Raw genomic sequence first — 280,295 nt, 5'->3', positions numbered from 1 at the left:
TGCAGCTTGCATCAGCTGCCCCCCTTGCTCACCTTTTCCTGGGGGTGGGTCCCTGATCTCCCCACACGCTGCTGTCTCTGCTCATGGTGTCTCGCCCACAGGCTGCTCTGAACATGCTCACCAAGTGCCAGTCCTTGGGGTATGGCGGAGACGGGATCCTGAGCATTGCTGTCCATCCTGGCTGGGTGCAGACTGACATGGGGAGCTCCGCCTCCCACCAGGTAGGTGCCTCGCTGGGAGAGGCCAGGTGTAGCCTCATGTCATGGGCAGATGTTCATTGTAGGGGGAATGGTTACGCTGGAGGCTGTTCCCTTATCACACCCCCCATATTGATGACACCTCTCAGGGGCTCCCATCCCAGTGAGGCGGTTGTCAGGACCCATGTCAGGGTTCCTTCCCCACTCTGAACTCTAGGGTACAGATGTGGAGACCCACATGAAAGACCCCCTAAGCTTATTCTTACCAGCTTGGGTTAAAAACTTCCCCAAGGTACAAACTTTGCCTTGTCCTTGAACCGTATGCTGCCACCACCAAGCGTGTTAAACAAGCGTGTAAAGAACAGGGAAAGAGCCCACTTGGAGACATCTTCCCCCAAAATATCCCCCCTAGCCCTACACACCCCCTTTCCTGGGGAGGCTTGAGAATAATCCTAACCAATTGGTTTCAAAATCATCAAAGACCCAAACCCCTGGATCTTGGAACAATGGAAAAATCAGTCAGGTTCTTAAAAGAAGGATTTTATTTAAAAAAAAAAGAAAGGTAAAAATCGTCTCTGTAAAATCAGGATGGAAAATACTTTTCAGGGTATTCAGATTCAAAACACAGAGGATCCCCCTCTGGGCAAACCTTAAAGTTACAGAAAACAGGAATAAACCTCCCTCTTAACACAGGGAAAATTCACATAAACCAAAAGATAAACTAATCCGCCTTGCCTGGCTCACCTCTACGGGTTGCAATATTGGAGACTTGGCTTAGGATGGGTTGGAGAAGATGGATTCTGTCTGGCCTCTCTCCGTCCCAAGAGAGAACAACCATGTAAACAAAGAGCACAAACAAAAGCCTTCCCCCCACCCCAAGATTTGAAAGTATCTTGTCCCCTTATTGGTCCTTTGGGTCAGGTGCCAGCCAGGTTAGCTATGCTTCTTAACCCTTTACAGGTAACAGGAGGTTGCCTCTGGCCAGGTGGGATTTTCTAGCACTGTATAGAGAAAGGTGGTTACCCTTCCCTTTATAGTTATGACAACCCAGCTCCCTGGAGAGCCAGTCCGGGGCTGGAGCACCCACGGGGAAAAATTGGTGGGTGCAGAGCACCCACCGGCAGCTCACCTCCACCTCCACCTCCTTCCCTGAGCGCGCCGCGTGTTCGGCTTCTCCCCACTCCCTCCCAGCGCTTGCAGGGGGAGGAGGAGGAGGAACACCGCGCGCTTGGGGAAGAGGCGGGGCCAGGGCGGGGATTTGGGGAGGGATCCAATAGGGGCAGGGGCGGATGGATTCAGGGCGGGGCCGGGGGTGGGGCGCTAGCACCCACTGGTGCCAACGAAAGTTGGTGTCTCTGATGCTGTGTCCTGGGCGTTGCTTCCCGGGGCTGCTGGTGCCATGGTCGTCTGGAGCTGGTCGTCTGTCTCCACGACCTGGCTCCCCGGTCACTGCCAGCGAGGGCAGAATGGGATTACTGAGATCCTGTCCCAGATCCTGGCCCCCTGCCCCTGGGCCCTTGGTGTCCTGGGCCAGCTCCAGGGCAGGCTTCTCCCCCTCACTCTTCTTTGCCCCCTGCAGGTCCCACTGACGGTGGACATGAGTGTCCGAGGGATCCTGAATGTGCTCCCAACACTCTCCGAGAAGGACAACGGGGCCTTTGTGGACTGGGAAGGGAAAGTTCTTCCCTGGTGAGACGCTCCCCGGCTAGCAACAGGAGCCCTGGGCCAGGTCATTCCAGTGCCCGCACCGTCAGCCGTGCATGTGTCCTTAATAAACCCACTGTTCTAACGCAACAGCCCTGCCTGGGCCCTGCCTGGCCTGACCTGGCAGCCACAGATTGGTTTTGTAGCAATTAGTCAGCCTGAAAGCTGGGCAAGTGCTAACCCACCTATGCCCAGCAGAGCAGAAAGGCTGGACTCCCAGCGCTGGGGCTGTGCCAGTGCCAGGACCGTGGCAAGTGAGATCAGGGCAGCTCAGCACCCAGAGGGCAGCAGGAGCCAGGTAGTCAGGAGGCTGGTTTCAAAGAGTCCAAGAGGCTGCAAAAAGAAAAGGAGTACTTGTGGCACCTTAGAGACTAACCAGTTTATTTGAGCATGAGCTTTCGTGAGCTACAGCTCACTTCATCGGATGCATAGCATATCGTGGAAACTGCAGAAGACATTATATACACACAGAGACCATGAAACAAAACTTCCTCCCACCTCACTCCCCCGCTGGCAACAGCTTATCTAAAGTGATCCTCAAGTAGAGCCATTTCCAGCACAAATCCAGGTTTTCTCACCCTTCCCCCCCCACACACACACATACAAATTCACTCTCCTGCTGGCAACAGCCCATCCCCCTTTGAAACCCCTCTTTATAATGCGCATGATAATCAAGGTGGGTCACCTCCAGCACTAATCCAGGTTTTCTCACCCCCCCCCCACACCCCCCCCTTTTTCCAAAAACCACACACACAAACTCATTCTCCTGCTGGCAACAGCTCATCTTACAATGTGCACAGCAATAATCCAAGTTTAACCAGAGCGTCTTGGGGGGGGGTTTTCAGGAAAAAAAAAAAAACAAGGGGAGACAGGCTACCTTGCATAATGACTTAGCCACTCCCAGTCTCTATTCAAGCCCAAATTAATAGTATCCAATTTGCAAATGAATTCCAATTCAGCAGTTTCTCGCTGGAGTCTGGATTTGAAGTTTTTTTGCTTTAAGATAGCGACCCTCATGTCTGTGATTGCGTGACCAGAGAGATTGAAGTGTTCTCCGACTGGTTTATGAATGTTATAATTCTTGACATCTGATTTGTGTCCATTTATTCTTTTACGTAGAGACTGTCCAGTTTGACCAATGTACATGGCAGAGGGGCATTGCTGGCACATGATGGCATATATCACATTGGTGGATGTGCAGGTGAACGAGCCTCTGATAGTGTGGCTGATGTTGTTAGGCCCTGTGATGGTGTCCCCTGAATAGATATGTGGGCACAGTTGGCAACGGGCTTTGTTGCAAGGATAGGTTCCTGGGCTAGTGGTTCTGTTGTGTGGTATGTGGTTGTTGGTGAGTATTCGCTTCAGGTTGGGGGGCTGTCTGTAGGCAAGGACTGGCCTTTCTCCCAAGATTTGTGAGAGTGTTGGGTCATCCTTCAGGATAGGTTGTAGATCCTTAATAATGCGTTGGAGGGGTTTTAGTTGGGGGCTGAAGGTGACGGCTAGTGGCGTTCTGTTATTTTCTTTGTTAGGCCTGTCCTGTAGTAGGTGACTTCTGGGAACTCTTCTGGCTCTATCAATCTGTTTCTTCACTTCCGCAGGTGGGTATTGTAGTTGTAAGAATGCTTGATAGAGATCTTGTAGGTGTTTGTCTCTGTCTGAGGGGTTGGAGCAAATGCGGTTGTATCGCAGAGCTTGGCTGTAGACGATGGATCGTGTGGTGTGGTCAGGGTGAAAGCTGGAGGCATGTAGGTAGGAATAGCGGTCAGTAGGTTTCCGGTATAGGGTGGTGTTGATATATGCCATCATGTGCCAGCAATGCCCCTCTGCCATGTACATTGGTCAAACTGGACAGTCTCTACGTAAAAGAATAAATGGACACAAATCAGATGTCAAGAATTATAACATTCATAAACCAGTCGGAGAACACTTCAATCTCTCTGGTCACGCAATCACAGACATGAGGGTCGCTATCTTAAAGCAAAAAAGCTTCAAATCCAGACTCCAGCGAGAAACTGCTGAATTGGAATTCATTTGCAAATTGGATACTATTAATTTGGGCTTGAATAGAGACTGGGAGTGGCTAAGTCATTATGCAAGGTAGCCTGTCTCCCCTTGTTTTGTTTTTTTCCTGCAAAACCCCCCCCAAGACGCTCTGGTTAAACTTGGATTATTGCTGTGCACATTGTAAGATGAGCTGTTGCCAGCAGGAGAATGAGTTTGTGTGTGTGGTTTTTGGAAAAAAAGGGGGGGGTGTGGGGGGGGGGGTGAGAAAACCTGGATTAGTGCTGGAGGTGACCCACCTTGATTATCATGCGCATTATAAAGAGGGGTTTCAAAGGGGGATGGGCTGTTGCCAGCAGGAGAGTGAATTTGTATGTGTGTGGGGGGGGGGGGGGGAAGGGTGAGAAAACCTGGATTTGTGCTGGAAATGGCTCTACTTGAGGATCACTTTAGATAAGCTGTTGCCAGCGGGGGAGTGAGGTGGGAGGAAGTTTTGTTTCATGGTCTCTGTGTGTATATAATGTCTTCTGCAGTTTCCACGATATGCTATGCATCCGATGAAGTGAGCTGTAGCTCACGAAAGCTCATGCTCAAATAAACTGGTTAGTCTCTAAGGTGCCACAAGTCCTCCTTTTCTTTTTACGAATACAGACTAACACGGCTGTTACTCTGAAACAAGAGGCTGCAGGGAGCCAGCGAATGACGGGGGCAGGGCCAGGGATGCCTCTAGAGCAGAGGTGGGCAAACTACGGCCCGGGCCCGTGCGACCCTCTTGCCCGGCTCCTGGCCCAGGAGGCTAGCCCCCGGCCCCTCCCCTGCTGATCCCCCTCCCCCGCAGCCTCGTCTCACTGCACCGTCGGCGCAATGCTCTGGGCGGCCGGGCAGCACAGCTGCAGAGCTGCAGCCTGACACGGTGCTCTCGGCGGTGCGGCTGTAGCGCCGCCAGCCACCAGTGCTCCAGGCAGCGCGGTAAGGGGGCAGGGGGCGGGGGGGTTGGATAGAGGGCAGGGGAGTTCGGGGTGGTGGTCAGGGGGCAAGGGTGTTGTCAGGGTTCCTTCCCCACTCTGAACTCTAGGGTACAGATGTGGGGACCCGCATGAAAGACCCCCTAAGCTTATTTCTTAGGGTAAAAATTCCCCAAGGTACAAACTTTTTGCCCTTGGAGGGTACGCTGCCACCACCAAGTGATTTAACAAAGAATCAGGGAAAGGACCACTTGGAGTTCCTATTCCCCCAAAATATTCCCCTAAGCCTTACACCCCCTTTCCTGGGGAGGCTTGAGAATAATATCCTAACCAATTGTTTACAAAGTTATCACAGACCCAAACCCCTGGGTCTTAGGATCATAGAGAAATCAGTCAGGCTCTTAAAAGAAACAGAACTTTATTAGAAAGAAAAAAGGTAAAAGAAGCACCTCTGTGAAATTAGAATGGAAGATGATCTCACAGGCAGTCAGATTCAAAACACAGAGAATTCCTTTAAGCAAAACCTTAAATTACAAAAAGACACAAAAACAGGAATACACATTCCCTCCAGCACAGCGAATTTCACAAGCCAAAAACAAAAGAAAATCTAATGCATTTTTTAGCTCTGCTTACTAACTTTATAGGAGTTGGATTGCTTGCTTTCTTGATCTGTCCCTGGGCAGAGGTATCACACAGACAGACAAAACCTTTCTCCCCAGATTTGAAAGTATCTTGTCCCCATTTTGGTCAGGTGCCAGCCAGGTTACTTGAGCTTCTTAACCCTTTACAGGAAAGAGGATTTTATAGTACTGTATCAGAGCTTCTTAACCCCTTCCCTTTATATTTATGACAGGTGTGGATAGGGGGCGGGGCAGTCAGAGGGCGGGGAACAGGGGGTTTGAATGGGGGCAGGGGTCCCGGGGGGGCAGTCAGGAAGGAGAGGGGGGGTTGGATGGGCCGGTGGCGGGGGGCAGTCAGGGGCAGGAGTTCCGGGGGCAGTCAGGGGACAGGGAAAAGGGGTGGTTGGATGGGGCAGGGATCCTGGGGGGGGTAGTCAGGAATGAGAGGAGGGATTGGATGGGGTGGCAGGGGGCAGTCAAGGGTGGGGTTCCGGGGGTAGTCAGGGGACAGGGAGCAGGGAGGGTGGATGGGGCAGGGGTCCCGGGGGGCCATCAGGGGACAGGGAACAGGGGAGATTGGATGGGATAGGAGTCTCGGGTGGGCTATCGGGGGCGAGAAGCGGGGGGCTCAGATCCTGGCTGTTTGGGGAGGCACAGCCTCCCCTAACTGGCCCTCCATACAATTTTGGAAACCCGATGTGGCCCTCAGGCCAGAAAGTTTGCCTGCCCCTGCTCTAGAGAGCAAGCTGAGATATCAGCTGCTGCAGGGGACCCGGGGCAGCTCATAGCGTATGGAGACCAGAGCCCCGGCTCCATACTACGGCAGAGCCACGGGGCTGGAGTGAGTGCGGGAGCTACAGGCAAGGCTGCTCTGGCTCTCTGAAGACCTTCCCATGAAGGAGGGGTTGGCGACGCTGGGAAGAACCATTCTCTGTCCTGTAACTTCTCTGCCCAGCGCCTCGCCCCTGACACCAGGCAGTGTCCATGCCAGGCAGCTCCTCGACCCCCCCACCACGGTGTAGCCTCTCTGGCTTCTGGGCTGGGAACTAGACACTGGCACTGGCTCTCCAAAGAACACCTCAAACTCTCCCCCGCCCTCTCTCAGCCACACATACAAAGGACACGGGGCCGGGCTGGGCCAGGCCAGCTTCCTGCACCAGATGCAGCTTCATCCCCAGGATCAGTGAGATGGGGGTGAAGCTCCAATAGCCGTTAGCCAATCTCCCAAAGACAAGGTGCGGCATGTGTCAGGGGTCTGACTTGGAACAATCGAAAGCTGCCAGCACAGCCCTTGACAGCAGCCATGCTGGAGCCATGCATGCAGCTATGCATTTCCCCATGTATGCTCGCGGGAGGACGCTCCATGCTGGGCCGGGCCAGGGCTGACAGGAGAGAGTAGCGGGTGAGAGGGCTCATGCTGGCTGGGCTCTCTGCACAGGAGGTTCAAAGGAGCGGCTCTGCGGGGCCTCTTTTACCCTGACTCCTGGGCCAGCTGAGGGAGTGGGGATGTCAGTGAACGGGTCACTGGCTCCCAGCAGCTGATCGGGAGGGACCATGTTCTGCTGCTCAGTTTGGGCTGGTAGGAAGCTGGGACCCTCCCCTCCTGCTGGGCGCTCTGGCAGGTGGTGTCAGAGCGAGGGGCTCAGTGTCTCCAGCCAGGAGCGGGGGTTGGCTCCACTTTGCCCGTGCAGCTGAGTTTAGCTCTCAGGTGCGGTGAGGACCTGTATCTGTCAGTGGGTTTTGTTAGCTTCCCAGGCCAGCAGCCTGGAGCCTTCTCCTGTGAGGCAGAGGGAGTTGGAGCTGCCTGGCTGAATACAGAGGATCTCTCCAGCACCTTGGGCCAAGCAATTACTGAACCCCACACCAGGAACTGAATTTTATAATCCTAGAATCATAGAATATCAGGGTTGGAAGGGACCTCAGGAAGTCATCTAGTCCAACCCCCTGCTCAAAGCAGGACCAATCCCCAATTAAATCATCCCAGCCAGGGCTTTGTCAAGCCTGACCTTAAAAACTTCTAAGGAAGGAGATTCTACCACCTCCCTAGGTAACGCATTCCACTGTTTCACCACCCTCCTAGTGAAAAAGGTTTTCCTAATATCCTACCTAAGCCTCCCCCACTGCAACTTGAGACCATTACTCCTTGTCCTGTCCTCTTCTACCACTGAGAATAGTCTAGAACCATCTTCTCTGGAACCACCTCTCAGGTAGTTGAAAGCAGCTATCAAATCCCCCCTCATTCTTCTCTTCTGCAGACTAAACAATCCCAGTTCCCTCAGCCTCTCCTCATAAGTCATGTGTTCCAGACCCCTAATCATTTTTGTTGCCCTCCGCTGGACTCTCTCCAATTTTTCCACATCCTTCTTGTAGTGTGGGGCCCAAAACTGGACACAGTACTCCAGATGAGGCCTCACCAATGTCGAATAGAGGGGAACGATCACGTCCCTCGATCTGCTGGCAATGCCCCTCCTTATACACCCAAAATGCCATTGGCCTTCTTGGCAACAAGGGCACACTGTTGACTCATATCCAGCTTCTCGTCCATTGTCACCCCTAGGTCCTTTTCCGCAGAACTGGTGCCTAGCCATTCGGTCCCTAGTCTGTAGCGGTGCATTGGATTCTTCCATCCTAAGTGCAGGACCCTGCAGTTATCCTTGTTGAACCTCATCAGATTTCTTTTGGCCAAATCCTCCAATTTGTCTAGGTCCCTCTGTATCCTATCCCTACCTGCCACCGTATCCACCACTCCTAGTTTAATATCATCCGCAAATTTGCTGAGGGTACAATCCACACCATCCTCCAGATCATTTATGAAGATATTGAACAAAACCGGCCCCAGGACCGACCCTTGGGGCACTCCACTTGACACCGGCTGCCATCTAGACATGGATCCATTGATCACTACCCATTGAGCCCGACAATCTAGCCAACTTTCTACCCACCTTATAGTGCATTCATCCAGCCCATACTTCTTTAACTTGCTGACAAGAATACTGTGGGAGACCGTGTCAAAAGCTTTGCTAAAGTCAAGAAACAATACATCCACTGCTTTCCCTTCATCCACAGAACCAGTAATCTCATCATAGAAGGCGATTAGATTAGTCAGGCATGACCTTCCCTTGGTGAATCCATGCTGACTGTTCCTGATCACTTTCCTCTCGTATAAGTGCTTCAGGATTGATTCCCTGAGGACCTGCTACATGATTTTTCCGGGGACTGAGGTGATGCTGACTGGCCTGTAGTTCCCAGGATCCTCCTTCTTCCCTTTTTTAAAGATGGGCACTACATTAGCCTTTTTCCAGTCGTCCGGGACTTCCCCCGATCGCCATGAGTTTTCAAAGATAATGGCCAATGGCTCTGCAATCACATTCGCCAACTCCTTTAGCACTGTCAGATGCAACGCATCCGGCCCCATGGACTTGTGCTCGTCCAGCTTTTCTAAATAGTCCCGAACCACTTCTTTCTCCACAGAGGGCTGGCCACCTCCTCCCCATGCTGTGCTGCCCAGTGCAGTAGTCTGGGAGCTGACCTTGTTCGTGAAGGCCTCCAGCACCTTTATCACTGGCGGCCTGCCACACACTGGGGACTTTCAGGTTTTTAATTGCGTTTGTTGCGTTCTTCCAAGGATAAAAATGTAGATTTGTAGACTCTCCCCTTTGCTTCCTGTTTGCAGGGAGCAACGCAGCCCTCTGCGGCTGCCCTCCCCTCTTGGGGGAACAGCTCCAGCCCCAAGGATGGTTAGCCAAACCGCTTGTGATCAGGGCTTCCCCCCAGCCAGACACCTGGTGCCGTCACTGCCACCTGTGCAGAGCGCAGGCCGAGCGGGGGTCCATCGCTCCCACCTCTGGGAGGCGGCAAAGCCGTCACACGCACACACACACACACACACACGCTTTGCACGGCTGTGGATGAGGACTCGGGGACAGGGAGTTAGCAGGAGTCAAAGAGGGAGCGGACCTTTATATGGCCAACAAGGAAAGCCCAAGTTACAATAGTTAGTGTCCCGCCAATCCACTACAAGCTCTCTGGGTGCCCCCTCCCATCCCCTCTATTTCAGGGACTCCCTGCAACTCCCCCAATCTCCCCCCTGCAAGGGCTCTGTGTACTTCCTCCTATTCTCCCCCATACCAGAGCCCCCTGTTCTCCCCCACCCCCATGCCAAGGGCTCTGCGTGCACCCCTATAACCACTCCCCCATGCCCTCCATCCCCCTCTTGGCAGGGCCTCTGTGTGACCCTCCCTGTCTCTAAACCAGGACCCTCCAGTCTCCGCCCCCCACCTCAGATTCTGTGTACGTCTGTCTCTGCTGCCCCCACTCTCCCCACCATGCCAGGGGCTCGATTCTGCCAATACACCAAGACACCCCAGTCATGCCAGGAGGGCTTAGGGTTGCCAACTTCCTAATTGCACAAAACCAAACACTCTAGCCCTGCCCCTTCCCCCGGTACAACAATTTTCCCATTCTCCTTTTCAAAGCCAGTGCCTCCCGGTCTCCCCCAGCAGTGTTCACAGCCGTGCTGCGTTCCCAGTTCCTCGGATCCCATCCAGGTCCACCTCTTTAGGCCTCCCTGCCGGACAGTGGCCAGTCTCCTGACTTCACCCTGGCCCCCACGGCAAGTCTCCCACAAGAGAGCTCCCCCCGATTTTACTCCCCCACCCTGCCCAGGACACACCTGTCCCCTTGCCCCCAGCCTTGGCTTTCCTTGACCAACCTGGATCCTCCCTTTTGCCCAGGGGCCACTGCCTGGGACCTCCACTCAGCAGGGCCCCAGCCTGGGTCAGTTTCCTCCAGCGGTTTTGTGTCAACTTGTCTGAACCCAGCTCTCTCCGCCAAGCCTCCCAAGCAGCTCTCTGCAGCTGTCTCTTGCCTCTTCTGCTCTCAGGCAGGTTTCAACTGCCCACCTCCTCCCTCCAGGGCCCCTGTCCTCTCTTTGGAGCCCAGATGGAGGGTGGGGAGGAAGAGATCAGATAACCAATCACAGATGCACTGGCCTCCTCCATGAATCTTACACTCACCTCCTCTGGGCACTGCATGGCTGTCCTCCCCTCCACATTGCTCCCTTCAACACCCCACTCGAAGGCCTTGTGCCGCCCCTGCGTTCTGCTGCCCACGTGAGGCAGGGGAGGGCAGGGGGCTGGGGGAAGAGGTCAGATTGGGCTTCGACATAGGGGGGTGAAATCCAGACCATCAAGGGGCTGTATCACCCCTGCTCTGCAACCTCATTGCCTCAAAATGCTTTGCTGTGGTAGCCTCCAACCTGGGCCGCTCACAGCCAGCCAGCCACCAGCATACAGGTCACTCCCAGATGTATCTGTGTAACTGCAGCCTGCCAGTCACACCCTGGCTCTCACCAGCCTCGGTTAGCCTGCAGCAGAGGTGGTGCTAGTCCAGTGGGGGCCCTAAGCAGGAATATCCCCCCTCCCCAAACACATACTAAAAATGTGAATGGGGGCCCCTTGAGCTGCTTGGTGACCAAAGCAATTGCTTAGTTGGCCTAGCGCTAGGTCTGCCTGCAAGGTGACCCCAACACACCCCCAGTCTTGAACTCTCCTCAGAAATGTATGTCCTGTACTGCCCAGCCCTCTCGTGGGCAGTTCTAATGCATTAGTCCTTTAAGGCATTGGCTTTCAAACTTTTTAGGCTGTGTACCTCTTTCCAAATAATGTAGACTACTGCCTACCCCCATCTGAGCTGAGGGGTTGGAGCAAATGCGGTTGTATCATAGAGCGTGGCTGTAGACAATGGATCATATGATGTGATCTGGATGAAAGCTGGAGGCATGTAGGTAGGAATAGCGGTCAGTAGGTTTCCGGTATAGGGTGGTGTTTATGTGACCATCGCTTATTAGCACCGTAGTGTCCAGGAAGTGGATCTCTTGTGTGGACTGGTCCAAGCTGAGGTTGATGATGGGATGGAAATGGTTGAAATCATGGTGGAATTCCTCAAGGGCTTCTTTTCCATGGGTCCAGATGATGAAGATGTCATCAATATAGCGCAAGTAGAGTAGGGACATTAGGGGATGAGAGCTGAGGAAGCGTTGTTCTAAGTCAGCCATAAAAATGTTGGCATACTGTGGGACCAAGTGGGTACCCATGGCAGTGCCACTGATTTGAAGGTATACATTGTCCCCAAATGTGAAATAGTTATGGGTGAGGACAAAGTCACAAAGTTCAGCCACCAGGTTTGCTGTGACATTATCGGGGATACTGTTCCTGACGGCTTGTAGTCCATCTTTGTGTAGAATGTAGAATGCCAAGCTCTACGATACAACCGCATTTGCTCCAACCCCTCAGACAGAGACAAACACCTACAAGATCTCTATCAAGCATTCTTACAACTACAATACCCACCTGCTGAAGTGAAGAAACAGATTGACAGAGCCAGAAGAGTACCCAGAAGTCACCTACTACAAGACAGGCCCAACAAAGAAAATAACAGAACGCCACTAGCCATCACCTTCAGCCCCCAACTAAAACCTCTCCAACGCATCATCAAGGATCTACAACCTATCCTGAAGGACGACCCATCACTCTCACAGATCTTGGGAGACAGGCCAGTCCTTGCTTACAGACAGCCCGCCAACCTGAAGCAAATACTCACCAGCAACCACATACCACACCACAGAACCACTAACCCAGGAACCTATCCTTGCAACAAAGCCCATTGCCAACTGTGCCCACATATCTATTCAGGGGACACCATCATAGGGCCTAATCACATCAGCCACACTATCAGAGCCTTGTTCACCTGCACATCTACCAGTGTGATATATGCCATCATCTGCCAGCAATGCCCCTCTGCTATGTACATTGGCCAAACTGGACAGTCTCTACGTAAAAGAATAAATGGACACAAATCAGATGTCAAGAATTATAACATTCATAAACCAGTCGGAGAACACTTCGATCTCTCTGGTCACTCGATTACAGACCTAAAAGTCGCAATATTACAACAAAAAGACTTCAAAAACAGACTCCAACGAGAGACTGCTGAATTGGAATTAATTTGCAAACTGGACACAATTGACTTAGGCTTGAATAAAGACTGGGAGTGGATGGTTTATTACACAAAGTAAAGCTATTTCCCCATGTTTATTGGCCCACCTTGATTATCACTACAAAAGGTTTTCTTCCCCTCTCCCCCCCGCACTCCTGCTGGTATTAGCTCATCTTAAGTGATCACTCTCCTTACAGTGTGTATGATAACACCCATTGTTTCATGTTCTCTGTGTATATAAATCTCCCCACTGTATTTTCCACTGAATGCATCGGATGAAGTGAGCTGTAGCTCACGAAAGCTTATGCTCAAATAAATTTGTTAGTCTCTAAGGCGCCACACGTCCTCCTTTTCTTTTTGCGAATACAGACTAACACGGCTGCTACTCTGAAACCTAACATTTAGATGAATCTTGGATGAAGTCATTGTCTATATGTCTCTTTGAAGTTTATGATAGACTGCCTAATGGATAAATTGCCCTACGTTAATTTGTGTAACTAATTATTGTGGTGTTTTGAAAGCAAAAGGTTACATCAAAAGCCTATTGTTTACCCAGAACTGTACGGTCAAGTGGATGCTAGAAAACTGTATAAAAGACCGTTGGGTCCTGATTCTGTCATCTCAGATCTGCTCGATGCTTCAATGCAGGGGAAGCTTAAGCCACAAGATTGGGATCCCAGTGCTGACTGGTCCGCCCTGAATATGATATTGGACATTGGACTATAACCTATTGTGACTGGGGTCCTAGTAGGGAGCCAGCTGTGGTCACGCAAGTAGGGTGAACTGCAAAGAATGGGGCAGACAGTCCCCAAAAAGCTGGTGGATATTCCAACATTTAGATTTACCAAGACAGCATAAAACAGCTTCTTTATTACCTTACTGGTTACTCAGAAGTACAAACAACACAGTTCCCTTAAAGTGATCCACCCTCAGGCCTCCATCCAGGTACCTAAGTCAAATATGATGATTTCTGAAAATCTTATTTCACCATATAAAAGAACAGGTTCTACCAATCCTAAGGGATCGGACACATTGCCTCCCAGGTTATTGAATATTCCAGATCTTACCCAAATACATGCTACAGCCAATTCTTATTAACTAAACTAAAATGTATTTAAAAACAAAAGAGAGAAAGTATGGTTAAAAGATCAATATACATACAGACATGAGTTCAATTCATTTAGGCACAGATTCATAGCAGAGATGGTGAGCTTTGTAGTTGCAAAGAGTTCCTTTAGAATTTAGTTCATAGGCGTGACACATGGCTAGAAAGGGTTAAACATCCTGCAAAATAAATAACCCGCAAAAGACATGTGAGGAGTGTGCTGCACAGCCTGGGTGTTGTCCACAGTCTTCATGGGGCAATCAAATGTAGGGTTCTTGCACCGCAGGTACGTTAGAACAGATCATTACTGTGTCAAACTATAGTCCACAACCCCTGAAAGCCACTTCTAGGTGCCACTGGGCTCAACCAAGTCAGGGGGGTGGAGGATGAGTTTCACCATGTTGAATATTAACTTGCTCAAATTCTTATCACTTCAGTGAGAGATTGCAAACCCTGCCCAGTTGAAAAGTCACCCTCCAAAATTGCATGAATCCATCCCATCCCCATAGCTTCCTATCAGCCTGCCCCCCTTGTCATCTGCTTTTCTGCACTTCACAGCTCCGCCCTTCTGGGGAGCTCCTCCAATCCATGGTGACTCCCATTCCCCTGCAGGGAGCCTCCGCTGGGCTGCTGTTGATTCACTCTGCACAGGCCAGGCCTGGACTGTAGCCAAGAGTCCCTGGCGTAGAATCGAGCATTTGGTAACCCCAGATGCAGGGGAAGTGGGTGCAGCTAACCCAGCTCTCACTGAGCCGAGGCAGTGCCGGCTGGGGCAGAGGCAGGCAAGGGACCATGGCTGGCTTTAATGTCCGCAGCGTTCTGGTGACTGGGGCCAGTCGGGGAATCGGCCTGGGGCTTGCCAAGCAGTTTCTGGGGAAATCAAACCCACCCAAGTGGGTCTTTGCGACCTGCCGGGATCCGGAGGGAGCACAAGCACAGGTGAGAATGGGGCGAGGCGAGATGGAATTAGCTGTACCCGGGGTGGGGGAATCTAAGTGAGGGGCTTCTAGCCTCTCAGCACTTGGACCCAAAAGCAACAGGCCCAAGCAGGAGGGGATTCCAGACACTGCTCCAGGCTGACACTCCCTGGCACATAAGGCAGCTACGTTGGCTGGGGACGAGCTCTGCACGGGACACATGCAAAGCTAGCAGAGTGCATTGAGGGAGAGAGCAGGGAGCACAGGTGGGTGACGCCTGCACTGCTTTGTGCCTGTGTCCTAAAGGGGACAAGGAAACGTGTCCCTGACTTGACTGCACTGGGCTAGATGATGGCGTTTTAAAGACCCAGGCTGCAGACCCCTGTTGCAGACCCCGAAAGCCAGGGCTGGACCCTGCGCATGGGAGCTTTGCAGCGTCAAAGCAATGAGATATTTACTTGGTCCTGGGTAGCAGCAGGGACCTGGACTGTGCCCGGCTTGACCGTCGCTGGGGGCTCTGTCAATAATCATTGACTTTATTCTTTTTCAGGAATTAAAGACCTTGGCATCCAGGCATCCAAACCTGATGATTGTTGCACTAGGTGGGTGCCCTGCCCTGGACCCAGAGAGACGAGGTTCCCTTGCTCTGGGTCCCATTCCCTGTCTCCCTGTCTCCGTGTTCCTGTTCCTTGCCTTGTTGGGAGGCACTCTTAGTGGTAGTCTTGCCTAGGTGTTAGTGAAGGGGAGGGTGCCTAGCGCTCACCCGTCTCAGCAGAGCGATTCCCAGGTCTCCCACGTCCCACTCAGGCTCTGCGGGCTTGGTCAGGAGGAGGCCCAGGAAGTTCCTGGTATCTGCAGATTGCCCCGTGTGCCAGATTGGCAGGGAAGGGATGATTTTGATTCAGAGTCAGGGGCTGCCTGTGCCATGTATGAGCCTGGCTGGTTTGGGTCTGAACGGGCCTTTCTCTATTGGGGACAGATTTGCTTTCATAGACTCATAGAATCATAGAAGATCAGGGTTGGAAAAAACTTCAGGAGGTCATCTAGTCGCACCCCCTGCTCAAAGCAGGACCGACCCCAACTAAATCATCCTAGCTAGGGCTTTGTCAAGCCGGGTCTTAAAAATCTCTAACGATGGAGAGTCCACCATCTCCCTAGGTAACCCATTCCAGTGCTTCCTAATATCCAACCTAGACCTCCCCCACTGCAACTTGAGACCATTGCTCCTTGTTCTGTCATCTGCCCCCAATGAGACCAGCCGAGCTCCATCCTCTGTGGAACCCCCCTTCAGGTGGTTGAAGCTTTGGAGTCAGGGAATCAATTTCATGAACAGGGGCTGCCCTTTGGGCAGCTCTGCTAGCCTCAGGGATGCCTCTCACAGGATGGGATAGTGGGAACTAATCCCAGCCTAGGGATCCTGCCAGGGCTAGACAAACTATGGCAATGGCCAGGGCCCAAATTCCTGGTGGGCACCCCAGGCCCAGTCAATAGCCATACAGTGCACTCACCGTGGCTGGGCTGGCCATGCCTTGGATCTTCTGGGACCAGCTGCTCATCCCGCTGGTGCTTGGAGTGCTGCTCACATGACCAAGGATGTGGGGAGCGGGGCCAAATCTGAGCGAGTGGCATAGTGACTTCGCACACAGGGTCACAGCCGCCCTCGGGGGATCCGATTGGCTTGTCTGATGTGTTCGGGGACGTATCGAAACGGCTATCGAGCGCTTCTGTTGAACCAGCTTTTCCAGTAACCCAAAAATGCTGCTAACGGTTCTGGTAAAAAAAATGCGGCAGTCACTTTTTAAAAGGGAAAATCGGCGTGTTTCACCCGCTGCCAAACAACCGCACCTCAGGCTGGCTCCTGGGATGGCGAGGGCGAGCCTGCCAGAGCTCCAACGGCAGCTTTCAAATCCTGCTCACCAGTGGGAAGATCCTGTTGTTCCAACATGCCCTTCCCCCCGCCCCATTAACACTCATACGGCCGCACTGCTTTCCACTCGCCCGGCTGATCCCTGGCCCCCCGATTTCACGCTCTGCCTTCCACGCAATCCGCCCTGCCCTTGCCATGGCTCGACCCAGGTCCGGCTAGCTGTGGTTACCATCTCCCGAGATCTTAGCATGGCTCTGTGGAGCAGCCTGGGCTTCGTGTCCGGCTAGAGGGGTTAGCTACAGGGCAGAGGAACCAGGCCCCTGAACCCCCTACTCTGTCTCTGTAGAAGTTACGGACCCAGCCAGCATCAAGGCGGCAGCAGCCAGAGTTGAGGAGCATCTGAAAGGCTCGGGGCTGAATCTGCTGATAAACAACGCTGGGATACTGAGGCTGAACACACTAGAGTCTGAGACACCGGAGGACATGTCCCTGGTGTATGCAACCAACGTGACAGGGCCTCTCCTGGTGAGCCAGGTAAGGGCCCCAACAGAGGGCACGTCACCAGCTACACTGGGGTTTGACTTTGCTTAGGCCAGAACGCTTCCCTTCCCCCCAGGGCTCTGGTTTCTGGACCAATGAGCCAACCTGGCGGGCGTGTGTTCATCACAGTGTACGTGTCAGGTGCATTATGGGACTGTAACCATCCGAGAAACGGACCTAGAGCCCCTAGCCCTGCTCCGGTGGGGTCTGAGCCAAGAGTCCAGCCCCCACAGTAGAGGCCATCTCCCTAGAGAAAAGGATGCTGATGCTTCTCCACTGTATCCTTCCACTATGACAAATACTCCCAGTAGAATGGCTGGCAAGCATAGTAAGACCAGGGTTCCTCCCAGTGCCGCATGCGTCTCTTGCTTGTTAGTTTCTGTCTAAGCTTTTCTGGACCCTTCATCCCCCAGCTGCTGCCCTTTCAGCTCCACCACAGGGCTTACAGCCCCTTTCAAGGCACTTTGTGTCAGGAACTGGATGTGGCAAATTGAACCATTTAGAAACTGGGTCTAAAGTGGCTTTAAGGCTCTAGGCACCAGCTCGCAGGGCAGGGGAGGGGGGCACTTCAAATCTCTTTTCCTTTCTCCCCCAGTCCCACCCTCTCCTTCCCCGCATCCCACAGCAGCCTCTTGTCACCTGCCTTCACCGTGCAGCTGCTGTTGACCCTCCCATTTGAGCCCAGGACACCCCGCTGGACGGCATGGGAGCAGTGATGGGTGTAAACAATTTTTGGGGAGGAGGTCACAAGTGGTCACCCTTTGGAGCTAGTGCATGGATGTGACCCAGCCAATCAGAATGGGACAATCAGCATCCCCAGCCAGAGTGGGAAAGACATTCCAAACAAGAGCAATTCATCAGAGGTTAAGGCTGCCCATACAACCTTAGCTGTGCCCCGCTGGACACGTGCCTTACAGGATGCTCTTCAGTGATATGGTCACTTATTATTGCTCCAGCAGATAAATATAACTACAACTTTTCCTGCACCCTTAGTTCCCCATGGCATCGTTCCCATGTCTTTTATCTGTACACTCATGTGATTGTTGGACTAGCCTTCTCTATCTCTATACACTAGGTCTGGGTTTTTCAAAGGTGGTTAAGGGAGTTGGGCACACAAATCCCATTGACAGTGAATGAGAGTTGGGCACTTAAATCTCAACCTTACACTGTGCTAAGTTGTCCCTGAAGTGTGTATTTGCATCTCTTTGTTAACATCTAGATACGAGGTACTTTCTTTTCCACCAGCAGTCCAGCCTTCTGTAGGGACAGGTATTGGACAAGGCCGCTAATGATGAGGCTGTCTTAGCTCTGATCATAGGTGGACTATTTTATACCGGATATGCCCACAAGTTTCGCTATTACTCTTATACTAAGTAGGATTTGAAGAAGTAAATTATTTTGGCCTAACTAGGTTCTTAATACCTCAGTGCTAAAACTCCGATTGACTTGGATGGAAGCAGAGTTAGGCCAAAGCTGCTGGTATTTGACCATCCTGCCTGATTTCTGCAGTATGCTGAGTGAGTATAGCTCAGTGTATTATAGGGGGAAATACTTCCATGTCAGCGAGTTGAGGCCTCTGCCTAGCATCTAGAGCAGGGGTTCTCAGACGTTTGTCCTGGTGACCCCTTTCACACAGCAAGTCTCCGAGTGCGACCCCCCCTTATAAATTAAAAACACTTCTTAATATATTTAACACCATTATAAATGCTAGAAGCAAAGCGAGGTTTGGGGTGGAGGCTGACAACTCGTGACCCCTCCATGTAATAACCTTGTAACCCCCTTAGGGGTCCTGACCCCCCGTTTGAGAACCCCGGGTCTAGAGGGTGTGTACAATCCCACAAGATACTCTGTGCAGGGCTCTAAGGTAGGGAAACAGTGTATGATTGGCTGTGTCTACACTAGAAACACGACAGTGGTGCCGAAAGGGTTCTTCTGTTGCTGTAATAAATCCACGGCTTCCCAGGCGGTAGCTGGGGCAATGGAAGAATTCTTCTGTTGACCTCATGCTGTCTCCACTGGGGCTTAGGTTGTCTCTCAGGGGTGCAGCCCTTTTCACCCACTTTCTGTTGTAAATCCTGGCCTGGGACCTGGCTCCCCGTTCGCTGCCAGCAAGGGCAGAATGGGATGACCCAGCTCAGAGAAACCAGCCTTTAAAAGAGGGCTGAGGAGACTATGAACGAGGTGGAGGGGCAGGGAGAGAGCATGGCCCAGGAGCAGCAGGCTGAGGGGGCCAGCCCACCAGAGGTGTCACGGGCGGTGCTGCGCTGTAGCTGGGCAACAGCTGGACCCACTTCAATTCAAATCAGAGTCTGCTGGTGAAGAGGGGAGCGTGGGTCCTTTCTCCTAAGCTGACCCTGTGGGTGCTCTTTTCTCCCCTCCCGCCAGGCGTTCCTGCCCTTGCTGAAGAAGGCTGCCCAGGGAAGCCCCCAGCCAGGGCTGAGCTGTAGCAAGGCGGCCATTGTCAACATGTCCAGTGAGGGCGGCTCCATCACGAATCCCTTTGCCTGGCAGTTGGGGCAAGTTATCTCTTATCGGTGCAGCAAGGTAGGGGGTGCTCTCAGCAGAGCACGAATTCACGCTGGTTCCCTGTGTTCTGCTACAGCAAAGGGGAAAGAAACGTCTTTCTTGCCCCCCTGGTTTGACCCCCAGGTTTTACCTGTCAGGCCAGCGTTCAGGCCAGTCTCACTCCGCTCCCTCTTATGGGAAGCACTGCCTCCGGGTCACATGATGCTTGGTCACCTGACCCCACAGCCCAAACCTTGGAACAGGACTCTGGGTCCTGCACGTGGGCCCGGTGCAGTGAGAGGTGGCGACTCAGCAACATGCTGATCATCCCCAAGGAGAGACTCACACACTGCAGCTTGCATCAGCTGCCCCCCTTGCTCACCTTTTCCTGGGGGTGGGTCCCTGATCTCCCCACACGCTGCTGTCTCTGCTCATTGTGTCTCGCCCACAGGCTGCTCTGAACATGCTCACCAAGTGCCAGTCCTTGGGGTATGGCGGAGACGGGATCCTGAGCATTGCTGTCCATCCTGGCTGGGTGCAGACTGACATGGGGAGCTCCGCCTCCCACCAGGTAGGTGCCTCGCTGGGAGAGGCCAGGTGTAGCCTCATGTCATGGGCAGATGTTCATTGTAGGGGGAATGGTTACGCTGGAGGCTGTTCCCTTATCACACCCCCCATATTGATGACACCTCTCAGGGGCTCCCATCCCAGTGAGGCGGTTGTCAGGACCCATGTCAGGGTTCCTTCCCCACTCTGAACTCTAGGGTACAGATGTGGAGACCCACATGAAAGACCCCCTAAGCTTATTCTTACCAGCTTGGGTTAAAAACTTCCCCAAGGTACAAACTTTGCCTTGTCCTTGAACCGTATGCTGCCACCACCAAGCGTGTTAAACAAGCATGTAAAGAACAGGGAAAGAGCCCACTTGGAGACGTCTTCCCCCAAAATATCCCCCCTAGCCCTACACACCCCCTTTCCTGGGGAGGCTTGAGAATAATCCTAACCAATTGGTTTCAAAATCATCAAAGACCCAAACCCCTGGATCTTGGAACAATGGAAAAATCAGTCAGGTTCTTAAAGAAGGATTTTATTTAAAAAAAAAGAAAGGTAAAAATCATCTCTGTAAAATCAGGATGGAAATACTTTTCAGGGTATTCAGATTCAAAACACAGAGGATCCCCCTCTGGGCAAACCTTACAGTTACAGAAAACAGGAATAAACCTCTCTCTTAACACAGGGAAAATTCACATAAACCAAAAGATAAACTAATCCGCCTTGCCTGGCTCACCTCTACTGGTTGCAATATTGGAGACTTGGCTTAGGATGGGTTGGAGAAGATGGATTTCTGTCTGGCCTCTCTCAGTCCCAAGAGAGAACAACCATGTAAACAAAGAGCACAAACAAAAGCCTTCCCCCCACCCCAAGATTTGAAAGTATCTTGTCCCCTTATTGGTCCTTTGGGTCAGGTGCCAGCCAGGTTAGCTGAGCTTCTTAACCCTTTACAGGTAACAGGATGTTGCCTCTGGCCAGGTGGGATTTTCTAGCACTGTATAGAGAAAGGTGGTTACCCTTCCCTTTATAGTTACGACAACCCAGCTCCCTGGAGAGCCAGTCCGGGGCTGGAGCACCCACGGGGAAAAATTGGTGGGTGCAGAGCACCCACCGGCAGCTCACCTCCACCTCCACCTCCTTCCCTGAGCGCGCCGCGTGTTCGGCTTCTCCCCACTCCCTCCCAGCGCTTGCAGGGGGAGGAGGAGGAACGCCGCACGCTTGGGGAAGAGGCGGGGCCAGGGCGGGGATTTGGAGAGGGATCCAATAGGGGCAGGGGCGGATGGATTCAGGGCGGGGCCGGGGGTGGGGCGCTAGCACCCACTGGTGCCAACGAAAGTTGGTGTCTCTGATGCTGTGTCCTGGGCGTTGCTTCCCGGGGCTGCTGGTGCCATGGTCGTCTGGAGCTGGTCGTCTGTCTCCACGACCTGGCTCCCCGTTCACTGCCAGCGAGGGCAGAATGGGATTACTGAGATCCTGTCCCAGATCCTGGCCCTGCCCCTGGGCCCTTGGTGTCCTGGGCCAGCTCCAGGGCAGGCTTCTCCCCCTCACTCTTCTTTGCCCCCTGCAGGTCCCACTGACGGTGGACATGAGTGTCCGAGGGATCCTGAATGTGCTCCCGACACTCTCCGAGAAGGACAACGGGGCCTTTGTGGACTGGGAAGGGAAAGTTCTTCCCTGGTGAGACGCTCCCCGGCTAGCAACAGGAGCCCTGGGCCAGGTCATTCCAGTGACCGCACCGTCAGCCGTGCATGTGTCCTTAATAAACCCACTGTTCTAACGCAACAGCCCTGCCTGGGCCCTGCCTGGCCTGGCCTGGCAGCCACAGACTGGTTTTGTAGCAATTAGTCAGCCTGAAAGCTGGGCAAGTGCTAACCCACCTATGCCCAGCAGAGCAGAAAGGCTGGACTCCCAGCGCTGGGGCTGTGCCAGTGCCAGGACCGTGGCAAGTGAGATCAGGGCAGCTCAGCACCCAGAGGGCAGCAGGAGCCAGGTAGTCAGGAGGCTGGTTTCAAAGAGTCCAGGAGACATAGCGGGCTGCAGGGAGCCAGCGAATGGCGGGGGCAGGGCCAGGGATGCCTCTAGAGCAGAGGTGGGCAAACTACGGCCCGGGCCCGTGCGACCCTCTTGCCCGGCTCCTGGCCCAGGAGGCTAGCCCCCGGCCCCTCCCCTGCTGATCCCCCTCCCCCGCAGCCTCGTCTCACTGCACCGTCGGCGCAATGCTCTGGGCGGCCGGGCAGCACAGCTGCAGAGCTGCAGCCTGACCCAGTGCTCTTGGCGGTGCGGCTGTAGCGCCGCCAGCCACCAGTGCTCCAGGCAGCGCGGTAAGGGGGCAGGGGGCGGGGGGGTTGGATAGAGGGCGGGGGAGTTCGGGGTGGTGGTCAGGGGGCAAGGGTGTTGTCAGGGTTCCTTCCCCACTCTGAACTCTAGGGTACAGATGTGGGGACCCGCATGAAAGACCCCCTAAGCTTATTTCTACCAGCTTAGGGTAAAAATTCCCCAAGGTACAAACTTTTTGCCCTTGGAGGGTACGCTGCCACCACCAAGTGATTTAACAAAGAATCAGGGAAAGGACCACTTGGAGTTCCTATTCCCCCAAAATATTCCCCTAAGCCTTACACCCCCTTTCCTGGGGAGGCTTGAGAATAATATCCTAACCAATTGTTTACAAAGTTATCACAGACCCAAACCCCTGGGTCTTAGGATCATAGAGAAATCAGTCAGGCTCTTAAAAGAAACAGAACTTTATTAGAAAGAAAAAAGGTAAAAGAAGCACCTCTGTGAAATTAGAATGGAAGATAATCTCACAGGCAGTCAGATTCAAAACACAGAGAATTCCTTTAGGCAAAACCTTAAATTACAAAAAGACACAAAAACAGGAATACACATTCCCTCCAGCACAGCGAATTTCACAAGCCAAAAACAAAAGAAAATCTAATGCATTTTTTAGCTCTGCTTACTAACTTTATAGGAGTTGGATTGCTTGCTTTCTTGATCTGTCCCTGGGCAGAGGTATCACACAGACAGACAAAACCTTTCCCCCAGATTTGAAAGTATCTTGTCCCCATTTTGGTCAGGTGCCAGCCAGGTTACTTGAGCTTCTTAACCCTTTACAGGAAAGAGGATTTTATAGTACTGTATCAGAGCTTCTTAACCCCTTCCCCTTTATATTTATGACAGGTGTGGATAGGGGGCGGGGCAGTCAGAGAGGGCGGGGAACAGGGGGTTTGAATGGGGGCAGGGGTCCCGGGGGGGGCAGTCAGGAAGGAGAGGGGGGGTTGGATGGGCCGGTGGCGGGGGGCAGTCAGGGGCAGGAGTTCCGGGGGCAGTCAGGGGACAGGGAAAAGGGGTGGTTGGATGGGGCAGGGATCCTGGGGGGGGTAGTCAGGAATGAGAGGAGGGATTGGATGGGGTGGCAGGGGGCAGTCAAGGGTGGGGTTCCGGGGGTAGTCAGGGGACAGGGAGCAGGGAGGGTGGATGGGGCAGGGGTCCCGGGGGGGCCATCAGGGGACAGGGAACAGGGGAGATTGGATGGGATAGGAGTCTCGGGTGGGCTATCGGGGGCGAGAAGCGGGGGGCTCAGATCCTGGCTGTTTGGGGAGGCACAGCCTCCCCTAACTGGCCCTCCATACAATTTTGGAAACCCGATGTGGCCCTCAGGCCAGAAAGTTTGCCTGCCCCTGCTCTAGAGAGCAAGCTGAGATATCAGCTGCTGCAGGGGACCGGGGCAGCTCATAGCGTATGGAGACCAGAGCCCCGGTTCCATACTACGGCAGAGCCACGGGGCTGGAGTGAGTGCGGGAGCTACAGGCAAGGCTGCTCTGGCTCTCTGAAGACCTTCCCATGAAGGAGGGGTTGGCGACGCTGGGAAGAACCATTCTCTGTCCTGTAACTTCTCTGCCCAGCGCCTCGCCCCTGACACCAGGCAGTGTCCATGCCAGGCAGCTCCTCGACCCCCCCACCACGGTGTAGCCTCTCTGGCTTCTGGGCTGGGAACTAGACACTGGCACTGGCTCTCCAAAGAACACCTCAAACTCTCCCCCGCCCTCTCTCAGCCACACATACAAAGGACACGGGGCCGGGCTGGGCCAGGCCAGCTTCCTGCACCAGATGCAGCTTCATCCCCAGGATCAGTGAGATGGGGGCGAAGCTCCAATAGCCGTTAGCCAATCTCCCAAAGACAAGGTGTGGCATGTGTCAGGGGTCTGACTTGGAACAATCGAAAGCTGCCAGCACAGCCCTTGACAGCAGCCACGCTGGAGCCATGCATGCAGCTATGCATTTCCCCATGTATGCTCGCGGGAGGACGCTCCATGCTGGGCCGGGCCAGGGCTGACAGGAGAGAGTTGCGGGTGAGAGGGCTCATGCTGGCTGGGCTCTCTGCACAGGAGGTTCAAAGGAGCGGCTCTGCGGGGCCTCTTTTACCCTGACTCCTGGGCCAGCTGAGGGAGTGGGGATGTCAGTGAATGGGTCACTGGCTCCCAGCAGCTGATCGGGAGGGACCACGTTCTGCTGCTCAGTTTGGGCTGGTAGGCAGCTGGGACCCTCCCCTCCTGCTGGCGCTCTGGCAGGTGGTGTCAGAGTGAGGGGCTCAGTGTCTCCAGCCAGGGGCAGGGGTTGGCTCCACTTTGCCCGTGCAGTTGAGTTTAGCTCTCAGGTGCGGTGCGGACCTGTATCTGTCAGTGGGTTTTGTTAGCTTCCCAGGCCAGCAGCCTGGAGCCTTCTCCTGTGAGGCAAAGGGAGTTGGAGCTGCCTGGCTGAATACAGAGGATCTCTCCAGCACCTTGGGCCAAGCAATTACTGAACCCCACACCAGGAACTGAATTTTCTAATCCTAGAATCATAGAATATCAGGGTTGGAAGGGACCTCAGGAGGTCATCTAGTCCAACCCCCTGCTCAAAGCAGGACCAATCCCCAATTAAATCATCCCAGCCAGGGCTTTTGTCAAGCCTGACCTTAAAAACTTCTAAGGAAGGAGATTCTACCACCTCCCTAGGTAACGCATTCCACTGTTTTCACCACCCTCCCTCGTGAAAAGGTTTTCCTAATATCCTACCTAAGCCTCCCCCACTGCAACTTGAGACCATTACTCCTTGTCCTGTCCTCTTCTACCACTGAGAATAGTCTAGAACCATCTTCTCTGGAACCACCTCTCAGGTAGTTGAAAGCAGCTATCAAATCCCCCCTCATTCTTCTCTTCTGCAGACTAAACAATCCCAGTTCCCTCAGCCTCTCCTCATAAGTCATGTGTTCCAGACCCCTAATCATTTTTGTTGCCCTCCGCTGGACTCTCTCCAATTTATCCACATCCTTCTTGTAGTGTGGGGCCCAAAACTGGACACAGTACTCCAGATGAGGCCCTCACCAATGTCGAATAGAGGGGAACGATCACCGTCCCTCGATCTGCTGGCAATGCCCCTCCTTATACAGCCCAAAATGCCATTGGCCTTCTTGGCAACAAGGGCACACTGTTGACTCATATCCAGCTTCTCGTCCATTGTCACCCCTAGGTCCTTTTCCGCAGAACTGCTGCCTAGCCATTCGGTCCCTAGTCTGTAGCGGTGCATTGGATTCTTCCATCCTAAGTGCAGGACCCTGCACTTATCCTTGTTGAACCTCATCAGATTTCTTTTGGCCAAATCCTCCAATTTGTCTAGGTCCCTCTGTATCCTATCCCTACCTGCCACCGTATCCACCACTCCTCCTAGTTTAGTATCATCCGCAAATTTGCTGAGGGTACAATCCACACCATCCTCCAGATCATTTATGAAGATATTGAACAAAACCGGCCCCAGGACCGACCCTTGGGGCACTCCACTTGACACCGGCTGCCATCTAGACATGGAGCCATTGAGCCCGACAATCTAGCCAACTTTCTACCCACCTTATAGTGCATTCATCCAGCCCATACTTCTTTAACTTGCTGACAAGAATACTGTGGGAGACCGTGTCAAAAGCTTTGCTAAAGTCAAGAAACAATACATCCACTGCTTTCCCTTCATCCACAGAACCAGTAATCTCATCATAGAAGGCGATTAGATTAGTCAGGCATGACCTTCCCTTGGTGAATCCATGCTGACTGTTCCTGATCACTTTCCTCTCGTATAAGTGCTTCAGGATTGATTCCCTGAGGACCTGCTACATGATTTTTTCCGGGGACTGAGGTGATGCTGACTGGCCTGTAGTTCCCAGGATCCTCCTTCTTCCCTTTTTTAAAGATTGGGCACTACATTAGCCTTTTTCCAGTCAGTCCGGGACTTCCCCCGATCGCCATGAGTTTTCAAAGATAATGGCCAATGGCTCTGCAATCACATTCGCCAACTCCTTTAGCACTCTCAGATGCAACGCATCTCGGCCCCATGGACTTGTGCTCGTCCAGGCTTTTCTAAATAGTCCCGAACCACTTCTTTCTCCACAGAGGGCTGGCCACCTCCTCCCCATGCTGTGCTGCCCAGTGCAGTAGTCTGGGAGCTGACCTTGTTCGTGAAGGCCTCCAGCACCTTTATCACTGGCGGCCTGCCACACACTGGGACTTTCAGGTTTTAATTGCGTTTGTTGTGTTCTTCCAAGGATAAAAATGTAGATTTGTAGACTCTCCCCTTTGCTTCCTGTTTGCAGGGAGCAACCCAGCCCTCTGCGGCTTGCCCTCCCCTCTTGGGGGAACAGCTCCAGCCCCAAGGATGGTTAGCCAAACCGCTTGTGATCAGGGCTTCCCCCCAGCCAGACACCTGGTGCCGTCACTGCCACCTGTGCAGAGCGCAGGCCGAGCGGGGGTCCCATCGCTCCCACCTCTGGGAGGCGGCAAAGCAGTCACACGCGCACACACACACACACACACGCTTTGCCGGCTGTGGATGAGGACTCGGGGACAGGGAGTTAGCAGGAGTCAAAGAGGGAGCGGACCTTTATATGGCCAACAAGGAAAGCCCAAGTTACCAATAGTTAGTGTCCCGCCAATCCACTACAAGCTCTCTGGGGCCCCCTCCCCTCCCTCCTCTATTTCAGGGACTCCCTGCAACTCCCCAATCTCCCCCCTGCCAAGGGCTCTGTTGTACTTCCTCCTATTCTCCCCCATACCAGAGCCCCTGTTCTCCCCCACCCCCATGCCAAGGGCTCTGCGTGCACCCCTATAACCACTCCCCCATGCCCTCCATCCCCCTCTTGGCAGGGCCTCTGGTGACCTCCCTGTCTCTAAACAGGACCCTCCAGTCTCCGCCCCCACCTCAGATTCTGTGTACGTCTGTCTCTGCTGCCCCCACTCTCCCCCCATGCCAGGGGCTCGATTCTGCCAATACACCAAGACGCCCCGTCATGCCAGGAGGCTTAGGGTTGCCAACTTCCTAACTGCACAAAACCAAACACTCTAGCCCTGCCCCTTCCCCGGTACAGACATTTCAATCCCATTCTCCTTTTCAAAGCCAGTGCTCCCGGTCTCCCCCAGCAGTGTTCACAGCCGTGCTGCGTTCCCAGTTCCTCGGATCCCATCCAGGTCCACCTCTTTAGGCCTCCCTGCTGGACAGTGGCCAGTCTCCTGACTCACCCTGGCCCCACGGCAAGTCTCCCACAAGAGAGCTCCCCCCGATTTTACTCCCCCACCCTGCCCAGGACCACCTGTCCCTTGCCGCCCAGCCTTGGCTTTCCTTGACCAACCTGGATCCTCCTTTTGCCAGGGCCACTGCCTGGGACCTCCACTCAGCAGGGCCCCAGCCTGGGTCGTTTCCTCCAGCGTTTTGTGTCAACTTGTCTGAACCCAGCTCTCTCCGCCAAGCCTCCCAAGCAGCTCTCTGCAGCTGTCTCTTGCCTCTTCTGCTCTCAGGCAGGTTTCAACTGCCACACTCCTCCTCCAGGGCCCCTGTCCTCTCTGGAGCCCAGATGGAGGGTGGGGAGGAAGAGAGATCAGATAACCAATCACAGATGCACTGGCCTCCTCCATGAATCTTACACTCACCTCCGCTGGGCACTGCATGGCTGTCCTCCCCCTCCCATTGCTCCCTTCAACACCCCCTCGAAGGCCTTGTGCCGCCCCTGCGTTCTGCTGCCCACGTGAGGCAGGGGAGGGCAGGGGGCTGGGGGAAGAGGTCAGATTGGCTTCGACATAGGGGGGTGAAATCCAGACCATCAAGGGGCTGTATCACCCCTGCTCTGCAACCTCATTGCCTCAAAATGCTTTGCTGTGGTAGCTCTCCAACCTGGGCCGCTCACAGCCAGCCAGCCACCCAACAGGTCAACTCCCGATGTATCTGTGTAACTGCAGCCTGCCAGTCCACACCCTGGCTCTCACCAGCCTGGTTAGCCTGCAGCAGAGTGTGCTAGTACCAGTGGGGCCCTAAGCAGGAATATCCCCCCTCCCCACAACACATACTAAAAATGTGAATGGGGGCCCCTTGAGCTGCTTGGTGACCAAGCAATTGCTTAGTTGGCCTAGAGCTAGGTCTGCCTGCAAGGTGACCCCAACACACCCCCAGTCTTGAACTCTCCTCAGAAATGTATGTCCTGTACTGCCCAGCCCTCTCGTGGGCAGTTCTAATGCATTAGTCCTTTAAGGCATTGGCTTTCAAACTTTTTAGGCTGTGTACCTCTTTCCAATAATGTAGACTACTGCTACCCCCATCTGAGCTGAGGGGTTGGAGCAAATGCGGTTGTATCATAGAGCGTGCTGTAGACATGGATCATATGATGTGATCTGGATGAAAGCTGGAGGCATGTAGGTAGGAATAGCGGTCAGTAGGTTTCCGGTATAGGGTGGTGTTTATGTGACCATCGCTTATTAGCACCGTAGTGTCCAGGAAGTGGATCTTGTGTGGACTGTCCAAGCTGAGGTTGATGATGGGATGGAAATGGTTGAAATCATGGTGGAATTCCTCAAGGGCTTCTTTTCATGGGTCCAGAATGAAAGATGTCATCAATATAGCGCAAGTAGAGTAGGGAACATTAGGGGATGAGAGCTGAGGAAGCGTTGTGTTCTAAGTCAGCCATAAAATGTTGGCATACTGTGGGACCAAGTGGGTACCCATGGCAGTGCCACTGATTTGAAGGTATACATTGTCCCCAAATGTGAAATAGTTATGGGTGAGCGACAAAGTCACAAAGTTCAGCCACCAGGTTTGCTGTGACATTATCGGGGATACTGTTCCTGACGGCTTGTAGTCCACTTTGTGTAGAATGTAGAATGCCAAGCTCTACGATACAACCGCATTTGCTCCAACCCTCAGACAGAGACAAACACCTACAAGATCTCTATCAAGCATTCTTACAACTACAATACCCACCTGCTGAAGTGAAGAAACAGATTGACAGAGCCAGAAGAGTACCCAGAAGTCACCTACTACAAGACAGGCCCAACAAAGAAAATAACAGAACGCCACTAGCCATCACCTTCAGCCCCCAACTAAAACCTCTCCAACGCATCTCAAGGATCTACAACCTATCCTGAAGGACGACCCATCACTCTCACAGATCTTGGGAGACAGGCCAGTCCTTGCTTACAGACAGCCGCCAACCTGAAGCAAATACTCACCAGCAACCACATACCACACCACAGAACCACTAACCCAGGAACCTATCCTTGCAACAAAGCCCATTGCAACTGTGCCCACATATCTATTCAGGGGACACCATCATAGGGCCTAATACATCAGCCACACTATCAGAGCCTTGTTCACCTGCACATCTACCATGTGATATATGCCATCATCTGCCAGCAATGCCCCTCTGCTATGTACATTGGCCAAACTGGACAGTCTCTACGTAAAAGAATAAATGGACACAAATCAGATGTCAAGATTATAACATTCATAAACCAGTCGGAGAACACTTCGATCTCTCTGGTCACTCGATTACAGACCTAAAAGTCGCAATATTACAACAAAAAGACTTCAAAACAGACTCCAACGAGAGACTGCTGAATTGGAATTAATTTGCAAACTGGACACAATTGACTTAGGCTTGAATAAAGACTGGGAGTGGATGGGTTTATTACACAAGTAAAGCTATTTCCCCATGTTTATTGGCCACCTTGATTATCACTACAAAAGGTTTTCTTCCCCTCTCCCCCCACACTCCTGCTGGTATTAGCTCATCTTAAGTGATCACTCTCCTTACAGTGTGTATGATAACACCCATTGTTTCATGTTCTCTGTGTATATAAATCTCCCCACTGTATTTTCCACTGAATGCATCGGATGAAGTGAGCTGTAGCTCACGAAAGCTTATGCTCAAATAAATTTGTTAGTCTCTAAGGCGCCACACGTCCTCCTTTCTTTTTGCGAATACAGACTAACACGGCTGCTACTCTGAAACCTAACATTTAGATGAATCTTGGATGAAGTCATTGTCTATATGTTCTTTGAAGTTTATGATAGACTGCCTAATGGATAAATTGCCCTACGTTAATTTGTGTAACTAATTATTGTGGTGTTTTGAAAGCAAAAGGTTACATCAAAAGCCTATTGTTTACCCAGAACTGTACGGTCAAGTGGATGCTAGAAAACTGTATAAAAGACCGTTGGGTCCTGATTCTGTCATCTCAGATCTGCTCGATGCTCCAATGCAGGGGAAGCTTAAGCCACAAGATTGGGATCCCAGTGCTGACTGGTCCGCCTGAATATGATATTGGACATTGGACTATAACTATTGTGACTGGGGTCCTAGTAGGGAGCCAGCTGTGGTCACGCAAGTAGGTGAACTGCAAAGAATGGGGCAGACAGTCCCCAAAAAGCTGGTGGATATTCCACATTTAGATTTACCAAGACAGCATAAAACAGCTTCTTTATTACCTTACTGGTTACTCAGAAGTACAAACAACACAGTTCCCTTAAAGTGATCCACCCTCAGGCCTCCATCCAGGTACCTAAGTCAAATATGATTTCTGAAAATCTTATTTCACCATATAAAAGAACAGGTTCTACCAATCCTAAGGGATCGGACACATTGCCTCCCAGGTTATTGAATATTCCAGATCTTACCCAAATACATGCTACAGCCATTCTTATTAACTAAACTAAAATGTATTTAAAAACAAAAGAGAGAAAGTATGGTTAAAAGATCAATATACATACAGACATGAGTTCAATTCATTTAGGCACAGATTCATAGCAGAGATGGTGAGCTTTGTAGTTGCAAAGAGTTCCTTTAGAATTTAGTTCATAGGCGTGACACATGGCTAGAAAGGGTTAAACATCCTGCAAAATAAATAACCCGCAAAGACATGTGAGGAGTGTGCTGCACAGCCTGGGTGTTGTCCACAGTCTTCATGGGGCAATCAAATGTAGGGTTCTTGCACCGCAGGTACGTTAGAACAGATCATTACTGTGTCAACTATAGTCCACAACCCCTGAAAGCCACTTCTAGGTGCCACTGGGCTCAACCAAGTCAGGGGGTGGAGGATGAGTTTCACCATGTTGAATATTAACTTGCTCAAATTCTTATCACTTCAGTGAGAGATTGCAACCCTGCCCCGTTGAAAACACCCTCCAAAATTGCATGAATCCATCCCATCCCATAGCTTCCTATCAGCCTGCCCCCCTTGTCATCTCTTTCTGCACTTCACAGCTCCGCCCTTCTGGGAGCTTCTCCAATCCATGGTGACTCCCATTCCCCTGCAGGGAGCCTCCGCTGGGCTGCTGTTGATTCACTCTGCACAGGCCAGGCCTGGACTGTAGCCAAGAGTCCCTGGCGTAGAATCGAGCATTTGGTAACCCCAGATGCAGGGGAAGTGGGTGCAGCTAACCCAGCTCTCACTGAGCCGAGGCAGTGCCGGCTGGGGCAGAGGCAGGCAAGGGACCATGGCTGGCTTTAATGTCCGCAGCGTTCTGGTGACTGGGGCCAGTCGGGAATCGGCCTGGGGCTTGCCAAGCAGTTTCTGGGGAAATCAAACCCACCCAAGTGGGTCTTTGCGACCTGCCGGGATCCGGAGGGAGCACAAGCACAGGTAGAATGGGGCGAGGCGAGATGGAATTAGCTGTACCCGGGGTGGGGGGATCTAAGTGAGGGGCTTCTAGCCTCTCAGCACTTGGACCCAAAAGCAACAGGCCCAAGCAGGAGGGGATTCCAGACACTGCTCCAGGCTGACACTCCCTGGCACATAAGGCAGCTACGTTGGCTGGGGACGAGCTCTGCACGGGACACATGCAAAGCTAGCAGAGTGCATTGAGGGAGAGAGCAGGGAGCACAGGTGGGTGACGCCTGCACTGCTTTGTGCCTGTGTCCTAAAGGGGACAAGGAAACGTGTCCCTGACTTGACTGCACTGGGCTAGATGATGGTGTTTTAAAGACCCAGGCTGCAGACCCCTGTTGCAGACCCCGAAAGCCAGGGCTGGACCCTGCGCATGGGAGCTTTGCAGCGTCAAAGCAATGAGATATTTACTTGGTCCTGGGTAGCAGCAGGGACCTGGACTGTGCCCGGCTTGACCGTCGCTGGGGGCTCTGTCAATAATCATTGACTTTATTCTTTTTCAGGAATTAAAGACCTTGGCATCCAGGCATCCAACCTGATGATTGTTGCACTAGGTGGGTGCCCTGCCCTGGACCCAGAGAGACGAGGTTCCCTTGCTCTGGGTCCCATTCCCTGTCTCCCTGTCTCCGTGTTCCTGTTCCTTGCCTTGTTGGGAGGCACTGTTAGTGGTAGTCTTGCCTAGGTGTTAGTGAAGGGGAGGGTGCCTAGCGCTCACCCGTCTCAGCAGAGCGATTCCCAGGTCTCCCACGTCCCACTCAGGCTCTGCGGGCTTGGTCAGGAGGAGGCCCAGGAAGTTCCTGGTATCTGCAGATTGCCCCGTGTGCCAGATTGGCAGGGAAGGGATGATTTTGATTCAGAGTCAGGGCTGCCTGTGCCATGTATGAGCCTGGCTGGTTTGGGTCTGAACGGGCCTTCTCTCTATTGGGGACAGATTTGCTTTCATAGACTCATAGAATCATAGAAGATCAGGGTTGGAAAAAACTTCAGGAGGTCATCTAGTTGCACCCCCTGCTCAAAGCAGGACCGACCCCAACTAAATCATCCTAGCTAGGGCTTTGTCAAGCCGGGTCTTAAAATCTCTAAACGATGGAGAGTCCACCATCTCCCTAGGTAACCCATTCCAAGTGCTTCCTAATATCCAACCTAGACCTCCCCCACTGCAACTTGAGACCATTGCTCCTTGTTCTGTCATCTGCCCCCAATGAGACCAGCCGAGCTCCATCCTCTTTGGAACCCCCCTTCAGGTGGTTGAAGCTTTGGAGTCAGGGAATCAATTTCATGAACAGGGGCTGCCCTTTGGGCAGCTCTGCTAGCCTCAGGGATGCCTCTCACAGGATGGGATAGTGGGAACTAATCCAGCCTAGGGATCCTGCCAGGGCTAGACAAACTATGGCAATGGCCAGGGCCCAAATTCCTGGGGGCACCCCAGGCCCAGTCAATAGCCATACAGTGCACTCACCGTGGCTGGGCTGGCCATGCCTTGGATCTTCTGGGACCAGCTGCTCATCCCGCTGGTGCTTGGAGTGCTGCTCACATGACCAAGGATGTGGGGAGCGGGGCCAAATCTGAGCGAGTGGCATAGTGACTTCGCACACAGGGTCACAGCCGCCCTCGGGGGATCCGATTGGCTTGTCTGATGTGTTCGGGGACGTATCGAAACGGCTATCGAGCGCTTCTGTTGACCCAGCTTTTCCAGTAACCCAAAAATGCTGCTAACGGTTCTGGTAAAAAAATGCGGGCAGTCACTTTTTAAAAGGGAAAATCGGTGTGTTTCACCCACTGCCAAACAACCGCACCTCAGGCTGGCTCCTGGGATGGCGAGGGCGAGCCTGCCAGAGCTCCGACGGCAGCTTTCAAATCCTGCTCACCTGTGGGAAGATCCTGTGTTCCAACATGCCCTTCCCCCGCCCCATTAACACTCATACGGCCGCACTGCTTTCCAACTCGCCCGGCTGATCCCTGGCCCCCCGATTTCACGCTCTGCCTTCCACGCATATCCGCCCTTGCCCTGCCATGGCTCGACCCAGGTCCGGCTAGCTGTGGTACCATCTCCCTAGATCTTAGCATGGCTCTGTGGAGCAGCCTGGGCTTCGTGTCCGGCTAGAGGGGTTAGCTACAGGGCAGAGGAACCAGGCCCCCTGAACCCCCTACTCTGTCTCTGGAGCAAGTTACGGGACCCCAGCCAGCATCAAGGCGGCAGCAGCCAGAGTTGAGGAGCATCTGAAAGGCTCGGGGCTGAATCTGCTGATAAACAACGCTGGGATACTGAGGCTGAACACACTAGAGTCTGAGACACCGGAGGACATGTCCCTGGTGTATGCAAACCAACGTGACAGGGCCTCTCCTGGTGAGCCAGGTAAGGGCCCCAACAGAGGGCACGTCACCAGCTACACTGGGGTTTGACTTTGCTTAGGCCAGAACGCTTCCCTTCCCCCCAGGGCTCTGGTTTCTGGACCAATGAGCCAACCTGGCGGGTGTGTGTTCATCACAGTGTACGTGTCAGGTGCATTATGGGACTGTAACCATCCGAGAAACGGACCTAGAGCCCCCTAGCCCTGCTCCGGTGGGGTCTGAGCCAAGAGTCCAGCCCCCACAGTAGAGGCCATCTCCCTAGAGAAAAGGATGCTGATGCTTCTCCACTGTATCCTTCCACTATGACAAATACTCCCAGTAGAATGGCTGGCAAGCATAGTAAGACCAGGGTTCCTCCCAGTGCCGCATGCTGCTCTTGCTTGTTAGTTTCTGTCTAAGCTTTTCTGGACCCTTCATCCCCAGCTGCTGCCCTTTCAGCTCCACCACAGGGCTTACAGCCCCTTTCAAGGCACTTTGTGTCAGGAACTGGATGTGGCAAATTGAACCATTTAGAAACTGGGTCTAAAGTGGCTTTAAGGCTCTAGGCACCAGCTCGCAGGGCAGGGGAGGGGGGCACTTCAAATCTCTTTTCCTTTCTCCCCCAGTCCCACCCTCTCCTTCCCCGCATCCCACAGCAGCCTCTTGTCACCTGCCTTCACCGTGCAGCTGCTGTTGACCCTCCCATTTGAGCCCAGGACACCCCGCTGGACAGCATGGGAGCAGTGATGGGTGTAAACAATATTTGGGGAGGAGGTCACAAGTGGTCACCCTTTGGAGCTAGTGCATGGATGTGACCCAGCCAATCAGAATGGGACAATCAGCATCCCCAGCCAGAGTGGGAAAGACATTCCAAACAAGAGCAATTCATCAGAGGTTAAGGCTGCCCATAAAACCTTAGCTGTGCCCCGCTGGACACGTGCCTTACAGGATGCTCTTCAGTGATATGGTCACTTATTATTGCTCCAGCAGATAAATATAACTACAACTTTTCCTGCACCCTTAGTTCCCCATGGCATCGTTCCCATGTCTTTTATCTGTACACTCATGTGATTGTTGGACTAGCCTTCTCTATCTCTATACACTAGGTCTGGGTTTTTCAAAGGTGGTTAAGGGAGTTGGGCACACAAATCCCATTGACAGTGAATGAGAGTTGGGCACTTAAATCCCAACCTTACACTGTGCTAAGTTGTCCCTGAAGTGTGTATTTGCATCTCTTTGTTAACATCTAGATACGAGGTACTTTCTTTTCCACCAGCAGTCCAGCCTTCTGTAGGGACAGGTATTGGACAAGGCCGCTAATGTTGAGGCTGTCTTAGCTCTGATCATAGGTGGACTATTTTATACCGGATATGCCCACAAGTTTCGCTACTACTCTTATACTAAGTAGGATTTGAAGAAGTAAATTATTTTGGCCTACCTAGGTTCTTAATACCTCAGTGCTAAAACTCCGATTGACTTGGATGGAAGCAGAGTTAGGCCAAAGCTGCTGGTATTTGACCATCCTACCTGATTTCTGCGGTATGCTGAGTGAGTATAGCTCAGTGTACTATAGGGGGAAATACTTCCGTGTCAGCGAGTTGAGGCCTCTGTCTAGCATCCAGAGCAGGGGTTCTCAAACGTTTCCCCTGGTGACCCCTTTCACACAGCAAGTCTCCGAGTGCGACCCCCCCTTATACATTAAAAACACTTCTTAATATATTTAACACCATTATAAATGCTAGAAGCAAAGCGAGGTTTGGGGTGGAGGCTGACAGCTCGTGACCCCTCCATGTAATAACCTTGTAACCCCCTTAGGGGTCCTGACCCCCCGTTTGAGAACCCCGGGTCTAGAGGGCGTGTACAATCCCACAAGATACTCTGTGCAGGGCTCTAAGGTAGGGAAACAGTGTATGATTGGCTGTGTCTACACTAGAAACACGACAGTGGTGCCGAAAGGGTTCTTCTGTTGCTGTAATAAATCCACTGCTTCCCAGGCGGTAGCTGGGGCAATGGAAGAATTCTTCTGTTGACCTCATGCTGTCTCCACTGGGGCTTAGGTTGTCTCTCGGGGTGCAGCCCTTTTCACCCACTTTCTATTGTAAACCCTGGCCTGGGACCTGGCTCCCCGTTCGCTGCCAGCAAGGGCAGAATGGGATGACCCAGCTCAGAGAAACCAGCCTTTAAAAGAGGGCTGAGGAGACTATGAACGAGGTGGAGGGGCAGGGAGAGAGCATGGCCCAGGAGCAGCAGGCTGAGGGGGCCAGCCCACCAGAGGTGTCACGGGCGGTGCTGCGCTGCAGCTGGGCAACAGCTGGACCCACTTCAATTCAAATCAGAGTCTGCTGGTGAAGAGAGGAGCGTGGGTCCTTTCTCCTAAGCTGACCCTGTGGGTGCTCTTTTCTCCCCTCCCGCCAGGCGTTCCTGCCCTTGCTGAAGAAGGCTGCCCAGGGAAGCCCCCAGCCAGGGCTGAGCTGTAGCAAGGCGGCCATTGTCAACATGTCCAGTGAGGGCGGCTCCATCACGAATCCCTTTGCCTGGCAGTTGGGGCAAGTTATCTCTTATCGGTGCAGCAAGGTAGGGGGTGCGCTCAGCAGGGCACGAATTCACGCTGGTTCCCTGTGTTCTGCTACAGCAAAGGGGAAAGAAACGTCTTTCTTGCCCCCCTGGTTTGACCCCCAGGTTTTACCTGTCAGGCCAGCGTTCAGGCCAGTCTCACTCCGCTCCCTCTTATGGGAAGCACTGCCTCCGGGTCACATGATGCTTGGTCACCTGACCCCACAGCCCAAACCTTGGAACAGGACTCTGGGTCCTGCACGTGGGCCCGGTGCAGTGAGAGGTGGCGATTCAGCAACATGCTGATCATCCCCAAGGAGAGACTCACACACTGCAGCTTGCATCAGCTGCCCCCCTTGCTCACCTTTTCCTGGGGGTGGGTCCCTGATCTCCCCACACGCTGCTGTCTCTGCTCATGGTGTCTCGCCCACAGGCTGCTCTGAACATGCTCACCAAGTGCCAGTCCTTGGGGTATGGCGGAGACGGGATCCTGAGCATTGCTGTCCATCCTGGCTGGGTGCAGACTGACATGGGGAGCTCCGCCTCCCACCAGGTAGGTGCCTCGCTGGGAGAGGCCAGGTGTAGCCTCATGTCATGGGCAGATGTTCATTGTAGGGGGAATGGTTACGCTGGAGGCTGTTCCCTTATCACTCCCCCCATATTGATGACACCTCTCAGGGGCTCCCATCCCAGTGAGGCGGTTGTCAGGACCCATGTCAGGGTTCCTTCCCCACTCTGAACTCTAGGTACAGATGTGGAGACCCACATGAAAGACCCCTAAGCTTATTCTTACCACCTTGGGTTAAAAACTTCCCCAAGGTACAAACTTTGCCTTGTCCTTGAACCGTATGCTGCCACCACCAAGCGTGTTAAACAAGCGTGTAAAGAACAGGGAAAGAGCCCACTTGGAGACGTCTTCCCCCAAAATATCCCCCCTAGCCCTACACACCCCCTTTCCTGGGGAGGCTTGAGAATAATCCTAACCAATTGGTTTCAAAATCATCAAAGACCCAAACCCCTGGATCTTGGAACAATGGAAAAATCAGTCAGGTTCTTAAAAGAAGGATTTTATTTTAAAAAAAAAGAAAGGTAAAAATCATCTCTGTAAAATCAGGATGGAAAATACTTTTCAGGGTATTCAGATTCAAAACACAGAGGATCCCCCTCTGGGCAAACCTTAAAGTTACAGAAAACAGGAATAAACCTCCCTCTTAACACAGGGAAAATTCACATAAACCAAAAGATAAACTAATCCGCCTTGCCTGGCTCACCTCTACTGGTTGCAATATTGGAGACTTGGCTTAGGATGGGTTGGAGAAGATGGATTCTGTCTGGCCTCTCTCAGTCCCAAGAGAGAACAACCACGTAAACAAAGAGCACAAACAAAAGCCTTCCCCCCACCCCAAGATTTGAAAGTATCTTGTCCCCTTATTGGTCCTTTGGGTCAGGTGCCAGCCAGGTTAGCTATGCTTCTTAACGCTTTCCAGGTAACAGGAGGTTGCCTCTGGCCAGGCGGGATTTTCTAGCACTGTATAGAGAAAGGTGGTTACCCTTCCCTTTATAGTTATGACAACCCAGCTCCCTGGAGAGCCAGTCCGGGGCTGGAGCACCCACGGGGAAAAATTGGTGGGTGCAGAGCACCCACCGGCAGCTCACCTCCACCTCCACCTCCTTCCCTGAGCGCGCCGCATGTTCAGCTTCTCCCCACTCCCTCCCAGCGCTTGCAGGGGGAGGAGGAGGAGGAACACCGCACGCTTGGGGAAGAAGCGGGGCCAGGGCGGGGATTTGGGGAGGGATCCAATAGAGGCGGGGGGGATGGATTCAGGGCGGGGCCGGGGGTGGGGCGCTAGCACCCACTGGTGCCAACGAAAGTTGGTGTCTCTGATGCTGTGTCCTGGGCGTTGCTTCCCGGGGCTGCTGGTGCCATGGTCGTCTGGAGCTGGTCGTCTGTCTCCACGACCTGGCTCCCCGTTCACTGCCAGCGAGGGCAGAATGGGATTACTGAGATCCTGTCCCAGATCCTGGCCCCCTGCCCCTGGGCCCTTGGTGTCCTGGGCCAGCTCCAGGGCAGGCTTCTCCCCCTCACTCTTCTTTGCCCCCTGCAGGTCCCACTGACGGTGGACATGAGTGTCCGAGGGATCCTGAATGTGCTCCCGACACTCTCCGAGAAGGACAACGGGGCCTTTGTGGACTGGGAAGGGAAAGTTCTTCCCTGGTGAGACGCTCCCCGGCTAGCAACAGGAGCCCTGGGCCAGGTCATTCCAGTGCCACACCGTCAGCCGTGCATGTGTCCTTAATAAACCCACTGTTCTAACGCAACAGCCCTGCCTGGGCCCTGCCTGGCCTGGCCTGGCAGCCACAGACTGGTTTTGTAGCAATTAGTCAGCCTGAAAGCTGGGCAAGTGCTAACCCACCTATGCCCAGCAGAGCAGAAAGGCTGGACTCCCAGCGCTGGGGCTGTGCCAGTGCCAGGACCGTGGCAAGTGAGATCAGGGCAGCTCAGCACCCAGAGGGCAGCAGGAGCCAGGTAGTCAGGAGGCTGGTTTCAAAGAGTCCAGGAGACATAGCGGGCTGCAGGGAGCCAGCGAATGGCGGGGGCAGGGCCAGGGATGCCTCTAGAGCAGAGGTGGGCAAACTACGGCCCGGGCCCGTGCGACCCTCTTGCCCGGCTCCTGGCCCAGGAGGCTAGCCCCCTGCCCCTCCCCTGCTGATCCCCCTCCCCCGCAGCCTCGTCTCACTGCACCGTCGGCGCAATGCTCTGGGCGGCCGGGCAGCACAGCTGCAGAGCTGCAGCCTGACCCGGTGCTCTCGGCGGTGCGGCTGTAGCGCCGCCAGCCACCAGTGCTCCAGGCAGCGCGGTAAGGGGGCAGGGGGCGGGGGGGTTGGATAGAGGGCGGGGAAGTTCGGGGTGGTGGTCAGGGGGCAAGGGTGTTGTCAGGGTTCCTTCCCCACTCTGAACTCTAGGGTACAGATGTGGGGACCCGCATGAAAGACCCCCTAAGCTTATTTCTTAGGGTAAAAATTCCCCAAGGTACAAACTTTTTGCCCTTGGAGGGTACGCTGCCACCACCAAGTGATTTAACAAAGAATCAGGGAAAGGACCACTTGGAGTTCCTATTCCCCCAAAATATTCCCCTAAGCCTTACACCCCCTTTCCTGGGGAGGCTTGAGAATAATATCCTAACCAATTGTTTACAAAGTTATCACAGACCCAAACCCCTGGGTCTTAGGATCATAGAGAAATCAGTCAGGCTCTTAAAAGAAACAGAACTTTATTAGAAAGAAAAAGGTAAAAGAAGCACCTCTGTGAAATTAGAATGGAAGATAATCTCACAGGCAGTCAGATTCAAAACACAGAGAATTCCTTTAGGCAAAACCTTAAATTACAAAAAGACACAAAAACAGGAATACACATTCCCTCCAGCACAGCGAATTTCACAAGCCAAAAACAAAAGAAAATCTAATGCATTTTTTAGCTCTGCTTACTAACTTTGTAGGAGTTGGATTGCTTGCTTTCTTGATCTGTCCCTGGGCAGAGGTATCACACAGACAGACAAAACCTTTCCCCCCAGATTTGAAAGTATCTTGTCCCCATTTTGGTCAGGTGCCAGCCAGGTTACTTGAGCTTCTTAACCCTTTACAGGAAAGAGGATTTTATAGTACTGTATCAGAGCTTCTTAACCCCTTCCCTTTATATTTATGACAGGTGTGGATAGGGGGCGGGGCAGTCAGAGGGCGGGGAACAGGGGGTTTGAATGGGGGCAGGGGTCCCGGGGGGGCAGTCAGGAAGGAGAGGGGGGGTTGGATGGGCCGGTGGCGGGGGGCAGTCAGGGGCAGGAGTTCCGGGGGCAGTCAGGGGACAGGGAAAAGGGGTGGTTGGATGGGGCAGGGATCCTGGGGGGGGTAGTCAGGAATGAGAGGAGGGATTGGATGGGGTGGCAGGGGGCAGTCAAGGGTGGGGTTCCGGGGTAGTCAGGGGACAGGGAGCAGGGAGGGTGGATGGGGCAGGGGTCCCGGGGGGCCATCAGGGGACAGGGAACAGGGGAGATTGGATGGGATAGGAGTCTCGGGTGGGCTATCGGGGGCGAGAAGTGGGGGGCTCAGATCCTAGCTGTTTGGGGAGGCACAGCCTCCCCTAACTGGCCCTCCATACAATTTTGGAAACCCGATGTGGCCCTCAGGCCAGAAAGTTTGCCTGCCCCTGCTCTAGAGAGCAAGCTGAGATATCAGCTGCTGCAGGGGACCGGGGCAGCTCATAGCGTATGGAGACCAGAGCCCCGGCTCCATACTACGGCAGAGCCACGGGGCTGGAGTGAGTGCGGGAGCTACAGGCAAGGCTGCTCTGGCTCTCTGAAGACCTTCCCATGAAGGAGGGGTTGGCGACGCTGGGAAGAACCATTCTCTGTCCTGTAACTTCTCTGCCCAGCGCCTCGCCCCTGACACCAGGCAGTGTCCATGCCAGGCAGCTCCTCGACCCCCCCACCACGGTGTAGCCTCTCTGGCTTCTGGGCTGGGAACTAGACACTGGCACTGGCTCTCCAAAGAACACCTCAAACTCTCCCCCGCCCTCTCTCAGCCACACATACAAAGGACACGGGGCCGGGCTGGGCCAGGCCAGCTTCCTGCACCAGATGCAGCTTCATCCCCAGGATCAGTGAGATGGGGGTGAAGCTCCAATAGCCGTTAGCCAATCTCCCAAAGACAAGGTGCGGCATGTGTCAGGGGTCTGACTTGGAACAATCGAAAGCTGCCAGCACAGCCCTTGACAGCAGCCACGCTGGAGCCATGCATGCAGCTATGCATTTCCCCATGTATGCTCACGGGAGGACGCTCCATGCTGGGCCGGGCCAGGGCTGACAGGAGAGAGTTGCGGGTGAGAGAGCTCATGCTGGCTGGGCTCTCTGCACAGGAGGTTCAAAGGAGCGGCTCTGCGGGGCCTCTTTTACCCTGACTCCTGGGCCAGCTGAGGGAGTGGGGATGTCAGTGAATGGGTCACTGGCTCCCAGCAGCTGATCGGGAGGGACCACGTTCTGCTGCTCAGTTTGGGCTGGTAGGCAGCTGGGACCCTCCCCTCCTGCTGGGCGCTCTGGCAGGTGGTGTCAGAGTGAGGGGCTCAGTGTCTCCAGCCAGGGGCGGGGGTTGGCTCCACTTTGCCCGTGCAGTTGAGTTTAGCTCTCAGGTGCGGTGAGGACCTGTATCTGTCAGTGGGTTTTGTTAGCTTCCCAGGCCAGCAGCCTGGAGCCTTCTCCTGTGAGGCAAAGGGAGTTGGAGCTGCCTGGCTGAATACAGAGGATCTCTCCAGCACCTTGGGCCAAGCAATTACTGAACCCCACACCAGGAACTGAATTTTCTAATCCTAGAATCATAGAATATCAGGGTTCGAAGGGACCTCAGGAGGTCATCTAGTCCAACCCCCTGCTCAAAGCAGGACCAATCCCCAATTAAATCATCCCAGCCAGGGCTTTGTCAAGCCTGACCTTAAAAACTTCTAAGGAAGGAGATTCTACCACCTCCCTAGGTAACGCATTCCACTGTTTCACCACCCTCCTAGTGAAAAAGGTTTTCCTAATATCCAACCTAAGCCTCCCCCACTGCAACTTGAGACCATTACTGCTTGTCCTGTCCTCTTCTACCACTGAGAATAGTCTAGAACCATCTTCTCTGGAACCACCTCTCAGGTAGTTGAAAGCAGCTATCAAATCCCCCCTCATTCTTCTCTTCTGCAGACTAAACAATCCCAGTTCCCTCAGCCTCTCCTCATAAGTCATGTGTTCCAGACCCCTAATCATTTTTGTTGCCCTCCGCTGGACTCTCTCCAATTTTTCCACATCCTTCTTGTAGTGTGGGGCCCAAAACTGGACACAGTACTCCAGATGAGGCCTCACCAATGTCGAATAGAGGGGAACGATCACGTCCCTCGATCTGCTGGCAATGCCCCTCCTTATACAGCCCAAAATGCCATTGGCCTTCTTGGCAACAAGGGCACACTGTTGACTCATATCCAGCTTCTCGTCCATTGTCACCCCTAGGTCCTTTTCCGCAGAACTGGTGCCTAGCCATTCGGTCCCTAGTCTGTAGCGGTGCATTGGATTCTTCCATCCTAAGTGCAGGACCCTGCACTTATCCTTATTGAACCTCATCAGATTTCTTTTGGCCAAATCCTCCAATTTGTCTAGGTCCCTCTGTATCCTATCCCTACCTGCCACCGTATCCACCACTCCTCCTAGTTTAGTATCATCCGCAAATTTGCTGAGGGTACAATCCACACCATCCTCCAGATCATTTATGAAGATATTGAACAAAACCGGCCCCAGGACCGACCCTTGGGGCACTCCATTTGACACCGGCTGCCATCTAGACATGGAGCCATTGATCACTACCCATTGAGCCCGACAATCTAGCCAACTTTCTACCCACCTTATAGTGCATTCATCCAGCCCATACTTCTTTAACTTGCTGACAAGAATACTGTGGGAGACCGTGTCAAAAGCTTTGCTAAAGTCAAGAAACAATACATCCACTGCTTTCCCTTCATCCACAGAACCAGTAATCTCATCATAGAAGGCGATTAGATTAGTCAGGCATGACCTTCCCTTGGTGAATCCATGCTGACTGTTCCTGATCACTTTCCTCTCGTATAAGTGCTTCAGGATTGATTCCCTGAGGACCTGCTACATGATTTTTCCGGGGACTGAGGTGATGCTGACTGGCCTGTAGTTCCCAGGATCCTCCTTCTTCCCTTTTTTAAAGATGGGCACTACATTAGCCTTTTTCCAGTCGTCCGGGACTTCCCCCGATCGCCATGAGTTTTCAAAGATAATGGCCAATGGCTCTGCAATCACATTCGCCAACTCCTTTAGCACTCTCAGATGCAACGCATCCGGCCCCATGGACTTGTGCTCGTCCAGCTTTTCTAAATAGTCCCGAACCACTTCTTTCTCCACAGAGGGCTGGCCACCTCCTCCCCATGCTGTGCTGCCCAGTGCAGTAGTCTGGGAGCTGACCTTGTTCGTGAAGGCCTCCAGCACCTTTATCACTGGCGGCCTGCCACACACTGGGGACTTTCAGGTTTTTAATTGCGTTTGTTGTGTTCTTCCAAGGATAAAAATGTAGATTTGTAGACTCTCCCCTTTGCTTCCTGTTTGCAGGGAGCAACCCAGCCCTCTGCGGCTGCCCTCCCCTCTTGGGGGAACAGCTCCAGCCCCAAAGATGGTTAGCCAAACCGCTTGTGATCAGGGCTTCCCCCCAGCCAGACACCTGGTGCCGTCACTGCCACCTGTGCAGAGCGCAGGCCGAGCGGGGGTCCATCGCTCCCACCTCTGGGAGGCGGCAAAGCAGTCACACGCACACACACACACACACACACGCTTTGCACGGCTGTGGATGAGGACTCGGGGACAGGGAGTTAGCAGGAGTCAAAGAGGGAGCGGACCTTTATATGGCCAACAAGGAAAGCCCAAGTTACAATAGTTAGTGTCCCGCCAATCCACTACAAGCTCTCTGGGTGCCCCCTCCCATCCCCTCTATTTCAGGGACTCCCTGCAACTCCCCCAATCTCCCCCCTGCCAAGGGCTCTGTGTACTTCCTCCTATTCTCCCCCATACCAGAGCCCCCTGTTCTCCCCCACCCCCATGCCAAGGGCTCTGCATGCACCCCTATAACCACTCCCCCATGCCCTCCATCCCCCTCTTGGCAGGGCCTCTGTGTGACCCTCCAGTCTCCGCCCCCCACCTCAGATTCTGTGTACGTCTGTCTCTGCTGCCCCCACTCTCCCCACCATGCCAGGGGCTCGATTCTGCCAATACACCAAGACACCCCAGTCATGCCAGGAGGGCTTAGGGTTGCCAACTTCCTAATTGCACAAAACCAAACACTCTAGCCCTGCCCCTTCCCCGGACCCTGCCCCCTGCTCACTACATTCCCCCTCCCTTGGTGGCTCACTCTCCCCCCACCCTCATTCACTTTCACTGGGCTGGGGCAGGGGTTGGGGTGCGGGAGAAGGTGAGGGCTCTAACTGGGGGTGCAGGCTTTGGGGTGGGGCCAGAAATGAGGGGTTCAGTGTGCTGGAGGGGGCTCTGGTCTGGGATAGGGAGTTGGGGTACAGGGGGGGATGAGGGCTCTGGCTGGGGTTGTGGGCTCAGGGGTGGGGCTTGGGATGAGGGGTTTGGGATGCAGGAGGGGGCTTCAGGCTGGGGGTGGGGCCAAGGGTTTCAGAGTATGTGTGTGGGGGTGCAGGTTGAGGAAGGGGGTGGGGGTGCAGGTGTGAGGGCTTGGGGGGGCAGGGATGAGGGGTTCAGGGTGTGAGAGGGGGCTCTGGGCTGGTTCAGGGGGTTGGAGTGCAGGGGGAGTGAGGGCTGTGGGCTGGGGGTGCGGGCTCTGGGGTGAGGCTGGGGATGAGGGGTTTGGAATGCAGGAGGGGGCTCTGGGTTTGGGGGGGCTTGGGACTGAGGCAGGGAATTGGGGCTTGGGGTTGAGGTGCAAGCTTACCTTGGGCGGCTCCCAGTCGGCCGTGCTGCAGGACTGAGGCCGGCTGTCTGCCTGTCCTGGCACCGCGCTGCGCTCTGGAAGCGGCCAGCAGCACGTCCAGGTCCTAGCTGAGGGGGCCAGGAGACTCTGCGAGCTGGTCTCGCTTGCAGGCGCCGCCCCCAGTTCCCATTGGTCAGGAACCGGCCAATGGGAGTGCAGAGCTGGTGCTCAGGGCAGGGGCAGTGCACAGAGCCCCATGGCCCCCCTGCCTAGGAGCCAAACCTGCTGGCCGCTTCCAGGGTGCAGCACAGTGCCAGGACAGGTAGAGATTAGCCTGCCTTAGCCCCGCAGCACTGTCAGCCGGACTTTTAACGGCCTGGTCGGTGAGCTGACTGGAGCCACCATGGTCCCTTTTCGACTTCGTGTTCCAGTCGAAAACCAGACACCTGGCAACCCTAGGAGGGCTGTGTGTCTCTTCCCACCCCAGGTACCTCCTCCTATTGAAGGGTGGGGTGGATGGCTGGTGCCCTCTATCCTCCACCTGGAGCAGGCTTTGCAGGTGCACGATGTGAGGCAGGAGGCAGGGATGAATGAACCTTTCATCTCTCTTTTCTCCCAGAAGGAAGAGCACTGACTTCTCTTCCCTCATGCAGGGTGCCAGGGTTACCCTCCGCTGGGCAGGGGAGCAGGGGCTGTCCTTATGCTGCAGGGTATAATGGTGCCATCAAGGGAGGCCAGCAGCTCCCTGTGTCCCCCACTCGATGTGCCATCTGGCCCCAGGACGACAGGCTCTGCCCATGGATGTCTAGAACATTCCCTGATGTTTGCAGCAGATCGATACGGCGTTCAAACGTGCTCCCGTGACAGGCAGACAGCGGGATGGGGAAATGCCGCTGGGCCAAGTGCACAGCCGGCATGAGCTCGGAGCGGAGACAGCAGCAGGAGTCCCGGCAGCTTTCTGCAGCCCCAGCAAGGGCTCCTGAGGGCCACAGGCTAAGCACTGGGATGGGTAGGGCCCAGTGTTCAAGCCCATCAGTTTTCTCTTGTGGGGTGAGAAGAAGGAGCTGCTGCTGCTGCTGGTGGTCTCTCCTGGAGGGTGTCTTCCCCATAGGTCTGCAGCTCTCCTTGCCCAGAAGAGTCTGTGTGTGTGAGATGCACCAGCCCACACCTCTTAGTCCGTCCAGCCAGACAAATAACGTCTCATAGAACCATAGAATATCAGGGTTGGAAGAGACCTCAGGAGGTATCTAGTCCAACCCCCTGGTCTCGGGGTAGGGGGTTAGGTTCTGCCTACACTTGTGACCTCTTTAGCACCTCCCCCTCCCCCAACGTGAGGGCATGGCCACTTCAGGGACCAGGAACATGACCCTGCCTAGTGCGGAAACAACTTCCATCCCTTTGTGAACTCAGGCTCTTTCTGTCCTGCCTGCGTGTCGTGGGCTCTCAGCTCCACACCTCAGTTCACTTCCCACACAAAGAGCCTTGTGGTGCCCCGGTGGGTCCCGGAGATGGGGAGCGAAGCCCACCCTTCTCTGCTCAGCTGTTATGCATGTTGGTGTGACAGATATGCCAATCCTTACTGAATTAAGCTCAAGTATCTTAGGAGGCCATTGTGTTAAAAATGCAAATGCTTCTGTATTATCATGGGCTGGGATGTATCTTTTGAGGAGACAGGACGAATGCAAACACTGGGAAATGGACGTACTACAAGGCCTCTTTTAAAACAATGGGCCAGACAAACAGAACTTTGGGGGGAGTTCCTAGGGAACACGTTGGGAGAGAAGAGATCTTCAACCACAGCCCTTGTGGGAGTTGGGATGATCTCTGGTGAGCACACATGTGGGCTCTTGTGTTGTTTTCCTTGTAATGCTTCACCTGAAGGATAAATGTGCTCGCTTAAGAAGCGCTGTGGGTAGCTTAACTGGGGCATTTACCTAGCTGGGAGATAGCAGAATGTAGGCAGGGAGCTGTGCAGCCGGGAAACACCCCGCTCAGAGGGGAGAAAGACGTGTCCCCACCCAAGTGTGGTGACGGCAAGGTGCCTGGAGTCTAGTGCGGGTGCCCCCTCTGGGGGAATACAGGTGCCCTGCACTGTGATAACATGGTGCCTTTTCAAACCATGGTGCGTTGAGCCTGCCCCATAGGCATCCCCATGGTCTGTCCAGAGTGATTTATTGTAGGTGGCCTGTGGGATAACTTACTTAGTGACAGGACTCTCTTCCCGTGGCAGACTGATCTGGTGCCCTGGAGAAATACTGCCTGCTGAGTCGGCTCCAGTGCTCCCCACTGCCAGCCCCTGGCTGCCCCCTGCCCCATCGCTGTTGCTCTCTGAACCCTTCAGAGACATCTGGCCTTGGGGAGCTCGGGCTCCCTCGTGCTCAGCTCTTCAGGCATTTAGAAACCTGGGGCCAAATCCCAAACCAGCGGAAGTGTTTCTAAAGCCGCAGAGTGCCCCCCAGGGACGCCACACCTCCGGCGCCCAGTAACTATCTCTCCACAGCAGAGGGGCTGTACAGGGGAATGGTAGGAATGTCTAGTTGGAAGCGGGTATCTAGCGGAGTGCCTCAAGGGTTGGTCCTGGGGCCTGTTTTCTTCAATATCTTCATTAATGATCTGGAGGATGGCGTGGAGTGCAGCCTCAGCAAGTTTGCAGATGACACTAAACTGGGAGGAGAGGTAGATACACTGGAGGGTAGTGATAGGATACAGAAGGCCCTAGACAAATTAGAGGATTGGGCCAAAAGAAATCTGATGAGGTTCAACAAGGACAAGTGCAGAGTCCTGCACTTAGGATGGAAGAATCCCCTGCACCGCTACAGACTAGGGACCGAATGGCTCGGCAGCAGTTCTGCAGAAAAGGACCTAGGGGTTACAGTGGACGAGAAGTTGGATATGAGTCAGCAGTGTGCCCTTGTTGCCAAGAAGGCCAATGGCATTTTGGGATGTATAAGTAGGGGCATTGCCAGCAGATCGAGGGACGTGATTGTTCCCCTCTATTCGACATTGGTGAGGCCTCATCTGGAGTACTGTGTCCAGTTTTAGGCCCCACACTACAAGAAGGATGTGGAAAAATTGGAAAGAGTCCAGCGGAGGGCAACAAAATGATTAGGGGACTGGAACACATGACTTACGAGGAGAGGCTGAGGGAACTGGGATTGTTTAGTCTGCAGAAGAGAAGAATGAGGGGGGATTTAATAGCTGCTTTCAACTACCTGAAAGGTGGATCCAAAGAGGATGGATCTAGACTATTCTCAGTGGTAGCGGATGACAGGACAAGGAGTAATGGTCTCAAGTTGCAGTGGGGGAGATTTAGGTTGGATATTAGGAAAACCTTTTTCACTAGGAGGGTGGTGAAACGCTGGAATGCGTTACCTAGGGAGGTGGTGGAATCTCCTTCCTTAGAAGTTTTTAAAGTCAGGCTTGACAAAGCCTTGGCTGGGATGATTTAGTTGGTGTTGGTCCTGCTTTGAGCAGGGGGTTGGACTAGATGGCCTCCTGAGGTCCCTTCCAACCCTGATATTCTATGATTCTATGAAGGTGGAACTAAGCACATGGCCCAAACCCATGGGACGCAGCCAGGGGCTCCCCACACAGCACCGGGCAGCAGGAAGGCCTGTTGGGAGAGGGGCACTCAAACCAAGATTCCTCCCCACCTCCAGCTCTGAAAAGAGCCGCATCCACCTGTAACCATAGCAACACCCCACGCAGCCATGGGGGCACCGAGGCAACCACAGGGACATGACTAGATGGGCTAGAGAGGCCACTGCTGTGGGCAGAATGTATGGGCTTCGTCCCTCCGAAAACAGCACGAGGCACAAGACCGAGACGCTGAACAGGGGGACGGGTGGGAAAGGGGAAGACGGACGTGCCGAGTGTGCTCTTCAGCAGTTACATCCGACTGACTGGGGGCGGCTCTGGGCCCCGAAGAGGGACACACCAATAACCACCCACCAAAGCCAGCCTGCTGCCCACGGAGAGCCAGGTGGGAGGATGGGAGCTGTGCTAGGGCCTGAGAAAACCATGAGCCCCCAAAGGGCTCCAGCATTTGGAAAAGGGAAGGAGAGAGAGACTCGGAGGGGTACCAGGCTGATAGAGCTGCAGAAAGAGCAGAAGAGAGCGCCAGGGAGTGGCACCTGAGAGGACCAGGGTGTGACTTGGAGCCGCTGAGTCCCAGAGTGGGGGAGGGAGGAGGACTGGGAAGGCAGGAGGGAGCTGGGAGGGGATTTTGTTTTAGCTGGCACCGGGTCACCTTCCTCAGCGAGTCACTGGGCACAGTTGTGCCTAGAGGCTGCGATTGGCCGGCTTTACAAACGAGCAGAAATAAAAGGGAGAAGGCAGGTGGGCAGGGCCACTGGGAAATGGTGGGTGTGGGGAGATGATTAGACAGGGGAGAGTGCCCATGCAGAGAGAGCTGGGACATGAAGAGAGGCGAGGCAGGGACAGCAAAGCTCATAGGCTCGGCCCAGGCTGGCCGGCTGGAGAAAGGCTGCTGGGAGATGTGACCAGAGCACTGCCGAACCTGAGGGGCAGGGTGACAAGCACCTGGGCTGGTGACTTGCAGCTGCATCGGGTATTTAGGGGAGCTGCAAGGTCCAGCCACATGGGACACAGGCTGGAGAGAGAAAGCTGCAGGTCAAAGCTGCCCTGCTCCTAGCGGGCACAGCAACGGATGGGAGCATCATTAACTGACAAGGAGCAGAAAGTGAGGAGAAGTGGGGGAGAAAAGGGTTTCTGCCTTGGCCTGGCTCAACGGATGGAAATGGGACCAGTGTAATCTCGCCCTGCTCAGATCCAGAAAGAATCTGCTGCAAAGATCCTTTTCCTAGCCCGGCGCTCTGAGACCGTCATCCCTCTCTTTGCACCCCTCCACGGCTCCCCCTCGGTCATGGCCTGTCCCCACCCGCCGTATCGTCTCTCCTTTGCCATCAAGCTGTCGTCGCTCCCCTCTGCTCAGCCCGTGCTGCCAGCCTCCCGGCCACTTCGTGAATTTTCACCTTCATGCTGCCTCTCGTGCTTGGGAAGAGCTCCCTGCAAACATCCGCACCGGTCCCTCCTTCCAATCCCTCCTTGAAACTCTCCTGTGCTGCGATGCCGCCAGGCACTGGACAAGGGCTAGGCTGCTGGTGAGCTGAGAGCCTGGCCTGTCATGCTGGCCAATAGCGAGTCATTGTTTCTAGTACGCCCCCCATCGGTCTGTCTGTACCCCCCCACCCACTGTCTCTTTTCTCACAGAGAGACTGGAAGCTCTTTGGGGTGTCTCTCTGTTTGGTGACTGTACAGCGCCCAGCAGAGCGGGGTCCTGGGCCAGGACTGGGGCTCGGAGGCGCTACACTGATACAAACAGTTCATGAGGGTCATTAATCCAAGAGAAAATGGGTAGCAAGCCGGTGGGGGGAGAATTGTGGCTACAGCGGGGGCAGGGAAGAAGGAGAAATGTCATAAGGACGCGTAGCGTGTCATGGGGTGGGAGCCGAGAGCTTTGCCAAGAGGCTGAGCGTGACCGAGCAGAGCAGGGGATGCGGGGGGTTACCCACGGCCAGGGAAGACAGACCATTAGCTCAGAAGGTGGCACAGGGATGCTGTTCAGGGGACCGGGTCTGCTGGAGCTTGCTGGCCAAGAGTCCCCTCACCAGGGCAGGCTCTTCCCTTCCCGGTCCAGGAACACCGCAGTGGTTGCCTGCGAAAGGCCGGCCAGCACGCTCAGGATGCCCTGCAAGCTGCACTCAACGGTCAGAGGGGCCTGTGGGTGACAACGGTCAATACCTGAGACATGAGGTTGGTGGGGCCTGAAGAGACATGTGTGGGGCCCGACCCTCAGTGCACCTCTGGGGGCCTCCCCCGTCCTGGGGCTGCTCTGCACCGGGGGCTGTTACAGCCACACTCCCCTTCCCTCAGCCACGTGTCCTGGGCCAGTTGTAGGGTGGAGGGGGTAGGAGCAGCTATGGTGGCTTTATCCCAAGGAGACCGCCCTGGGGCTGGGGATATTGGCACATGGCCACCCCATCAGAGGAAAGGATCTGGCCCTGTGTATCCCTCTTGTGCATGCCCCATGCTGTGCGTCTCAGCTTGCCCGGCCGTAACAGACTGCCACCCCCACCCAGATTCGCAGGTGCCCCGGCTGCTCCTCCCCAACAGGGCTTTTAGGTTGCTGCCACACCCCTGTGCTGCGCCATCATTCTAGAGCAGGCCCAGAAGCCAGGAGGGCCCAGGCTCAGCTGGGCCCAGCACCGGGTCAGACAGACAGGGCCAGACTCGTGTCTGGGGTAAGGGCATTGGACGTGGAGAGGCACAAGGGAGGAGTTTGATTTGATATACAAGAGCTGAACCATCATGGCCTCTGGAGCCTGGAGGCTGCCCCTCTTCACATGGGTAGGAGCTCGCTGGATTTCACTGGGGCGGCTCCCGGAGTAGAGCACTGCGCCCTGTGAGTATGGGGCACAGGACCTGCCATTGGCAAGGACTCTGGGGGAAAATGTGAGCAGGAGCCCCGTGTGCTCCTGGAATGGCCTGTGGGATGAAGGCAGGGGCGAGATTCCGGGGCTGGCCTGGAGGCAGGGCCGGATTTAGGGGCAGGCGATGCAGGCGACCGCCTGGAGTGCTGGGCTTGGGGGGGACACCAGGCTCGGGGTGCTGCTTTTGTTGTTAGCAAATGTATTGTCTTATCTGACAGGGATAACGCATGCCTGTACTCCTTTTCTTCATGCCTGCAAATCATGCATCAAAGTCATGAAATGGGCTCCCAATGCAACACAAAACTAGGTATTCAAATGTTTTACAAATGTGGGGAGGGGGAGAGCCGAGGATGCTCCTCGCCTGGGATGCCATTGGGTCACGGGTGTGAATGCGGCCCTACCACTGTCCAACATGGGACAGGGGGTTGGACTAGATGACCTTCTGGGGTCCCTTCCAACCCTGATATTCTATGATATTCTATGAACATAAACCACAGGGCCGTCCCTAGCCATTTTGGCACCCTACGCAGCCCCCATGTGGGGGGGCTGTGTGGGGCCCTAGTCCTCCATGAGGACGGGCTGGGGGGAAACCATCCTCCGACCCCAGCCTGCTCCGCACTGCTCCCCGGGCTCCCAGCCTTGGAGGGCAGGGGTGAACTGCCCCCCAGCACTCGCCGGTGGCGTGGCTGGGAGCTGGCTGCGCGGAGCAGGCTGGGGCCGGGTTGCGGCACTTACCGCTGCCGGTGAGTGCAGGGCAGGCCCTATCTCTGCCGCAGTCCTCAGGGGAGTGGGGGCGGGGGCTTTGGGGAAGGGGCGGAGTGGGCGGAGGGCTGGGGCGGAGCAGGGGCGGGAAGAGGTGGGGTGGAGGAGGAGCAGGGGCGGGGGCCATGGGGAAGAGCCGGAGCAGGGGCTGGAGCAGCACGCAGCTGTGCAGGGCACCAGGAAACGTGGTGCCCCAAATTTCCTGGTGCCCAATTGCATATGGGTGGGGACGGCCCTGCTAAGCCGAGTTCAGGGCGGGGACGAGGCACACAGAGAGACCGGCCCGCTTAGTTTTATGACAAACATGCTAGAAGCTTTGTGCCAAAGTCTGGAAATGGATTGACTGGCGTACACAAGAGAAAAAGAATTCAGCACAACACAAAGCATTCTGAAAGGAAAATGCAGCGGTTACGGAAACCCGGCCAAATTGAGACTGGCTGTGGCTCTCCCTGCTGGCAGCAGGGAGCTGCAGGGGAGGGGGTCCCCTCTTCCCCCCAGCAGCACACCCACCTGGCACCCTCACTGCACCTGCTCCTAGGGGCCCGGCCCCTCTCAGGTCCAGGAAGCCCCCTTGCCTCCCCTGTGGTGAGTGCCCGGGGGATGCCATCACACACGGCCTCCGCCCCTGCTGCCGCTCACTGTATCCTCACGGGGGCAGGAGTCGTGGCTGCGGGGGCCACGGATCCCATGGCCGGACACTCACCAAGCCCCAGCAGCTGCTTAGGTGAGGTCCAGACTCCGTCTCCCAGAAGCCCCTCGGCGTCGCCTCCTGGGGGGTGCCCGGGGAGGGGCGGGCTGCCAACCCTGCGTGCGCTTCCCCAGATGCAGCAGCCACCTCAGCCTGCCGCTGGCGCCGCTCGTGCCCTGTAGGCAGCAGCGGCTGCTGGCTGCGGCGAGGGAGCGCAGCGCCGAGTGGCAGGGCAGCCGCCCGCCTGAGGCAGGGATGCTCCGGGGCCAGGGGGAGGCCACGGGGGGTGCAGGCAGGGCCAGGGGAGACACCTGAGTCTGAACATTGGTGGAGCTGGGCCCCTGAACATTCCTGGAGCCTGGGCACCACGGGCCCAGACGACTCGCCGCCCCGGCAACAGAACACATCAGAATGCATTCAGTTACAGAGCACTGTCCAGCCACACAGCTCGGTCCCCAGCCAAGCCGCTTCCCCTCTGCGTACCATCCACTTCCTCCTTACTGTAGGGTAGTCCCTGGGGAAAACCGAACACACGAAAGACACACAGAATTGAAAGGAAGTAGCAGTTTGAAGGTCTTGTGCCTAATGACCTTCAGCTAAGTAACCAGTACCACCTGGAAGTTTCCTCTCCGCAAAGCGCGAGTGGCACAGCTGGTTTCTGACTTTTCAAAAAAAGATATAAAGAGAAGAAAGTGTTGCAAAAAGGACCCTGAATTTCCCTAGGTTGTTGCAAAAGCAAAGTACAACAGACCCTTTTTTTTTGGCAATATGCAAACATTTCATTATTTTAAAGCATTGTCTTCAGCGCCCCTAGTTCCAAACACCACCTGCTTTCTTTGCTTTCGAATTCCTCCATTCAGATGGGCTGTGCGGGCAGCTCAGCTTTCCCAAGAGGTTGGCAGCCTCACCAGTTGCAGCCTCCTATTAAAGCTGCACCATTGGTATAGCCATGTAGGTCCCAGGATATTAGAGAGACAAGGTGGGGGAGGGTTTGCATGATTGCTGACCCACATGCATCACGAGCACTGCACCGTCTGGAAACTTCCTGCTTCTGGTGACTTTCCTACCGCTCAGCTTGCATCAGGAGCATCTTTCCTTGTGACGTTTACCCCTTCATCCCGGTGCTAAAGCACATGCAGAAAGCTGCCAGCAGAGCTCATAACAAAACTTTGCATTTACATAGAATTTTCATTCCCTAGATCTCCAAGTGCTTTACCAAGAGGGGGAATCACTGCAAAAAATGGTTAAAAGACTTTAAAGTTGCAAACTCCAGCACTTAAAAGCAAGGAAATGCCAGAATTAAGGTTATCTGTGCAACCTTAATTTGGTCCCCTTGTGACTATGCATTATGATATCTTTATTATGACTGCTGGACTTGCCCAATCGTTCTGTGGGGTTGGGATGGAGCATGCTCAGTTGAGGGGGCGTGTGTCTGTCTTAAGATTCCTTCCTCTCACTGCTTAACACAGTTAAAATCTCCATGGTGACCTTTAAACCGCATTGTCTTCAAAATCACTTCTAATAAAGAGAAAAACACAATTGGGGGCGTATTTTTTAGACCTAAGCTCTCTTTAATATTAATCTACTTGTAATATAATATAAGGCCTAAGAGAGATGAAGGCAGTTATGGACTGATCCTGCAAACACTTACGCACTGGGGTAACTTTACTCCTAGGAGAAATTGCTTTGACTCAGTGGGTCTCCTCGTGGGTATATTCCCAGGATCAGGCCCTTACGTTCTAAAAAATCTTCTCTTAACATGATATATCTCATGTGTACAAATATTTGCAGGATCAGGGCCATAGTAAATACAGAAGAAATTTGATTGTTTGCTTTTCTCTCTGTCCAAAACCAGGAATGTCTAATTCCTTATTTAGGTTTTACAAAATGTGTAAAGCTAATCAACTTCCCCTTGTTTCAAACTATGAGCACTATTCCCTGCGCTTTCAGTATAGGGATAAAATTCTATTCCCATCAATCAAGAACTGGCAACAGAGCGATTTTTCCCCCCCAGGAAAATGTTTTCCCAAATGAAACCCCCCTTCCTACTGTAGGTTTATGTTTTGTAATCAGTCCACAAAGTACCCATTACATGTGTCAATGAAGCCAGGTCTGCACCAATAGGACATGAATGTTTTCACTCACTGTGCCTAAAAATACAATTTCCCTGTTCAGAAAATCCCACCAGCTTTTGTATTTACATTCTTGATAGTAATACTGAATCTACAGTAGTTACAGCTATTAAGTTACTTCCTACCCATGTGGAGAGCAGATTAACTGGATCTTTAGCCATTTAGGAAAGAGAACCCCAATTAATCCTTTAACTTGCATGGCAATTCGCTATTTATTGTTGAGGCTTGAAGGAGAAGCAGATAAAGACACACCTGGCAGGGTTGTTAGTACAGTATTGTTCTGGCCAACAGTGACTGGCAGATACATGTGCCTGTGGGTAGAAATGACACTAAAGTTTGGGGGAAGGGAGCAGGGAGCCCAGGGGTCTGTGAAATGGATGTGTGTAAAACAAGGGAACCTGGATACCTCAAATGCAATTCATTTCGTCAGCCAGAAGAAATGTAACGAGCCCTCATTACCTACCTTTTAGAAAGCAAGACACTTGGACTGCTTCACTCTAGGATAAATAGGAGTTGATTTGCCTGTGAGAGAAAACGTTCCTCCCTCTAACAACGTGTTCACTCCTGTGCTGCTCTGGCCTGACTGGAAGATACCGGAAAGTCCAGACGAAATCAACCCGGACAGTGCAGTTTAGCTGCAGCCACTAGGGGAAATACACAAAGGGCGAGTAGGGGGGAGCTTGGGGGCCTAATTCCTGAGCTCACGCCGACAGAGCAGGGCCTGTGACAGCTGAGGGAGCATGGCAGGGCTCAGCCTCCGCCGTGTTCTGCTGACCGGATCCAATCGGGGAATTGGGCTGGAGCTGGTGAAGCAGCTGCTGGGGAAATCAAACCCACCACAGTGGGTCTTTGCCACCTGCCAGGACCCAGAGGGAGCACGAGGACAGGTCAGGAATTACCATAACACAGGGGTCGGCAACCTTTCAGAAGTGGGGTGCCGAGTCTTCGTTTATTCACTCTAATTTAAGGTTTCGCGTGCCAGTCATGCATGTTAACGTTTTTAGAAGGTCTCTTTCTATAAGTCTATAATATATAACTAAACTATTGTTGAATGTCAAGTAAATAAAGTTTTTAAAATGTTTAAGAAGCTTCATTTAGCATTAAATTAAAATGCAGAGCCCCCCGGTCCTGTGGCCAGGACCCGGGCAGGGTGAGTGCCACTGGAAATCGGCACACGGGCCATAGGTTGCCTACCCCTGCCAGAACATCTGGCTTTGTTATTGGCACTGCTCCAACACTGTGCACGTGCGGCTACCTAACCAGAGCCAGTCTCCTCGGAGCGCTGCCGCTGGGCTTGCATTCGTGTTCATACGGAAAGCTGGAGAGGCTGCTTAGCTGGCCTGCGTCCCTAGAATGAACTGCTGCTTTCTGATAGTAAAGGTCCTTGCAGCCATGTCTGGGTCAGCACAGAGCAATGCACCGATCTCTCTGCCAGCCTCTGCTGAGCTACAGACCAGCTGGGGCCACTGAGAGAGGCCTGAGCAAAAACCCTGCATCTAACCACTCTCCCGAAACTCACCCTGCAGGCAAGAGACTTGCCATTGGCCTCTAGCTACACAATGCACTGAGCCAGGCTGGCCTTTGCAGCTGTGCAACGTGAGGGTCAAAGGCAACCAGCCTGCTTACGGAGAGCACACCCACCCGTGCAAGGCCGTGGAGAAGCTGGCCCAGTGAGCTTTGGGTAGCAGCTGTGGCTAATTGTGTTGAAAGTCAAGTGCTCCCAAGTTAGGAAGTGCCGGAATGATGGGTGCCCGTGCAGCCTTAACTTGGCCCCCTTGCACAGGCATTACAGTACTGTGTTTAATTACATTAGTGCAGACTCCCTCTTTGCACAGGACCCCTCCATGTTCGGGAGGCACCTGCTCTAGGGCTGGAGCAGGGCGATGTAGTACTGGCAGGCAGGGCTCGGCCTCCCCCCTCGAGTAAGGGGGAAGAACCACCCATCACAAGCTACAATTGATTTCTAGGGACAGCAACGGAAAAAAGAGGAACGTGGTGAGGTCAGAGGTAAAGCATCAGGGATCAGAGTTGGACACTGAGCCCAGAACCCCGGACGGCACCCACCGCTCCTCAAAGGTGTCCAGGGAGTTAGTGGACACGGCCCAGCAGAACTCTGCCCGGAGACGGGAGCACAAGGGACTAGAAATGGTCCCCACAGTCAAAAAGCCCCCCCCCCCCCCATCCAGCTTCCTCCCTGGAGCGCTGGATGGCCGTCTTGCCCAGTGCCTCAAGGAAGCTGACAAGGCGGTCCTGAGACTTCGCGGGCCACGGATGGGGGGTGCATAGATCAGGAGCTGGGGGGAGCCACAGCCTGAGTGAGAGGCCTTGGAGGAGCCGGAAGGGGGCTGCAACCTGACGCACCTTCGTACATGTGCACCAGGGCATTGGCAGCGGGTGTAATAGGCAAGGCTGAGCCTTCCCTGGTGTACCCGCCACCGGACAGCTGGGCCGTGGTGGCCCCGCCCCTTCCGCTCCCTGCTCCGCCCCTTCCCCAAGGACCCCAACCAATGCCTGCTGCTGTTGGCTGGTGAGTTTCTCCTCTCCTCCACTGCACCCCCCATCTCCAGAGGTGCTCACCGCATCCCGCCTCATCCCACCTCCTGTGGGGGCAGGCAAGCAAGGAGGGATGTGGCAGGGAGAGGTCTGGGAGGAGGCGGCTGGCTCCTGAAAATGAGAACAGGCATTTATGGCACTGTTGTAGCTGGCATCACAAGATATTTAAGTTCCAGATGAGCTAAAGATTCATATGTCCCTTCATGCTTGAACCACCATCCCAGAGGACATGTTTCCATGTTGATGACGCTCGTTTAAAATAAATAATGCTTTAATTAAATTTGTGACTGAACTCCTTGGGGAGAATCCTATGTCTCCTGCTCTGTTTTACCCACATTCTGCTATATATTTTATGTTATGGGAGTCTCGGATGATGACCCAGCATGTTGTTCATTTTAAGAACAAGTTCACTACATATTTGACAAAATGCAAAGAAGATACCAATGTGAGATTTTAAAAGATAGCTACAGCACTTAACCCAAGGTTTAAGAATCTGAAGTGCCTTCAAAATCTGGAAGGGATGAGATTTGGAGCATGCTTTCAGAAGTCTTAAAAGAGCAACACTCCAATGTGGAAACTACAGAACCGAAACCACCAAAAAAGAAAATCAACCTTCTGCTGGTGGCATCCGACTCAGATGATGAACAGGAATGTGCGTCGGTCCGCTCTGCTTTGGATTGTTATCGAGCAGAACCCATCAGCATGGACACAGGTACTCTGGAACGATGGTTAAAGCATGAAGGGACATATGAATCTTAAATCTCTTGTGATGCTGGCTACAACAGTGCAATGTGAATGCCTGTTCTCACTTTCAGGTGACAATGTAAACAAGAAACAGGCAGCAGTATCTCCCATAAATGTAAACAAACTTGTTTGCCTTAGTGATTGGCTGAACAAGAAGTAGGACTGAGAGGACTTGTAGGCTCTAAAGTTTTGCACTGTTTTATTTTTGAATGAGTTATTTTTGTACATAATTCGACATCTATAAGTTCAACTTTCATGATAAAGAGATTGCACTACAGTACTTGTATTAGGTGAACTGAAAAATACTATTTCTTTTGTTTTTTACAGTGCAAATATTTGTAATCATAAATAAATATAAAGTGAGCACTGTGCACTTTATAGTCTGTGTTGTAATTGAAATCAGTATTTGAAAATGTAGAAAACATCCAAAATGTTTAAATAAATGGTATTCTATTAATGTTTAACAGTGCTATTAATTGCACAAATATTTGCGATTCATTTTTTTAATCACGATTAATTGCGATCAATTTTTTTAATCGCTTGACAGCCTGAATTTAAATTAAATACAGGTTCAATTTTTAAAAATAAACCTATTGTAAATTTAAGGCCTAAATTTATTATAATCAGTTAAAATCATTGAAATTAAATAGAAAAAATAATATTCACCAGTCCTGCTTTCCTTCCAAGATTTAAAGCAAGTCAAACTGCTGAACTGGGGAAGTCACTGTCTAGGCACCTGGAACCAGAGTTTGCTTTAGTGGATCACCTGACGATGACCTGTTCTGTTCATTCCTTCTGGGGCACCTGGCATTGGCCACTGTCAGAAGACAGGATACTGAGCTAGATGGACCTTCGGCCATTCTGGGTCAGACCATTCTTATGTTCTTATGAAATGGTAACCCGGCTTTTGACAGCAGTAGCCTCTTCAGCCGGTGCAAAGAATATCTTCTTCATATCAGTTATTTAATTCCTGTGATAAACTCAGGACAGACAGCTGCAAGAGGATGGGGGGGGGGGGGGGGAAACAGTCCCAGAAGTTAAAAGGTCCTCCTCCCTATCAACTGAGGAGGGGTGACTATAGGTCAATCAGGTTCAGCTGTGAAGAGGGTTATCAGAGATCAATTAGGATCAGCTGAGAAGGAGTTACCTGAGGTCAATTAGGATCAAATGATGCCAACTAAGGCCTGCCTGAGACCTTTTTAAACCCTCCCCTGTTGGGAGAAGGAGAGAGAGAGAAGGAGCCAAGCTGCCAGCAGGCGAGGAGCAGCAAGACAGCGAGCCTCAGAGGCTGCATTCCCTCCCTTAAGGGAGAAAACAAGCCCAAGAGACTGGCTGAGAGAAGGACGGACTGTCCCTGTGCAGCCAAGAGGAACTGTTTTCCCCAAGCCTGTCTCACCAAGGGTAAAAACAGCTGAGACTGGCTTACCACACGTCGTGTCAAGAGTGGGCTGTGTGAGTGAGACTTTGTGGCGAACCATCTCAGGGCAGGGTAAATCACCCCCAACAACAACAAAAAAGAAATAGAGGATTTAGTGAAGGCGTTGGTGCAGGCCACCGCAGCCCAAGAAGAGGCTACCAGGGTTCAGATGGCTACCCAGCAGGAGTCAGTGTGAATACAGCAGGAGATGAATCAATTACTGATGAGCCAGGTGGCCCAGGATCGAGCCACCCTGCGTGAGGTTATGAACCAGCTAAAGGCCCTGACCACCCTGACACACGGCCCCCATAGGACCCGGCCCCTGCAGGCAAGCAGCTACTTACAGAAGATGACGATGGACAACGACGTAGAGGCATATCTCCTCACGTTTGAGAGAACAGCCCCGCGAGAGGCCTGGCCCCAAGACCAGCGGGCCAGTATCCTTGCTCCTTTTCTGTGTGGGGAGGCACAGAAGGCATATTTTGACATAACAGAAGCAGCTACCACCCCAGCTGAAGGTGGAGATCTTGGCGAGGTCTGGCGTGACGACAGCTCGTTATCCCTAGCCTGATTCTTGCTTGCATATTTATACCTGCCTCTGGAAATTTCCACTGCATGCATCCGATGAAGTGGGTATTCACCCACGAAAGCTTATGCTCTAATACGTCTGTTAGTCTATAAGGTGCCACAGGACTCTTTGCCTGTTTTACCCAAGCCCATCTCACCAAGACTAAAAAGAACTGAGGTTGCTGGGACCGAGAAGGTGCCTTTGCCACATTCCTTAAAGTTCAATGAAAAGTTCTTTCTAAGTTCAGAAGCAACTTGGGAGCTGGAAAAACTAAAGCTTGTTTTCCTCTTCCGGGTTTGAGAGGATGAGATCTGCTAGTCCTAAAATCTTGTGGAACATGGTACGAGAAACCATCAGTTCAGATCACTAACTACAGATACTTCCTTTGTTTTAATAAATCAGTTTTAAATGTAAAACTTTTGATAAATGATTTTTCTTATGTATCCAGCACATTTAAAGTGGTTTTATTTTAACGAATACCAAAAAATGCTGGTTTTGCACATTTTACATTCACTTGAACTGCCATCCAAATAGAGTGTGACACAAATCACAAGTAAAAACTTACCCATCTAGTAAGTAAGAAATGTATCACTTACCATTTTCTAACTGGGACGGTCCTCAACATGCCAGCATAGCCTAACTTTGGAGTGCATGACTTTGCAGTCATAATGTTCTTTCAGCATAGAGCTTTTTGTGTGTGACTGAAGATGGGGTGGCTGTGGGAATCTCCCTGTTCTCTGGATCTGTCCCAGTGTCTAGCGGCCTGAGCCAACTCCCATTAAAGTCAACAGAGAGACTCCCATGGACTTCAGTGGGAGTTTGCTCAAGCTTCATTTTGCACGTGATTGTAAATATTGCTCTTGTGACCGAACCCCTAACTCCGGGACTGACTCCCTGCCTGTCTCACCCAGCCTGTCCAAGCTGGTGTGACAATGAAGCAAATATGGAAAGTAAGTGTATTTGTTTGTTCGTGCACATGTGCGAGAACAGTCTCTCATGGACACAGATATGCTACAGAGCAGTGGGGGAGGGTCTAGGTTGGATATTAGGAAACACTATTTCACTAGGAGTGTGGGGAAGCACTAGAATGGGTTCCCTAGGGAGGTGGTGGAATCTCCTTCCTTTGAGGTTTTTAAGTCCTGGCTTGACAAAGCCCTGGCTGGAATGATTTAGTTGGGGTTGGTCCTGCTTTGAGCAGCGGGTTGGACTAGATGACCTCCTGAGTCCCTTCCAACCCTGATCTTCTATGATTCGCTTCTCCTCGCCCTGAAATCAGTTGGAGCAGTTGGGCAGCACTGCACTACTCTATGGAGACAGACTCTGGCCCTCAGTTTGTATGTGGCGTTGGGGCTGTAGCCCGGCCCTTACCTCTGCCTTCTGCTGCAGCTTTCCATTGTTCTCCGTGTTTCTCTTTTTTAGGAGCTGCAGAATCTGGTTTCCAAATATCCGAACCTGGTGATGGTGAAGCTAGGTACATGCTCTGCCTCTGAACGATTCCCTGCAAGTCTGGGCGCTCCAGCTGTGGGACTGGCTGTTCCCCTCCTTTCTATCCCTCTTCTGGGCCTGTGCACTAGACTCCCTGAAAGCAGTGCCCATGTTCAGCTGCCAACCCCCAAAGCCACCTCTGTGCTTCTCAGCTCTCTGTGCACTGCTGCAAAGTCAGCTTTGCCCAGCTTCCTGAAACCCATCTGCCACTCAGGTCCAGGATCTCGTCAGCCACCCTGGAATCTGCATGGGTCATATAAAAAGCTCAGGTTCTTTGGGAAGCGACACGAGCTTTTCCCGCGGGGTGGCTTGGGGTTTCAGGAGGGGAGGCATGGCGTAGCTGGGGGGCTGTGGCCGGCACGGGCCTCTTCCGGCCATGGGAGGGCAGAGCAGGGCTCAGGGCTCCAGCCTGCAGCAGAGGGACTCAGGGTTTCTCCAGGAATGGTGGGGCTCCATCCACAGAGGGAGGGGGGCTCAGGACTTCTCCAGGAGGGGGGGGCGAGCAGAAGGAGTGAGGCCAGGGGGACTACTCTTCCCAAAGGGGGGCTCCACCCGCCGCCCATGGCTGTGCCGCTGTGGCATTCAGTGAGGACGTTGCTGCCCCGCTGGGAGAGCGTCTCCCGTCAGCGTGGTTACTCCACCTCCGCGAGCGGCCGTGCTGTGTCCGTGGGAGACACCCTGCCCACGGAGCGCTGTCCACAGCAGAGGCTAGGCCGGTAGGACTGAGGCGCACAGGGCGGTGGCTGAGCAGCGTGGTCACCCCGATTGTGAGGTCATAGTGCAGACCTGGCCTGAGGCGCCGTGCATTTACACCAGGAGGCACCCAGGGGATCCCAGATCCGGGTGTAGTGACGCCTGCACAGTGCTGGTTTTATGGCCCTCAGAGCGCTCATTGGTACCAGACAGGCTGTGGCATGCCAGCCTATGCCCTGCATTTATTTCTCCTGGCAGCAGAGCACCATCTGGTGCCTGCAAGGAGGTGGCAAGGATAGTGTGTCTGTGAGGTAGAGCCCAAGGTCACTGCCAGGTGCTGGGTTTATCTAGGACCCAGACTTGTTTCTTGGCATCCTTCCCCTCATCTTCTCCTTCTGCTCTCCTTCTCTGGCGTCCTGCCAGCCTTCCCAGCCCCGTTCACGGCTGGGAGAGATCTTGCTTCCAGAAAGGCTAAGTGCAGAAATGGTGAAACGAAGAGCCGGTGCTGCTCTGGTGCTTTACTAGCTGGGTACGTCTAACCCTCCCGCTCCGTCGTGGCACCTCTGGGGATCTGCACAGATTGGAACTGCCCCCTGGCTATTTCTCCAGCACGGGACGCATGAGGGTAACTGCAGAGAGAAGGGACAGGGTCTCTCCCACACCAACGTGATGTGGAATCCTTGCTGCCTGTGTCGAAGCTCCCAGCCCCGCTCCTCAGGTTCAGAGCCCCAGCTCCCATCTGAGCCACGAATTCAGAGCACTGTCTGCACAGCTGGTTTGGGAACGCTGGCACGAGACCAGCCAGCCCCAGTCTGTCGATCCAGGCTCACTGCTGCAGACTGCGTGGACAGACACTCAGGGTCTCTCCGGAGATGCTTGTCTGAGCAGCCGTTGCTTGAGGACCAAAGTGCCTCTCGCAAGATAGTGAGGTGAACACTCTGGAGTGCAATTGCACCCCCGAGGATCTCAGAGCCTGTAACATAAGGAAGGGGCTGTTTGTAGCCCTAACCTCACAGCCCCTCCACCCTCTTCACAGATGCCATGAATCCAGTGAGCATCAAGGAAGCAGCCTGGAGGGTTGAGGAGAGCTGGACGGCTTGGGCCTGAACCTGGTAATAACGCTGGCATTTTCTGCAACCTGTCTCTGGCAATGGTGGATTCCGAAGAGATGCTGGGTGCCTACAAGACCAACGTGGTTGGCCCAATGTTGGTGGGCCAGGTAAGGCTGCAGTGGCCGGGATGCTGCTGCACTTCCAGGGAGCGGGCGTAAGGAGGGAGTCATCTGGGGTGGACAGGAGGGTCTGGAAGAAGGGGAGGGCTGAGCTGAGCTTCTGGCTGGAGATATCAGCCGTGTCCGTGGGATCTGGAGACGGGTGGTCCCCGCCCCGAATGCACCTGGGGGCATTAACAGAGCAGGGGGTCAGGGGGCATTAACAGAGCAGAGGGCAGGCCCCTGGGACAGGGGGAAAGCTGGGTGCTCATGCTCTCCACAAAGGCAGAGATGCAGGGAGGCGGCTCCTGAGGGGAGCCTGGAGTTGGAGGGAGACTCAGGAGCTGCTGAGGGATGGCACCTGCCTGAGCCCTGGGAAGGCAGAGACGGTGCCAGCCCTAGACTGTGTGGGGAGGGAGGCTAGGGTGACCCGATATTTGGGGCTTTTTCTTATATTGGTGCCAATTACCTGCCACCCCATCCCAATTTCACCCTTACTGTCTGGTCAAGTGACGCCCAGGTGCCTGAGGAAGGAGGGGAGGTCGCTGGCTTCTAGCTAAGGCTTCGCTGCGGTGGGGGGGTGGCCAGCTGAGCTCCCTTTGGGCAGAAGATTTAGTGGTCTCTGGATTTCTGTTGCACTTGATAAAAGACTCGGCGGCCCGGAAGGAGTCAGACATTTGAATGTGGCTGGGCCCAAGGATCAGGTCACGTGTCTGGCTGGACCGGGCCGAAGAACACACGAGGGAAACTGAGGCAAGGGGCCGCAGCAGCCCCCTGGCGAGTGCCGGAGCGGCCGCTGGCGGCAGCAGGGCTCTCGGCCTGGCTCGGCCGCTCCGGGGTGCGGCGCCGGGCAGGGCGGAGCCGCCGGGAGCCCCGGGCCCACGGCCGCTGCTCGGGGCCCCGCGGAGCCAGCGGCAAGGCCCGGCCCCAGGCCCCGGCGAGACGAGCCCGGCCGCCCGCTGAGAACGGCCCGGCCCGGCCCGCCGGCGGCGGACAGGTCTGAGCGGCCGCCCGCAGGGACCGGGGCCCAGGCCGGGGAGCGGGAGCGGGGCGAGCCGGGAGCCCCCGGGCCCATAGCGGAGTCCCCCGGCTCTCGGCCCGGCCTGGGGGCGGGGTGCTGGGAGTTGTAGTTCGCCGGCCAGGGCGCTCCGCCTGGGCCCTTGGGCCTGCTCCGCCACCGGCACTACAAGTCCCAGCATGCCCCGCGCCCGCCGGCCAGGAGCCTGGAGTGGGAGCGGACCCCAGGAAAGGAGGCGGGGCGGGGTCCGTGGCCCCCCGGCCCGCAGGGGGCGATGGCAGCGGGGCCGGTCAGTGCTGGCGGCTGTGCCCGGCCAGGGGGAATGGTCCCGCCCCGCCCCGCCCCGCCCCTCGCACCGCGCGGAGTGGAGGGGGCACTTGTGGGGCGAGTCAGGGAGCGACGGGGGAGCTGGCGGTGACTCGGGGGGTAGGAGAAGTGGGGTGGGGCGGGGCACAGGGAGGGGAGAGTCTGGGCTGAAGGGGGCGGAGGGAGTCTGGGCAGAGGGAGGGGGAGAGAGGGGGGGAGGGGGGGAGAGAGTCGGGGAGAGAGGGGGGGAGGGGGGAGAGAGTCTGGGCGGAGGGAGGGCGAGGGGGGAGAGAGTCTGGGTGGAGAGAGGGCGAGGGGGGAGAGAGTCTGGGCTGAAGGGGGCAGGGAGGGAGGGCGAGAGGGGGAGAGTCTGGGCTGAAGGGGGCAGAGTGGGAGGGAGGGACGGGGGAAGAGTCTGGGCTGAAGGGGGCAGGGAGAGAGGGAAGGAAGGGGGAGAGTCTGGGCTGAAGGGGGCAGGGAGGGCGAGAAGGGGAGAGAGTCTGGGCGGAGGGAGGGAGGGCGAGAAGGGGAGAGAGTCTGGGCTGAAGGGGGCAGGGAGGGAGAGAGGGGCAGAGAGTCTGGGCTGAAGGGGGCAGGGAGGGCGAGAGGGCGAGAGAGTCTGGGCGGAGGGAGGGCGAGAGAGTCTGGGCGGAGGGAGGGAGGGCGAGAAGGGGAGAGAGTCTGGGCTGAAGGGGGCAGGGAGGGAGAGAGGGGGAGAGAGTCTGGGCTGAAGGGGGCAGGGAGGGGGGGGGTGTGGTTGAAGGTGGGGGTGGGCAGTAGCAGGGCAGGGCTACAGAGGAGAGCCCTTTGTGAAGGTGGGGGTTAATTAGGGGGGGTCGGGGAGCCCAGGTGTGAAGGTTGGGGTCGGGGCTTGGTTTGAGGCTGGATTGTGGTAGCCTTGGTGGTAAAGTCTGTGTGTCCCTCCGTGGCCCTTTCTCCCAGCAAAAGACGGGCACCAGCAGTTTTCCTCCCCACACTCCACCCCAGTCACTGTACTGGCTCGCCTGCCTCACCACCCTTTGTCTTCAGACACCACCGGTGTGGTGCTCTGCTCTGTTCAGTGTTGATACCAGTCGGCTGCGTGCGTGTTCCCTCCGTGTGCTGCCCTGGCTCTGCAGATCGCTGACCCAGCAGACCCCGAGAGAGCCCCCAATGACCACCGACTCTGATAAGGTACGAAGGCACCGGCCAGGTTTATTGTTAAACAAAGCACAGTAATAGTTTCCAGCAGACTCTACAGGACATACTACGAATATGTGCCACCTGACAATGGACACAGCTCAGATAGTAGCAGGATACTCCACTGTCCCCTAGGCTGGACAAAGACTCCCACTCAGGGATGCATCCTTATACATAGGTCCAAACAAATTACACATCGCTCCTGACGCATCGAGGTACAACCCCTCTGCGTGTTGGGGTGCTGCCTCTCTCCTGGTACATGTTGGTTCGAACCAACAAGTCTGCCTCTGGCTCACAGCTTAGCTTTGCTTTATGTTAGCGAAGTCTTGACCATTCCTTTGGTTCAGGCCTCTGATACCAAGGGTTTATGTTTCAGGGCCTCATCTTACTACATCCCTCATGGCTACAAAGGGAGAAATAGGCTAAAAACTAATATTTTAAAAAGTTTTGTAAACATTATTATGTCAAAGTAGAAAATCCAGCTTTCAAAAGATGTATTTATGAAACATAACTTTGGGTGGAGGAAGTGGTGGTGGGGAGATGCAGGTGCAACTCCAGTGACTGCTGCATCTGGGCTTAATGTGGCTTATAAATGTGCTAGTTAAGCACTTGTGTTCAGGGCCCCAAGCAGGCCCTGAGTGTTTAAACATAAAAGACAAAACTAACAAACCACAAACCCCCCCACCACAAACAAATCACATTCAAGAGTATTCTGGGTATATTCATGCTAACCCAGTTTGTTCTCTGTGGGCTGAGTGCAGATCTCAATCAACCGTGGCTTTAAATATCTTATTTTGTTTAAATAAAGGTCTTCATCCCCATCCCAGCAGTACCGGGTATACTATGGTGTCGTCGCACAAGGCCCACACTCAGAGGGGGCCCATAACAACCACATGGGGGTCCACAAATATGTTTGGCGCCAGGCCCACAAAAGGTTAATCCAGCCCTGGTTGTCAAAAGTACTTTATGCAGGTGCCTGTGTTCCCAATGGGAAACTGAGGCACAGGAAGGCACATATTGGATGTGCCCAGGGTCACGTACGTCAGTGACAAAGCCAAAGACTGAGCCCAGAACTCTGCGTTTGGTCCTCTGCTCCTGCTTCATGCGTTCACCTAACACAGGGCTTGGGAGCGCTCTCGAGGGACAGTTGCTCGGGTGGGAGGAAGAACCCAGAAATTTGGGGCTAATTGAAATCCCTCCTTTTCTGGTCTGTGCTTCCCCCTGGGCGGCCTGGGACTGGGTTGGATGGAGCTCACTCCCGGAGTGAAGGGGCACTAGCTCCACACAGACCCCATGGGACTGTCTTCCCGCCAGGCGTTCCTGCCCTTGCTGAAGAAGGCTGCCCAGGGAAGTAGCCAGAATGGGCTGAGCTGCAGCAAGGCGGCCATTGTGAACATTTCCTCTTTTATGGGATCCATTGACAGAGTCCCTGAGACATTCTCTGTGCCAGCCATCTCCTACCGCTGCAGCAAGGTACAGCCCCCTCCTTCCCCAGGCCTGGCTCCCAGGGGCAATGGTATCCCCTGCTAACGTACCCTGCTATTCCAGCTGGGCAGCGTCCAAAGGCAGTACCAGTGGGTAGGACCTTGCAGGATGTAGCCGTGGGGCTCTTGGTTTTTATGTGCTGTGCCTTTAACACGCTCAGAACGCCGGTGACGGGCTCACCGTAGCACGAAGCAGGCGTTTTGGCCTCAGTGTCGCGGCTGCCTGTCACAGAGGAGCCGCGCACACACTCCTGTGTATGGAGGAAGACAGCCAATGCAAGCACATGGTAATACCCTCAGTTCACGGACTCTTCCCATGCAGGCCGCTCTCAACATGCTGACCCGGTGCCAGGCACCGAGCTACGCAGAGGACGGCATTCTGTGCACTGCAGTTCATCCCGGTTGGGTGAAGACCGACATGGGCACCCAAGAGGTGAGTGCTGGGTCCCTGGGAGCAGCGATTGTGGTGTGGGAGAGGGGCTGGGGTTCGGAAACCTCCCAGCGCAGAGCAGCCGTCTGCAGCAGTACGTGAACTGATCTCTGCCTCCAGTGCCCCTGGGCCTTTGAAGTCAGCCTGTGCTGGTCACGACCTCCAACCTTGTGGCCGGCCTTCCAGCTTATCCAATACATGCTACCCACTATGGCCCAGAGCTGCAAGCCAGAACCAGGTGTATCTGATCTGCCCCCACATCTCCTGTGTGCCTGGTACCTGCACGTGTAACTGACCAGTCACCTGTGTGCACACCTGCCAACTCTGCACGTGCTCAGGGCTCTGCAGCTGGGCTGTAGGAGCATGTACAGATAAACTCCCACATCTGCAAGTTTGGGCGTACACATGTGCAGGAAGCATGCCCAGGCCTGACTGTATGGGGTGGCTTGGCCCCTGAGAACCGAGTCCAGCTTCCTTCCATAGGAACTTGGGGGGCTGCTGTATCCCCTGGCTTGAACTGGTTTCCATCATATCCAGGGGTTACAGGTTGGTTCAATGGCTCTCACCCCCCAGCACTATACACATTGTTCCAGCCCCACAACCAGCTTGTTGACTTCTGAATTTCCTGGACTGTTGCAGGCCCACCTGCCCGTGGACGAAAGCGTGCGGGGGATTCTCGCCGTGCTTCCTACCCTCTCCGAGAAGCACAGCGGGAGCCTCTGGAGCTGGACAGGGAAGACTATTCCCTGGTGAGAGAGCAGCACCGTACCTGGGCTGAGAGCAGAGGTGCTGTGTGCCAGAAACCCTGCGGCCCGAGAGGGGAGGCCATGACCTCAGGTGGTGCTCGCAGGCTCCATGGAATCTGTTTAGGTGTTTGCAGAGCTGAGGTCACTGAGTACAATCCCTTGTTTGTAAAGACACTGGTGTGTTCCACGTAGTCAGTGTGATCTGCAGACGGGGCCATGGGCTCCCTGTAGCTGCTTCACAAATACCCTGAGACACAGACAGTGGCAGTCCTCTCTCTTCTCCCAGCAAGTCCAAGGACTCCCCTGCAGATGGGGTGTCTGCCCTGGCCTGCCGGTACCACGCAGCGCCCTGGCCCCTATCTGCCTGCTCTCCCCAGGACTCCAGAGCCCGATTCACATCACCCGTGCCTGTCTGTGTGTGCACTGACCACATGGCCAAACGGGGGAGCTGTACACGTGCGTGACTAGACAGGTATGCAGCTGCTTAGGAGCCTGGTGGGTGGAGAGTGCCGGCTGGGGGCTGGCAGAGGTGGAGGTGCATTTCTCTGCCACAACCATCTAGGGTTAAAACTCGCTTTTTCTCTCCCCGTCTGACGTGGACCCAGAGAGCCTGTCCTCTGACGAGGCTGGGCTGCCCTGAGCTAGAGCCGACACCCGGCTAGGATTGGCCTGGCTCAGAGCCCGAGGGGCAGCCTAGAACTCACAGTCCAGCGGCAGCGGTGCTGGGGCAGCTAAGGGGTCTGTAAGCTGCCTGTGTGACCCTTGATCCTGGCTGTTCTGGGGCTGGAGAGGCCGCTGGTGGGAGTTAGACACCCTCTGGGTGCTGAGTTTCAGCAGCCTCCGTGGGCTGCCCCATAGGTTACATTGCTGCATCCCCGCCCTGGCACACCGGTCTCCCCGCCAGCCCTGCCTGCTGCCTGGTCTCTTTGCAAGGGATTCCATGGAGGAAGAGCTATGGATAGAGGGTCCTCAGAGAGGCTAATACGAGACTCCTAAAATAACCACGCCCTTGCCATCGGACCCAGAGCTGTAGCTTTTTCCATACAGTCAACTGCTGCCATGTGGGACTAGAGTTTGGGCCCATGACCCCTCTGGGACAAAGAAGGGGGCAGGCTCCTGCATGCTGGCTTCGAGAGGGGCAGCATGCCGCTAAGTGTGAAAAATGCATTTGAAGCCCCAGCGTCGTTTTCCAAGCTTGGATTTGTTGCAGGCGACAGATTGTGTGCATTGGAGTTATGACAAATGCCGGATGAGTGGGAACATGGGCAGGCCTGACTTGCTGGCCCAGCTGGCCAGGGATTTTGTTACAGAGGCAAGTGAGAGCCAGGTTATGGCAGGGATGGAGCTCAGACTGGAAACTTTCTGCCCTAGCAGGCCCCAATCCTGCAGAAATCTAGTGGGGGTGGTGCCCGCAATTCCCGGAAGCGCCTTTGAAAATCCCCAGCTAATGCCTCTTCTCCACCCCTGCTCTCCTGAAGGAGGTGCCTGGGGTGAGGGCAGGACCGAATCCTGCCCCAGCCACCTCCCAGACCAGTGTTTTCCCCAGGAATTGAAATTAGGGGGGTGTTCGAATTTACTGGTCGGGGGGGGGGGGGTCAGGGCGATGATGGGTGAGGCCGTGAGGGTGAAAGTGGGCTGTCTGGCACCATAGTAAAAATTGAAAAATGTTTCATAACCATGTTATTAGATTTAACTCATGTTTTAAAATCATCACACCCTACTTCTTCAACAGCAGCTGCGCTGGCCCTGGCCTTGCCCCATGTGGACAAGGGGTTTCCCTACACCCCCCATTATTACTGACTTTTTAAAGTATCTACCAAGATAACGTACACAATGACTTAATACTTGATGCCCATTTGCATCCGTGCATTTGTCAGCCATGTATGCAAATTTTCTGAATGTGGTGAGAGTCCTTTACTTTTTCAACTGCTGAGTCTTTCACTGTTGCACCGCATGCGTCTAGCCAGTCAGTGGAGTTTCTTGCAGAAAGACAGTGAGCATTTGCTGGTCTTGTTCGGAACCAGCGTTCAGCTTCAGGATGAACACGTGACAAGGCACTTAACATTGGCCTCCAGTTTGTAGCGTGTGGTGTCTCTTGCCTAAATGGAAAGTAGGATGCCACAGCCATGTGTGTTTGCATGAACTGTGTTGTGTCTCCAGCATTCTTAACAGCCTCATTAACACTCACCGGTGTTGTCCTTGGTCAGTGGAGACTCAGAGTTCAGAGCTGCTTTCACAGGAGTTCACCTCCCAGGTGGGGGGCAAGAAGGCACCTTGCTCGTTCCTCCAGCTGCTCACTGTTCGCTCTGGCCACTGTTGTTCGTTGTGCCGCTGTTCACTCCATCACTGTGTTGCCAATGGCCCTACGCTGCCACCTGCCACTGTGACCTCTGCGAGTCGGTCTCTTGCGGTTCCACCGGCTCTCAGTGATTTCAGCCGAGCTCTCAGTGGGGGAACCTCACTGCTAGTGCAGACTGGGCCGTCTCTGCCACAGAAACACTGTCCCACAGCCGGTCTAAGCACTTAGACCTGATTCTCAGTGATTTCAGCTGTAGTGGTCACTTAACAGAACAAAAAGAAAAGGAGGACTTGTGGCACCTTAGAGACTAACCAATTTATTTGAGCATAAGCTTTTGTGAGCTACAGCTCACTTCATCGGATGCATCCAATGAAGTGAACTGTAGCTCACGAATCCAATAAAGTGAGCTGTAGCTCACGAAAGCTTATGCTCAAATAAATTGGTTAGTCTCTAAGGTGCCACAAGTACTCCTTTTCGTTTTGCGAATACAGACTAACACAGCTGCTACTCTGAAACTTAACAGAACAAAAGACTCTCTATGGAGCCTAATCAGCTCTGTCTTTAAACAGTGGAGAGGGACAGGTCAAATCGTACTTGTGACTCAGGCAGACCATCAAGCAAAACACCTGTCCCCACCCTCTCTCTTGATGCCCTCAATTAGCATAGGCTAAGGACAATTCTACTGCCCTTTACTAAGACAATAAGAACAACAACATTTCATTACCCTCACCCTCCGCCGCATTCAAGTGATTTGTAACCCAACCCCAGCCAAAATCTATCACTTGGGCAACACAGCTCTATTTGCTGGATACCTAGGTAGATTAGGTGTGAATGTAAATACAACCTGGTCCTGAAGCCTTCCCCCCCAGCCCCCAGCTCATCACTAGCTGTCAGGGAGAGCTCATTTAGACTTTGCTTACAAATCATAATTTGAAATGATTAGGTTGGCCAACATCACCAAAATGAATGCACTGACGTGGTCATAAAAACAGCAGCTGTATAAGGAAGCTAGTCTATGTTCATACTTTTCAGATCTACGTATTTTATCATACACTTTATATGCTTTTAACATGTACATTTATGTTTCAATTTCAATTCAAATTTCCAAACAATCACCAAATTAGCAACACTGCATGTAACTAGTTTACCAAACTGGGGGGTGGGAGGGTGTTGTGGAAATTCAAGGGGGGTGTACACCTCCCTAGTGGGTTTGTAGGGAAATCCCTGTTCCAGCCCCTGCACATGGGGCAGGGGCAGGGCCAGAGCAGCTGCTGTTGAAGAAGTGGGGTGTGTGGGGAACAACTTGTGCCAGGGAGGTGCGAGGCCTGCATGCAGCAATGTCCTGAGGACTGAGCCGGCAGGGGGCGGGGTTCATCCTTCATGGCTCTGAAGTACATGGCGTGGCCAGCTTGCTGCCTGCTAACATCCCTGGAAAGGAAAGGCCTCTTTGGGTTTTGGCCAGCCACAAGGAACTGATGCTGAGTTTCCACAGCTGGGGAGGCTGGAGCTGAGCTCCCCTGCTTGCTTCCTGCCCCCGACTGTGAGAGGATTTAACCCTGCGATGGCTGAATTAAAAGGGACAAGGCGCTAGTGGCAAACCAGGAATAACTTTCCTCAGTTAGACCAAGCAGCCAGGCCTTGGTCAAGTCCCGAGCACTTGGCTCGCTCTGTTGCTAGTGTCTGGATTAGAGAAGGCTGCGTGTCTTCTTTATAGCCCACAAGGGAGCGCTGCAAGGTCAATGCTGCAGGGCGACCCAGTGGACAGAGCACTGCACTGGGATTCAGGGGAGCTTGGCTCTGACCTGGGTAAGTTGCTTTTCCCACTCTGTGCCCAGTTTCCCCTTCTGTAAAATGGGGAGGTGGCCAGGTGCCCGGTTTACAAGTCCGCTCGCGAAGGGGAACTTTTTCCAAAGTCCAGTAAATGCGGGTTGATGGGAGGTGCTGGGTCATTGCCCAGGCCAGCCCCTACTCAGCCAGGGCTGCCTCCTACTTGCATTGGGCAACTGGAGCTCCCAGCCCCGGCTCTGCAGGCAACTCCCTCCCAGGCAGAAGGGAGGGGGGAGACTAAGGTTGCCAGGTGTCTGGTTTTGGACCGGAATGCCAGGTCGAAAAGAGCCCTGGCAGCTCCGGTCAGCATCACTGACCAGGCAGTTAACAGTCCGGTCGGCGGCACAGGTGGGGCTAAGGCAGGGTGTAGCATAGCAACACTGCCCATGTGTGTGAGCTGTCACCGGCTGACGGGTGTCCCAACTGCAGACTCCCAGCGTTACCCTGGGCGGTTGTGTTCCTGTCATGCCCCCTGCCTGGGGGATTTAGTGCCAGCCGGCCTGGGTTTTATAAGAGCGTCGCTCCAGAGCCCAGGGGGCAGTTCTCCCCATTGGCTCCTAAGGCTGACTACAGTCAGGCCCGACCCTGTCATGGTGGCCATATCACGGAGTCAGGCAGCACCTGTAACAAGGGGCAGTTCAGTGCTAGGGTGCCCATAGCAGCATGGTTTAGTGGATAGAACACAGGGCTGGGAGCCAGGACACCTGGATTCTGTCCCCAGTTCTCTCACTGACAAATCATGTCCCCATTATGTGCCTCAGTTTCCCCATTTCTGACCTGGAGATGATACACTTCCCTATGCTGTGAGCCCCACAGGTGGGCCTGGGACTGGGCTGAGTGGGACTCGACGGTTCTCTCGTATTCACTGCAGTTGCTCTGAGGTTCACCCTGTCTCAGCGAGAGGTGCCTCATTCCCAGCTAGACCAGGCTCTAGGAGCTGCTCATGAGGCATGCGATGCTGCCAGTAGAGGTCACTGGGAAGCGGGGGGTCAACAAGGCGGAGAGGGACCCTCAGCTGCACAGATGCATCCAGGCAGTGCAGCAAAGGGCTCAGCTTTTTCCTCTTGCCCTTAGCACCTGTCAAAACAAACGGAGCTGAGCCAGGGACTCGGGGACATGCTGGTTTCCTTTCCTCAGCACCATTCCAAGGTCACAAAACCGGTGAGCCTCCCAGCCCAGCCCCTTTGGCTTTTGCACACATTTGCTTTTTCTCTTTATTGGAGGCTGTTTTTCTGCCCGAGGCCGGGGAGCTGGCTGCAATAGACCCAGGGGACATGGCATCGTGCAGCTCACATGTGCGTCCCCAAGGCCAGATGGACCCACTTGGCTAGCTAATTACCATAGATAATACTAGCTCCACCCCGAAACACTATGTATCCCCTACACGCATGCACCGAGATTGCATTAGCTGTCTATAGGGGTACATGGTAATTAGGGATGGAGCAAGTGCTATCTCTATGGCGGATATCCGGTGATTGGGGCAGGGCTAGAGCTCTCTCTGTAGGGCGGGTAGATGGTGATGGGGCGGGGCTAGAGCTCTCTCTGTAGGGCGGGTAGATGGCGATGGGCGGGGCTAGAGCTCTCTGTAGGGCGGGTAGATGGTGATGGGGCGGGGCTAGAGCTCTCTCTGTAGGGCGGGTAGATGGTGATGGGGCGGGGCTAGAGCTCTCTGTAGGGCGGGTAGATGGTGATGGAGCGGGGCTAGAGCTCTCTGTAGGGCGGGTAGATGGCGATGGGGCAGGCTAGAGCTCTCTCTGTAGGGCGGGTAGATGGCGATGGGGCGGGGCTAGAGCTCTCTCTGTAGGGCGGGTAGATGATGATGGGGCGGGGCTAGAGCTCTCTCTGTAGGGCGGGTAGATGGTGATGAAGCGGGGCTAGAGCTCTCTCTGTAGGGCGGGTAGATGGTGATGGGGCGGGGCTAGAGCTCTCTCTGTAGGGCGGGTAGATGGTGATGGGGCGGGGCTAGAGCTCTCTCTGTAGGGCGGGTAGATGGTGATGGGGCGGGGCTAGAGCTCTCTCTGTAGGGCGGGTAGATGGTGATGGGGCGGGGCTAGAGCTCTCTCTGTAGGGCGGGTAGATGGTGATGGGGCAGGGCTAGAGCTCTCTGTAGGGCGGGTAGATGGTGATGGGCAGGGCTAGAGCTCTCTCTATAGGGCGGGTAGATGGTGATGGGGTGGGGCTAGAGCTCTCTCTGTAGGGCGGGTAGATGGTGATGGGGCGGGGCTAGAGCTCTCTCTATAGGGCGGGTAGATGGCAATGGGGCGGGGCTAGAGCTCTCTCTGTAGGGCGGGTAGATGGTGATGGGGTGGGGCTAGAGCTCTCTCTGTAGGGCGGGTAGATGGTGATGGGGTGGGGCTAGAGCTCTCTCTGTAGCGCGGGTAGATGGTGATGGGGCGGGGCTAGAGCTCTCTATAGGGCGGGTAGATGGCGATGGGGCGGGGCTAGAGCTCTCTCTGTAGGGCGGGTAGATGGTGATGGGGTGGGGCTAGAGCTCTCTCTGTAGGGCGGGTAGATGGTGATGGGGCGGGGCTAGAGCTCTCTCTGTAGGGCGGGTAGATGGTGATGGGGTGGGGCTAGAGCTCTCTCTGTAGCGCGGGTAGATGGTGATGGGGCGGGGCTAGAGCTCTCTATAGGGCGGGTAGATGGCGATGGGGCGGGGCTAGAGCTCTCTCTGTAGGGCGGGTAGATGGTGATGGGGTGGGGCTAGAGCTCTCTCTGTAGGGCGGGTAGATGGCGATGGGGCGGGGCTAGAGCTCTCTCTGTAGGGTGGGTAGATGGCGATGGGGCGGGCTAGAGCTCTCTCTGTAGGGCGGGTAGATGGTGATGGGGTGGGGCTAGAGCTCTCTGTAGGGCGGGTAGATGGTGATGAAGCGGGGCTAGAGCTCTCTCTGTAGGGCGGGTAGATGGTGATGGGGCAGGGCTAGAGCTCTCTGTAGGGCGGGTAGATGGCGATGGGGCGGGGCTAGAGCTCTCTGTAGGGCGGGTAGATGGTGATGGGGCGGGGCTAGAGCTCTCTCTGTAGGGCGGGTAGATGGTGATGGGGCAGGGCTAGAGCTCTCTGTAGGGCGGGTAGATGGTGATGGGCAGGGCTAGAGCTCTCTCTATAGGGCGGGTAGATGGTGATGGGGTGGGGCTAGAGCTCTCTCTGTAGGGCGGGTAGATGGTGATGGGGCAGGGCTAGAGCTCTCTCTGTAGGGCAGGTAGATGGTGATGGGGCGGGGCTAGAGCTCTCTCTGTAGGGCGGGTAGATGGTGATGGGGCAGGGCTAGAGCTCTCTGTAGGGCGGGTAGATGGTGATGGGCAGGGCTAGAGCTCTCTCTATAGGGCGGGTAGATGGTGATGGGGTGGGGCTAGAGCTCTCTCTGTAGGGCGGGTAGATGGTGATGGGGCGGGGCTAGAGCTCTCTCTATAGGGCGGGTAGATGGCGATGGGGCGGGGCTAGAGCTCTCTGTAGGGCGGGTAGATGGTGATGGGGCGGGGCTAGATCTCTCTGTAGGGTGGGTAGATGGTGATGGGGCAGGGCTAGAGCTCTCTGTAGGGCGGGTAGATGGTGATGGGGCGGGGCTAGAGCTCTCTGTAGGGTGGGTAGATGGTGATGGGGCAGGGCTAGAGCTCTCTCTGTAGGGCGGGTAGATGGTGATGGGGCGGGGCTAGAGCTCTCTGTAGGGCGGGTAGATGGTGATGGGGCGGGGCTAGAGCTCTCTGTAGGGCGGGTAGATGGTGATGGGCAGGGCTAGAGCTCTCTCTGTAGGGCGGGTAGATGGTGATGGGGCGGGGCTAGAGCTCTCTGTAGGGCGGGTAGATGGCGATGGGCGGGGCTAGAGCTCTCTGTAGGGCGGGTAGATGGTGATGGGGCGGGGCTAGAGCTCTCTCTACAGGGCGGGTAGATGGCGATGGGGCGGGGCTAGAGCTCTCTCTGTAGGGCGGGTAGATGGTGATGGGGTGGGGCTAGAGCTCTCTCTGTAGGGCGGGTAGATTGTGATGGGGCGGGGCTAGAGCTCTCTCTGTAGGGCGGGTAGATGGTGATGGGACAGGGCTAGAGCTCTCTCTGTAGGGCGGGTAGATGGTGATGGGGTGGGGCTAGAGCTCTCTCTGTAGGGCGGGTAGATGGTGATGGGGTGGGGCTAGAGCTCTCTCTGTAGGGCGGGTAGATGGTGATGGGGTGGGGCTAGAGCTCTCTCTGTAGGGCGGGTAGATGGTGATGGGGCGGGGCTAGAGCTCTCTGTAGGGTGGGTAGATGGTGATGGGGCAGGGCTAGAGCTCTCTCTATAGGGCGGGTAGATGGCGATGGGGCGGGGCTAGAGCTCTCTCTGTAGGGCGGGTAGATGGTGATGGGGTGGGGCTAGAGCTCTCTCTGTAGGGCGGGTAGATGGCGATGGGGCGGGGCTAGGGCTCTCTCTGTAGGGCGGGTAGATGGTGATGGGGCGGGGCTAGAGCTCTCTGTAGGGTGGGTAGATGGTGATGGGGCAGGGCTAGAGCTCTCTGTAGGGCGGGTAGATGGTGATGGGGCGGGGCTAGAGCTCTCTGTAGGGTGGGTAGATGGTGATGGGGCAGGGCTAGAGCTCTCTCTGTAGGGCGGGTAGATGGTGATGGGGCGGGGCTAGAGCTCTCTGTAGGGCGGGTAGATGGTGATGGGGCGGGGCTAGAGCTCTCTGTAGGGCGGGTAGATGGTGATGGGCAGGGCTAGAGCTCTCTCTATAGGGCGGGTAGATGGCGATGGGGCGGGGCTAGAGCTCTCTCTGTAGGGCAGGTAGATGGTGATGGGGTGGGGCTAGAGCTCTCTCTGTAGGGCGGGTAGATGGTGATGGGGCGGGGCTAGAGCTCTCTGTAGGGCGGGTAGATGGTGATGGGGCGGGGCTAGAGCTCTCTCTGTAGGGTGGGTAGATGGTGATGGGGCGGGGCTAGAGCTCTCTGTAGGGCGGGTAGATGGTGATGGGGCGGGGCTAGAGCTCTCTCTGTAGGGCGGGTAGATGGTGATGGGACAGGGCTAGAGCTCTCTCTGTAGGGCGGGTAGATGGTGATGGGGTGGGGCTGGAGCTCTCTCTGTAGGGCGGGTAGATGGTGATGGGGTGGGGCTAGAGCTCTCTCTGTAGGGCGGGTAGATGGTGATGGGGCGGGGCTAGAGCTCTCTGTAGGGTGGGTAGATGGTGATGGGGCAGGGCTAGAGCTCTCTCTATAGGGCGGGTAGATGGCGATGGGGCGGGGCTAGAGCTCTCTCTGTAGGGCGGGTAGATGGTGATGGGGTGGGGCTAGAGCTCTCTCTGTAGGGCGGGTAGATGGCGATGGGGCGGGGCTAGGGCTCTCTCTGTAGGGCGGGTAGATGGTGATGGGACAGGGCTAGAGCTCTCTGTAGGGCGGGTAGATGGTGATGGGGCGGGGCTAGAGCTCTCTGTAGGGTGGGTAGATGGTGATGGGGCAGGGCTAGAGCTCTCTGTAGGGCGGGTAGATGGTGATGGGGCGGGGCTAGAGCTCTCTGTAGGGTGGGTAGATGGTGATGGGGCAGGGCTAGAGCTCTCTCTGTAGGGCGGGTAGATGGTGATGGGGCGGGGCTAGAGCTCTCTGTAGGGCGGGTAGATGGTGATGGGGCGGGGCTGGAGCTCTCTGTAGGGCGGGTAGATGGTGATGGGCAGGGCTAGAGCTCTCTCTATAGGGCGGGTAGATGGCGATGGGGCGGGGCTAGAGCTCTCTCTGTAGGGCGGGTAGATGGTGATGGGGTGGGGCTAGAGCTCTCTCTGTAGGGCGGGTAGATGGTGATGGGGCGGGGCTAGAGCTCTCTCTGTAGGGCGGGTAGATGGTGATGGGGCGGGGCTAGAGCTCTCTGTAGGGCGGGTAGATGGTGATGGGGCGGGGCTAGAGCTCTCTCTGTAGGGTGGGTAGATGGTGATGGGGCGGGGCTAGAGCTCTCTGTAGGGCGGGTAGATGGTGATGGGGCGGGGCTAGAGCTCTCTCTGTAGGGCGGGTAGATGGCGATGGGGCGGGGCTAGAGCTCTCTCTGTAGGGCGGGTAGATGGTGATGGGACAGGGCTAGAGCTCTCTCTGTAGGGCGGGTAGATGGTGATGGGGTGGGGCTAGAGCTCTCTCTGTAGGGCGGGTAGATGGTGATGGGGTGGGGCTAGAGCTCTCTCTGTAGGGCGGGTAGATGGTGATGGGGCGGGGCTAGAGCTCTCTGTAGGGTGGGTAGATGGTGATGGGGCAGGGCTAGAGCTCTCTCTATAGGGCGGGTAGATGGCGATGGGGAGGGGCTAGAGCTCTCTCTGTAGGGCGGGTAGATGGTGATGGGGTGGGGCTAGAGCTCTCTCTGTAGGGCGGGTAGATGGCGATGGGGCGGGGCTAGGGCTCTCTCTGTAGGGCGGGTAGATGGTGATGGGACAGGGCTAGAGCTCTCTGTAGGGCGGGTAGATGGTGATGGGGCGGGGCTAGAGCTCTCTGTAGGGTGGGTAGATGGTGATGGGGCAGGGCTAGAGCTCTCTGTAGGGCGGGTAGATGGTGATGGGGCGGGGCTAGAGCTCTCTGTAGGGTGGGTAGATGGTGATGGGGCAGGGCTAGAGCTCTCTCTGTAGGGCGGGTAGATGGTGATTGGGCGGGGCTAGAGCTCTCTGTAGGGCGGGTAGATGGTGATGGGGTGGGGCTAGAGCTCTCTGTAGGGCAGGTAGATGGTGATGGGGCGGGGCTAGAGCTCTCTCTGTAGGGCGGGTAGATGGTGATGGGGCAGGGCTAGAGCTCTCTGTAGGGCGGGTAGATGGTGATGGGGCGGGGCTAGAGCTCTCTGTAGGGTGGGTAGATGGTGACGGGGCGGGGCTAGAGCTCTCTGTAGGGCGGGTAGATGGTGATGGGGTGGGGCTAGAGCTCTCTGTAGGGCGGGTAGATGGTGATGGGGCGGGGCTAGAGCTCTCTGTAGGGCGGGTAGATGGTGATGGGGCGGGGCTAGAGCTCTCTGTAGGGCGGGTAGATGGTGATGGGGTGGGGCTAGAGCTCTCTCTGTAGGGCGGGTAGATGGCGATGGGGCGGGGCTAGAGCTCTCTGTAGGGCGGGTAGATGGTGATGGGGCGGGGCTAGAGCTCTCTCTGTAGGGCGGGTAGATGGCGATGGGGCGGGGCTAGAGCTCTCTCTGTAGGGCGGGTAGATGGCGATGGGGCGGGGCTAGAGCTCTCTGTAGGGCGGGTAGATGGTGATGGGGGGGGCTAGAGCTCTCTCTGTAGGGCGGGTAGATGGCGATGGGGCGGGGCTAGAGCTCTCTCTGTAGGGCGGGTAGATGGTGATGGGCAGGGCTAGAGCTCTCTGTAGGGCGGGTAGATGGTGATGGGGCGGGGCTAGAGCTCTCTCTGTAGGGCGGGTAGATGGTGATGGGGCGGGGCTAGAGCTCTCTGTAGGGCGGGTTGATGGTGATGGGGCAGGGCTAGAGCTCTCTCTGTAGGGTGGGTAGATGGTGATGGGGCAGGGCTAGAGCTCTCTGTAGGGTGGGTAGATGGTGATGGGGCAGGGCTAGAGCTCTCTCTGTCGGGCGGGTAGATGGTGATGGGGTGGGGCTAGAGCTCTCTGTAGGGCGGGTAGATGATGATGGGGCGGGGCTAGAGCTCTCTCTGTAGGGCGGGTAGATGGTGATGGGGCGGGGCTAGAGCGCTCTCTGTAGGGTGGGTAGATGGTGATGGGGTGGGGCTAGAGCTCTCTCTGTAGGGCGGGTAGATGGTGATGGGGGGGGCTAGAGCTCTCTCTGTAGGACGGGTAGATGGTGATGGGGCGGGGCTAGAGCTCTCTCTGTAGGGCGGGTAGATGGTGATGGGGCGGGGCTAGAGCTCTCTCTGTAGGGCGGGTAGATGGCGATGGGGGGGGCTAGAGCTCTCTCTGTAGGGCGGGTAGATGGCGATGGGGCGGGGCTAGAGCTCTCTCTGTAGGGCGGGTAGATGGTGATGGGGCGGGGCTAGATCTCTCTCTGTAGGGCGGGTAGATGGTGATGGGCGGGGCTAGAGCTCTCTGTAGGGTGGGTAGATGGTGATGGGGCAGGGCTAGAGCTCTCTGTAGGGTGGGTAGATGGTGATGGGGCAGGGCTAGAGCTCTCTGTAGGGCGGGTAGATGGTGATGGGGTGGGGCTAGAGCTCTCTCTGTAGGGCGGGTAGATGGTGATGGGGCAGGGCTAGAGCTCTCTGTAGGGCGGGTAGATGGTGATGGGGCAGGGCTAGAGCTCTCTGTAGGGCGGGTAGATGGTGATGGGGCGGGGCTAGAGCTCTCTCTGTAGGGCGGGTAGATGGTGATGGGGCGGGGCTAGAGCTCTCTCTGTAGGGCGGGTAGATGGTGATGGGGCGGGGCTAGAGCTCTCTCTGTCGGGCGGGTAGATGGCGATGGGCGGGGCTAGAGCTCTCTGTAGGGCGGGTAGATGGTGATGGGGGGGGCTAGAGCTCTCTGTAGGGCGGGTAGATGGTGATGGGGCGGGGCTAGAGCTCTCTCTGTAGGGCGGGTAGATGGTGATGGGCAGGGCTAGAGCTCTCTGTAGGGCGGGTAGATGGTGATGGGCAGGGCTAGAGCTCTCTCTATAGGGCGGGTAGATGGCGATGGGGCGGGGCTAGAGCTCTCTCTGTAGGGCGGGTAGATGGTGATGGGGTGGGGCTAGAGCTCTCTGTAGGGCGGGTAGATGGTGATGGGGTGGGGCTAGAGCTCTCTGTAGGGCGGGTAGATGGTGATGGGGCGGGGCTAGAGCTCTCTCTGTAGGGCGGGTAGATGGTGATGGGGCGGGCTAGAGCTCTCTGTAGGGCGGGTAGATGGTGATGGGGCAGGGCTAGAGCTCTCTGTAGGGCGGGTAGATGGTGATGGGGCGGGGCTAGAGCTCTCTGTAGGGCGGGTAGATGGTGATGGGGCGGGGCTAGAGCTCTCTCTGTAGGGCGGGTAGATGGTGATGGGGTGGGGCTAGAGCTCTCTCTGTAGGGCGGGTAGATGGCGATGGGGCGGGGCTAGAGCTCTCTCTGTAGGGCGGGTAGATGGTGATGGGGCGGGGCTAGAGCTCTCTCTGTAGGGCGGGTAGATGGTGATGGGGCGGGGCTAGAGCTCTCTGTAGGGTGGGTAGATGGTGATGGGCAGGGCTAGAGCTCTCTCTGTAGGGCGGGTAGATGGTGATGGGGCGGGGCTAGAGCTCTCTGTAGGGCGGGTAGATGGTGATGGGCGGGGCTAGAGCTCTCTGTAGGGCGGGTAGATGGTGATGGGGCGGGGCTAGAGCTCTCTGTAGGGTGGGTAGATGGTGATGGGGCAGGGCTAGAGCTCTCTGTAGGGCGGGTAGATGGTGATGGGACGGGGCTAGAGCTCTCTGTAGGGTGGGTAGATGGTGATGGGGCAGGGCTAGAGCTCTCTGTAGGGCGGGTAGATGGTGATGGGGCGGGGCTAGAGCTCTCTCTGTAGGGCGGGTAGATGGTGATGGGGCGGGGCTAGAGCTCTCTGTAGGGCGGGTAGATGGTGATGGGGCGGGGCTAGAGCTCTCTGTAGGGCGGGTAGATGGCGATGGGCAGGGCTAGAGCTCTCTCTGTAGGGCGGGTAGATGGTGATGGGGCGGGGCTAGAGCTCTCTGTAGGGTGGGTAGATGGTGATGGGGCGGGGCTAGAGCTCTCTGTAGGGTGGGTAGATGGTGATGGGGCGGGGCTAGAGCTCTCTGTAGGGTGGGTAGATGGTGATGGGGCGGGGCTAGAGCTCTCTGTAGGGCGGGTAGATGGTGATGGGGCGGGGCTAGAGCTCTCTCTGTAGGGCGGGTAGATGGTGATGGGCAGGGCTAGAGCTCTCTGTAGGGCGGGTAGATGGCGATGGGGCGGGGCTAGAGCTCTCTCTGTAGGGCGGGTAGATGGTGATGGGGCGGGGCTAGAGCTCTCTCTGTAGGGCGGGTAGATGGTGATGGGCAGGGCTAGAGCTCTCTGTAGGGCGGGTAGATGGTGATGGCGGGGGCTAGAGCTCTCTCTGTAGGGCGGGTAGATGGTGATGGGGCGGGGCTAGAGCTCTCTGTAGGGTGGGTAGATGGTGATGGGGGGGGCTAGAGCTCTCTCTGTAGGGCGGGTAGATGGTGATGGGGCGGGGCTAGAGCTCTCTGTAGGGTGGGTAGATGGTGATGGGGTGGGGCTAGAGCTCTCTGTAGGGCGGGTAGATGGCGATGGGGCGGGGCTAGAGCTCTCTCTGTAGGGCGGGTAGATGGTGATGGGGTGGGGCTAGAGCTCTCTCTGTAGGGCGGGTAGATGGTGATGGGGGGGGCTAGAGCTCTCTCTGTAGGGCGGGTAGATGGTGATGGGGCGGGGCTAGAGCTCTCTGTAGGGTGGGTAGATGGTGATGGGGCGGGGCTAGAGCTCTCTATAGGGCGGGTAGATGGTGATGGGGCGGGGCTAGAGCTCTCTGTAGGGCGGGTAGATGGTGATGGGGCGGGGCTAGAGCTCTCTCTGTAGGGCGGGTAGATGGTGATGGGGCGGGGCTAGAGCTCTCTCTGTAGGGCGGGTAGATGGTGATGGGGCGGGGCTAGAGCTCTCTCTGTAGGGCGGGTAGATGGTGATGGGGCAGGGCTAGAGCTCTCTCTGTAGGGCGGGTAGATGGTGATGGGGCGGGGCTAGAGCTCTCTGTAGGGCGGGTAGATGGTGATGGGGTGGGGCTAGAGCTCTCTGTAGGGTGGGTAGATGGTGATGGGCAGGGCTAGAGCTCTCTGTAGGGCGGGTAGATGGTGATGGGGCGGGGCTAGATCTCTCTCTGTCGGGCGGGTAGATGGTGATGGGGTGGGGCTAGAGCTCTCTCTGTAGGGCGGGTAGATGGTGATGGGGCGGGGCTAGAGCTCTCTCTGTAGGGCGGGTAGATGGTGATGGGGCGGGGCTAGAGCTCTCTGTAGGGCGGGTAGATGGTGATGGGGCGGGGCTAGAGCTCTCTCTGTAGGGCGGGTAGATGGTGATGGGGCAGGGCTAGAGCTCTCTCTGTAGGGCGGGTAGATGGTGATGGGGCGGGGCTAGAGCTCTCTCTGTAGGGCGGGTAGATGGTGATGGGGCGGGGCTAGATCTCTCTCTGTAGGGCGGGTAGATGGTGATGGGGCAGGGCTAGAGCTCTCTCTGTAGGGCGGGTAGATGGTGATGGGGCGGGGCTAGAGCTCTCTCTGTAGGGCGGGTAGATGGCGATGGGCGGGGCTAGAGCTCTCTGTAGGGCGGGTAGATGGTGATGGGGCGGGGCTAGAGCTCTCTCTGTAGGGCGGGTAGATGGTGATGGGGCGGGGCTAGAGCTCTCTGTAGGGCGGGTAGATGGTGATGGGCAGGGCTAGAGCTCTCTGTAGGGCGGGTAGATGGTGATGGAGCGGGGCTAGAGCTCTCTGTAGGGCGGGTAGATGGCGATGGGGCGGGCTAGAGCTCTCTCTGTAGGGCGGGTAGATGGTGATGGGGCGGGGCTAGAGCTCTCTGTAGGGCGGGTAGATGGCGATGGGGCGGGGCTAGAGCTCTCTCTGTATACATGTTATGGGGATACATCACAACATGGGGTGACATAAAGGCTTTCACCTGTATGAGTGCGGGCTGGCTGCATTAATCATGCGTGGCAAAACTGTCAGTGAGTTACTCAAGTCATCCCATGGGAACTGAGAATCTCTTCCAGCCACACTGCATGGGATCTGGGATTCCCTGCATGCTACAGACATATTCCCTGAGGCATATTTTGGGGTCTCTTGGGAGTAGTTCTTGTACATATCTGCCTACAAAGTCCAGGGCCTGAGTTTCCAAGAGTCCAACTGCACAAGGCTCACAAGGAACCGGGCAAACGTAAGTCCACACTGCAAAACCCTGTGGGAGCGAGTCACCGAGCCCAAGTCTACAGCCTGGGGCTTGTGCAATGCTACAGGTGGCTCTGCTCTGTATCCATTCCCAGTCGGGCGCTGGAAGCTAGGGAGGCGGGTAGGTTTCAGACCCCAAGCTCCAGCCCGAGCAGCAACAGCTGCACGGGTATTTTTAGCTCTGTAGACCCAGGTTCTGGCACTTGCTGCTACAGGACTTTGTTGGCTGTGTAGACGTGCCCTTAGAGGTTTTCAGTGCACAGAAATGCCAGCAGTGTAAGGTCTGACGTCTCAGCCATCTTCAGGGTTAGGCCCCTCTCCTGAGTATCCCTCGGGGGTCTGAGCACAGTACACCACCCCGTTGCAAACGCACCATTAACCCCACTGTATAGCCAGGCCCAGCTGCATAGGATGAACTGCCCTGGCGGGATCTGGAAAGACAGGGCACCCTGTGCTTGGGAGGGGGCTTTGGTAGGAACAAGACACGGGGCTGTAGCTTTTGTTGCGTGGAGGGAGCCTTTTGAAAGGGTTTGTTCTGCCTCCCTGTACTGATGATGGCATGCCTTCCACAGCAGGGGAGGCTGAATGTCTCTGGCTCTCCAAGGAGTTCCCCAGACAGTCCCTTTCCAGTCAGGGGCCAGTCAAAAGAGCCGCTTCCTCCAACAGGCTAGCACTTGGCCGCGGTATCTGCTTTTCCCCTTACTCATCTTCCGGGTGTTTGCTCTGATTATCTCTTTCTTTCCTCTTCGGCCTGCTGTTTCCTGTGCTGGTTACTTACTTGCATCCTTCCAATATGTGTGTTTGTCTTATCTCCTCCGCCGTGGCTGGGCTATGGGCTGGTTCACAGCATAGCACTCTCTGTCTCCTCTGTACAGTGGCCTGATGGGGATGGGTCCCATGGGAACTGTCTCCCACGAGCTCCAGATCACTTGTGCTCCGGTTACCAGCGCAGAGACTGATGTCTTGCCTGACGGCAGTGCGGACAGGAACAGGAGCAGAGCAGCGGGCACATTCCACCTGCCAAAGAGCAATGAGCTGCTGGGCTTTTCTCCTGTCTCTACTCTAACTCTAACATTTGCAGAAGTGGCTGTCTAACTGTGCACCCGCATTCAGGCATCTAAAGAGGCAACCTGTTTATCCGAGAAGCTGGGTGCCTGGCCGTGCTCGTTGCCTTGTGGGTGCTCAGCCCCCTCTGGCAGTCAGGCCCAGAATGTGTCACACAGAATCATGGCCACTTTGAAAATGTTGGTTTCAAAGCAGCACCCTGCGCGAGAGCCAGATTAAAGGCACAGCACCAGGCTCCATTCATTCAGTGCCCATGGAAAGCGCAAGCAGGATGTTTGCTATGGGATGCTCTGTCACGAATGGGAATAGATTACTAGAGACCTTTTCCTGCTTGGCTCTCCCCACATCACGGGCGAAGCTGGGGTCTCGCAGGCTGAGCCACTGGGCGGGCGGCTTGGAGAGCCATGTTCTAATCCTGCCTCTGGCACTGCCGTGGTGTGTGATGTCCCGTCCCACGCTGTGTAACACGGGGCCTGTGAACGGAAAGCTCTCCATGGGTTGCTGCGCCATCCTGCGGCCCCAGCCTGGTTCAGAGCAGGTAGTTTTGCCTGGTTGAAGGCATTTGCTCACCGTGGATAGGCAGTAGCCAGACTACTTGAGATATCCCTGCTCCTCTGGCCCAGATTTGTTCTGAGAGGAGCATGGGCAAGTGCTCCAGTGAGGAGCAAAGCCACCAGGGTCAGGTCAGCCTGGAAAGCCCCCGGGAAGTTTAGCTCCTTCTGAGAATGCCTCAAAACATGTGAAAGGTTTCCTTTCCGTCCCCACGTCCGCCCATGAGCTCCCCACCCGAACAGCTCCTTGAGACACAGGACAAGAGCCAGCACAGTGCACGGAAGACGTGCTTTGAAATCTTAGGAACATGGTAGCTGCTGGTCCCAACTTTATCAGCTACAGGCAGGGCTTTCCTGGGGCATTTCTAATCCGAAGTGTAAAGGTGGGTGCGGTTCAGATCAGGGGGTTGTCCAGCCCATAATGTGCACATCTGGACTGAGGACGACTCCCCAGAAAATAAAAATGTTTGCCGTTGTGGATGGCAATTCCATGCCCCGTGGAGCAGAGATGAAAGAGAGGCCGGTATGTTTATGGCAGTCCTGCTGTCCTAGCTGAGATCTTGAAGAGGCTCGGAATAAAACAAGAGAAAACACATGGAAATACTCTGACCTTTTCCCACACACTGCTGGGCTCTGAAATGACAGGGAGCTCAGAAGAAGGCCTGGGAGTCATTGTGAATAGGGCATGCTGAAGATGTCTGCCTGATGCACAGCCCTAGCTAAACACTCAGAGGATACACAATGGGTGGGGGGCAAAATAGTGAACCGTGGGACATGTCCCGAGAAAGAGAGAGTCAAGGCTGAAAAGCTCCAGCGTAGCAAGGAAGATGGAGGGGGTTGGTCGTCGGGGGAAGACTTGGAGTCAGGAGACCTAGATTCTACTCCAGGCTCTGCCATGGGTCCACTATGGGAACGTGGCAGGTCTTTTCCCTGGTTGTTGCCTCGGGTTCCCCATCTGTGCATTGGGGAGGTTCTACAATTCATTATTGTCAGTAAAGCATATTAGGGGGCAGTGACAAGGAACAGGGTGTGAAAGGTATTAAACCATGTCTACGTTCACCCTCATCACGGCAGCTCCCAAAGGGACAGGGCCTCCTTGCTGATGGATCAGCAGCCGGACTGATCTGTAGCTGGATCCCTGAGATGGGCTACCTGGATGAGCAGTCTGTGTCTGCCATTGCCAGTCTTACTGCACCACCAGAACCTTTGGTGCCCATGTGATCACTGGCTGCCTAGTCCTTGGGAAATGGACTTTGCAATTCATTCTTCCAACCTAGCCATATGTCCATACCCGGACAGCCACCCCCACCAAACCAGTGCTGCTGGAGTGGATTCAGGGTCAGCTATGACTGTCCTCATGGCCAATATGAACCATGTTTGTTAAAATGGGTGAGCTAACACTGTTTAACCATGACCCCTTGTCCTAGCCCAGACGTGCTGGATACTATGAGTGGCCAGGGCACAAGGAACCATAGACTGACATACTGTTGTGATGTACAGGTCACACAGGCACTGTGTGAAATACAGACACTTTGGGGAGTTCCAGGAACAGTGATACTGAATCAATGCGGGATTGGGTCACCATCCACAGGACCAGTCATCTCCGATCAGACCACTGGGCCATGGAAGTTGGTGGATTTGCTTCTAGCCGGGAGGCTAACTCAGTGGTTCAGTTTTTTTTCATGTCCGTAAGCAACTGAACTGACCTTGGCCAGGCATAAAACAATCATAGAATATCAGGGTTGGAAGGGACCTCAGGAGGTCATCTAGTCCAACCCCCTGCTCAAAGCAGGACCAATCCCCAATTTTTGGCCCAGATGCCTAAATGGCCCCCTCAAGGGCTGAACTCACAACCCTGGGTTTAGCAGGCCAATGCTTGAACCGCTAAACTAGCCCTCCCCCTCAACAACCCAACCTGTGGGCGGAAGCCAAGCCTGGGAGGCTGAGGTTAGCCAGTGGGGCTGCCTGAGCAGAGATGGAAGCACCCATACTGCACCTGGCTAGCTGAGCAGTGCTGGGCACAAGTCTCTCTTGGTCTCCTCTGGCAAGTGTTTATGCCCTAAAACCAGATACATGATTACCCCTAAAACCAGAGTTGTTCCAATTGGCCCTTCATAGGGCATGCTACCACCCCCGTGACCAGGCCAGCCCCCCAGGGCCCACAGGAACAGACTCCGGCTCCCTCCCCTGTGGCTGGACTGGTACCACAGGGCCCACAGGAACAGACTCTGGCTACCTCCCCTGTGGCCGGGCCAGCCCCACAGGGCCCATGGGAACAGACTCCAGCTCCCTCCCCTGTGACCAGGCCGGCCCCGCAGGGAACACGGGAACAGACTCCGGCTCCCTCCCCTGTGACCAGGCCGGCCCCGCAGGGAACCCGGGAACAGACTCTGACTCCTTCCCCCATGGCAGGGCCCACAGGGACAGGCTCCAGCTCCCTCCCCCATGGCAGGGCCCACAGGGACAGGCTCCAGCTCCCTCCCCCATGGCAGGGCCCACGGGGACAGGCTCCAGCTCCCTCCCCCATGGCAGGGCCCACAGGAGTAACAAGTGGCAGACCTGTCTCTTAGTCGAGTTGGTGGCTCTGACTGTGAGACACGCAGGGAGCTGGTGAGATGAGACAGGAGCTATTTCTACAGTCACTTCTCAAGGTAGAACTGTACTTTACTGCAGCTGTTTAAAGCCCCTCTGTTAACTCATGGAGGTGAGCTTCTTAGCAGGAGGCCAGGGAGGGTATTTCCTGGGGGTGGCTGGGTGAGCCTGCTTTGCTCATGTTCTCCAGGTCGGAGGGGTGACCCTACAGCTGTGGAGGGTTTGCAGAGCCTTGCAGGGACCAGCAGCTCTTGCTCAGGGGGCCCTGACACACCCAGCGAAAGGACGGGGAGCAAGAAGGCGAGGGGGACAGAGAAAGGAAGGTGCTGGCCCTTTAACGTGGGGCTGCTGAAGCTGCTCTGTGGGAGGTGGAGCAGTTAATGGGAGGCAGGACCTAAGTGTCCCCTGCTTAAGGCAGCTCTTCAAACCAGCCCAGCTTGGCCGGGGAGGGGGCGGCTCCGGCAGCTCCTGGTAAAGCAGGAGGCTGCTGGCTGCAAGCTGAGGGCTGGCCGGGGAAGGAGCCGCAGGGAGCAAAGGCAGCTGCTCTGAGGGGGTCGCAGCTGCCTGAGTTTTGGAAGAAGTGGCATGTCCAGCTCCTGGAGCCCCTGGGATTGGTGAGTCCGTCCGTGACTTCTTGTGTGTGGTCCCAGTGACTTGAAAGCACCGAGACTCCCTCACGCTCCAGGGCAAAGCCGTGGCTGGTGCAATTCGAAGTGGCTGCGGAGGGGTGTGAGTTCTGATCTGGGAGCCCCCTTGTCACTTGGAAACCTGCCCAGCTTTTCCCTGGGGCGCGACCCTGTGCAGCCAGGACACGGTGACCACCCAGCAGCCTCTGGCTGCGCCCCCCCCCCCCGCTCTGGGGGCTCCTCCAGCGGAAGGGTTTCCCCAGGCTCCCGCTAAGGGCTCTCCCAGGAGGGCGCCGCCTTGTCACCCAGCAGGGCTGCTCGCGGATGCTGGGGAGGGCGGGGGAGCACGACTGGCCCCTGCGCTGCCCGGGGCCCCGGCGGGGCGCTGCGCCCTGCTGCCCGGGGCGTCTTGATGTCGGGGGCTGCCCCTGGTTGCGAGGGGCAGGGTGGGGACCGCGGACGATGCGCCGGGGCTTCCTCCTGCCTCTGTGGCCGCCGGACGGGCCAGGGTCATGCGGGCACGGCCTGGCCCAGGGGCCACGTGCAGCCCCTCGGCGCGTTGCGCGGTTATTGTTCGCGAGAGGAAGTCGCCCGGCAGCTGCAGGATGCCCCGCTCGGCCCGGCTGCGGGGCCGCCCGGTGTCCGCTCCCTGCCCGCCCGCGGGCGGCGCCGCCGGGCGCTGATCCCGGGAAGGGGGCGGCGCAATGCGGGCACGCGAGGGGGGTCCCCCAGCAGGTGAGAGAAGTGGCAGGGCTCTGAGCCCACCCCCGAGCAGAGGCCGCCGGGGCATCCCCTCCCCAGGGCACTCCCGCCCCCTGCCCCGCCAGCTGCTGCAGGGTGTCCCCTTAGCAGAGCTGCTCGGAAGAGGGGCCAGGAGAAGTCGGGGCCATGTGGGGAACCGGCGCCTTGTCAGTTGGGCAGGCCCAGCCTCTTACAGGCAACCTGCAGCCCTCCGCCCAGAAAGCAGCCTGCAAAGGAAAACAATGGGGCTCTTGCCTTTCCCAGAGGCGTGGGGACAGGCGGCGGGGAAGGCTTTCTGTGCTGCTTTTTTCCTGCTCTCTTGCATTAGACGCTCAGGTCTCGTCTCCCCTGCTGACCCTGGAGGACTCTCTGGAGCCCTGGGACGATGAGGACATCCCAGACCCCCAGAGGTGACCTCCAACCGCGTGGGGCAGCGTTTGTTAGCCAGACGGTTTCAAACACCCGGATTGCTTTGTTTACACCTATTTAACTCAAACGCCTAATAAATAGCTGAGAGAAAAGCTCTCCTTGGAGGGGAATTGCAAAACGCTGGCCCCTTCTGTTCAGGGCTCAGACAGTTCTCAGATACCTGGGCCGTCGGGGAAACCTCCAGCAACACCAGGACAGATTTCACCTTCCTGACGCTTCTTGGATAAATCGCAAACAAGAAAAATTGCGTTTTGGAAGAGTCCCTTCAGGTGCCTTCGCCCTTCAGAGAAAAACGAAACCGTGGCAAGCTAGACTGGTTTCCCTTAGCAGCCCCTGCACAATTCCAAACTTTCCTGTCCCTGCTGGCGTACACACCCTCTCGTCCGAGCTGCGGCCGTAAGAGCGAGCAACTCGTGCCGGGCCCCTCGGAACTGCCTTTCGTCAGCATCAGAGTCTGCTTAATTGGGGCCAGGGACGCAGCTTCTGGATAAACGGGTCCTTTAGAGGAACAGTTGTCTTAGGGTCCCTCAGCACTGTGGCCATCCTCTCCCTAGGCCAAACACCAGCCGCTCACGCCCACGTGGGACAGCTTCGTCTGTTGAGCGTTCAGGGGCAGCCGGGGTGGCGAGAGGGTTCAGTGGAGTTGCTCAGGTGCTGGAGGTGCCCTCGGTTCTCCTATGGGCACTGGAGAGAGGGGCCCAGGTAGGTGCCCATGGGGGGGATCTTTGGGCGAGGAGGAGCGTATGCATTCCTGCCCCTCCTTTCGAGAGGCGGGAAGGGATGGAGAGTCTGGTGGATAAAGGGCTGGCGGGGGGAGCTGGCTGTGGCAGGATCTATGGGGTGAATGGCAAAGGAGGGTGGAGAGGCAGCGAGGAAGGACCCAGGGCGCAAGGAGAGAGGTGGGGACTGGGAAGATCCAGCTGGGAATGCAGGGCTGAGGGGGGCAGCTGCGGGGCTGATCTGCGGGCACGGTACCCGGTGTCTGAGTGTGGCTGGCGCGTGCCTTTGCCCATCTGCTTGGGAGTGAGGGAACGTCCCTCCTCCATTGTGAGGGTCCTGCCGGGGGAGCAGCTGCAGGATCTTCCAGCTAGTGGTGGTGTCAGGGTGGGGTAGGGGGCTGTTTCCCCAGCCTGAGCCCTGCTGCCCTGCCACTGCCAGCTCCCGGCCGCTTCCTGCTGCCGGGGCGAAGCCTGGCACAGCAAAGCCAAGGACACTTGGGCTGGAGGCTTCTTTCCATCACCCAGAGGGCAGCTTGCGCTTCAGCAGGATCTACCACGCCCGCTCCCTGCTGGACCCACCCTCGCAATTCACCGCTCCCCAAAGTCCCGTGTACAAACCCTCCGACCCCCTGCAGCCGTGGCCTGGCCCAGTGTGGAGCTCCGAGACCGCACTCACACCAAGGCAAATGTGCTGTCCCACCTGCCGGGGAGGTCGTGACTCTTCCCAGGATGAAGGGCCGTTTTCCCCACTCACGCTGGCTGCCTCGTCACCAGAGGGACATCAATGGTACGTGAGCCTGGCTCTGCCCAAGCTTGGCCAGCCAATGGCTGAAAACCCGCCCGGCTCAGGGCTGCTGCTTTGCCAAGCCATGAGGAACTGCCAGAGCCTCTAGCCTGGTGCTTCCTTGGCTATGTTAGTGTTCACCGAGACTCGAAATACTCCTCGGGAAGGTGCCTGTGGCTTCGGTTCACATCCTGAGTAGCTTCGTCTGCATGTTGTGTGAGCGTTCAGCAAAGGACAGTTGAGTGAGTCGCTCCAGGGCTTTTGGCCACCCCACGGGCACCCCACCCACCATGCTGGGTTTCTCTCTGCAAACTCTCCACACCTTCCTCCATATCCATTGTGCCCTCCGGGGCTCCCTGGTCTCTCCCCCACGGTGGCCGACCCCTGTCTCGGAGGGCTGCAGAAGAAGAGGGTCTGTGTTTATGGTCTTCCCTGGGTAACCAAGAGACCGCAACTTGGGTGTCCCCTCTCTGTGGTATCTGATGTGCCCCCCATTCTGATGGCTCCCACTGCCCCAGAGCAGCTGGTTGTTCTTTGTAAAACAGTAACCAGTGAACTTAAATGTTGGGTGTCATTAGGCTCCAGAGTGAACATGCCTTTGCGATGAACAAGGGCAATTTGCAGTGCACAGAGCTGTAGCTCTCCTCTTAGGGTATGTCTACACTACAAAATTAGGTCGAATTTATAGAAGTCGATTTTTAGAAAGCGATTTTACACAGTCGATTGCGTGCGTCCCCACTAAGCGCATTAAGTCGGCAGAGTGCGTCCACAGTACTGAGGCTAGCATCGACTTTTGCAGCGGTGCACTGTGGGTAGCTATCCCACAGTTCCCACAGTCTCCGCCGCCCATTGGAATTCTGGGTTGAGCTCCCAATGCCTGATGGGGCAAAAACATTGTCGCGGGTGGTTTTGGGTACATGTCGTCAGTTGCCCCTCCCTCCGTGAAAACAACGGCAGACAATCATTTCGTGTCTTTTTTCCGTGTGGGCGCCATACTGCTTTCAGCAGCCGGTGCAGTAGGATGCTAACTATCGTCATCGAACTTCCGCTGCCACTCTGCCCTCCTGCTCTTGTCTCGATAGCAAATTTCTCCATGTTGTCTGTCATGGGCTCCCTCTTCCGCTGCCACTCTGCTCTCATGAATCCACCTCACAGGTCGTCAGCCACCGCTTCCGCGGCCACTCTGCTCTCCCAGTGGTCTCGCAGGGCCGCTTCCGCGGCCACTCTGCTCGGCTGCTCTTGTCTCGCCCTAAAACGGCAAGCGTGCAGCCCGCTCAGCTGTTGTGTCCTGGCAGCAGACGGTGCAGTAGGTCTGCAAACCATCATCATTGAACGACCGCTTCCGCTGGCACTCTGCTCTCCTGCAGACGCCATACCACGGCAATCATGGAGCCCGCTCAGCTCACCGCGGCTGTTATGAGCATTGTAAACACCTAGCGCATTATCATGTAGTACATGCAGAACCAGAACCTGCGAAAGCAGGCGAGGAGGCGATGGCAGCGCGGGGATGAGGGCATGGACACAGACTTCTCTCAAAGCACGGGCCCCGGCAATTTGGCCATCCTGGTGGATGGTGGAGAGTCGCCTTGTTTACTCCCCTGCTCCACCTCCCGCGCGAGGAAGACTTGCTGTGTCAGCTCCTGACACCACCAGCCTGTTTGCACCCAACAGCCTCCACTGGGCAACGCCAGCCCATGCTCTGCCACGCACCCAGAGCCCCCTGCAGTGTCCAGCCCTGACCCACTGGCCGCTCACAGAAACTCCCAGCTGCGATGGCCCCCCCAGCACACTGTGTGCTGTGCCAGTTTCTTTGGCTCAGCCGAGCTCGGCCCCAGGCTTAGGGTGACCAGACAGCAAGTGTGAAAAATTGGGGTGTGGGGGGGTAATAGGAGCCTATATAAGAAAAAGCCCCAAATATCGGGACTGTCCGTATAAAATCGGGACATTTGGTCACCCAGGATGCCAGCACTGAGATGGGCTATAGTGAAAGTAATCAGTGCTAAGGCTTCAGAGACGGCGCCTAGGGATAATGGTGGGCACAGAGTGGTTACATACAAAACAAAAGGTATCATGTTTCCTGGAGTCTCAGCTTAACTTGGCAGTGGGGCACTCTGTGGCATGATGCCATCTCTGCTGTCTCTCTCCTTACTCCTGGTGCTGCATATGGCTTTTCCCCACTGGCTTCTCTCCTAGGTGGCTGTTTGAAGCAGTCCCTGGCCCGTGGAGTGGGTGGCAGAGGGAGGATCTCCGTTCGCATGGTGCTGGCGAAAGCAGGACATGACAGCAAACACAGGTAGGGACACAGGAGTCGGACCAGTGGGGGTCTCTAGCTAACAGAGCTGACCTGGGAGGCAGCCCAAGGGCGTGCAGCCCACGCGCTTGCAGACCTAGAGCCAGACCCCCGCCCCGACGGCTGCTCCTGGGTCCCTGTGCTGCCTGCGTGATGCCCCCCAGCCAGGCACGGGGAGCTCTGCCTCGGGCCAAGCAGGCAAGGAGCAGAGACTGCCTGAGTATGGTAGGGTAGCGCCCGCTGTGCGGCGAACGCCTCCGTGGCCACGCTGCCTGTTGCAGTCCCATTGATGGGCTGCAGCAGGCTGATAACTGACCGAGAGACGTTTCAGCGGGTTGTCAGAACCCCATAGGCTGCTCCGAGCCCTGGCTTCGCCCTGTCTAAGCACCTTCTCCTGCTGGGCGTGGGGCCATCTCAAAACCTGCCCTGCTGCATGGACCATGCTTATCGCAGCTGTTGGTCGTTTATTAACCCCGCATGAACTACAAACAGAGCAAGGGGATCGTGGGACTGTCTCCTGCCCCCCGCCACCCCCAGGGTGTGTGATCACCGGCAGCGTGAGCAATGCAGGGGCAAGGACTGTCCTTTCCCAGCGTCTCTGAGCGCTTCTCTCAGGCCCAACCCTTTACCCTGGCTCCATTCCAGGCCAGGCCCCGTCTCTGGGTCCAGCTGGGTACGCTGGGTTTCACCACCATGTATCTTCTCCCGCACTGACCCCTCGCAGACATACACCAACCTCTGCAGTTTCTTCTCCCTCCCGCTCCCCTCCCCCAGCCAGATGGCAGGGGTGCAGCTGCTGGTTCAAGATAAGACTGTGCAGGGACGTGCCAGCCACAGCTGGTCTCCCGCATCCCGAGCCCAAGGGGATCCTGCCTGCCAGGATCTCTGGGCAGGGATCTCTTGCTGGCTGAGTGCCCCAGGCCCTGCCGACAGAGCTCCTGCTCTTTGCACCGTGCTTGGCGCACACGCACCAGGGCAGAACCCACCTGTCTCTCTGGCTCCCCTGCCATCTCTGGGTAGGCAGATGTCTTTCAGGCCCAGGCAGCGGTTGCATGGCTGGGAGGGATCACTCACGAGACCCCAGGTGGGGTGTCAAAAGCCAGCGGGGAGTGGAGCCTTCGGCTCAGAGCTGGAGGTGGCTGGAGCTGTCAGCTTTCCCCCGCACTTTCTGGGCTTGCGGGGGGGTGCTCGGGCCTCTCGGGCCCAGCTGTGGTTTGTGATGTCACCATGCCACATTGCTCTGCACCACTAGACTTGGCAGCCGTTGCTGGCACCCTGCCTGCTGAGTTTCTGGCTCTGGCTGGTCACAGTCCAGGCTCCAGCTACACTGAGAGGAGGACCAGGCTTTCCTAGAGGCCCAAGAGTGCCCCCCTGTGGGGCTTAAGAGGGGGCAAGAGGAATGACAGGAGAGCTCCCTCAGGGGGCACAGACAATATCCCAGCTGGAGCAGAGCGTGGAGGCTGTCACAGGAGGCCTGGCCAAGGGGACAGGCAGGGCAAATACACTGAGCATGAGGCACATAGGGGCTGCCAGACTGGGTCAGATCCTGGGTGCAGCCTAGTATCCTATCTCCAGCCGGGACTGGCACCAGCTGCTGCAGGGGAAGGTGTAAAAACCCCACAATAGGAGGTGCTGAATAATCCACATCACACATGGACCCCTCCTGGTCTCTAGTGGACAGAGATTGGCTCAAGCCATGAAGCAGGAGGATCAATACCCTCTGTCATCGTTACGTATGATCACCCTGGCTAGTTGTATTAGCTGTATCAATGCCTCAGTCCTATTTCGATTCTCGTTAAGTTCCTGGCTGCAATGACTTCATGTGGCAGTGAGTTCCACCGGCTAATTACGTGTTGAGGGCAGGGAGATTTCCTTTTATTGATGTTTGAATTTCCTACCTTTCAATTTCATTGAATTCACCCTTGTTCTGAGACCGGGAGAATAGCTGCTCTCCATCTACTTCCTCTATTCCAGTCAGCATTTTTCGGATTCCATTGTGGCCCCTCTTCTCATTTCTAAGGCTTTGTCTTTACTGGAACTTTGTCGGCAAAACTTTTGTCATTCAGGGGTGTTAAATCTCCCCCTGCCCCGAACGACAAAAGTTTTACTGACGAAAACGCCCATGTGAACAGCGCTTTGTCGACAGGAGCGCTCTGCCGCTCGTGGGAGGTGGAAGTTTTTTGTTGGCGGGAGAGAGCTCTTCCGCCAACAAACAGCAGCTACACTACGCACCTTTTAGTGGCACGGCAGTGTAGACAAAGCCTTAGATAACCACCCTAGTGTCTTCAACCTGTCTTCATAGGAGAGCTTGTCTGGACTCTTGATCACACTTGTTACCTTCTCTGAACCTCCTGCAGGGACATGGTGACCAGTACTGCACAAACTGTTTGGATGTGGCTGCCTGCTGATTTATATTCAGATATTAGAATGGGTTTGGGTTTGGAAAGAGGGGACTGGTTCATAGAATATTGGGGTTGGAAGGGACCTCAGGAGGTCATCTAGTCCAACCCCCTGCTCAAAGCAGGACCAATCCCCAATTTTTTCCCCCAGATCCCTAAATGGCCCTCTCAAGGATTGAACTCACAACCCTGGGTTTAGCAGGCCAATGCTCAAACCACTGAGCTATCCCTCCCCTCTAGATATGGGGCTGGGGTCTGCAGCTCAAGGCCCTGCTTGAGGCCCAGGTCTTCTGCCTGTCATCTCAGCACAGAAATGCTCTGATCGCTCGCTGCCTGGAGCTGGCCAGTGTTTTCCCCAGGAATTGAAATTGTGCGTGCGTGTGTGTGTGTGTACTATTCAGGGCAGGTGAGGGCCGACAAGGGTTGAGACTGTGAGGGCAAAGGTGGGCTGCATGGCACCATATTAAAAACTGAAAAATGTTTCATGACTATTTTATTAGATTTAACTCATGTTTTAAAATCATCACAAAAATTAAAGTTGGCTACTCCTGTACTACAAAAAGAACAGGAGTACAATAGCTACAACCTTCTTGGTTTCTTCCTGTAATTTTGGTGTCTTCTTGTGTGTCCATTACTTCCAGTCCTTCATGATTATGCTCATGATCAGGCAGAAGGCGACTTCTTTCAGAACACAAAATTCTATTCAGTGATGAAAAAGAACGCTCCACTGTAGCTGTTGTGACTGGGAGCAGCAAGAGATGAATTCCTACTTCTTTCATCCCAGGAAACAGCACAAAGATCGGGTCGAGCCACTAGTGATGATAAAAAAGAAGTTGAAGTCAAATCTTCGTTTGTTTGTCCTATGATATTCCACTCTGTGTTCAAAATTTTCTATTCTGTCCTGAGCACATGGCAGCCCCATTGCTGGCAGTGCCTCGCTCCACTCAATTGTCGGTGTTTTATAGAACAGGCATCTGTAAAAGCTACATAGAGGTCGAGTAGAATCCAGAAATTGCTACAGTAGATTTGTAAGAATCAAGTCTGTGTACTTTTTCAGCTGTCTCAACAAACACTTCTTGTCCTCTTCACTTAAGGAGTCAATATAAATACCTTCATTAGTCAACTTCTGGACTGAAGTCTTTGCTTCTTCCAGTACTTTTTTCAGTGGATAGCTCTCTGATTGCTCCAAGGGTAGACAAAGATCTACTACTGTTGTAGCAAATGCCTGGATGACATTGTTTAATCACCCAAGTGGTTTCAACAGTAGATTTACAAGAGAGAGAATGGCGATAGTCTTCAGCCCTTCTAGCTCTGTCAATCTGTTTCTTCTCTTCAGCAGGTGGGTATTGTAGTTTTAAGAACATTTGATAGAGATCCTGTAGCTGTTTGTCTCTGTCTGGGGAATTGGAGCAAACGCGGTTGTATCTTAGAGCTTGGCTGTAGACAATGGATCGTGTGATGTGGTGTGGATGAAAGCTGGAGGCATGTAAGTAAGTATAGCGGTCAGTAGGTTTCCGGTATAGGGTGGTGTTTATGTGATCATCGCTTATTTGCCCTGTAGTGTCTAGAAAGTGGATCTCTTGTGTAGACTGGTCCAGGCTGAGGTTGATGGTGGGATTGAAATTGTTGAAATCATGGTGGAATTCCTCAAGGGCTTCTTTTCCATGGGTTTGGATGATGAAGATGTCATCAATGTAGCGCAAGCAGAGTAGGGGCATTAGGGGATGAGAACTGAGGAAGTGTTGTTCTAAGTCAGCCATAAAAATGTGGCCATACTGTGGGGCCATGCGGGTACCCATAGCAGTGCCGCTGACTTGAAGGTATAAATTGTCCCCAAATCTGAAATAGTTGTGGGTGAGGACAAAGTCACAAAGTTCAGCCACCAGGTTTGCCGTGACATTATTGGGGATACTGTTCCTGACAGCTTGTAGTCCATCTTTGTGTGGAATGTTGGTGTAGAGGGCTTCTACATCCATAGTGGCTAGGATGGTGTTTTCAGGAAGATCACCGATGAATTGTAGTTTCCTCAGGAAGTCAGTGATGTCTCAAAGACAGCTAGGAGTGCTGGTAGCGTAGGGCCTGAGGACAGAGTCTACATAGCCAGACAATCCTGCTGTCAGGGTGCCAATGCCTGAGATGATGGGGTGTCCAGGATTTCCAGGTTTATGGATCTTAGGTAGCAGATAGAATACCCCAGGTTGGGGCTCTAGGGGTGTGTCTGTGTAGATTTGTTCCTGTGCTTCTTCAGAGAGTTTCTTGAGCAGACGGTGTAGTTTCTTTTGGTAACCCTCAGTGGGATCAGAGGATAATGGCCTGTAGAATGTGGTGTCAGAGAGTTGCCTAGCAGCCTCTTGTTCGTATTCCAACCTATTAATGATGACAACAGCATCTCCTTTGTCAGCCATTTTGATTATGATGTTAGAGTTATTTCTGAGGCTGTGGCTGGCGTTGTGTTCTGTATGGTTGAGGTTATCGGGCAAGTGATGCTGCTTTTCCACTATTTCAGCCCGTGCACGTCGGCAGAAGCACTCTATGTAGAAGTCCAGTCTGCTGTTTCGACCTTCAGGAGGAGTCCACGCAGAATCCTTCTTTTTGTAGCGTTGGTAGGAAGGTCTCTGTGGGTTAGTATGCTGTTCAGTGGTGTGTTGGAAATATTCCTTGAGTTGGAGACGTCGAAAGTAGGATTCTAGGTCACTGCAGAACTGTATCATGTTCGTGGGGGTGGTGGGGCAGAAGGAGAAGCCCCGAGATAGGACCATCATAGGACTTAACCACATCAGCCACACCATCAGGGGCTCGTTCACCTGCACATCTACCAATGTGACATATGCCATCATGTGCCAGGAATGCCCCTCTGCCATGTACATTGGTCAAACCGGACAGTCTCTATGCAAAAGAATAAATGGACACAAATCTGACATCAAGAATTATACCATTCAAAAACCAGTAGGAGAACACTTCAATCTCCCTGGACACTCAATAACAGACTTAAAAGTGGCAATTCTTCAACAACAGAACCTCAGAAAGAGACTCCAACGAGAAATTGCAGATTTGGAATTAATTTGCAAACTGGACATCATCTAATTAGGCCTGAATAAAGACTGGGAGTGGATGGGTCACTACAAAAACTAATTTCTCCCTGCTGATATTCACACCTTCTTGTTAACTGTTTGAAATGGGCCACCTTGATTACATTGGCCTCATTAGCACTACAAAAGTGATTTCCGCCCCTTCTTGTCAACTATTGAGAATAGCCCACTTCCACCTTAATTGAATTGGCTCGTTAGCACTGACCCCCCACACTTGGTAAGGCAGCTACCATCTTTTCAATAAATGCTGTGTATTTATACCTCTCTACTGTATTTTCCACTCCATGCATCTGATGAAGTGGGTTTTAGCCCACGAAAGCTTATGCCCAAATAAATTTGTTCGTCTCTAAGGTGCCACAGGAGACGTCTTCCCCCAAAATATCCCCAAGCCTTACACACCCCCTTTACTGCGGAGGCTTGAGAATAATATCCAAACCAATTGGTTACAAAATGATCAAAGACCCAAACCCCTGGAGGAGTGGTAGATATGCTGGAGGGCAGGGATAGGATACAGAGGGACCTAAACAAATTGGAGGATTGGGCCAAAAGAAACCTGATGAGGTTCAATAAGGATAAGTGCAGGGTCCTGCACTTAGGACGGAAGAACCCAATGCACAGCTAAAGACTAGGGACCGAATGGCTAGGCAGCAGTTCTGCGGAAAAGGACCTAGGGGTTACAGTGGACGAGAAGCTGGATATGAGTCAGCAGTGTGCCCTTGTTGCCAAGAAGGCCAATGGCATTTTAGGATGTATAAGTAGGGGCATAGCGAGCAGATCGAGGGACGTGATCGTTCCCCTCTATTTGACATTGGTGAGGCCTCATCTGGAGTACTGTGTCCAGTTTTGGGCCCCACACAACAAGAAGGATGTGGATAAATTGGAGAGAGTCCAGCGAAGGGCAACAAAAATGATTAGGGGTCTGGAACACATGAGTTATGAGGAGAGGCTGAGGGAACTGGGATTGTTTAGTCTTCGGAAGAGAAGAATGAGGGGGGATTTGATAGCTGCTTTCAACTACCTGAGAGGTGGTTCCAGAGAGGATGGACTATTCTCAGTGGTAGAAGAGGACAGGACAAGGAGTAATGGTCTCAAGTTGCAGTGGGGGAGGTTTTGGTTGGATATTAGGAAAAACTTTTTCACTAGGAGGGTGGTGAAACACTGGAATGCGTTACCTAGGGAGGTGGTAGAATCTCCTTCCTTGGAAGTTTTTAAGGTCAGGCTTGACAAAGCCTTGGCTGGGATGATTTGATTGGGCATTGGTCCTGCTTTGAGCAGGGGGTTGGACTAGATGACCTCCTGAGGTCTCTTCCAACCCTGATATTCTATGATTCTATGACTCTATGATCTTGGAACAATGGAAAAATCAGTCAGGTTCTTAAAAGAAGGATTTTATTTAAAAAAAGAAAGGTAAAAATCATCTCTGTAAAATCAGGATGAAAAATACTTTACAGGGTATCCAGATTGAAAACACAGAGGATCCCCCTCTGGGCAAACCTTAAAGTTACAGAAACAGGAATAAACCTCCCCCTTAACACAGGGAAAATTCACATAAACCAAAAGATAAACTAATCCGCCTTGCCTGGCTCACCTCTACTGGTTGCAATATTGGAGACTTGGCTTAGGATGGGTTGGAGAAGATGGATTTCTGTCTGGCCTCTCTCAGTCCCAAGAGAGAACAACCATGTAAACAAAGAGCACAAACAAAAGCCTCCCTCCAAGATTTGAAAGTATCTTCTCCCCTTATTGGTCCTTTGGGTCAGGTGCCAGCCAGGTTAGCTGAGCTTCTTAACCCTTTCCAGGTAACAGGAGGTTGCCTCTGGCCAGGAGGGATTTTATAGCACTGTATAGAGAAAGGTGGTTACCCTTCCCTTTATATTTATGACAGAGCTAGATGGACCATTGGTCTGACCCAATATGGCCGTTCTTACATAAAAAATAAGTATAATAATAAAAAAGTTTAGTACAGAAACTCCCCATATAATGACCTCTTGAGACAGCGATGATGTGAGATAAGAATCTTGGCAAATAATGCATTTTAAAAATCTTGGCCTACTAGGAAACGTATGTTTATATATGTTTCCCAGTCACAAATCTAGCATTCTGGAGTGCAGTCACTACAACATAGTCCAATTCTCTGGCCAGCTCCAGAGATTTCCCTAGACGCCCCCCCGGGGGGGGGTGTACACCTCCCCTGAATTTTCCCAACACCCTCCCCCCAGTTACATGCAGTGTTGCCAATTTAGTCATTGGTTGAAAATTTGAATTGAAATTGAAACATTAATACACACTTTAAAAGCAGATAAAGTGTATGAGAAAATACTTGTACCTGAGAGAGCATGAAAAGTCTGAACAAAGACTAGCTTCCTCATACAGCTGTTATTTTTGTCAATGGTGGCACATTTGTTTCGGCTATATTGACCTACCTAATAATTTCAAATTATTATTTATAAGCAAGGTCTGAATGAGCTCTCCTCTGACAGCTAGTGATGAGCCAGGGGTGCCTGAAAAGGCTTCAGGACCAGACTGTATTTACACAAACTCACTTACTCTACCTAGGTATCCGGCAGACAGAGCTGTGCTGCCCAAGTGATCAGTTTTGGCTGGTGTTGGGTTACAAATCACTTAAGTATTAAATGTGGGGTCATGAAATGTTGTTATCCTTATTGTATGAGTAAAGGGCAGCAGAACTGTACTTAGCCTGCCTGGATGAGGGGATCTCCCTCAGTGCTTAATTTGTGCTAGGGCTTGCCAGGGATGAGCCCTGGCACCTCTAAATAGATGGGTCAAGCCCAGGTCCAAAGCCCGTGGAAGGTTTAAGTGCCGCTTTGTAGATAAAGCAAACAGAAGCAGGAAGGAGGCGGGAGATGAAAGCACCTTCCCTAAGCTCTGCTAGTTGATTGACTGCAAAAATACAAGTTTTCTGAACTGTTTTCTTGGGAAACCTCAGCATGGACTGTTGGCTCCAGCAAGTGGAATACCAGGTGCCAATGCATGGCTTGAGCCCTGTACGAAGGACACCTCTATCCACCTTCCCTGCAGGGGCAGAGCTCAAAGTGCAGCCTAACTGCTAGGGAAACTTGTCTGAGGAGAATGAGTTTCTTTGGCTGGGCACCGGCAGCCACTGGCCTGCTCAGTTGGGAGATGCTGGCCCAGAGCATGCCCCTCACCTGTCCCTTTAGTAGTAGTGTTCAGTCATTCGGTCTGCCCGTGTGAATTCTGGGAGGATGGGCCGAGGACACAAGGCTGCCCTCCAGCGAGGAAGGGCCACAGAGCCTAGCTGATTCTGTGGGACAAGGAACGCTCAGATGGGAACAGAAGTGGCAGGGGTGTCCAAGGTTTAAAACGAAGGAACCGGAGGGGCTCACTGGGCAGAGAACCCTGGATGCCACCGCTGCTTGGTGAAAGAGGCCATGCAGTCTGTGGATGCTGCCCAGAGCACTCTGCCTGGATGCATGAGATATCCTGGGCATGGAAGTAGGCCTCCCAGTTGCATAGCATCTCCCCAGCGAGTGTCCTCATCTGGGGCTGGTGGGTGGCCATTTTGGCCAGTGCCAGGAGGAGATTGTTAAGGCATTCCCCTGACTTTGTATGGCCACGGACAGGGACTGTGGAGAGGACTAGGTGTGGGGGAAAGTTCAGCCAGAAGCTCAGTGGGAAGAGCTGGAAGAGGGGCCTGCATCCAGCTAGCCATGCCCCAGGGGCTGCTCCCCACGGAAGAGGCGTGTATCAGAGGTGTCTGTGAACTGCCCCAGACACGTGCCCATGCTCCCGGCTCTGTGCAGGAGCCACCAACTAATATCGCCGTGGGACCGGAGGTGAATCAGGGCTATCCACGAGGTGCCTCACTCTCCAGGGGTGGTAGCACGTTCCACTGCGTGGGGTCAGGGATGTGAGGGTGAGGCGATGCGCGGTGTAGAGCACCAAGAGATGCTCTCTAGGCACAGCTTGGAAACGGGTGGGCTACTCGGCAGGAGTGCCGGGGGCCTCACAGGACAGCAGCCCAGGGATGGTTTCTGGAGGGCCAGGGGATGTGGGTAGGAGCACCCTCTGGCAGGGCCCACTTGAGATATCCCAGAAGGGAGGGAGGCTGAGAGGAGCCAGGGAACAAATCTGCATTTCTCTGCCACTGTGGCTCAGCCTTGCCCTGGGGGCCCTTCACCTCAAAGGCCAGGAGGGCAGTTGGACATGAACGATCCATTCAACACGTAGCTTCTTCCCAGCCCAAGTGTTCATGCTGCTTGTGCAATGCAAAGCTGCAGGATCAGCCCTGGGTGGAAAGCCTGGGAGGTCGACATCCTGCTTGAGACCGTGTGGTCAGGGGCAGTATTGCTTCCCTACCAGTGCAAGCGTCCTGAGCTGGGAGACGTCCCTGGCGTGCGTGGAGAGCCAGGCTCCCCGGCTGTCTTGCTCCTTGGCCTTGTGCTGGGACTGGCCTAAGCCCGGGTGGGAGCAGTGGGTGCTGATTGCCAGGGATGCTTGCTGCCGAGCGATGCCAGAGCACAGAGCGGTCGCTAATTCGCTGGCACTGCTGCCCTGGGCTGGAGATGAACTGGCCACCTGGTGTGAAAGCCCCTGGTCTGTCACCAGCTCCATGGCCCACCCAAGCCCCTTTCACTGGCCCCACTTGGGGCGGAGCAGCCAAAGGCCGGGGGGAGAGGGGGGCTAAGCCACTAGCTGCTATTATGTGGCTGGACTGCTTCTGGATTCCAGCCAGTCAGCGCCTGGCCTCTCGGGGGGTCTTTATGCTGAAACCCCTGCCGACCCGACCCAATGTGTGCCCTGTCCTAGCCAGCCTGTTCTTGGGGGAGGGTAAATTACCTACTGTCTGGGGGGGTTTCCCCCAGGAGGGAGGAGGGCAGGAATGTGTCGTGGGGTAGGGCAGGTGAGGAGAAGCAGTGTTTGCACAAGCGCTGCTGGAGAGCCCTGCTGGGCAGCGCCCGGGATGCCAAAAGCCGTTCGCCTGCCACGGCCAGGGGCTCTCTGGCCCGTGTGTTTCCCCTGTTGTCGGGTGATGAGCCCGGCCCAGCTGGCGCGGTCGGAGCTGAGAGGAGCTGTGGCTGGGGCAGCCTTCGCCTGTCGCTCGCCCGTTCCTTCCTAGCGGTGTCTGCCTGGCAAGTCCTCCCCAGCCGCTCCTTCCTGCCCCGGCTCCTGTCAGCTCTCCGCTGCACACTGAGCTCGCAGCCTCCGCCAACCTGCAGCTGGACGGTTTGGCTGGGGCGGGGGGGAAGAGACGTGAGCTCTGGAGTTCCCAGAAAGCCTCTCTTTGCTGTTGATGGATGGACTTCTCTGCGCCCAAAGCCTTCTTCCCTCACTCTCCAAGGCCCTGCAGCTCAAGGTCTGTCCATCCATCTGGGAAGGGCTGGACCAGGCTCCATTCACCCCTGCCTGCCTCCACTCACTGAAGAGAAAGGGTCTGAGGCTCAGCCCCAGCTCCACCACTGGGATCTCGTATCATCGTGGGAGGGGAGGCCAGTGGATCTGCCCGACAGGCCAGTCGGCGTGGAGAGCTGTGCAGCTGAGTTGAGCTACTGTCCCTTACCAGTGGAGATGCTCGGCTCCAGGAAGATCTTGGCTTCTCATGTCCAGCTATTTGAAGCCATTGGGTGTGTGCGTCCCATTCCGTAGGCAGCCGCCCCTGCTCTGAGTCCCAGCGCAGCCAGAGTTATCTGAGTCCCAGCAATAAGGCCGGCTCCTATACTTTTATTTGTAGGTGGCAGTTTTTACTTTCCAAACCAAATGCACCATTGCACGAGCCTTAGCGCAGACGCACGCTGCCGGCCGAAGGCCCGCGGGGACCTGTCTGCACTGCACTGGTCACAGCAGCACAAGCAACCAGAGCAGACTGTGTCGCTCGCACATGCACAGAAATGACTGAGCGCTAAGACGTGGGTCCATCAGCCAGATTCCACCCCACTGACTGCAATGTAGCCACTCCCGCTCTTACCCCACTGCTCAGAGACCGGAGCCTGGCCCTCGAGCTCAAGCTCCGGGGGCCAAATTTCTCTCTGGTGTCGCTCCATGGGCGCCAGTGGAGTGACACTGGGGAGGAATGTGACCACTCCTGTTTATTATTGCAGTGTAAAGTTACCCTTTAAAGCTTAGCCAGCTCCGTCGGCGCTGCGTAGCATCCTGGAACATTGATCGGTCCCAGGGCCTGCTATATGCCAGCGAGCTATTGTGCTGGCTCTCAGCAGACACGCTCCCAGCTGACAGGCCTGTGTCCTCCTGGGGGTGCGCCAAAGAGTTTCTCTTTGTTTTCTGTTCCCCCATCAGAAGGCTCAAATCAAACATCTTTCTTGGCAGAGGACCTGGATCAGCAGAGTCTCTCCAGGCCTCAGTCCTGGACTCAGATAGGGGCAGAAACAAACAATTAAAGATAGGGTTGGAGGGGAGTGGGCAGAGTGACCTGGCTGCTTCTTCCGGATCTCAGTAGGGGTCACTGTCTCCTTTATTCCCCCAGGAGAACAGGCCAGGGACTTTGACCTCTACAGAATCCAGCCGGGGAATGTTTCAAGGTAACAAACTGCTGTCAGAGAGGGAGCGCTGCACCCACTCCGCATGGCTGGGGGAGGCACTTTGAGCAATGGAGAACCAGGAGCAAGGAAGCACTCCAAGAGACTGTCCTCGGAAGCCGTTCTAGGTGGGCACAAGGGTCCAGGTGACCTGATAAGCCGGTGGGGTTTCTGTTGATGGCGTCTGACTTACTGCTAGCACTGGTTTCGTTAGCTCATACATATCAGCTGGGAAAGGCTGGCACCAGATTTCTGTGCCAGCAGGACTGGATTCTGGTAGCCAGCTGGCATCTCAGCCACTTCTCCTTAACCTGTGGCTTGCGGGAATATTCTTTGCTGGCTTGGACTTTCATCCCTGCCAATCAAATCCAGGAGACCTATCTGATGCATTTGGTGTGGCTGGAGTGTCTTCCATTAATCTGAGTGGGAATCTCCATGCTAGCCTTCAATTTACAGTCTGCTGGAGAGCCCTGCAGCCATCGGCAATCTTGGGGACTTTAGAACCTTAGACGAACTGGTCTACAGCTTCCTAGGCCAGGGCCTGCTCCCTCTGATCAAAGAGGAATATGCTATTCAAGGTCAGGAAGAGCCCCGGATGCCCTGCCTACAGAGCTGGATAATCTGGATTCTTGCTTCTCTTTGGTTAGAGCCTTGTTAAAAGGGATTGGAAGCAGAGAAAGCTTCCTGACTGGGAAAAAGGGCAGCTCCAGCTCTGAACCCCGTGTGCTTCTGCCAACATTTCTGGGAAAGATGGAAAAGGAACAAGATCAGGTTGTCGCTTTGCATCTGTAACTATTATAATTGCCCCACAGCAGGAAGAGGCTTCTGGGAGGAAGAAGCTGCCTGGCTTGTGTGGCTGCATGTGCCTTCCCCCTAAACACTGGCTGTATCGCAAGGCAGCGATACAGGAGAAGCGTGTGACTCATCCTGCCACATGCCCCAGCAGGAGGGAATGATAATTATCCGTGCACACATGCAGCGTGGGCTCCTGAAAGCTGCAGCACGTGATGGGGGTGAGGCGGAGCCCTCCTTCTCTGGAGACCAACAGACTGCGTGCTTGTGCTGGAGGCGTGCGAGTGGTGCACACCTTGTCTGGCACTGCTGCACGCCTGCAATTGGTGCTCTTCCCTGAAAGTCACTGGAGAGTCACACTGTGGGATTAACACCAGGACCAGTGCAGTGGGGCTCCTGACTTGTGACCATGTGGCCTCAGGCACATCACTTCACTTCCTGCCCATATTGGCCTTGCTGTCAAGTGGCCTGTCTGCCAAGGCTCAGTCAGTTCCTGCTTGTAGGCGCGTGGCGTGACTTGGTTGGGTGGAATTAACACGCATTCTCCAGGGATAGCTCCGTGGTTTGAGCATTGGCCTGCTAAACCCAGGGTTTAATCCTTAAGGGGGCCATTTAGGGATCTGGGGCAAAAATTGGGGATTGGCCCTGCTTTGAGCAGGGGATGACCTCTTGAGATCCCTTCTAACCCTGATATTCTATGCTTCTATGAATTGCAAGGAGGACACTGCATGGAATAGGGCTGCCACATAGCTGGGCTCCTGGGGGTTTAGGGGCCCTCGGGGGCTCATGACCATGGACCCTAGTGAGTTCAGCACAAGGTCTGTCTTAAGAGTAATCAGGGCAGGACCCCAGTCTGTGAACCAGAGTCAGAACGGGACCCTGGCAGGGTGAGTGGAGGGAATGAGGCCGTGGCTGCAGCTGCGCTGGGCACAGTGAGTAATAGCAGGGAGCCCTGTTTCCTTCAACCTTGAGTTCTCCTTTCTTTGTTTTATCACCCGCCCTTCCTCTGCCTGCTGTCTGGGGGCAGCGGCGAACCATGGCCAGCAGGCAGGGTGGGGTAGGCAGATGCCAGGGTGGAAATATTACATGGCAGTGGCAGAGCTAGGAGTGGAAAGTTGGCTGGGCCCCAACTTATGATGGATAAGCAATGCCCAAGGGTCTAATGTGACATCAAATAATTGATATTGCATGTTATGTATTTGTATTTGAATGCCAGGGTCAGGAGTGTAACGGGGTAGCTGGGTGCAGAAAAGGGACCTGTGTGCAGGGAGCTGGGGGTGGGGAGAGGGGCGATCCCTGAAGCCCCATGGGCAGGCACGATTTGAGCCAGGTCAGGGGCAGGCAGTCAGCCAGGAGAAGTTTGTAGCGCTGGGCAGAGGCCATGGTGTTCCGCACATCGGCCAAGAGCCACCCGCTCTTCCTTATCCACAGCCATTCGGACATTGGCTCTGCCCAAGGCTCCGATTTGGGCCCACCCATGGCTACGCCCCTGCGGTCCGGACTAGCCCTTTCCCCTGTGGGTGTTAACCCTCTTGGGAGTGGGAGGCTCTGGGACTCCCACCTGGCCTCTGATGCATCAACCAATCCTGCTTCCTGGGGCAAAGTTTAACCCCTTCAGTACCTGGTAGCTCAACTATTCTCCTAATGAGGGGCTATCCAGAAATCCATAGGAGAGGCCTTGGCCATGCTGCTATGCCAGAGGGTAATGGGCTTGCCATCCAATGGCTCAGTCCTGAGCATTCACAGGGGCTCTTCATGCAGAATTGCCCCCGGCACACACAGGCATGAAGGGTGCCTTCAGCTACCCAGAGCTGCTTTGGACACAAGGTCTGGCTCTGAGCAAGCAAAGCCACTGTCCTTCCCATGGCCTGCAGGCCCTTGTGGGTTCCCATGGAAAGAATCCAACAGGGGTTGCACCCTAGCTCTGAATTGGTGCCAAGGGCATTGTGCCAGGGAGAGAGGGCTACGTCTGGAGCGGGGCGGGGGGGAGCTAGAGAGATCGGTGATCGCTGCACGCGAAGGACCAGTCTTCGGGGGGGGAGCCCTGGAAACGAGACACAGCAATGTACTCCAGGTGAATATTTGCGTCCCATCGCTTAGCTCTGAAGGAGCCATATCCAGCACATTAGAGAGACATTAGAGATCTGTGTGAGTGGCACAGATGCTGTCTGGCTTTTGGTCCTGCTTGGAGCATCATGGTGGCACAGTGTTTGCTTCTGTGATCCCGGTGGGGCCAGCGTGGTTCTTTCCCAGATGGTGAGTGAGTGTGAATCCGACTATCATGCCCATTCTGCTCGGAAGCTGCTGAGCTTGGTCCTAGATCCTCACAGCTCTATTAATGTCAGTGGGAGGTAGGCGCCTACATGTTTCTGCGGATCTGGGCCTTAGTCCCCCCTACCACCTTTGGGACAATCCTTAAACCCGATAGTGGGCATGTCTGGGAGCTGGTGGGGCAGTGCGTGGGCGGAGGGTGGCTGGGGCTCAGTCTCTCAGCAGGCAGGCTAATGAAATCATCATTTTGTCCGTTTCCTGAGAATGGGCCAGGGCGCTGATCACCCTCTTCCCAGATCATTTTCCAACGTCTCCCTTCTGCTGTGAGGCCCAGGGTCCCAATGCACTGCCTCTCTCCTTATGCAACGGAGCCAGCCGCAACCCTATGGGTCTACCCCAGGGCCCTGTATGGTGCGCTGCACCGTAGCATAGTGACCAAGAGAGAAAGATCCAGTGGGTGAGGTAATGTCGTTCTGTTGGAAAGAGAGACAGGCTTCAAGCCCCACAGAGCTTTTCATCCACTGCGGCTACATTGCATGCAAGAGAGGAGGCAGTAGCCAGCACAGCAGCCCTTGAGGCAGGAAGGAGTGGGAGGGAGATCACTGGGGCAGCACCATCCAGGCTGAAGGGAGGACGCTGAGTTGAGGCAGTTTAAGACCCTTTAAAACAGCAAGATTAAGGTCTGCTTGCACAGCCATTGCAAACCTCCCAGCACTTTCTGCCCAAATAGGGGTTTGCCTCAGGGCCCCTGGGCAAGTCCCTCTTCCTCTCCCTCTGCTGTGTTGTGTGCAGTGTCTTTCTGCCCCGGAGGTGCTGCATTTCAGTGCTGATGTATGCAGACAGCTTGCAAAGTGCTTAGGGATGCAAGGTGCTGTCAGTGGTTTGAGCATTGGCCTGCTAAACCCAGGATCGTGAGTTCAATCCTTGAGGGGGCCATTTAGGGATCTGGGGCAAAAATTGGGGATTGGTCCTGCTTTGAGCAGGGGGTCGGACTAGATGACCTTCCTGAAGTCCCTTCCCTGATATTCTATGATTCTGTTTGTATTGGAAGCAATGCTGCACTGAAGCCTCCCTTGCAGGAAGCCCTCGTGTTGGTCGGAGAACATGCACTTTGTTGTTACTGTATCTAGCTCCTGTTCTGATCAGCAAAAATTACTGCAGGCAAGCAGCGTTCACAGTGACCTGACCAGTTCCACTGTAGAGACATTGCTACAAATCCCAGGGCTCTGGGAGAGCAGGTGCTCTGGGTTTGTTCAGTTCCTGACAGTAAGGCAGCAATGAAGGAAGGGGTGGGGCATGGCGCACTGCACTTACACCTGATGGCATTTCGGGGATAGGATTTCTGGGCGGGGGAGACTGAGACCTGGTCTACAGTACAGAGTTAGGTCAATGTAAGGTAACTTTTGCTCCTGCCCATGTAAGTCACCCACTACACCAAGGTCAAAACTCCACCTTCGCGAGAGGCGTAATGCTCAGGTCGGTGTAGTTAGGGCAGCACAGGGTCTGTGCAGACACTGCGTTACCTACAGCGCCTGTTGGCTGCTCCCAGGGCTGACAGCCAGAGCTGTGAGTCCCATGCATGGGGGACAGCTCGGGCTGTCAGCCCCAGGGCCGGGGGCTCCAGCTGTCAGTGCCTACCCAGTTAAATTGGTGGAAGCACTCCTGGTGAGGACGCGCACCACCGACAGATGGGTGTCGTGTGGACATGAACCACCGCAGTAATGCCTGCGGTTGCTGTACATTGATTTAACGTAGGTTGATTTAATTTTGTAGTGTAGACTTGCCCCGAGTGATTCCCAGTTTCCATTCTGCTTCACAAACCAGCAGCTGCATCCATCGCCGCTCCTCCCCCACTGCTCCTCTCTGGCTGTGGAACGCACCGCTCTCTGTCCCTGAGCCGGGGCGAGTTTCTGACGGGCCTTGGGCTAGAACCCACTCACCCAGGGCTGCCTGGCCAGGTGAGAAGACCCCCAGAGGGTGGAGGAGCTGGGTGTTCTGTCCAGGGAAGTTAAGCCCGGGGCCTGACACAGGGAGCCATTTGTAGAAGGCGTGGCTTCCACTGGAAGGGGTGTGGGAGCACTGATTTCAATGCACTCTGAATGATTTCTCTCTCCAGCGTGCCCAGCTGCTTCGTAAGGTCTCATCCCTGGCCCTGCCCACCTCTTCAGTCTGAGCTGTGTTAGCTCTGCCATGCAACCAGTCTTCCTGGCAAGGCGGGGGCATCTTCTCTTGCCTGCGCTGCCCACTGCGTGCGTGTACTTGGCCCGGAGCGCAGAGCCCTGAGTCGATGGGTCAGACGCACACGTCTTTCCGTCCTCGCTATAGTGACATCTCCTGTCAATCAAAATGAAATATTGCAATTCCTCCTGCTGATGGGTGCTGGCCTTTCAGGCTGTGTGGGGGTGGGGAGCCGGCAGGGCGATGGAACATGGAAATCAGACAGCAGTAGATGTAATAACAACAAAGTGAACCGTTTGAGGCCAGTTCTATAAATAGCGGCTGGAGCAGAGATGAGGTATATTTATCCCTCATAAGGGAAAACCTCCATAACTCACTCTTGGCTCTGGCCCTTGCCGGTCACAGGTTTGCAGGCCTGGCTGGGGTGGGAGTGGGGTTGGACTGGCTGCACTGTGGTAGTTTGGGTCTCAGATACGCCAGCTATATTCAGATCAGATCCCACTTAGACCCCAGGAAAGACAGAGGTAGGGTGTCCACTCACTCCGTTACCCACCCCCGAGTCCAGGCCCATGTTGGCACTGGAATGGCTGCTTTCCTTTGCGGTGAGGCCTGCCCTGCGCTGGGGGCGGGGGGTTTTAGCACTGGTATGCCTGCCCCCAGGTTATGCAGTGATAAGGGAGGGCAAGTCAACCCCCCAGGCCCTTGGGCATAGGCCAATTTAACTGCAGTAATGGGGCAGATGGGTTTGATACAGTGGTAACTTGAACTCATTGGGTGCCATGTTACCAAAGGTCTTGTGCAGGCGGTGAGGAGCTGACCTCTGCCCGCTGGACACACCGTGTCCCTGAGCATCCTGTGCAGGCGTCAGGGTCTGAGTGAGCCCCGCCCCACGGATGTGCTGCAGCCCCACGGATCCTGTGAAGGAATCGGGCCCTGGCCCCCGCCCCACGGACACGCCGCAGCCCCACGGATCCTGTGAAGGCATCGGGCCCTGGCCCCCGCCCCACGGACACGCCGCGGCCCCACTGATCCTGTGAAGGAATCGGGCCCTGGCCCCTGCCCCACGGACACGCTGCAGCCCCACGGATCCTGTGAAGGAATCGGGCCCTGGCCCCTGCCCCACGGACACGCCGCAGCCCCACGGATCCCATGAAGGAATCGGGCCCTGGCCCCCGCCCTACGGACGTGCTGCAGCCCCACGGATCCCGTGAAGGAATCGAGACCTGGCCCCTGCCCCACGGACACGCTGCGGCCCCACGGATCCTGTGAAGGAATCTGGCCCTGGCCCCCGCCCCACGGACGTGCTGCAGCCCCACGGATCCTGTGAAGGATTCGGGCCCTGGCCCCTGCCCCACGGACACGCCGCAGCCCCACGGATCCTGTGAAGGAATCTGGCCCTGGCCCCCGCCCCACGGACGTGCTGCAGCCCCACGGATCCTGTGAAGGATTCGGGCCCTGGCCCCTGCCCCACGGACACGCCGCAGCCCCACGGATCCTGTGAAGGAATCGGGCCCTAGCCCCCGCCCCATGGACACGCCGCGGCCCCACGGATCCTGTGAAGGAATCGGGCCCTGGCCCCCGCCCCATGGACACGCCACGGCCCCACGGATCCTGTGAAGGAATCGGGCCCTGGCCCCCGCCCCACGGATCCTGTGAAGGAATCAGGCCCTGGCCCCCACCCCACGGACGTGCTGCAGCCCCACGGATCCTGTGAAGGAATCAGGCCCTGGCCCCCACCCCACGGACGTGCTGCAGCCCCACGGATCCTGTGAAGGAATCGGGCCCTAGCCCCCGCCCCATGGACACGCCGCGGCCCCACGGATCCTGTGAAGGAATCGGGCCCTGGCCCCCGCCCCACGGACACGCCGCGGCCCAGCCCGCCACGGGGGCCTGGCCTGGGGTCGCTGCGCCCCAGCGGGCGGGGCAGGACGATCAGAGCCCCCCGGGCAGGGTGAGGGGCTGCGCAGGGGGCCGAGCCCAGCTGCGGCTCGCGGCCAGCTGAAGCCCGGGCCCGCGTGGGCCGGGCCGGGGGCGGGAGTCGCTGTCGCGGGCCCCGCCCAGGGGCTGGAGGAGGCGGTGGCTGCGGGCCGCGCTGCTCGGGCCTGGCCGCCGGCGGGGAGCGAGCGGCTGCTGCAGCCATGTAAGTGCCGGGCCGGGCCGGGCCGGGCTTGCGGGGGTCCCGGGCCGGGCCGGGCTCGCTGGCGGCGCTGGGCACTGCTCCCGCGGCCGCTGCGCAGCCCCCTCTCCACCCTCCCCCGCACCCCTCTGTGGGGGGGGGGGCCCCACGGGGACCCTCCCCCCTCATCCTTCTATTGGGGGGGCCCACGGGGGACTCTCCCCCCGCACCCTTCTATGGGGGGGGGGGGCGCACGGGGACTCTCCCCGCTCATCCTTCTATGGGGGGGGCCCACGGGGACTCTCCCCGCTCATCCTTCTATGGGGGGGGCCCACGGGGACTCTCCCCGCTCATCCTTCTATGGGGGGGGCCCACGGGGACTCTCCCCGCTCATCCTTCTATGGGGGGGGCCCACGGGGACTCTCCCCGCTCATCCTTCTATGGGGGGGCGCACGGGGACTCTCCCCGCTCATCCTTCTATGGGGGGGGCCCACGGGGGACTCTCCCCGCTCATCCTTCTATGGGGGGGGCCCACGGGGACTCTCCCCGCTCATCCTTCTATGGGGGGGCGCACGGGGACTCTCCCCCCGCACCCTTCTATGGGGGGGGCGCACGGGGACTCTCCCCCCGCACCCTTCTATGGGGGGGGCCCACGGGGGACTCTCCCCGCTCATCCTTCTATGGGGGGGCCCACGGGGACTCTCCCCGCTCATCCTTCTATGGGGGGTCGCACGGGGACTCTCCCCACTCATTCTTCTATGGGGGGGGCCCACGGGGACTCTCCCCGCTCATCCTTCTATTGGGGGGGCGCATGGGGGACCCTCCCCCTCATCCTTCTATGGGGGGGCGCACCCCTGCATGGAGGGGGGCACTCGGGCCCGGGGGACACTGGGCCATCGTCATTTTCCCTGTCATTGCCGAGTAATTGTAACCTCCTTGGGAAAGGAGCGATCAGGCTCCAGCTCCCAGGAGCGCTCTGGGTGCCAATTGGCTTTGATTTCCTCGCTGCCTGCCGGACTCTGTGTCCAGCGAGTTGCATTATTTGGGTAATAACCAGTGTGGGTTTCAGAGGCTGGTGCTGGAGGAGTTGCCTCAGCTTGGTAGGCTGTAATTTACAGATGAAAGGTTTGGGCTCCTTGCAGCTTGCCTGCCCCCCTCCCCACCCTCCCCGGCTTGCTTTTGATGCTGGGCCTGTTTAATCCTTTGCTGGTAGCTAAGGCATGGCACAGAAGAGTCCAGCCGGAGAGGAAAGTATGCAGCGGATAGGTTTGGTGTGACAGTAAGGCTATTGCAGTGATGGGATGTTTCTGAAATTCAGGGCTGTGACCTCGAGTTCTCTGCGCTTGTGTGTGCCAGCAAGATCAGCTGAGGGGTTCCTCATTCTTAAATTACCAAGACGCATTTTCATGGCCCTTGAGAGCTGAAAGCAGCTACTGTGAGAACCCTCTTGAAAGGGGACCTGCACAGAGAAAGTAATTAGGCCTGTGCTGCTTTCCCCCATTTTATGATGACTACAGAGAGCTCAAAAGGGGCTTCTGGTGTTTGCCAAACTAAATGCTTTAGTGTGTGTGTTAGAGAGTGAGTGAGTTATCGCGGAGACATGGGAGCAAAAATGGATGGGAACCTGGGAGGCAGTGACCATGAGATGGTCGAGTTCAGGATCCTGACACAGGGAAGAAAGGAGAGCAGCAGAATATGGACCCTGGACTTCAGAAAAGCAGACTTTGACTCCCTCAGAGAACTGATGGGCAGGATCCCCTGGGAGAATAACATGAGGGGGAAAGGAGTCCAGGAGAGCTGGCTGTATTTTAAAGAATCCTTATTGAGGTTCAAGGAACAAACCATCCCGATGTGTCGAAAGAATAGTAAATATGGCAGGCCACCAGCTTGGCTTCACAGTGACATCCTTGCTGATCTTAAACACAAAAAAGAAGCTGACAAGAAGTGCAAGATTGGACAAATGACCAGGGAAGAGTATAAAAATATTGCTCAGGAATGCAGGAGTGAAATCAGGAAGGCCAAATCCCACTTGGAGTTGCAGCTAGCAAGAGATGGTAAGAATAACAAGAAGGGTTTCTTCAGGTATTAGCAACAAGAAGAAAGTCAAGGAAAGTGTGGGCCCCTTACTGAATGAGGGAGGCAACCTAGTGACAGAGGATGTGGAAAAAGCTAAAGTACTCAGTGCTTTTTTTGCCTCTGTCTTCACAAACAAGGTCAGCTCCCAGACTACTGCACTGGGCAGCACAGCATGGGGAGGAGGTGACCAGCCCTCTGTGAAGAAAGAAGTGGTTCGGGACTATTTAGAAAAGCTGGACCGGCACAAGTCCATGGAGCTGGATGCGCTGTGTCTGAGAGTGCTAAAGGAGTTGGCGGATGTGATTGCAGAGCCATTGGCCATTATCTTTGAAAACTCATGGCTATTGGGGGAGGTCCCAGATGACTGGAAAAAGGCTAATGTAGTGCCCATCCTTAAAAAAGGGAAAAAGGAGGGTCTTGGGAACTACAGGCCAGTCAGCCTCACCTCAGTCCCTGGAAAAATCATGGAGCAGGTCCTCAAGGAATCAATTCTGAAGCACTTAGAGGAGAGGGAAGTGATCAGGATTAGTCAGATGGATTCACCAAGGGCAAGTCAGGCCTGACTAATCTAATTGCTTTCTGTGACGAGATAACTGGCTCTGTGGATGAGGGGAAAGTAGTGGACGTGTTACTCCTTGACTTTAGCAAAGTTTTTGATACGGTCTCCCACAGTATTCTTGCCAGCAAGTTAAAGAAGTATGGGCTGGATGAATGGACTATAAGGTGGATAGAAAGGTGGATAGATCATCGGGCTCAATGGGTAGTGATCAATGGCTCCATGTCTAGTTGGCAGCTGGTATCAAGCGGAGTGCCCCAAGGGTCGGTCCTGGGGCCAGTTTTGTCCAATATCTTCATTAATGATCTGGAGGACAGCGTGGATTGCACCCTCAGCAAATTTGTAGATGACACTAAACTAGGAGGAGAAGTAGATACGCTGGAGGGTAGGGATAGGATACAGAGGGACCTAGACAAATTGGAGGACTGGGCCAAAAGAAATCTGATGAGGTTCAACAAGGACAAGTGCAGAGTCCTGCACTTAGGACGGAAGAATCCCATGCACCGCTACAGACTAGGGACCGAATGGCTCAGCAGTAGTTCTGCAGAAAAGGACCTAGGGGTTACAGTCGATGAGAAGCTGGATATGAGTCAACAGTGTGTCCTTGTTCCCAAGAAGGCCAATGGCATTTTGGGCTGTATAAGGAGGGGCATTGCCAGCAGATCGAGGGAGGTGATCGTTCCCCTCTATTCGACATTGGTGAGGCCTCCTCTGGAGTACTGTGTCCAGTTTTGGGCCCCACGCTACAAGAAGGATGTGGAAAAATTGGAAAACGTCCAGTGGAGGGCAACAAAAATGATGAGGGGACTGGAACACATGACTTATGAGGAGAGGCTGAGGGAACTGGGATTGTTTAGTCTGCAGAAGAGAAGAATGAGGGGGGATTTGATAGCTGCTTTCAACTACCTGAAAGGGGGTTCCAAAGAGGATGGATCTAGACTGTTCTCAGTGGTAGCAGATGACAGAACAAGGAGTAATGGTCTCAAGTTGCAGTGGGGGAGATTTAGGTTGGATATTAGAAAAATCTCTTTCACTAGGAGGGTGGTGAAGCACAGGAATGTGTTACCTAGGGCGGTGGTGGAATATCCTTCCTTAGAATTTTTTAAGGTGAAGCTTGACAAAGCCCTGGCTGGGATGATTTAGTTGGGGATTGGCCCTGCTTTGAGCAGGGGGTTGGACTAGATGACCTCTTGAGGTCCCTTCCAACCCTGAAATTCTATGACTCTGTGGTTGACTGGAGAGCTGGGAGATTTAGGACATCAGGGTGCCCATGGAAGCAGAATCCAATTAAGTGAGATGGAAAGTGATCTTTATTCCACCTCTTTGAAAACCTGTGACCCAAGCTCTCCTTGCTAAGGAGTCAGCATCCCAGCCCCTTTGTTAAAGGGTTACCTGAACTCCCAGGCCACATTTGAGTTTTCCAGTGAAAAAGGAAAGACCAGCCTTGCTTGACACTCTGATATTTATAAGGACAAAAATCAAGACGCGAGAACCTGCCAGACAAAAATCAAAGTGTGTGTGTAAATATATGGGGGTTTACCTTTGTAGCTCATTTTTAAGTGTAACCCCAAGTTAAGAGCTCCAGCTGTACTGTGATGCAGGTAGGCGCAGGATCTGGGCCTTCGCCTCCCATTTGGGGCTAGGTTTGGAGGCCAGTGGGTGAGTCTTCCTTAAACTAGATGGCACTTGCCCAGGCCAGACAAGATAACACACTGGGTTCTCTTTTCCTTCCTTCCTTCCCCTTGGTTGTATTAATAGAAGCTTTGTAAGTTATGAGGGGAATTTGGTGATGCAGGCTGTGTGTTTCTGGGCAGCCTCTGAACCGATTAGTGATCGCTTTAAGGCCTTTTGCTTTTGTGTTTTCTGGCATCTGTGTCCTTGGCGGGCATTACTTCTCATTGACGCGCAGGAGGGCACTTGCAGAGGGCATCCAACATGGGGGCTCTGGCTATTAAAGCTTGAAGGCCCAAAGAGTTTTCACCCATTTGCCATTTAGGGCCTGCCTCATCTACTCTTCCCCCCCACCCTGTGTTGGAAGTGGCTGCGTGCTCTGGGTGGAAGGCCGGGCAGCCGCCCCCAGGCTGCAGTGCTGCAGCCGGCCCTGTAACCAGTCACAGAATCGCAGCAATCAGAGAGAGGTCGGGTTGGGAGGAACCTCAAGAGCTCACCTCACCCCATGCCAAGGCAGGCCCAGGTGTGGGGAGCTGACGGGTGCAGGAATCGGTACCTTTGAGCGCTGCCTGTCTCCTCGGTGGGGGCCGGAGTGCTGGGCATCAGGCTGGTGGGGCTGGTTTGCTTTGAAGCGTCACAGGGGGCAGCTTTGGCTGCCCTTGCCCAAGCCCTCCAGGAGAAAGCCAGTGCTGCCTCCGACAGCTAGCTTAGCTGGCCGTGTCCTCAGAGGGCAGGGACAGGAAAGGCCCGTTGGGTCTAGCTGGCTGTTCCCCAGGAGGCAGGGCAAGAACAGTCCCTGCAGGGTATTGTCTCGGGCCAGTGCAGGGTGCGTGTCTCCATTCCTAACCCTTCCCCTCTCCCCCTGACTGGGAGGCTGATTCCCCAGCTCCAACAGCTGGGGGGCCGTTGTCAGACCTTGACTCAGCCTGATCTATGTTTCTCTCAGCCGAAGAGAGGAGAGTGCGGGACAGAGTGTAACCTAACCCATCCAGGCAACTGCAGCATGCCAGAGCTGGGGGCGGGGAGTGCCCGAATTCCCCTTCGCCCCTGGAATACTCAGCTTCTAGTGGAGCAGCTGGCACGCCTGTCTCCCTGGATTTGGTGCCTGTCGCTGCTGGTCCTGGAGAGGGGCCTTCCGCGGGACCTCTGAGGACAGAGTCCCCTGAGCGGCACTGGGTGCTGTCAGCAAGTTACAGGTTCTGGGAAGGGGAAACCTGGCACTGCAGACTGTCTTGTGGAGTGGAGCCAGCTTCTGCAGTTCTGTGTCTCTGCCCAGGGCTCCCAAGTGTGGGAACGAGCAGCCAAGCCCTGGGCTTCAGCATGCTTTGGGGTAGCTGGGTTCACCCTCTGCCCTGCCTCGTTGGGAACTTTCACAAACTCTCTCGTTCCATGACTTGTCCCCAGGCACATAACTTCCTTCTGGGGTCTCTCTGGCTGCTGGGTGATCCCGCTTTGGGCCTCTGCCATCCAGAAGGGACAGGAGGTGATTAGAGCCACTTCCTTTTGCTCTGCAGCTTGCTTGTGTGTTTGTCCTTTTGCATTTTCCTAATCCACTTAAGAGCATTTTTGCTGCTTGAATTATAAATACTGTTGCAAAGAGCACTTTCCCACACGCTCCTGGGCTTGGGGGAAACAGACTCAGGTGCCCAGCAAGCTGAGCAGTGCTTACGCCATGGCACAGTAGTATGGGTCACCTGGGGAAGAAATGGATCTGCATGCCAGTGGGGTGCGATGAATGTGTGGGCTGCATGCCGCTCAGCTCCCCAGGGGATCCCTGCATGGCAGCGCTTGCAGGATGTGGAGTGGAGGGTTTGTGGCTACTCGGATCATCCTGTGCTTGCTCTCCTCTCATAAAGGGGTCAAAGGATTATGCATCCTTGCGTCTGCTCGGGGGCCCGTCTAACTTTTGGGTCCAGGGGCTGGGATAAGGATTTAGCCCACAGAGGATGGTATGAACTACTGAACCACTGCGCTGCTCAGGTTTGGCGCGGTTAGCCCTGTCTTGTCAATGGTCCCCAGGAGCCATTGTGGGCTGGGCTGTCTGAATGTAGCCAGTGTCCGGGAGCAGTGAGGACAAGGCAAGGGGGTTCTCGCAGCGTTAAGCATGGATGCTTTCAGTCCACCCAGTGCAGCAGCCTGACGCCAGCTTCCTGGCTCCGCTGACCTGTCTTGTGGGGGGAGCGTAGGTGTGGGCCCGCAGCTGTGCATGCCCCACGGCATGGCTCTCTGCTATCCAGCATCTGGCACGCAGCGGCACCTCCAGCGCGGCAGAGTTAAATAGATTAGGGGGTGGGGGAGCGAGAGGCAGCCGAAGACGGCCTTGCCTTCAAAGGCTTTGACGCCCCCGGGCCGCGCAGTGCACTGGTCACCCTCTTGCTGATGACCTCTGTTCCCCAGCTCCGTGTCTGACAGCGCCTTAGGGCTGCAGGGATCCTGTTAGTCATGAATACTTTTGGAGTGATTGCTCTGGGTTGCACATGAGACATTTCCTACTGTGCTGGGAGGAGAGCCGGTCTGATACGGAGAGCTCGCGCTGCCCTTGGGGGCTTGCATGCGGACAGCTGAGGCACTGACTGGAAAATGCCCCAAATTCCTGGCCCTCACGGCCTGAGACATGCTTTCTGTGATGGGAGAAGAGGAAGAAGGCTGGAGGAAGAGCAGAGTGTGGGCTTCCTAGAATAACCCACAGGTTACCACTGCACTCCTTCCGCCTCCCCCCCCCCGCCCCCAAATGGCCCATCTCTCACGTTTGTGGCAGGGACAGCTTTGTTCTGTGTCTGTACAGTGCCCAGCACAGGGGTGGGCAAACGTTTTGGCCCGAGAGCCACATCTGGGTATGGAAATTGTATGGCGGGCCATGAATGTTCACAAAATTGGGGGTTGGGGTGAGGGCTCTGGCTGGGGGTGCAGGCTCTGGGGTGGGGCCAGAAATTAGGAGTTATGCGTATGGGAGGGGGCTCCGGGCTGGGGTAGGGAGTTGGGATGCGGGAGGGGGTCAGGACTCCAGCTGGAGGTGTGGGCTCTGGCGTGGGGCCAGGGATGCGGGGTTTGGGGTGCAGGAGGGGGCTGGGAGTGGAGCAGAGGAGTTTGGAGTATGGGAGGGGGCTCTGGGATAGGGGTGTGGGTTCCAAGGTGGGGCCAGAAATGAGGGTTTCAGGGTGTGGGAGAGGACTCTGGGCTGATGTTGGGGTGCAGGGGGTGATGGTAAGGGCTCTGGCTGGGGCGTGGGCTCTAGGGTGGGGCTGGGGATGAAGAGTTTGGGGTGCAGGAGGTTGCTCTGGGCTGGGACTGAGAGGTTCAGAGGGTGGGAGGGGGATCAGAGCTTGGGCAGGGTTTGGGGCTTGGGAGGCGATGAAGGGTGAAGGGTGGCGCTTACCTCAAAGCAGTTCCTGGAAGCAGCAGCATGTTCCCCCCCCGGCTCCTACTTGGAGGTGCGGCGCCGGCCAGGCGGCTCTGCGTGCTGCCCTGTCTGCAGGCGCCGCCCCTGCAGCTCCCATTGGCTGCGGTTCCTGGCCAATGGGAGCTGTAGAGCCGGGACTTGGGGCAGGGGCAGCATGAGGAGCCCCCTGGCTGCGCCTATGTGTAGAAGCCGGAGGAGGGACATGCCACTGCTTCCGGGAGCCACGGCATGCGTGGAGTGGGGCAAGCCCCCATCCCTGCTCCCTGGCTGGAGCACCGGAGCGGGACAAGCCCCCGACCCTGCTCCCCGGTGGAAGCTCAAGGGCCAGATTAAAAGGTCTGATGGGCCGGACACAGGCCATAGTTTGCCCACCCCTGGCCTAGCACAAAGGGGTCTGGGACTGGGGCTCCTTGGTGCTACCGCAGTACAAAGCCTGCTCTGTAGCCTGAATCCAATTTTCCTGTGTTTTCAATTTTCTGGCTCCATCCAGTTCAGCCCCTGCCTGCCCCGGATTCCCGTTGCAGAGCAGTCGCCTGGGCGTGTTCTGCCCACAGGGGGGTTAGTGCCGAGCGCCTGTGGCAGCTGTAAAAGTCTGTGGCTGCTCTAAGCTGCCTTGGGTGCTGACAGGCCCTTTCTCTGTTGGGCTGGAAACGCAGAAAGAAGAAGTGGGAGTGGAGGGCAGCCGGACCGTGCCTAGAAGCATGGCGCTGTCTGACTGTGCAGCCCTGGGGCTCTTCCTTGCCAGGCGAGGGTGGAAGTCCAGTGGCTGACTGACTCATAGTGCATGACTGAGGCCAGAGCTCTGGCTTCAGTGTTTCTGCCCCCTTCCGTGCAGGCTTGGAAGCTGCTGCTCGTGGATTTATCCCAGGGCCTCGAGGCTTGGAGGAGCAGAGCTCAGCCTGGGAGATGTCTCTTGGCTTATGAAGCGAGGCGGCTGGGAGCCTGGGTCTTCTGGGCTTATCTCACCCTCTTTTCTAGGCCCTGCCTATGCTAGAACCTGGCGTTGCTGTCGATGATTGTCGGCAGCAGCCCCCCGAAGTGGTGTTGCAAAGGGCTGGGGTGGGGCAGAACGTGGGCTGGGGACTTGCTGAGACGGGCCAGGCTCTGGGACCAGTACCGAGCATGGGTTTGTCGTGTCCACACCAAGTGGTTGAATAGTTTTCAATGGCAGCTCAGAAGGGCCTGTTGGCAACCAAATGACCAGGGAAGAGTATAAAAATATTGCTCGGGCATGTAGGAATGAAATCAGGAGGGCCAAATCGCACCTGGAGCTGCAGCTAGCAAGAGATGTCAAGAGTAACAAGAAGGGTTTCTTCAGGTATGCTGGCAACAAGAAGAAAGCCAAGGAAAGTGTGGGCCCCTTACTGAATGAGGGAGGCAACCTAGTGACAGAGGATGTGGAAAAAGCTAAAGTACTCAATGCTTTTTTTTGCCTCTGTCTTCACAAATAAGGTCAGCTCCCAGACTACTGCACTGGGCAGCACAGCATGGGGAGGAGGTGACCAGCCCTCTGTGAAGAAAGAAGTGGTTCGGGACTATTTAGAAAAGCTGGGCGAGCACAAGTCCATGGCGCGAGATGCGCTGCATCCAAGGGTGCTAAAGGAGTTGGCGGATGTGATTGCAGAGCCATTGGCCATTATCTTTGAAAACTCATGGCGATCGGGGGAAGTCCCGGACGACTGGAAAAAGGCTAATGTAGTGCCCATCTTTAAAAAAGGGAAGAAGGAAGATCCTGGGAACTACAGGCCAGTCAGCCTCACCTCAGTCCCTGGATAAGTCATGGAGCAGGTCCTCAAGGAATCAATTCTGAAGCACTTAGAGGAGAGGGAAGTGATCAGGATTAGTCAGATGGATTCACCAAGGGCAAGTCATGCCTGACTAACCTAATTGCCTTCTGTGTGAGATAACTGGCTCTGTGGATGAGGGGAAAGCAGTGGACATGTTATTCCTTGACTTTAGCAAAGCTTTTGACAGTCTCCCACAGTATTCTTGCCAGCAAGTTAAAGAAGTATGGGCTGGATGAATGGACTATAAGGTGGATAGAAAGTTGGCTAGATTGTCGGGCTCAACGGGTAGCGATCAATGGCTCCATGTCTAGTTGGCAGCCGGTATCAAGCGGAGTGCCCCAAGGGTCAGTCCTGGGGCAGATTTTGTCCAATATCTTCATTAATGATCTGGAGGATGGCATGAATTGCACCCTCAGCAAGTTTGCAGATGACACTAAAGTGGGAGGAGAGGTAGATACGCTGGAGGGTAGGGATAGGATACAGAGGTACCTAGAGAAATTAGAGGATTGGGCAAAAGAAATCTGATGAGGTTCAACAAGGACAAGTGCAGAGTCCTGCACTTAGGACGGAAGAATCCCATGCACCGCTACAGACTAGGGACCGAATGGCTCAGCAGTAGTTCTGCAGAAAAGGACCTAGGGGTTACAGTCGATGAGAAGCTGGATATGAGTCAACAGTGTGTCCTTGTTCCCAAGAAGGCCAATGGCATTTTGGGGTGTATAAGTAGGGGCATTGCCAGCAGATCGAGGGAGGTGATCGTTCCCCTCTATTCGACATTGGTGAGGCCTCATCTGGAGTACTGTGTCCAGTTTTGGGCCCCACACTACAAGAAGGAGGTGGAAAAATTGGAAAGAGTCCAGCGGAGGGCAACAAAAATGATGCGGGGACTGGAACACATTAGTTATGAGGAGAGGCTGAGGGAACTGGGGATGTTTAGTCTTCAGAAGAGAAGAATGAGGGGGGATTTGATAGCTGCTTTCAACTACCTAAGATATGGTTCCAAAGAGGATGGATCTAGACTGTTCTCAGTGGTAGCAGATGACAGAACAAGGAGTAAAGGTCTCAAGTTGCAGTGGGGGAGGTTTAGGTTGGATATTAGGAAAAACTTTTTCACTAGGAGGGTGGTGAAACACTGGAATGCGTTACCTAGGGAGGTGGTGGAATCTTATTCCTTAGAAGTTTTTAAGGTGAGGCTTGACAAAGCCCTGGCTGGGATGATTTAGTTGGGGATTGGTCCTGCTTTGAGCAGGGGGTTGGACTAGATGACCTCCTGAGGTCCCTTCCAACCCTGATATTCTATGATTCTTATCAGCTCCAGGCCAGTTTCCTAGTGTGGCTGGGACCCGGGTGTGTCTGGGCTGATGGGTAAGGCCCGGTTCGAACTCCAGCTCAGGCCTAACCCCGTCCGTCTACACACATGTTGTGCTGACCCAGAGCCCTAGCACCCCGTGGGGATGGAGGGTCTGAGCCTCTGGCAAGCTGGGACCCAGGGTTCAAGCCCTATTGCTTTGCAGTGTGGGCGCAGCCCCGCTGGATTCATGCACTGGGAATCCACCAATAGTATCCCAAAATCCCACGGGCCAACTCTCTGTGACCTCTGGACAGTTGAGTTTCCCCACGCTGCACTATGAGCACAGGGCCCGAGCAGCGCTAGGAAGTGTGGGAGTTGAGGGCTGGACTCGGATGCACAATGCAGTGTGGATGCTGGAGCCCTAGGTTAGCAAACCTAGGGTCTGCTGACTTGAGTTCTGCTAGCCCAGCCCTTGCACCATCACTCACACTGATGGTTGGATTTAGCCCATGAAAGCCAGGGCTCCACCTCCGTCCTCGGCTCTCCCTGTCTAGGGCCTAGGTGTCGCAGCATAAGTGATGCGTACAACTACCTGGCACATGTGGGGCCCAATAGGGAAGGCTGGGTTTACATTGCTTTGGGCTGGTCTTGGGCCGGTAATGTGAATTAAGTAGCGCGTGGGTGTTGTCTTTCTGACAAGTGTGTGGGGCAGCGTCTGAGTCTCTCCTTGGGACCGTCAGGAAGCACCGGCAGGTGGAGGTGACTGGCATGGGTTAGAAACCTCTGCCAGTGATGCGTTGTCTGCAGTTAGCCCTGACTCATGGGGCAGCCTGCCCTGGTCCCTGATGGACCCGCAGAGCATGGAGCAGGGCTGGCTCATCACGGCGGGAGCCAGTGTGGCACAGGGACCGAAAACCAGGGCTGAACGGCTGGGGACAGCTCAGCTGCCCATGGCCCCAGGCTGAGGGCGCGGAGGTGGCAGCTGGTGGCGCTGGGGCTCTGTGCCCGGGCTTAGCTGAGATCGGAGTCGTTCTGGAGGGGGACTGGACATCTGAGGGTTGCAGCCTGGAATCTCACCCCGTTAGATAGTGACCAGGGGCAGGCTCCCCGGTGGCTGTTGGGCCAAGTGGATTGAACTGGCAGTTGCTGACTCTGTCCTGCCCTCCAGCTCCTTTACCTACCCAGGTCTCCTATTGTTTGCACTTTTGTCTGTCCAAGTTCAGCTCCATAGGGCAGGGTCCTGCCTGTTGCTTTGACCGCAAGGCCCTGTGCATGCTGGCAGCCCTGCGTGCCCATTGCAGGTGATGAGCACAGGGCCCATCCCTGCATTTTGCTCCTGAGCTGGGGGTGGGGTCCCTCTGACGCAGGGCTGTACCGAGGGCCTCTCAGGACTGAGTTCCCAGGCAGGAGAAGCTGTTTTGTAGCAGCGAAATGCTCTCCCTTCCCTTTTCTGTGCTCCTGCAGCAGGCTTGAGCTGCCAACCCGCACTGAAACCACGCCAGAGGGTTTGAACCAGGCACGACGGAAGGACCTGCCGAGCTGGATTCGCGCTCTGCTGTGAAGCTGGCAGAGCTGCACTGGGCTGGGGAGGGGCTGGCGGACCCTGCGCGAGAGGCACTAGCAGGCCTCGTGAGGACAGCGGTGCCTTTGGCAGGCTGACTGGGTATGAGTCTCAGCCCTGCTGAGTTGCCAAGTAAATGAAAAGCAGCTACGAGCAGGGGGAGGGGAGGGGAAGAGAGGAGAGGAGCGGGACACTCGTTCACTGCTTGCTCCTTGTCGGGGGTAGGTCGGTGTTGCAGGTGGGGGGGAGGCTTAGTGCAGGACTCCCAGGGGCTCTGAGAGCTTGAGGCCCCCCCATGTTATCACTGCCCTCCCAGCTCCCACTGAAGGGCAGCTGGTGGAACTTGCCGGGAGCGTGCCTGGCCCAGGCTGGCCTGTGGGCAGTGCGGCAGAGGCCCTGGCCAGGAGCTCTGCTGGGCTGCAGCTGCGGGCAGGGAGTGCCGGGAGCGCGGCCGTTCCAAGGGGTGACGTGGAGTGGAAAGGCCCCGAGCCAGGGCCGTGTGCTTCTCGCCAAAGAGAGCGGAAGGAATGAGCAAAATGGTTCTAGCCTCTGCCGCCCTGCTGGGACCGGGGGCCGCCTCAGGCACCCCCAGGGACAGGCTCAGTGTGACCACATACAGCCATCAGCAGCTGTCTGAGGGGTGGCCTGGGGGCCATGAGCGGCCTTTGTCGTCTCTCCTGGCAGAGCAGACACAGCTGATGGCTGGCAGCTTTTGCGTCCTGTGACTGACGGGCAATTACTAAGCCTCTCCAGGAAGACACAGGTGGCTCTTGGATAGAGGGCTGTGCCTCTGCTGTGCTCGCCTCACCCCATGAAGTTGGGCTGCAGACGGCCCTGGCTCTTCGTGGCAGCAGAGACCCTGCAGGTGCAGCCCCTGGGCTCGTGCCTCGTTAGGGGCCGGATTCAGGGCTGGTGGAGCAGGTGCACCTCTGCTCACGTCTAGGCACCCTCCTGAAGCCAGACGTCCTGTTACAGAGGTGTGGGCCGTGTCTCTGTGGGGGCTGGTCACTGCATCCGTAGGGGCACCTGCACTGGGGAAGAGGGGTGCGTGGTATTTCATTGTGTTAGCTTCCTAACAGGGCTCTGTGACTCTCTCTGCTCCGCAGCAGGGTCTGCTGGGCAGTGCCACTCAGGGCTTAGATCCTGACATGCCCGCAGCGTGTTGCGTTCTGGCCGGTCAGCGTTAACCCCTTAGTGCCATCCGATGTCAGCCCTCAAGCTAAATGGGAAATGCTGCTGCATGGAGAATTTATTCCCCTCCCCTCAAGTGTGCACGCCGGGGATTTGCTGTGGAGATATTGGCAGGCGAACCCAAACCTCCCTTCATGTGCAAGGGTTTTCCCTATTTGATGGGTGGAGCTTGAGTGGAGAGGGCTCCAGGGAGCTTGGAGCAGGCTGTGCCCCTGGCCCAGACAGTGCTGAGCAGAGGCCTTTGTGGAGTTAATGTTTACTAGCAAAAGTGCATGGTGAGGCTCTCTGGGTGCGGAGAGGGGGGCCAGAGTGGCGGGTGGGGAACTGCCCAGTAGTGTAGCTACTCCCCACTTCCTCTCCACCTAGCCCCTCGGCCGCAGGGCCTTGTTTCTCACCTGTGGCCCATTCGTTGTGAAGTTGCCACCTGGGAGTTCTCCCAAGAGAGCAGCCCATCCCGGTGCAATGGCGGTACGCGCTGCTGAGCCTGCGCTGACGATGCTGTCCTGGGGCCTCTCAAAGCTAGAGGTGGGGAGGCTGCCAAAGACCTTGTCTTTGCTTGCGGTGGCCGTAGGCCATGTGTAGCTGCATGCCACAGGCTTTGTCCACGCTCGCTGCAGTGTGTAGCTACGTGTGGCAGCTAAAGGCTTTGGCAGCGGGATGTGATGCCGCTAAGTGTAGCAGTGTAGGCATGGGAGGTGCAGCCTGGGCATGTAGCAAGCAGTACATACTTCCTGCGCTGAGGGGAAGCCAGCAGGGTATTTGAGCCCCACCGAAGGGGAGCCAGGTCCAAGGAGCCCAGCATAGCCGGAGAGGGCATGTGATTGCATTGTGAATACCTGCTCCCTATTGAGGGTAGTGTCACTCGTCAGCGGGTTCGCTTTGTGGGCAGAGTGCCACTCCGCTCCTCATCCTCCTCCCGCCCCGGCCTGGGTGTACCATCCAGAGAGGACACCTAAAGTCAGTACGTTTAGCTTGGGCCAGACGGAGGGTTATTCTGCCCTGGAAATCCAAGGTCTGGCCGTCTAGCTGGTTGCAGTCTGGGGGTCTGCTGACTCGTAAGGCCTTAGTACGGTGCTGAAGGGTGCATGATGCAAGTCCCCGGGTCCGGCAGTATGTACGGCTACCACGGGATCCAGCTGCCATCAGACAGAACAAGGCCCGTCCACTGGAGCCTCCCCCGTCAGTATGTTCAGTGACAGCACCCAGAGCATACAGCTGGTGGGAAGAGCGGGAGGGTAACTGCCCCAGGTGCTTTGCAGACCTCCAGGCTAGGGAAGACCGGATGGTGTAATGGCCTGACTTGCGCCCTTGCTGCCCTTCCTGCCCTTCTTCTGCCCAGAACCTCCCAGACCAGGAGAGTAAAGAGAGACATGGAACTGCCAGTTCGACCTTGTGCTCAGATGTAACTGGGGGAAGCTGGAAGGAGTGTTGGGGAGAAAAGTGACTGGATGGGGGTTGTTTGGGTGTGTTTTGTGGCATCTCTGTGTGCTTCTGCTTTGGTGTCTATTTCAGTTTAATTCCCTAGTGATCATGCTAAGAGGGCCTGTTCTCTTCTTCCTTCTCTACGCTGTTCAGGTTTTTTGTGATCCAACTGCATCTTCTAGGCCAGAATGGCTTATTCTATGTATCTGAGAGGTCGCATGATGCAGTGTGTAGAGGGGTTGGGAGCTGGGACTTGTGGGTTCTCTTCCTGGCTTTGTCACAGACTCCCTGTGTGACCCTGGAGCAGTCCCTTCGCCTGGGTGCGTCAGTGGCTCGTGTTTGGGCATACTGCTCCGGTAAGGAGTGGGACGCCCTGTGAGACTTGCAGGAGCAGTGCCTCAGCACACGGCATTGTTTGTTGTTCCACTTCATTGCCCTGCTTACTTCATTGCAATTCTGCAAACCCTGAACATAAAGTGTGATTAGTGTTCTTGCATCAGACCATTGCTGCCTCTCCTTTGAACGATGGGACGGTCCACAGGGGTCCGGGACAGGCGTGGCCCATTTCAAACTAGGGCGATCCTGCAAAATCTAGGCCAGGTGTGAGAGTGGGGGAGCTTTGCAGACCTCTGAGCTGGGAAGGATGGGTGCAGCCATGCCAGTAAGCTCTGCTTTATTGATGGTTGGAGATGTGCTACCCTCACCCCGGTGCATCCACAGCTCTGCCGGCCTGTGACAGGCATGGGAACTGGTCTCCCCAGAGCACGGAGCAGGAGCTTGGGTCAGTACCCAGCATAGCCAGTTCTTGCCTGTTCGAAAGCTGGCCGTGGCAATTCCCTGCTGAACTCTAGAGTGGTTGAGTCCTTGGACCTGGAGCTGACAGAGCCCTGTTAGATCAGCCAGCCTGTCCCCCAGGGTCACCACAGGATTGTTCCTGACAGCAGGGTGGGCTGGGGCTGAGGTGGTACCGGCCTCTGCTGTGTCAGGCTGCGAGCGCTGGCTGCTGCTCGGGAGCTGTGGAGTGACTGCCCCAGCCTGGGGTGCCTTGGGCTAGTCTGACAGCACGAGATTCATTTGCTCTTTGAAGCCGGCTGGGCGGTGACCTGTAGCTCGTGACGCAAGCGCTGAGCAGAGCTGCGCACAGCACCCCTGGATAAGAAAACTACGTACAGCTGCAAACTGCGAGGGCAACGGCCCAGACTGTGCTCCTGCATGCAGAGCCTCTTGCCTGTGAGCTGCTCTGACTCCAGTTCTCTCCCGGGGTGCGTGGGGAGGGGTGGCTGGCATAATGTGGCTAGTGTGGGGCTGCTCTGCAGCCTTGGTACAAGAGGGTTTGTGGATGGGGGCAAGAATGAACTAAACCCTTCATTGTTTTCCTTGATTAGCTGGAAAGGGGCCCCCTCCCTGCTCTGTGCTGGAGGGAGGTGCAACTGCCCTTGCAGCATCTCGCACGGAGCTTGTACGCAGGGATGCAGTTGCATCTCCATCCTCGAGTGCAGTGGGGGCCGAAGGGCAGACTCTTGGAATGTGGGAATTCTCTCCCTGAGACCAGGCCTGGCTGCAGATGCCCTCTGTATGGAGCATATGGTACCTGCAGGCTGCAGGTTTAATTGAAGTCACCTGCTGCATCCTGGAAGTCAGGGAGACCCCGGAACAATTGTAGCTGGTGTGTCCTGGCTTGGGCCCTGAGTGAGCAGGGCTGCCCCTCCTGCACATGCCCTCACCGCTTCTGGCCGCATTTTCTGGAGCTGACTCCCCACTAGGAGGCGCTGTCTTTATGGGGAGGCAACTTTGAGCTCAAGCCTCCGGCTCCCACCCTCCAGAATGAAGCTCTTCAAATCAGCAGGGGAGGCAGCAAGGTCTAGTGGTTAGAGCACGACTGGGAGTCTGGACTTCTGGGTTCTGTTCCTGCCTCGGCCGCTGGCTCACTAAGGTGGCCTTGGGTGTGTCACTTCCCCTCCCCGGGCCTCAGTTTCCTTATCAGTGAAATGTGGGTAATTGTACTCGCCTGCTGCGGCAAGGTGCTTTTGAGACCTTTGGATGGGAACCTGTCTGGACAAGCTGAGTGTTACAGTGTCAAGGTGTTCTCACTGCTGTCCACAAAGGGGGCTCACTACCCACAGGGGGATGGACGTAGCTGCCCAGGGTAAGGGCCCAGCGAGAGGTGACTCAGGCTGGGGTGGGTCATTTCATGGCCTATACACCCACGTTAGAGACAAGGATGGCTGCAATCTGCTCCCTCACGTGCCAGCGGGTACTTCCTTGGGGCTCCTGGGGAGCAGCCAGTGCAGCCCATCTGTGCACTCATGCCCTAGGGGCTGTGCCTGGCGCTACCCAGGCTCCGATTTCCACACTGGGTTTGTCAGTTCGTGGCGTGCGTGTGAGAGACACGTTCCCCCTGAGCCCAGAGTGCAGTGGCATTGGCCCTGGGGAGAGTGGGTGGTGTAGGGCCTGGATTCAGTGGTAATACCCTGCTGCTGGGACTCACATGATCATGGGACCATCTGCCGAGGTGTGAGACGCAATCAAAATGCTGCCAGCTCCATCCAGAGCAAGGCTGCCCTTTGATGGCGCTGCCCCACCTGGGGTCAGCCATGGGATGGCGCTGTCTCATAGGGTGGATAAGAACATAAGAACAGCCACACTGGGTCAGACCAGTGATCCATCTAGCTCAGTATCCTGTCTTCCAAGAGTGGCCAGTACCAGGTGCCCCAGAGGGAATGAACAGAACAGGGAATCATCAAGTGATCCATCCTCTGTTGCCCATTCCCAGCTTCTGGCCGTCATAGGTTAGGACACCCAGAACACAGGGTGGCGTCCCTGCCCATTGTGGCTAATAGCCATTGATGGACTTATCCTCCATGAACATATCTAGTTATTTTTTTAATGCAGTTATGCTTATGGTCTTCACAACATGCCCTGGCAGTGAGTTCCACAGGTTGGCTGTGTGAAGAACTTCCATTTGTTGGTTCTAGACCCGCTGCCTCTTAATTACATTGGGTGACCCCTGGATGGGTGTGTGGAATAGTCCAGTTTGGGGGCTAGTGTTATCAGCCCTGCTTTACAGATGACCACAGAGAGGGCAAGGGACCGCTCAAGATCCCAGCCAGTCAGTGGCAGAGCTGGGAATGGGACCCAGGGGTCCTGTGCACTAGTCCATGCTACTTTCACCTGTCTTGTGTCTTCAGTGAAGCCTGAGTTGTACAGAGCTTGGGGGAGCGGGGAATGGCTGGCACCATTACCCCCTGTCTGCTGTTCCTGTTGGCTACTCATGCCGACTGGTGCAAGAGAGGTCACCTCTGTCATGTGAGGCCTGAAAGCTCTTGAGGGCTCCTGGGGAAGGCCGCCCCCAGCCAGAAGGGAACCGTAGCTGGAGCTGCCTGCACTGACCACAGGGACAGAGCTGGGCTCAGTGGGGCAGAACTGAGCAAGTGGGAACTTCAGGAAAGCATCCCACTGGGCCCTGCTGTTCCGGTCCTGGGGGCCCACCCAGGCTGAGTCCTGACCGGCAGCCCCCACCCGTCAGTGCTCCACACTGGGCCTTTGTCAGTCTTGCCGGCCCCAAACACCTTTCCCTTGTGACCCAGTGTGACTGGAGTCTCTTCTGTGTGGGTCCGTGGGGGCTTGAGCAATTGGCTCTTGCCAGTAGTCCCCTCTAGTGGGGGCTCCCCCCCGCAGCCTTGCAGGACACGGGCCTGATTCTGGCATGTCTCCCCAGGGCCCAGTGAGCACTGTGGTACCAGTCACCTCATTGCAGTCGCCCACCGAATGCAGGCTCTGAGTGGCACTCGGCCGGGCTAAGCCCAGACTCATTGCCAGGTTCCTGGCTTGCCCCCTTCTCTCAGTGCCAGCCTAGCAGCGCTGGGCTCTCTCCCTATCAGTGGGGATTGGGGGAGGAGTTCCCAGCTCTTTGCAGCTGATATCCCTGTAGTTTCCTGTCTGAATCACATGGCTGGAGCCAGTTTCCATGGAGAAGGCGAAGGGGGTGGGCTCCCGGGTGCCTTTAAGACTTCAGTGTTTTCCTTCTGTCCATGGGAGTGGAACAAAGGGAAGGCGAGTGCCCGGCTGCGCGCTCCCTGCGCGCTCGCTCTGCCTTGGCACCGGACATGTGAGTGCCAGTGGGCGGAGGGGCAGTGCCGGAAAGGGGGTGGGGGTGATGGGGGGGGGCTGCTGGCTTGTTTAGGGCTGCCCCCCCCTCCGGCTCTGGTATTTGCATCCTGCTGAGCAGCCCTGTGGGGGAGATGTTGGGCTGAGTGCCTGTAGAGAAGGGGACGCAGTCCAGAGCTGGGCCAGCAAACCTTGGCTGTCCCTGCGGGATCTGGCTTGTGCTCATGGTGGTGGCTTTTGCCTGCAGGGTGATCTCTGGTTAGCATGGTGACATTGGTCTGAGCGTGGGCTTGTGGCCTTTTGACAGGCAGTGCATGCAGAGCCTTAGGATAGCTCCTTGCAGTCAGTGCTGGCCGCTCTGCGTGCCATGGACCAGCCGGGCTTTGCCAGCAGTCATACCTGGCAGCGCCTGCTTTCTGGGCCAGGGCTTCGCTCCTGAGCCCTATTGTTCTCAAGTTCAGCCTCGTGCTTGGGTATTTACAATAGTTGTAATCCAGGGGTTTGGATTGATGTCCCTGGGGACCAGGATAGGCAGCCCCTGTCCCTGCTGCCAGGCCAATAGGCCCTGGAGGGACCCACTCCGAGATATTCAGGCCTTGGTCTCTGCAGAGCAGGGGTCCATGAGTGTCACTGGGCTGAATGTACAGCTGCTGTGTCCTCTCGGGACTGGGTTTAATCCCCTGGTGCTGCCCACGGCCCGTTTCATGCAGACACTAACCTCGGGGCGCTTGGTCACGTGGATTTTTGCAAGCCAATGATGGCTGGGGCTGACCACGCGCACGCTGAGTTGGTGGCAAAGCGCCCACTGGCCTCGTGGACTGAGGCTGATAGCAGACAAAACCCTGCTTGTTCCTGTCAGGGAAGGATACGTCTGGTTTCCCGGGAGGCTCGGGGAGAACTGGAAAGGACTAATTGGAAGCCAAGTCATTGCATAGAGGAATCTCCCCAAGGTACCCCCTGCCTGGGGCTTGGTGGGTTCACCCCTCGGTGTGTGGCTCCCAGAGGTGCTGTGCTGCTGGAGGAGATTCAGTCCAGGGCCAGCTGCTAGCTCCAGCATTGCTGGAGGGCGATGTCATTCGCAATGCCCCACCCCTGCGGCTGCATCCGGTTCCCAGTGCCTCAGCGCAGGGATCCGCAGGGGCTGGAGGCTGGGGCCCTTGACGTAGGCAGGCTGTGGGGGCACTTGGGAAGGCCACCCACTGCCAGTCGATCAATGGCTGTTTGTCCTGCTGGCGGCTGCCTCCTCCCTGGGTTAGCACTTTCTCCTTTCTCTGCTATTGTGACAGGCTGAGGAATGCTTAAGGAATTGAAAGGACAAACCTTGCTTTGTTGCTGCCTTGTCTACTCCCTGTATTCCTGCCCGGCCACTGCCTGCCTAGAAAACTGGGGTGGGGGTGGGGGTGTTAATGCCCGCTTCCCAGTCAGTTCTGCTGGGGTGCTAGGCCTGGGTGTACCCCAGAACCTTGCAGTGAGCCGGATGGTGCCTGGAGAATGGGCAGTCATCTGGGCCAGGCCTGGGAAATGTTACCAGCCACCCACTAGCCAGAGGCCAGCTGGAAAGGGGTTGGGGGGTGGACAGGGGGCACTGGGCTCTGCCCTGACCCGGCTTGGAAGCTCAGTCTGTCGTGCTGGCCCCTAGCTAGCTGCTTTCTGACAAATGCCATCCACGTCCACCCCCTCCCACCCCCACAGTGTTCCTTGGAGGCGGGGCATTGTGACAACCGAATTGCAGAGCTCACACCTAATTAACCATACCTCCCTGACCCCCACCCCGTGGCAGGTGACTGATGAGGGGCTCAGAGCTGTGACAGATGGAGGTGGCATACGTGCTGACCAGTAGAGCTGGGAGCAGATAGTTATACCAGGCCCCACCCGCCTGGGTTAGTGCTGCTACCACTACCTAGCGCTGGCTAGAACCCTCGCAGGGGCAAGCGCAGGGGGTGGGGGGGTTGGCTACCCTCACTGGGGCAAGCGCGCATGGCAGCGGCTGTGGGGGGGAATCGACACAAACCCCGTGCGGATGAGCCTGCCGGGGTGACTGTCCTGGGCAGGCTGGGCCAGCGGTGAGCCTCCAGACCTGCGGGAATCCCCTGGTGCTGAGGGCCAGCACCTGCTCAGGGCCGGCGGGTGATGTCCTCAGGGCTAGAGGAGCCAGGTTACGTGCCCGTCAAGTGCTGAGGAAGGGTGAGAAGTGCCGAGGGGGCGCAGGAGTGTCTGAGCTAGCGCTGCTCCTCCAGCAGGGCGCTGACTCCTGCCTTAGGGGCCTCTCCCCGCCAGCCCCCTGGAGAGGGGGCTGCTGGTGCTGGGGGGCAAATCTGCTGGCCCATGAGAGATCCCAGGGGCTGCATCCCTGGGTCTCCATGGTCCCCTCTTGGCCCGGAAATGGGGAGGAGCTCTGGTGGCGCAGGACCCATACTGGCGCCTGGCCAGGCCTTCTCACTGTCCCCTTCCTCCTTGGCCTCTCCCTCGGGGCTATTTATAGGGACATCCACTCTATTTCTGTCCTGCTGAGGGAGATGCGAGGAAGTGAAGTGGGGAGGGGGTTGCTAGGGCTGATCCCGTTTGTGCCTCAGAGCTCCTCCTGGCGTGGTCTGCCCCCAAGGACTCAGCGCTGAGTCCTGCATGCACCCACCTTCTCCCTGCTCCTGGGACTCGCTGCTCGGCAGGGGTCTGACCTTGCAAACCCGGTGGGAGAACCCCTGTGTCCCCACTAACTTCCTGGGCCTGGCTCTAAGGGCTGCTCTCCATTGCTTCTCTTGGGGTGATTTTTTTTAACACTGAAATAGCTACGTTGTGCAGCCCCTAGTGTGGACACAGCAACAGGGGTCTAAAGGCCCCCTGTGCCAAGACAGCTTATCCCCCTGCCCTATAGGAATGGTGCACTGGTGTGAGCATCTTCACCCTGGGGTCACAGTGTCCACAATGGGCAGTCAGATCAGCCCTGCCTCCTAGCACCAGGATTGGCAGAGGGCAAGTGGTGGCCAAAGCACCTGAGCCAAAAGCGAGAAAGCGATGCAGCCCCCATGGAATAGTCCCACCCCGTTGATGGGGGGTGAAACCAATCGGGCTCCGTTCCATTTAACGGGGCTTTTAGGGGAATTGTTCTAGAAACGTAGAGAGTCTAACAGAGAAGGGTGTCCTGCTGCAGCTTTTAAACCATCTGATAGGATTTAATAGAGAAATCTGTGGCAGAATTTATGTCTCCTGAGTGACTTAAAAATCTCTAGGACTCTCAAAGGAAGGGCTCAGGGCTGCCTGGAAAATACTGGTTAGCAGATTCCTGATGCTTTGACCGCGAAATCTATCTGTAGGGACTGGCTCCTGGAGAGCAGCGGTGAATCTTAGTCCCGTGGGTGAGGGCCGCATGGAAGCGGGAGGGAACTAGAAATGGAGCCTTCCAAAAGAAAACCAGGGACTCAGGTGAGAGGAAAAGCCAGAGTAGAAAGTTCACGGTGCCTGGAGGAGCCCCGAACATGACAGGCCAGAGCTGTGTGGGAGTGACAGGAGGTGCAGAGTGGAAATGGGGTGAGAGCCTAGCAGTGAGGGGAGTTAGACACTGGAACAGTTAACCAGGGAGCTGGTGGTCTCGCCATAGCTTGGAGAATAGGTAGCTTTCTGTTAGACATGCTGTAATCCAGCTTCTGGGATGGGCTCCGTCATCTAGGTGGGCAGGGGGCGGGGTGGCTGATCATGGAATCCCCTTCCATTATGGGCCCTGGGGAGAACAGGGCACCTGCATTGTCCTCAGCATGCTCGTGATGCTTGCAGCTCTGCATTAAGACAATAATTGTAATCAATTCTCAGGCCTCAGACAGGTGCCTGCAGGGTCAGGAAGGAGTCACCCTCCCAGATGCACAATTGGTCAGATTTTTTTGGGGGGGGTGTTTCACCTTCCTCTAAAGCATCAGAGATTGGCTACAGCTGGAAACAGGACAGGGTTGCGGGTGGTCCAGACTCCTCTGTTTAGATGCCTGGGACTTGCTCCCATGCTCAGGATCTAATTGATCACCAGGTTTGGGAAGGAATTTTCCCCCAAGTCAGATTGGCTGGGACCCTGGGGGGGTTTCACCTTCCTCTGCAGCGTGGGGCATGGTTTTTCTTCAGGAATCACCTGTCACATCTCATCTCATCAGTCCCTGCCATTCCGGGGCCCCTCAGTCCCTGCTGCTCTCTGCCTGTGGCACACAATACTTTAGTCTCCCGAGGACAGAAATGCTTCAGTCAAACATCACTGAGCTCCATGCGGGGTGTCTGGGTGGGATTCATTGGCTGGAGGACACAGGTGCTCAGACTGTCTGAAATCTAGGAAAGGGGCAGGAAGAAGTGTTGGGAGACCGGCCCAAGAGGTTGTCCATCAATCTGCAGCTGCCTGGGGTGGAGCAGGGCTGCGATATTTAGTTCATTTTTGCGGGAGCATTTTGGGGATTGGAAGGGGACATCTCGGGTCTGTGAGCCTGCCAGCAGCCTTCAGAATCCAGAATGAGAGCCCTGTGAATCCAGCTTCGTTCCAGGCTGGCGGCCTTTGCTTGTGCGGGGCTCCAGGGAACCGGAGTGAGGGGTGAGAAGTGCGTGGCTTTGCAGACTGTGCCTAGACTTGCCATGGCTTTGTTGTGGATCTTGCATGACGCATGCTGCATCCCCTGCTGCACTCCCCTCTCTGCTGGCCAAGCACTCCCTGGGGGAAGGCCCCAGGCCCCATTGATGTCAGTGGAAGCAGGAAGGGAGACCTTGAGGTTCATGCCGAATTTCCTTTGCTCTCCCTTCCTTGACTTCGGTGCCCCTCGCTCTCAGGATGGACTGGCAGTGCTGAGTAGGGAGGACGCCTGGCAGAGAGAGAGCCCTCTGGGCACAGCTGGTTTCACTTGTCAGAGCAAACCCGTGAAAGTGGTGGCACGGGATTGGCATAAAACCTACACAGCTCAGCACAGGCCAGGGCTGCGTCTCCTCAGAAAGCCTTACATCGCATTAAGCCTCAGGGCGAGTGTACACAACACTCTGCACGTTGGTGTTACCAGCTCCAGCCAGCCGCAGAGCACGCCCCGCAGGTCTGTACACACGCACCTTGTCGGCCGGGTCTAGAGTACTTGTGCATGGCTGTGAGACCAAAGTGATTCGATCGGCTAGCCAGGCCACCTGAGCTCCTGCTGCAGACACCACTTTGCTGTCATCTGTTTCCAGTTAAGGTGTCACCAGGACCTGTGTGTGTCTGTACTCGTGCACGTGCACAAGCACACTTCTTACTAATCTTTCAGAGGGGATTGCTGTGTGTGTGAAGGGGGGGCCACATGGCTTCAGAGCTTGGGAAGAATGGCAGCAGCCGGGGTTTTCTCATCCCTAACACTTCGGCCTGCTCAGCGAGTGAAAAGGCTGGGCTCCTTCCAGCTAGCAGCATCGCAGTGCTGGGTTAATGGCTGGCTGGACTCCTCGGTTCCAGCTCAGGGGGATCTGGGATACAGAGCTCCTAAGTGGCACAGGCAAATAAAGTAGCTATTCCCTGGGTTCCTGTGAGGAGAAGACTCTACAAACCCCTCCCACCCTGAGCTCTGAGAGTTCAAACCCAGATCTCCTCCCCAGGCCTCTCCTTGGACTTGGCAGTTCAGCACAGACGATGACACTCTGAGACCAGACTCTGGGGGTGCTGGCCACGTTTTAGCCCAGTACGGTGGGGGGAGGACAACGGGACATATGGAGACTACAGAACCCAGCATGCAATGCTTCCTGTTGAGGCTGGTCACATTGAGGTGGAGTAGTGCATGCTGGGATCTGTAGTCTCCATGGGCTGTACCCCATATTAATATCGGGGGCTGACATGGTTACCCTCTAGAACCCCCTGGGCCTGGCTGCCTGCTGCTGTACAGACCCAAATGACTGTGTCAGGGTAGGGCGGTTGTGTGATCGACCCCTTTGAGTGTGGGTGGGTGTGGTCGAGGTCGCAGTTGCGGAGGTAGCCCGTGTGGGGTGAGGTCCCAGGGGCTGGATCTCTGGGGCGAGGACGCAGCTGCCTTGCTGTCTCTGTCCCACTCAGGCTCTCCTTGTGCCCATGAGTCTCTCCCCGGGCTGGGGCCGGCTGCATAAGGCCGCATTAAATCTCGCCGGACCCATGCTGTGTTAGCAATGGCAGGCCGAGGGGCACGGGAGCTGGTGGGCGTTGTGCCAGGGTGGCCCTGGGGGGCAGTGCTCACTCCAGGAGTGGCAGCATCCGGTGTTGGGCAAGGCCTGGGAAGAGACAGCCCATGGCTGGGTGCGGAGGAGCGCTCCCCCCTCGGCAGGCTGTGGCATGCTCAGGGAGCTGACCTGGGTAGAGATCATGGCAGGGCGTGCAGTAAGGGATCGAGTTATCTGCCTAGCAGCCACGCCTTACTCGGCAGGGCAGGACTCACCTTGGCCCCTCTAGCTCTGCGCCGTGGCTCTTGGGAAGGCAGTGGCCTTGCTAGGCTGCTCCTCTCCCCTCTGGCTGATGGAGTCTCCTGCTCAGGCCCGGGCGGGCGGGATGGGGGTTGGGGAAGCAGCTGCCACCCTGTGGCCTGCTGGTGGTGGGTGCATCATCTTGTACCTGCCCATTCAAAGTCAGACCTTCCCCTCTGTTCTGGGTCGGTGAGCCCCCTCCCCCACTTCTGGGGAAACCCTGGGGCTGGACTGTCTCATGGTGGCTTTGTGCGGTTGCCTCCCCCCCCGAGCTCTGTGCTAGGTCCAGTATTGCACAGTCCCTGCCTTGGCTTCTCCCAGTGGGTGCACAGTGCCCGGTCTGTGGCTTGGCTTGGCTTGGCATCCTGCTTTCCTGCGAGAGGGCACTGACCTCAGAGCGAGGGGTTCAAAGGGGGGGCTGAAAATGAAGCCTTCAGTGGCCTTGTGGGGCAGGAGGAGATGGGGACTGGGGGGAGCAGTGCATGTTAGTAAAACTGAGGCCAGGCAGGTGCTAGGCTGGCTCCCCCCCCCCCCCCCCCCCACCCCCCCCGCCCCCTGATCACACTGCACTCTGCTGGTGCCCCTCAGTCCTGACCCTCAGCCCCCCCCCCCTTGTTATCCAAGCCCTACACCCCCAGCTTGGCAGGTGCCCCTCGATTCCGATCCACAGCCCCCTCCTCTCCTAGCCTGGGCTCTGCTGGTGCCCCTCACTCCTGCCTTGTCCCGACTGTGGTGGATTTTGTGGCGCTGCCACTCTCACGGGAGCTATTTCTCCTTGAGCCCAGTCTCTGGAGGTGACTGGTCTCTTGTGTTGATTGTTCCTGAGGCACCTGCAGTCTGGGGGTCAGCATCCTGAGTGGCTGATCTCTGCTCCCTGGGGGCCAGGAGGGCAGCTCCTCACCATCCCTTGCGTTTCTCTGCAGCAGATCTCTCTGGCAAGGCACAGCCAGCTGGGCTCACTCTGGGGCGAGGTGAGGACGTGGGTGTGACTCCCCTGCCAGCACCCCTGATGCCCAGCTGCAGGTCCTGCCTCTCTCCTGCCCCTGGGGGGTGGGCGCGGGCAGGCCCCAGTCTGAGCACAGGTGCTGTGCCCCTTGCAGCAGGCCAAGGGCCAGCTGATTTCCCCCATGGCAGCGGAGCGTTCCACTTACTGGAGGCCTGATCTCCCCGGCCTTGGGGAGAGCCGGCAGCCGAGACCCACAGGCTGACAGGGAGCTGGCAGGGCCGTGGGGAGGGTGAGCCTCTGCAAGGCACAGAAGTGGGGCCTTTCAACAGGTGGGAGAGGGGTACATCCTGGGTGGCTGTGCCGCAGTGAGTGGCAGGCAGGCCCGGACGTGTAGCCGAAGGCAGGTGGGTGCTGGTGGCAGAGCCTCGGGCTGGCCCCCTTGGTGTGGGGCTTTCCAGCATGGCTGCATGGGCTCCCCTCAGCTGCTTGGATAGTCCCTGGGCCAGGTGAATGGATCCAGGTGAGCGAGGGGAACTCTGGGGACTGTCCCTGAAAGGTTGGGCCTGAGGTGAGAGGAGAGGTGGCAGAGAGCCGCCCCTCCAGCCCCATCTTCTGGGCTGCACTTAGTTTAACCCCTTCATTGCTGTGGGGTGGCCACTAGCTCCCTGCACCAGCCCTGTTGGAGCCAGCCCATCAGAGCAGCCCATGGTACCTGCCCTCTGAGTTGGGGCCTTTTGTTGGCAGGTAGCTCTGGTAGCTGCGGGGGCTGCCAGCAGCAGGGGACACTTCCAGGCGGAGAACTCTGTATCTGAACAGCTCCCCAGGGGGGCACCTGAGCCAGCCTCCTGCTGCTGGCTTTGGTCTCCATCTTTGGGGGGGCCCCCAGGCAGCTCTGACTGAGGGAGGGCCAGGCCTGCCAGCCCGAGGCTGGGATAAAGCCTGGATCCCTCTAGCAAAGTCTGGGGAGAGTCCTGTAGGAACCCCAGCTGCTGTTTGCCTCGCACCTGGCTGCTGCCCTGGCCAGCGGCTCCAATCCTTCCGTGCCCCCGCCCCCCTTCCCCCACTGGCCCCACCCATGCGTTCTGTTTTGTTTTGGCTTATCTCCTTCCGCAGCAGCAGGGCTGGGGCTGGGACGTTGGGTGGGGGCAAGGCTCATCAGCCCTGGTCTCTATCCCGGTTCGTCCTGGCTTGGCAGCGGGTGGGGGTCACTTGGCAGGATTATTGGGGTGTAGCTCCCTTTGTTGTTTTCTGGCCATTGTGGGGCCTCGGGCACTGGTGACCCTCACTCCCCATTCTCTGCCTGGCACAGGGCAGTCCTCTCCTGAGGGCTGTAACGCTTGGTCTCAGTCCGGTTGTTGGGGTTACTGTGTGGGTGCTGGGGGCCTTTGCTATACAGGGGGTCAGGCAGGATGCTCTGGTGCTCCCTTCTGGCTTTGAACTCTAGGGCATGGGGCTTGGGCTGTGGGGCTGTGAACTGCAATGTAGCCGCTCAGGCTGGAGCCTGGACTCTGGGACCCTGCACCTCCCGGGAGACTGCCCCGTGCCCAGATACAACTGAAGAAGAGTCCCGCTGGGAACGTGCCAACTAGCCTGGTGCAGAGATCAGAACCGCCTGCACTGGGTGTGGGCTGCCGGTCACCAAGGGGTTAAAAGGAAGCTGCAGGGGAAGGGAGAAGTGAAAGGCAGAGGCCCCGGATGGGTCCCAGGGTGCCTGGCCTAGGGCAGGAAGGGGACCCTCAACCCACAGGTCCCTGGCTTTGCCGGGGCTCCTGACATCCGGGGGCCTCTTCATCAGCCCTCTGGAAGCTGGGCAGCAGGGAGTGGGGAGGATCCCCCCCTCGCCTCTGGTGCCCTCTTCATCTGCTTTAGCTTGGTGTTCTCGTCAAGATTTAAGGAGCACAGACAAGCTGGCCCAAAACAGAACTGCTGCCCCTGTCTGGGCACGTGCTGTGTGCCGGCTCTGCATGGCTGGGCTGCGGGGAGAATTGACCTCTTTCCCTGCCTATCCTGTGCTGGGGGGAGGGGGGAGCGGGGCAGGGATTTGTGTGTGTCAGGCCTGTGTAAAGGTCACTGGCTGCACGCATCTCAGCCAGTCCAGCAACACTCTGTCCTGCACCTTCCCTGCAGGGCCAGCGCCCAAGGGGACATGCCAGCGCTGTGGTCTTGGGAAGCAAGAGTCTGCTGTGGCACAGTCCCCGTGGCTTGTGGTGCTCTAGAGCACTCCTTTAGGGCAGGCTTCCCATTGCACATTGATCCCCAGACTGGTCAGCGTGCAGAGCCGAGCGCTCAGAAGTTAGGAAATGCCAGCATTAAGGTTGCCTGGGCAACCTTAACTCTGCCCCTTGTGCACATGCATTGTGATCCAGTCATGAACTCCATGGTTCTGTGCAGCTTATGCTGTAGTACCCCTGCATCACTCAGTCACCAGATGGACGCTGAGAGGGCTGTGTGTGTGTGTGCGGGGGAATTAAGAAGAGCACAGAGTTCTTGCGGGGCTAGACCACTGGACTGGAACCCAGGAGAACTGGGTTCTGTTCCTGCCTGGCCTGCAGACTTCCCGCTGGGCAGGACTGTTGTATAATAGTGGTGGCTTGGCTGTGTCTGGGTGATGTCATGTCCCCACTTCTCCAGTCACCCCAGAGTCTTCCAAGGGAGACAACACCTCAGTTGCCTCTGTATAAATCCATGGTACACCCACATCTTGAATACTGCGTAAAGACCTAGTCACCCCATCTCAAAAAAGGTATATTGGAATTCGAAAAGGTACAGAGAGGGTAGAGAATAGCTTCCATATGAGGAGAGATTAATAAGACTGGGACTTTTCAGCTTGGAAAAGAGACAACTAAAGGGGGATATGATAGAGGTCCATGAAGTGACTGGTGTGGAGAAAGTAAATAAGGAAGTGTTATTTACTCCTTCTCACAAGAACTAGGGGTTACCCAACGAAATTAACAAGCAGCAGATTTAAAACAAACAAAATAAAGTATTTTTTCACAGTCAACCTGTTGAACTCTTGGCCAGAGAATGTTGTGAAGGCCAAAACTATAACAGGGTTCAAAAAAGAACTAGATAAGTTCATGGAGGACCAGTCCATCGATGGCTATTAGCCAGGATGGGCAGGGATGGTGTCCCTAGCCTCTGTTTGCCAGAAGCTGGGAATGGGAGACGGGATGGATCACTTGATGATGACCTGTTCTGTTCATTCCCTCCGGGGCACCTGGCATTTACCACTGTCAGAAGACAGGACACTGGGCTAGATGGCCCTTTGGTCTGACCCAGTATGGCAACTGTAAACAGGAAACAAGCAATAACCCTGTTGTTTTTGCCCTCCAGCCCTTTCCCAGCTATTCTCTGTTGGAAAGAAGTAAAAGGGGCCGATGTCCTGTATTTCCCCCCACCTCAGGTTACCTTTAACTCCCAGCCATGCTGGTCCTCCCATACATGGCCCAAATGACCCAGGTATTTCCAGACCCATAAATAAACTTGCTACCACAGTCGTGCACTAGTGGAGGCTCTTGCTATCCAGTGAGGCTACGGGGAGAGACGCAGAGGAAGCCGAAGGTGCTCTGTGCACCCCTGCTCCCTCTGTGCTAGACGTTAAACTCCCATGTGTGCTGCCTCTGGGAGCACTGCCTGTAACGTGGGCTCTCCGGAGAGGCATTGCTCACCAGCCTGCAGAGGCGTGCTCCTGTGATGATTCCCTTAGAGAGGACATGGCCCCTGGGAATGCAGATGCCAAGCAGGGGCTGGTCAGTGACCCTGACAGGCAGCAGCTGTAAAACTGATGAGAGGAAATGCTGTTTCACGCAATGTGAAATTGGCCTGTGGAACTCTCTGCCACCTGAAATTGCGGCCCAGAGCTTAGCAGGAGTCAGGAGGGATTAGATGTTGAGACTGGGAACAAGAATAGCCCGTTACAGTAAATATTTAGAACTCCCAATAGTTTGGGAAGGGCACTGCCCTCTCCCACCTCCAGGCCAGACCACCTCTAACTGCAATGGCTGAGCTAGAGGCTTCCCTGGGACTGTCTGCACCTTCCTTTTGAAGCAGCTGGTGCCGACCATGGTTGGTACAGGCTCCTGGGCTGGCTGGACCTATGGATTGCCAGCCTGGGCCAGAGCCCCTGTCAATATAAGCAGGGACTGGCAGAACAGTCCTTTAAAAACGCCTCCCTTCCGTCTGCCCTTGGCCTTACATGGGCGCCTCTCCCGGAGGCTGAGTGCCCTGGAAACCTCCTTAGTGATACTTAGCCAGGGCCCGTCTCTGCTGCTGTTAGAAAGGGGCTGAGAACTTCAGACGCTTCTTCCTCCAATTGCCCCCGCTTCCTGCTGGATGGGTGGTGTCCCTCATTTCTCCACTGGCTCTCCTCAGGCAGGGGACAGCTGGATCCCAAATGGCGCTGCTCTGGCAGGTCCAGGCTGAGCAGGCCTGGTACCGGGGGCGAGCGTTTGCATTGGGCAGGTAGGCACGAAGGGCTAGAGTGTCAGCTGTGGCAACCCCAGGTCCAGTGGCTGGCTGGGTGACGTTCGGCAAGTCACTTCCCTGCTATGTGCCTCAGTTTCCCTCCCTGTGAAATGGTGGAAAGGTCAAGCTCAGCGCTGGGGATTGTTAGCCTTGTTTGTAATTATGCAATCTAAGTGGAGGTGAATCCCTGGGAGTTTTGTCATACAGCCCCTCCCCCTGCTCTGGACAATGTTTTCGGAGGCAGGATGAAAATGATGGCCCCCAGGTTGTGTGGATCCCGCCTGCTCAGTGTTGGCTCAGCCTAGGTGCAGGGAAACCCGTCAGCGTTGTGACTAACCCCTGCAGGGGGCGCCGGAGGGGACTGGCCATCTGTGGTGGCAGTGCAGAAGCCCTGCTGGGCGGCTGCCTGTGCCCTAGAGATCCGTGCCATGCTGGTGGAAGTGCCACTTGGCTGCGTGTCCGTGTAGTCCCACCCCACATCCGTACTGTCTCTGTGACACTGTTGCAGACCCATTGCCCTCTGGTACCTATCCCACAGTTCCTGGCATGGCTGTATGAAGCAGTGGCTCTAGGGAGTCCTGGGGAATTGGGGGAGAAAGTGAAACTCCCCTCACTCCCTCGGTACCTCCCCTGTTCCTCACGTTTGCGGGGTCACGGCCACACTGTGTAGTTTGCTACGTGCCATCCCTGCAGCTTTTATCCCTGAGAGGCTCTTGCAGGGCTTCCCATCTGCTATTGGGATCCCCAATAAAGGGAGCAGGTCCCTGCCAGGCCCAGAGGAGATCTGGGATGCGCTACAGCAGGGTGAGTTCTTCCGAGGCCTATGGTAACTGGTGCTGCGCGCTGAAGGGCTGGTACAGGGAGCAGCCGCCTTCTCCCCAGCACAGATTCACACCATGCCGGGGAAGCTCAGCTTGGAATGGGAAGACATCAGCAATATGGTGTGAATTCAGAGACCAGAAACCAGCTCCAGGGAGGGCTGGCGGGAGTGACAGGCCTGGGGAGCAGTGATTAAAAGAGCTAAATGAGCATGGCTAATTGCATACTGCAGGGGGCCATGGAAGCAGCCTGCCAAGCATCTGCAGGGTCTGAACAGCCAGCAGGGAGTGGCATAGCCAGAGCACCGGGGTGGGATCCCGCTGGCTCACTGGAAAAGCTCCTGACAGTGAGATCAGCCTGGACCATTCTCCCCAGGCCCAGGGAAATGGGGAAGCCCTGTCATGTAGAGAGGGCCTGGCTGAGGTGCTGGAAGGCTGGAGAGGGCCCGGCTGGAAGGAACAGTTGGCGGGAAGCACTAGGTCAGAGGCTCCTGCTCACACGGGCTGATGGGACCTTTCCATGGGAGCAGCTGCTGTAGATGCCCCGGAGATGTTGCAGGCAGGGAGTCGGGGTGTGGGTCCATGATGCTGCTGGCCCTGCCCTGGGGAAGTCTGGGACCAAGTCTAACTTCCTCGCTCCCTGAAGGTGGCACCATTGGCCAGCTGTCTCTGGGCTCAGTCTAACTCTGCAAGGATGCTAATTAGACTGTCTGTGCCTTTGCTAGGCCGGGCATCCCACTGGCTAATTAACTGGGCTGCATCACGTGGTGCTGGCCCAGTTGGTCTAATTGCTGACTGCCCAGAGTCAGTGGCTGTGCCCAGGGCGAGGGGAGAGAGGGGTGCTCCTCTGAGTCTGCCTAGCTGGGCCTGGGCGTGTCCGGAGTCCTGCCAGGTTTGGGAGCTGCTGGCTGTGTGCAGAGCCATAGTGCAGCCACTGGGAGGCCGGGGCTGAGGCGCTTGTCGGCAGTGTGGCCCCTCTCCTGAGCAGAGATAGCAGTGAAGCCTGCCAGGTCACAGGCATGACTGTGCCTTGTCGGTGGGATGCCAGGTTTCTGGTTCAGGGAGAGCACAGGGCTGTAGCCCCAGCTTCATCTTCTGGGAAGGGCTGGGAGCCCTCATCTGGCTTGAAAGGCGTTGGTGCATGCCTGTGCCCAGCTGTGAAATGGGGTGGGGGCTGCATGGGGAATGGCGCATGCGGCGCTGACAGCCTGATCCTCCCGCACGGCTCTGCTGCTGGGCTCCTGCCCACTACACTTAGCCTTTGGGCCCCTGCTGAGGAGGGGTGGGGGCCTGCTCTCCCCAGCCTCACGGGAGGGGTTCCCCTTACGCATTGTGCCTCTTGGATGTTTCCCCGCCCTTGCTCTAAAAACAGCAGCAAACAGGAAAGGAGCCAGGAGGGAGGCGGCTTTTCCTTTTCTTCCTGGCTGGGGTCCGGGCTCTTCCTCTTGGGCCTTTCCCCTCTGGAGCTGTGGGAGGCTGAAACACGGGGGGGATGTGCCCCATCACCGTGCTCCCTACATGGGTATGGGAGCAGAGGCAGCTGGCTCAACTGCACCCTTTGTTACAGTGGTGCAGCTGACATGGACTACAAGTCCCATAGTACAGTCCTCCTCCTTGAGCTGGAGCCCTTGCTGCAGTGCATGCTGGGACCTGTAGTCCCCATGGCCCGCACCTCCCTGTTAAAGATGAGAGCAGGAGGTTGGCTGTGCCCTGCTGCAGTGATGCAGCTTTCAGGATCCTGGTAGGCTGCTGATGGGCCCTTGTTGGGGTGCCACTGCTCAGGGACACCTCCCTTACCTTGGCATTGGTCAAAGGGAAACTCCCGCACCGCTTAGACCCTTCCTGCCCTCAGCCAGAGGCCTCTCTGGGGGCACCATTCAGGGAGTGAAGTAGGGTTGTCAGGTGTCTGGTTTTCGACCAGAATGCCCGGTTGAAAAGAGACCTTGGCAGCTCCGGTCAGTACCACTGACTGGGCCATTAAAAGTCCGGTTGGCGGCGCAGTGGGGCTAAGGAAGGCTGCCTGCCTGCCATGGCTCCGTACAGCTCCCAGAAGCAGCAGCATGTCCCCCCTCCAACTCCTATGTGTAGGGGCAGCCAGGGGGCTCCACACGCTGTCCCCGCCCCAAGTGCCAGCTCTGCAGCTCCCATTGGTTTGGAAGCCCGGCCAGTGGAGCTGCAGGGGCGGCACCTGAGGACAGGGCAGCATGCAGAGCTGCCTGGCCACGCCTCCCCGTAGTAGCTGGAGGGAGGGACATGCCACTGCTTCTGGGAGATGCCGTAGGTAAGTGCTGCCTGGAGCCTGTACCCCTCATCCCCTCCTGTACCCCAACCCTGATCCCCCTCCCATCCTCTGAACCCCTCGATCCCAGCCTGGAGCCCCCTCCTGCATCCCAAACCCCTCATCCCCAGCCCCACCTCAGAGCCTGCACCCCCAGCTGGAGCCCTCACACCCACCCCAACCCCATGCCCCAGCCTGGTGAAAATGAGCAAGTGAGGGAGGGTGAGTGACAGAGGAAGGGGGGATGGAGTGAGCGGGGGGTGGAGCCTCTGAGAAGGGGCGGGGCCTCAGAGGAGGAGTAGGGGGCGGGGAAAAGTTGTTCAGTTTTGTGCGAGTAGAAAGTTAGCAACCCTAGAGTGGGGCTGTTACCGAGGTCCTAGTGGGGGCCAGCTATAGTCACTCAATTAGGGTGAACTGCAAAGAATGGGACAGCCAAACCCCCAAAAGCTGCTGGATATTCCAATACTTAGATTCACCAGGCCAGCATAAAAGAGCTTCTTTATTACCTTTCTGGTTACTCAGAAATCCAAACAACACAGGTTCCTTAAAGGGATCCCAGCTCCAGGACTCCAGCCAGGTACCCACGTCAAATATGACGACAATTTTTGTAAATCTTATTTCATCATATAAAAGAACAGGTTCTACCAATCCCGAAGGATCGGACACATTGCCTCCCAGGTTAACGAACATTTCAGATCTTACCCAAATACAATTCTAGCAATTCTTATTAACTAAACTAAAATGTATTAAAAAACGAGAGAGAGTAGGGTTAAAAGCCCAATATACATACAGACCTGAATTCAATTCATTGAAGTTCAGATTCACAGCAGAGATGGTGAGCTTTGTAGTTGCAAAGAGTTCCTTTAGAATTCAGTTCATAGATCATAGTCCAATGTCCAAATCTCATATTCAAGGCATACCAGCATAACTGGGACCTCAGTCTTGCGACTCAAATTTCCCCTGATAAAGTCTAAGCAGATCTGAGGTGACAGAATCAGGACCCAAGGATCTTTTATACAATTTCATGTCTTTTGACAAGTTGGAATTCCTCAGGGAACAAAAGGTAATTAGGCTGACTTTGAAGGAGGTCCATCATTGGTACTTAGCTATAGGAATTAACATAAGGCCATTTGCTTGTTCCTCCACTATTCACAGTACATTTCAGAGAGAGATGAATACCGAGATAGCCCGTGTTTACAATTTGTTTACATGATAGGATGTTCTTTTGACTTCTGAATTATCAGAATACAGCATAGACAGGGTCTGTTCATTACATTGTCCACCCTACTTATACATATGTAAATACACAAAAACAAAAACATTATCTCCGCACATGTCTTCTGTGGGTTATTCATTTTGCAGGATGTTTAACCCTTTCTAGACATGCGTCACAGGGGCCTTGCCCAGCGATGGCATTAGCCGCTGGCAGGGAGTGGTCTAGCAATGCGCACTAATGGCTAACGGACCTTTGGTCCTCCCCTGCCCTCAATGAGTCAGGAGGGGCTGCACAGGCTGGGGCAGAAAGCTCAGTGTTCTCCTGCCCACCCCTCTCCGCGCCCCCAGGAAGCCCCACATTCCAGGGCCATTTGGAAAGTTCCCTGGGTGCTAGTGAGCAGCAGCTGAGCTGTGAGTACCCAGTGTGAGAGGATGGCTATCCCCAGGCATGCAGCCTCAGTCACCTTGCCAGGCACAGAAGGGCTGTCCTTCAGGGAGACGCTGCCAGGGCCTCGGCCAGTCGGTATCTGCAAGAGACCAGCCCATGGGAGTACTCGGAGAACGGCAGCAGCACCAAAGGGGTGGGAGGGAAGGGCCATCTGGGGAGCAGAGAGCCTGCTGGCTTGGTGTAACGGTGGATGGGCATGTGCTGCTCTGAAGGGTGTGAAACACCGAGGGGAGAGGAACAGAGTCAGGCGGTGCCAGGGGTGAAATGGAAGCTGAGTAGCTATGTTTCCTAGCAGGGGAGAGTTAGGAGAGCGTGGGGGAGCCCCCTGAGTGCAAGCCCTCTTGCTTGTGACATTGAGGCTGTTGGATGAAGCTCTTGGCTACGTTGCAGGGCACAGCTCTGCTCTCTCTGACTGGCGGGTAGACCAGGGACTGCCCTCAGTCAATAGGGAATGAGTGTCAGGATGCCTGGATTTTGTCCATGCCTTTGCCACTGATTTTCTGTGTCACTTTGGGCAAGTCACTTAACTCCTGTCACCATTACTTGGTATTAGGGGTGGTGCCTACACTTCCCACCTGAGAGCAGCGCCGCATTGAGCCAGGCATTTCCCGGACGCTCTGAGAGTCGCTGCCCATCTCAATGGACAAGCCAGACACACGGTGGAGGGCAGCCAGCACCGAGAGGGGCAGGGACTCTCCCATGGTCACCCCGCCGGTCAGCAGCAGAGCTGGGAATACAATGCAGGACTCCTGAGTCCTAGAGCAGTGCCCTGCTCACTAGCCCACACTGTCTGTCTGTGCCTCTGTCATAGGCACCAGCTCCGTGGGTGCTCTGGGGCTGGAGCATCCACAGGGAAAAATTAGTGGGTGCTCTGCACCCACCAGCAGCCAAGCTCCCTGCCCTGTCCCACCTCACCTCTTCCTCCGCCGCCTCCCCTGAGCGCGCTGCGTCCCTGCTCCTCCGCCTACCTCCCAGCGCTTGCTGCCGCCAAACAGCTGAAGCAAGCTCCGGGAGGGACCGGGGAGGAGCGGGAACATGGCGAACTCAGGGGAGGAGGCAGGGCCGGGGCCGTGATTTGGGGAAGGAGTCAGAATAGGGGCAGGGAGGGGGCAGAGTTGGGGCAGGGACTTTGGGGAAGGGGTTGGAATGGAGGCAGGGGCAGGGGTGGAGTCGGGGCAGGGCCGGGGGCAGAGGGGGGTCGAGCACCCACCAGCACCAGTAGAAGTTGGTGCCTGTGGCCTCTGTTTACCTCTCTGGGATGCGGCTCTCAAAACCCCAGCCTGTCTCCAGGGAGAGCGGGGAGGTCCGTGGATAGGCCTGGAGGCTTTGGGACCCTGTGCAGTGTTACTTGAGAGCCTGCTCCACAGATTGCTTGAGTCAGGCTGTCTGGATAGTGGGGCTTCCAGGGAGCCCCCCGACACCTGTGTCAAGCCACTCTCTCCCCCTCCTCCATCCCACTGCAGGGCCAGGACACTAGCCACTCTCCCTGAGCCCTACATAATGTGTGATGGGCTCAGTCACTGCCCCTCCCCTCATCTCCCTCCCCTCCTGCCATCAGGAGCACCCCGAAAGGCCCAGTTCACTTCCACGCCCCGCTCAGCTCCTCGAGGAAAGGGTCCCATTGAAGTTGCAGAAAGTCCAGCGGTTGCAGCCCAGGAATGTTCCCTGGCACTGGAGAGGATGTTCATGAAATGCAGACAAGGAAGCAGCTTGCCGACTCCCTTTGCAGACTTGCTGGGGGCATGGAGATGTGGAGTGCCATCCTTTTGCCAGTGTCCAGCCTGGGATTTAAAGTGACCTGCAAAGGGGAGAGCTGGACTGTGCTCTTCCCTCGTTTCTAGGTAGTCCAGAGCTTGATGGCCTGTGTGAGAAGAAAGCGTGTTCTGCATGCATTGCCCCAGAGATGGTCGGTTGACTGGAGAGGTAGCGATCCTGAGAGATCAGATAGGAAGTTGAGTGAGCATTTGGCCGCATTGCTAACCCTGTAGTTTTTCTGTTAACTCCTGTCTACCTCTTGGGCCTTAGGAGCAGGTGGAAGAAGGAACCTGTATAAAGATCCAGTCCCCTGCCCCTTTCGGTCAGCGCATGAGAGCTCCCAGGCTGCACCCTGCCAGGCCGCCTTAAGCACTCCTGCAGCCGCACCAGGGATGCTCATCCAGTCTCCGGAGCCGTGCACGGATGTTGGGTTAAAGGGGCGGGGGGCACTGGATCTGTAACAAAGACCTCCTTTCTCCCATGTGTATGGCGGCTGTGTGGTTAGATACCAGGGCACTGCATGGGGTGTCATGCAGGCTGCTTCGTTTGCGGGTGAGGCGCTCGGTGCCATCGTGAGGAGCCCAGAGAAAGGCAAGACATAGACTGGAGACAGTGAAAAACCAGCAGGGACGGAGGGAAAACTCCATCGTAAGAGCAGGAGCAGGGCAGCAGCCCAGGCCTGGGTGGGGGAGCTCAGGTTACCGTCTCTGGGTGCTTCCTGGACCAACACGGGAGGGGAGGCAGTCTCTGACCTGGGTGTCCCCCAGCTAGGGTTAATTATCTTCTGCGCCTGCAGAGCAGGATTCTCCAGGTTAACTCTGCAATGCTAGGTGCATTAACCCTTTGGGGACTGGGTTACCCATTAACCCCTTCCTGCTCTGTCCCTGTGGGCCCCTCTGGCTGCAGAGCAGTGGGAGGCTGTTTCTCATGATTGTGCAAGGCTGGCAAATAAAGCATTCCCCTGCCCCCCAGCTCTGCGCTGCTCATGTCAAACCCACTCAGCGCTTACAAGGGCTCTGTCTTTTTGGAACAGGAGTGACAAAGCATCCAGGATCTCTCCTTTCCTTTGTCCTGGAGGCCTGTCCGGCCCCTCCTGGCTGGCTTCAGGACAGGCTGTGCTGAGGAGCCCTGCTCCCCCGTTCTGTGCGCACTCAGCCCCAGGGGCATCTGTAATCATGCTGGCTGAGAAGCCTGTGTCTATGGGCCTCATCCCCCAAGGTGCCAGGAGCTGGCCCATGGAGCCCTGCCATGGGCGCTGCTGGAGTCGACACAGCTGCGTGCTGTGGTCCGGACCTCCCCGCACAGGACTGGCCTGGCAGGAGGGTCTTGCTCTGCCCCACGGAGGAGCTGGGGTTGGTAGTGTTTCTAAGGTGACCCAGCCTGTGCAGCCCATTGTGTGGGGGACCCAGGCATCCAGCCTCAAGCTGCCACATATGCCATAGGATGGAGCACGGTCCCAGGAGGCTGTCGGAACTGGGCAGGGTGGTTCTGGCACAGGGGCTCGAAAGCAGGGCTTTCCCAGCTGCCGTTGCACACTGCCCAGTGGCACGTTCCGGCCCTGCTGACGCACAAACACCTGTGGGGTGTTTGTGTCCGTCGATCAGTGCCGGATCCTCGGAGTCACAGGCCTGAGCTCTCTGGCACTGGCTCCCCGTCTGATCTTGGGCACGTCCCTTGCGCCCGTGCCTTGCTTTCCAGGCCAGTATAACCAGGCTAGTGCTCACTGCTTCCCTCCCCAGCCAGGCTGTGAGGCTCAGTGCTTTGAGATCCTTGGAGGGGAAGGCGTTCAACATAGATGGTACCTTTCACAGAGACTCCAGCCCTGGCTGCCGCGGCAGAAGGCTGCTGCCCTGGCGGCAGGAATTCAGGGTTGCTGGGGAATGAATGGGGAAGTGGCCTTCTCCTGAGATAGCCCTGCACTGGGAGTTGGACTGGTTTCACTCTTGTTTCCCACTCATGCTTGGCGCCAAACGGCGGCGCCGTGCACAAGGGGAAGGGAAGCCACATAGCTCAGGGAGCCCGTGCCCAGGTGTGTGCGCTCTCCCCGGAGCCCCAGCGTCCTGCGGGGGATAGCGGGGACAGGTTGAAGGGTACACTCTGGAGGAGGCTGGAGCAAGCAGTGGAGGGCTGGGAGGCACCGTCAGTGCCTGTCTCAGCCCCCCGGCCGTGGCGGCAGTGTAGTCGGCGCTGGCGGGGCGCTCCCTTCCCTTTGGAGGCGTGGGTTTGACTCACCGCTTTGGGAGCAGCAGGAACCATGCAGTGATGTCAGGCCTCGGGCAGGGGAAGCGTGGGAGGAGACTGGGCCCGGCTCAGCCGGCTGGGGAGCGCAGGGAGCAGAGCCGGCTGCTGCAGGCAGCCCTAGATGGCTGTGAGAGAGGGGACCGGCAGCTGCTGCTCCCTGGCCCCGCCGCCCCAGAATGAACGGCAGATACAAAGGTACCATGGCCACTAAGAGCCACCTCCGCCCTGCGAACCCGCTGTGCCTGGCTTCCCCGCAGCGGGATGCCCACCTCGGGCGGGTGGCTTCCTCCTCTCGCTTTTTCTAGTGACCCAGTCCAGGCACAGGAGCGAGCAAGGCAGGGGGGAGAGGGGGCGGGAGGGGAGAGCGTGCCCCCTGCTGCCTGACCTCCCCCTGCTCCTGTGCTGTAGGTCCAGAGGGTATGTGTGGGGCTTGAGGTTTCCCTAGAGATATGGGCAGGCCCAAGAAGGAAGATGGTTCTGTGGCTAGATTAAGAGAGCTGGGGTATGCTCCTCCCCTGTGGCCTTGGTGAGTCGCTGCCTGGCTCTGTGCCTCCGTTTCCCCTCTGTAACCCAGGCATAATCATACTTCACTTTGTGGGGGCAAGGAGGCCCCGTTCGTTGTTTGCAAGGTGCTTAGAGCCTCACGGGACGGGAAGGATGGCTGGGCTGGGGTGCTGAGTGTGTGCTGGGCAGCCAGGTGCTGGTTGCAGAAGGGGGCTGTGCGTGAGGCTGGAGTGATCCTGCATGGTCCCTGCTGCAGCTGGGATGCTGTGATGTAGGGGTCTGGACAGGCTCCCCATTACTGGGCCTGGGAGATGCACAAACTTGCTGCCAGGGGGCCGGGCTTCTGCCAGCTGTGGGGCGTAGTGCCCAGTGGGCTCCCTGCGGCTCTGGGATGTAGCACCCAGATGGCCGACTCTGTGGCATAGCACCTGGCGGGCTGCACTCCCACCAGCTGTGGGGCGTAGTGCCCGGTGAGATGGGCTCCCGGTGGTTCTGTGGTGTCGCGTGTTTCGGTAACTGTGGTGTTGTGGTCTCTCACCTTGGTGAGTCGATACTGTGGCAGTCGCTCCTCCCCCTGCCATCACTTTGCCATGTAAACCACTTGTTACGGATAGTGAGAGCCCCAAAATAGACAGTGGGGGGCAGGCTGGGAGCCGCAGTGGTGCCATGAAGTTGGCTGGCACTGCTGCTGGCTGTGGGTAGGTCTCTCCCACTGCCCACTGACAGCCCTTTGTACTCTGTCCCTCCACTGGGCACCTCAGCCAAGGCACCATGCTGGGACCCCTGCACAGCCTGGAGAGGCTGCAGTGGGGGGCTTGGGGCCAGTGAGCAGGGCTGGGGAGTATTAGGGCCCCTAGCTGGGAGTATAGAGAGCAGAAGCAGTGCTGAGTCTCAGTTTCATGGCATAGACAGCAAGTGGCAGCCCTCCGCCAGGTACTGGCCAGGTAAGGCATGGTGAGACGGGGGACTGGCGAGGGGTAGGAGGATGCTAAGATTCCACCAAAGAGGTGGCAATGCCCTCTCACACCGCACCCTGCCAGGGTAAGCTGTGGGGACAGAGAAGTTCTCTGAGCTCTCTCCGCTCAGCCCCTGGAAGGATGGTCTGGGCACAGCAAAGGACTGGGTCTCCGCTGTGCCATGGCTGCCAGGCCCAGGGAGAGGCAAGAATCATAGAATCATAGAATATCAGGGTTGGAAGGGACCTCAGGAGGTAATCTAGTCCAACCCCCTGCTCAAAGCACGACCAACCCCAACTAAATCATCCCAGTCAGGGCTTTGTCAAGCCTGACCTTAAAAACTTCAAAGGAAGAAGATTCCACCACCTCCCTAGGTAACGCATTCCAGTGCTTCACCACCCTCCTAGTGAAAAAGTTTTTCCTAATATCCAACCTAAACCTCCCCCACTGCAACTTGAGACGAATACACCTTGTTCTGTCATCCGCTACCACTGAGAACAGTCTAGATCCATCCTCTTTGGAACCGCCTTTCAGGTACTTGAAAGCAGCTATCAAATGCCCCCTCATTCTTCTCTTCCGCAGACTAAACAATCCCAGTTCCCTAAGTCATGTGTTCCAGTCCCCTCATCATTTTTGTTGCCCTCCGCTGGACTCTTTCCAATTTTTCCACATCCTTCTTGTAGTGTGGGACCCAAAACTGAACACAGTACTCCAGATGAGGCCTCACCAATGTCGAATAGAGGGGAACGATCACGTCCCTCGATCTGCTGGCAATGCCCCTCCCTATACACCCCAAAATGCCATTGGCCTTCTTGGCAACAAGGGCACACTGTTGACTCCTATCCAGCTTCTCGTTCACCGTAACCCCTCGGTCCTTTTCTGCAGAACTGCTGCCGAGCCATTCGGTCCCTAGTCTGTAGCGGTGCATGGGATTCTTCCATTCTAATTGCAGGACTCTGCACTTGTCCTTGTTGAACCTCATCAGATTTCTTTTGGCCCAATCCTCCAATTTGTCTAGGTCCCTCTGTATCCTATCCCTACCCTCCAGCATATCTACCTCTCCTCCCAGTTTAGTGTCATCTGGTAACTTGCTGAGGGTGCAATCCACACCATCCTCCAGCTCATTGATGAAGATATTGAACAAAACTGGCCCCAGGACCGACCCTTCGGGCACTCCACTTGATACCGGCTGCCAAGTAGACATGGAGCCATTGATCACTACCCGTTGAGCCCGACAATCTAGCCAACTTTCTATCCACCTTATAGTCCATTCATCCAGCCCATACTTCTTTAACTTGCTGGCAAGAATATTGTGGGAGACCGTGTCAAAAGCTTTGCTAAAGTCAAGGAACAACACGTCCACCGCTTTCCCCTCATCCACGGAGCCAGTTATCTCGTCATAGAAGGCAATTAGATTAGTCAGGCATGACTTGCCCTTAGTGAATCCATGCTGACTGTTCCTGATCACTTTCCTCTCCTCTAAGTGCTTCAGAATTGATTCCTTGAGGACCTACTCCATGATTTTTCCAGGGACTGAGGTGAGGCTGACTGGCCTGTAGTTCCCCGGATCCTCCTCCTTCCCTTTTTTAAAGATGGGCACTACATTAGCCTTTTTCCAGTCGTCCGGGACCTCCCCCATCGCCATGAGTTTTCAAAGATAATGGCCAATGGCTCTGCAATCACATTCTCCAACTCCTTGGGTTGTCCCCGTGGTGGTGATGGCGCTTGGGGCTGGTGCCCCAGGTGGGGTGGGGGTAGTGTTCCATGGGCTCTGCCCTCACGCCGAGAGCAGGCTTAGCCGGAGCTTTTCCTGTGGCAGGCTCTTCCGGATGGATGGTGTGGTCCCAGCAATCCTCAGGGAGGAGATGAGCCAGGCTGGGTTCACGCCAGCTCCATGGCAGCTCTGTGACCCAGGGAGCTGGCATCTTGTTTGCCTGCGGGGCTCAGACCCAGATCCCAGGGCTGCAGCTAGTCAGGGTAGCCAGGCTCAGAGGAACTGGTCAGGGGTTCTTGCAATCACCTCTTAGAAAACATCTTCTCCCGGGAGCTGCGGGCATGGGAATGCATATGTCTATCTGCACTGGCGTGATGGGCACACGTGTCCATTTGTCTGTCTCCATTGATGGGTGAGGGGGCATTTGTGGGTGTCTGTCTGCATTAGTATGGTGGGGCACATTTGAGTGTGTCAGGGTTCCCTCCCCCCTCTGAACTCTGGGGTACAGATATGTGGACCTGCATGAAAGACCCCCTAAGCTTGTATTCTACCAGTTTATGTTAAAACTTCCCCAAGGCACAAATTCCTTTCCTTGTCCTTGGAGGGTATTGCTGCCACCACCAAGTGATTTACGCAAAAATTCAGGAAAGGATCACTTGGAGTTCCTATTCCCCCAAAATATCCTCCCAAGCCCCTTCACCCCCTTTCCTGGGGAGGCTTGAGAATAATATACCAACCAATTGAGTAACGAAGTGAGCACAGACCAAACCTCTTATCTTTAGGACACTAAAATCAATCAGGTTCTTAAAAGAAGAACTTTATTATAAAGAAAAAAGTAAAGAAATCACACCTACAAACTCAGGATGGAAGGTAACTTTACAGGGTAATAAAAAGATTTAAAACACAGACGATTCCCCTCTGGGCTCAGCTTCACAGTTACAAAACAGGAATAAAACTACCTCTTAGCATAGGGAAAAATTCACAAGCTAAAACAAAAGATAACCTAATGCATTTCCTTGCCTCATTTACAATTTCTGTAATTCTTAGATGGATTATTCCAGGTATATTTTCAGGAGATGTTGTCCCTGCTTGGCTTCTCTCTCCGTCCAGAGAGGGAACAAACAAAGACAGCACAAACAAACACCTCTCCCACCCCCATTTGAAAGTATCTTCTTTCCTTATTGGTCCTTCTGGTCAGGTGCCAACCAGGTTATTTGAGCTTCTTAACCCCTTACAGGTAAAGATTCAGTACAGCTGCCCAGGAGGGATTTTATGCTACCCTTATTTGTATGTTTATGACAGGGTGTCTGTCTCTATTGGCTGGGTGGGGGGCTGCGGGTGTCTGTCTCCATTGGTGGGGGGGCACGGGCAGGTGTCTGTCTCCATTGGCAGGGGGCGGGCTGCGGGTGTCTGTCTCCATTGTGGGGTGGGGGGGTTGCGGGTGTCTGTCTCCATTGGCGGGATGTGTGTGGGGGTTGCTGTGCATGTCCCAGCAGAGGGGAATCCCTGGCTCTCGGCAGTGCCCCATGGGCAAGCGAGGTTGGCCAAGGCAGGCTGGCTGCTGCAGGGCAGGGGTCGGTGCGGTGGGTTGGAGGTTAGAGGGCGGCATAGCCAGGGCCTAGAACCACCCCCCAAGGGCCGGTGCGCGGTCCCCAGCGTGTGTGTGCAGCTGGCGCTGCCTTTCACAGGGGAAACCCACCCACTGAGCGGATGCAAACACAGATGGCATCACTGTGACAACTGTGGGCATGGGCCAGTGCTGAGCAACAGAGACTGTTTCCTTGGCAATCTGGAAACCACCCCTCCCACGTGGCTGCCACCTTGTTCTTCCCGCCATGCGCAGCTGTGTGGTGTTCTAGATCCCCTCCCCCGCGGCTGCCACCCCAGCCCTCCCTGTGTGCCAGCCTCTAGGCCCTCCTCCCTGGCTGCTGCCGCCTTGGCTCTTCCATTAGCTGCTCATGAGGGTCGGGATCCCAGTCAGGGGTCACAGCGTGGGGAGCCAGGCTGGTTTCAGAGCAGGGTGGGCGCTGGGGGCTCTGACTGTAGGACAGTCACAGATATTGGAGTGGGAGGGGGCTCAGGGGATGTGGGGGGCCCAGCCAGCGGGGCGCGGCCTCTATTGGTTAACTCAAGTGCCAGCGCCCAGCCAGGGAAGGAGGGAGGGGGAGGGAAGGGAAGGAGCGGGAGGCTGCTGCCAGCCTGTGTGCACTGCTCTGGGCGTGGTCTCCAAGCCCCCCTTGTCTGTGTGTGGTGCAGTGTGTGGCCCAGCCCTTGGCCTGGCGTGTCCCTTTGCGCAGCTGCTTGGAGGGGTAAACAAGCACTTCCACCAATTCTTCAGCTTCGGCGCTCCTTCCCTTTCCTGCCACCTCCCTGTCAGTGCCCTGAGTGACCTGCCACGAGCCCACGCCGACAGGAGGGTGGGGACTTCCGGCACTGGCTGCTGCGCCCGCCCTGCCTGCTTCTGTCAACCCCCCGTCCGAGCGGGTCGCGGCAGGGGCTGTCTCCCAGGCAGCCTCCTGCTTGGGCGCAGTTCCTTCCGGGCCCTCTTCGCTGCCAGGGCGGTGAATTGTGAGCTCACGAGCGTGGGCCGCTGATGCCATGGCTGGGAGCTTGTGACTTCACACCCAGAGCCCAGCCAGGGTTACAGGCGCCAGTGGTTGCGAGCGTGTCTTCCCATGTCATGGCAGAGACGCCTCTCACCCAGTGGGTCTTTCCGTGGGGAAGGAGGGCACAGGGTGAAGCTTGGTAGTGGGGGAGGCAGAGGGTTCCTGCCGGACAGGCCCGTGGGATACTGTGTCTCAGCCTCCTCCAATGGGTGCACACACCTGAGCCGCTGGCAAAGGAAGCCCTGGGTTCTTTGGGGGCCCTCTCCTCGCTGGAGAGACTGCTGAGTGTCCACAGCCCCAGTATCTCCCATCTCTGGGATGGGGTGTCTGGGGTCGCTGAGATCCTTGATCGCCAAGAAACGGCCTCACCGCAGGCCTGGATTCTGTTAGGCAGTCGTGACTCTTCTTTGACTCAGCAGAACTTTCTTCTCCTCCCCCATCTTGTGTGTTGGGATGGGGGAGGGGTGGCTCCCCTTGAGGAAGCCAGGCTGGGATCTGTCGCTCCCCTGCCCTCTGTGGCCAGGCAGCCAAATGGTAGTTCCTGGATCCTGGTTATCAGGACTGAAGCGGGGCAGCACCGCTTCCGCTCTTGGCAGCCGGCCTCGCTGATACTCTGTCCCCAGGGCTGTGTCAGAGGCTGGCGTGGGGGCTTGGGGTGCGTATATTGCTTAGATCCTGGGCTGTGCTGACCTCCAGGCAGCTGCACAAACAAGGATGCGAAGGCTGAGACGGGCTGTGCGAAGGGACAGCACCGAGAGTCTTAGGGCCCAGATTTAAGGATGCTTCCTCCAGCTCTTTCTCTTGAGAGGAGTGATGCACGCAGGAGATGGCACAGAAGAAGTGTCTCTTTAAGCATGCCAAGGGGGGCATGGGGCAGTGAGCTCCCAGCAGGGGGCTGTGAGGGCACTGCCCACTGGACACCATCTGCACCCTGAGGTGCCTTATCTGCCAGTGCCTTGTGCCCCTCTAGAATGGCTGAAACTAGTGAGATCAGCAAGGAGACGCCCTTTCCCCCCTGCCAGCTCCGTGTGTTTACTCTGCAGTGGACAGTGCGGAGCCAGGCCAAGTGGGCAGTTGCACTGTGGGCAGTTGCACTTCCAGCCATGCGAGCACTGTGCCATCTTGCTTGTGCGTCACCATGCAGGGAAGCTCCTGTCACACTCAGCCAGAGGGTGGGTAGCAGCAGCAAAGCAGAAACTGAAGGGGCAGGCGGCATGTGTGCAGAGGAGAAGCTGTGGGGGGGAGAGGAGGCGAGGGGGGAGAGCGAGGACTGATCTGAGGCTCCCTCTCCCCTCCCCAACCTGTCAGAACATCCTAATGGGAGCGGAAAAATCCTTCGTCCTGAGAAGGGATTTCAAACTTCAGGCTCTTTGAGTCTTTCCCGGCGCTGTTGATAAATCCAACTGCAGCAGCCCTGGGTTAATGCCTGGGAATCGGAAACAGAAACCAGCTGAGACTGACCCAGCTGGTTTTGCTACCCGCCCTGAGAGCTGGAAAGTACATTGGATTCAGCATTCCTCCTGACCCAGTCATCTCCATGACGCACCAGGCATCAGAATGGTGTCTCCTCTTGACATTGTAGGGGGAGAAAACTGGCTTTTAACCATGCCTTCATGCTGGGGGAAAGCTCATAGACCTCTGGGGGTTTGTAAACGAGGAGCATTTGCTCCAGGCGGAAGAAATGGTCAGGGAATTGTTCCTCCGCTTGGTGCCATGCAGACAGCTGGTGACGTCTGCCACCTCTGCCAATTAGGTACCAATCTGGGGAGCATTGTCTGGAGTTGAGGAGAGACTGACGCAGGACTCCTGGGTTCTGTTCCTCACAGTTCCTCCTGCCCTTGGGAGAGTCCCACACAATTTGTCAGAAGTGGTCCCTGATTCTGGTGCCCCCATGAGACCCGTGAGAGTGCCTGGCTAAGTGCAGCCGCTGCTGAGCCATGCTGAGCTTTCGCAGCACCCACAATTAGGCTGAAGATGTCTAGCGGTGGGCGCCCAAATCAGTGGTCTCTCCAGAAAAGCTATGCCTCAGTTTCCCTATCTGGGTCATGGGCCCACCACCAGCAAGTGCCTGTGAGGGGCGCTGCAGGCTAATCAGGGCTTGGCACATGTTAGAGAAAGGGCAAGGGTCTGTTAGCACTGACAATGCTGGATGTGGCCTATGCTGGGGTGTGCCCATCAAACTGCGGCGTATCTGCAGCACCATAGGGTGTCAGGCAGACCAAGGAGTCCACCTTGGATGCCAAAGTGTCTGATCATTAGAAACCCGAGGCTCACTAATAATAGCCCCCACTGGGACACAGCACATTCCAGCCGCAGATCTCCAAGCACTCAACAGAGGAGGGCGGAACCATTATCCCCATTTCACGGATAGGGAAACTGAGGCACTGAGCAGGGAAGTGACTCGCCCAGCAGTCCATTGCAAAACAGGGGCTAGAGCCCAGCTCTCCTGAGTCCAGTCCAGTGCTGTGGCTGCTAGGCCACACTGCCACCCCTGCCTCCTCAATAACTGACTGCAGCCCCCAGGAGGGACACTTACCCCCTGTAGGGTGTGAAGCTTTTTGAAGCCCTGAGACCCCAGGGTGAGGGGCCAGGCTGGCCTGTGCCGTGCATCCTGGTTACCATCTTCCTGTTGCTGCCCTGGTCTCTGCCCAAGACAGCCCTTATGACTGAGACACGAGTGCCCACCCCGTGCCCTGGGTGCCATATAAGGCTTTAGCTGTCACTGCCACATCTGGGCATAGAATTCAAGTGCTCTGGAGTGTCGGCACCTCCCTGCCCATGGCCCTCAGGCTTCTCTGCTTCCTTCAGTGCCCGTGGGCTAGGGGAACAGTGTGAACCCGACTTGCAACTGGGCACCGTCACCTCCGATATGGTTCCTGGGCATGGCAGCGGTGGACACTGAGAGCAGAGGACAGGGAGGGCAGCTGCCGGTGGGAGTGCGATCAGGGCGCTGGGGCTTGGGGAAGGTGGTGTCTAAAGAGTTCTGTGCTGGGCATATGTAGGGCAGAGAACAGCTCTGGGCTGGTGCCCCTGAGCGACAGGTGCTGGTGTCTGTTCTCTGAATGCTAGGGGGGTAGCTGGTGACTGGGTGCCAGTGGTGCCCTCTCTCCTGCGTGTGCGTCTGTGCCCGGGGCAGGACAGGGGTGTCTGACTGCCGGCTACCCTCTGCCCCTAGGAAGAGCTGAGTGAGACCCTTGGGTGCTGCTGTCTGCGTCTGCCCTGTCAGTCTGCCCCTCCCCCGGCAGTACCAGTCACTGACTCTCTCTGCAATGTCAGGAATGTGTGAGCACTGGGCCTGTCCCACCCGCTGGAGGAGACCTGCCCTGAAGGAGTGGAGGGCCAGGGAGATCCCCTCGCTGGGCGCACCTGTGTGTGCGCATCTCAGGGCTCACGGCCTGCCGCCCCTCCGCATTGCAGCCCCAGCATGGCTCGCTCTGAGGGGCTCTTCACGGGGAATGCCTGACCTCGGGGTGCAGTCCCTGCCTGGGGTGCACTGACTGCAGGTGTTACATGGTACCAAAGGATCCCTAGATCTGCTGCGCTGACCGGCCTGGGTGCTGTGCTGCGTGGGAAGGTAGGCGCATGGGGCTGGGGGCCGGGATGACCCTGCGAATGTGCCTCCTCCTTGCCCCCATTGCTTTTGGGGCATTTCCGGTGATGCCGGGGCCCCATCCATGCAGTCCCGCATCAGCCCTACATGTGTCTGTATATCTCCCAGCAACCCCTTGGCCCTCGGGGTTCTAAGCCCTTCTCCCCAGGAGGAGAATGGGACCTGTCCTGGAGACTGAGCAGCCAGGCAGCAGAGGACGCTCTCAGCTCGGAGGGTGGTGGGGCACTCGGTGCCCGGTATTCTTGGGGGCATGCCAGCCCCAGATGGCACGGTGGGAGTGTGAGGCTGGGGGCCCTAGGTTGGGGGTAGGAGAAGAATCCTGTCTGGGCTGCTGCCCTCCCTGTGAGACCTGGCCCCACGCGTGCACCAAGCGGGGCAGAGCGTGTCTGCCATGGGGAGGAGGTGTGGAAAGCAGGGTCAGAGTTTCAGGTGCTTTGAGCTGTACCTATTTGCCCCGCTGACTGGTGGCAAATGGGGACAGGCTGACACCCATCGGGCCCTGGATGGCCTGCTGGCTTGGCTGGCAGCTGGGTTCTCCCACACTGTGTGGGCCCTCTCTTGACTCAGGCTTTGGCTGCAGTCTGCACTGCTCATGGCTTGGATCGCTGCCTCCTTGGCAGAGCCGGGTGAGAGCCCTGTGCTGGCTGGCTGTGAGCTGCGCCCCGTGGCAGGAGGCAGCTGGGGGAGAGTGGAGCCGACTGGCTCTCCGCTGTCTCAGCGGCCGTGCTGGTGCTGGGTCCCTCCTGCGCGGGTTCGGGCAGGTGAGTGGATGAGCAATGTTGATATTGAGGTGCTTTGATCCGAGCTTTGGCCTCGATACCTTCCAGAAACACATCCGGCCCATGCTTTGCTCGGTGCCAAGTGCTCCAGGGGTGGCGCCGGCGCCAGCCCCAGCCAGACATTGCGCTGCCAGTGATCCGTTCTTGGGCACGTTTACATAGGCCCAGTGCGCACGGCACCCTGCTGGAGCCAGGGTATCCATATGGCACGTCACTTGGGCTGCCAAGCCTGGAGCCCAGCTCTGGCAAGTCGGAGGCCAGGCCTAGGTCTAGATGGAGGCATTGGGGGAAGGTGGGAGGAGGTGAGATTGCCCAGCCTGGGGGTGATTCCCAGCACCACTGAGCTGGCACCAGCTCAGCTGGATAACCGTTGGGCATAAAAGATATGTCTGGGCAGCTGGAGTGAAAGCACATGGCCCAGCTGGCGGGGCCTAGGCAGGACCAGGGGATGGAGTGGGGTGGAGGTGCAGTGCCTGCGAGGCAGAGCTGAGAGGAGAGGGCCAGCAGGGGTTATGTGATGGGAATTTCCTGGTTGCATTGTGAGCGCCTAGCTGCCCCAGCCCCCTTGTGCTCGGCACTGGTCAGACCTGGAGCAGAGGCAGCCACTGCCCCAAAGTTTCAGTGGAGGGCAAGGGGCAGTAAGTGGTACAGCAGGCGGCTGTGGGGCAGAGGGGAATGGAGCCCACTGATTGGTCTAATAAGCAGCAGTCCCAGGACACCATCTGGAGTGACTTTTGTTGGCGTCCTAGCGACATTGCCAAGGCAGCTGGTGGAGGGGGCCCAAGCTGGGGGTGCCCTGGCTGAGTTGGGGGTGCATGCTGGACTCTGGGAGTGGGAGAGAGAAGGGGAGGGGATCCCCCCCCTCCTGGTGCTGGAGGGCCGGGCTGATACGAGAGGCAGGATCTGCCATGTGAAGGGGCTGGCCTGGGAGGTGGGCGGGGGCAGCAGCAGCATGGCAGAGCTGTTTCTTGGGCCCAGAGGGCTCTAGCAGTAGCAGGGCAGAGCCCTGGGCATGTGCCAGCAGCAGGCATCCAGCTGGGCCTCACACCACTGTTCACAGCATCCAGTAGCTACGCTTGGGCCTTGCCTTTCTTCCCGCTCCGGCCCTGGCCTGGGGAAGGAGCTGATGGTGGGAAGGGCTGCTGGCTCCCTGGGCAGCCCAGGGCCCCTTGCTCCAGCGCTGGCATGTGGCTGCCCATGAGCAGGCAGACCTGGAATGGCTCTGTCCTCCGGCTCCAGGTGCAAGATGGACCCTCCTGAGGCAGAGGAATGGCTGCAGGGGGGCGTTGCACTGGGCATGTGGAGACGGGGCAGGCAGAAGAGAGGGACTGGCTTTGCCCCCTCTGCGGGAACAGGTAGCGGGTCCATGCCACCGCAGCTCAGAGTTGTGCAGCTGGCAGTGCTGTGAGCAAGTTCGGGCCGTGGGCGTGATGGGCCCCCAGCGGCCCTGTTGGCTGGCAGTGCTGTGGGCAAGTTCGGGCCGTGGGCGTGATGGGCCCCCAGCAGCCCTGTTGGCAGTGCCCTGCCTGTGGGAGCCATGCTGCTGTCACAGTCCCTGGTGGAGGAGGTGGGTCTGGAGCCAGACCCACCCCACACCCAGACCCCCGTCCCTGCAGCTTGGGATATAAATAACAGTGGGTGGCTGCGGCCCAGAGCCAGCAGCCTGGCTTGCTTTGCCATGAGCCGATTAAATGGCCCCCATAGGGTAATCTGGGGCCCTGCAGGTGAGCTGGACTACTTGGGATTAAGGCTCTTCCTTAAGGAGCTTAATTGGGCCAGCGTTGCCCTAGAGACTGGAGGGGGCTGGCGCTGCGCTGGAGAATGGGCCAGGCAGCTCGGCTGTGTTAGCAGCCTGCCCGGGCCGGACGTCGGGGACCCGTCCTACCTGGCTCTGCTCACTGGGCCTTGCTCTCTCCGGCAGGCGTACTGGCAGTTCACCCTTCAGTGCTGCGTGGCAGTGCTCCCACGATGGCAGGGCAGCCAGGGTCAGTAAGGACCGAGCCAGAGCCCTCCGTCTGGGGGAATGACCGTGCCGTGGGGTCAGCCTGGCTAGCCCAGAGCCTGCTAGGGCCGAGCCAGCAGCTGAGCAAGTGTGTGCCAGGGCGGGGCTGGTTCTGTGTGAGGAGCTGTGGGGGATACAGGGTGCTGCAGCTGGAGGTCTCTGGAGGGTGGGCTGGGGCCCTGCTGGGGTGGGGTCCCAGGGCAGGGCTGAGGCTGAATCCAGCTGCCTGGGGACGCTCTGAGCTCCCTGGTCAGGCAGCCCCCTTGGGATGTGGTTGCTCAGTGTCATCGTTGAGGATGCTGAGCCCGGGGAGAGTGTGCCGTTGGCGGCCGTGTGCCTGGCGTGCCAAGGACCCGCCCCCATGCCAGGCAGGCCCCAGTGTCTGGCCCTGTCATGGCTGGAGGGTTGGCACTGCCATACTGCAGTCTGGGTCCCCTCCCCCTGCCGCTGTGCGGGGGGCAGTGTCGTAGGTAGCTGACCACCCCATGCCTTCCTGCCAGCTGACACTGTGCCCACGCACCCGGCTGCTTGGCTGCCCCCTGGGCAAGAGGACTAAGGAGAGGAGGAAACTCTGCATAAGCCGATTAGGGAGCTGAGGAGTCCTGTGCTGGGCCCTGAGTGCCGCCCCCTTGGCGTGTTATCCCTGCCCCATCTGTTCAGCCCCATCTAATGCCGGAGCCTTGACCTTCCCTGTGTGGCTGCTGTGTGAGCAGGCGGGTGCCCGGGAGAGGGAGCTGTGCCCCCTTCTGGAGGAGATCTGGCAGCCTTCCTCTCCAGGCTGCTTGGGCTCCTCCTCCACCCTGTGCCCCCTCCGGCCCTTTGTGTGGCCATTCAGGATCAGATCGGACACCCACCTGCATGGAGCCGTTTGGTGTGTGAAAGGGGCCGTCGGTGCCAGCAGCTTCTAGAGCAAACGAATCTTGTGGCAGGACCCAGCTCTGCCAGGCTCTGGCCACAGCCATGCTGCCTTTCTGGACTTGTCTTCCTCCTTGCGGCTTCTCTGGGGCTCCTTGCTTTGCCATCTGGTGAGGTCCCCTGCGCCTCCCCCCACAGCCTTGTGGGAGCTGGGCTGCCCCAGCAGATACCGCGACCTGGGCGCTGCCATGCCATGGGGTGAGTGGTCACCCAGGGCCTTGTTCTCTAGCAGGAGTGAGTGTCGCAGGAAATCCCCTCCCCTCTCCCTGGGCACTGACACGGTGACCAGAGACTTCCACTGCCGCCAAACCCCTGGGCAGCCCAGAGCCTCCTGCTGGAAGCAGCACGGCTGTGTGTGGGACCCTGCTGGGGGGCAGCTGGTGAACCAGCACCCGGCCCCCTGGAACGTGGGCTTGAGGGGCCTGTGAGTTGGGGGCTTGGACTCACTAAGGCAACTCTGAGCTGCTGTAACAGAGACAGGAGACTCTCGCAGACACCCCTCAGCAGGGCAGCGGCCACCAGTGGGAGTCCTGGTTCCGGTTCTATTCAGTATCTTCACAGATGATTTGGATAAGGGCATTGATAAGGGCACATTCATGACGCCTGCGGGCTGTACCACGCTAGGAGGAGGTGCAATCACTTTGGAGGGCAGGGTTAGAATTCAAAATGAGCTGGACAAACTGGAGAAATGGTCTGACATCAACAGGACAAAATTCACTAAGGACGAATGCAAAGTGCTCCACTGAGGAAGGACCAATCAGTTGTACACATACAGAGTGGGAAATTACTGCCTAGGAAGGAGTGCTGCAGAAAGGGATCTGGGGTTATGGTGGTTCACAAACTGAATTTGAATCAGCAATGTACTATTGGGAAAAAAACCCATGTCGTTCTGGGATAGATTCCCATCCACGACTGCTGTTAGCCAATATCTCCAGTGGCCGGTAATGGGACACTAGATGGGGAGGGCTCTGAGTGACTACAGGGAATTCTTTCCCAGGTCTCTGCCTGATGGGTCTCACCCACAGGGTCTAATTGATCTCTGTATCTGGGGGAGGGAAGGAATTTTCCCCGGATCAGTCCATGGGAGGATTTTGGCCTTCTTCTGCAGCATGGGGTCACTTGCTGGGGTTAACTAGAGCAGTAGTTTTCTTCCTTTTTTCATTTGCAACCCCCTACAAAATGTTGAATGGAGGCAAAGACCCCTTTGGAAATCTCTCTGCGGACCCCCAGGGGTCTGTGGACCACAGGTTGAAAACCACTGTCCTAAAGTAAATGGTGGATTCTCTGGACCCTGAAGTCTTTGAATCATGACTTGAGAATGTCAGTAACTCAGGCAGTCTGTTGCAGGAGTGGGTGGGCGAGGTTCTGTGGCCTGTGATATGTAGGTCAGACTGGATGATCCTGATGGTCCTGTCTGAGTCAATGGGCTTGTGCACACTAGCACTTACTTCGGTAGAACGTCAGTCGCTCAGGGAGTGAAAAAGCCAGCCCCCGAGCAATGTAAGTTACACCTACCCAAGCCCCGGGGTGCACAGCACTGTATCAGCGTGAGACACGCTCCCACAAACACAGCTACCGCTGCTGGAGCTCTCCCGTCGTCATGCAGCGTCTGCACGAGCAGAGCGACAGAGGCGCAGCTGCAGTGATTCTAGTGTGGACTAGCCCTACGAGTGCTGTGCAGCAAGGCACGAGGAGTAATTCTTCCACTCCACTCAGCGCTGAGAAGGCCTCAGCTGGAGCCCTGTGTCCAGTTCTGGGCACCACACTTCAGGAAGGACATGGACAAATTTGGAAAAAGTCCAGAGAAAAGCACAAAATTGATCAAAGGTGTAGAGAACATGACCCGTGAGGGGAGACTGAAGCAATTGGGTTTGTTGAGCCTGGAGAAGAGAAGACTGAGGGGGGACATACGTACAAGGTTGTTATAAAGAGGAGGGTGCTAGGTTTAGCTTGGACATCAGGAAGAATGTCCCACCTGTCAGGGTGGTTAAGCAGGGGAGGAATTACTGAGGGAGGCAGTGGAATCCCAGTCATTGGAGGGTTTTAAGGACAGATTGGACAAATCCCTCTCCGGGCTGGTCTAGGTAACACGTGGTCCTACCTCAGTGCAGGGGCCTGGCCTAGGTGGCCTGTCGAGGTGCTTCCAGGCCTATGTTTGTGTGAGTCTGTGCGCTGTGCCTTGGACCAAACGGCAGCTCCTGGTGCCATGGCGGGGTCTGGGTGCAGTGACCGCCTGGGCAGTGCGGGCACATCAGTGTAGTGGAGGGGCTGTGCCTAAGTTACTCAAGGCCCCGAGCAGCTCTCCGGCATGTGGACTGCTCCCTCTGCGCATTACCCCTGTGCAGCCAAGCCGATGGGCAGGAGGAGGCTGTGCCAAGGTCTTCCGCTGTGGCCTGGTATTTTCAGCTTCCCTCTGGCATCCGTTCCTGGCACAGGCTGAGGTTTGTACACCTGGAAATCCAGTTAAGTGACCAGCCCATCTCTCCACAGACCCCAGGGAAGGCAGATGGCTCCCCATTTCTTCAGTGTGGTGGTGTGTCTGTTGCGAAATACGGCCACATGCTGGCTGCATCTGGCTTGTCCTGACACTTAGTGGGTGGCCTGGGCCACGCTGAGCTCCATCAATGGCTATTAGCCAAAATGGCCAGGGACACAACCCCGTGCTCTGGGTGTCCTTAGCCTCTGACTGACAGTGGCTGGGAATGGGTGACAGGGGATGGATCACTTGATTACCTGTTCTGTTCATTCCCAGTGAAACACCTGGCATTGGCCACTGTCGGAGTACAGGATACTGGGCTAGATGGACCATTGGTCTGACCCAGTATGGCCATTCTTATGTCTGTGTGATCCCCTAAAGCCTTGGGGGCCTTCCAGGCCCTCTGGGATTACCAGGCTGTGGCTGGAGATGGCACCATTCCCATACACACCTTGTGAGATGCTGGGCATGGATCATTGCATTAGGAGGAGATCTTGCTCCGTGGCCAGCAGGGGGGCACCAAAGGGGTTGGGGGCACATGTTCCCTTCCCTGTCAGGGGATGGCTGAGAGCTGCTGGCTGGTGCCATGTCGCAGAGCTAGGCCAGAGGTTGGGGTTGTTCTCTGAGGCTTATGAGCCAGACAAGCCCCATTGACATGCTTGGCTAAACCAGTGGCATGGGCCTTCGTGGTTCCATATTTGCAGCAGTGGGGGAGGCTGTTGTAGGAGGGTGCATGCTCTTGTGAGTTGGGGGGCTGCCCCAGTGTGGGGCGGCTGGGGGAAAGTTTGCAGGGAGGGGTAGATGGAGTGGGAGGCAGTGGGCAGGAGGGGGCTCTGAGCAGTGTGGGGAGCAGGAGGGGGCAGTAGCAATGCAGAGCATGTGTCCTTTGTCAGAGAAAGTTGGGTCAATATCCTCTCCCCTGCTTTACCCAGGAGGAAACCGAGGCACGGTGCAAACAGGGATGGGCTCGAGGCCTAGGAGCCAGGAGTAGAACCCAAGGAGTCCTGGCTCCCAGCCACTGCTACGTACATCTTCCCAGGAAACGGCTATCTGTGAAATATACAGCGCCCCGGTGGGATTTGCGGGACAGCCCTGCTGGATCAGCCGTGCAGAGAACGCTGGGTCCTCCCTGTGTGGCGTTCCCCCGGCAGGCCTGGCCTTTGGGCCAGGGAGCCAGCTGCCTCACTCCCTTTCCTTCCTCAGAGGGGCTCCTGGGGACTCTCTGGCTGCAGCGTGGGTCGGGGACTTTCCAGCAGGCTCTGCTGTCCTGGGGCTTCCTTCGTGGTGGCTGGCACAGGAGGAGGGGGCCATAGCAGATTGTTATCTGGGAGCTGGCAACTCTGCCCTGTCCTGGCGCCGAGATGGCCTGGGCTCTGTAATCTCCCAGCAGAGCGGCCCCGAAATGCTCCTGTGTCTGCCCAGCGCTGCCCTGGTGCCTGCTGCATCCCCAGAGACTTGGCTGAGCGCCTGGGCAGAGGCACTGGAGATGGCCCACCCGCCCAAGTGGGGCACTTTGCTGATGTGGGGGCAGCAACCTTCCACCCCAGGCTCGGGGGGATGGGGCTGTCCATGGGTTACAGCACCATGTGCCCGCAGCTGCAGGGCGTGTGGGAGCCGAGGGGCCACGCAGCACCCCCTGCAGGGCGTGGCATGCTTTGCTAAGGGGCGGGGCTGCGAGTCCCTCGGGGAGGGATCTTTGGGGCACTGGGGCAGTGTCTCAGAATGATCCGGAGGTTGCTTGCAGCTCCTGCCAGTCGGCTGAGGCCTGTGTGGTCTCAGGCTACGCCGGGCAGGGCTCCTGGGCTGGGTTGGCCTCTGGCCAGGAAGCTGGGCTCCGGGAAGTCTTGGCGTGCCTGGGACAAGGAGTGTTTCCTGCTGTCTCGGGCCTTTGGCTCAGCTCCCCCCGGTGTCTGTCCTTCCCGGCACTGAGAGTGGAGTGGTTCCCCGCCTTGGACCGTGCCTCCTGCCCTGCCGCGTGCAGTGTTCTGCTGGTGCCTGGCTGGCCCCAGAGGGAGTGTGGGTGGCTGGGACGCGGGGAGTTGCTTGGCTCAGCGGACAGGGCAGGGGGCAGCACCAGAGCGCTGGTCTTCAGGGGCATCCAGGAGCTGTGCTGGGTCCCAGAGCCATGTGGCGCACACACTCTGCTCCCGGGGAGCCTGCCAGAGCTCTGGGCCCAGTTCTCAGACCGGCACCTGGCCCCATTGCTCAGGGTGACGGCGCTGGAGCCGCTCTGGGAAGGCCTGGCTCACATCCCAGCCTGGCTTGGCAGTGGTGCCGGGGAAGGACCAGGTGTAGGGCTGCGGGGACCAGCCAGCGGCGTTGGGAGAGTGGGACTCTGTGCTGGAGCCTGAGTTGAGGTGGCCCCGCTCCCTGCCGTCGCCCTGGGAGCCTGACCCTTCCTGTGCCAGCCCAGCACACCCAGCTGTCCCTGCCTGTCCTCACCGTGTCGTTTCCTTCCCCCGCAGGGAGGCCCTCCAGGTCACACTCCACCATGTCACTCTCCGTGCGGCCCCAGCGACGCGCCCTTGCTGCCAGGATCAATAGGAGCCAGTCCTTCGCCGGCCTGAATTCGACCCCGGACAAGGCCTTCAGGTAGGACCTGGAGGCTGGCTGCTGCTGGTGGGAGCGGGGCATCGGATAGCCTGAGCGTGTGCCGGGGGTGCCCCTCCCGACTCGACACTAACCCGCTCAGCAGGGACCTCCGCGGCACCTCGCACAGGGGGTCACAGCATCAGACAGATGCAAGAAAGGGGCAGAGAATCCATACTCCCAGTCCCCTGCTCCATTGATGCGTCACCCCCATTGGCTCCCTTCATGACTGCTGGCCCGGGGCAGTCTGTGGAGGGGACGTTCCCAGAGCCTCGCACTGGGCAGTGCCTGGCCGGCACATCATTTGGGAGAATCGGGTGGTTGCTGAGCAGCTGGGCGATGCACTGGCTTGGGACCTGATCCGCCCCCCACCGCTGTGCGAGATGGGCGCAGCGTCCCTGCAGCCCAGGGCGTGGGGGGGCTGGCTTACAGTGTGGCAGGGGGTGATGGGGTCGTCCAGCAGCCCTTCAGACCGAACTCTGCTCCCCCAGCTCAGATGTTCGGCTCCGAGGTGCTTTCCACAGGAGTCTGTATCTGCCCCCAGCCCTTGTCTACAAAGATCCTCCCCGGCCCCATTGTGCAGGCTGCTTTGGGTCATGCGGCTGCTCCCCCAAGGTGGCTGCAGTGGAGGGTGGTCTGGGTCCCTAGCTTGGCAGTGCTGTGGGGTCCTTGAGCCCGAGGGGGGGCCCATAGGATGTGTGATGTTCTGCCTGGCTCCAGCTTTGGGAGCTCACCGGACCCTGGCATTGCTCCCCGTGCTGCATGGGATTCGGCTGCTGAGAATGGGAAGTGGCCCTGGGGCGTTGTCCATGGATCCAGAGGGCCACAGGGCTCAGGGCTCCTGGAGCTGGCTGTCCCAGGGCCCTTGCCACGGTGCAGTGTGGTGAGGCACGGAGCCACCTGCCACTCCCCTGAGATGCAGCCTGCTGGGTAGTCATGTCATGGCTGGGCTGATGGGCAGCAGCTTCCCCAGGCTGGGACAGCTGTTCCCGCCCAGGGTGCTGGGGCCCCGGGATGCTGCTGGCTCTGGCGTTGCTCCAGCTGCTCCCCCTGGCTGTGGCTCTTCCTGGCAGCGAAGCACCTGGGCATCAGTAAAAGCAGCTGGGACCCGGAGCCAGCCTGGGGCCCCTGCTGCCGGAGGAGTTGCCCTCGGGGCCAGCACCTGTCAGTGGGATTGGAACTGGGAAGGCCAAGGCAGCACTAGGTGGCTGGGCAGTACGTTGCAGGGGCAGCGTGTGCAGGGCAGGGAGATGGCCAGAGGGAGGCAGTGTGGTTAACAGGACAGCAAGTCCTCACTGCACCGGTCCTGCAAGAGGCGGTGGTTCTGGGCCGTGGGGGCCGAGGCAGTGGCCACACTGGGGGTGCTGGCCAGGGGAGGGGAGACAGGGCTCTCCCAGGCAGCTGCAGTGGGAACCCAACACAGCAGCTCTTCCTGGCTCACCATGCCAGGAGAGCCCACCAGTTGCCTTGGAAATGGCTCAGCTCCAGGACTGGCTCCAGGCAATGCAGTGGTGTTCGGGCGGCTCCCAGCATGGCTAAGGCATGTGCCATTCCCCATGGCCATGACCCCTCTGGGGCTGCTGTTGTGCCATAGCTCAGGGGTGCCCTGGTGTGCCCGGGCCGGAGGATCCTCTCCCAGGCAGAGTGCTCCTGCCTGCTGCCTGGCTGGGTCCAGGAGGCTTGTGCCAGGAATTGCTTGGCCTTGTGACCATGGAGGAGGCTGCGTTCTGTCCTGTCACTTGCACAGTAACTTTGGGGTCAGTCCCTTGTTGTGGGGGCAGGGCAGGGAGTAGCGCAGGCTGTGGGCCTGAATGCCCTCACCTGACCCACCCAAGTGCAGAGCACTCACCGCTCTCCCAGTGCCCCCAGATGCCCACGGCTCAGCCTCACAGGGAGGAGGGAATCGTCCCTGTGTCGTAGAGCTGGGCATGGATCCCAGAAGTCCTGGTGCCCACACTCCACTCTCCAGGTCTGTAGGGAGGGCCCCATGCCCCATTAGCCGGGGCTGCATTCAGAGATCCCCAGCCCTAGCAGGCCGAGCCAGCGTGGGGAATGTTTCAGAAATGGGGGTGTCCAGCTCTGGCGGGGTTGTGGGCGTGGCCAGGGGCTTTCCCGTGGGGAGGATGCCCCAGGTTCATGCTCTAGGTTTCTAGGAAATGGTGGCTTTTGTATGCATGGCTCCTGCTCCCCGGCAGGGCAGGTAGCCCAGGGGTCTGTGTCTCCACTTCCTATAGGTGGAAGGGCAGAACTGTCCCACAGCAGCGCGGTCTGAGCAATGGCCATGGCTCCCTCCTGCTCCTCGGGCATCGCTCACCCCTGGACACAGCGAGTGCGACGTGCTCCCAGTCAAGACCCCCCAGGTGGAGATGACACCGCAAACCCAAAGGAGTTTGGAGGTCGGGGCCTACCCCAGGCTGCTCCAGACAGGGAAAGTGTCCAGTGTCGGGGCTGGCTTCCCCCCGCAGCTAGGGGCAGCTCCTCAGAGAGAGGGTTGGGGAAATGTTCCTGTCCCCCCCTCCAGGTCTGATTTGGGGACTCTCAGTGCTCTCTGGGTGGTGACAGGCCAGTCCCAGCCCCTGCCTGGCCAGTGGAGGTGCCATGGGAGTGAGGGATTGGCTGTGGTGTCCTTGGGCCGGGGGAGACGAGGAGGGGCCAGCGCTGCAGGGCCTCAGGCAGCAGTCTGGGAACCTGTTCTCCCTCACCCTGGTTCTCTGTTGCGTAGGGACACTTCACTGGACCAGGATCTCTCTTCACCATAGCCTGCTCTGCTCCTGTGGCTCATCCCAAAGCCTCCGGTATTCCAGCGAGGCCTGCACCCTACGCGCTGCAGACAGGGCTGGGGAAATGGACACCAGTGCTCGAGACTGGTCGTTGGGCTATGCCTGAGCTCTGTAACCCTGGCCTGGGCCTCTCCTGCCCCTCCGGGGGGTGGACTCTGCCTTTCTTCTCCAGCACTTCTCATCCCAAATGGGCTGCCCTGCACCACCAGTGGCCAGCGTGGTCCTCCAGGACCTCGCCTTTCCTGGCCTTGTGCGCCAGCAAACCCCAGAGAGCCACCAGCAGACCGTGGAGAGCTGCCAGTTGCCACAGGGAACTGCACTAGCCGATCCCACATCGAGCTCGGCTAAGCCAGGCCGTGGTACGCAAGTCTCATGGGCTTCAGCGGCCGGACTGTGAGGGGAGACACTGCAGCAGGGGCCACCTCCTTGAAGGGGAAGGTGTGGGTTTGGCCTGGGGGGTGTGGGTTTGACCTGGACGCCTCGGTACATGGGTGCTGTAGCTGTAATCGTGCAGTGTGGGGCCGCTGCCCTGGTCTCAGTGAAAGCGGAGGTGGGAAGAACCAAGAGTCAGACAGTATGGTCTTCCTCATCATATTCCCTGGAGCCTCAGATAGCACCAGGCAGAGGTGGGCAGATCCTCCACAGCGACGGCCTCCAAGGCACACAGGAGAGAAGCTGGCACTGTCCCTGCTGCCACTACAGCCCTGCTGACTGGGGTACTTGAAAGCGCTGCGTGTGCCCGCACCATGTGCTAGGCCCAGCCATTCAGGAATAACGCGGCAAGCTGTGCCCTGGGCATTGATAGGGAATTCTGTTTGGCTGTGTCTACGTGGGGTTTCTTATAAGATGTTTCCCTCCTGGCAGCCCCTGGAGACGGGGCTCCTGGGACCACCAGCATTTCACCTTCTGAATCCCACTGGTCCCTGCCAATGGAGTGGCACCATGGGCAGTGATGGCGGGAGCTGTTTTGCAAAAGCCCCTGGTACAGAGAAGGCCCACGTCTCACCCACGTTCAGGAACACCTCCAGCACAGCTCTCTCGCATGTCCGGGGCTCACCCGTGTTGCTTGGCCTCGGGAGAAGAGAGCGCAGGCGTTGGAGGGAGTGTCCTTTTCACAGCCAGAGGAGAATTCTTTCTGTTCTGTACAGGCTCTTTTCCCACACCTCCCAACAGGGCATTAGGCAGCGTGACTCACATCTGTCCTGGCTGGTTCATTCTCTCTCACCTTGCCAGGGGAGCATTGTGCATGCCCTGCAGTGGTTGGCTTTTACAGGGTCCTTGCTGCTCAGGTGTGTGAGAGAAGGCGGGTTGGAGCAGTGCGCCTGGCCCTGGGAGTTGATGGTGGAGGTCTGGGACTGGCGACCATTACCCGAAGCAGGAGCATTTGATTGTGCCAGAGGAGTGGAGTCCTTGCTCATGGTCCTTGGCCCGGAGCTTTAGGCCTTGGACTGGACCCACTGTTGTACAGGAGGCCGGTGCAGGGAGCTGGTTTGATGTGCTCGCAGTCTCCGTGTTGCTGAGGAGACGTGCTGAGCACCCTGCACCAGCTAGAGTTTCCCAAGCAGCGATCGGGGGAGGTCCCGGACGACTGGAAAAAGGCTAATGTAGTGCCCATCTTTAAAAAAGGGAAGGAGGAGGATCCGGGGAACTACAAGCCAGTCAGCCTCACCTCAGTCCCTGGAAAAATCATGGAGCAAGTCCTCAAGGAATCAATTTTGAAGCACTTCAAGGAGAGGAAAGTGATCAGGAACAATCAGCATGGATTCACCAAGGGCTGGCTCTGTGGATGAGGGGAAAGCAGTGGACGTGTTATTCCTTCACTTTAGCAAAGCTTTTGACACGGTCTCCCACAGTATTCTTGCTAGCAAGTTAAAGAAGTATGGGCTGGATGAATGGACTATAAGGTGGATAGAAAGCTGGCTAGATTGTCGGGCTCAACGGGTAGTGATCAATGGCTCCATGTCTAGTTGACAGCCGGTATCAAGCGGAGTGCCCCAAGCTTCGGTCCTGGGGCCAGTTTTGTTCAATATCTTCATAAATGATCTGGAGGAGGGTGTGGATTGCACCCTCAGCAAGTTTGCAGAAGACACTAAACTAGGAGGAGAGGTAGATACGCTGGAGGGTAGGGATAGGATTCAGAGGGCCCTAGAGAAATTAGAGGATTTGACCAAAAGAAATCTGATGAGGTTCAACAAGGACAAGTGCAGAGTCCTGCACTTAGGACGGAAGAATCCAATGCACCGCTACAGACTAGGGACGGAATGGCTCGGCAGCCGTTCTGCAGAAAAGGACCGAGGGGTTATGGTGGACAAGAAGCTGGATATGAGTCAACAGTGTGTCCTTGTTGCCAAGAAGGCCAATGGCATTTTGGGCTGTATAAGGAGGGGCATTGCCAGCAGATCAAGGGACGTGATCGTTCCCCTTTATTCGACACTGGTGAGGCCTCATCTGGAGTACTGTGTCCAGTTTTGGGCCCCACACTACAAGAAGGATGTGGAAAAATTGGAAAGAGTCCAGCGGAGGGCAACAAAAATGGTTAGGGGACTGGAACACATGACTTATGAGGAGAGGCTGAGGGAACTGGGATTATTTAGTCTGCAGAAGAGAAGAGTGAGGGGGGATTTGATAGTTGCTTTCAATTACCTGAAAGGAGGTTCCAAAGAGGAGGGATCTAGGCTGTTCTCAGTGGTAGCAGATGACAGAACAAGGAGTAAGGGTCTCAAGTTGCAGTGGGGGAGGTTTAGGTTGGATATTAGGAAAAACTTTTTCACTAGGAGGGTGGTGAAGCACTGGAATCCGTTACCTAGGGAGGTGGTGGAATCTCCTTCCTTAGAGGTTTTTAAGGTCAGGCTTGACAAAGCCCTGACTGGGATGATTTAGTTGGGGATTGGTCCTGCTTTGAGCAGGGGGTTGGACTAGATGACCTTCCAAATCTGATATTCTATGATTCTTTGAAGCGCTGAAGGTTTCGTGCCCAGGTGTATGTCAGTGCTGGAGTCCAGCTGAGAGGTGACGAAGGCATGAAGAACAGGCTGGCTCGTCGTCCGCCAGGATGGGATGGGGTCTCCCAGCCTCGTGGGGGTGATAGAGAGAGGTACTTGCTCATACTGCTCTGGGAGAGCTTAACATAAGGAACCAGGGGCTCTCGTAAACTATAGACTGAACTGACCAATTGTGGGTGTGTATCTTCAGGCAAAGGAGACTGTGCCGTGGCTAGGAATGCTTTGCTCTGCCCACCAGCATCACCTCTGTCTTCCACCACGGGCGGCTCTCACCCCAACCCTGGGCCATCTTGGTGGTGGTGGGGAGGCCGCACGTGGTGACGGACCGGCAGAGCTGTGTGTCACCTGTATGTTGCTGGCACTAGCACCTGGTGGCTGTGTGTAGCTGCTGAAAGGAACTGGAGAGAGAACTGGTCCTTGTGGGATTCCACACGGGAGGGATCTATGTGGGAGGTGCAGGCTCCCATCATTGGGTGCATCCCTCCAGGAAGGACACAAACCTTTGTAGAGCTCTACCCTGCCCCCTGCCACTTCTCTCAGGTGACAGCATTATCTCCTGGGCGACAGCGTCCGGTGCTGCAGAGAGGTCCTGGAGGATGAGCACGGATGTCTGTCCATGCTCTATGGGCAGGAGGAGCATCCATCAGTGCCACAAGCTGATTTCAGTTCCACGTTCTGGCCTGGATCCCAATCGCGCTGGATGGAGAATGTTGGCTTCAGTAAAATGAGTGCGTGATTGGCCTTTGGCTAGCATCTCCAGCAGCTGCTGAGGACCTGGAGGTTTGGCTGGGGGGTCGTTGGCTAGCACTGAGGAATCCAGGGTGTTGTCCAACTGGCGTGTTGGAAGGAGGAAGGGAAGGTTCCTTCTCTGACGGAGACATTGGCTGTTCCAGTCAGGAGTGGCACCAGTTGTTCCCAAAGCTCTGTCACCGGCCAGGCAGGCCAGGCTCTGCTGGGGCACTCAGAGTGTCTTGGTGAGTGGGACTGGGCTGGGAACACAGGCGGGCTGTGTGGGGGGCGGTGCCTGCAAAGCAGCCTGTTGGCAGGGTCTCCTCCGTGCAGTGGGGTGACTCTTCATAGCGAGTGGGGCTGGGCTCTGAGCCTGGCTGTGGGTGCTCAGGGTTAGTGGAGTAGTTCCCCACCCTGGCTAGGGACCTCGGGAGGTCATCTAGTCCAACCCCCTGCTCAAAGCAGGACCAATCCCCAATTAAATCATCCCAGCCAGGGCTTTGTCAAGCCTGACCTTAAAAACTTCTAAGGAAGGCGATTCCACCAGCTCCCTAGGTAACGCATTCCAGTGTTTCACCACCCTCCAAGTGAAAATGTTTTTCCTAATATCCAACCTAAATCTCCCCCACTGCAACTTGAGACCATTGCTCCTTGTTCTGTCATCTGCTACCACTGATAACAGTCTAGAGCCATCCTCTTTGGAACCCCCTTTCAGGTAGTTGAAAGCAGCTATCAAATCCCCCTTCATTCTTCTCTTCCGTAGAGTAAACATCCCCAGTTCCCTCAGCCTCTCCTCATAACTCATGTGTTCCAGTCCCCTCATCATTTTTGTTGCCCTCCGCTGGACTCTCCAATTTTTCCACATCCTTCTTGTAGTATGGGGCCCAAAACTGGACACAGTACTCCAGATGAGGCCTCACCAGTGTTGAATAGAGGGGAACGATCACGTCCCTCGATCTGCTGGCAATGCCCCTCCTTATACACCCCAAAATGCCATTGGCCTTCTTGGCAACAAGGGCACACTGTTGACTCATATCCAGCTTCTCGTCCACTGTAACCCCTCGGTCCTTTTCTGCAGAACGGCTGCCGAGCCATTCAGTCCCTAGTCTGTAGCGGTGCAGGGGATTCTTCCATCCTAAGTGCAGGACTCTGCACTTGTCCTTGTTAAACCTCATCAGATTTCTTTTGGCCAAGTCCTCCAATTTGTCTAGGTCCCTCTGTATCCTATCCCTAGCCTCCAGCGTATCTACCTTTCCTCCTAGTTTAGTGTCATCTGCAAACTTGCTGAGGGTGCAATTCACACCATCCTCCAGATCATTTATGAAGATATTGAACAAAACCGGCCCCAGGACTGACCCTTGGGGCACTCCACTTGAGACCGGCTGCCAACTAGACATGGAGCCATTGATCACTACCCGTTGAGCCTGACAATCTAGCCAGCTTTCTATCCACCTTATAGTCCATTCATCCAGCCCATACTTCTTTAAATTGCTGGCAAGAATACTGTGAGAGACCGTGTCAAAAGCTTTGCTAAAATCAAGGAACAACAAGTCCACTGCTTTCCCTTCATCCACAGAACCAGTTGTCTCGTCATAGAAGGTAATTAGATTAGTCAGGCATGACTTGCCCTTGGTGAATCCATCTTGACTGTTCCTGATCACTTTCCTCTCCTCTAAGTGCTTCAGAATTGATTCCTTGAGGACCTGCTCCATGATTTTTCCAGGGACTGAGGTGAGGCTGACTGGCCTGTAGTTCCCCGGATCCTCCTTCTTCCCTTTTTTAAAGATGGGCACTACATTAGCCTTTTTCCAGTCGTCCGGGACTTCCCCCGATCGCCATGAGTTTTCAAAGATAATGGCCAATGGCTCTGCAATCACATCCGCCAACTCCTTTAGCACTCTCGGATGCAACGCATCCGGCCCCATGGACTTGTGCATGTCCAGCTTTTCTAAATAGTCCTGAACCACTTCTTTCTCCACAGAGGGCTGGTCACCTCCTCCCCATGCTGTGCTGCCCAGTGCAGTAGTCTGGGAGCTGACCTTGTTCGTGAAGACAGAGGCAAAAAAGCATTGAGTACATTAGCTTTTTCCACATCCTCTGTCACTAGGTTGCCTCCCTCATTCAGTAAGGGGCCCACACTTTCCTTGACTTTCTTCTTGTTGCTAACATACCTGAAGAAACCCTTCTTGTTACTCTTAACATCTCTTGCTAGCTGCAACTCCAGGTGTGATTTGGCCTTCCTGGTTTCACTCCTGCATGCCCGAGCAATATTTTTATACTCTTCCCTGGTCATTTGTCCAATCTTCCACTTCTTGTAAGCTTCTTTTTTGTATTTGAGATCAGCAAGGATTTCACTGTTAAGCCAAGCTGGTCGCCTGCCATATTTACTATTCTTTCTACACATCGGGATGGTTTGTCCCTGTAACCTCAATAAGGATTCTTTAAAATACAGCCAGCTCTCGGGGACTCCTTTCCCCCTCATGTTATTCTCCCAGGGGAACCTGCCCATCAGTTCCCTGAGGGAGTCAAAGTCTGCTTTTCTGAAGTCCAGGGTCCGTATTCTGCTGCTCTCCTTTCTTCCCTGTGTCAGGATCCTGAACTTGACCATCTCATGGTCACTGCCTCCCAAGTTCCCATCCACTTTTGCTTTCCCTACTAATTCTTCCCAGTTTGTGAGCAGCAGGTCAAGAAGAGCTCTGCCCCTAGTTGGTTCCTCCAGCACTTGCACCAGGAAATTGTCCCCTACCTTTTCCAAAAACTTCCTGGATTGTCTGTGCACCGCTGTATTGCTCTCCCAGCAGATATCAGGGTGATTGAAGTCTCCCATGAGAACCAGGGCGTGCGATCTAGTAACTTCTGCGAGTTGCCGGAAGAAAGCCTCGTCCATCTCATCCCCCTGGTCCAGTGGTCTATAGCAGACTCCCACCACGACATCACCCTTGTTGCTCACACTTCTAAACTTAATCCAGAGACTTTCAGGTTTTTCTGCAGTTTCATACTTGAGCTCTGAGCAGTCATACTGCTCTCTTACATACAGTGCAACTCCCCCACCTTTTCTGCCCTGCCTTCCTGAACAGCTTATATCCATCCATGACAGTACTCCAGTCATGTGAGTTATCCCACCAAGTCTCTGTTATTCCAATCACATCATAATTCCTTGACTTTGCCAGGACTTCCAGTTCTCCCTGCTTGTTTCCCAGGCTTCGTGCATTTGTGTATAGGCACTTAAGATAACCCGCTGATCGCTCCTCTTTCTCAGTATGAGGCAGGAGCCCTCCCCTCTCGTGCGCTCCTGCTCGTGCTTCCTCCCGGTATCCTACTTCCCCACTTACCTCAGGGCTTTGGTCTCCTTCCCCCGGTGAACCTAGTTTAAAGCCCTCCTCACTAGGTTAGCCAGCCTGCTTGCGAAGATGCTCTTCCCTCTCTTTGTTAGGTGGAGCCCGTCTCTGCCTAGCACTCCTCCTTCTTGGAACACCATCCCATGGTCAAAGAATCCAAAGCTTTCTCTCCGACACCACCTGTGTAGCCATTCGTTGACTTCCACGATCCCTACCCAGGCCTTTTCCTTCCACGGGGAGGATGGACGAGAACACCACTTGCGCCTCCAACTCCTTTATCCTTCTTCCCAGAGCCACGTAGTCTGCAGTGATCCGCTCAAGGTCACTCTTGGCAGTATCATTGGTGCCCACGTGGAGAAGCAGGAAGGGGTAGCGATCCGAGGGCTTGATGAGTCTCGGCAGTCTCTCCGTCACATTGTGCATCCTAGCTCCTGGCAAGCAGCAGACTTCTCTGTTTTCCTGGTCGGGGCGGCAGATAGATGACTCAGTCCCCCTGAGGAGAGAGTCCCCGACCACTACCACCCACCTCCTTCTCTTGGGAGCGGTGGTCGTGGAACCCCCAACCCTAGGACAGTGCATCTCATGCCTTCCAATCGGCGGAGTCTCCTTCTGCTCCCTTCCCTCAGACGTATCATCTGGTCCACTCTCCGCATTAGTACCTGTGGAGAGAACATGAAAACGGTTACTTACCTGTATCTGCATTGCTGGTACATGGATGTTCCCTTTTTTTCTTCTGGAGGTCACATGATGCCAAATTTCTTTGCCATCCTCCTGTCCCCGCAGTGCAGCCTGCTCTGAATCTTCAGAACATTGTGCCCGTAGAAGCATATCCTGACGTCTGTCCAGGAAATCTTCAGTTTCTCTTATGCATCGCAGGGTCGATACCTGTTGCTCCAGACCTTGAACCTTCTCTTCCAATATGGAGACCAGCTTGCACTTTGTACAGAAAAAGTCGCTTCTGTCCTGTGGAAGAAAGATAAACATGGCACATCCAGTGCAGGTCAGAACAGCTGAACACCCCCCATCCATATTACCTTCCTTCTACGAGCTTCCTCAGGAGTTGTAGTAATTACTCAGAGAATCTGGCAAGATGTAAGCCTCAGTGGGCTCTCCCCAGGCAAACTCCTTCTGTTGGTTCGCTGCTCAGCTGGTTCGCAGTTGACTGGCTTTTTATACAGTCAGGCCCACTTAAGTCTCACCTGGAACAAAGCACTCCCAGTTCCCACCCTTTTCAAACAACCGGTCAAACTGTCCTCACAACAAACACTCAGATACAAACACTCAGATACTCACAACAAACAAACACTCAGATACTCACCAACACACCCTCCTTAATGCAGCCCTTAGCGTACCTCCTCTCAGGCAGATCCCAGGCAAACTCCTTCTGTTAGCCGCTCTGCTGTTCGCTGCTCAGCTGGTTTGCAGCTGACTGGCTTTTTATACAGTCAGTCCATTAATGGACTTAAACCTCCATGAACTTATCTCGTTCTTTTTTGAACCCTGTTATAGTCTTGGCCTTCACAACCTCCTCAGGCAAGGAGTTCCACAGGTTGACTGTGCGCTGTGTGAAGAAGAACTTCCTTTTATTTGTTTTAAACCTGCTGCCCATTAATTTCATTTGGTGGACCCTAGACCATAGATCCATGTGGGTAATGGGGCGGGGGGCCGTTTGGGGGCCAGGGTGTTGAGGGTCGAGGCTAGCGTCCATGGTAAGGACTCAGCAGGCCCTGTGTTCCGTGTCCTGCGGGCAGAGAGCTGCTGCCCAGCCCTGCTGGAGGGCTCGAATTGGGCCATGGGGCTCTCTGGGTAGCTGGGCGAGCTCTGGCCGATGCCTTCAGGAGGTGATGGCCTGGCCTAGGTGGTGGTGGGGTTCTAGTGCCCTAAAGATGGGCCTCTAGGCTCAAGAGCTGGCACAAGGGGAGATGAATATGTGGGTATTTGGGGGATCCAGGAGGAGAAAGAGGACAGCTGGGAAGACCCACAGACGTCGTGCCTTGCTTAGAAATCCGGGACGAAGCTTCCAGAGGAGGAGCCAATCTGGCTGTGGGAGAGCTTTCCGAGGGCCATGTTGGGACCCCCAGTGCCTGGAGAATGTGCCCTGCTGGCCCCTCGTCCTCTCTCTCGACATCTGAGTTATGGGTGGTTGGGAGCTGTCCATGGGCAGGGAGTCTGGGCTGTGGTTCTTGCTGTTGGGTGCTGGGTTAATGGCTTGTCCGGGTGTGCAGAGGTCGTGTTTCCTGTCTATGGGGAGGCGCTGAGTGATTGTGAGAGTCCTGCATCCATTGTTCTGTTCCCTGCCCGTTTCTGGCATGTGGCCTGGGGTTGAGTTCTCAATTCACTGCGTGAATGGGGCCACGGCAGACTCTGCAGGGAGGAATCTGGCTTTGCACCGCGTGAGCCATGACCAGCCCTGCTTCTTGTCCCAGCTAGTGCCAAGCAAACGGACAGAGCACCAGGTCTCCTTCACGCCCAGCACTCCCATGGCCAGTAGAGGAGACCTGAAATCGGAGCAGGCTCTATCTAGCCACCGTGGGCGCCGCTTCCAGAACTGGGGGTTCAGAGGTGCAGCCGGAGATGGTTCTGGCCTCCACCTCAGCCCCAGGTGCAGCCACAGAGTTGGCTTTGATGGTTGGAGCACTGGTTGCTTGAGAAACTGCTCCCTCTCCTGGTTCTTCCTTGGCAGTTGAGTGTCGGGGCCATGGGCTCCCCGTCCCTGGTTACTGAGCCCAGGTGTGTTGCCCATCAGGTCGCACTGCAAGGCTCCTCTCTCCAGCGCTGGGAGGTTTGATTTGGTGGTGGGGTGGGTATCTTCGTGGGTTATTAACATGCCTAGAGCGGTGTGTTTCCATGGCTGGGACCCGTGTCGGAGGCCGGATCGACCTGGGGTTACCGGCAGGCTCACCGCTGCAGATCTGGCGGTGATTGGACGTGGGCACGGTGGCTTTGGCTGCAGTTCTGGCCCTGTCCTGGGTGCACAGAGAATCGTGGTCCAGCCCAGGTGGCCTTCCTACACCAGCCCTGCATGGCCCCGGCCCCGCTCGGCGTTGGCTACGGCGGGGGAGTGTTAAAGGAGACGGGACGCCCACCACTGCTGGCATTGCTACCACCCGGCTGTGAGCAGGGCTTCCTGCTAGCAGCTTTCCTCACCCTGACACTAGCCCAGCAGTGGCAGGTTCCCACCGAGCCATGGCAGGTGGGAGAGGGTGGTGGCTGCTGTTGCCCCTGGCGCTTCCCCCCTCATTGATTCCTGCAGAGTGTGGCCTTGGCTCCTGGCGCTCAGCTCCTGGCACGGGGCAGAAGGGAGCTTACCCAGCCTTCTTGTGCTTCCTCCCCTCAGGAACCTGCCTCCCTTCAGCACACCCACGGTGTCCAGGAAGACTGGCTCCCGGGTCAGGAGGATGTTCTCCATGTCCCACAAGTCCCCCCCTCCCAAGGTGCCGCAGCCCGACCGGCTGGACGAGGTGTACGAAGCGCTCAAGAAGGGCCTGACGTAAGTGACCTGCCACATGGTGCCCAGCCCAGCTGCACAGGAAGGGGAGCAGCCAGCCATGCAGCTGGATGGCCCCTAGCAGGGGGCGTGTGGGAACAGAGCAAGGGGTGCCCAGCTCTGCACAGAGACACGGGGATCCCTGGGAGGGCCCCGGACAAGCCAGTTCCCCTGCCTGGGGACAGGACGGCTGTGCCATAGGGCTGCGGACGAGATTGATTCTTCGTGGCTAGGCGTTACCTGCCCCACGCCAGGCGGTGGCTACGGGAGAGCCTAGGGCGGGCCGCTGTGCCCAAGTGGCTGCTCCAGAGAAGCTGTGCTCCAGGGCAGTCTGAGCCCCAGTGGGAAGGGAGGGCACCAGCCCAGCCCTGTGTCAATCTCCCCCTCAGATGGCTGTGAGGAGCTTGGCGGGGTCTGCGGGCCAGGCGGGGCACACACAGCTGGGGTTTGTGACCAGCCCTGTGATTCCTTTTACGGGCTCGCTCGGAGGCCTGTTTCCTCCCGGCTGAGTGACTATGAGAGCCAGGTGTGGCCGATGGGGGAGAGTGAGTTGGGGGGGTGCTGGGCATGGCTGGTGGGGGCAGGGGCTGGGTGTGGTGAAGGCTGGGGGAGCGGGGGCTGGGCATAGCCAGTAGTTGGATGTGAGATGGGGGCAGGTAATCTGGTGCCCTGGGTAAACTTGTATTTTGGCACCCCTGGCCCCTGCAGGCGCCCCCCGATCACCTCCCTACCCCCATCCCATCACCTCTGGGCCTCACTGCCTCCCCACAGTGCTGGGGGAAGGGGAGCCAAGCGTGGCCTGTGGGTGGGGGCAGGCTGGGGGGAGCGGGTGCCAGGCATGGCCTGTGTGAGGGAGGGAGTGCTGGGCACGGCTGGTGGGTGGGGCAAGCTGGGGAGGTGGTGGGTGGGGCAAGCTGGGAAGCTGCTAGGCATGGCCAGGTGTTGGGTTGAGCTAGGAGGGTAGGGGGGTGGGTGCTGGGCATGGGGTTGAGCTGGGGAGGCAGGTGCCAGATGTGGCCGGGGTTAGGTGCCAGGCATGGCTGGTGGATGGGGGAGAGCTGGAGGGGGTGGGTGTCAGGTGTGGGGTTGAGCTGGGCGGGTGCCAGGCGTGGAAGTGCATGGGATTGAGCTAGGGGGGCGGGTGCTGGGTGTGGGGTTGAGCTGGGGGAGCAGGGGGTGGGTGCCAGGTGTGTGGGAGAGCTGGGCGGGTGCCAGGCATGGCCGGGCGTGGGTTGCGGGTGTGGGGGAGAGCTGGGGGGGTGGCACAGCCAGGAGGTGTCTGTGCACCAATTGGTGCTGGGCTCTGCTGGCTGTCTCTACGCCCAGCCTGGGGGCCAATGCGGGGGGTGCTCTCGCCCGCAGAGCCTACCTGGAGGTGCACCAGCTGGAACTGGAGAAGCTCAGCACCCAGATCCGTGAGTCCAAGAGGAATTCCCGCCTGGTGAGTGTGGGTCGTGCTCGGCTCTGTGGCACCGCTCTCCCCAGGCGCCACTCCGGCTGCTCCCCCTGCGCTGCCCGCCAGCCCTGCCAAAGAGCCCTTCCTGGGTCCCTGGGCAGGGTTTCCCCATCAGGTCCTGCTCCTACAAGGGAGCTGGAGAGGGGGTTGTAGCAGGACCAGCTCCCCCAGGAGAGGTAGGAGCAGCCAGTCTGTGTGGGATTACAGTGCTGGCTGGCTGGCACCCTGGTACCTCCCCTGCAGTCCAGCGTGGCTGTGCATGGGTGTGAGCTGCAGAGCCCTGTGACAGCCCAGCATGTCCTCCCGTGACAGTCCCTCCGTGTGATCTGCGCGCTGCGGTGCCTCTCCCGCTGAGCTTCTGGCACGCAGGCAGTGAGCTGCTGAGCATGGAGCTCCCCGCCCTGGGGCCTCCCCTGCTGCATGTTACGTGTGCTGTTTGCACCGACATGCTACCAGGTGCTAGCATGTCCTATGGCAGCGCCGTGAATGATCCTAGTGCTCTCACCCCTCTCCTTTCCTCTTTCTCTAGGGCTTTCTCTACGATCTCGACAAGGTAAGGGGCTGGTGCTGACCAGAGCCAACGGGGGGATAGTGGGGTAGGCCCCTTGCTGAGCTCCTGACGCTGCTCTTTGGGCCCCCTCCCTCCCCTCCAAACTGGGCACTCCCAGAGCCCCAGGCCTCATCACCCATTCACCCTCCTCGCTGGCCTCGTCAGCTCCCCTCCCCACACAGGCCTCCCAGCTGCAGCTGGGATTAGCCAGAGGCGATCAGCAGCAGGACGGTGCCTGAGGTGCAGGGGAACACGGGGCAGGCTCTGCTAATGGGGCGCCTCCCCCCTTGTGTCCTGCTCCGTTGCACAGCGTCCTTGTTGCAGTCGGTGCCTCTCCTATATGGAGCCCTCAGGGAAATCCAGACACCAGCATCCAAGGGTTAACGTGCGACTCACTGTGCTCTGCCCTGTGGGGGCTTTGGGGAGCACATGGGCAGAATCTCAGGGCTAAAGGGCCTTGGACAGGCGAGTGCAACGGCCCCTCTTCTGCGCTGGTGTGGTGGCCGATGGGGGCCGGCACGGGTGTGGTTCTGCTTGGGTTTGTGCCCTGGTCATTCAGGGCCTGTCGGGCCCACATTTCCCAGAAGCCTCCCTGGGTGGCTGGAGAGCTAGCCGGGTCATGGCCCCTCCAGCGCCCCTCGTCGCTGGCAAGGCCAGATGGTTTTATAGGGAGCTAGTGGCTGGCTTGCGGCCAAGGCCTGACGCACGTGGGAGAAAGGTGCTCTCGGTTACAGACTGGGCATCCTCGGGCTAAGCGCTGGGCCTTTATGGGGACCCCAGCCCCAGCGGGAGGCAGCTCAGCTTCCCCATCCTGCCCTACCCCGGGCCCCTGGACGCAGCAGCGGGGAAGCCTGTGCTGTGTGTTCCTGGGGCCGCCCCTTGCTGACTGCCTCTGACCTGCTCTCCTGCTCGGTTCCAGCAAGTCAAGTCGATCGAGCGGTTCCTGCGCCGGCTGGAGTTCCATGCCAGCAAGGTAAGGGTGACCTGCCTGCGGGGCGGGGGGCGCCCCTCACCTCATGTGGCTCTTATAGGCATGTGGGGGGCGACATACTTCAGTGCTTATCAAAACTGGGATTACCCTGAGTGAGGCACAGCCCCCCCCTTCCCCCCCCCCAGTGCTGCCCTGGGCTCCTACGCCCCCCGCCCCCCAGTGCTGCCCTGGGCTCCTACGCCCCCCCCCCAGTGCTGCCCTGGGCTCCTACGCCCCCCCCCCAGTGCTGTTCTGGGCTCCCCTCGGCCCCCCCACTGCTGCCCTGGCACCTGGAGGAGTTGAGATGGAAACGAGGGGAGTACGGAAGGGCCCCCAAGCGCTGCGCCCAGCTCCTCACCGTGGCTGCGGCTCTCGTTGCAGATCGACGAGCTCTACGAGTCGTACTGTATCCAGCGGCGGCTCCGCGATGGGGCCCACAACATGGTCAAGGCCTACACCGCCGCCTCCCCGGGCAGCCGCGAGGCGCGCGACAGCTTGGCCGAGGCCAGCAAGGGCTACAAAGAGTACACCGAGGTGAGCGGGGGCCGGGCGGCGTATGGGGGGGCCGGGCAGGGCGGGGGCTGGAGCCTTCGGCTAACGGGTGCTCTCGTCCCTCCTGTCCCCAGAACATGTGTCTGCTGGAGAGCGAGCTGGAGAGCCAGCTGGGGGAGTTCCACATCAAGATGAAAGGTAACTGCCCCCCCGGTCCTCCCCACACCCTGCTCCCCATGGGCGGTGAGTAAACCACCAGCTTGGGGAGGCTAGTCCCCAGCCAACCCCTTCAGCCTGAGGCTCTGCCCCTCCCCCTTCCCCCCCAGAGTGCTGGATGCCCCCCCACCTCCCAGAGCACAGGGTGGGCAAGCCCCCCCCAGCTTTGGAGCACCAGACAGCACATGGCCTCCCTCCCCGCCAGCCCTGGAGCCTTCCCCTGCCTGTTAGACCACTGCCCATGCCACTCCCCCTCTCCCACCCTGCTCCCCCTCCCACACCCTGCTCCCCTTCCCACTCCCCCCATCCTGCTCCCCCTCCCACACCCTGCCTCCCCCTTCCTGCTCCCCCAAACCCCGCTTTCCCTCCCACACCCTGCTCCCCCTTCCCCACCCCGCTCCCCCTCCCACACTCTGCTCCCCTTTCCCACTTCCCCACCCCGCTCCCATCAACCCTGCTCCCCCTCCCAAACCCTGCTCCCCCCACCCTGTTCCCCCTTCCTGCTCCCCCCACCCTGCTCCCCCTCCCACACCCGTCCTGCTCCCCCCACCCTGCTCCCCCTCCCACACCCGTCCTGCTCCCCCCAACCCCACTCTCCCTCTCCCACCCCACTCCCCTTTTCCCACTCCCCCTACCTGCTCCCCCCCACACCCTGCTGCTCCCCCCACCCTGCTCCCCCCCGCATCCTGCCTCCCCCTTCCTGCTCCCCCAAACCCCACTCCCCTGACCCTACTCCCCCCAACCCTGCTCCCCCTCCCAAACCCTGCTCCCCCCACCCTGTTCCCCCTTCCTGCTCCCCCCACCCTGCTCCTCCTCCCACACCCTGCTTCCCCCTCACTCCATTCCACCCCTGCTCCCATCCCCTGCTCCCCCAGGACTTCCTGCTCCCCCAGCCACCTCCCCAGGGCACGGTGTTGGTCCTGCACGGGTGGCTGGCTGGCTACACCACGTGCCTCCTGCCCAGGCAGGCCTGCACATGGGACTCAGCACTGAGCCCAGGGCAGGGGGTGAACCCCGGGCCCTTGATCCTCCTCTAGCCGCGCGGCTTAGGAGAGGGGCTTCTCTTCTGGGGCAGGGAGGGGCCTCACTCCTGTGCCAGCCGCGGGGGCCGGGGCCAGGGGTGTCAGCTGGTTCTAAGCTTCCCTTCCCTGCTTCTCTTGCAGGACTGGCCGGGTTTGCCAGGCTCTGTGCTGGGGACCAGTATGAGGTACGTGGGGAATGCAGCTGCAGCTGTCAGCGAGCAGGGGATGGGATGGGGTCGCTGGCAGAACCAGCCAGTGAAATTCTCCCGGGAGGCAGAGGGGAACCCTGGGCAGCTCCCCTCTCCTTAGGGGACAGAGTGAACACGCCGCCGAGCCCCATCCTGGGGACCTGCCGCTCCAAGCCCTGCTGCAGGGAGACATGTGAGTCGGACCCTGCCAGGGGATTGGCTTGGAGCGGCTGGCGTGGGCCGAGAGCCAGTTGTGTCTCGGCTGAGCCCCACCTGGCACCCACCCCGTGCTCCTCTCGCCCTCAGATCTTCATGAAGTACGGGCGCCAGCGCTGGAAGCTGAAGGGGCGCATCGAGGGGAACGGGAAGCAGGTGTGGGACAGCGAGGAGATGGTCTTCCTGCCCCTCATCACAGAGTTCCTCTCCATCAAGGTACAGGGGATCCCGGCGCCTGAGCACAGCAGGGCCAGGAGCTGGGTGGGAAGCAGCCCCATCCTGATCTGCTTCACGGGCAGGAAGCGCTCGAGTACCTGAGCCCACGCCCAGGCACATGCTGCTGCCGCAGGGTTCGGCTGCCACCGCGGCCCCAGCTCTGCCCATCCCGGCGCCGGAGGGACCAGCCCGCGCTGGGCTCCGAGCCAGCTGCTGTGCGGTTGGCTCTGGCTGGCGCGGCTTGTGGGGGCAGGTAGCTACCGCTCACTCCCTCGCTGGCTTTCTCCAGCCACAGCCACCTTGGCACCTCCCTTTCCCAGGGTCACACCCGCATCGGGCAGCAAGGGGTAACCTCGGGAGATGCCTGAGCAGCCGAGCGCTAGGGGAGCCAGCCGCAGGTACCATCCCCCAAAACAAGCAACCCCGCCCTGTGATCGCGGGGCCAGGGCCCGGGCTCTGCAGCCTGCTCGGGGGCCTCGGGTCATGCTGTGGGCATGGGCAGAACAGCTGTTAGTGGCATCCAGTGCTCCCGGTACCTGCTGGCTCCTGGCCTGGGATCCTGCTGTGCCGCGCCCGGCCGTTGGCAGAGCTGGCGGCTGCTGGCTCATGACACTGGCCCCGTGGCAGGCAGCGAACGGGGCTCTGCCGGAGGTGGCAGGTTCGAGTCCCCCGACACGCTCTGCTGTGTGGAGGGATGCAGCCGCTCATGCCGAGACCCAGCCCTTGGGAGCTGCACTGCTGTGCTGCCCCTGGGCACCAGTGTGGGTGTGGCCTCTCCCCGGGCCAGCATGGGCGGCCTAGATCCCGGGGATCAGGGATGGGGCAAAGGGCAGAGTCTGGAGCTTCCAGTGACCTGACCGTAAACGTCGGGTAAAACCCTGCAGCCCCAGCTCACCGGCGGCTGCCCGACACGCCCCCTCGCCCGGGCACCGGCCTTAGCCCCTCCTTCTCCCCTGCCAGGTGACAGAGCTCAAGAGCCTGGCCAACCACGTGGTGGTGGGCAACGTCTCGTGTGAAACCAAGGACCTGTTTGCGGCGCTGCCGCAAGTGGTGGCCGTCGACATCAATGACCTGGGCACCATCAAGCTCAGCCTGGAGGTGAACTGGAAGTGAGTGGCCTAGGGGAGTGTGGCCAGGGGGGCTAGCTGGGCTAGTGTGGCCCTGTCTGCCCTGGGGCTCATCGGCACTGCCCAGGGGATCCAGATTGGGCAGGCAGGCCCCTACCTGGGCAGTTGGCCCACGGCCCCTCCGGCAGGGCACGGTTCCCATCGGCAGCCCCGGGGACTCATAGCGGCTGCACACCTCCTTTGCTCTCCAGCATTTGTGGCTAACCCCGCGCGTTTGGGCAGCCTGCCCGGCTTCCCTCCCTTCTCCTGGGCTTCCTGCCTGGCCCTCCCTCTTCCCCGCTTGCTGTCGCTTTCTGCAGCTCGGTGCCCGTGCCAGGGTCAGAGCTCAGCGCTGCTACCAGCCCCTGCCTCTCCCTCGTGCTGCCCATGGCACAGGGCACCAGCGCTGCGCGTGGCAGGAGGATTGGGAGCCCAGCTCCAGTCCTGAGCCCAGCGGCCTCCTGCCTGCAGTGCAGAGCCCCCCGCTCCTCTCACCTCTGTGCTCTCACCCCCAGCCCCTTCGACAAGGATGATCAGCCCTCAGCTGCCAGCACGGTCAACAAAGCATCCACTGTCAACAAGCGATTCTCCACCTACAACCAGAGCCCGCCTGACACGCCCTCCCTCCGGGAGCAGGCCTTCTATGTGAGTGTGCCTGGCCTGGGACGGGGTGTGCCCTGCTCAGGAGCTGGGGGCCGGAGAGCGCTCCAGGAGGGGCCCCTGCATTCTCTGAGCCGCCAGCAGGGTCCCGCTCGGCCCGTGGTGCGTCCATGTGGGAGCGCAGGGCTCCCCTGTGCTCTGTGTGCGTTGCCTGTGGCCCATGCCCAGGGCAGCTCCAAGGGGCCGTGGCCCTCTGGGCTGCTGCTTCGTTGATTTGCAGACGTCCTGTTAGGGCCCCCTCTCCCCCGTGCCAAAGCTGCTGCGCCCTGAGGATGGCAGATGGAGTAGACAGGCAGCCCCAGCAGCCGGCTGAATGGCCCCCCGAGATCCCCTCCCCCCACTGACGGCTCCCTCTTCTCTCTGGCCAAGAGCCCGGCGCAGGCGGCCTCCGACAAACCCATGGGGGCCTTGCTGGACATCATCCATGAGACGCTGCTTGAGAAGCTGTCTCGGGGCTGCTCCTGCAGCGAGGGCTCCTCGGTCCAGCTCGGGAGATGCCCGCAGCGGGGCCGAGTAAGTTAGCTGGCTGGGGCCAGCCCGTAGCTTAGCCTGGGTGATCTAGTCACCTCAGATAGCACTAGCCCCGGCTGCCTCCTGCTCACTAGCCCATCCGTAGGTCCTGGCTTTGGGAACCTGTTGGACAGGGATTCCCAGCCCCCAGACTGCTCCCTGGCTGGAGCAGCTGGGGTGTGTGCTGTCTCTGAGCCGAAGGGCTGGTAGGGGGGCTGGCAGTGGCCTGTAGGCTCCAGGCTGAGCAGGGATCCGAGTGTCAGGGAAGCCCCATCCCCCAGAGGCCCGTTCAGGTCCATGCCAGCCTCTCCCTGCATGGACAAGCCTTCGCTCTGAGGCTGCCCTGGATGCCCCAGGCTAGAGATGGTGCAGTAGCTGCTTGCCATAGTTATAGACCCTGCCCCCTTGCCCTTTCCAGCCCAGTCTGCACCCAGAGTGAGACACGCCTCCGGCCCCACTGTTCCTTGCCCCATCTCGTACTTCATGCCAGCCCTGCCAATGGGACCCGTTGCTCACACCTGGGGTGGCTCTGGGGCTGCCCACTGGGGGGGTTAGGGGCTGGAGGAAGGGCACAGAGCAGGAGCTGGCAGCCAGGACTCTGAGTGGGGTGGAGCAGTTACAGCAGGGTTTGGACTCCTGGGCCCTTGCCCTCTCTGTGCTCACTTACCCCCTTAACACTCCCCATGCCCTTGGACTGGTTCGCTCCAGTCCATAAGGCGTGTGGAGAGCCTGGCAGAGCAGGGCTGAGGGAGGCCAAGGGCAGGGGATGGTGCAGGGAATACCCTGGAGGGGGACCCAGCCCTGCGCTGATGGGACATCCCCTCACCCTCCGTGGGGGCAGAAGCTGGGCCCTGTGCTGGGGGAACGTGGGCACTTTCACGGCATGGGGAAGTTCCCTGGGGTGGGAGGTGTCTGCACAAGGCTGCCGTGTCCCATCGTGGCTGTGGGGCAGCTCCGGGGGGTGGGGGGTCTGGTGCAGGCTGGGCACCAGAGTACACACTGCGTTGACCGGCCCGGCTCGCAGCGTGGTGCTGAAATGCCCGGAGCTGTGCTGGTCACTGCCGGGCAGAAGCTATGTCCCGGCCAGCCTCTTCCTCCCAGCCACTCTGTCGGGGCCCAGGTGACGTGACAGGGACCCTGGCCCGGAGGCTGTAGCAATGACCTGCGGACGGGACCCTGCCAGTGGGACGCTCCCCTCACCACCAGGGGGGTTTGGTTTGGTCCCAAGCCTGAAGAAGGCTGAGCCATGGCTCCCACAGCCCTGCCCAGGGGGGAGCTGGCTGGGACGCTGGGGGTGACATGGAGTTGGGCTGGGCTGGTGTCCTCACAGCGACTCTGCCCTGCCCCCAGGCAGCTGGCAGACCCTGAGACTCAGCAGGCTGGGGGCAGACGGGGTCTGGGGCACCAGGGGCATAGGGGAGCTGCTGAGGGGGAAGTGGGAGGTGGCTGGGACCCCAGTGAGCCAGTGTGAGACCCTGGCAGAGATGGGGGCGGGAGGCTGGAGAAAGCTCCATGCGGGCTGTTGGTTGCCGGTGGCTGTGGGGCTGACGTGAACCCCTGGTGAGGGAATGTTGGTGGCTGTGAAGGTGATTGGTGGTGGTGGGGAGTGGCCGTGGCAGGTGGTAGTGTGTGTGTGGGGGGGTCAGAGGCTGGGTGGGGAGTTGGCATGGCCGGGGTGGGTGGGTGTGGCTGTGGTCAGGGCTGGATGGGGAGTTGGCATGGTGGATGGGTGTGGCTGGTGGCTGCGTGGTGACCCTGGTCAGGGGCTGGGTGGGGAGTTGACATGGCCGTGGGTGCGGATGGGCATGGCAGGTGGGCATGGAGGTGATTGTGGTCAGGAGCTGGGTGGGGAGTTGGGTTGGTGGGTAGGTGTGGCTGGAGGCTGCGTGAGGGGTGTGGCCAGTGACTGAGAGGGTATGGCTGCTGGCTGTGGGGGGAGGGCGCGGCCAGGACTGGGTGGGGAGTTGGCAAGGTGGGTGAGTGTGGCTGGAGGCTGCGTGGGGAGGGCGTGGCCAGGGGCTGGGTGGGTGTGGCTGGTGGCTGCATGGGGAGGGCGTGGCTGGGTGGGTGTGGCTGGCGGCTGCGTGGGGAGGGCGTGGCCAGGGGCTGGGTGGGTGTGGCTGGCAGCTGCGTGGGGAGGGCGTGGCTGGGTGGGTGTGGCTGCTGGCTGCGTGGGGAGGGCATGACCGGGGGCTGGGTGGGTGTGGCTGTGGCTGTGAGCTGTGTGGGGAGGGTGTGGCCAGGGGCTGGGTGGGTGTGGCTGGCGGCTGGGTGGGGAGGGCGTGGCAAGGGGCTGGGTGGGTGTGGCTGCTGGCTGTGTGGGGAGGGCATGACTGGGTGGGTGTGGCTGGCGGCTGCGTGGGGAGGGCGTGGCCAGGGGCTGGGTGGGTGTGGCTGTGGCTGGCGGCTGTTTGGGGAGGGTGTGGCCAGGGGCTGGGTGGGTGTGGCTGGCGGCTGTGTGGGGAGGGCGTGGCAAGGGGCTGGGTGGGTGTGGCTGGTGGCTGTGTGGGGAGGGCGTGGCTGGGTGGGTGTGGCTGGCGGCTGCGTGGGGAGGGCGTGGCCAGGGGCTGGGTGGGTGTGGCTGGTGGCTGCATGGGGAGGGCGTGGCTGGGAGGGTGTGGCTGGCGGCTGCGTGGGGAGGGCGTGGCCAGGGGCTGGGTGGCTGTGGCTGGCGGCTGCGTGGGGAGGGCGTGGTTGGGTGGGTGTGGCTGGCGGCTGCGTGGGGAGGGCGTGGCTGGGAGGGTGTGGCTGGCGGCTGCATGGGGAGGGCGTGGGGTTGGGTGGGTGTGACTGGCGGCTGCGTGGGGAGGGCGTGGCCAGGGGCTGGGTGGCTGTGGCTGGCGGCTGCGTGGGGAGGGCGTGGTTGGGTGGGTGTGGCTGGCGGCTGCGTGGGGAGGGCGTGGCTGGGAGGGTGTGGCTGGCGGCTGCGTGGGGAGGGCGTGGTTGGGTGGGTGTGGCTGGCGGCTGCGTGGGGAGGGCGTGGCTGGGAGGGTGTGGCTGGCGGCTGCGTGGGGAGGGCGTGGCTGGGTGGCTGTGGCTGGCGGCTGCGTGGGGAGGGCGTGGTTGGGTGGGTGTGGCTGGCGGCTGCGTGGGGAGGGCGTGGCCAGGGGCTGGGTGGCTGTGGCTGGCGGCTGCGGGGCGGTCTCTGGCAGCGGGGCCCGGCGGGGCCGGTGGCGAGGGGCCGTGCTGATGTGCCGTGTCTCTCCAGAACATGCTGCGGCGGCAGGAGGAGCTGGAGAACGGCACGGCCTGGTCTATCTCCTCGGAGTCGTCGGACGATTCCTCCAGCCCCCAGCTGTCAGGCAGCGCCCGCCACGCCTCCCACAAGCCCATTGTACAGCCTGAGGTGCAGGCCTCCGCCCCCGCCATCGAGATCGCTTTCTCCCAGCAAGAGGAGGCGGGCGCCGCAGCCGAGCCGCCCGGCCGGCAGGAGGAGCCAGGGGGTGCGAGGAAGGAGATGGTGGCCAATGGGCACGTGCCCTACTCCCGGACTCTGAGCCACATCAGCGAGAGCAGCCTGGACGTGGCAGTGGATTGCAGGGAGGGCCCCAGCGCCCACAGCAGGGAGCCTTCACCAGTCCCCCAGGACCCCAGCACCAGGGAGCTGTCTCCCCTGGAAACGGACGCCCTCCCCGAGGCGTCAAACCCGCCAGCGCCCTGGGCAGGGCTGGACATGGGCCCGGAGGCTGAGTCCTGTGGGGCCGTCTCTCAGGCCAAGGCCTGTGAGCCTGTGGTGGGGCGGGCCGAGGCTGCTGTGTGCCAAGCCCTGGGGCCGCAGGGACATGAGGTCTCCCCGGGCCAGCCGGTGGTGCTGCAGCCGGTCTCAGAGGAGAGGAGGAGGCTGGCCCCTGCCTGGCTCCCGCCCCCCAGCCCAGCAGAGGTGCCAAGGCCCAAGCCTGTGGACTGTGGCCTGGAGGAGGCCATTGGCTCGCTGGGCTCGGCCCTGGACGACTATCGGGGGCAGTTCCCCGAGCTACAGCTGCTGGAGCGGGAGCTGAAACGCCTGGAGGAGATCCTCATGGTAAGGGGGCAGCGGCAGGGTCTCAAGGATGGTGCCAGCCCCACAGCAACCGTGCAGGTCGGTGCCCAGCTCCTCCCCTTCCCACATGGGGCAGTGAATGTCCTTGGGATGGGGACACTGGTTCATGGGCTCTATTGTCACGGTTCCCCTGCCCTGTGCCCCTTGTGTGCCAGTCAGATGGGGAGCAGAAGGGGTTACATCACGGAGAGCGGGGTTGGGGGAGCGTGGCCAGGTCCCAGGGATAATAGGCAGGAGATGCGGTGGGGCAGGGAGTGTGGCATTTAGAACCAGCTGCACCTGCCACAGCGTGCCCACAGCCCATCATCCCGCCGTGCCCAGGTCCCTGGTGGAGCAGCCCAGGCCCAGGGGCCATGGCACGGGTCCTAGCTGGCACAAATGCCAGGCAGCAGCAGCTGGCCAGTGGCCTGGGGACAAAGCCTGCCCAGCCCCCACACCTTGCTGTGCCTTCCCCACAGCACAAGCAGGGCGTCTTCCTGAGCCGTGCCTCCAGCATCAGCCTGACGGTGGAGCACGCCCTGGAGAGCTTCAGCTTCCTCAACACCTCGGACATGGACGACTCGGAGGGTTCGGAGGAGGAGGGCAGCCGGAGTGAGCGGTGAGCCGGGCGGGGTCTCTCCCTGGGCACTGGCACTCGCCGCCTCCACTCGAGGAGGCGTGGGGCGGGGCAGCAGAACGTCGCTCTGTGTGGGGTCTGGTCCCCGGCACTGACCCAGGCTCCTGGCCTGGCCAGGTCCCTGCATGGGGGTGAGCCAGGCGCCCCAGGAGGGGCTGGGCCACGTGCAGAGATGATCGTTGAGCTCAGGGAGCCAGACCGAGCGGCGCCAGGTTTGATGCCCCTCGCCCCCGCCCCACCCCGGTACCTAGAGTTTTGCTGTGGCTCCCATCCCCTTCGATGTGCCCAGGAAGCCCAGAGCCTGCTGGCTATCGCCCCCTGGTGGCCAGGCCTGGCTCTCAGCAGCAGCGCCCGGGGCGCGAGGAGCATGTCGTGCCCTGGGAAGGCCCTTGCCTCCTCCGGCCAGTGGGGACTGCAGCGGGTGCTGGGAGTGGAGGTGGCGCGCGCAGCCTCGGCTTTGCCACCAGGGGCGCTGCAGAGCCAGCGCGGGCCGAGTCCTCAGCTAGCCGCACTTTGGCAGGTTATGCCGCAGCAGCGCCACCTAGTGGTCAGGGACCTGGAGTGCTGTGTCCGTATTCACTCCTTCCCTCCCCGCCCCGGCTTTCCAGAGCTGGGGTGAAGAGGGGAGCCTGTGGCCCAGCTGCTGTCCCCTGCTCCCCCACACTCCAAGATGTGGGGGGCTGACTCCTTGAGGGAAGGAGAAATGGGTCCCATACGCATCCAGCTCCTTGTGCACTCTAAACCACAGGGATCTACAGGTCAGACTTGCAATGGCCCCTGAACCCAGGCTCTCTCCCGCTCTGGGTGCTGCTGCATAGCACACTCCTCGGAGGCCTGGGGGACTGTTAGAAGAGAGGTTTCAGAGTAACAGCCGTGTTAGTCTGTATTCGCAAAAAGAAAAGGAGGACTTGTGGCACCTTAGAGACTAACCAATTTATTTGAGCATAAGCTTTCGTGAGCTACAGCTCACTTCATCGGATGCAGCTCACGAAAGCTTATGCTCAAATAAATTGGTTAGTCTCTAAGGTGCCACAAGTCCTCCTTTTCTTTTGGTTAGAAGAGAGTGTGAAGCCCAGGACTCCTGGGTTCTGTGCTCGCAGGGTGGCAGCTGGTACCGGAGGTGAGAGCAGAGGCCCAGGACTCCTGGGTTCTGTGCTCACAGGGCGACAGCTGGTACCGGAGGTGAGAACAGAGGCCCCGGACTCCTGGGGTCTGTTCCTGGCTCTGCTGTGGACTTGCTGTGTGGCCTCTCTGTAATGGGGCTGGCGTCGCCCACCCAAGGGGCCTGAAGGGCTCAGTCACTAGGGGCTGGGTGCACTGGGGGGTGTCAGCTGCCCCCATGGGAGCTGCTCTGGGAGCCTAGGGGCAGAACCCACTCTAGCAGGGTGAGAGCTCCCCAGGGCGCTTTTCACCCACATGGCCAGGGGCCGTCTCCAGGGGCTCGCATGATCACTTCCCAGGTGTGACCCCAAGCGGCCAGCCCCTGGAGTGCCCCACCTGCCACCGGGCTCTCCGTGCACAGAGGGACCTGCTGCCCCACGGCTGGGCCTTTGCGTCAGGGTTTGCACAGCACCCGTTGTCCCATCCCCGGTGCAGTTGGGGGTGGGGATGAGCTTGCGTATCGCCTGCGGGTTCAGCAGCAGCGGGGTGCTCAGTAGGGTAGGTCCTACGTAAACCATGGCTCTTTTTTCCCTTCCTTTGTTGCAAGTTCACCTGCAGCAGAACTGGAAGGATTTAACCCCCAGCCTGGGAGCTGGAGGCTCTTCCTCGGGGCAGGGCAGTTGGCGCCTGTGGCTGAGGTGAGGGGGTCCCCTTGCTTTGAGGGCATGTGTTTACTTGTCCCCCCATTCCTGCAGGAGGGCCGGCGGGGCCAGTGCTGTGGTCGGGGCTTTGGGAGGCTGTGAGGCCACAGCCGAGGACGTCGGCACGTGCAGCGGCTCTGAGGGCAGCTCTGACCCCATGAGCACTGGCAATGAGTTCCTGGACAGGGCCGTGGTCCTGCACCTCAGTAACTGCAACCACCTGCTGCTGGTGAGTGTGTGGAATGGGAAGCGGTGTGGCGGGGGGCATCTGCTGGCATGCGGGGCTGCAGCCTCGCTGAGGGCTCCTGCAGAGTGGGGGGGTGCCGGGGTGCCAGGCTGGCAACCTCTGACGTGCCTGGGTGGGGTGGCACTGGCGCTCAGCCAGCCTGGCCAGCCCAAGCACCGACTCACTCTTGGCCAACACGGAGGGAGGCTGCGGGCTGGCATGAGGCATGACAGCTGCTGCCCCCGACTCTGAATGCAGAGCCTGGGAAGACCCCAGCTCCCGGTGTGCCATGCTGCGCTCAGTGACAGCTCCCCAATGGGCATGCTGGGGGCTGTGCAGGACAATGCAGGCACCCCCAGGCACTGATCCTGCCCCCCAAGCAGAGCAGCCAGGAGCACTGATGTGTCTGTAATTTGCAGAAACTGGGCACGTTTGGGCCGCTGCGGTGCCGGGAGATGTACGCCCTGGACAAGCTGATGAGGGAAGCGCAGGTGCTGGAGATTGTCTGCCAGCTGACGGAGGAGAAATCGGGGGCGGCCAACGCTGCCGCGGAAGGTAAAGGCCCTGGCACAGTGCCCATCCCAGGCCCATGGATGGGCGCCACGGGGCACTGCCTGCAGGGCATGTGCTGGGTCAGAGGGCTGGGGCTCGCCAACAGTCGTGGTCTCAGTGCTGGTGAGCGAAGCCTGCCCCAGTGGTGGCAGTGCCAGCAGCGTGCCCCGTGCTGGGCGTGGAGGGCCCTGACCGTGTCTCTGCCCACAGTGGTGCAGTTTTCCACCCAGAGAGAGGGGGTGCTGGCCTTCTGGGACCGCTGCGTGGAGCAGCCCAATGTCTACACCTGCCCTGTGGAGAGGTTCCTGCGCACGCTCAGTGCCCAGTATGCAGTGCCCATGGCTGAGCGGCAGCTGGGCCTGGCAGACTCAGGTGAGTGCAGTCTTGGGGCCCCTCCAGAGAGGGAGGGATGCGAGCCCTGGGCAATAGCTCAGCTCCGATTGGCTATCTCTGGCTCCCCCTCCCAGGCTCAGAGCGACTCTGAGAGCTGAGAAAAGAACTCCGGAGTCCGGCCTCCCAGTCCTCTGCTTCGGCTAGCCCATCCCGCCCCTCCAGGAAATGCGAGTGGTGGCAAAGCACCAGCCTGCTGGAGGGGGCCGTCTTGGTGCCAGAGGGCGCCCCAGAGGGCCTTGGGACTTTGTGCCAGTGAGGTGCCTGGGCTGCTGACAAACCCTGCCCCACGGGTCCTGACCCAGTGCCCTCCCTGCAGTGTGCGTGAAGCTCGTGGAGGATGTGCTGGCCCGGCGGCTGCCCAAGCGGCCTGGGAGCAGCCAGGGTGAGCAGCTCACCATCTTCCAGTACTGGAGCTACTTCGAGTCGCTTCCTGTGTCTACGCTGGACGCCTACATCATGGAGCTGGCTGAGGAAGGTAAGAGCCTCATAGAAGTCCCCTCACAGCTCCAGCGCTGGCACGGGCGGGCGCTTGCGTGATTCCCCTGCTCCGGGGGTGGGCGGTGCCGGCGCTGGCACGGGCGGGCGCTGGCGCGGTTCCCCTGCTCCGGGGATGGGCGGTACCGGCGCTGGCACGGGCGGGCGCTGGCGCGGTTCCCCTGCTCCGGGGGTGGGCGGTACCGGCGCTGGTACGGGCGGGCGCTGGCGCGGTTCCCCTGCTCCAGGGGTGGGCGGTGCCAGCGCTGGCGCGGGCGGGGCGCTGGCACGGTTCCCCTGCTCCAGGGTTGGGCGGTGCCGGCGGTGGCACGGGCGGGGCGCTGGCGCGGTTCCCCTGCTCCAGGGGTGGGCGGTACCGGCGCTGGCACGGGCGGGCGCTGGCGCGGTTCCCCTGCTCCGGGGGTGGGCAGTGCCGGCGCTGGCACGGGCGGGGCGCTGGCGCGGTTCTCCTGCTCCGGGGGTGGGCGGGGCGCTGGCACGGGCGGGCGCTGGCGCGGTTCCCCTGCTCCGGGGGTGGGCGGTACCGGCGCTGGCACGGGCGGGGCGCTGGCGCGGTTCCCTTGCTCCGGGGGTGGGCGGTGCCGGCAGTGGCACGGTTCCCCTGCTCTGAGTCGTTAGTCGCCAGTGCAGCAGACGGCACCAGACTCTCTCTAGCGCCTGCCCCTGCCAGCTCACTTGCAGGCCGATGGAGCAGGGCAAGACTGAGCCAGGCTGTGCGCGGTGGCTTTGTGATCCCTGCCCAAGGTGCAGTGGGGCTGGGCTGAGCTGCTCCTGCGGGCTGCCAGCCCCTGCCTGTGTGCTCAGGCCTCTTCCCTGGCTCGTTCTCCCTCTGCCCGTGGATCACGCAGTGCGGCTGGGATATGGCCCCCCAAAAGCGCGCTCTTCCCTGCCAAACCCAGCTCTCCCAGTGGTGCGGGGTGCCCGCCTTCCTGTCCCTCTGGTCTTTGTGTGAGCCAGGCAGGTGGGAGTGAAAGCCCGGCTCCCAGGGCACAAGTGCGGCTCGTCCCTTCCCAGAGGGACTAGCCCAGCCCAGAACTCAGGACTCCCCCAGCTGTGCTGCGGCTGTTCTCACACCCCCTCCCTGCAGTGCTGCTGGCCCAGAACCTGAACTCAGACGACCAGGACGTGGTGCTGAAGGCGCTGAAGCGAGTGCCCGAGAGCCGGCTCAAGAAGGACGGGCTGAAGGCCATGAGCTCGCTGCTCATTGAGGGCAACAGCAAAGTTGTCAGCGCCGTGTCTGCCCAGCTGCGCAGCCTCGCCGAGAACCCCCGCTTCCGGGAACGGGTGAGCGCCCCAGGGCCCTCGCACCCCTGGCTGGGAATGGGGCTCAAGGGGAGGGAGGATTGGGGGGGTACCAGCTGCTCTCAGAGGCTCTTCCCAGCCCTGGGGTGCTGATGTCTGTGTCCCCCAGGCCCTGGTGTGGTACTTGGAGCAGCTGGAAGATGAAGAGGCGCAGATGCGAATTGCCAGCTGCGCAGCGCTGGGGTGTCTCAAGGTAAGTGCAGCCCCCGCACCTTGTCTGCATGGGGGTTGATGGCAATCAGCAGCTGCCAAGGCCATGCCCCTCTCGCCACTGGGCCACTGTGTCCATGGGGGATGACATGGGGCCCAGGCCAATGCAGCAGAGGGGAAATTGCCCAGATCCCCCTGTACCCTGCTGCCGGTGGGCTGGGCCCAGATTTCAGCTCCTCCTGCCCAGGGACCTCAGTGGCCTCCCCTCCTAGGCACAATGGCAGCAGCCTCCCACTTGTGCTGGAGTCTGGGGAGCCGGGGCAAGGGCTGAGTTCATCCTGTGTGGGTGGCTGTGTAGGGGAGGGGAACCAGGGAGGGAGGCAGTGGAGCCCCAGCGAGACTGATGGACACAGGCAGCAGCAAGGAGGTGGCCTATCCCCAGCCCGGAGCAGAGGAGAAGCCATGAGATGTGCCCGCACAGGGGAGGAGCCAGGAGGCAGCTCCACCCACCATCTCTGCTGGTCCCCTCGGCAGCACTAAGGGCAGCAGGGAGGGTGGGAGGCGGGGGGCACAGCTGGCCTAGAGCAGCCCATGGGGGACCCTGTCCTGGCCGACTGCCTGCAGGGGGCGAGCGTGGAGCACCGGGACTGATCCCTGTGTCCCTTGCTCTGCCAGAACTGAGACAGGACCACAGAGACCTTGTTCCCACCCTCTACCCATCTTCCTGGCCCCTCCCCCAGTGCTCCCCGGGGCTGGGAGTGCAGCCAGGGCATGGAGGATGGGCACGTGCTCAGCGCTGTGTTGGCCTCTCCCGGCAGGCCAAAGAAAGCATCGAGCAGCTGGTATATCTGTGCCAAACGGACAAGGAGGACGTGCGGGAGGCGGCCAAGCAGAGCCTGATGCTGTGCGGTGAGTGCCCTGCTGCACACCCAGGGCCTGGAGCGGCTCCTCTAGGTGGCACCAAAACCAGACTCTGCTCGCACCCCCTTGGCACCGTCCCAGTGGGAGACAGGACCTCCCAGTGCACAGAGCTGGTCCTGGAGCTAGGCTCCCCGGTCCTGTCCATGCTAGACCCTGGCTGCAGACGAGGGCACAGTGGACCAGCTGGACATGTCATAGGCCTTGGGTCCATGCCTAGCTCCAAGTGCTCAGGCTTGCCATGCTGCCAGGGCTTCCCACCTCGCCTACTGCTGGCACCACCTGTGGGCCTGGCTGGGGCGAGAGCAGATGCAGGCTCCTAACCCAACAGCATGCTCCCCTAGCTAACGTCGGCAGGTGCTCTGAATATGAGACGCGCTGAATATGTGTCATTGTTATTTATGATCATTTATTAGATGGCACTGAGAGAACCATCTGATTCGCTAACTAGGCTTCTGGGTCGTGACAGCAGCTGCACAGGTCGGGACGTGTTGGCCAGAGTCGTTTCCGCTCCCCCCCTCCTGCTGCTTTGCTCATGAGTGTCTCTTGTTTTGGACCCTGTCGGCCATGTCCTTTTAACCTGTGTGTCTCTGCTGTGTGTGAACCCCAGTTCTGTGGCCCTCCCCGAATTTGTCGGCACAGTGTACAGAACCTCAGCCCTGCTGGTGTGGCCATGTGTGCTGCCCCCTAATGGCTGCAGCCTGCACAGGCTCTGCCAGCTCAGGGCAGTTCCCCCTTAGCAGAGCGGGGCTGGAGCTGAGCGCCCTGGGTTCCATCTGCACGCCCACATGGGCGTCATTCAGCTGGCAGCTAACTAACAGGATTTTTTATTATTACAATTTACATTGAATAGAAAAGTCCTTTAGAAGCCTGAAGCCAGCCATGTGCATCAGCCCAGAGTGCTCAGGAAGATGCAGGCTGAGCAGGGGGAGCCAAGAACCCTCTGCTCTCCTGACTGCCATGCTGGGGCTCCAGCTCAGCTGGGCCAAGGCCTGTGTGTGGAGGAGACTGGGAGGTTTAGAGGGACCTGGGACGGGAGCCTGCTGAGCGGCTGGGGTGACTGACCGTGGCGTGTGATTGCAGGGGAAGATGGTAGATCGGCTCACCGGCGGCTGGAGGAGACTCTGAACTGCTTACCAAGGATCTTCGCGCCAGGCAGCATGGCCAGCACAGCTTTCTGAGACACGCTGGCACTAACACACTTGTGACCCCTTCGGGGTGAAGGCACCAGGGAGCTGCTGGAGGCTCACACAGCCTGGGCCCAGCTCCCATCCCTTGGGAACATGCAGCAGTATTAGTACTTCCCTGCCAGCCCGGCACACCCCACTCACTGCCTTACGGAGCACAGCTTTCCCTCCCGGCTCCGGGCCAGAGGGGCTGCTGGGCATGCCACCATGGAGAACTGGGGCTTTGGACACTCCCCTCCCCTCCAACTTGCTTTTCTGTTTCAACTTGCTAGGTGGGGCCAGAGCTTGTGCACCCCTGCTGAAGACTGGGTTGGCACATGAAGTCTGCATTGGGACTCCTTCCAGTAGCTCGCAGGCAGCTCAGACTTCCCCAGATGGACATGCACTTTGAGGCAATGTTGTTTCTTTCTGGGAGCTCCCTTGCTGTGGGCACCATCCTCCTTCAGCGCCTGGAGCCTCCGGGACTCAAATAAAACGAGACATAGATATTAATATATTCTGCTGGCTTATCTTCTTTTCAGCTCCAAGTGTCTCCTGCCTCCCCCTCCCTGCATTGGCCGCAGGGACCCCCAGCTGAGCCTTCCCCTGGTGTTAGTCGTCATTTTTAAAGCAGGGTGGGGGACAGGAGCAACAGAGAGAGGGGACAGATGGACAGAAGCTGCCACCTTTTTGATTTATTTTATTTTGTATTTACCAAGTTTTGCAGAAAAGCAAAAGGAAAAAAATCTTTTCTATAAAGTCTCTATAAATCTATATATAATGTAATTACAGAGAATGGCTAATTTTGATTTTAAACCAGAAATAAAAATAAACCTTTAATGAGCAAAGATGTCGCTTTGTCAGAGTTTTGCCCGGGGCAGAAGTAGAGGCTAGTAGTTAAAGCAAGGGGCTCAGAGTTCGGCAGCATGGTCTTGGGAGCAGAGCAGGGATTAGTGGCCTGGGAAAGTGCTATGCTTCTGCTTGCCCACTTCTAAAATAGGGATGCCAGCCTTCCTCGAGATTAGCTTGTTAGAGCACTTTAGGATCCTCATTCCTAGAAATGTGAAGTGGTTGGTCCCTCCCCGTTTGGCGATACCCCTCAGCACCCTGCTGGCTGTGGGGCAGCTGAAGGAGAGATGCTTTGGAGGGGGCCAGATAGCAAGTGTATTTTTTCCACAATGCAGCATGGTAGAAATGATCCAACAAGGGAACACCACAGCACAAGGACCCCTCTCCCTTCAGGCAGCCAGCAGGATGCTAATACTGGGCCTGAGCAATGTACCTCATATTTACTTACAATACAATGCAGGCAGCAGCCCAGCAGAGCTGGCTGCAAAGATTGTGCAGTGCTTTGGCTGGTTTTCCTTTTGCAGCCAGCTCCTTGTGCGAAGAGCCTGCTCAGAGGGGAAACCACTGCTTCTAGGCCCTGTGTGAAGCCCAGCAGGGAACATGGGCTGCGAGGGCGGGACAGGCCTGACCTGTAGTGTTGGGTGGCACAGCATGGAAAAGTTACATTTTTTGAATGTAAACACCCCCCCGTGAGCCCGCATCCCACTCTCTGCCTGTTAGTGACTGTCGGACCGTTCCGTATGTGCCACTCTGCACAGAGGAGTGTGTGTGAAGAGCCTGTGAACACTGTGGGGTGGGTGGCCCGTGCTGTCCTGTTGGGAGGCAGGGAGCAGAAGCAAATCATGGGACTGTCATATCCTCCCTCTCCTGCAGCCCTGTGATCAAGCAGAAACACCAGCGCAGCAGGCTTTTTGTGGAGGGGCACAGATCCTGGGCTTTCCTGGGGCAGCTGCTGCAGCCAGCCAAAGAAGCCTCCCTTGAGAAAGGGGGCCAGATGCACCATTAGCTTCTGCAGTGTACCAGCCAGATGGGAGCTGGAAGCTGCACAAGCTGCCTGTCTGAGCTCAGCGGGCTTGTGAAATCTTCGGGGAGATCAGGCCCAAGGAGAGGGCTGGTCAGGAGGAGACGGGGTGAGGTAGCAGCTCCCAAGAGTGTTTCCCCACATCCAGCGGGAGCCATGTAACACCCACTGAGTGGGGGGAGGGAGACTTGAGCCCCTCTATTTCAGATTGCTGGCATTTGTACTACAGCTCAACTTTATCTAGTCTACATTTTGAACCTGTCCCGCTAAACAGACTTTTAATGAAACCTCCTGTTTCCATAACTGTTTTCAGTTCCAATGACCAGTTATTCTGAAGCAGATGTTCCCCCAAAGTGTTTGCAGCTCTGACATGGCTGGGCAAAGACCTGAAAGGGGAACTGACTGCAGCGACCATCATGCCTGAGCTGTGGGAAATGCAGCAAGGACCCAGAGCATCAATAGCAAGGAGCCAAGTGGAATTTGAAACCGCTTTTTCTTGCAGTGCAAGGTTTGCTTTAGGCCATTTGGCCTTAAGTTGATGCCAGGTCTTTAAAAAGAGGCCTCAGATGATTATTTTTTAAACAGGAAACAGAGATTTTCTCCTTCAATGAACCCCACAAAAACTGGAGGAAATTTGCATAAGCTTAAAACCGAAACAGTCACTAGCTGGCAGATTGGGTACAGAAATCTTCATCCAAAAGGTGACTGGGCAAGCTGAACAGACGGACAGTTTTACTGCAGTGCTGCTGCCAGACTGACGGTGGACTGCTAAAGGGCGCTGGTTTATGCACAGGAAACAAGAAGCTGCCCTTTGGTAATGGGATGCAAAAACCTTTGCTCTCTCCTATGCCTGTAAGTAGCAGACAGATGCTGCTGGGTCAGTGCTCACTCGGTGGGAGCCAGGCAGCAGCATGCCAATCTTCCCGCCAACATAGCCGGTGATACGTGTGGCATCTCAGAGGCATCCATTACTCACCGCTCTTGCCAGGAGCAGCCAGACCTTATCAACTGCCCAAGAGGGACTTGTGAAGTATCCTTGCCCTGCTGCTCAGTACCGAGCTAATGAAGACATGTAAATAGAGAAGAGATGGGATTCTCTGACTGAGATTTCCCCTTTCAAGCTCCTGCAGCTCCCCGTGTGAGTCACTACTGAAACTTTTTTGAGCCTCTCTAACTTCCCCAGAGCCCTAAATAATGGGGGGGGGGCTCCTTTTACTTGTTCCCCCTTGAATCTATATGGCAACACCATTGCTCTACTTTGCCCGTGCCCTGTGATAGGAATGTACAGTGGTACCCTTGGGTTAATCACAGGCGATGGAACTGGAGGCCGGCACTCCCTCCAGTGTAAGATTTCTCTGTCCCCTAAAGCAGTTTTGCATTTGGGGCAGCAAGCCCCATTCATGAATGGGAAAGGTTCTACTACCAGTACACAGTGAAACTGCTCCCCATTCATCCTTTGCCCTTCAGACTTCACATTTCTGTCACACCACCTGGTCTTCCTTGGGTGGCACAAAGGGAGGAATTCAGATCCCCCCAATTCCTGCAACTTCCTTTGGACCCCTGGAAAATGTTCTGTTAAACCAAGTCACTTCTTTCTGAATACTGCATTCCCACTCCTGCTCCCAGCAACCCCTGAGATTGCTGAAACTGGAAGAAATCTAAGAAAAAATACTTTGTGCCTGTCTCCTTCATTACTTGCCTTGTTTAACTCCACTCTGCAATACCAACTTCAGGTCTTAACCGCTTGTGCAGCAGCGCACAGATGACATTTGCCTAGGGGGAAGCAAGAGGCCCGAGTTAGTTCTGTATTGTAGTGTGAAAGGGAGGAATGCAATGCGTGTACTGGTACTGTACACTCTGGAAGTGTTGGGTCTTATTGCTAGAGGAACTTCACTGCTTTAACAAAGGTCTGTGGCAGAATTTCACTGGGTTATTTTAGAGCTGTATGTAGGGGTTAAGACCACATCAAAAGCTCTTTTGGGGCAGAGACTCTTTTTTTTTTTCTTTTTGTGCAGGGTCTGGACCATACTTGGGCTCCTAGGTGCTATGATAATATGAATCATTAAACAGACCCTCTTATCCTTCAGTAATATGTACATTTGCATATGAAAGAGTAATTTAACACTCTTAGAGAAGGTCAAAAAACAATGTTTCTATTCTGTACTAAAGAGAACACGTAGTATGTTCTGACAAGTGAACCCATTTGTAGTGAAAAAGGTCAACCTGTGAAAAACAGAATGCGTAGCACAGGAATAAAAAGCATATGTCCCATGTCATCATGAGCTATTATGCTATAATTGCATATTGTGATTCATTTGATTCCTTATTTTGTTTTAAGATTTGCTTTAGAAGCAAAATCCAACACTCTAATTTGAAGATGGCACAAATTACAAAAACAACCCAAGAGGGACAGAAGTGGTGTTACAGGGGGTCATAGTGCCACTCACTGAAATTTGGCCTGTCTGCCATCATTCCTCCACCCACTGCCCATCATGACCGAGGGGTGGCTGGGCAAAACCCGAGCAGCAGAGATCCTATGCACCAGGTCGCAATGCCAAAACCAGGGAACAGAGTCCAGCAGCTGCCACTGTAGGGTGGGCTCGTTCTGCAATCTCCCCACCCCCCAGGGAGCAAGATCTGACCCCACATCCAACCCAGGGCCTCCCACAATAAAAAGATGAAATGAAAAATTGTTTTAAAAATCACTGGGCTCTACGAATATTCAAGATAATCTCACTATCTAAATGGATTTTAGAGCATTTTGAAAATTAAAATAACTCAGTGGGGGTGAGGGGCTGTCTATCAGGAAACCCTTGACCGAATGCCTCCAAATTTACACCACTAATTCTACCTCTGGCAACCACTGTTAAAATTATACCAGGATTTCCTGTTCAACAGAAGTGAAAAGAGTCTACAAAAAATCTATTTTAGGTTACAGAGTAACAGCCGTGTTAGTCTGTATTCGCAAAAAGAAAAGGAGGACTTGTGGCACCTTAGAGACTAACCAATTTATTTGAGCATGAGCTTTCGTGAGCTACATGCTCAAATAAATTGGTTAGTCTCTAAGGTGCCACAAGTCCTCCTTTTATTTTAGGTTAGAGTATCACCATAAAATGTTTTCTGTAGTTTTCTGCACTGCTTGGTTTTTCTATGAGTTTGTTGAAGGGGAAGTTTAATTTGAGATTAGCAGACTGGTTTTAAAAGGGATACATGGCTCAAACTTGTCTAATGTCTAGTACTTCCTTTGGACCCCTTTCTCAGATAAACTGCTGCACTTTGAGAGGAAATGGATCGTAGTGCTCACTTTCATTTGTCTAGCTTGGATGAATGATTGTAGAAAGTGTTTATTTTTCAAGACAAACCTAAATTACTGTTTTGACTGATACTTGTATCCTGGCACCTCTTTAGTTAATGACAGCCTTGCCCCAGTCCTTAGAATAGGGAGTTTCCTGATGCTCTAACTCTTTTGATCATGCTGACACTTATGAGAGTCACAGCTACTTACTTGTCTTTGACCACATACGATCCTACTGTTCAGCAAATGGAAGGGGAGTATGCATCATGATTATATTAGTGCAGTGCCTCTGCTTACTAGAGTCTGGCCTGGTCCGCACTAGAAAATTACGTCTCCACTGTAGTGTTTTAAGTGTAGACAAGGCCTCTTTCATTTTCCCTTTATTGAATTAAGGCTATTTTCCTCAACAATACTTTCAAGTAGAAATGGAGTATGCATGTGTATTATAGAGCACTTTGAAATGATGGCTCTTAAATAGAGCTCTCAGAGCAAAACTTTCAGAAGGAGCCCCTATGGAGTGCAACTAATGTGCACAAGACAGTCTCTGAAACCTGCCCAGGAGAGGACTCCAAATGACACTACATGGGTTCAGAGTAGCAGCTGTGTTAGTCTGTATCCGCAAAAAGAAAACGAGGACTTGTGGCACCTTAGAGACTAACACATTTATTTGAGCATAAGCTTTTGTGAGCTACAGCTCACTTCATCGGATGCAAAAAAGCTCACAAAAGCTTATGCTCAAATAAATGTGTTAGTCTCTAAGGTGCCACAAGTCCTCCTTTTCTTTTTACATGGGTTCAGTGGCCACAGCATGTCGCCTTGAGCAACCCAGTTACTCATACCTGAATAAGGGTATGTCTACACTACGAAATTACTCCGATTTTACAGAAGTTGATTTTTGGGAACAGATTCTATAAAGTCGAGTGCATGCGTCCACACTAAGCACATTAATTCGGCGGTGTGCGTCTACAGTACCGTGGCTAGAGTACCTCCAGGAGAGCTTCATGGAGATGTCCCTGGAGGATTTCCACTCCATCCCCAGACGCGTTAACAGACTTTTCCAGTAGCTGTATTGGCCACGAATGCATCCCAAGTCCTCAGGGCAAATCAATCATTAAAAAACGCTTGTTTTAAAACCTGCATTATATTTAAAAAGGTACACTCACCAGAGGTCCCTTCTCCAGCTTGGTTGGGTTGGGAGGGTATTTCAGTCAGGATGATAAAAAGATCCTGGCTGTCGGGGAGGACGGTGCGCTGTATGCACTCCTCAAACTCCTCCTCCTCATCTTCCCTGTTTGCAAAATCCTCAGGCATGGCGGAGAGTACCCTATCATCGGAGTCCACGGACAGGGGTGGCGGTTGTGGTGGCGGCCCCCCCCTAGAATTGCATGCAGCTCAGCGTAGAAGCGGCATGTCTGGGGCTCTGTCCCGGAGCGTCCGTTTGGTTTTCTGGTACGCTTGTCTGAGCTCCGTAAGTTTCACGCGGCACTGTGTTGCGTCCCTGCTGTAGCCTCTGTCCCTCACGGCCTCAGAGATTTTTTTAAATGTTTTGGCATTTTGCCTTTTGGAACGTAGTTCTGATAGCACGGATTCCTCTCCCCATACAGCGATCAGATCCAGTACCTCCCGTTTGGTCCATGCTGGAGCTCTTTGTCGATTCTGGGACTGCATGGTCACCTGTGCTGACGAGCTCGCCTGGCCAAACAGGAAATGAGATTCAAAAGTTCCCCGGGGCTTTTCCTGTACACCTGGCCAGTGCATCCGAGTTCAGAGTGCTGTCCAGAGTGGTCACAATGGTACACTGTGGGATAGCTCCCGGAAGCCAATACCATCGAATTGCGTCCACACTAACCCTAATTTGAAACGGTGATGTCGATTTCAGCGCTAATCCCCTCATCAGGGAGGAGTACAGAAATCGATTTTAAGAGCCCTTTATGATGAAAAAAATGGCTTCATTGTGTGGACAGGTGCAGAGTTACTTTGATTTAATGCTGCTAAATTCGACATAAACTCATCGTGTAGCTCAGGCCTAACTGCAGGCAACTTGACTTGCAGCAAAGGGGTCCAGTTCTGCTACAGATGCACATGCATCTTCCTTTTGGCTTGAGCCATACTGGAGATCCAAATTTAACCCTTTTCAAACATTGCTTCCCCAAAGGGGCAGTAGTGCTGGTGATAGCAGTTTGGGGAGAATCAGAGCCATAGGATGAGCCCCAGATGTGAATCCCCCCAGCCCGCAAAAAGCTATAAAGAATTGTAAAATGTAGATGTCAAGTGATTTTTCGTGGGGGGGAGGGGGGGGGGGGAGGGGAAAGGCAGCCATAGGAGGCACAGCAATTCTCAAGACGAGTGTGCATGTGGATTTTAGAGCACTTAAAATTGGCTGTTAAGCAGTAAACTAGTCTCACTCTGAACTACAGTGATGCTACCACCCCTCTGTAATCACTCGTTTGTTTCTCATTGGGCTTTCTATAGGGAGACATGCAGTAGTCTTCTGCAGTTTCCACGATATGCTATGCATCCGATGAAGTGAGCTGTAGCTCACGAAAGCTCATGCTCAAATAAACTGGTTAGTCTCTAAGGTGCCACAAGTACTCCTTTTCTTTTTACGAATACAGACTAACACGGCTGTTACTCTGAAACCTGTCATCTTAGAACGAGCATAACCCACCATTTGGTTTGGCCTATTCTTTAAGAGGCAGTGTGGCTAAGCAGATGAGACTTCCCGCAGACACTGTTCCAAGCTTTGTCTGCCAAAAGTGATTTTGTGCAATCTCTCAGCTCCCCAGTTACTTCCAGCTGTAAAACCAGACATGAGGGGAGGAAACGAATGATACCTGAGGCTTTGCTCAATTTAAAAACAAGACGGCGAAGTACACAGAATTACTACTAGAGTGGAACAGGCAAGATTTGAGCTAAAGGTATCTTGGCTCCTGACCCAGTGCATCCTTTAAGTCAAGAGGTAATTTAATAGGTCCCTCTCCACCAGCCTCCCTCTTGGCCGCTTTCTGTGCCTGTCCACCAGCCACCTGCCTGGCCACTTGCCAAGATGTCTTCGGGGCCCCCCCCTTAACACAGCTCTCAGTGATTTCAGCTGTTAGTGCGGGAGCCTCACTGCTGATGCACACTGGGCAGTCCATTGCAATAGAGGTGCTATCCCAAAGTAGGTCTAATACTTAGACCTAGGTACCAGTGATTTCAGCTCTGCAGCATGTAACAAGACTCTCAATTGAATCTAAATTAGCTCTTTTATTATGCCATAGAGAGAGAAAGGGTCAAATGGCGTCTAGGGCCCTTAAACAGAGGTCCACACCACCAGGTACAAGTATCTATCCCCACCCTCTCTCAACGTACTGGGCTTTGGAACCCATGTCCCCACCTAGGAGTACTGTTCAGCTGAGGGCGAGTCCCTCATCAGGTTATACCAGGTACAGTTCTGCTGCCCTCAGCTCACTCAAGGACAACCGCCCTTTATTACTCCTGCCCCAATGACAAGGAGACCGGCGACCCAACACCAGCCACAAGCGATCATTTGGGCAAGCAATCCCATCCTGCTGGGCAAATAGCTGGGTGGGTGTGTCCATGAAAACAAGATCAGCTCCTGAAGGCTTTTTCCACAGCTCATCACTAGATGTCAAGGGAGAGCTCATTCAGACTCTGCTTACACATATATACATCTAAATCATTGTAATTTATTTATGCAAGGTTTGGGGGTTTGTTTTTTTTTGCAGACTCAATAATAAAAATCATGCACAGTTATCTCTATTCTTTACTGGACCTAACAGAATAGAAACACAAATAAGCTGCTTCACACATTCTTGTCTTTTTTATTATTGTTTCTTTTGCTTTTTTGGTAAAAGTGGTTGTCTGTATAACAATTCTGAAGTAAATTTAAAAATGCTTTGACATAATAGAAAGCCCAAATAATATGGATGGGAACCTAGGAGGCAGTGACCATGAGATGGTCAAGTTCAGGATCCTGACACAAGGAAGAAAGGAAAGCAGCAGAATAAGGACCCTGTACTTCAGAAAAGCAGGCAGGTGGGGGGAGGGCACGCAAGACTCAGGGCTTCGGCCAGCCCGGGGCTCCTCCAGCCACGGGTGGGGGCCACACCTGGGTCTTCTCCAGGCAGGGGGCTTGTGGCTCTAGCTGCAGGGGGTCGAGCGTGGGCAGAAGGGGTGGAGTTAGGGGCTAGCCTCCCCAAAGGGGGGCTCCACCTACTTCCCATGCGCTTGCCGCTCACCTCCTCATCCCCTGCCTACCCTCCTGTGTCCCTCCTCATTCCCCCACCCACCGCTCACCTCCTCGCTCCCCTGCCACAGACAACCCCTGCCCGCTCCGAGAACTCCCGCTGGCTGGTGGCTCACTGCCCACCTACTCAATCCCCTGCTCGCAGCCAAACTCCCCTGCCCACCTCATCACCCTGCTGTTGGCTCGCTGCTCACCTTCTTATTCCTCCGCCAGGGCCCACTCCTCCCCGCCTCCCTGTTGCTCACCTCCTCACCCGCACTGTGCACCCGCCGCTCACCTCCTCACCGCCCCTGCTCGCAGCCAGTCCCTCCCCCCACCCTCCTCACCCTGCTGCTTGTTCGCTGCTCGCCTCCTTACTCCACAGCTAGGGCCCCCCACCACTCGCCTCTTCACCTGCCATTTTCTTCCTCACCCCCCACCCGCTGCTCGTCTCAAGGCTGATTCCCCACTCTGGCACTTCGAGTGCAGAAGGTGGGGGCCCACAAGGATTCTAAATATTAATACTGGCCACTCCAGGGGTGTATTAAACTCCCAAGGTTACAGCTTCTCTTTGACCTTGGATGGGTAGCTGCTGCCACCACCCAAGTGCAGTGGCGGATTAATGATTTTGCCGCCCCTAGGCCCCGAAATAATTGCCGTCCCCCCTCCCCCCAGCAGCTCCCAGCCCCCCGGCCGCAGCTCAACTCGGCTCCAACTCTGACTCCTCCCCTGAGTGCGCCGCCAGGTCCTGCTTCTCCCTGCTCCCTGCCAGGGCTTATGCATGAAACAGCTTCGCGAAGGAGGGGGAAAGGGGGGAACGCAGCATGCTCAGGAGAGGAGGTGGGGCCGGGGCGGAGATTTGGGGAACGGGACCAATAGGGGCAGGGAGGGGGCGGCGAAGGAGTGGAGTTGGGGCGGGCCTGGGGGTGGAGGGCGCGAACTGGCGCCGGGGGAAGCAGCCTCTGGCTGCTATTATAAATTTGCCGCCCCTGCAAATTTGTCGGCCTAGGCGTTAATACGGCGCTGCCCAAGTGTAAAAAAAAAAACCCACCAAAAATAAAACCCTTGGATCCAGGAAGGCACACTTGGGAATTCCTTCCTGTGGGGAACCCTCAAGCCCTTTCACCCCCCCCAGGTCCAGGGAAGAACTGAGAAAGAAACAAAGGAAATTTGCTGTTGCCCCCAGCTAATTAAACAACATAGGCACAAACCTCACAGGACACCAAAAATCCAATCCTGTTCTTAAAAAAGGTAAATTTTATTAAAAACAAAAAGACATAAAATATAACTAGAACTTAGACTTTTTGCTCGATCTTTAAAAAAAAACAATTACAAAAAGTAAGCATCAAGATTGCTCTCTTGAGGTTCAGCTTAAAGGTTACAAGCAAAATAAAAGGATCTGGGGTTGGCACAGAGGAGTCCACAAGCCAATAAGAAATAAAAGAAATAGCCCTAATCGCATCTTCCTAGACATTCCCTGATTTACTTACATATCTGGGGTTTCAGATTAGTAGGTTTGAGGTATGAATTGATGCTTTTTCATACCTGGTTTAAAAGCTGCTTACAGCATTACTCCTGCCCTTCCCCGGAGAACAACAGACATAAAGGGGAAGTTTTTTCCCCCCATTTTAAAAAGTTCTAGCCTTCCTATTGGCTCTTTTGGTCAGATACCCATTCCCTTTCCTTTACCTGGGGGGACTTTTTTAACCCTTTACAGGTAAAGCAAGCAGAGAACAGCCACCAAGAGGGACTTTATAGCTAACTGTCTGGGTGTCCATAAAACAGAGCACTCCTCCCCCCCCGTCATTTATCACCCCCCTGCTCACCTCCTCACACACCCCTGCTCGCCTCCTCACTCCCCCACTCGCAGCCAGTCCCCCCCGCCCACCTCCTCACCCTGCTGCTGGCTCATTGCTCGCCTCCTTACTCCTCCGCCGGGGACCCTCACCCACTGCTCACCTCTTGCCTCCTCACCCCCAAGCCCGCTGCTCGCCTCCTCACCTTTCTCCTTAAGCATTGTGTCCCCCACAGGTGTTTCCAGAAAGGCAATGCACGCAGGAGCAACAGGGAAGAAGGGGAGCGGCTGATGCTCCCCCTCCCCCCACTGTGCAGGAAACTGCCATGGCCGCAGGGAAACCCCCTAGTGGCCGCATTTGAGAAACGGTGCCTTGGAGTACTTTCCATTGCTAACTTGTTTGCTAAAACATGTTATAATTTCAACTCTAGAGAAGTTTTAAGTTGCTGTCAAAGGCAACATCCTACCCCAGTCTTAACTATGTGTACACATGGCCTGGTGGACTGATCAAGGGATTTAGAAATCATAGAATCATAGACTATCAGGGTTGGAAGGGACCTCAGGAGGTCATCTAGTCCAACCCCCTGCTCAAAGAATTCTGAGTTCTATCTACTCCCCGCTCTACTGCTAATTCGAAGAATGTCTTTAGGCAAATCCTACACAGCTAAGTTTTCAAAAAGCGACCTCTGCCTTTGGGCAGCTTGATGACAACGTACGCCTGAGGTGGCAAGTACCCAGTTACAGTTGACTTCAAAAACAGCTGCCAGTGCTCAGCCACTCTGAAAAGCAGACCTAAGTATCCTTCAATTAGGCACCCCAAATTAGCATTTTAGTCATAACCCCTCCATCTCTGCTTCTCCATCTGTGAAATGCAGACATGTACCTCCCTGAAGGAAGTGGTAAGAAGATCAGTTAATATCAATACAGCATTTTGAGCACAGCATGCCAAGCAGCACGATTATTAGTACAGGGCTGAGGCACTAGATTTTAACTTCCTGGAGATATGGATCCAAATCTGGACTAAAATTGTAGGTGAAATAAATCTGATGTATTTTCATCATCCCTAGGGAGCGCTTGCATGCTTCAACATGATTGGCATGGAAAGACCCAGGACTGGAATAGCAAAGGGTTGCAGGTTAGGACTGAGAGGCATTGGCACATGTGTGGGAAGACCAGAAGTGGTACAGAAAGTGGGCTGTGGCAAGGCTTTGGGTGCACCGGCAGAGCTGCTGAGGTACAACAAGAACAGGACTGGAATAGCAGGGGATGCTTGAGGTGATGACTGAAGTACATCAGCAGGTGCAGTGACTCATGATGGGAATAGTGTTAGGATCTTGGAAGGGAGCATATGCATATATGGCTTGAGAAACTTCCATCCTGAACTGATTTTATGTCTGGAGAAATTCAGGAAGAGATGAGTTTAAGGGTACCCTGGAACAACTTCTAAATCCCAAACAATCAGATTCCTGAAATGAAATAAAAGACCTGAGAGAAGCTGTGGCAACTGATTGTTATGGGATTGCTAGGATCAAAGGAAGGCAGCTGAATGGTTAATGTATTACATGGGACTGGTCACAGCTTCAGTTAATCACTGAGTTGAGTTTTGAACTTAAAGCAGAAATTCACCCTCTACATATGAGACGCTGTCCTCCTTAAAATTAAAGCACTTACAAGTACTGAATGAGTTTTACTTTAAAAAATTTTCATCTGTAACTTATAATAGGTCCTTTAAGAAAGGTAGAACCCTGTGCAAAACTTTCTTTTCTCCTAACTGATCTTAACAACATTAGGCTCTTCAGACTTCTCAAATAGTTAAAACTCACTGACATTTTATGCCTGGGCTATATTTGAAAGTTTGTTTTGTTTTAGCATTAATGGTCATTTTTTGCCATTATCCCCCATAACAAAGTCTCTCTTTCAGCAGAGGCTGGAGAATATATTCTACTTCAGAGTAACTCATCCAATTGTTGTTGCCCTTCAACAGCTATTTTTGCATGCTACAATTCTATCAGTTATGAGTCAGTGGGCTCTTGGTCTCACGTGTCAAGAGTAACCATTGGTAGACAACTTGGCCTCAACAATCAATGCTTATTAAAGATTCCATAGTCACATGCTAGCTAGAGCATCAGTGTCTGAAGGGTTCCTCCTGGCACTGGTGTGTTGGCTCCACTATGCAGTGCACTGCTGGGGGAGTTTAGGCCTGAGAAACCCTTAAAGCACAGAGATATTGGGACTCAAGAACTATGTATGCCCTTCATGTAATACCAGTCTCCCTACGTGCTCCATACTGCAAACACACATCTGCTCCAGATCTGCCTACATGTGTACACATTTCTGGACAACCCCATGCCCTCCTCACCCATGAGCATTATCTAGAGTGGGATTTAAAGAAGTGATGTTAGCATGCACACATGTTCTAAGACAGTGGTTCTCAAACTTTCGAACTGGTGAACCCTTTCACAAAGCAATCCTCTGCGTGCGACCCCCACTTATAAATTAAAAACACCTTTTTACATATTTAACACCATTATAAATGCTGGAGGCAAAGCAGGGTTTGGGGTGGAGGCTGACGGCTCACAACACCCCATATAATAGCATTGTGGCCCCCTGAGGCGTCCCGACCCCCAGTGTGAGAATCCCGGTTCTAAGAAGTCTAGCATCAACCAGGCAATGTCTATTTTTACCACATGCTAAACTGGTTGAATTAAAGCCTACGATGCCCAACCACCTTAATTCTGCCCTGCAGTGACACCATAAGGGGAAGAATGAAAAAAATAGTGTCTTTAAAAAATTCCGTTTAATTTGCAGCCACAAACCCTAAAAAGCATTAAAACATGACACCATGCAGGCATGACTGATTTTTTTAAACACTGAACTTTAACTACTGAATTTTCTAGGTTTGTAACACTTCTTTGGTGGATAATTATGCTATCATTGAAGTATTTTTATTAGGGCTGTCGATTAATCACAGTTAATTTTTTTGAGTTAATCAGGTGAGTTAACTGTGATTAAAAAAAATCAATCACGATTAATTGCACGGTTAAATAGAATACCAATTGAAATTTATTAAATATTTTGGATGTTTTTCTACATTTTTCAAATACATTGATTTCTATTACAACACAGAATACAAAGTGTACAGTGCTCACTTTATATAATTTTTATTACAAATATTTGCACTGTAAAAATGATAAAAAGAAATAGTATTTTTCAATTCACCTCATACAAGTTCTGTAGTGCAATCTCTTTATCATGAAAATGTAACTTACAAATGTAGATTTGTTTGTTTGTTACATAACTGCACTCAAAAACAAAACAATGTAAAACTTTAGAGCCTAAAGGCCACTCAGTCCTACTTGTTTAGCCAGTTGCTAAGACAAACAAGTTTGTTTACATTGACGGGAGATACTGCTGCCTGCTTCTTATTTACAAGAACACCTGAAAATGAGAACAGGCATTCGCATGGCATGTTTATAGCCAGCATTGCAAGGTATTTTACGCACCAGATATGCTAAACATTCATATCCCCTTCATGCTTCGGCCACCATTCCAGAGGACATGCTTCCATGCCGATGACGCTCATTAAAAAAATAACGTGTTAATTAAATTTGTGACTGAACTCCTTGGGGGAGAATTGTGTGTCTCCAGTTCTGTTTTACCTGCATTCTACCATATGTTTCATGTTATAGCAGTCTCGGATGATGACCCAGCACACGTTCATTTTAAGAACACCTTCACAGCAGATTCAACAAAATGCAAAGAAGGTACCAATGTGAGATTTCTAAGGATAGATACATCACTCGACCCAAGGTTTAAGAATCTGAAGTGCCTTCCTAAATCTGAGAGGGACGAGGTGTGGAGCATGCTTTCAGAGGTCTTAAAAGAGCAACACTCCAGTGTGGAAACTACAGAACCTGAACCACCAAAAAAGAAAATCAACCTTCTGCTGGTGGCATCTGACTCAGATGATGAAAATGAACATGCGTTGGTCCGCTCTGCTTTGGATCATTATCGAACAGAACCCATCATCAGCATGGACGCATGTCTTCCGGAATGGTGGTTGAAGCATAAAGGGACATATGAATCTTTAGCACATCTGGCACATAAATATCTTGCAATGCTGGCTACAACAGTGCCAAGCGAACACCTGCTGTCACTTTCAGGTGACACTGTAAACAAGATGTGGGCAGAATTATCTCCTGCAAACTGTAACCAAACTTGTTTGTCTGAGCGTTCGGCTGAAGTAGGAGAGAGTGGACTTGTAGGTTCTAAAGCTTTACATTGCATTCAAAAATAAAACAGTTATTTTTTGTACATAATTCTACATTTGTAAGTTCAACTTTCATTATAAAGAGATTGCACTATAGTACTTGTATTAGGTGAATTGAAATATACTATTTTTGTTTTTTACAGTGCAAGTATTTGTAATGAAAAATAAATATAAAGAGAGCACTTGTACACTTCCTATTTTGTGTTGTAATTGAAATCAATATTTAAAAATGTAGAAAACATCCAAAATATTTAAATAAATGGTATTCTATTATTCTAACAGTGTGATTAATTTTTTTAATTGTGCAATTAATCTAGATTAATTTTTTAATCGCTTGACAGCCTTATTGTTTATCCTTAAATTACTGACATTTTTATTCTCGACTTTAACTCCATCTTAAACCAATTTTGTCTGATATTGTGATGTGGGCTCACAGAGGTTCTCATCTCTCAACTGCTTGTTTAGACAGCTAGCAAGAGATTTGGGGCAATGCCCCTGGAAAAGAGAGGAGATGCTGGACACAGAAAGATCTGTGGCAGTTGGGAAAGACACGAGAAACGGGTGGGACTGGAGCAATTGGAGACAGAAGAAAGGTACAGAAAATGTTGTGAGGGGGGAGAGAAACAGACTAAGAACCTCACAACTTCCCAGGAAGGTAAGTGACCCACATTTATCTACTGAAACTTTGTTCAGATCTTGCTAGTTCTGTTGCAGCCCATTCACTATTCAATGTCAAAGCCACGCACATGGTCTGAAAACTTAGAAACAAGCTTGGCTGTAAATTTAAGACCTCTAAAATAGAGCCGATCAAGCACAGGTAACAAGGACATCACGCCTGCCTGCACGCCTCGTCACTGACCTGCCGGACCCTGCCTCACGGGCAGGGACGTTCGAACAGCCCAGACCCGCTCGGCGGGCGGCGGCCTGCGGCACGAACCGCATCCCCTGGGGGAGCGCGGTCCCACCTCAGGTTACAGAGCCCGCGGGCGCTCGCTGGCGAGGGGAATTCTCGCTGCCCGACCGCGCCGGGGCCGGCCCCGGACTCTGCGAGCGCCAGGCAGCCGCACCCGCATCTTTCCGCACCGCCCCTCCTCGCGCAGGGCCGGCGCCCGGGTCCCTTCGCCGGACGGCGCGTTGGACGGCCGCAGCACGCACCGCAGGGGCCCGGCCCGGGGCCTGGCGCAGGCTGGCGGCCCCGCGCCGGAGCCTCCCGCCGAAGCCTGACACCGCAGCGGCTCGCCCCGCCCAGGCGCAGGCCCCGCTCCGGGCCGCCCGGAGCCGCTGCAGGGAGCGGCCGGGCGCCGAGCTCGGGGTCCCGCGCGGAGGGCGCACGGCGGCGCGTCACGTGGGACCCCCGGCGCCCACCTGGATCACGCCACCAGGCTCCGGTGACTCGACCTTCCCTTCCACCGCCCACCCGGCTCTGCCGGAGCGCCCGCATGACGCAGCACGTTACGCCCCTGCGTCGGGCGTGCGAGTCAGTCAGTGACGTTACGGCCACGGCACCGTTTGAAGTTGGCGCGCAGGGCCCCCTCCCATGGTGCCCCGCGCGCCCACTCACCGCTCCCCCTCCTCTCGCTCAGCTCCGGCGGCCGCGGCAGCCGGGCCCGCGCAGGCGCACCGCATTCGGCCGCCGCCATTTTGTGTCCGAAGCGACTGTGGAGCGATTAAACCGCGAGCTGGGGCTGAGCGCGAGCGGCGGCCGCGGCGGGGCGTGCGGGGCGCGGCGGCTCCGCGGGGCCGGGGCAGCGCGGGGCAGCGCGGGGCGGCGGCGGGGCCCGGCGGCGGGCGCGGGCCTGGCGGGGCCAGGCGCAGGTAAGCGGTGGCGGGGGGTTTGCAGTCGCTTTCTCCGGCCTCTAGGTGTCACGATGGGGCTCCGGTTTGGCTGGGGCCCCGCAGCGGCCGCCGCCGGGGAAGCAGGGGGCTTTGTCTCCCTCTATCGTCCCCAGCGCGGCCGGCGCCTGCCTGCGACCGCCGCCATTCCCCACAGCGCGGCGCTGGGCCGGCCGGGCCCGTCGAGCGCCCCGTCCCCGCCTGGCCCGGACTCCATTTTCCTTCCTTTGTTTCCTCCGCGGAGCCGCTGGCGCTAATCACCCCGGGCCCGCGGCCCGCTCCCCTCAGCCCTCCCCTGCCCCGGCCCGCGCTGCCGGAGGGCGGCCGGTTCGCCCCCTCCCCGGGGCCCTTCCCGCCGAACCTGCGTGAGCGCCGCCGCCTTGTCCTGGGGCTCGGCCTGCTGCGGGCTCGCCGCTCCCCGCGTCCGGGCCCGCGAAGCGGCTCCGGCCGAGTCCTGCTTGGCGCGGCGGCGGCTGCGTGCCCCGCTCCTGCCGGCCGCCGCCGTGTGCGCTGCGGCGTGAGAGGCGCGGCGAGGCGCAGAGCGGGACTCGAGCTCCCTCTGCAAGGCAGGCTGAGCAGCGCCATGCAGCACTGGGCGCGGGCCCGGCTGGGGGCGCCCGATCGCGCCTGGCCAGCGCCCCCGCCGGCCCGGCCCGGCCCTGCCCCCGCCGGCCGCGGCGGCCCGCCAGCCTCCTGGAGCAGCCGCCTCGCCTCCATGGGTTGGCGCCGGGCTGTGGCCAGGGAGCCGGCCGCCCCTTTCTCCCTCTGCTTTATAGCAAGCCCTTCCCGCGGCGGCCACTGGCCCCTGCCTAGCGCGGTGCGCTCTACGCTAGCGGGTCGGGGCTGCGTGGACAGGACCAGCCTGGGCTACGGGGCTCACCGAAAGAGCATGATTGCCCCCCTTTTCTGCCATGGCTGTAGCGCAATATTGCCCTCACCCCGCCACGAGCAGACAGGGTTAGGACATGGCAAAACACGCCTGTCTTGCAACGAGCTATCCCGTTAACGAACCTGGGGGCTTTACTCTTTTTCACTCCAGTTCTTGAGCATGACCTCTTCTGCAAGCCCTTCACCAGATGCCTCTCATTAAAATTCCCCCCTTGCAGCCTAGTACTGGTGGGCCCTTTTCCAAAGGAGACTAAGGCTGACACTTACACCACATGACAATTTCACATTTTTTGTAAATTTATTGAATTTACTGTTAATTTTAATACCCCTTAATATTGTGCTTTACCTGCTTCTGTGAGCTGTCCACAATGAAACCTAAATAGTTTATCCAGTGCCAGTGTAGAACTTAGTAATGTGTACCAGTCCGGGAAGTTTTTCCTTGCAGTTCTCTGCATTAAATTGAATCTGTTGGTGGTTAATTACTTACTTGTGTCCTTCTGGAGCAGGTTTAGTGTGTCATTACTTTGACTAGGCTTAATCACTTCAGTTTTCAATTTTGCCATATAGTTATTCATTCCCCCTTGTCAGTTTGACATATTGAAGGTCTAATAGTGATTCTTAGGTATCCTGCTATTGACCTCTTTCACAACTGATAACTCACTGGTGAGAATTCATGTTTTTTTAGCTAGTTTAGTGCATGACAGGGCTTGAGCTCTCATATGGCTACCTAGCTCTATTAATTACAGACTATTTAAAACCCCCGATACTTGTACTTACCAGTTGTCTTATATATACAGCTTACTCCTTCCGACAATTCTGTGGTCCTGCTCCTGCAGTTAAAGGCATATTCAGAGCCACTTGGAAATCAGTTGCACAATGTGAAAGTACAGGAGTTCACCCAGGCATGTCCAGGTCTAGTCTTAGTACTGAAATAAAAGGTATGGGGTACGTTAAGAAAAAATTGTTGTGAAAATTAAAGATGGCAGTTAGAGGAGAATGGGAAAGCAACAAAGCATCTTTAAAGATGAAATATACAAAATAATAGGCCTTGTCCATTTGTGCTGCTTTCTGATGTTTAAAATCAGATATTTTTTTTTTTTGTATTGAACTATAGGTCTTGGTGACTAGAGAACTAGTAAAATTATATTCCAAGAATAAAAATTGAACAGTGAAGGAAAATTACTTTTAAGCCAGATTGTTCAGAATTTCTGTTGACGCTTATTTAACATGAATGTTTGAGAAAACTCAAAGATTAATTTAAAAGGCTTGTATCAAAGGGCCCAAACTCAGCTGAGACCTTTCAGCAGAATCATATGACCAGACTTCAAACTAATATTTCTGAAGTAGTTCTACAGGTTCTCATGCAACTTTTGTTTGAGGGTAGCTCAAGACTAAGTGAGGGGTCTCCTCCAGAACGAGCTGTTCAAAGAAGAAATTGTTTATGGCAGGGGTTCTCAAACTGGGGGTCATGAGGTTATTACATGGGGGGGTTGTGAGCTGTCAGCCTGCACCCCAAACCATGCTTTGCATCCAGCATTTATAATGGTGTTAAATATATAAAACAGTTATACTGTTATAAACAAGTGGGGGGGGGGGGGTTGCACTCAGAGGCTTGCTATGTAAAAGGGGTTACCAGCAGTAAAGTTTGAGAGCCACTGGTTACTTCTGGGGGAATTCTGCACTACTGTGCATATGCAGAATTTATGTCCCCCCATAGAAAAGTGACTTTGACAGGGAAGCCACAAGAGCAGTCATGCAACCCTCCCCAGCATGTGTATCGGGTGCCCAGGGCAGCCAGCAGAGAGGTAAATCACTGTGGGGCAGGAAGCGGGACTGGGGAAGACCTGGCTGGTGGCTCCTACCCTGTGCTGGACTCAGCAGCTAATCCCAGTTGGGCTGGGGAGGATGGGACTTCCTCTTCCCCTGCACAGCATCCAGGGCTGTGTAAGACCCACCCCCAGATTTCTCCCCCAGCTGCAGGAAACTCTGCAAACTGCTGTTACTCACCCCCCCCCCCCCCCCCCCATCACTCAGCTGCAGGGGGAGGGATCCCTGTACAGGGAGCTACTCCCTCATCTGCCCAACCCCTGTGCATCCATACCCCCTCAGACCCTCCCACTGAGCCCCACTCTCCCTGCACTCCGAACCCCCTCCAATGTGCCCCACTCCCCCAACAAGCCACCCACACCCAGATCCCCACCCCACCGAGTCCCAGCCAGCTACACCTGGATCCCTATCACACTGAGTCCCACTCCCCCAGCATCTGGACCCCCCACTGTGCTCCCAGACCCACCTGCTGAGCTCTATCCCCCAGACCTCCCTGCTGAGCCTCAACCACCTTCCCCTGGACCCCTCCCCCCACAGTCCCCATTACCATTGCACCCAGAACTGCCCCCAACAAGCCCCTGTGCATCCAGATTCTCCTCTCCCTCTCCCCCCCCCCCCCACACAGATGGATCACCCACTGAGCTGTCTGCACTCAGATTGCCCCACTCAGAACCCTCTCACCCCACACCTGGATTCCCCCACACTAAGCCCCTTGACACTTGAATCCGGCCTGCCCACACCTGGTGCACTGGGCACAGAGGGGCAAGGCCATGGGGTGTTTCTGGGGCAGGCCCAATCCTTGTGTGGTTTCAGGGTTGGGTATAGCCTCACCACTGAGTCCGTGTCCCAGGGGGAACGACACAGTGATCTCCCACCTCAGTGCCGCCAGTGGCCTGTGCTCCCCAATGCCATGTTGGAGCCTCCACATGTATTTGACAAATAAAATTTGTAGAATTTTAAAGTAGTGTGCAGAACTTTTTATTTTTTTGGTGCAGAGTTTTTATTTTTTGGCTCAGAATTCCCTCAGGAGTAACTGGTTTTTGGCAGTGGTTTTTCAAACTCAGGTCACGACCTAGTAGTGGGTTACAGAATGTAAGGCATTGGGTCGCGGCAGCTCTGGTCAGCACTGCCGACCAGGCTGTTAGAGGTCCCATCGGTGGTGCTGCCCGGCTAAGGCAGGCTAGTCCCTACCTGTTCTGACAACGCGCTGCACCCTGGAAACGGCCAGCAGCAGGTCCGGCTCCTAGGCGTGGGGGCCATAGGGCTCCCTGCGCTGCCCGAGCACCGGCTCCAGCCAATGGGAGGTAGGGGCCGAGGTGGTGCCTGTGTGCAAGAGCTGCTTACGCACCTCTGCCTAGGAGCTGGACCTGCTGCTTGCTGCTTCCAGGGTGCTGTGCAGTCTGTGGTGCCAGGACAGGCAGGAAGCCTGCCTTAACATGCCCCTGCACCGCTGACTGGGAGCTGCCCGAGGTTAGCCCATGCCCCAAACCCTGTCTCAGCCTTGAGCCCCCCCAACCCAGAGCCCCTTCCTGCACTCCAAACCCGTCATCCCCAGCCCCACCCCAGAGCCTGCACCCCCAGCCCAGAGCCCTGACCCCCTCCTGCCCAGCCCAGAGCCCCCTCCCACACCCTGAACCCCTCATTCCCAGCTCCACCCTGCAGCTCTCACCCCTGTGCCCCAGCCCTGAGCCCCTTCCACACCCCAAAATCCTTATCACCAGTTCCATTGGGTCACAGGCACCAACATTCTTCTTCAACTGGGTCACCAGAAAAAAGTTTGAAAACCACTGGTTTATGGTATCAGCAGGCCATGTTCCAGGTGTGATCCTCAACTAATTTATGGTTGTGTAGTTACCAATTACTGCCCTAGTTGCGGTTTCTCTGATACCTCACTGGAGTCCGGTGGCACCTTAAAGACTAACAGATTTATTTGGGTATAAGCTTTTGCCACTGGACTCCTCTTTCTTGTGGATACAGACTAATACGGCTACCCCTCTGATATTTGATATCTCACTGTTCCTCATTGCTGTCATGCCTTGGAGACCACCACTTTTTTGGTATCCATAAAAATTCTCCATAATAATCCTCTGCCTAGAAATTGTTTCTGTGAAATCCCTTATTTAGAGCACCCATCTGAAGACTTCATGTCCTTCACCTATAGTTTTGTATGCAAGTATTGCTGTTCTGTTAACTCTCACTCCACACAGGTTAGGTGTACTTCTCTCCATTCACAAATTCTAGTACTTTTTGCCTTTATACAAGTGAGCATAAAGCACGAACATTTGTTTCAGCCTGCCTCTTTTGCTCTGTTATCTTTTTGTGTTGCTCTTTCTGTCTTTATATGATGCAGTTCTGAGGCTGCCTTTACACTTAAAATTTTAGTGAATTTTCGCACTCTTGGTTGCAGAGGTCCATTTCCTGAAAAAGATTCCCCAGTATTTCAAACTGAAACCCTTTCTCAGCAATATCTTCTCATCCATGCATATCCTGTGAGTAGAAGTGGAAGCATGTCACACTAAGATAACTTAGGCCAAAAATTCTACCACTAAGACCAGTTCACGTGTGTTGGGAACCCAAGTCTATGCCAGCTGCTGGCTGCCACTGGTGTTGTAAACTCCAGAATAAATAATCAGCATGAATAGGTCTAATCAGCATGATGCTAAGAGTTGTGGTGATGGCTTATGGGCATTTTCACTAGGGCTCCCAACATAGCAAGCACTGGTGTTGGCAACAATGGTGAACTGGGAAAAAATCTCCAGTGCAGAGAATGCTTTGCATAAGCTTTCTTAAACATCTGTTTAGCATCTAGAATCTCCTGTAATTTCATAGCTCATTGGTCCTTACATGTACTGCTGCCAGACTTCTCCTTAAATCTCTAAGACTTCCCATTATTAGTTTTTTCCATCCTTGTCAGCTTAGTGCTCTCAGGAGAGCACAGCTATACTCCTGATTATATCAACTCTTGCCTCCACTACAACCTATCCCCAATAGGACTGCCTGTGTGTTTGAAGAATAAACAGTGCCCAGATTTTGTGGTGAGGTGTGCTTTAGGAATGCAGTAATCACTGGTCATCGCTCCTCCCTTCTTACACGCACACTTTAGAAATGCATAATGTTAATGGAGAAGCCACCACTACCGTGTGCACTCATACAAACTAAACTGCTTAGCCTTTGGCTCCCACTTGTGTCCTTTAACTCCTCCTGAGTTCTAATTTGGTGGTTACCTTACTGAACTGACTTGTTTAAACCTCTGTTCATCCACTTGACTCCACTTCATATGAACAGTTCAGTCAGTACTGTTGGAGTAAGTTTTTAACAGAAAGGCTTGCTCCTTTTCACTCTCATTTCTCAGCTTGTAGCCCACAGAGACCCACACAGTTCCAATTTTTCTATAGGCAGTATAGAAAAAAATATTCTAGTTGTATGAGATGGTGCTACAGTTTGGCTCAAGGAGTAAGTTCACTGAAAAATATAAAGCTGTGTTCTAATAGTTCCCTAAAAACAATAATGTTCATCCTTAACTTTTACTGTAACTCAATGTGTAGCTTTTATGTTCAGGAGAAACAGCCTCATGCAACTCACTCACTCTTTCTGTCTCTATTCTCTCCTCTCCCCCCCCCCCCCCAAAGAAAAAGAAAACCACATCTCTTCACATAACCCATACTCAACCTACAGAAAGATTGAGAGATAATTCAGATATTTAAGACAAAAATAGAGCATTTGTTCTTCACTGTGTGACCCAAATTAGTTTAGACGGACACTTTAGTATCTCTTATGAATGAGTGGCTAAAAAAGCCAACTGCTGGGTCTTTATCCCAGTTTAGGATTTTTTAATCAGTTTACTTCTACCCTGCTGGTAGGTGAACATGGAACAACATCATGTAGATGTAGAATTAAGCTTATACCCTCACGCTATAATAATGTGACTCCAGTAAGTCTGCGTATTCCTTTATAATGTGGTTACCTGATGCTGATTGGTAAGAATACAGAAGTTGTACAATGTCTGTTCTGAAGCCCAACAAACAATAAGTATACTCATCTTGTGAGTTTGTTTTAGATTTGTGGGAGATGGAGTATTGTCTGTTCACATGTTCATGTTATATTAGAGTAAAAAATGTGGTTGCATTTCTCTTATGTAATATTGAATTTCAATGAAAGTTAGTCTTTGCTGTCACTGTCAAACATTCACGATATCACACTGTGCTGCATACTGCTACTAGTTCAGGGATCTCAAACTCAAATTAAAACGAGGGCCACATGAGGACTAGTACATCACTGCTACCGCCCGCCCTCCTCCCCCCCACTGCCCCCGGCCTGCCCCCACTCCACCCCTTCCATGAGGCCCTACCCCTTCCCCACCTCTTCCCACCCCCATTCCAACTCCTCCTCCTCCCCTGAGCGCATGGCTCCCCACTCCTCACCCCGGAAAGTGCTAAGTACCTGGAGGTAGGCGGAGGAGCAGGGACACGGTGGGTGAGGCAAGCTTGGTGGCTACAGGAAATAACTCGGGGGTGCGGGGAGCTTGGTGGGCCGCATCAAATAACTCTGCGGGCCACGTGTTGGAGACCCCTGTACTAGTTTAACAAGACATGAGTTCAGTTCATGTTTGAACTGCATAATGACCCATTTTTTCAGTATGCTGTGACTGCTATTCATTTTAATGCAGTTATGGAACTAGTTAATAGTGGCTGTACTAAACTGTATTGCAGTGCATTTTCCTTTAAGGGCTACAGTGTCTTAACTCAGATAAGGAGAATGTTAAATAGGTCATTCTGCATTTGGCAGTCATTGACTCATACTAACATTTTAAAATGAAGCTATCTCATTTTATTTGGAGTAAACAAGTGATTTTTCATTGTCAAGCTCTCCAAACTTGTTAGTTCCCTGAAAAGGCCAATCTGAGAGTTATGCCTAACTGGGTCCTTCCTGTGTTTTACATATTATGTTTCCCAATATCTGTATCTCTGTTTACAGGAGCTTAAAGCTTCATCAACTTGACTCAATTTTACATTAAGTTCCAGTCTAACACGAGGTTGCAAAGTCACTTTTGTAGGATGTTCATAGGGTCAAACAAATCTGGAGTTCTTGTACCCAAAACCTACCTTGTTTGTTGCCTGCTATAAGTTGGTCTTACTGTGTAGGCTTCTGAATCATCATTTGTTAACCATGACATGCTTCTGACAAATCTCACTGTAGTAAAATAGACAGACAGAAGCTGGAGGAGGAAGAAGTAGCAGCAGCTGGCTCCACTTATATAACAAATCTTGTTGGCCCTAAATGGGGCGGAGTAGTAAAAGATTTTAATCCACCTGTGGGCAGTTTGGGCCATTCATGATTCTTATTTCCCTTCCTTCTCTCTCTTTCTCCCCCCGCCCCCCCCACCCCAAAAAATCCCTTAGCAGAGGATCTCTTGTAGAAAGGATTTTCTCATTACAAACATTTTGATTAGTTTCCCAAAGTTAGATTACCACCAGTACAGCACCACAGGTGGTAATGATGATAGGAGTATAAGTATAGCCTGGCTATCAAATGCTGTGTTGTTTAATCTTGCCCAACCAGGTCTGTCTATTACAGGGGTTAAAACATCAGCAGCTTGTTTATATTTAGGGCCCTGCCAAATTCAGGGTCCATTTTGGTCAGTTTCACAGTCATGGGATTTTAAAATTAATAAATTTCATGATTTCAGCTATTTAAATCTAAAATTTCACAGTGTTGTAATTGTAAGGGTCCTGACCCAATAAGGAATTTGCGGGGGGGGAGGGGTTGCAGTACTGCTACCCTTATTTTTGTGCTGTTGCTGGTGACGGTGCTACCTTCAGAGCTGGGCAGCTGGAGAGCGGCGGCTGGCCGGGATCCCATCTCTGAAGGCAGAGCTGGGCCCTCAGTCAGCAGCCCGCCACTCTGGCTGCCCAGCTCTGAAGGCAGTGCATAAGTAAGGGTGGCAATACCTAAAATGACCTTGCAACCACCCTGCAAATCCCTTTTGGGTCAGGACCTCGAGTTTGAGAAACGCTGATCTGCCCCGTGAATTCTGTATAGTATAGGATAAAAGCACACAAAAGACCAGATTTCACAGGAGGAGATTAGATTTCACAGTCCATGACACATTTTTCATGGCCATGAATTTGGTAGGGCTCTATTTGTATTTCTGCTCCTTTTACCTTTGCTACCATTGCTAGTAGTGTAATAGAGGAAAATCTTAAGTGAAAGCAAGGCCTCTGAGGTTAGAACCATAGGAGCTTTTGCCTTGAAACTGGCCAGAAACAGGATTGGGCTCTTTGCACTGGGAATGTTCTGTGGGTGTTGGTGTGTCTGGAGATTCCCTTTTATACTTGAGAACACAAGTTATATGTACTAGATATAAAGATTCTTTATGATGCAATATTGTGATTTTTAAACTTCTAATAATAATAGGTTTATTTGTTGGGGAGAATGGTTACTTTCTACATAGACTGATCTTAGTCTTTGGACTACCTGTTTTACCTTCATGTCACAAACAATATGTTACATAATTGTCAAAGATTACGTGGATTCTACCATAATAGGATCTTGGCTGCGCTCTGGGACCTCCAAACTGCTGTTTGTAAAAATGATCTGTCACAAAACTCATATAATGAATGGAGAGCTCTTAGCAATTCTCTCTGCTTATAACCAGCTTTTCACTTAGAGACCTGACTTGGGTAAATGAATGAAACTAAGAGTTTCTTTGCCGTAGAGCCTTATAAATATTGGTCCACTTTCTAAAATGACTACATGGTTTGCCACAATTGGGGTGATTGGCAGACTGCTGGAGAGGCCAAGGGTAAGGATGGGCAGAGGATGAAGCGTAATGATTTTTTCAACATATACTTTAAAACATATGTAACTATTGCAAAAAAAAAAAAAAAAGAAAGAAAGAAAAAAAAAACCCAAAACTTAGAACTTTAGAAATCTCATTCCATGTATTTAAGTACTTGGAGAATACATTATATGTGCAAGACGACACTGAATTATTGCAAAACAATTCTAGACATACCAAATGTGTGGAAGACATAGTAAACAGGATACATTTCAGACTGTGATAATGTACGATGGGCAGTTTAAAATTTTCTTGACTCTAAAGAACGGTTCAGTACCTTGTACAGTGGGATAATAAGCAGAAAATGCTTAATTCCAGAAGTATGACCTGGAGTACCACCTGTTTTCCCATTCCGTACATATTACAGAAGGGTAGGGAGTAAGAGTTGAACTCTGATTAGTCTTTATGAAAGAACTCTCATGAGAAGAGCTGCCAGCAGAATGGATTGATTTAAATCAAAGCAATTTAAATCACTTATTTAAATCATGATTTAAATCAATGATTTTAATTTTCTTTTTTTATTTGTATTCAGTTTTCTTAAAGGTTGATTTTCATTAGTTGATCACCAATAAAACATCTTGTTTGCAGCTGAACATAGCCTTTATACTAAATTTGGTGCTTCCTTTTGCTTACCAGGAGGGTACATTATGTCTATATGCATTTATTTAAGCAGTTTTATAGCTTAAACTTATGCCTGGTCTACACTACAGAGTTTGGTCAATGTAAGGTAACTCTGTGAATGTCTACACTATAGTGGTGCTCCTGCCAATGTAAATTGCCTACTAAATTGATCTAAGTGCTGTGCCTCTTGTGGAGGAGGAGTTATTAGGCTGATGTAATTAGGGCAATGCAGCGTCTGTGTTACTAACATTGCTTGTTGGTTGTCAGCCAGGCAGGGCTGACAGCCCACAGATCTCCCATCACAGGGCTCAGGCTCTTCTCCTCTCCTCAGTCCCTCACCAGAAGGCTGCTGGGCTCAGGCTCCCTTCCCCTCTTCCTCCCCCTCCCCCCAAATTCCTCACTGGTAGCTGCCAAGCTCGGTCTCTCCTCCCCCCCATCCCTAACTGGGAGGCTGCCAAGCTCAGGCTCGCCTTCTCCACTCCAGTCCCTCACCTGGAGGCTGCCAAACACAGGCTCTCCTTTTCCCAACCAATCCCTAACCAGGAAGCTGCCTCCTCCCCCCATCCCTCACAGGGAGGTAGCAGCAGTGCTCTGGGCTGTCAGCCTTGGGAGAAGGGGGCTCCAGCTGTGCGTGCCACCTGAGGCTGTCAGCTCAGGCTGTGAGACTCTTGGCTCCAGCTGTCAGTGCCACACAATGCCCCACTTCATTCGGTGGAAGAGCTCCTGGTGAGGACGTGTACCGCTGACAGAAGGGGCTAGCATGGACCTGAAAAACCGCAGTAATGATTATGGTGGCTGTACGTTGACAAATTCAATTAAAAATATGCAAAAAACAGCATTTTAATTTTTTTATTAAATAAAACTACCTTGCTGGATACATTGGGGAGAGGGAAGTTTATCAGAATATGTTGTGTATTTAAAACTAAGGCCCAGATTTTTAAAGGTATTTAGGCTTTGCTGTGCTCAGCACTGCAACTCCTAATGAATTTAGAAACCTACATCTTACTTTTAAAAGGGATTAAGGCACTATGATTTAGGCTCCTAAATCAGTTAAGCAACACCTAAATACTTTTTAAAATCTGGACCCAACTGATTTATTAAACATAGTTTAGTAGTTAAAGAATTGAACTGATTGTTTCTGGTCACTAGGTCCTTCAAGATTTTAGAACTAGTAGATCTCATCTTTTCACACCTCATCTTTTTTCATAGATTGGAAGAGGAAAACAAGCTTTTCTTCTTTTTCAACTCCCAATTGTTTTTTTAACTTTGAATGAACTAGTTGTTGAACTGAATGTGTTGAACAAACTGAAATGAAGAAAATATCCTCTTTTCACTTCCAGAAAAGGTTACTGCTGTCAAAAGCTGGTTTAGCACTTCAGCAAACTGGTTCCAGGTGCCTAGTCAGTGCTTTCCATCAGTTCAGCAGTTTAACTTTATTTAAAACTTGGCAGCAACCATGTACTGCTTAATATTATTATTTTTTCTATTTAATTCAAATAGGTTTAATAGGTTTAAGACTTAGCGTGGGTTCCAATAATTTTAAATTTAATTTTAAATATATTTATTTAAAAAAACAAACCCATATTTAATTTAAATTTTAAAAAAAATATTGATCTTTATCCATCTTGGCTGCCAGCCTGTTTGAATCCTCGCTTCTTTGGCAAGATATCTTTTTTTTTTTAATTATTTTATTGTGATATTGGGAGTGGAGGCAGAATGGGGAGTTGGCTAAGAGGACCAGTAATTCTTTACTATTTCAATAACCCAGAGGTTTTTATTGTGGAGAAGGAGGGAGACCATAGTTGGGAGAGAGAAATTGGAAGGAGAGAGAAAAAAGAAAAATATAAATCCATTCTACAGTGCCTCTTAGAATGAATTCTTCTCTGTGGAATGCTGCATAGGGAAAGCAGAAAGATGCACAGCCAAGGTATTAGAGACCCATACAACGTTCAAGGGGAAAGGATCAGACTGAGACGCAGGTCTTGTCTTCACTGCAGAGTTAACTCGAGTTGTTACTTGGTGTTGCTTCCAACTCAAGTCCCATCCTCACACACATACCCTTAACCCAATTATGGTGGTGCATTTTACTCAAGTTGGCTGGCCCATCAAGGGAATAAGTTACAGCTCTGTGCTACTAATTGTCATTCAGTGCAGTAATCCAGTCACTCCGTACTGCTCAAACATTGTTTCGCCATGTGGCCTTTCTCAGGTCAGGTCTGTACTTAAAATTTAGGTCGACCCAGCTGCATGGCTCAGGGCTGTGAAAAATGTCATGCCTTGTGCAATGTAATTAGGTCAACCTAACCCCTAGGGTAGATACAGCTGGGTCAATGGAAGCATTCTTCCACCTACTTAGCTATTGCCTCTCCGAGAGGTGGATTTACTCCAGCAACAGAAAAACCTCTTCTGTTGCTGTAGTGTGTGTCTATACTACTGCAGTGTAGCTGCAGCTGTGCCGCTGTAGCGCTTGCAGTGTAGACGTAGCCTCACTCAGGCTAGGCTAACTCCAGTGTAGATTAGTTGAATTAACTCTGCAGTGAGTTATAGTCTCTAGGGAAGAACTGGAGAAGTGTGCTACACAGACCAGTTCCTGAAAAAACTTTCACTTAGGAATTCTCTCTTCATTCCACTAGCAAAGAGGTAGCATAAATGAACTCCCAACTCTTGTTGTGTAAGGAACAACTTTTTTCTGAATTTCCTGAGCAGTCAAAACTACAGCATTTTGGAGAAAGATGGCTTCCCCTTGAAAAGATAAGAAATAGTCTGTCAGAATATTTGAATCTGTCTGCAATAAAGATTTTATTGGTTTAATCAGGACACTTGCCACTGCTATATTTGAAAATTTGTTGAAAAAGTGTGTCTACAGAACAATTAGATTCACCCATTGTTCAGTTTAGCATCTTTAAGTTCTTGAAAGAAGCACAGTTACTAGTTGCTAAACATGGTTAAGACCCTGTATAAATCACAGGGGTTTTGTTTGTTTGTTTTAAATCCTGGCAGCATCATGGGTATGTTTGAATTTCATGAGATATGTATGGCTGCCAATTCTCTCCCGCACCCCAAACTGCTGCAGTTTTTCCCTACTGTTGGAAAAATGGTGGGATTGGGCTAATCTCTCAATTTCCGTTAAACCTGTGAAATTGTAATTTACACAGGGTTATGGCTCAGTGGCTAGGGCACTGGACTGGGACTCAGAAGAGCCTGGCTCTGCTCTTCCCCTTGTGGTGACCTTGGACAAGTCACTTCATCTCTCTGTGCTCCAGTGTCCCCATCTGTAGAGTGGGGGTAACAATGTGTTTCTCTCATGTAAAGCGCTTGGAGAATGATGGAGAAAGTGCTATATAAGAGTTCCGTATTATCGTTATTTATTTTAAAAACAGACAGGAAAGGCTATTCTATTGAAAATGAGCACCAATTGTGTATTTTACATCCTTGGTGTATTGTCAGTAAGCCTTATGTTTTAGATGCTTTTTAACTGTAGAGCGGAAGGGAGCCCTGTGTAGCCAGCGAAGAAGCAGGATCCAACACTCAGCCATGTCTGCTCCCTCCTGCTAAGGCATTGACTTCTCCCTTCTCTGTCAGTTCTTTGATCTGTAACAAGAGGGTAGAGAAAACCAGAGTAGTGTCTAGCTACCTCACCTTTTCGGAAATTGGGTAATCCTTGGTTCAGTGCGGTGACTGGACACACAACTGTTTTCCTTTCCCATGATAGATCAAGGTGCTGCTGCCAGAGCAGAGAAGAGAGAAATCAGTAACCCCACATCAGTAGAGTCCGCTGTCAAATGCTCATGTGGCTGACTTGTCTGAGAACTCCCTCCTTCCCCTGCCATCTTTAACTTTTTGGGAGATATTTGTTCTGAGTGGTCCACACAGAAGGGGCAAATCGTTGTGGGGGGAATGTTTCTTCCCCTCAGCCAGTCTTCAGCTGGTGAAGCAGGAAGATGTGGGTGCCTGTGCCATCCCTGCTAAGTATTTATTTAGGGGAAGGGAGTCACTGGTGTCAGTCCTGCCGTTAGTGCACCCCTTTGGAGATGGAGGGGTGATCCTGCTCTCTAACCCCGCTTCCGGCTGTGCTGTCTATATATAGAGTCCTCTGTTGCCATTCACCCCTTGTCTCAGAATTGCTAATCTCCTCAAATATAGGCTGCCTCCTGGTGGTGCTACAGGGAGCCCCTAAGGCCTTCCTGTCAGACATCATACCAAAGCTTATTCCTATTATGGCATGAGGTGCCCCAAGTGTCTTTCAGTTCTCTTCTCCCACCTCAGTTTTTTTTTGTTAATTAAATTAATAATGGAAAAACTACTGACTGATCTCAGGTTTTTCCCATGTTTTTAAATAAAGTATGGGTCTAGGATACTGTAAAACTCTAAATAAATCTTATACATGAAAAGGTAAACCCTAGGCATGGAAGGGTGTTCTAAGCACTAAGTATGCATGTTGTATTTTGTTGCCCTCTCCCTGCCGCTCCCTCTTCTAAGTGTTTCATATCTGTATTGCTGCTGCTGCTTCATTTCTGGGTTTGTAAGGAGTTCATTTTCTGGCTGAACAGTCCCTGGGCGCCTCTCCTTTGACTGGACGTATCAGTTAAACAATGATGTTGTAAAAGGAAAGGCTCAAAACTCAGTGGTTTCTCTTATAGCAGCAGGAGGCTTATAGTCTCTTCTGTGTGAGAGCACAGGTCACTTCAATTAAATCCCCAACTGGCAGTGGTTATGTTCATTTGCAGTGCACTCCAAAGCGCTAGCAAGTGCTGTGAGAAAATTTACAAAAGTATTGCCAGATCCTGTATTACTTCCTTGCAAATGTATAAATTGAGCCCAGGAAATCTTATTACTATATTTATTTTTATTGCATCATAGCTGTGCTATGATGAAGAGATGGGAAAAATCTCTTGTTTGTACTTGTACTTATATTTAGGTAATTTAATGTAGTTTCAGTGCCATGATGCAGTTAAATTCCCAGTCCAGCATCAGCTTCGTTCCAGGTCATCCTGTCTGATTCAAGAAAACTCAGTTTAAGCAATGTATTTTAATGCTTCCAGTTTTTCTGGAATTCAATGCATACTTCCCCTCTGTCTGATGTACATTGAGGGAAGTTCATTTCTCTCATCCCACTGAGGGTTACCAAAAGAAACTACACCATTTGTTCAAGAAACTCCACACAAGGACAAATCCGCACAGACACACCCCTGGAACCCCGACCAGGGGTATTCTGTCTTCTACCCAAGGTCCATAAACCTGGAAATCCTGGACACCCCATCATCTCAGGCATTGGCACCCTGACAGCAGGATTGTCTGGCTATGTAGACTCCTTCCTCAGGCCCTACGCTACCAGCACTCCCAGCTATCTTCGAGACACCACTGACTTCCTGAGGAAACTACAGTCCATCGGTGATCTTCCTGAAAACACCATCCTAGCCACTATGGATGTAGAAGCCCTCTACACCAACATTCCACACAAAGATGGACTACAAGCCGTCAGGAACAGTATCCCCGATAATGTCACGGCAAACCCGGTGGCTGAACTTTGTGACTTTGTCCTCACCCACAACTATTTCACATTTGGGGACAATGTATACCTTCAAATCAGCGGCACTGCGATGGGTACCTGCATGGCCCCACAGTATGCCAACATTTTTATGGCTGACTTAGAACAACGCTTCCTCAGCTCTCGTCCCCTAATGCCCCTACTGTACTTGCGCTACATTGATGACATCTTCATCATCTGGACCCATGGAAAAGAAGTCCTTGAGGAATTCCACCATGATTTCAACAATTTCCATCCCACCATCAACCTCAGCCTGGACACAAGAGATCCACTTCCTGGACACTACGGTGCTAGTAAGCGATGGTCACATAAACACCACCTTATACCGGAAACCTACTGACCGCTATTTCTACCTACATGCCTCCAGCTTTCATCCAGACCACACCACACGATCCATTGTCTACAGCCAAGCTCTAAAATACAACCGCATTTGCTCCAACCCCTCAGACAGAGACAAACACCTACAAGACCTCTATCAAGTGTTCTTACAACTACAGTACCTACCTGCTGAAGTGAAGAAACAGATTGACAGAGCCAGAAGAATACCCAGAAGTTACCTACTGCAGGACAGGCCCAACAAAGAAAATAACAGAACGCCACTAGCCATCACTTTCAGCCCCCAACTAAAACCTCTCCAAAGCATCATCAAGGATCTATAACCTATCCTGAAGGACGACCCATCACTCTCACAGATCTTGGGAGACAGGCCAGTCCTTGCTTACAGACAGCCCGCCAACCTGAAGCAAATACTCACCAGCAACCACACAACAGAACCACTAACCCAGGAACCTATCCTTGCCACAAAGCTCGTTGCCAAGTGTGTCCACATATCTATTCAGGGGACACCATCACAGGGCCTAATCACATCAGCCACACTATCAGAGGCTTGTTCACCTGCACATCTATCAATGTGATATATGCCATCATGTGCCAGCAATGCCCCTCTGCCATGTACATTGGTCAAACTGGACAGTCTCTACGTAAAAGAATGAATGGAACAAATCAGACGTCAAGAATTATAACATTCAAAAACCAGTCGGAGAACACTTCAATCTCTTTGGTCACTCGATTACAGACCTAAAAGTGGCAATTCTTCAGCAAAAAAAACTTCAAAAACAGACTCCAACGAGAGACTGCTGAATTGGAATTTAATTTGCAAACTGGATACAATTAACTTAGGCTTGAATAAAGACTGGGAGTGGATGGGTCATTACACAAAGTAAAACTATTTCCCCATGTTTATTCTCTCCCCCTCCCTCCCCCCTCCACTGTTCCTCAGACGTTCTTGTCAACTGCTGGAAATAGCCCACCTTGATTATCACTACAAAAGGTCCCCCTCTTCTCCCCCTTCCCCCCGCTCTCCTGCTGGTAATAGCTCATCTTACCTGATCACTCTGGTTACAGTGTGTATGGTAACACCCATTGTTTCATGTTCTCTGTGTATATAAATCTCCCCACTGTATTTTCCACTGAATGCATCCGATGAAGTGAGCTGTAGCTCACGAAAGCTTATGCGCAAATAAATTTGTTAGTCTCTAAGGTGCCACAAGTCCTCCTTTTCTTTTTGCGGATACAGACTAACATGGCTGCTACTCTGAAATCTGATTTCTTGGATTGTTGTTCAGCATGCTGAGACTGTTGATCGGGGTGGGCAAACTTTTTTGGCCTGAGGGCCACATCGGGGTTCCAGAACTGTATGGAGGGCCAGGTAGGGAAGGCTGTGCCTCCCCAAACCCCAACCCTATCCGCCCCCTCCCACTTCCCACCCCGAGTGCCCCCTTCAGAATCCCCGACCCATCCAACCCCCCCACCCCCTTGTTCTCTGACCGCCATCCCGGGACCCCACCCCCTATCCAACCCCCCCCAAAGCCCCCTTCAGAATGCGGCCCTGCGAAAATGGGCGGAGGACTTGGGAAGAGCAGGGGCAGCTGTACAGCCGGAGAGAAGCGGCGGTTTCCCCTTCAAAGTGTCGCTTCTCTCCAGCCGGCTGCGCGGCCGCCTGGTGCTCCTCCTAAGTCCTCTACCCGCGTTGTCGCATTCCTGCCACCTGCACCACCTGCCTGCTCCCCTGAGGCTGCAGGTGAGCCTCCCTTCCTGCTCTCCCATGCCCCCGCAGTGCAGCTCCCTCCTGCACTGGTGCCGCACTGAGGCTGCGGGGGAGGGGGGGATAGCAGGGGAGGGGCCGGGGACTAGCCTCCCCGGCCGGGAGCTCAAGGACCGGGCAGGACAGTCACGCGGGCTGGATGCGGCCCGTGGGCCATAGTTTGCCCACCTCTGCTGTAGAAGCAAGACCTGGTGTAGTTCTGCTGGTGCAAAAATTCCTAATTCAGAACAGGCCCTTGGAATTATTCAGCAGAATCTTGATTTAGTGGAAGGAACTGAGTGGTAGTTGGGGCTCTACTTCCATACATATTCTTGGCTGGCACATGTGATGCGAGGACAGTAGGATGCTTATTGCACAGTGCTATTTAGAAGTTCTGAGCTTGCATGTATTTACAGTGTGGAGCCATACAGGCAAAGAACCACAATTGCCATTGTATATTACAGATTCTTTTCATTCTTCCAAGAGGCTCCATTGGCAACAGGATTTAAATAATCATCAGAACGGAAGATTACTTTTCTATTACATAACTTGTCAAGAAGAAACTTTTAGCAAATTTGTGTGACCAAGCTATTACATTTTTTTTTTTAATGTGGCAACAGATGGTTTAATTTAGATCTTGAAAAAAATCCTAAAGCCTGGAGCAAAAAACACTAATTGGTACTGAGGGGAACTTGCTTTTAATGAGGTGTGTGTCCAATTTAAAAAATCTGGAAATAATTTTAAGGTTTTAGATCTTGGTGGTGGTGGTGTTGTCTTACTAAATTTTGTTTGACAATGAGAGTTGATGGTATTGGGCATCTTGCAGGATCAGGTTATAAAGCTATTAAATAATCAGTTGATTACTGAATGAATTTGGGGAAAGAAGTATATGCATAGAGACCTTTTCATCCCATACACTAGGGCAAAGATATATATATATATATATATGATGGCTGTTGATTAATTGCAGTTAACTCACGCAATTAAGTCAAAAAAATTAATCGCTATAAAAAAAATTAATCCCAATTAATCATACTGTTAAACAAGGAATACCAATTGAAATTTATTAAATATTTTTGGATGTTTTTCTACATTTTCAAATAAATTTATTTCTATTACAACACAGAACATGCATTGTACAGAGCTCACTTGATGTTATTTTTGATTACAAATATTTGCACTGTAAAAATACTAAACAAAATAAATAGTATTTTTCAATTCACCTCATACAAGTTCTGTAGTGCAGTCTCTTTATTGTGACAGTGTAACTCACAAATGCAGATTTTTTTTTTTGTTACATAACTGCACTCAAAAACAAAACAATGTAAAACTTTAGAGCCTACAAATCCACTCAGTCCTACTTCTTGTTCAGCCAATTGCTAAGGCAAACAAGTTTGTTTACATTGACGGAAGATACTGCTGCCTGCTTCTTATTTACAGTGTCACCTGAAAGTGAGAACAGACGTTCGCATGGCACTTTTATAGCTGGCATTGCAAGGGGGAGAGGCATAGCTCAGTGGTTTGAGCATTGGCCTGCTAAACCCAGGGTTGTGAGGTCAATCCTTGAGGGGGCCATTTAGGGATCTGGGGCAAAAATTGGGGATTGGTCCTGCTTTGAGCAGGGGATTGGACTAGATGACCTCCTGAGGTCCCTTCCAACCCTGATATTCAATTATTCTATGAAGGGACATCTTTAGTGGATCTGGCACCTAAATATCTTGCAACACCAGCTACAGCAGTGCCATACAAACAACTGTTCTCACTTTTAGGTGACATTGTAAACAAGAAGCGGTCAGCATTATCTCCTACAAATTGTAACCAAACTTGTTTGTCTGAGCGATTGGCTGAAGTAGGACTGAATGGGCTTGTAGGTTTTACATTTTTATTTTTGAATGCAGTTATTTTTTGTACATAATTCTACATTTGTAAGTTCAACTTTCATTATAAAGAGATTGCACTACAGTACTTGTATTAGGGGAATTGAAAAATACTATTTTGTTTTTTACAGTGCAAATATTTGTAATCAAAAATAAATATAAAGTCAACACTGTACACTTTGTATTCTGTGTTGTAGTTGAAATCAATACATTTGAAAATGTAGAAAACATCTAAAAATATTTAAATAAATGGTATTCTATTATTGTTGAACAGTGCAATTAATCGTGAATAATTTTTTTAATCGCTTGACAGCCCTAATATATAAATATAAAATTTTGTGTAGATGTGGGAAAATGGTTAAATCAACTGACACGTGATCTAGGCAGAGCTTTTATTATGAAGTCTTTAGATAATTCTGTGTTACCATGTTCTGGTAGTGGCATTAATTTGGACTAGTAACACTGCTTTGTGACTGTTTTTTCTGACACAGTGGATCCTCTGAACAGAAATCCATAGCCACGTAATCTCATAACTATCACCCAAAGATACAGGAAGAGTGGTAATAGTGAACAGATGCAGAATGATCACTACAATAAAAGAAAAAAGGGACTGTGGGCAAAACAAAAAAGGCCATTGAGAAACTCTCTCAAACTGGAATTAGCCAGAGATTTATAAGATGCTGTAAAATCTGTTCACTTAGCCTTGTACTAAACAAACCATTACTCCTTTCTAGAAGGAACATTTCTTTTGTGTTTGTCTGCGCGTGTGTATACACACACACACGCACACACACACACACACACACACGCTCACATACAACTTGGTTCTGATGCAGTTATGGTTGCTACACGTGTAAAATACCTGCGCGTATGTCTATGCTAGAAGCGCTACAGTGGCACAGCTGCAGCTATGCTGCTGTAGCACCAGACGCTTATGACAGTGACAGAATAGGTTCTTCCATCGCTGTAATAAACTCACCTCTGAGAAGTGGGTAGCTAGGTCAATAGAAAAATTCTTCCATTGACCCTAGTGGTTTCTACACCGTGGCTTAGGTCAGCTTAATTAAATCGCATAGGACATGACATATTTCAAAGCCCTGAGCAGTGTAGTTAAGCCAGCCTACCTTTGTGGTGTAGACCAGCCCTGATAAACCCAGAAAAGCAAGGAAATGAAAAGGTAAGCCACCTCCACCCACAAGTACATATGTCACCGTGACAACTGTTGTACTTCACAGATCACTCATATTTAATTTGCTCCCTTTCACTCTTCTGGATGCTATCCTTTACCAGATTAATCCCCGCTGTCCTGTTACTGGATTTTTGATGTCGAGGAGGGAAAGTTAAAGTTGTGTGGCTTGTGATACACAGTAGTTGTTGTAATGGTCAGGTGTGCAGTTTTGGTTGGAGGAGTAGAGGGTTTGTACTGTTAGGTACCCTAACTTTTCATTTTCTTTTTTGTGGCTTTGCCTCATATAACGTGTATAGAAACCCCTGACTGCTTCATAAGAAAGTTGGTGGTTGTTTTTTTAAAATATTTGCTAGGGTTTTTTTTCCAGTGTTAGGAAATGGTAGAGGCTTAGAAGTAGGAGGATTTGGGGAGGAGGGAGGTAGAAGTATAACTGCTGACGGAGAATATTTTACCCAGCAGCAGCTGTGCATCAGCCCTTTAGAATCTGAGAGAAAAGTGTGAGTCCTGACACAAAAGAATGTATCTTGTGCCTGGCCTCTGCCATCAGGCTTGCATGCACCTGAACACCTCACCATCCCTGCCAATCAGGCTTGTGTGTACATCACATAAACTCCCTTAGGATACGAATAGGGGCAAAAAAGATCCTAAATCCGGCTTTCTTTGAAAACCAAACAAAACAACCCTACACATTGCACTATTTCTACTCAGGATTCATCTGCTTACCAAGTTCTATATGGATAGGTGATGCTTTTGAAGAGATACCAACAACAATGAAAAGTGAGACTGTCAAAGAAAATTTTCAGCCAGGGTGCAGATTCAAATACTTTGTAAATTTTAAATAGAACAGAAACTAGACAGTCTGTTAGACATTTCAAAGGGCATAAAAACTGTGAAACTTCACACTGATAGGCCAGCTACTTTTAGTGAAAGCAGGAATTTATATTTTAAGCCTGGTTTAAGCCAATTTTAGAATGAATCATATGGAGTTGCTATTAGGTGCCTCCATTTTGTGTATGTTTGTAGAAATGTGAGTTTTTTTCTGCATACATGCATACCTGTAATTTTGCTTGCACAGAATAAGAGAACTAATTCACCTGTTTTTAATCATAATTATGACCAGACTCTCAAATTGAAAAAATGTTTCAATTGAAAAATTATGTAAATCTGAGTACTTGAAGCCCACTTGAAGTGAGGATAACTTTACAATTGGTCTCTGTGACTTACATCTCTAAACTTGAGGCTCCTTTATCCCAACAATAAAAAGGTAATAAATTATGCTACAGCTGATTTTGTTATTCCATTAATAGAATTTTATGAGGTTGTGGACCTGATATTACCACATACTGCTTTTGCAACATGTGGCAGGGCAGTATTTTCTAGTTTGCACTAATCTGATGCTGAAAGGACGTGCCCTCATGTTAAGTGGATTTGGGATTCCGTGGCACAAGGTAGAGTGAAACCTGATGCATAGTTAAAATTCTCCAGGATTTGCTGGTGCTGGACTGCAAAGACTCCATATTTGATGGCTAATTTAATATTGTGGTAAGTCCTAAGGAGCAATGAGTTGTGTATTTTTCAGTAGTCACCATGTTTTCTGCCTAGCAAAAAGAATGAGGAATAATTAATATTGTACTCACTAAAAGGTTACAGTTGTGTTCCAGGTTTGTGGCTTGAGCACCATAGGAGCCCTTGGGTTATACTCATTCTATTCATCATGATGAGAGATGTGGAACTATGCAGTTCTTTTATTAAGCAAACATAAGACATTCTGAGAACACTTCTCTCCTTCCTGTTTAAATTGTTTTACCAGGACTATTCATCAGTTCCATTCTGGAATATTTGTTTTGACATCAAGTGCTGAGTGAAGAGCAGCCAGACTGTGAAAAGAATAAAGTAGCCAGGTAGAAGTACAGAAGAGTCAGGAACACAAACGCGAAGAGAAGGGATTGCAAAAGAAAACTGACAGGTTTCAGAGTAGCAGCCATGTTAGTCTGTATCCGCAAAAAGAACAGGAGTACGCCTGTTCTTTTTTTTTTTTTTTTTAAAAGAAGACTGACATTCAGACGTTATTTAGAAGAGGTCAGGACTCAAACTCAGAGAGAGCTTGTTCCCATTACACAGTATAGTTTGAATATGTCCTAGGATTTATAGCACATAGATTCTTTCAAGTCTAATATCCTCTGATGTATTGGCCACTAACTCATGCATCAGATGACTATGAAAAGAATCCAGCTTTGATCTGTCCAATTGTGAAGAGGTGAAATTCCTTGCTGTCTTCATTCTACATTCTGCTGATATCCTGAAGTATGGGATTTATTTATATCTTGTAGAGCTAAGGAGTTAAATTGGTGGACCTTAATGAGTCTCTTCCATCTCTAATTTCTAGAATAGTGACAAGGATATGGAAATTCTGCTATTTCGGTATTATACAGTTCTTTCCTTCAAAATCCTTGTACAAGTAACAGTCTAGTTTTGGTGACTTACTGCACACAAGTTTTTAAAGTTGTTCCTTGGAGGCGTCTGTCTCAAGGCCACATTTTATTTTACCATTAAAAAGTGGTTCTGAACAGGAATTTCCTCTTTTGTCTAGTGCAGGAAAGACTAGTGCAGATATTAATGTTGTTCCTGCTATTTCACCACTGTTTGCCCCACTGTCTATCTGTGGTAATCTGAATGCCTACAGTCAGTAGGTATTAAACTCTGACAAGGTTTTCTGAGGAAGAAAGCTTTCCATGAAATGTTTTGCTTTATTAACTATGTCCTGCATTGCTCCCAGAAGGAAACTTCTGTCTAGTTCAGCTAGGAAAAAAGGTCTGGGTGTAATTAGGGGAAACAGGCTTAATTCTCTAGTTTGAGCTTGTGTTGTTGCTAATAAATTTCTAATGTTGTTGCTCATCAAAACAGAATGGATATTTCACACTTGGCTAATTTTGTATGATAGGTCCTGTCACATGGGAAAACTCAATGGAAAAATAAATATTTTGTAGCTTCTTTACCCCCTCGTTGCTGAAACATTCAGCACAAAGTTCTTTAAGTTTATATTAAGGACATATTTATTAATTGTGTATTTCAGCAACTGTTTTTTTGCTATTAGCATTTCTTTCTCCTGCATCTTTCTCTTCTCTGGACTTACTTAGCAGAAGAAATAGAAATTTCAGATGTAATAGAATCCTGCCTTTATTCTGTCACAGCAGAGCTTCCCTTGCCCACAGTGAGCAAGAGTCTTGAAACTAGCCAGGGTTTTGCATGGATGCTTCAAAATTGGCTGGTGTTCTGAAGCAGGGGTTCTCAACATTTTTCTTTCTGAGGCTCCCCCAACATGCTATCAAAATTCCATGCCACCGCTACTGTTTTTCAGTAGATTAAAAGCCAGACCCAGCGTTAGGGGATAGCAAAGCAGAGAATTGGCTGGGGCCCCATGCCACAGGGAACCCCACGACGCTAAATTGCTCAGGGTCCATCTTCTGCCCCAGGCAGTGGGGCTCAGGATTCAGCTTTCTGCCCTGGGCCCCAGTGAGTCTAATGCTGGCCCTGCTATCTGGTTTATTTTGGCGGACCCTCTGAAACCTGCTCGCGGCCCCCCCCATGGGACCCTGAACTTCTGGTTGAGAACTCCTGTTCTGAAGGACTGCTCATACAAAGGCTTGATCCTGAAATATTGCAGTCAGTAGGAGTATTGCCATTGATTTGAATGGCTGTAGGATGATTCTCTAAATGCATCCGATGAAGTGAGCTGTAGCTCACGAAAGCTTATGCTCAGATAAATTTGTTAGTCTCTAAGGTGCCACAAGTACTCCTTTTCTTTTCTCTAATTTGTGTATGAGAAATGTAGTATTCCCATGATTTGAAACTCTTGCATATTTCCATTTGTATTATTAATATCCAGATAGAAACATTAAGATGGAATTAAGCTTGTAAATACCTCACAAATGTGTGAAAGCCAAGAAACCTCAAAGTTAAAATGTGTGTCTAATGACATAACAAATTGTGAAGATTGCAAATATAGAGTGGAAGTACTTTAACTGTATCATACTCTGTTATTCTGTGAACCCTCCTGGTAACGTAGATATCTGTCTAGAAGCATTGTCGCAATTTGTCCAATGTTTTAAATTACTAGCAGGGCAATGTAAAACATTTCAATTGTTCTCTATGTAGAATGGATAAAACTGTTTAATATCTGAGTTAGACACTCTGGGTCCAGTTTAAATATAGTCTTTATAGAGTGGGTAGAGGTCAAGGCAAATACATCAGTGTATATAGGTGAAGGAGTGTAGGACCTACACAGGAAGGTAAATAAGAATACTGGTCTTACAATACAAAGTCCAGGAGGGGTTGATTTGTGCCTTGAGACTTCCAGTGGAATGATAGGTGTAGAGGGTGGTTGTGAACTGCTTGTAGATAATAAAGTGTGTGTGTGTGTGTGTATGTGTGTATATATATATATATATATATATATATATATATAATATGTGGCATGTTGACTTAAATGGAAATAAATAAGCTTTTGCAGGGAAGGTCTTTGAGTCAGTATGGAGGGTACAAAGTGATGTGTCTAGCTCATCAAAGGAGAGTGAGTTGGAGAACAGGTTGTTTGTGTGTAATAGGTAGGGCCCTACCAAATTCAGGCCATTTTGGTCAATTTCAATCAGGATTTTAAAAATCGTAAATTTCATGATTTCAGCTATTTCAATCTGAAATTTCCAGTGTTGTAATTGTAGGGGTTCTGACCCAAAAAGGAGTTGGGGGGGGGTGCATTGTTGCTACCCTTACTTCAGCACTGCTGCCTTCAGAGCTGGGCAGCTAGCCAGCAGCAGCACAGAAGTAATGATGGCATGGTATGGTATTGTCACCCTTACTTCTGTGCTGCTGCCTGTAGAGCTGGGCCCAGTCAGCAGCCGCCACTCTCCAGCCACCCAGCTCTGAAGGCAGTTGCACAGAAGTAAGCGTGGTAATACTGCTACTCCCCCCTCCTCCCTAAAATAACCTTGTGACCCCCCCTGCAACTCCCTTTTGGGCAGGACCCCCAATTTGAGAAATGCTGGTCTCCCCTGTGAAATCTGTATAGTAGAGGGTAAAAGCACACAAAAGACTGATTTCATGGGGAGATGAGATTTCATGGTCCGTGACGCGTTTTTCATGGCTATGAATTTGGTAGGGCCCTAGTAAGAGGTGGCTGGGTATGCATATGTTAGTGCAGGGATCGGCAATGTTTGGCCTGCGGCCCACCAGGGTAAGCCCCCTGCTGGGCCAGGCCAGTTTGTTTACCTGCCACATCCGCAGGTTTGGCCGATCGCAGCTCCCACAGGCCGCAGTTCACTGCTCCAGGCCAATGAGGGCTGCGGGAAGTAGCGGCCAGCACATCCCTTGGCCCGCGCCACTTCCCACAGTCCCCATTGGCCTGGAGCGGCAAACCGCGTCCAGTGGGAGGTGCAATTGGCTGAACCTGCGGACGTGGCAGGTAAACAAACTGGCCTGGCCCGCCAGGGGGCCAAACTTTGCTGATCCCTGTGTTAGTGCATAGATAGTGAACAAAGATGTGCATGTTGCTATTAAGGGGTCTGGTTATGTGTCCATATATTACAGTGATAAGTACATTGGGGAAGCACAGATTAACTATAATGGACAAGAATAAAAAGTTGGCGGAGTTAAGTTTAGGTTAACTTCCATACATTTTTGATTATTTCATTGATTTCACGTTAACTTGGAATTTTCTGGCTTGCAAACTTGCTTTTCAAAAAACATACTGCCTCTGAGCATGACTACTACCAAATGTTTCAGGGAAAGGTGCAAGAAACCCTACAGACCTTGTCTCAATTTGAGGGGGAACGGACGTTCTTTAAAAAATGTTGGTTATAGTATTAATTGTTTAAAAGCCTGATGGTATCTGCTGTAAATGGTGAGTAACAAGGGGGCAGCCCCTAGGTGTGACTAGGACCAGCTAGCAACACTTGAAGGTGCTAACGTGTTTTGAAGAAACACCTTTTTTCCTGCTCTAGACAAGAGGAAAGCTGGGGAATAGCAGGGGACTGCTGTTCCTATCCTGTCCCGTGCCTTGAGGGTGTATCTTCTTTTTGTTGCAGAGCAGCAGCCGTGTTAGTCTGAATCCGCAAAAAGACAAGGAGGACTTGTGGCACCTTAGAGACTAACCAATTTATTTGAGCATGAGCTTTCGTGAGCTACAGCTCACTAGTAACTGAATGGGTTTTCATTATCCATATAAATGTCTAACACTTGACCCCATTGATATACAGTTAGTGATTTCCACTGCTGAATTATGCATTGTGGGTGAGGGTTTTTTGTTTTTTTAAAAAAGAACAGGAGGACTTGTGGCACCTTAGAGACTAACCAATTTATTTGAGCATAAGCTTTCGTGAGCTACAGCTCACTTCAGTGGATGCATCTGATGAAGTGAGCTGTAGCTCATGAAAGCTTATGCTCAAATAAATTGGTTAGTCTCTAAGGTGCCACAAGTCCTCCTGTTCTTTTTGCGAAAACAGACTAACGCGGCTGCTGCTCTGAAACCTGTTTTTTTAAGTCACTTTCAGTATTAAATTCGCTGCTTTTCAGGGTTGCGGTTTTTTTTGTTTTGTTTTTTTTGTTTTTTTTACCATCCCCTTGATCTTGTGTTATGAGTAGGGGGTCTACTTAAATCACAGAGAAATCATACATTTTGTGTTACACATCTGCAAAATTTGCTATTTATGTTGTGACCAATCCACGAAAAATGTGTGATTTCTCTGCTGCATTTCTCAAATGGGGAGTCCTAACCCAAAAATCGGATGCAGTCCTTTTAGGGGGTTGTGGTATTGCCACTCTTACTTCTGTACCTCTGCTGGCAGTGGTGCTGCCTGAAGCTGGGCAGCAGGAGAGTAGTGCCCAGTTCTGAAAGCAGTGCCATTGCCAGCAGCTGCACAGGAGTAAGGGTGGCAAAACCTCCTCACAGTACCGTGCCACTCTTACTTCTGCGCTGCTGCTGACAGTGGTGCTGGCTTCAGAGCTGGATGCCTGGCTCGCAGCCGCCACTCTCCGCTCTGCAGCCGGAGACCAGATTTCACAGGGAGACTAAATTTCATGGCCATGAATTTTTAGACCCCTAGTTATGAAACCCTGTCTTGGTGGGCAAAAAGGGTATGTGTTTCAGTCATGATTGCTCAACTGTGTTAGCTTAACACTGTTGAAAAGCCTTCTTAACATTAGCTGAAGTGCAAGCTACCTCCCGTATTAGGTTGCCATGTTGTAGCCTGAGGGTATGTCTACATTGCAATTAGACATCCACGGCTGGCCCTCAGGCTAAGGGTCTGTTTAATTGTGGCTGCAGCCCGAGCTCTGGGACCGTCGCACTTCGCAGGATCCTAGAGCCCAAGCTCCAGCACAAGCCCGAACATCTACCCCACAATTAAACAGCCTCATAACCTAAGCTGCACAAGCCTGAGTCAGCTGGCATGGGCCAGCCACGGGTTTTTAATTGCAGTGTAGACATACCTTAAGATTTTCGATGTGCTACAACGTGACCAACACCACCTGATTTACCTTCTCTGTGAACCACTCACTCTTTGACCATACCTCTCATCTTTTATCTGAATTAAGCAGTCTCAATCTGTGAAATCTCTCTTCACATGAAGTCTTTTCCTGTCTAATAATTTTTATCACCCGTCTATGAATCCCCCTCTGTCTGCATCATGGGTACGGGTTCAGTGTCCCCTGATGTCTTCCCATCTCAGCATTCCATGGGCTTCCAGCTGCATTTCGCTGCATTTTTCAATGGCCCGCAATTACTGTGCGCCCACCATCTTTGTCTGAAAGGATGGATCCCATGCTGCTTTCTACTGTTGTGGTCACTGTTACGAACACATCACGGATGGTCATGCAGTATATCTAGAACACCCAGTCTCAACAGGAATCAGGGTTGCCTGACCTGCAATGTGCCATGGAAAGAAACACCACCAGATTACTTTTGGTATTCCCGGAGCAACTGTACACAGTGGACTGTCGCTTTTGGGCTCTGTAAACAAGCACTGAGAGGTAGGATTGCATCATTATGCAGGTCTGGGATGATGAGCAGTGGCTGCAGAACTTTCAGATGCAGAAAGCCAACTTCCAGGAACTGGGTGTGGAATTTGCCCCAGCACTGCGACCCAAGGATACCAAAATGAGAGCTGCCCTCTCTTTGGAGAAGCGCATGGTGATCGCTGTGGAAGCTGGCAACTCCAGACTGCTACTGGTCAGTCACGTTTCAGTTTGGAGTTGGGAAGTTTACCCGTGGGCTGCGGTAACATAAGTGTGCAGGGCCATTAATCGCATCCTGCTACAAAGGACTGTGACTCTTGGCAGTGTATGTGAAATATTGGATGGCTTTGTGGCAATGGGATTCCCTAACTGCAGTGGAGCGATAGATGGCACGCATATTCCAAGTTTGGCCCCAGACCATCTTGAGACCAAGCACATCAATAGAAAGGGGTACTTCTCTGTGGTATTGCAGGCGTTTGTGGATCACCGTGGGCGTTTCACTGACATCAATGCGGGATAGTCCAGAAAGGTGCATGAGGCACACATCTTCAGGAATACTGTCCTGTACAGAAAGCTCCAAGCAGGGACTTCTTTTTTCCAAACCAGAAGATTCCAATGGAAGATGTTGAAATGCCCATAGTGATTCTGGGAGATCTAGGGTACCCCTTACTCCCATGGCTCATGAAGCCTTACAAAGGAAACCTGGACAGCAGGAAGGGGTGCTTCAACAGTAGGCTGAGCAGGTGCAGAATGACCATGGAATGTGCCTTTGGCAGATTAAAAGCATGCTGACGCTACCTTTATGACCGATTCGAATTAAATGAGGAAAATATTACCATGGTCATAGCAGCCTGCTATGCATACTAATATTTGTGAGGCTAAGGGTGAAAAGTTTCCTCCAGGTTGGAGCATGGAGGTGGATTCTCTGGCTGCTGAATTTGAGCAGCTAGCTACCAGGGCTGTTAGGGGCATTATGGGGGAATTCAAATCAGGACGTCTTGAGGCAACATTTTGACAACGAGCACTAGTAGTGTTTTTTTTTTCCCGTACAACACTCTGCTATGCTTTAAGTTGCCACCTTGCGTGAAAATTGTAATGATTCCTTAATGGGATTTGTAGGCAGCAAATGATCAAATTGACGCTATTATTACTATCAGCAGCAACCATCACATGTAGGAGATAAATAAAGATTGCCTATGTTTCAGAGAGTTTGTTTTTATTAAATACCTGTTAACAACACACACAAAATGCTTGGTGGAAAGGGAGATAAGAGTGCAGGGCAGTGTGGGCTCTCATAGTTATGTGTAAGTCCAGCTGTCATTTTAGGAAACTGTCCTGGGGTGGAGTGAATGGGGTACCAAGATATTCCGGGAAGTTACAAGGAATGTATCGGAGGAGTTTAGGGAGGGCATGGACAGCAGTTCTATATTAACTGTAGGGGAGGGGCAAGCACACTTGTTCTGCCTGGAGTGTGATTAGGGACTTCAACGTCTCTGTTTGCTCCTCGTCACTTTTATCATCTGCTCCTGGCACTTTACAATGCACTCCTCACTCTCCTTTCTGTCCTGCCTTTCTATTTTAAATTTTTCCTTCAGGGTCTCTCTCCACTCCCTGCATTCTCTTTTTTTGGCCTCTGAGAATTGGAGCACCTCTCAGAACTCCCTCCTTGCTCTGCCTTGGTCGCAACCTTATCTGGTAGAGGCTCTTTGCAGGTGTGTAGGGGGTTCCCCTGAAGGCTACATCTAGAGAAGCACAACAAACAATACACAGAAGCATGATTGTTAGTTCAAACACATCATTGAATCATTATAGTAAAATACACCTATTTTAATATACAGATCACTTTCTCTCTCTCTTGGCAAGCACGCATGTTGGCGAATACACTAAACATGGTGAGTTTGGCCCCGGGGAGGAGTAGGTTGGGCGTTCAAGATGGGGCAAAGGGTCTAGATGGTTTTTTTTAAGAGGATCACTGCAGGTGACTAGGGAAAATTCTGTTGCCATTTTCCACAGGCGGGGGTCATTGAAGCTGATATCTCACTTCTAAGAGGTAGCAAGAGTGCATCTCTTGCACGCATGTGGCTGCAAACCCGGTCCCTATGCTGCTCGCCCATTTTGGTTCCTGCACAAGTACATTAACATACAGTTCCGCCACACTGCTTAGCTGCACAGGAAATGTGGAGCACACTCAAACACTGCTAGTCTTGTACATTTCTGTCCCTTCACCCACTTCTAGAATATAGTGAGCAAATGACAGCTCTATCTCATATAACCGAGCAGCATCAACTCGAAAATATCACTTACCAGGGCTCTCCTCTCCTGCACTGGTGAGACCTCACCTGGAATACTGTGTGCAGTTCTGGTCTCCCATGTTTAAGAAGGATGAATTCAAACTGGAACAGGTACGGAGAAGGGCTACTAGGATGATCCGAGGAATGGAAAACCTGCCTTATGAAAGGAGACTCAGAGCTTGGCTTGTTTAGCCTAACAAAAAGAAAGTTGAGGGGAGATATGATTGCTCTCTATAAATATATCAGAGGGATAAATACTGGAGAGGGAGAGGAATTATTTAAGCTCAGTACCAATGTGGACACAAGAACAAATGGATATAAACTGGCCATCAGGAAGTTTAGACTCGAAATTAAACGAAGGTTTCTAACCATCAGAGGAGTGACGTTCTGGAACAGCCTTCCAAGGGAAGCAGTGGGAGCAAAAGACCTATCTGGCTTTAAGATTAGACTCGATAAGTTTATGGAGGAGATGGTATGATGGGATAACATGATTTTGGCAATTAATTGATCTTTAACTATTCATGGTAAATAGGCCCAATGGCCTGTGATGGGATGCTAGATGGGTGGGATCTGAGTTACTACAGAGAATTCTTTCCTGGGTATCTGGCTGGTGAATCTTGCCCATATGCTCATGGTTCAGCTGATCGCCATATTTGGGGTCAGGAAGGAATTTTCCTCCAGGGCAGATTGGAAGAGGCCCTGGAGGTTTTTTGCCTTCCTCTGTAGCATGGGGCACGGGTCACTTGCTGGAGGATTCTCTGCTCCTTGAAGTCTTTAAACCACGATTTGAGGACTTCAGTAGCTCAGATATAGGTGAGAGGTTTTTCTCGGGAGTGGGTGGGTGAGATTCTGTGGCCTGCGTTGTGCAGGAGGTCAGACTAGATGATCATAATGGTCCCTTCTGACCTTAATATCTATGAATCTGTGTGTGCCAGAGATGGACTGCTGGGACTAGCTAGACTCCTCCAGAGTGGAAAAGAGGTCCTGACACGCCACACCACCGGACAACCCGGCCTTGTGCTCCACATCATCCTCCAACTCAACCTCCTGTACACTGTCTGCCACCTCCAGCCACACCGAAGTATCCATAGAGCTGATGGAGGTGGGGTCACTGCAAAGGATGGAGCCCAGCTCCTTATAGAAGCAGCAGGTCTTCAGTGCAGCGTCATAGTTTGTCTCCCTTGCCTTCTGGTATACTTGCCTCAGCTCCTTCATCTTTGCACAGCACTGACATGTGTCCTATTTGTAGCCCTTATCCAGCAAGACATGAGAAATCTGCCCATAGGTATCAAAGGTCTACGGTGGAACTGGGACTGCACAGCCGCCTCCCCCCACGGTGCAAGCAGATCCTTCAACTCAGGTGCGCTCCAAATGGGAGAGCATTTGCTGCGTGGAGCCATCATGGGCAGCTGGGAATATGCGATATGAGCCCTCCATGCCGAGCAAACAGGAAGTGGAATCTCAAAAATTCCCGAGCTTTTAAAGGGGAAGGGGCGGATGCCTGTGTACCTGGGTGCAGAGCAGTGGAGTTCAAACTGCTTAGCAGAGCTGTCAGAACAGGCATTACCAAGCACAGTGTCTACACCAACACTTTGTCCAGATAACTTTGCCGTAAAAAGCTCTATGCCTCTCTTGAGGTGGTTTTATTTTGTCAGCAAAGCAGGAGAGTTTTCTCAGCATTACAGTGTTTACACCTCCACTGTTTTGTTGATGAAAGCTGACTTGTCAACAAAACTGTAGTGTAGACAAGGCCTTAGTCACTCTTGGCAACTTGCCAAGAATTTTGAAGCAGCAAAGATACCAATCAAATAGTTCTATGTACATGTAAGATTTCCCATTACAGTGGTCATTAAACTGGACTAGTTCATAGGGTTTTCTACATAATCTTGTATCATGCTGTAAGATGCTTTGTGATAGGTAGAGCATAGTTTAAAAACAAACTAAATAAACTTCCACCCTAAAATGCTTAAGTACTAATTAAAGGTACAGATGGAACAGATTGATTTGTGTTCATTTTACCCTAATTCTAAGTATTTACAGGAACACAAACTAGTAAAAACAAGGAAACTCTTAAGTTAAATGTCAGGGTAGAAGGGAAAGTACCATGTGGCCTAGACATAATGGGTATCCCTCTAAACAGTTTTGTAATTTATTATGTTTCTTGGTACTGGAAGACATGGCACTTTTCTCCCACACACATATGGATTGGACACATTCTTCTTTTACGCCTGGTCTGCGCTACAGAGTTAGGTCAACGCAAGGCAGCTTATGTTGACGTAACTCTATAAGCATCTACATTAAAATGTCACTCCCACCAATGTAACTCGCCCATTACGCCAACTTAATAAGTCCACCTATGTGTAGACACTTGTTACTTACGTTGACTTTAGTGGCCTCCAGGAGGTTGTCCCACAATGCCCCATCGTGACCGCTCTGGTCACCATTTTGAACTCTGCTACCCAGCGACCAGGTACACAGATACATGCCCCTACCCTGTTAAAGCCCTGTGAATTTTTGAAATTCCATTTCCTGTTTGCTCGGCATGGAGAGCTCACCTAGTGCCTGCCCAGCTGACCATTCAGGCTACACACTGCAGACACGCTCCTGCCTGGAGTACACGGGAGGTGGTGGATCTCCTGGGTCTGTGAGGAGAAGAGGCTGTGCAGGCACAGCTGCGATCCAGACGTAGAAACATTGATATTCATCTTTATTAGTTCACAACATAGGCTGGCTGGGTCTGACATCGTCATTCAGAGCAAAATAGCAATAGGTGCTTTTCCAATGTTGTATCACAACACACACAGCACTCGTTGTCAGGGTCATATGGGGGGGCAGGCAGAGCACACTACAGCGCCACACACTAGAGCAACACACACTACTGCAGCTCACTATTAAATCAGTCTTTCAAAGCCTCCCTGAGCCGTACAGCTCCCTGTTGAGCTTTTCTTATAGCCCTGGTAACTGGCTGCTCACTTCCACCCTGCACCCCAGCGGATACTTTTCCCTTTTTGTTTCACAAATACTATGAAGCACAGAGCAGGCATCTATAGCCATTGGGATTTTTTTTCCCCCACTGAGTTCTAATCTCTAGGCAGGCAGCACCAGCAGCCTTTCAAATGGCCATAGGCACATGCAAGTGTCCTTCTGAACCACCGCAGCCTGTAGATGAAGCGCTCCTTGCTGCTGTCAAGGTGGCCATGAGCCTTGGGAGTAAAGGATAGGCTGGGTCTCTCAGGATCACTACTAGCATTTCAACATCCACAATGGTGATCCTCTGGTCTGGAAAGAAAGTCCTGCTTGCAGCTTTCTGAACAGGTCTGTGTTCTTAAAGATGCGTGCATCATGCACCTTTCCCTGACCATCCCACATGGATGATGGTAAAACATCCCCAGTGATCCACCAGTGCTTGCAGTAACATAGAAAAGTATCCCTTTCTGTTGATGTACTCTGTGGCAAGGTTGTTTGGTGCCAAAATAGGGATATGTATGCCATCTGTCACCCCGCTGCAGTTCAGGAACCCCATTGCTGCAAAACCATCCACTATGTCCTTCACATTGCCTAGAGTCATAGTCCTTTGCAACAGGATATGATGAATGGCTCCGCACACTTGCATCACAGCAACCCCCATGGTGGATTTCCCAACTCCAAATTGATTCCCGACTGATTGATAGCAATCTGGTGTTGCACACGTCCACACAACAAATGCCACTTGCTTCTCTACTGTCAGTGCAGCTCTCATTTTGTCACTACGCCAGAAGGCTGGGTCGAGCTCTGCACACGCTTTCAGAAATATGGTCTTGCACATCTGAAAGTTTTGCAGCCACTGCTGGTCATCCCATACCCGCATAACAATGCAATCCCACCAGTCAGTGCTTGTTTCTCGGGCCCAGAACCAGGGCTTCACTGTCTGCAGCTGCTCCATGAATGCCAATAACAAACATGAATTGTTTCTTTCTGTGTCCCACAGCAAGGCAGCCTCCAAGGAATTTTCTTGTTCTGCCCGACTCCTCTGGCGGCTCTACAAATACTGCAGGATCAGGCGCGGTGTGCTCACAATACCCATCATAATAGTACAGAGCTGTGCAGGATCCATGCTTCTCACAGAGATGGCAGACACACAACTTTGTGGGGCTTTTGAAAAGAAGTTCAAAACATTATGAGATGTTGAAACCATGTTTGCAGTCACCCCTGCATGATTTGTTTGCCCCCTTGAGGTATTGCAAACCCTTCCCAAAATACCCTGTGCTAGAAGGTGGCAAGTTGAGTGGCGTAGCTACGCTACGGTGCACTGCTCTCTGTGGCAGTGTAAGCACTGCTATTGAGGATGTGCACCACCAACACGAGCATAGTGTGGACATGCAAAAGCAGTTTTATTACTGCAGCAGCTGTACATTGATGTAACTTAAATTGACTTAATTTTGTAGTGTCCACTTTCCCTTAGTCAGTTTCCCAGCCTTTGCTTTCCTGGAAAGGGGTGGTGGATAATAATGTTTACCTGTAATATTTGTAGTAAAGAAAGAGGAGTTGAAGAAATACATGCATCTTGGTTTCCTTCTTGGATAGTAAGTACAAATGGAACAGAGGCTTCTGTTGATGCAATATTACACTACTCAGAAGGCAGTGAGGTCACTTAGTAAGCTTTTGGACTGTTCCTTATTTACACATAGATTTACAGGACTTTTGTGCAAACGTGTATTCTACCCTAATGCATTAGAATAAATTCAACTTGTGAATACATACAGTTTAAGTGCCTTAGGGTTAATTACTCTATTTCTTCTTTTTTTCCTATTCCTCTGTCCTCCTATCATGCTTTTCTGCCCTGCTCTGCTTACCCGGTTCCATTATCTCTTCTCACTTAGAGAGTGATGCCTCCTTTTATCTCTTAACCTTCCATGTCCCTACCCAGATACCTGGAATAATGGTGATTAGAACAGCAGTTCTCAACCAGGGGTCTGGGGACCCTTGGGGGGGTCACAAGCAGGTTTAAGGGGGTCTACCAAAATAAACCAGAGATCAGGGCAGACGTCAGACTTGTGGAGCCCAGGACAGAAAGCCGAAGCTCGAGCCCTACCACCTGGGATTGAAGCCCAAGCTCAGTCTCCACCACCTGGGGCTAAGCCAAATCCCGAGTAATTTAGCTTTGCCGGGCCCCCTGTGGCGTGGGGCCCCAGGCAGTTGCATTGCTTTCTACCCCCTAACACTGGCCCTGGCTTTTTATCTACTAGATGTGCAGAAAAAACGTGGTTGTGCCACAGGTGGGCTGTGGAGTTTTTATTGCATGGGGGCTCAGAAAGAAAAAGGTTGAGACCCCCTGGATTAGAAGACAGTTTGCCCAGGCTCTTACGCCTCCACTGTGGGGTAAAGACACAGCTCTGTTCTGACCCCCTGCAGACTGCCAGTCAGCATCAGGCACTCAGGTCTCTCTCTCAGATGTTTGTCCATGTGGGCTACTGTACAGTGAACGGCTGATTGGTGTTAGGAAAGAGGGAGGTGGAAGTATATATGAAGCAAAATATCAGTACTTCTGGTATTCAGTGCCCCCTGGAGACTGCAACTTCTGTTTGCAAGAAACATTCTGAAAGTCAAAGGTTACGCACCAGCAGGTGAACCATAGTTTGAGCAGACCATGATGTTGATACATTGTCAAAGCAACAAGTGCTTAGAGAGAATAATCAATAGACCCAAGAAGGGAGGAACGTCTGAAGATGCAATAAAATAGATGTGAATAGAGGCAGACAGCAGTGTGTGTAGTGTGTGCACGCATAATATGCATGTATACACAGATTTTTTCAAAATGGATATAGAAAGTTAATCTAAATCATACTTAGGCAACTGTTTAAGTGGTTTGATATTCAGAGGTGCTGAACAATTCCCGTTGAAATCAAATAGGAGTTGAATGTGCTCAGCACCACTGGCAAGCAGGCCACAAATTTGTGCCTTTTACCCAAAATAAAAATGTGTCTAATATGCTTTGCATTTACTTTACAGTCTTTCATCTTTAGTGTCCCAAAGCTCTTAACAAATCTTGCCACCTTTGTAAGCCCCAAATTAGCTGGCTTAAATAAGTGTAGGGTTTTTAAATACTCTGAGAGACGCTTTGGTCTAGTGTTGGGGGTCTCATCTCAGATCAGAATTCTGATCCTGATTTGTGGCTTCATATGGAAACTAATTTAAACTTTGACCTTATGTTATCCCACCTGTAAAATGGACCTGTGCATGCTCTCTCAAGACTCAGGGGTCATTTTACCTGATTCTGGAATTTACTGTCTCTTTTCTAAAGGAGAGCCCTAGCTGATTCATTGGTAGATGAATATAGTCACTGTGACCATGATTTTTCTCCATTGGCTTTGACAGAGATTTGTCTAGTTTCCAAATAATGGCAATTTCTTAAAAACCGTAAATTACTATTTCTACTCTTGAAAACTACCTTGTGCACAAGCCATTGTCAAAATCTACCAATGCTTGAAATTTTGTATTCTAGTGAGTTTTTTAACAGAGCAATATTGGACAAAAATTTCAGAAAGGAGCTATGTTTACATAGACATTTTTCTTTTAAAAAATTCTGAAATGTTCTTGTTGCCAACAAGATCTAGCTGTAAACATTTTGAAAGCATGACATTATCTGTTTAGTTACAAGGGGAAATCAAAATCAGCGTTCTGCTATGACTGGTGGCAGCCTTAATCATAGAAAAGCGAGCACCTCTCCATTATAAACCCCTAGAACTCCAATCCTGCAGCTCCAAAAATGCAGGCCACTTGAGCCAAAGGAAGATGTTAGCTGTAGAAGATCCTTGTGTTCTTGCTAAGCTGCAGCTGGCCAGTAGAGGGCAATATGCACAAATACATGTAGTGTCTGATCCAGTTTCCACTGAAGTCAGTGTCCAAAACATCCCTTTACATTAACAGGAACAGGATTGGGCCCCCAAACGATTCACAGCAAATGTTACTAAATCATCTGTTTTCTTTAAATATGGTTGCATATGAATTTTTACAGAGATTGAACAACGTGGAACATAGTAATTTTTTTTTTTTTGAGCTAGAGAGAGACAAATGTGAATTCATCAGAATTTCATTTGGGGTATTTTTTTTTTTTAAATGACTTGTAATTCTCAGACAGGTTGCACTTTCTTCAGATTTTGCAGAAACATCTTCTTTCTGTTTTAAGAATAAATCTTGCAGTTTTAGGACCAAATGAAATTTCCAAGTCTGTGTATACTTGTGCTTCATAATAAAAGCTTTCTACAACCGTATTGTTATTACTTTATTTTCATGCTTTTTAAAAATCAGTAGTTCAGGATTGCCTTTGTGATATTGCTGGCAACTGTGTAACTGTGAGACTATAAGATGCATAAGCAATAATTTATGAGCAATGAATAATACCAGCGTACATCCTGCCTTTGGGATTTGTAGATTTTTTTTTTTTTTAAGTATGAAGTAGGAAACGTGATATCACTTAATCTCTCCTCCCCCTATCCCTTCCTTCTGTGAAACTGACACAATAGTTGTTTCACTTCAGATTGTGTTCTACTACTACTTTGGTATTAAAGCTATGTTACCAACAGTAGGTCAATAGAATGTGAATCCAAAGTTCTGCTTTGTTTTCATGTTAGAATATCAGTGAATGTAATGGGTCCCTTTTGTCTGACCATTTGTCTTCAGTCTGAACTTCTGTCCCATCAATTTGTACTGCTTGTTGTCAAAACAGTCATCTAAGTGATCCCGTAAAATACTTTTCTTGTTTCTACAGCAGGAAGGCAAAATGGAAAGCGAGACAATCGAAGCTATTGGGGAGGAGTCCGAAACTTTCATTAAGGGGAAAGAAAGAAAGACCTATCAAAGACGTCGTGAAGGTGGGCAGGAGGAGGATGCTTGCCATATGCCACCGAACCAAGCAGATGGGGGCGAAGTAGTGCAGGATGTCAACAGTGGCGTTCAAATGGTGATGATGGAACAGCTGGATCCAACGCTTCTTCAAATGAAGACTGAAGTAATGGAAGGCGCAGTGGCTCAGGAAGCAGAGGCTACAGTAGATGACACACAGATAATAACACTTCAGGTTGTTAATATGGAAGAACAGCCTATAAACCTTGGTGAGCTTCAGCTTGTCCAAGTACCTGTTCCAGTGACTGTACCAGTTGCCACTACTTCTGTGGAAGAGCTTCAGGGAGCCTATGAAAATGAGGTTTCCAAAGGAGGCCTGCAGGAGGGAGAGCCTATGATCTGTCACACGCTCCCTTTACCGGAAGGGTTCCAGGTAGTGAAAGTAGGTGCAAATGGTGAGGTGGAGACACTAGAACAAGGTGAACTTCAGCCACAGGAAGATCCCAATTGGCAGAAAGATCCAGACTATCAGCCACCAGCCAAAAAAACAAAGAAAACCAAAAAGAGCAAGCTCCGCTATACTGAGGAAGGCAAAGATGTGGATGTGTCTGTGTATGACTTTGAAGAGGAGCAGCAGGAGGGTTTGCTGTCTGAGGTTAATGCAGAAAAGGTGGTGGGCAACATGAAGCCCCCTAAACCAACAAAAATCAAAAAGAAAGGTAAATTAAGTATTCTTAAGTAGCTCTGTTTAAAATGTATTTGTCACAATGGGAACTTACGAAAGGGCTGGAAAAAATGACAAACTCAGCTAGACTGTATTGGGACTAAAGCCCTTGTGTTAGTAAAAAAATTTCCTCTGTTATTAAAGCCATAAGTAGAAGCTCTCTGTTCTTCCATTTTCAGAGTAACCTTCATCTTCTGTTCCTGTGCTACGTAGCCGTTTACTTTGCTTTGAATATGATGCTTTGACTTTGTTGCTACTGTACAACTAGACTACAAACTATATTTCACTGGATCATGTAGATGTTTGTTTCCGAAATTTTAGTATTTATCAACCGTTTTATACCAAATGATAAAAACCCAGAAACTGTGTTGTTGTTTTATTAACCAATTACCAGATAGAATTGACAGCAAAAGAATGTAGTGTTTGTGTTTGATTTTCTCTTACTATAAATCTTGATTATTAATGATGGGAAAGCCTTTTGTCTTGTGAGGACAGCGCAGGAAAGAAAATGATTGACATGCTAATTAAAATCCTAAAACAATAGCTTATCACTGCCTTCTATTTCTAATAGAAAATACAGTTCAGTTGCACAAGATTACTTTCCATGTAACAGTTTCATGGAACAAGGGAAAACTATTGGAATCTTGCACCTAACGTAGTATACTGCAGTGGAGTACGGGGCTGATTAGAGTAAAGCTGGTTTGCTTTGTGGCCAGGTGTAAAGAAGACATTCCAGTGCGAGCTGTGCAGTTATACTTGTCCACGTCGTTCTAACTTGGACCGCCACATGAAAAGCCACACTGATGAAAGACCACACAAGTGCCATCTCTGTGGTAGAGCTTTCCGGACAGTCACGCTGCTGAGGAACCACCTCAATACTCACACAGGTATTGTATGCAGAGCTAATGCCATACAATCAGTAAAGACAATGTTATAGTTACACTTCCTGTACAGTAGGAATTCTATAGGATTCACTCTTTCATATTAGTCCTTCTCTCCCTTGTATCTTCAAAATTTCTCCTATAGGATATTCCTGTAGGGAAAGGATTTCACAGTGCTGTTACCTCAGTGTTTCTGATATGAGCCCAATTAGCTTTGCTTTTTGTCTTGCTGAGCCAGTGGAGAAGCTCAGTGTGCACATGGATATAACTTGACAAATGGCCTGATCCAGCTCCCTTTGAAGCTATTGGAAAAATCCCTTTGACTTCAGTGGAAGTTGATTCAAGCCCTAAGCTTACATCAATTCCATGCTGATGCTCCTTGTGTGGAAGCAGGACAAGGACGGGGCCAAAGATGAACAAAAGGGACAGAAATCCCCAAGAGAAGAGTGTGAGGGGGACTGTAAGGGTTCGGACTCACCCGGTGGCGCCTCCTGCTGGTCGTCCTTGGGAATTAGCTTGATTTCTAGCCCAGAGCACCCTCCACAAGCCGGTGATCCGCCTTACCACTGGCCCCAGTCCCTCCCAGGACTCGGTGCCCTTGCCTTGGGTGCTGCCCCCTGGCAGTACCCCCACTCCCTGGGTCTCCCCACCCTGGGGAACCCTCACCTACTATCTCCACGTCACCTCAGTCATGGCTACTGCCATTCACTGTCTAGCCCCTGCACCCTGGGGCAGACTGCAGTGTAAAAGCCAATCATCACAGGCAACAAGGGGTTTGGGCTGGCTGCCTTTATCCACCCTCAGGTTGCCCCTCTGCAACCCCAATACCTATATGGGCCTGGAACCAGGCCCTGCAGCCTGTGGAGTTGCTGGCCTAGGGCTTCCCAGCTCCTGAGGCCTTTCCCCAGCCCTGCCTTACTCTAGGAGGTGAGGTGAGGTGAGGTGAGGTGAGGTGTCCCTGCCAGCCTGTCTCTCTTTCTAGCCAGAGAGAGACTCTGCCTAAGCTTCTGGCTCCCGGCCTTTAAGGGCCATTTGGGCCTCGATTGGGGTGTGGCCCAGCTGTGGCTACTTCCCCAATCAGCCCAGCTTCTAGCCCACAGCCCTCCCCAAGGGCTGGCCTTTCAGCCCTTCAGGGCAAGAGCGGGTGACCACCCCGCTACAGGGACCAATACAAAATTATTATAAAGTTTATATGGGAGAGGGAAAAATAGAAATCAATTACTTAGTTTTGTTATAGAGGCTTTTTGAAGTACCTGCCTAATGGCGAATGGGAATGAGAACAAAAATAAAGCCACTAGTCTCAACAAAGTGAGTGGATGGGAAAGATGTTTCCATATTCCCAATTTACTCTACACATAGAACACCTAGCTAAATGATTGGATTCTAGGAATAACCATGGGATCAGAAAACAAAACACTGTATTGTCTACCTATATATGTGGTGGTTCATTTAGCTAATACATCCTTTTGATCATCCTCAAGATTTGTCAATCTCTTTAGTAATACGATGGCTGTTTTACACAAAAGTGGCAACTTTTCAGTTCAAGCACACAATATTTGTGCCACGGTATTTCAGGTTTTTTAGATTATGAATCCAAAGTTTCTAATTTATAAAAGCGAAGCTAGCATGCGTTTGTTTTCGTTGGCTCATCACTCAACTTTAATATTTTCCCCCTCCTTTCTGGCTATACACATATAGGTACTCGCCCTCACAAGTGCCCAGACTGCGACATGGCCTTTGTGACCAGTGGAGAGTTGGTTCGGCATCGCCGTTACAAACATACTCATGAGAAACCATTCAAATGTTCGATGTGCGACTATGCTAGTGTAGAGGTACGTTTGGGTTAATCTTTACCACAGAACCAACCATTTATGCCATACATGGCAAGGGTCTGTGTCAACAATTTGCATTAAAACATTTTATTTAGAGGAGTTTACACTTTAGCCATAAAAAGTGTCTTTGAGCAGAAATGTTGCTGTCTTTGACAGCAAATGGTGAGATTTTTTTAAAAAATTAAAATAAAGAGAAATTGGTTTGTGGGTGGTATGCGCACAAGAAGTCTAGAGATTTTTCACTACCCTTTTTAATAATATTCAACATTCAGGGTTAATTAGCTAACTCCTGGATGTCGGAGGTAACAATATTTTGAGATAAATGTACTGTAAGGTTGGCAACACCCTCAGATGTAAGAAACGTGCTCAGTCTTGTACCGTGCACTTGCTTGTTAAGAAGAATGAGCATCTGCTGTCAAAATGAGTCATGTGTGTTTAGTTTTTTTTCCTTGCGTCTCTCTTCTCCAAAAATCTGTCTTTTCATTCAAAATTATTGAAAAGCTGACTGGGAGGCAGCTTCCTGGAATGTTCTTCTTTCCCTAATCAGCACTGAAGCTGAAGGAGCATTTTTAAAATAAACATAACTTTAAAAAGAAATTACTCATGCTGGGTAGTAGGGAGAAGAGGCTTAGGCAAGCTAAGGATCAGCATGGTTGACGGGAGTGGGACATGTGCAGTAATAGGTTGAGATGGTACAGGAAGAAATAGAAGTGTGCATTTCAGTCTCATTGTAGTTGCTCAAATAAATTGGTTAGTCTCTAAGGTGCCACAAGTCCTCCTTTTCTTTTTGCGAATACAGACTAACATGGCTGCTACTCTGAAACCAGATAATCACTATGCACATCATTCCCCTGAGCTAGCTTGTGCCGGATTTGTTGTGGGTCAGTAACCATGCAACACCCCCATACACGTTAGCTGAGGCTATTCCATTTCACATCTGTACTGATTCGTGACATGGGCTGAACATTTTGGGTAATACAAGAAGTCAAAAACCCAGCAGAATACTTCAGTTTAAAAAACCCAAAACTTATCACTGAATTTCTTGGCTTGGATTTTGAAAGACTGTCTTATTCATCTGTGCTAACACCAATCACATTCTTGTATTTCAGGTCAGCAAGTTGAAACGCCACATTCGCTCTCATACTGGAGAGCGCCCATTCCAGTGCAGCTTGTGCAGTTATGCCAGCAGGGATACTTACAAACTGAAGAGGCACATGAGAACCCACTCTGGTATTGATTCCATGCTTGGTCAACGTGCTATTGGAGCTTCAGCACTGGGCATAGAGGCTCAGGAATGCTAACGTATGCTAGAGCTCTCAACACACCTGTCACCATGAACCTGGCAAAATGAAAGATTGCTTCATGTTTTCATAGAAAAGGTGTAAAGTCTGTGGGAGCATGCACCCGGGTTTAGCATCTAAATCCATACATTGAAAGTTGTTACTGAATTGAGAAATGGGAGTTTGCTTGAGAAAGCCTGTCTTCAATTTTGTCACAGAAAACTAAAAATCTGTTTAGCAGAATGAGAGCTCTAGAATACAGGCATACCATAAAATAGAAAGGTAATATAAATCTCTGAACATCAGTATTTACCCCACTTTTAGTCTTCTCGCAGACATTCAGGGTCACGCTTGTTCAATGTTTGGTACAGGAGCATTTCACTAAGTGAGTTTGTGGAAATCCCATGGATAATTGACAACAAACACTAGTGCAATACTAATCTTGCTGCTAAAGTGTGAAGGAAAAATGTCTTGTAAGTGTGTGTGTGTGTGGAGGGGGATATTGGCACTTGTGAAAGCAAAAATCTTAGTGCGTGCCAGATCCTTACATAGAATCATAGAATATCAGGGTTGGAAGGGACCTCACGAGGTCATCTACTCCAACCCCCTGCTCAAAGCAGGACCAACCCCCAATTTTTGCCCCAGATCCCTAAATGGCCCCCTCAAGGATTGAACTCACAACCCTGGGTTTTAGCAGGCCAATGCTATGTTGCACATGAGCCCTTCACAAAACGCTTGCTGTACCTAACTCCTCAGCAAGGCAGGTCTGTTTTGGAACTAAGGTGATGAGTTGCACAGTGGCTTTGTGATGTGGGCAGACATGTAGTAGGGGGAATGAGACTTCCCTAAACTTCTCTAGCCTCTGAAAGGGATAGATCACCAGAGCACTAAATTATTATGCCACCAAATCCACATTTTGACCGTTCTTTCCAATTCAGGTATGTTTTTAATTAGACAAGACTGGTTAATAAAACTAACTTCATGCACCAAATACTCTTTCCTTCCCCTATCAAAGGAGAGAAGCCTTATGAATGTTACATCTGTCATGCTCGCTTCACCCAGAGTGGCACCATGAAAATGCACATTTTACAGAAGCACACAGAGAATGTGGCCAAATTTCACTGCCCCCACTGCGACACTGTCATAGCAAGGAAGAGTGACTTAGGTAAGTATCGGTTAACCTGGTGGTGAAAAAGCTCTTTGAACAGACCAGAGTTGACGGGAGTTTTCACAAGGCACAGGGATTAATATAGACTAAATTGCATAGGCTGTAGATTCTTGTGAGTGGTGCAAAATATGACACTTACTGACTGATGGTGTTGGATGGTAATTTGTTGATTTTTATAATAGCCACCCCTTACTGTGAAAACTATTGGCTGCTTCTAATACTATTCCACCACGGCATCATGCTTACCAAGAGCACAAAGCAGGCCACAAGCGTGGTGCCCATCGACATGCACTTACTGAGCCCAAATTAAAGCACTTACTGTGCTTGCTGGCTCTACAGAATTCGCTGTCACTGCCCATCTAAGGGTGTCAGACTGGCTCAGTGAGTCTCAAGGCAAAAATAGGCTATTCTAAACTAAACTTGGAGCAATAAAATGTCTGTCTTCTGGGCAGCAGTCCTTCTGCTGTTCATAGAAAAGAAGTCCAGCACATTAAATCACTTGAGATAGTCATTGTACACTGCGTGGGGTTCTGACAGGGATAAGAGTCTTGCTGGATTGTAGCAGTGCAGTTCCCTTTGCTATGATTAAGTCTTTCAAGGTTTGTTTTATAAACTGCTATTGACACAAGGTAGGGACTTGGTAATAGTTCGGTGGTGAAGTGTGGCACAACATTGCTGGGTTCTCGGCACTCCCACTTTGATTGAATGATCTATTCTTCTCACTCTTCACAACTGTATGGGGTTTTTTAACCTCTTTCTCTCTCTTCCAAAGCAAATGGAAGGATCCAATTGAAACCCACAAAGCAAAGAAACTACTAACGCCAAGCTCTGGCCTGATACTCTCTCACTGTTTTACCTTGCTCATTTTGCCACACACAAAAGAATCTGCCTGCCTTGCATTTTAACTCCTGCTCTTCATGGGACATAGTTTTGTGGTTTAATAAATCAGAAATTTTAATGAGCTGTTAGTTCTTGGGGGCTTTTCCAGCAAATTAGTGTATGTGCATTTAGTTTGGCAATGGAAACAGACATTTGAGGAAGAACTTGCTAATCATACATGGTGCTGTTAATGTAATTTCAAAGTATTAATAGGGCCCAGGCTTTTGGCTTCCAACCAGATTAAATAATGAAAGCACCCAAGAGGATAGGTATTAAGGGAATATCTTCTCCACCTGTAATAAAGGAGAACAAAGGGTTAAAGACTTTCTCTTGTGCTATTAGGTGTTCATTTGCGAAAGCAGCATTCCTACATTGAGCAGGGCAAGAAGTGCCGTTACTGTGATGCTGTATTCCACGAGCGATACGCTCTCATCCAGCATCAGAAATCTCACAAGAATGAGAAGCGCTTCAAGTGTGACCAGTGTGATTATGCATGCAGACAGGTAAGCCTACTGGTGATTCCAGAGAGGTTGGCTGTTCACACAGCCCTTGTGAATATCCAGAACAGCATTGTCATCCAGGCATAGCAAACGTGGGCTAGAAATCAAACATTAAAGAAGAAACTACTAATCTTGGTAGCTGATCAAATTTGATGCCTTCTCTTTTAGTTTATGTTAAGGACTGATATAGGAAAGTGTAGTGCCCTTTTACACTGGCCTTAGCCTTCCAGCTAAGGGTCTCTTTACAGAAGTTATCTTCTAAAGAAGACAAAGAGTAGAATATGTTTGTCACAGCACTGGAGTATTGGCTGGCACAGGGAAAAGAGACTGCAGTTAGGATCCTGGCAACTGCATGTAGCATGAATGGAGATGTCCCAGCTCACCTGAAGGAGCATCTTCTTCCCTCCCAGATGCTGGTCTCAGAGTGAAATATTAGAGCACTTCCCCCCAGTAATGACAACTGCTAACCTTTTGCATTCATGTGTCTGAGTTTCATGTTCATTACCGCTCTGTGTTTTGCTTACGCTTCTGTGTGTGTTTCTCTCAATGACAGGAGCGGCACATGATCATGCACAAACGTACCCATACTGGAGAAAAGCCTTATGCCTGTAGCCATTGTGATAAAACCTTCCGTCAGAAACAGCTCCTCGATATGCACTTCAAACGTTACCATGACCCCAACTTTGTCCCTGCTGCCTTTGTCTGTTCAAAGTGTGGGAAAACATTCACTCGCAGGGTAAGTGAGCAGACCACGATTTGAACTGATCTCTGTAAGAGTGGGAGGCTGTTCCAAAGAACAATAAGCTGTAAGCATGTGTTTGAGAAGGGGAGCTGGACGCAGGTCACACTTAGTTTTAGTGTATTCTTTGCAGCAGTAACCACCGAAACTGAAAAGAAACTGAAAAGACAGTTGATGACAAAACTCAAAATAAACATACATTAACACAATCGCTGGTTTCTGTGGAGTCTACATAAGTGGGGATTTTTTATTTATTTTTTGTAAGGAATAAGCTATCCGAAGTACAACTTGATTTGTAAATACAGGCCTGCTACCTGGTTTTTATTTCAGTGTTTGTTTTCCTTTCCCTGATTAGAACACCATGGCTAGACATGCAGATAACTGTTCTGGCCCAGATGGTGTAGAAGGAGAGAATGGAGGGGAGCCTAAGAAGGGAAAACGTGGGAGAAAGAGAAAGATGCGTTCTAAAAAAGAAGATTCCTCTGATAGTGGTAAGAGCACTGTGTAATGAACTGGTTAAATGTACCTAGCCTTTCTTATGAGCTTGTAGTAAACCATCTCTTTCCTATTGGTACCTTATGAGTCGAGATTGTCTTCACTGGAAGTCGACAACATAGTTATTGCACATGCATTTCATTCCCCCTGGAATGCTATATTGTGTGAGTGTACACACACAAGTATAACAACTTGAACTTTTACCATCACTGACTACAACTGTAAATGGCCTATGTTCTACATATGTCTCCGTATACTCCAGCTGTTGTGAGACTGGTATCTGGGGCCAGCTTGTGTAGTGGATAGGGCAAAGATGCAGCTCAGGCTTGTTTTTGAAGGATAGAGTTTTATTGCTGGATGGGGGTGAATGAGGTAGATAAGGAGGCTTCTAGCTAAAGTATGTAGTAAGTGGGTTTCTTCTCTGGCTTCTGGTGGAATTTTAGGTGGGGTGGATGTTCTATATTGTATAAGGGTAAGAAGTGACGTTGCTGTGCACCATGTGAATGAGCAGCTGATCTGGAGGAGAGTCTGTGCTAGTAGATGGTGGCTCTTAATTTCTCTTTACAGTAGATGAGGTGAGGGCTTGTAGCTATTGGAGATGACGTACAGTGACTGGAAGGAAGGTGGTTTCCTGTGGACAGTGGATGGGATTTGAGTCAGAGTTGAGGTTTCATAGAACCTGAGTTCAGAATTCTCTGGCTTTTTAAGTGTAGTTGTTTTAAAATAAGTAGCACCTTCCAGTGTTCTGAATCAGTTGAAATATCTTAACTTTATTTAGTTTTATTGTATTTATTTGTATTGCTGTAGGAGCTGGAGGCATTAGGGCCTCATGATGCTAGGCACAGTACAGATGAGGAAAAACAGCCAAGAGAGGGTAAATAACTTGTCCAAGGTCACTCCGAAGATCATTGGCAGAGCCAGAAATAGAATGCAGGTCTTCTGAATACCAGACCAATGCCCCAGCCACTCACTTCTTGCTTGGGAATTAATTTACGTTGTTTCTTTTAGAATGTGGCTATATCTTTTTACCAGGAGAGCATTTTTTGCATTCATAAATTCCTTGATTCTGACCAATTGAGAGCTTACAAACTCTACAAGCTGGTTCTAGCACCTGGAAAGTTGAGAGCTAGCTGGCAAACGAACAGATTAAGCTGGGGTGACATGCACACTAGTGCAGAGAGGATTGCACCTGTTGGGGAAGTAGGTCATGAGTTGTCATCCCTGTCTTCTTCCAGGTCTTTCCAATTGAAAAGAGCCTCATCTCTTTCACTCCTACTCTCAAGGTGTCCAGTTGTCCTGCCTGCCTACTTTCTGCTTCCTAAGCTACCCAGGGCCTGTAGCTTCCACCTATTAAATAAATTGGCACCCTTTGTGTTTGTGCTGGGTTCCAGGGTTGGACTGCTATTATACAATTATATATACACACGCACACTTCATTCAAAGTCCCAGACGACCCTGGTTTTGCTCAACTGATTGACAAATTTGCCATGGAGTCACAGAAGTTCATTGAACTCCTGTGGGGGAAAAATTTTCTGAAGCAGAAGCCCAGCTGCAAGTCAGGGACAGGTGAGGAAACCACTTACAGCCCAGGACTGTTTTTCCTATTTGTTCAGGTGAACTGAAGAGTAGAGCTGCAAGGGGTTGACGGTAGAGTCCCCTACCACCTGAGTCTCTCCTAGTGGGCAGCATTCGTGTGTGTTCACATGCACACTGACAACCAGGAGCAAGGACTTGATAGGATCGCTGGCAGCCAGCACCTACTGGCTGAGAATGGAGATTAGCAATCATGTCTAAAGGGTTAACGAATAGTCACTTCCAGGACCTAATGGAATGTTTTATAGTAGATAACTCAAAAACTGTTTGCCTGCACTCTGAATTTTTCTGAATTTTTGCTGCGGACGTCCATAGCATAACCAGCGTAATGATAGCTCCTCTCGTTAGAATTTGGTCAGGGTTGTATTTAGAACATGTGTGTGCTCTGTGGTGTTACATGGCACTGGGCAGCACACCAACGCAGAGGAAGTACAGACAAAGCCAGATACAATGGATTGAGGTTTATATTTTCCCTTCCCATTCAAAACGTCACAGAAGGGAGCAAAATCATCATGGTATCTGTGCAGTGGTCCCACCACCCCCTCTCTGTGGAACCGGTGGCAGTGTGGAGCCCAGAAGACTCCTGGGCAGCCTTGTGGAGGAATTCTTCACCCAACAGTAGCCATCGTAGCACAGCCAGGCTAGTATTTATGCTGGTTTGGGGCTGTTCTGTGGACCCTTCTGATTGGGGGAGGGGTGCTTCTGCAGGCATTAACTTGCTCCAGCTCTTAATGTGTTTTTCCCACAGTTGATTTAATGGACGCTTACTGCATAGTGTGGCTTCTCCTCGGGCCTTACCCCTTTTTCCACACATGCAACGGGCTCTGTATATTCCTCTGTAGAGGGGAGGCACTTACACAGAGGTTGGTCGCAGCCACTTTGCCCTCCACACAACTTCACTCTCACCACATCTTTTCCTGAAGTTTGTTCCCTTCAACTCTGCACACCAGGATGGGCTGAGCATAGGAGTTTCAGGGGTTAAAAGGGTATTGACCATATTATCTAATGCAAGCATCAGAAGGGAGGAACTTCAGGAGGAGGTAGAATTGTTTAGGATGCTTCAGTGGGATAGAATTCAGAGCCATTAGATTAATTATTCCAAGAAAAGTGTGGAAAATCATTTCCTAATAGTGAGATTTGTCAGGCTGGAGTAGTCTCCTCTAAGAGAAGAGGCGGAGTCTCCATCATGAGTCACTTAAAATCAGACAAAACCTCTGAGAATATACTGTGTTGGATAATCCTTCCTCAGCCAGAGATGGCTAGCTGAGACTTCCTGTCTCTCCCAGCCCCCTCTATGCTAATGAAGCAGGGTAACAGTAGTGAGGATTCTGGTGCCATCTCTTGGCAACTGAATTGTTCCCAGAGGTCCTGTTCTTCCCCTCACGTTCTCAAATGTTTCACACTGATACCGGTAATCACTGGTACTGGATATGGGACCGGGTTTTCTTTTTCCTCTTCTGGAAGATTCAATTTCCAGCCTTCTAAGATGAATAACCCAGTATTGAAAATCCCTCTAATGAATTCCTTGTCGCAGGTTCACTTGTCTTCGCTGCCTTCACTTGAGTAGAGGTGGGAAGCTGATTACAGCTCAGAATGATGAAGGGTTGGTTCTTACTCCTTATAGGAAGCCAGGGTTGATGTTTTGTCCCTGCATAAACCGATGATTTATCCTGTTTGCTTTCTGTTTTTTAAAGAGGAAAATGCTGAACCAGATCTGGATGACAATGAAGATGAGGATGAGACAGCAGTAGAAATTGAGGCTGAACCGGAAGTGGAGCCTGTGGCTCCCACACCACCTCCTGCTAAGAAACGAAGAGGAAGGCCGCCAGGCAAAGCCAGCCAACCAAAACAGCCCCAGCGTAAGTTACTGCCTGACCTTCAGAATAGCACCCAGTTCGATCAGTTCCTCATGTGGGTCTCTGTGCACCTTCCTAAGGGTTTTCATTCCACTTGAACGGAGTGTTAGGAGTGAGAGTGAAGATAATGTGGTATTCAGGCCTATATGTTTGGCTGAGATAGAATTTTGGGTCTTTGCCCCATTGACTTCTGGAATTTCTATATTCTTACTAATATGTGTGAGCAAAGACACTGTGTTACATCCGCCCACAAGCAGATGGGGTGAAAAGAGACGAGAGAGAGCTAAAAGTGCAGCTGGGTAGAATGGGAGTTTAATACACGAGCACACGCTTGAAGGACAGTCCTGCCTCAACTCCTCTCCCAAGATAAGGTCAAGCAATCTGTCGTGAGGGGCGAGGGGGATGGAGGGGAAAGTATAAGAAACACTAAAAGCCAAAGAAATACTTGTCTCTGACCAAAGCACAACATCACTCCTTACCCCTCCCATGGGTAGGGCCCTACCAAATTCGTGGTCCATTTTGGTCAATTTCATGGTCATGGGATTTTAAAAATAATAAACTTCATGATTTCATCTATTTTAAATCTGAAATTTCATGGTGTTGTAATTGTAGGGGTCCGGGCCCAAAAAGGAGTTGTGGGGGCGGAGATCACAAGGTTTTTATAGGGGTGGTTGCGGTACTGCTACCTTTACTTTTGTGTTGCTGTTGGTGGCAGCGCTGCCTTCAGAGCTGGGCAGCTGGAGAGCAGCGGCTGCTGGCCGGGAGCTCAGCTGTGAAGGCAGAACTGCTGCCAGCAGCAGCACAGAAATAAGGATGGCCTGATCTGGTATTGCCACTCTTATTTCTGCACTGCTGCCTGCCGAGCTGGGCCCTCAGTCAGCAGCCGCCGCTCTCCAGCTGCCAAGCTCTGAAGGCAGCGCAGAAGTAAGGGTGGCAATACTGTAACCCCCTAAAATAACCTAGTGACCCCACTGCAACTCCCTTTTGGCCCCCAATTTGAGAAACGCTGGTGTCCGTCCCCCCCCCACCCCCCCAATAAAATCTGTATAGTGTTGGGTAAAAGCCCCAAAAGACTAGATTTCATGGGGGGAGACCAGATTTCACAGTCCGTGATGCATTTTTCATGGCCATAAATTTGGTAGGGCCCTACCCAGGGGATACAAAAGAAGTTGTAATGAAGCCCCCTTACCCAAGAGCCTCCAAAATGGAACATGAGAATAAATTGATATGGGGTGGGACCAACAATGTACACTACAGGTATAATTATGCCTGCTGAGAAAGAGGGGGAACAGGGATACTGGGAAGGCTCTGTGGCATACAGAGCTATGGATATGCTTACTTGATTAACCCCAATAAACATCGCATTGCCTGCACTTTAGACTTCTGGTCTTCTGCTTTTTGTCTGTGTGACAAGAACCAGGGGAGGGTGAAGGGAAAGCCCTTAACGTGGAGCTCAGTACTTTTAAAAATATGTTCACTGTCTCTGTATCATTTTACTGAGGCACCTTAGCGTGGTTGAGATCCTGCCTGCACGACTCAACGCAAGACTCCTTTTGGTGCAGGCATTTCCTGACAGAGTTATGGAATTCAGAGTTATGGAGGCAGTTCTGTGAAAGGAGGGGAGGAGAGTTATCTTTTCTTTGTAGGTTAACAACATGCTTCCAATCTGTGTAAATTGCTTCCAGGTGCTCTAGCGAAGGACACGCTAAAAATTTGTAACAGTAATAATCAGGTTTTTAAAGCAGCCCAGATAAGATGTTAAAAACTAGTGTTTGCTTTCAGAATATTGTTCATTGTGGTAGTACAATGAGCTAGGTATTAGGTGCTATATAAACATAGGTAGACATGGTCCTTGCCCAGAGGGGTTACACTGTAAGACTAAAGACCAGTAGAGGGTTGTACAGAATCCAAGAAAAATATTCATATAAATCACACTTGAAGGGTGAGTCTGTTCCTCTCTTCAAGGAGTAGCTGCCTCCCACTGTCGTCCTGTGTATTCAAGGCCCCAAGTGCTGTGCTACAAGGCACTGAATCCTGTCTGTCTAAATATTTACACTGCACTCTGGTCCTGAATTCAACTGCAGCATCACACCAGTTAGCAAATGGAGGAGTTTAGTCAACGTACACCCATATAATCAGTATGGTATTGTTAGTTACTCTGCTATGAAACAATGTATTTTAAGTTGCCCCATAATTTTCAGCGTACTGCAGATACTTGTGTTGTCAACACAACTGCATGTAGAGGCAGCTGCAGGGAAGCTGTGTAGGGAACTTGTGATACTTGGGGATGATTGGGAGATAGGTCTCATATTTTTTGCCCCCTCATTCTGAGGAGCATGTGCCTCTTGAGGTCAGGCATGGAGAGGCTGAGCTCCTGTGTTCCTGGAGAATTGCCCTTGTGAATTCCCATTTATGGGGTATGTGCTGAATGCCCTTTCTCATGCAGGGCCTTGAGCCTCTTACTGCTGCTGTAAACAGTTACAGTTCACCCCAGCAGTAAACCTCCGGCCTAGTGAGCACTGTTGAAACCCAGGGCTGAGCTCGACTCTACTAAAAAAATTGGGGTACTAATTCAAATGATATTGCAACAATAAGAAGTGCTCAGCAGTGGATTGTGGCAGCAGTAAATGCTGCTAAGATGTTGTGGCCCTGATTATCCTGGATAAACTAGGATTGTATTTGTGAAAAGATGATTAATATTCTATGTTCAGTTTCAGTAATAAACTGTCTGGCATGGAAAGAAACTATATAAAACACTTTTGGAGGTTATCTGTTTTAACGACCCCCCCACCTGTGAAATCTGTATTCTGATTCTTTCTTTTTTCCTTGCTAGCTGCAGCAATCATTCAGGTTGAAGATCAGAACACTGGTGCAATTGAAAACATTATAGTTGAAGTAAAGAAAGAACCCGATGCAGAAACAGTAGGGGAAGAAGAGGAAGCTCAGCCTGCTGTAGTGGAAGCTCCCAATGGAGATCTCACACCTGAGATGATTCTGAGCATGATGGACCGGTGATGGAGGAAAAGGCCAAGCTTGCTGACTGAACTGGCCTGGGCTGTGTTTAAACGGCTCAAATCTATTTTTCCTTTTACCTTTTTTCTTGGCTTTGGGAAATGCATCATTTTAGACCATTTTACCAAACATACTGGGAAATAAAACTTCAAAATGATGTTAGAATGTGATTTAACTAGAACTTGCTGTTTTATGTTAGCGTTACAGGATCATGGAGCATTAGGATATATGTTGGAGTCCTTGAGGGTTTCCCGTGAGATGCTCGATTCATTTTGCTCTGAACTGCATTGTAATGATGGTCCAAGGACAGTGTTTACATGTAACAAGTTTTAATACACAAAAGTGGAAAAATGGAAGCCCTGACTAGAGTATGTGGTACACCACTCTGGACTTGCCCTTCGAGTTCCCAAAGTCCTCCAGCCTTCTTCTCCCAGTAGTGTTTTTAACTGTAAATGCAGACTGGGGAGTGTTCTAAACTTTTAAAATGCTTTTGGTTTTGCTTTGCCCCACTGACTAGCTCCGGTTCTCCGAATCAGCCACACACGGTAGTTTTGGCATGATCCAACTGGTTTCTGTCCTCGTTATGCTTTGCTCTGGGCAAAGCATTTCTGTAATGGTCAAGCTTGTAAATAACTTTTTTTTTTTTTTTTACATTTTAATCTTTTTCCATTAATTAAGAGAGATGAAAAAATGCAGATTAAGAAAAACCCCAGTGTTTTAATTACTTGCAAATTAAGTGACAAGAGAATTGGTAGAGTGTAAATGTTGGAAAAGCTGTTGATAACCAATCACGTAGAAGAGAGAGACTATTGTTGCAAAACAACGGAAGCCCACCCGTGAAATCTGGTTTCAAAGCACATGGAACTGGCATTTAAAACCTGTATAATTAACCTTTTCAGTTATAACTTCACAACTACATTTTCTTTGCTCTACTTTGTAGTTGTATTTTTTGTTTATGAATCCTATGTTAAGACAGAAGTGGTGATTTACAGGTGGATCACTGCAGCCCTGGAAACCTGGGCCAGGAAATTTTACTAGGTCAGTAATTATAAAATTTTGGATCTCTAATAAAAAGACGACAAAGGAATAATGTGAAATACAAATGATGCCTGTATATGAACTGTCACGTTAAAATATGTAAGCTTTTTATAGAGCCTCAGTCTTGCTGATTTCAAACAAATTTTTCTTCTATGTATCGCTTTTAAGAGAGCTATCAGTTTAGCTATCAGACTCTAGGTTGATGCATTTTTGTACTTAGCTGTACTGTGTGATATTTTTCATTATTTTAGAAAGCCAACATGAGGAAAAAAAACTGTTATAAAATATGTAATGGGGTTTGAAAGCTGGGAAGGAGAATATACTGCTGTACAGCTAATAAATAATAATGGATTAACATGCGTGCTCACTGGCTGTTTCCTTTGTACCATTTAACCGTTTGTCCTGGAGACACGGTTCTGAGCTGTCCTGTGGCTACCTACGGAGAAATTTCTCCTCTCTCCGGAAGGACACTGAGCAGCCTGGAGTTCTGTGTCTGGGGCACGATGCAGAAGAAAGAAGACCTTTCTAATCATATGAAATGTGTTGGAGTGGATGTTCAACACCGCCAGTGCTAGAAAGCACTGCTGTTTGGAATGCTGACAGTCAACTGCATCTGTTCACACAAGCACAAAGCTCTGGTGGGCTTGGCTCATGTTCTCATCCAGGAATTGCATTTTGGGATTGTTAGTGGGTGGTTAAAGACAAATGTTTATATGAAATCTAGTCCATTCCCCAAATGAATTTGAAAGTACATTTGTGTATAGCACATGCACCAAGCCCCCTGTTGCTTATATTCCCATCTGCTTAGTTCTAAATGTTGTTAACCCTGGAGAGTCGTAGCAAGAAGAGGGCTAAAGAGGTCTGAGTAGCCCTGCAGCAGGCTGGTAGGTAAGAGCAGGCTGGATGATAAAACAAGGTTGTATAACATCTGGCTTCTCAAAACTCTGTGGAGTTGCTGCAAATGTAGTTAGGGAATGTTACTGTTAAAGGGGAGACTTTCAAAGGCACAAATGGCAGTTAGGTGGCAACTCACACTGAATCTTCAGTAGGAGTTAGATGCCTAACTGGCCTTGGGGCCTTCTGAAAATTTCCATCTAAGAGCTCAGGCAGAGAAAAGCTTTGCAGAAATTAGACGGAATTTATAAAGCCCAGAGTTTCAGGGAGGCATGGTCCACCAGGTAGGAGCTGCAGAGAACAAGGCCATGGAGACCAGAAGAACCAGGACTGGGGACTGAATGGAGAATATCAGCAAGTCTGGCTACAGTGAGATCATGGAGGATAATTCCAGACTGGATTCTCAACTGAGTGAGGACCTAGGGTAGGGGCCAGAAGAGAGCACTGATGTTCATGGGCTTCTCTCTTCCCAGTGATCAGAAGGGAAGCACCAGTTGGTATAAGCCCTGAACTGGGAACTAGGGAGGCTGTATTTACAGTAGGCAAGGTAAGAGGGCATTAAGCTATGTTGGTAGACTGATGCATGTACAGACCGTAGTGGCCAGGTGATGGGAGAAGGGGAGTTTGGAAATGTTCATGCTGGGTTAGTGAGAGCTGCTGCTGATAAATGTCCCCAAGCCTCCCCTGCCACATCTTAAGTTGTGTCTACACTACAGTCAGAGGTGTGACTGCAGCCCGTGTAGACATACCCAAGCTAGCTCTGATCTATCCAGTTTGAATAACGCTGGCAGTAAGCTGTGGCAGCACAGGCTAGTTGCTCAAGTTCATACCAGGGCGCCAAGAGGGTTTGCACAGCTCATGTTGCGATTGTTGTTTGTGCTAGCTAGTTCAGAGCTAGGTCACCTACATGAGCACGTGCTGCAGTCCCACCTTTGGCTGCAATTAGACATATACCCTGAGGCCTGGGCCACGCTAAAGTTTAGATCAACGTAGCTATGGTGCCCAGGGGTGTTAAAAATTCACACCCTGAGCACTGCAGCTTCCCCACCGCAAAGCGCAGCCCCTGGCAATGCCACGCGTCTGAGCCTACACCCATGTTAAAAGGAGGGGGTCATGCCCCTGGTTCCAGTGCCCCTGGGTGTGGGGGGGCCAAATGTTCTTTGTGCCCAGGGCCTCAGTAAATCAAAATCTGCCTTTGCTACCAAGCTTGGCTAGAGAGGATTCTCAGGAACAGCCATTTTGGAAACCACAAGGAGCTGGCCCTCCAAGGCTTAGAGGGGCTAGCAAGAGCCAGTCAGGCCCTGCTGGCCCAGATAGAAGGAGCTGCCTGGGTGCAGCAGGGCAGTCCCTGGCTGGGATCAGAGGGGTGTGGGGTGGAATAGGGGGTGCAGGTCAGGGTGGGGGTTCACTGGCCTGTGTGAGTGGGGTGCTCTGCAGTGGAATAGCAGGGGGGGCAGGGCAGGGGTGCATTGGTCTATCTGTGCGGGGAGCTCTGCAGTGGAATAGTGGGGGGTGCCCATACAAGTCCAGGTGGGGTGCACTCGCGAATCTGCTTATGTGAAGTGTTTGCAGTTTCAACTATAGGAGATCAGGCGACTCCTCCCAAGAGTTATTCGGGCAGGTCATTCATGCACTTGCCCTGCTAAGCTGTGTCACTCATGCTTCCTTGCAGGCTGCAGAAGCTGCAGATACAGGGCTACGTTTAGGCGTGGCAGAATTCAGGCTGTTCACAAACTGGAAAGGACAGAAAAGAGCTACACAAACAATTTGAGGTCTGCCTTATAGTGAGTGATTTGAGAAACTCAATCTATTTAGTTCTGCAAAAGACAGCGAAGGGTTACGTGATCATGTTTTATAGGGACTGGTGAATTAATCTCACAGATTAAAAGAGTTAAAGCTGTTAAAGTCTTTCACTGTCCAACATTTAAACTGTGTTAAACAAGGTTTGGGGTTGGCATACAGAGACCTGAGCCTGCTTCGTGCCATGGCAAACACACCATTAAAAATCCCTTGAACCTTTTTCTTAACGATACACAAAAGAAGGAAAAGCAGTTGAAGCCTTTGAAAAGCATTAAATAAGAGTTCTGTTGTAACAACATCCCTTGTTCCCTTTCCCTTTAGCTGGAGAGAGAAGGCAAAGCCCAGTGTCTGACAGTCCCTTAGAAGGTATCAAAGGTGGTAATAACTCTCCTGCTGGGGAAAAGAGAAGCAGTTACCTGCAATGGGCTGGAGCTGTTGTTGTTACAGTCTGATCCTGTGTCACCCCGGGTGTGGCTGGGATTCAGCTGGAGCCAGTAGGGTGGCGACGTCATCTGGGTCCCTCTCTCTGGCCCATCTGGGCAGGACATCGCTCAGGATCCGGCTGACACAGGCCTAAGGTCCCAGGAGATGATGGGGTGGGGTCAGCTATGGTGGTGAAGCTTGCTCCCGTATCCTCTGTCTGTTCTTCACTATTTTCCCTCCAGAGTCTCTTTCTTTAAGGACCCAGACAGAGAGGGAATGCTGGGTAGCCTAGCCCATGCCCCACTAGTTAGGCCTAGTTTCTGATGCACCAATTTTGATTCTTTA

The 280,295-nt window shown here is 54.0% G+C and overlaps 5 protein-coding genes and 1 pseudogene across 19 annotated transcripts in view; all 6 read left to right on the top strand.

The window, feature by feature from the left end:
• The window catches only part of LOC119563709 (C-factor-like), a 7,388-nt gene extending 5,498 nt beyond the window's left edge, over nt 1-1,890 (top strand). Inside the window, exons 5-6 of one of the 2 annotated variants that reach the window (XM_037878015.2) lie at nt 102-221; nt 1,777-1,890. In XM_037878015.2, the coding sequence (XP_037733943.2) occupies nt 102-221; nt 1,777-1,890 (234 nt within the window). Of the gene's footprint in view, nt 1-101; nt 443-1,776 lie in introns of those variants that run through there. The other variant, XM_037878014.2, reaches the window with a different exon arrangement.
• Nucleotides 1,891-14,252: 12,362 nt separating this feature from the next.
• LOC102941656 (hypothetical protein) lies at nt 14,253-21,678 on the top strand. Of its 2 annotated transcripts, XM_037877950.2 has the most exons (6): nt 14,253-14,527; nt 15,056-15,107; nt 16,719-16,906; nt 19,298-19,456; nt 19,869-19,988; nt 21,537-21,678. In XM_037877950.2, exons 1-6 carry the CDS (start codon nt 14,300-14,302, stop codon nt 21,648-21,650), a joined length of 861 nt encoding a protein of 286 aa, XP_037733878.2. In that variant the 5' UTR covers nt 14,253-14,299; the 3' UTR covers nt 21,651-21,678. The 2 variants fall into 2 exon arrangements, with proteins under 2 accessions (XP_037733878.2, XP_037733877.2); XM_037877949.2 differs by lacking the exon at nt 21,537-21,678 and having other exon boundaries at nt 19,869-20,209.
• Nucleotides 21,679-31,750: 10,072 nt separating this feature from the next.
• LOC119563719 lies at nt 31,751-39,104 on the top strand (annotated as a pseudogene).
• A 21,137-nt stretch (nt 39,105-60,241) lies between these two features.
• LOC102940329 lies at nt 60,242-71,063 on the top strand. The gene is made up of 8 exons (XM_043526464.1): nt 60,242-60,553; nt 62,006-62,057; nt 63,931-63,983; nt 64,624-64,971; nt 66,241-66,471; nt 67,792-67,950; nt 68,284-68,394; nt 69,031-71,063. The coding sequence occupies exons 1-8, from the start codon at nt 60,242-60,244 to the stop codon at nt 69,142-69,144; spliced, it is 1,380 nt and encodes a 459-aa protein (XP_043382399.1). The 3' UTR covers nt 69,145-71,063.
• Nucleotides 71,064-72,728: 1,665 nt separating this feature from the next.
• On the top strand, nt 72,729-205,403 carry RIPOR1 (RHO family interacting cell polarization regulator 1). 10 transcript variants are annotated; one of them, XM_043526488.1, is made up of 23 exons: nt 89,657-89,843; nt 94,722-94,821; nt 171,835-171,961; nt 185,145-185,297; nt 186,657-186,735; nt 187,280-187,303; nt 188,220-188,273; nt 188,652-188,804; nt 188,897-188,960; nt 190,142-190,185; nt 190,495-190,620; nt 191,581-191,729; nt 192,242-192,371; nt 196,105-196,917; nt 197,394-197,533; nt 199,408-199,582; nt 199,999-200,134; nt 200,342-200,503; nt 200,841-200,999; nt 202,107-202,303; nt 202,431-202,514; nt 203,290-203,380; nt 204,473-205,403. In XM_043526488.1, exons 2-23 carry the CDS (start codon nt 94,806-94,808, stop codon nt 204,568-204,570), a joined length of 3,174 nt encoding a protein of 1,057 aa, XP_043382423.1. In that variant the 5' UTR covers nt 89,657-89,843; nt 94,722-94,805; the 3' UTR covers nt 204,571-205,403. The 10 variants fall into 10 exon arrangements, with proteins under 10 accessions (XP_043382422.1, XP_043382423.1, XP_037733838.1 ...); XM_043526485.1 differs by lacking the exons at nt 89,657-89,843; nt 94,722-94,821 and adding exons at nt 133,079-133,238; nt 203,806-203,869; XM_043526487.1 differs by lacking the exons at nt 89,657-89,843; nt 94,722-94,821 and adding an exon at nt 72,729-73,242.
• Nucleotides 205,404-221,788: 16,385 nt separating this feature from the next.
• CTCF (CCCTC-binding factor) lies at nt 221,789-277,188 on the top strand. 4 transcript variants are annotated; one of them, XM_037877914.1, is made up of 11 exons: nt 221,789-221,828; nt 260,763-261,555; nt 262,277-262,447; nt 264,140-264,273; nt 265,383-265,503; nt 266,569-266,718; nt 267,943-268,103; nt 268,654-268,836; nt 269,195-269,330; nt 272,622-272,786; nt 275,617-277,188. In XM_037877914.1, the coding sequence occupies exons 2-11, from the start codon at nt 260,775-260,777 to the stop codon at nt 275,796-275,798; spliced, it is 2,184 nt and encodes a 727-aa protein (XP_037733842.1). In that variant the 5' UTR covers nt 221,789-221,828; nt 260,763-260,774; the 3' UTR covers nt 275,799-277,188. The 4 variants fall into 4 exon arrangements, with proteins under 4 accessions (XP_037733842.1, XP_043382428.1, XP_037733843.1 ...); XM_043526493.1 differs by having other exon boundaries at nt 221,794-221,828; nt 260,766-261,555; XM_037877915.2 differs by lacking the exon at nt 221,789-221,828 and adding an exon at nt 223,651-223,672.
• The last annotated feature ends 3,107 nt before the right edge of the window (nt 277,189-280,295 follow it).

The sequence above is a fragment of the Chelonia mydas genome, chromosome 12, assembly GCF_015237465.2.
Source record: "Chelonia mydas isolate rCheMyd1 chromosome 12, rCheMyd1.pri.v2, whole genome shotgun sequence".
NCBI lineage: Eukaryota > Metazoa > Chordata > Testudines > Cheloniidae > Chelonia > Chelonia mydas.
The sequence above is the reverse complement of the archived record's forward strand: the minus strand, read 5'-3'. Positions and strand labels throughout refer to the sequence as shown.

What these genes read in the sequence shown, in the direction of transcription:
- LOC102941656 (XM_037877949.2), top strand. Translation starts at nt 14,300, where the DNA reads ATGCAGGGGAAGTGGGTGCAGCTAACCCAGCTCTCACTGAGCCGAGGC. An exon ending in CCTGATGATTGTTGCACTAG is followed by an intron (nt 15,108 to 16,718) that starts GTGGGTGCCCTG and finishes CTGTCTCTGTAG; the next exon opens with AAGTTACGGACCCAGCCAGC. An exon ending in GGCCTCTCCTGGTGAGCCAG is followed by an intron (nt 16,907 to 19,297) that starts GTAAGGGCCCCA and finishes CCCTCCCGCCAG; the next exon opens with GCGTTCCTGCCCTTGCTGAA.
- LOC102940329 (XM_043526464.1), top strand. Translation starts at nt 60,242, where the DNA reads ATGAGCCAGGTGGCCCAGGATCGAGCCACCCTGCGTGAGGTTATGAAC. An exon ending in CCTGGTGATGGTGAAGCTAG is followed by an intron (nt 62,058 to 63,930) that starts GTACATGCTCTG and finishes TGGATTCCGAAG; the next exon opens with AGATGCTGGGTGCCTACAAG. An exon ending in CCGACATGGGCACCCAAGAG is followed by an intron (nt 68,395 to 69,030) that starts GTGAGTGCTGGG and finishes GGACTGTTGCAG; the next exon opens with GCCCACCTGCCCGTGGACGA.
- RIPOR1 (XM_037877913.2), top strand. Translation starts at nt 133,079, where the DNA reads ATGGCTGGAGCCAGTTTCCATGGAGAAGGCGAAGGGGGTGGGCTCCCG. An exon ending in AGCCTGGAGGTGAACTGGAA is followed by an intron (nt 191,730 to 192,241) that starts GTGAGTGGCCTA and finishes TCTCACCCCCAG; the next exon opens with CCCCTTCGACAAGGATGATC. An exon ending in CAGCGCTGGGGTGTCTCAAG is followed by an intron (nt 202,515 to 203,289) that starts GTAAGTGCAGCC and finishes CTCTCCCGGCAG; the next exon opens with GCCAAAGAAAGCATCGAGCA.
- CTCF (XM_037877914.1), top strand. Translation starts at nt 260,775, where the DNA reads ATGGAAAGCGAGACAATCGAAGCTATTGGGGAGGAGTCCGAAACTTTC. An exon ending in GCACATGAGAACCCACTCTG is followed by an intron (nt 265,504 to 266,568) that starts GTATTGATTCCA and finishes CCCCTATCAAAG; the next exon opens with GAGAGAAGCCTTATGAATGT. An exon ending in CCAACCAAAACAGCCCCAGC is followed by an intron (nt 272,787 to 275,616) that starts GTAAGTTACTGC and finishes TTTCCTTGCTAG; the next exon opens with CTGCAGCAATCATTCAGGTT.